General features: G+C 44.6%; 1 protein-coding gene across 3 annotated transcripts; it reads right to left on the bottom strand.

Moving 5' to 3' along the window:
- Positions 1–34,793: 34,793 nt before the first annotated feature.
- LOC143988637 (beta-galactoside alpha-2,6-sialyltransferase 1-like) lies at positions 34,794–215,335 on the bottom strand. 3 transcript variants are annotated; one of them, XM_077488344.1, is made up of 6 exons: positions 215,201–215,335; positions 93,482–94,125; positions 71,895–71,992; positions 68,924–69,025; positions 46,414–46,588; positions 34,794–37,874 (listed from the first exon to the last, which is right to left on the bottom strand). In XM_077488344.1, the coding sequence occupies exons 2-6, from the start codon at positions 94,113–94,115 to the stop codon at positions 37,633–37,635; spliced, it is 1,251 nt and encodes a 416-aa protein (XP_077344470.1). In that variant the 5' UTR covers positions 94,116–94,125; positions 215,201–215,335; the 3' UTR covers positions 34,794–37,632. The 3 variants fall into 3 exon arrangements, with proteins under 3 accessions (XP_077344470.1, XP_077344469.1, XP_077344468.1); XM_077488343.1 differs by lacking the exon at positions 215,201–215,335 and adding an exon at positions 214,897–215,053; XM_077488342.1 differs by lacking the exon at positions 215,201–215,335 and adding an exon at positions 126,071–126,178.
- Positions 215,336–263,935: the final 48,600 nt, after the last annotated feature.

Below are 263,935 nucleotides of genomic sequence, written 5' to 3' on the forward strand. Positions count from 1 at the left end.
TGGTTAACCCCCATCCCCATCCTCCACCTGCATTGGTGGTCAGTGACAGTGAATGTTAACCCCCTCCCATCCCCCCACCTTGCATTGGTCCTCATGGGGGGAATGATCTGTATTTGTGGACAATAATACTGGTTAATAATACTGACACGGATACTAGGGGTTATTATTGTGTTCAATAACACCTGTGTTGGGGTTGTTAATGCATCTACTGACACCTGTGATAGGGGTTTTACTGTGTCCACTGACATCAATGCTGGGGGTTGTTAACCACTTTCAGACTGGACCATTTTGCTGGCCAAAGACCATTCCACTTTTTGCGATTCGGCACTGCGTCGCTTTAACTGACAATTGCCCGGTCATGCGACGTGGCTCCCAAACAAAATTGACGTTCTTTTTTTCCCACAAATAGAGCTTTCTTTTGGTGGTATTTGATCACCCCTGCGTTTTTTATTTTTTGCGCTATAAACAAAAAAAAGCGACAATTTTGAAAAAAAACTCATTTTTTTTACTTTTTGCTATAATAAACATCCCCCAAAAATGTATAAAAAACTGTTTTTTCCCTCAGTTTAGGCCAATACGTGTTGTTCTAGATATTTTTGTAAAAAAATCACAATAAGCGATTATTGATTGCTTTGCGCAAAAGTTATAGCGTTTACAAAATAGGGGATAGTTTTATGGCATTTTTATTAATATTTTTTTTTAAATGGTGGCGATCAGCGATTGTGAGATGTGATGTGATGTGAGACGATCACGGGTATCCCCATGGTGATCGAGTCTGTGGCACTCCCGATCAGACTCACAGAGGTCCCGAATGGCCTGTCCGTGCCATTCTGCCAATGTACATTGGCGTGCGCCGGTCGGGAAGTGGTTAATGCATGCACTAACACTGGTGCTGGGGGTTACTATTGTGTGCAATGACATCTGTGCTAGGAGGTATTGATGCTTCCACTGACATCTGTTTTGGAGGTTAATAATGCGTCCACTGACTTTGATTCTGGGGAGGGACGCAATATGGCATCTTCGCCCTGAGCGCTGGTTGACTCTGTCCCACCACTGCAATCTCATTTGTCGTTTATGTATCTTCACCTGTCCCTGTTTTGTAACATGTAATATAGGCTAAATGTGCTTGTTGCCCTAGTCTAGTGCAATGCTTTTTTCATTGTCATGCTATGACTGTACTATTCTAATGCTAAACCCAATTTAATGAATAACTACATTTTTGTTGAGAAAAAAACATTACCCTCTGTGTGAGGCATGAGAAAACTTATTGGAAAAGAATCCACAAGGTTGAGACTTGCCCTGCTGAGTTTGGAGTAGGACGGCACCGACTCCTACAGAAGAGGCATCAACCTCCAAAGAAAAGGATTTAGTAATGTCCGGGCGTAGAAGAATAGGGGCGGAGAGGAAGGCTGCCTGGAGTTTGCGGAAAGCTTCAATGGATTCAGGGGACCATAGCCGAGCATTTACACCTTTGCGGGTGAGCAATGTAATAGGAGCCACCAAGGTGGAGTTGTTACGAATGAATTGGCGCTAGTAATTGGTGAAGCTCAAAAAGCGTTGGGTGGCTTTAAGGCCAGAGGGCTGAGGCCAATCGGAGATGGCCCGAAGTTTGGCTGGGTCCATGAGGAGACCTTGAGATGAGATTATATAGCCCAGAAATGGAACTTGTGTTTGTTCAAATAGACACTTCTCCAATTTAGCATATAGACAATTGTCCCGTAGACGCTGTAGCACAATTTTTACATGAAGACGATGGGTAGGCAAGTCTGGCGAGAAAATTAGAATGTCATCTAGATATACAATAACACAGACATACAGAAGGTCGTGAAAGATCTCGGTAACAGAATTTTGGAAGACTGCTGGAGCATTGCATAAGCCGAAGGGCATCACCAGATACTCATAATGTCCATCCCTGGTGTTAAAGGCGGTCATCCATTCGTCTCCTTCACGGATTCTTATTAAATTGTAGGCCCCTCTAAGATCCAATTTAGTAAAGATATGAGAACCTCGCAGTCTGTCAAAGAGTTTGGAAATTAAAGGAAGAGGGTATCGGTTCTTCACGGTGATGGCGTTAAGACCCCTGTAGTCGATGCATGGACGGAGTGAACCATCATTTTTCGCTACAAAGAAGAACCCGGCTCCGGCAGGTGAGTTAGATTTCCTGATGAAACCCTTTTGTAGGTTTTCCCGAATGTATTCAGACATGGCTTGTGTCTCGGGGATAGATAGAGGGTAGACTCGGCCACGGGGAGGAGAGGTCCCAGGTAAAAGCTCAATGGAGCAGTCAAAGTCTCTATGAGGAGGAAGGCGATCGGCAGCCTTTTTGCAGAAAACATCTCGGAAGGACTGATATTGGGCAAGCAACATGGGAGTTGTGGAGGTCTCAGCAAGAGGAATGGAAGGAGGAGGTAGCACCTTGGAAATACATTGTTGTTGGCATGGAGGACTTCAAGCCAATACTTGTCCAGAATTCCAGTCAAGATGTGGGGAGTGTTTCTGCAACCATGGAAGGCCCAGGATGATGGGACTGGAGGATTTAGGCAATATTAGGAAAGAGATCTCCTCACTATGCAAAGCCCCAATGGGTAACTCTATAGGAGAGGTTTTAAACTGGATTGGACTCATAGGCAACAAGGAGCCATCTACTGCGGTCACGGAGAGGGGTATAGCCAAGGCAACAAAGGTGATGCCCAACTCAGAAGCTAAAGATTGTTCAATGAAATTCCCGGCAGCACCAGAATCCATGTATGCAGAGAGTTGATAGGCTATATAGATATTCTGAGCCCAGCGGATGGCCACGGGAAGGGTGAAACGAGGGAAGCGAAGAAAATTAACAGATCAGTCTAGATCACCTCCCTCCGAGTGAGCTAGACCCTGGAGTTTCCCGGACGGACTGGACAGGAGTTCAAAAGATGTCCTTTATCGCCACAGTAAAGGCACAAACCCAGTCCCATGCGTCGGCCACGCTCCTCAGGAGTGTAGCGGGTTCGCCCAAGCTGCATAGGTTCTTCCAAAACGTGAGAGGTTGAAGACGGAGAGGATTGCACCGATCTGTGGACTACCTGTGCTGGACGGCCAGCAGGGGGATGACTGGATCTGGATTTCTCCAGAGCCCGCTCCTGGAAGCGAATGCCAATTTGAATGCTCAATGCGATTAAGTCATCCAATGTGGTGGGAATGGTGCGTCCAGCGAGTTCATCCTTGACACGGTCAGATAGGCCTTGCCAGAAGGTAGCAGTAAGGGTCTCATTATTCCATTTGAGTTCAGCGGCCAGCGTACGGAATCAAACTGCGTATTGGCCGACTGTCATTTCTTGCTGACGAAGACGAAGGAGGGCCCCAGCAGACGAAGACACTCTGCCGGGCTCATCAAATGTTTTCCGAAATGCATCCAAAAAGAGCTGGAGGTTAGAGGTGATAGGAGCGTGTGATTTCCAGAGTGGAGAGGCCCAAGCTAAAGCATCATCGGAGAGGAGAGAGATGATGTATGCGACTTTGGTGCGATTAGTAGGAAAATGGTGGCTGGAAAGTTCGAAGTGGATGGAACACTGATTAATGAAGCCCGGACAAGCCTTAGGATCACTGGAGAACCGAGGTGGCGACGGCAGATGCAGGCAGGGATTGCCAGGTGCAGCAGGTAAGAAGCAGGAGCAGGAACGGGAGGAGCTGAAGTTGCAGTGAGTTGCAGACGATCCAGACGAGAGGCAAGACCCTGGAGAACCAGCATTATTTGCTCCTGATTAGCTTGCTGGGAGTTAAGTCTCTGAACTCGATGTTGCATTGGATCCTCGGTCGATGGCCGATTCTCAGAGACGCTCATGGCTTGAGCAAACTGTCATGGTACTACTTACAGTGAACCCACAGGCGAGCAGGTGACACGGGATCCCCCAGGACTGTCACGGTACTGCTTACAGCGAACCCACAGGCGAGCATCTAAGAGTCAGCCGGTGTTCCGCCAGTGACCCTCTCACGAAGGTTTGTACTTAGCTGCGTGCTGACCCCAGGTCACGATCCCCGGGTTCACCCTGCTCGCTAGGGAAGTACCAGAAGACACAGTAGACAGGGATGGATGGATGAAGCAAGGAAAGCCAGGTAGTGAGCCAAGGGGAGGGCGGGCTGCAGACAACGTAATCAGAACAAGCCGGGTCGGTACACAGAAGCTCAGTTCACGAGAAGTCAGGTAAAACAGGTTACACAGGGGAGCTTCAGAAACAAACGTTGCTCAAGCAATGGTAGCTAGTTAGGAAGGGATTTAAATAGAGAAGCACATGAGGGGCTGGACAGGAAGTAGTAGGAAGGAAACATATATTAGGCAACAGGTCAAGGGCGTTGACACCCATAGCTGGAGAGTGCACAGAACTGAACACCAGACAGTGGACAACAGATGCCAGCGGACCCACTGCAGTAAAGGTGAGACACATCAGTTCCGCAGCTGATCTGTGACACAGACAAAGAGAGACAGTGTCATTTAATTTGAGTTAGATAGAGTAGGCAGGTGAGTCAGTTAGCTTCAGTTACAGTGTGTAGAGGATATATATGCATCCCAGGTGTGTTGTATATAGACTAGCTAAGATCTAGCTAGACTAGCTAGATCCGTTCCTGTTATTCTCTTCATAATGTACTGACAGGCAGGGAGCTGCAATATTTTCACTTAGTGTACTGTGTCCTTTGCACAATGTGCACCTAAAGCTTTACCTGAATACAATTGCCGGCATTCTCATACAAATACAGGCAGGGAGCTGCAGTATTTTGTTTTAGTGTCCTTTGCACAGTGTGCACCTAAAGCTTTACCTGAATACAATTGCTGCTGTTCTCTTACAAATACAGGCAGGGAGCTGCAGTATTTTGTTTTAGTGTCCTTTGTACAGTGTGCACCTAAAGCTTTACCTGAATAAAATTGCCTGCATAGAGTGTCTTACATCGTCCCTGGGAAAGTGAATGAAGTAGCCATGCTTCAAAATACTTACTTCCCAATGGGATATCGTGTGCAGAAAACTGCCATGAACTTTTGCAGATCACCAGGGGGTCTATCTAGTACTCACTGAGCAAACAACATCCCTGGAGACCCTAAGGCAAAGACTAAATCTGTAAGGAGAGCTTGTAGTTAAGCCTGTGGTCCCTGGTCTTAGCACTATGAAGACCAAACCCCAAACATGCAACGTGGGCCGCGGACAGAAGAGAAGCTAAATTCACATCTTACCATGAAGAAAAACTCCTCGAAATTCGCTGGAACGAACTGAGCCGGAGAACATAAAGAGAAACTGGTGTCATTAAATGAGGCTAAAGGTCCAACCAAGGGGAACCCGGAACCAGTGATGTGCCAGGAATTGGCAGGTGCCTACGGGGCCAGGCATGGAGGGCTTCCCAACATCACGACCCCATCCCCTGACACGAGGTTGCCCAAAAAGCTTGGGTTGGAGTAAATAGTGAGAGGGATGCCCCGACCAATGAAAGGAGACTTACTTGTACTGGGAACTGACCTGGTAAAATGACAAAATACGAAGAGCAGGACTGACAACATTTCAGTCCCCTGAATTTCCACGGCCAAGTTACCTGCTACTTATCAGGCCAAATAACATGAAAACCCAGGCCTCTGAAACCTGAAGATGTATCAGGCAACTGAAGTGATTGGTGGAATGCCATAACATGACACATTAAACGTAACCTGCATGAGAACGAAAATGAAGACCGTGCAAGCAGATTTAGAAATGACCATCTCAATCCGTAGGTACCATGACATTTACAGGCCATGATACCTAACCTAAAAAATATGATCCTGAATCAAGTATGAATACCATCTGTGCACTGGGGGGAAAACCTCTGGGGGAATTCAACATGGAAAAGGAGGTCCCAGCAGACGAAAGGCCCAGCAACAGCATGCAATGCCAGGCTACCGCTAAACAAAAACAAAAAAACAGACAAATGATAATTGTCCTACTCTACAAGACCCTAGAGTATGCTGTCCAGTTCTAGCACCAGTCTTCCGGAAGGGCAATGAAGCTAATGAAGGGTCTGGAGGATATTAATTATGATGAAAGGTTGCGAGCACTGAACTTATTCTCTGGAGAAGAGACGCTTGAGAGGGGATATGATTTAATTCACAAATACCATACTGGAAACCCCACAATAGAGATAAAAGCCTCCGCGGAAGGGAGTTGAATAAGACATGTGGCTACTCATGAAATTAAAAGGAAATAGGTTCACCTTAACTTCGAAAGGATAAAGATGTGGAACTCCAAACCGCACCCGGTGGTCTCTGCAAGGAGTTTTGATGGTAGCAAGATCAGATAAGCACCTGAACGTCCACAACATACAGGGATCTACAATGTAATACCGACCCAAGAGAGAAAAAAAAACATACATAGATTGGACCCGATGGACCCTCTCACCCTTACCCACCATGCAACAATGTAACCAGAAAGATGACACAAAGTACCCATATCTCGCCTAGCATGGAAATTATGTTTTTTTTTTTGTTTTTTTGGAGACTATATTGGCAATGGAGCGAGTACAGGCAAATGATAAAGGGCATAAAATGCAGGACTAAGCACGAGGAAAATCTCACAGATCACCCTGTATAACACATTTGACAAAGGAAAATTGAGGAGAGGATGAATGTAAAAACCACATGGAGCTCAGGAATGTAGAGAGCTCAGGGGGGGCAGACAAAGCCCCTGGTACTCAGGAGGGAAGTGACCCACCACGTGGAGCTCAAGCGGGAAGAGTCCCGCCACGTGGAACTTAGGCAGGAGGAGGCCCGCCACGTGGAGCTCAGGCGGGAGGAGACCCGCCACATGGAGCTTAGGCGGGAGGAGACCCGCAACGTGGTGCTCAGGCGGGAGGAGACCCGCCACGTGGAGCTCAGGCGAGAGGAGACCCACCACGTGGAGCTCAGGTGGGAGGAGACCCGCCACGTGGAGCTCAGCGGGGGGAGACCCACCACGTGGAGCTCAGGAGGGGGGAGACCCACCACGTGGCATTAAGGAGGGAGACCCACCACGTGGAGTTCAGGAGGGGGGAGACCCACCACGTGGAGCTCAGGAGGGGGGTAGACCCACCACGAGGAGCTCAGGAGGGGGGAGACCCACCACGTGGAGCTCAGGAGGGGGGAGACCCACCACGTGGAGCTCAGGAGGGGGGAGACCCACCATGTGGAGCTCAGGAGGGGGGAGAACCACCACGTGGAGCTCAGGAGGGGGGAAGAACCACCACGTGGAGCACGGGGGGGACAACCACCACATGGAGCTCAGGAGAGGGGAGAGGACCACCACGTGGAGCTCAGGGGGGGGAGAACCACTACGTGGAGCACAGGAGGAAACAAACACAGAGTAGGGTTGATAACATAGCATTTGGAGAAACAGCAGGTGTGGATGATGCTGCAGTCTGAAAATGAGACTGACTCCTGTCTAGTAGAAAACACCAGCATGACATAATGATGAAAATGACAAGGACAACTGTGATAAAATATCCAGTGCAGTTGCACAAGACAGAGTACAGGGTAACTATGGATTTGCACATAGACCAGCAAGCTATTCGATTCCAGATTGACAAGTTTATCATCCATGCTGAAGAAAGAGATGACTACTAAGTAGCCAAAATTTTAAAAAAAATTTTAAAACCCATGAAAAAAAAAAAAACTTGCATGAAATTATCGAGCTAGCCTCTGTACCCAGCTTCTGACAGGTTCATCCTACAACTTGCTTAATCCAGCAGTCACTAACATATCTAAAAAATGGATCAATTTAATGTTGGCCCAGCCCTGCAGGTAATCACAGAGCCAGCCCGAGTGCATCATGATAGCATTGCATGTAGAGAATGACCAATAGCTCCCAAGGAACCACATGCATGTAACAGGTGGCACATGCAGTAAAGGCCTCTGACCCGAGGGTGCCGAGCCACAGACTTTAATACTGACACAGGGAACCGGCGGGGCTCTATATATACATCCCAGTTTTGTGCAGCTACACCTCCCTGCAGGCCATTAGTATGTCTGGAAGGCCAACAAGGAGAGCCAGACAGTCACAAGCCAATAAAAGAGGGCAAGCAGGCTCTGTGTCTAGAGGCAACAGTGCTGGTCGTGGACACAGAGCATCATCATCAGCACATGGCCATGGAACATGCTTGTCCTTTCTTTCGGCAACTGGCCACGTTGAGCCGCAACATGCCGAAGACTTGGTAGAGTGGATGGCCAAGCCGTTCTCATCCTCCTCATCCTCTCTCACCCAGGCTCTGGCTACTTTGTCTGGAAAAGCAGCTGCCAAGGTGGCCTCTTCCTTCGGCTCAATGGCATCAGTCACTCCTTCCCTAGCACCACCATGTCCACCTGAGAAGTCCCCCGAACTGTTTGACCACAGTGTTGAGTACATACTTCAGGAGGATGCCCAGCATTTTCAAAGCTCTGGTGATGGTACCCAGCTAAAGGAAGGCAGTAACGTGAGCCCAGACAGAGGGGGTGCCCAAGAAGGACAGCAATCTGGCAGTCATGTTCCTCCAGCTGCAGCATACTGCCAGGTTTGCTCCAGTGATGAGGAGGGAGGTGATGATGAGGTCACTGACTCCACGTGGGTGCCTGATAGGAGAGAGGAGGAGGAGGCACATCTCCAACAAGGCATTATGCCCTCCAGGGGCCAGCTTAAGGGCTGCACACCGATCCACCGCAGAGCTCTGCATGTTCAGGGCACTGCTGTCTCTGCACATTATAAGATCTTTGGTATGGGCTTTTTTTGAGATGAGTGCATAAAATCGCTCCACTGCTATTTGCAACATATGTCTCAAGCGTATCTCGTGTGGCCAAAACATCAGCCGCTTGGGCACTACATGCTTGACCAGGCATATGTCGACCTGCCATGCAGTTCATTGGCAAGCGTACCTAAAAGACCCAGACCAAAGAAGAAAGCGAACCTCTCCTTGCTCCTCATCAGCTGGGATCTCCAACCCCACTATACCTTCAGTCCTCTCTGAAAACTGCACTGAGAGGAATGAAGGTGTAGAATTAGGTGTGTCACAGCCAAGTACTTGCCGGCAATCTGCTATCAGTACACTGGCATCAGATTGTACCAGGCAAATTTCCCTGCCCCAGCTACTGCACCACCGAAAGAAGTTCACTCCCAGCCATCCACATGCCCAGCGGTTGAATGCTAGCTTGGCTAACTTGCTAGCACTTCAAATGCTGCCTTCAAATGCTGCCTTTTCAGTTGGTAGACTCTGCCCCCTTCCGTGAGTTTGTGGAATGTGCGGTTCCTCAGTAGCAGTTTCCCAAACGCCACTTTTTCTCATGGAAGGCGATTCCGGCTCTCTACCGACATGTGGAATGCCTCACTGGACAGGGCGGTCAGCGGTAAGGTGCATATTACCACTGACTCATGGTCCAACAGGCATGGACAGGGACATTACCTATCTTTGACGGTACATTGGGTGACTTTACAGGCAGCTGGGAAGGATGCAGGACAAGGTGCAGTAGTGTTGGAAGTTGTTCCGCCACCACGCCTCCAAAATGCTACTACTGGTGATTCTGACACACCTCTCTTCTCTACCCCCACCTCTTCTTCTTTCTCCATGGCCTCTTCCTGTGCTTTTTCCTCGGAACCAGCGGTGCTCCGTAGCCAAGAGCGGGCCATAGCTGCCGAGAACGGCCAAAGGAGGCAGAAAGCTGTCGAGAATGGCCAAAGGCCGAAAGTGTCCGAGAGCTAGCGAGAACTCCCAAGTGCTGCTGAGATACAAGGACATCCGGCTCTGTATCTCGGCAGCGCCATTTTTAAAAGGCAAGGCTGCAAATAAAACTGACAAGGCTGCAAATGATGGACAATGTTATTTTGTGCAGGGACTGTTCTAAGCATGGGAAACATGCGTCACTTTACAGCCATACTATAGACAACCCCCAGGTACAATATTTAAATGAATATTTCACTTTTTTTTCACTTTAAGCATCATTAAAATCACTGTTCCCAAAAAAACGGTAGTTTTTAAAACTTTTTTTTGCATTGATACATGTTCCCTGGGGGCAGGACCCGGGTCCCCAAACCCTTTTTAGGACAATAACTTGCATATTGGCCTTTAAAATTAGTACTTTTGATTTCGAACGTTCGAGTCCCATAGACTTTAACAGGGTTCTAAAGTTCACACAAACTTTCGGTCTGTTCGAACCGAGGGGTGTTTGGCTTATCCCTCCTGAAGAACAAAGTTGGGCTTATTTAGTATGAAGACCAAGAAACAAAGCACTATTCCATAGTGTAGCATCCATCAGCCAAAAGTAATATTGTACTGGATTAACTTCAGTAAAATTAGTTCAAGTTGCTATAGGTTATTGCAGTTTGCTCTTACTACAGTTGTTAAATAGGGCAGATTGTGAGAGTAAAAGATAGGCTGCAAGAAAACACAGGAAGGTGTGGGAGTCAGACTAGCAGATGTGGCTTGTGGTTGTGTGCACCGATAGAACCTGCAGGTTTCACTTTCTGCTCTGTTACACAAAAACAATACAAGTATATTTCAAACTATTTTTGTAACAGCTTCCACCGCAACTGAAACTGTCACAGGTTACACCATGTGTGCGCTTAAATGCCATTTTCTTTTCTCATAGACCAGAATGTTTATGTGAGATGAATGACCTACACATTCCCTCAGCCCTTGTACACACGGTCGGAGAATCTGTCGGAATGAGTCTTATCGAACCGTATCGTCGGATAATCCGACTGTGTGTGGTATGCATCGGACTGATTCCTTCCGAATCTCCGTCCGACCCAATTTTCCAACATGTTGGAAATATTTCCTGACCAACTGGGCCGGACGGACTAATCCGATCATGTGTAAAGCATTTTCATCGGATCAAGTGCCACACATGCTCAGATCAAATTCCTACATCAAAGCTATTGGCTACTAGCCTGAATGTAGTCCCATAGTAATGAAATTACGTCATCACGTTCTGAAAGTTCGGATTTTTCGCCAACTTGGCCCGACCGTGTGTATGCAACAGTTTCGGACACAATCCGTCAGACGAAATCCGACGGGCAAAATCCGATGGATTTGGTTGGCAAAATCTCCGACCGTCTGTACGTGGGCTCACACTGTAATTTACCATAAAGCTTGTGGCTACTGAAAACTTGTGAACTTGGAGCTTTTTAGCACTGAGGTCTTAAGTTTAGGTCTGGTTTTTGACTGTGGTTAAGATATGAGGTTTTTGTTTCCACTTAGCCAGGGTCTGATATGAATAGTTCCTTTAACTGACATTGCACTTTTGCAAAGCTTCCTGCAAGTTTAATTGTGCTGGACTGAGTTTGTGACCATACCAGGAAGAGCTAGAAGAGAAAAAACAGAATTAGTGGCTTAGATTGAGGACAGACATTAAAGGTGAGGAAAGTCTCTTTCAGCATAGTATAAAAGAGAAATATACTAAATGCAATAAACCACACAGATTAAAAATTCAGTCAAATGTTAGAATGTTTATATCTCTCAGTGACTAGACAGACTAGCTGTATCTATGGCCAGATTACAGGCAAATGATGCTGTACGCATAGCTTGACAACAATGCTTCCCTCAGCCCCTCCATTGTCTAACTGATGAGTCATTAAAGTGAAAATTCTGTCTGCAAATTAAGTTTAGGTCCATATCTATGTCTCCAACCATGCAAAATTATAGTCTTTTTTTGTGTGTGTTTGTGATTTCTTGTGTTTTTGTTCTGTCGCCCCACATCAGCCGTCATTCTAGCCTAGTACAGAATGATGAATCCTCTGCAGGAACCCATTACCAAAGTGTCGGTGGGGGGAGCTGTCATGTCTTCTGCGGCCCAGTTGTCTGAATCTGGAAGAAGCAGCCAGCTGAAGTAGGCCAAGAGGGCGACACAAGCATAGGCAGCTGAGCAGCAGGTCACTTCTGGACAATGCTGGATCTGGTACAGGTTGGGGGTATGGCAGGGAGGGGAAGGGTGAGTAAAGTTCCACCTAAATTTTTAATAAGTGCTGAAAGTGAAATTAAAGTTTGAGCATTCATAAACCTTGTTTAGTTTTTTTCCAGGTTGGCCCAGACCAGACCCCACAAATAAATAAATAAAATTAAAAAGATTGTATTTAATATAACTGCTTGCTGTCTGTCCTATAACAGTTTCACTGCTACAGGGTGGTACCTGCATGCACTTCCAGGTGGGGGGCGTGCATGCGCGTCGCTGGTGGCTTGCCTCCGCAGTGTTTGCACACAGAAGAAGCCCGGTGGGTGCTGAGTACTGGATGTCATCAGGCAGAGGCACAGAACTGCAATCGGCCTATGTAAAGGCAGGTCGCAAAGGTATGGAGTTTGTATCCCTGAAAAGCAGGGAATAAATTCCATCTCTTCACCTAGTAAAAGCCCCTCACACAGATCACAAACACTGGTTAGGCACACTGTTAACCCTTTGTTCGCCCCTGATGTTAAACCCTTCCCAGCCAGTGTCATTGGTACAGTGTCAGTGCATTTTTTTTTAGCATTGATCAATGTATTAGTGTCACTGATCCCCCAAAAGTGTCAGTGTCAAAATGTCCACCACAATATCACAGTCCTGCTATAAGTCACTTATCATGGCCAATACTAGTAAAAAATAAATGTAAAAAATGTAAAAAAATTAAATATTCCAAAGTTTGTAGATGCTATAACTTTTGGGCAAACCAATCAATATACACTTATTGGGATTTTTTTTTACCAAAAATGCACAGGTAGGTGCAGGTGACATGGATGGAACTGCCTGCACAGGGATGCACAGAACACACGTGCATCACTTCTGCATGCAACAAAGGCCCCTTTAATAGGCGCACGCTTAAGTATGCCTGTGTGAACAAGGCCTTAAACACATGATAGCCAAGGAAAAAATCTGTGTGCCTCCCCTTGATGCCCTAAGCACGCTCTTATTTTGTTTAATTGTTAATCCAAACCTGGCTGTGGTCTCATTGTACACAAAAGTCAAAATCTCAAAACCTATTAGGGAAGTGAGCACATACTGTAGAATGTTTTTTAGTTCTCTGAAACCAATAACCGTTTTGAACATATGACCATACCAGGAATAGCTACAGCAGGAAGAAACTCAACTAGTGATCTGGAATTAAAATAGACATGTCAGAAAAAACTTTTCTCTAATGAAAAAAGAGAAAGATAAATGTGCAAAATGTAATAATGACCAACATAGCTTATTTTATTTTTGGATAGAGTAAGGGAGGGTCTAATACCATGCCAGGTCTTTCTAGGCCTCATACCTGGTGAAATAAAGGGGGCTCCCGGATTTCCGATAAGACCCCCGCCCGCAGACCCCGACAAACAATGGCCAGGGTTGTTGGGAAGAGGCCCTTTTCCTCATCAACATGGGGACAAGGTGCGCCCCCTTCCCCCAAAGCACCCACCCTCCCATGTTGAGGGCATGCACGGCCTGGTATGGCTCAGGAGGGGGGCACTCGCTCGTGCCCACCCCCTTTCCTGACCAGCCGGCCTGCGTGCTCGGATAGGGGTCTGGTATGGATTTTGGGGGGACCCCCACACCATTTTTTTCAGTGTAGGGGCCTCCCCTTAAAATCCCTAGCACACCTAAGGGCCTGGTATGCTTCTGGAGGGGGAACCCATGCCGGTTTTTTATTTAAAATTTGGCGTGGAGTTCTCCCTTAAGATTCATACCAATTACAGTGCCTGGTATTGGCGGGAATCCAATTTGGATCCCCGCACCAGGGTGAACCCGGCCTCAATGTCAGCGATGCTTGTCGCTTATCGGGAAAGGAAAAGAAACATTTTTCCTTTCCCGATGCGAGTCGGCTCAACGCTGGCTCGTGCGACGGGGCGTGATAAAAGCGGCGAGATTGACACAATATCGCTGCCACCTACTGTATAAGCATTCATTTTAAAAGTTCAGTTGGATAGAGGATTAAGTGTACACTATAGAGTTAACAAAAAGATATGTATACCGCTCAAGATGAGGGGCTCATCACAGGGTCCATGGGTGCTAGTCTGGTTGATTGCACTCCTGCAAATCAGTCAGAAAAGAAAACCAATCACCGTACTGCAGCACATTTTTTTTGTTTATTGAATAGTAGCAGGTGGTCACACCTGACATCTTGTGTACTGACTGGGCATAGATAAAGCTTTTAAACAGGTGCAGATAGCCACTGTAGCGTGATAATAGATAGTTCACTGTAGTGAGGCTATCCCCCTGGAGGACCTGGGAGAAGTGTATCCAAGTCGGGAGTTTCTGTAGTGATCCTGTCTCTGAAATAGTACATGCAAGGAAAACCAGGAACCTCTGAGTGAATACTGATGACCCCCAGGAGGAGAGAGACAGTAGGGAAGATGCCTTACTAAAATGTACAGTGTGCTGCTTCAACATATGACTGCTGTGGGTTTTCCACTATATGTGACTGAAAAAATGCTGTCAAGTGACCCCCAAAGTATGTCTATGTGATGTGACTGTAATGCCATGTGAAAATAACATCAGTAAAGTACAGCCATCCTAACTTTTGGTGTTGATCAATGGCCAGGAACGTCAGAAGATTGACTCTGGCATGGAGAAGGGCACAAGATGGCGGAGGGTTAAAATTTCAAGCAGGTGAGTTGTTGTTCTGATAGGAAAAGTGGGGCAGAGAGTTGTGCTCTTGGTGCCAATACTAGCCATTCGCATGACCTTTGCCATCTTTGGTAATGCAGCACACGGTAGTATGCAACTGTTTGTTTGTAGGTGCATACCATTAGAGCATTGGTGTTCCATTAAAAATGAATGACACAGTAACATATTAAAGGAAAAGTATAGCCAAAGCTCGTTTAACTTCTTCTATGGATCACAGGAGTGCAGTTCCGTTTTCACTCCTGTGACCCGTTTTGAGCAGAGAGCGGGCTGAAGTCCACTCTCTTCTGATATCATAGAAGTTGATCCAGGCACCTTGTCATCGCGGCAATGGAAGTCGGGATCCGCCAGATCCCTGAAAGCCGCCAAGAAGCCGCTGAGAGCCTGAGCCAGCCGCCGCTGCCCCCTCTGCCTCCCAGCGCTCCAATGAGTGAGGAGGGGGCAGAGCAGTGAGCTGTGACTGAGAGTCTGCAGCTCTCTGCTCAAAGAGCTGTCAGAACCGAGCGATCGCTTGGTTCACAACAGGGTTGCCTACCGCCAGCAAATTTACTCACAGTTTGTAAAAATATGTAATTTTTTTTACAACTGCCAGTAAATATCAGGGGCTGATAATTTCATGCTGTGCTGACTTTTTAAGTGTAAATCAAGCAAATTACTTTGTTATAGGCATTGCCAGTGTTTCCATATCATGTTTGCACTGTTCAAATATTCACTGTGTTAGTTTTCAATAGGAGTTCTGTAATTTCTCAGGTTTCCAGTAAAAAATGTGTTCCGCCTGTAAATTTTCCATGTTTTGTCAGTAAAAAATTCTGCGGGAGGTTGGCAACCCTGGTTCTCAGTGCAGAGGCACTGGGGGACAGATGTAGCATCGGACCGATGCTGCATCTACCTAGGAAAGTATAAAACCCATACTTCTCTTTTAATGCCTGTATAGTGATTTATGAGCATTGCAATAAAGTGTGTATGAACACATGTAGTTCCACAACACATAGGTGTGGACAAGCCCTAAAGCTTGTTTACAGGGAAGGGGGGTTTACTGCCTCGCAACAAAGAAAAATGCACCATTTTCTTCTCTCGTTCTCCCCTATTTTCCTAATTTTTTTCCTCATTGTATGTGCTCAGCTAGTAAACCCTTGGGTTTGCTCTGGCAAACTTAGCCCTTGTACACACGGTCGGAGAATCTGTCGGAATCAGTCTTATCGGACCGTGTCGTCAGATAATCCGACTGTGTGTGGTATGCATCGAACTGATTCCGTCCGAATCACCGTCCGACCCAATTTTCCAACGTGTTGGAAATATTTCCCGACCAACTGGGCCGGACAGACCTAATCCGATCATGTGTAGAGCGTTTTCATCGGACCAAGTGCCACGCATGCTCAGATCAAATTCCTACATCAAAGCTATTGGCTACTAGCCTGAATGTAGTCCCATCGTAACGAAATTACGTCATCACGTTCTGAAAGATCTGATTTTTCGCCAACTTGGCCTGACTGTGTGTATGCAACAGTTTCGGACACAATCCACGGACTAAATCCGACGGGCAAAATCCGACGGATTTGGTTGGCAAAATCTCCGACCGTGTGTACGTGGGCTAAGCCTGTTGCAACCACCTGGATGGACATTTTTGAAAACCATATCAATCTTTAAAACTCTCTGGGAACTAACCAAGTTGACATTGTTGTAACTGGCAGCAGGGAATCTGAATAAATAAAGGTTAATATGCGAATGAAAGAAAAAGCATCCTGTGTGTGCCATTTTAACCACTTAAGGACCGCCTCACGCTGATGTACGTCGGCAGAATGGCACGGCTGTACGTGATTCTTTAAGTGCCCAGCCGTGGGTCGGGAGCGCGGCGGCGGTGGCGCACTCCTGACCCGGTCCTGTGCTCCGTGACCGTGGCCGCGGGACCAGCAGACCCAATCACAGAGCTGAAGAACGAGGAGAGGTCTGTGTAAACAAACCTCTCCCCGTGCTTCCCTATGTGGCTGTCACGATTGTCTCTTCCCTTTTATAGGGAAGGACGATCAGTGACGTCACATGCCAGGCCATAAAAAAAAACATGTCATACATAACACTACACTGCCCCCTTGTGGTTAACTCCTTCACTGCCAGTGTCATTTACACAGGAATCAATGCATTTAAACAGCATTGATTACTGTATAAATGATAATGGTCCCAAAAATGTGTCAAAAATGTCCGATGTGCCCGCCATAATGTCGCAGTCACAATAAAAATCGCTGATCGCCGCCATTACTAGTAAAAAAATAATATTAACAAAAATGCTATAAAACTATCCCCTATTTTGTAAACGCTATAACTTTTGCGCAACCAATCAATAATCGCTAATTGCAATTTTTTTTTACCAAGAATATGTAGAAGAATACGTATCGGCCTAAACTGAGGAAAAAAAGGTTTTTTTATATATTTTTGGGGGATATTTATTATAGCAAAAGTAAAAAATATTGCTTTTTTTTTTAAATTGTTGCTCTATTTTTGTTTATAGCGCAAAAAATAAAAACCGTAGAGGTGATCAAATACCACCAAAAGAAAGCTCTATTTTGTTTGGGAGCCACGTTACACGACCGCGCAATTGTCAGTTAAAGCGACGCAGTGCCGAAACGCAAAAATGGGCTTGGTCCTTTGGCTGCAAATTGGTCCGGGGCTTAAGTGGTTAAATAAAGATTGATGTGTTTTTTTACATATTGCACAAGGAGAAGTGTCCTTTTTTATTTTCTTCTGAGCCTATAGAGAGAGCCTGGAGGAGTGTGGAGAACCAGATATACAAAAGCAGACAGAAAACCAATCAGGAGAGGAAAGAGTGAATGCACCTGCACGGAAGAATAATCTGCACTAAATGTGAATGAAAGAAAATTTATAGAGTGTGGGAGGGTGTTGAGAACCCCAAGTAGAAAAAAAAAGTATCTGGACGGGAAAGGGTGTGTCTACCTTCACTGAGAAACAGCTTGGAAAGTATTGGGAGACAGACTGAAAGTAGAGACACAGGCACACTGGAACATAAATTTGCAAACTACAAACTAAAACTGTGAGATTAACTTTCTTTTGTTCCATGTTTGAAAGGTGACTTTATTTCTGCAACTTAATGACAGCAGCCACATATATTGAAAAAAGATTGCATATGCAAGGACTAGAAAAAAATGTTGTTGTTTTTTTTTTTGCATTTAAAGTGGTTGTTGTAAAGCCAACACAAAAAAAAAACGACCCCCTCTTTAACATAACATGATGTGCCCCTGTACCTGTGTTATATAAAAAAGCTGCTGATCTGTACCCTATGTGAGAATGTCTCCCGGCACTCATGTGACTCCTCAGCTCTCTCCTCTGGCCGGTGTTCTGCCGTATAGTGTCCGGCCATCAAATAGTGTTCGCTCCGTACTGCGCATGCGCAGTAGGGAGCAGACGAACCTTCGGAAAATCTCCGAAGCTGAACGGCGCCTGCGCCATGAGTGGAGGTGGTAGCCCCACCATCCAAGCGAACATAGGGTTGTGAATATTAGAGGGCCCCTCGCGGGCGAGCTTCACTGGCAACGATTCGCTCGCCACGCTTCGGCTCGGCCTCGCTGCGCTCGGCTCTTTTTTATTCCTACTCTATGTCCACTTGGATAGTGGGGATAGAACCTGGACTCACGGTGCAGGCGCTGTTCATCCTCGGCAATTTTCGGAATCAGTGTTGCTGTGTACTGCGCATACGCAGTACGCAGCGGACACTATCGGATGGAGGACGTTATTTGACAAGACACCGGCAGAAAGCTATATCAGGCGGGGCTGAGAAATCGTGCTGACATCGGGCAGGGAGGAGGAGAGGAGAAAGAGAGCCGAAGGGGTCACGTGAGCGCCGGGAGACGCTCTGATATAGGTACAGATTGGCAGCTTTTTTATATAACACAGACACAGGGACACATAACGTTATGTTACAGAGGGGATGGGCTGTTTTTATTGTAGTTATAATAGCAGCAAGAGTGGAGGGGGTGGGCACTGACAAAGAGCAGACAGGTGGGAGGCGGGAGGAGGACAAAGAAGGACAGAGGAGAGACAGATGATGGAGGCACGTAAATTGACATGTGTCAGCTGACCATGGTCAGTTTACAGAGGGGAGGTTATAGCCAGGCAGGATTAGCCAGGTTTTTTTAGGTGATAGAAAGTACTGTGCTATTATGCATGCTTTAAGGGAATAGGATCTTTTTTGTTTTGTTTTGTTTTTTAGGGGTAACAAACGCTTTAAGCATACATTAAACCCCAAAAATGGTTTAATAAAATAGAAAGCCTATTTAGGGAATTGATATGGAAAGGGAGGCAAGGCAGGATTCGTTCGCGAATAGTGCAGCTCCCAATGGGGGAAGGGGGTTTTCATTGCCCAATCCCGAGCATTATTATATAGCTTCACAACTTCAACACCTAATGGGATGTGGCGACCCTAATGGTGGAACTCCTAATGGGAACATTTTGCTAACAGGAGCATTGCACAATACAATAATAGAGGTATTGGAGGCCGACTCCTTCTGCTATAAGTATCCAACAATTAAAATGATATCTAGAATAGACATGTGCATTTGTTTTCGTCCGAATGCATTTTTGTCCGAATTTCAGGTATTTTCGTTATTGTTTTAATAAAGGATAACGATAGTGCAGAATCCGAAAAACGAAAGATCCAACATAAATAAATGCTTTATTTTCGTTTTTCGTTGTGACAACAGTTTGATATAGATAGGAGATTCGACATGACACTGACAACAACAATCTGTGTCTATCTAACCTGTGGTCGAATGTGCCTAACCTTAGCTCTATTAGTCCAGGATTATTCTACATAGAGAGAAAAGATTTGACATAGAGAGAAAAGATTCGACATAGAGAGAAAAGATTTGACAGAGAGAAAAGATTCGACAGAAGGAGAAAAGATTACTGCTGGAATTGGGTGGGGGAAGTAAAATAAAAATAATGATGATGAAGAATGTTATTGGCTGATTGTAACCAATGAGGAGGAGCAGTAAAATTTCTAGAACTAAGTACACATGTACAGCCAACTTACTTACGACTGCTAGCAGAGAGAGACGCACACACTGAATCATTTCAGAAGACAGTCAATCTTAGCTGGTCCTTTGTCAGAGAACCTAAACTATTTAGCAATTAAACATATGCACAGCAGCACAATAGTGAAGCAAGCTACAGTTCAACTTAACTTTTTCATAATAATCTGCTGCTATTGTGTTAGTGTTGTGAACCTGATAGTCAGTGGCGTAACTAGAACCTTCAGGGCCCCGATGCAAGAAACCATGAAGGGCCCCCCTGCACCCCAGCCAGGGCCCTTCCCTCCGAGTCCGGTGGTGGAACTCCAGGGCATGGTCACAGGTATGACCTTTGTGAGCCCTGTAGGTCCACCACTGGCATCAGTAGTTTTTTTTAATTATTTTTATTTTTTATTTTTAGGTGCCCCATCTGGCTGGGGAGAACAGACATCGGACTGAGCGGCAATGCATGGAGCAGGAGAGGGGTACTCTGAGGAGCCGGCCGAGGACACAGGTCATGCGGGGAATGCACAACTAAAGAGCAGCCAGTGCGATAGTCGAGCATGGAGCTCTGCTAGTCACCCTCCACCTCCAGCCACCCGTGTGCATGGTGCACTGGTACCCCTAGCTGCTTATGCTGCTGCTGGCCATATGTAGAGGGGGCTGCATGGGCCCCCTGCAGCACAGGGCCCAGTTGCGGTCGCTACTGCTGCACCCCCTATAGTTACGCCCCTGCTGATAGTGATACTAGTGTTGCTAGTGTTGTGATAGGCTCAGAGGCTGCCCGTGTTGTGGGAGGGGGATTTATTATTATAGATTCTATATTATAGATTGAGATTCTATATAGATTCCATATACGCTATAGTGTTGCCTGTCTGATCAGTGATCACTATCACCCAACATGAACCACAAAGATCTGACAAAGCAGCGAAAAACATACAAACGTGTAATCTTTGGCTTATGGTGTCTGTTGAAAATTCTAAGAAGATTTGACGGAGCAGCTAAACTGTATGGAGTCATACAGTTTAGCAGCTCCGCCGAATCTTCTTTGAACATTCAACAGACACCATAAGCCTTCAATGACAGATTCAACCTTAATTCATTTGGATTTTCAGACAAATACAATTGTTAATGAAAAACAAAATAAATAAAAACGAATTTCGGGAGTAACTAAATAAATTTCTTTTTCGGGCAAAAACAAAATTCCGAAACAAAATATTTCAGTGTGCACATGTCTAATCTAGAATATGGAAAACAGTTAAAAAGCTGATGAAATATAAAGGCTTTAATACATATACCCCCATTTGGAATAGCAGTAATTTGCAGGAAATCCTCCTGATAGGAAAAAATAAGGAATAGGAAAAACATGGTAAAAAAAGATTGAGCGCAAATCATGATTACACTCCCTTAGACTCCCAATGCCTGCACTTTCGTATCAGGCTTAAGCGCTTATCAGCCAAACAGCAAGTAATGAACCATTGCTCCAATCATCCATTGTGCAAATTCAAATATTCCACATGTAAAATAATAAAGGTGCTCCAATAGTGTAAAATTGCATGAATCAATTTATTAAAACACAAAAACACTTCAACCTTTACACTCACATTTCAGAGTTCTAAAGCCAGCAAATAGATATCAAAGTCACACCAAGCCTCACTCCTGAACAACACAAACTTTGGACTGTAGCGGACCCGAGGTGTGCGAGCTTGTAAGCGGTATTCTCACCCTCTCCTCGGTGCCCAGACACAGATGAAAATCACCACTATAGGAAAAGGGAAGCCTGATATGAAAGTGCAGGCATTGGGAATCGGTGAGTGCATTTCTTAAAGAGGAAGTAAACCCTGATGAGTTTACTTCCTCTTTCATTCCCTGCAAAGGTAAAGCATAATGGACTACTATGCATCGCATAGTAGCCCATTATGTGTCACTTACCTGACACAGGAGCCAGCGATGTCACCGCTGTCCCCTGTAGTCCGGTGCATCCATCTTCTCGGTGGGTCTCGCTGCTCCGCCGCTGTCATTCGGCGAAGCCGTGATGATGTCACTCCCGCACGTGCGCACGGGAGCCGCCACGCGCGGCATATTCGCCGTTGACGGTGCCGCGCTCAGTGCGCTTGCATGCCACTGTCTACGGCGCATGCGCTGTAGACAGCGGTGCCTGTCTTTCGGCAAATATCTCCTAAACCTTGTAGGTTTAGGAGATATTTCTTGGACCTACAGGTAAGCCTTAATCTAGGCTTACCTGTAGGTCAAAGTGTGTTGTAAGGGTTTACAACCACTTTAAGGGAGTGGAATCACTGATCACTTTGGTGTGGTGGATGGAATAAGAAGAGACATTACTTCAAAGGAAACTTTTGGACACTTTCATGAACTTTATTTTAATTTTGTTTGTTCTGTGACACATTTATTTGGTTCACTTATCACAGGGTGATACAATTGTTGTTCTCACACATGTTGTTCATACCATTTAATTGTTGTCATGTTTCCTGGAGTTAGTTATAATTTATAGTTAAGCGCCACTATTTTTCCTTTTTTCTTATTTTAGATTTAAAAGGTAAAATACGATTTGCACTTTACATTTTTTCAAGGGGCAGCTCTAGTTGAGGGGGCAGGCTTTGTCTAGGCGCAGCGGTGGGTATTTAGGTAAAGGGTGGAACTTTTTGCAATACCTGCAGTTTTTATAAAAAGATTGAGGCAACTTTATGTGGGAAATACCCTTAAAAAATTGGATGCGTTGAAAAAGGAATTTAATATATCCAAGAATACATATTACACTTATCTTCAGGTGAGCCACGCTCTGGAAGCTCAATTCAGAAACCAACCTTTGCAATGGAAAGAAATTCCCCTTTTGCATCGTATATCCCAGATGGGCACTTTTAAGGGCCTGATTTCGGAAATATATGGGCAAATAAGAAAAATATTAATGGGGAGGAGAAATTAAACTCAGTAAAATTAAAATGAGAACGGGATATAGGGATAATATCCCAGGAACAATGGAGGAGAATTTTAGAGGCATCTTTGATGGTATCGGTCTCCCCGTCACAGAAGATATCGCATCTAATGTTATTAAATAGAGCATATTATACTCCTAAACGATTATTTAAGTTTGGAAAAAGAGTGGATGATTGCTGCCCGAGATGCCGGGGATCTGGTGATCTCCTACATATGCTTGGGAACTGCCCCAAACTATTCTGTTATTGGGAAGGAGTGACTAAAATTTTGAAAGAAACTTTGAAACTAGGTTGAAAAAAGAAGCAGTGGTATGTTTACTGGGATATAGGCAGGAGCAGGATGAGAAGAGGAGCACAATGGTAGCTATTTGGAGAAGCATATTTCAAGCCAGGAAACTGATCGCAACAAGATGGCAATCAAAGGTGCCTACTACAGCTAGAAATTGGATTGATGCAGTGAATGAAACCCTCCCTAAAGAGAGAGCAGCTTATGCAAAGAGACGCAACCTCAGGGAGTTTGATAGAATGTGTAAACCCTGGTTGAAAGGAAAACATAGTAATTTAATAGAAAATTAATATATAGAGGTACTGAGGGGGGGGGGGGGGGGAGGAGACATCAGGAATAAGTACCAAATCTATAAACGTAGATGAAAGGAGAAAGTGGGGACGGGCCATTTTTTTTTTTTACGATATCCCTGATGCGTCTCTTGGGTGGACTGCCTTTTTGTTTTTTTCTGTTTGTAGCTTTGGTGTGTCCTCCTTAAAGCGGGTTCCACCCTAAAGTGGAACCTCCGCTGATCGGAACCCTCCCCCCCTCCGGTGTCACAATTGGCACCTTTCAGGGGGGAGGGGGGTGGAGATACTTGTCTGCTCTGTCCTGCCGCGCTGTCTGCTGGGAGACACACGGGTCCCAGAGACAGCACGGACAATTCCTATTGCGCTGCGCGAGTCGCGCATGTGCAGTAGGGAACCGGGAAGTGAAGCCGATTCGCTTCACTTCCTGATTCCCTCACCTAGAATGGTGGCGGCAGCAGCCGAGGGCCGAGCGATCGATCGGCCTCGGCTGCCGGCATCGCTGGAACCTGGGACAGGTGAGTGTCCATTTATTAAAAGTCAGCAGCTGTAGTATTTATAGCTGCTGGCTTTTAATATTTTTTTTATAGGTGGAATCCCTCTTTAAGACGCTCTCTCTTTGCCCTTAATATATGTTAGGATTTGGGGATTAAATAAACTTAAGTTTTTGGTAATGTATATGTTATCTGTTAAGGTAATATAACGCTGATATGGTTTAACAATGTTGGAATAACTTAAAAAAAAAAAAAAAACTCAATAAAGATTAAAAGTTAAAAAAAAATAAAAATAATGATAAATTAAAAAAAACATATATACAGTGTATTTTTAAGTAGCAGCTAGAGGTGTATTTTACACATATTGTCTTTATCATTGTTTGGGCACAGTGTGAGAAGGAAAAGTGGCATGTATATTTTCTTTTTTTCACAAAAATATTTTTTTTAGTTCATTTTATTTACCACGTGCAGCCAAGGAAGCAATCCATTTTCTATCTAACAGAAAGATGGATCCTGAATGCCTCTTATCCTCTAATCAGGAAATGACTGAATGTGAGGAGGACATTACAGGGGTACTAAAAACACTTGAGACACTTTTAGAAAAACAGGTCAAAACCTGGTGGGACATATTCACATTTGAACACTATCAGAAGGAGGGTCTCATCTTCAGGAGTCTTAGATGGGAGGTTTCCCCCCAGGATGGCCTGACAGAGTCCAAATATATGGATGAGTGGCTGGAGTTTTTCAATAGGACAGGGAGGGAACTTCAGGATTTGGTTTTAAAAAGGAAGCGTATTAAGTTGGAGAAATTGAAAGAGAATATCAAGGTTTTACAAAGTAATTTTGTACCCTTCAATGATTCCAACCAGGTGAAGGATTAGTATGCAGGTGAACACTAGTATGCAGAAGAAATTGTAAAAAATAGATAGAGATACCCAGAAAAAGAAGGTTGAAAAGTATAATAGACATTCTAATGACTTTACAAACAATAATATGTATGTATGGCAGAATGTTACTGGCAATGAGGCTACAGGTAGTGAAAACATCAATGAGAAGGATACCCCATCAGAGAATGTAACATTCAAAGTTGTTCAGACTAGAAGTGAAAAAACTCAGAATACGAAGGGTAAAGCTAAGACCCTAAAAGGGAATGTGAATAACACTCTTAGCCCTTGTACACACGGTCGGACATTCCGACAACAAAATCCGTCGGATTTTGTCCAACGGATTTTGTCCGAAATTTGTGTTGCATACACACGGTCGGACAAAGTTGTCGGAAAATCCGATCGTACGTAACGTGATGACGTTATTTGGTTACGACGGGACTACGTTCAGGCTATTAGCCAATAGCTTTGGTCTAGGAATTTGATCCGAGCATGCGTAGCACTTTGTCCGATCGGAATTCTCTACACACAATCGGACAAAGTCCGATCGGATCATGTTGTCGGAAAGTTTTATAACCCAGCTCTAGAACTTTGTCCGTCGGATATTCCGGCGGAAACAGTCCGATGGAGCCCACACACCGTCAGATTATCCGACAACACGGTCCGATCGGACATTTTGCGTCGGAATGTTCGACCATGTGTACAAGGGCTTAGAGTTAACAACAATGTGACCCAGGAACAAGGAGGGAATTATCATGGTAATGGTCAACATGCTGGTAACTCTGCACCTCAGGGATATTGACAGTATATGAGGTGGGGTGATTATGTCCCTCACCCTCAGTCTGAATATCAGCAACGGAATCAACAGCCCTATAATCAGTATGTGAATCAAAGGTATCAAGTCCCTACTCAAAATAGGTACCAAGCCTTGGATTATGATAATGGTAGTGGCGGTTATCCTAATTCTTTTTTAGATCAACGGAGGGAGGGGTGGGTGGACACGGAGAGGATACCCCCATGTAGGGAGCAACAGAGAGGGAGGAAGGAACCCCGCCCCTTATTACCCAACAAGGAAATTACACCATTTTGAAGTGAAGGAGAGGCTGTAGGGCAGGGAAACAAATACAATCCCAAAAAAAGGAGGAGGGCCAATTAAATACTGGAATTTACAATCTCAGTAAAGTTAAGTTGAGCCACAGTGAAAAGAACATTCTAAATTTAGGTCTTAAATGTGCACCTCGGAAAAGAATGAACAAATTTGATGTGTACATTGATGCACACAAGTCTGTCCGCACATTAAATATGAAAAAAGTATTTTTTAAGCCATCCAAGTGACACTTCTAGACAAGCAAGTAAAGTTTCAATAAATATAGATAGTGGCCTGTGCAATCAGTCAGTTTTTAATCCTCATAATGTTAATAATCATCTCCCCCTGAAAAAACGCATCAATCCTGAATATATCAGGGAGGGAATAAAATCCCTGGAAGATAAGAAAGGAATTATTATTCGACCAGCAGATAAAGGGGGGGGGGGGGGGGGTTGTGCTATTGGAGAAGTTATTTTATCACAATCAATTAATGGAACTTTTAAGTGACCAGGTGACGTATAAAAAAATTATTATCAGATGCAACTGAGCAGTATAAGGATCAACTCAATTTGCTGGTTGAATGGGGTTTTAGGAATGGAGCTGTGAATATGAAAGAGAATTTAATCCCACTTCATGTAGAATACCGGTAATTTATACATTGCCTAAGATTAACAAAAATGCAGCGATACCTCCGGCAAGCCCAATCGTAAATGGGATTGGGTCAGTTACGACCAGACTTGGGGAGTACCTTGATCGTTTCCTCCAGCCAAGTGGGAAAACCACTAGGGCCTACCTTAAGGACACCACAGATCTTCTGCGACTTCTGGATGAGGTTGAGTTGAATCCAACATGCACAACCTTTCTGGTAACTGCGGATGTCTGTTCACTTTATACCCTTATACAACAAGATGATGCCCTATTGAATTGGGCATTGAGTAAACGGGAAGACATAGCGCATGTGCAGAAATGTTTTTTGGGCAAGTTGCTGGACTTTTGTTATTTTTGGTACCATGACCTGTTCCTTTCCCAGCAGGTTGGTGTGGCAATGAGAGCCAAGTTTTCTCCCAGCCTCGCCAACCTGTTAGTGGCAGAATGGGAGGACAGACATGTATTTAATGAATCAAGGCCGGAGTTGAAGCTTTACCAAATTCATTGACTACCTCCTATTTGTTTGGGAGGGAACGGAGGAATCAGTGTTGGAGTTCATCAAACATTTAAACTGTAACATCATTTTGAGCGTGTCTCCAGGTAGACGGGGCCAGCGAAGGATAGAAAACTATTTTAACCCTTGTGCGTTGAGTTTTTTTTTACTTTTTTTTACAGGTGAATGGGTAGGGGTACATTGTACCCCATACTCATTCACATAGGGTGGGGGGCCGGGATACGGGGCCCCCTTATTAAAGGGGGCTCCCGGATTTTAATAAGCCCCCGGCCGCAGACCCCGACAACCAACGGCCAGGGTTGTCGGAAAGAGGCCCTTGTCCTCATCAACATGGGCACAAGGTGCTTTGGGGTGGGGGGCGCACGACCCCCCCTTCCCCAAGGCACCCCCCCATGTTGAGGGCACGGCTCAGGAGGGGGGGAGCTCGCTCGTCCCCGCTCCCTTTCCTGGCCGGCCGGGTAGCGTGCTCGGATAAGGGTCTGATATGGACCTAGGGGGGACCCCCACGCCGAATTTTCGGCGTAGGGGTTCTCCTTTAAGTCCATACCAGGTGACGGGGCCAGCGATGCCTCCTTCGCTGGCCCCAGCTACCTGGAGACGTGCTCAAAATGAGGTCAAAGTGTGTTGTAAGGGTTTACAACCACTTTAAGGGAGTGGAATCACTGATCACTTTGGTGTGGTGGATGGAATAAGAAGAGACATTCAAAGGATACTTTTGGACACTTTCATGAACTTTATTTTAATTTTGTTTGTTCTGTGACACATTTATTTGGTTCACTTATCACAGGGTGATACAATTGTTGTTCTCACACATGTTGTTCATACCATTTAATTGTTGTCATGTTTCCTGGAGTTAGTTATAATTTATAGTTAAGCGCCACTATTTTTCCTTTTTTCTTATTTTAGTTTTAAAAGGTAAAATACGATTTGCACTTTACATTTTTTCAAGGGGCAGCTCTAGTTGAGGGGGCAGGCTTTGTCTAGGCGCAGCGGTGGGTATTTAGGTAAAGGGTGGAACTTTTTGCAATACCTGCAGTTTTTATAAAAAGATTGAGGCAACTTTATGTGGGAAATACCCTTAAAAAATTGGATGCGTTGAAAAAGGAATTTAATATATCCAAGAATACATATTACACTTATCTTCAGGTGAGCCACGCTCTGGAAGCTCAATTCAGAAACCAACCTTTGCAATGGAAAGAAATTCCCCTTTTGCATCGTATATCCCAGATGGGCACTTTTAAGGGCCTGATTTCGGAAATATATGGGCAAATAAGAAAAATATTAATGGGGAGGAGAAATTAAACTCAGTAAAATTAAAATGAGAACGGGATATAGGGATAATATCCCAGGAACAATGGAGGAGAATTTTAGAGGCATCTTTGATGGTATCGGTCTCCCCGTCACAGAAGATATCGCATCTAATGTTATTAAATAGAGCATATTATACTCCTAAACGATTATTTAAGTTTGGAAAAAGAGTGGATGATTGCTGCCCGAGATGCCGGGGATCTGGTGATCTCCTACATATGCTTGGGAACTGCCCCAAACTATTCTGTTATTGGGAAGGAGTGACTAAAATTTTGAAAGAAACTTTGAAACTAGGTTGAAAAAAGAAGCAGTGGTATGTTTACTGGGATATAGGCAGGAGCAGGATGAGAAGAGGAGCACAATGGTAGCTATTTGGAGAAGCATATTTCAAGCCAGGAAACTGATCGCAACAAGATGGCAATCAAAGGTGCCTACTACAGCTAGAAATTGGATTGATGCAGTGAATGAAACCCTCCCTAAAGAGAGAGCAGCTTATGCAAAGAGACGCAACCTCAGGGAGTTTGATAGAATGTGTAAACCCTGGTTGAAAGGAAAACATAGTAATTTAATAGAAAATTAATATATAGAGGTACTGAGGGGGGGGGGGGGAGGAGACATCAGGAATAAGTACCAAATCTATAAACGTAGATGAAAGGAGAAAGTGGGGACGGGCCATTTTTTTTTTTTACGATATCCCTGATGCGTCTCTTGGGTGGACTGCCTTTTTGTTTTTTTCTGTTTGTAGCTTTGGTGTGTCCTCCTTAAAGCGGGTTCCACCCTAAAGTGGAACCTCCGCTGATCGGAACCCTCCCCCCCTCCGGTGTCACAATTGGCACCTTTCAGGGGGGAGGGGGGTGGAGATACTTGTCTGCTCTGTCCTGCCGCGCTGTCTGCTGGGAGACACACGGGTCCCAGAGACAGCACGGACAATTCCTATTGCGCTGCGCGAGTCGCGCATGTGCAGTAGGGAACCGGGAAGTGAAGCCGATTCGCTTCACTTCCTGATTCCCTCACCTAGAATGGTGGCGGCAGCAGCCGAGGGCCGAGCGATCGATCGGCCTCGGCTGCCGGCATCGCTGGAACCTGGGACAGGTGAGTGTCCATTTATTAAAAGTCAGCAGCTGTAGTATTTATAGCTGCTGGCTTTTAATATTTTTTTTATAGGTGGAATCCCTCTTTAAGACGCTCTCTCTTTGCCCTTAATATATGTTAGGATTTGGGGATTAAATAAACTTACGTTTTTGGTAATGTATATGTTATCTATTAAGGTAATATAACGCTGATATGGTTTAACAATGTTGGAATAACTTAAAAAAAAAAAAAAAAAACTCAATAAAGATTAAAAGTTAAAAAAAATAAAAATAATGATAAATTAAAAAAAACATATATACAGTGTATTTTTAAGTAGCAGCTAGAGGTGTATTTTACACATATTGTCTTTATCATTGTTTGGGCACAGTGTGAGAAGGAAAAGTGGCATGTATATTTTCTTTTTTTCACAAAAATATTTTTTTTAGTTCATTTTATTTACCACGTGCAGCCAAGGAAGCAATCCATTTTCTATCTAACAGAAAGATGGATCCTGAATGCCTCTTATCCTCTAATCAGGAAATGACTGAATGTGAGGAGGACATTACAGGGGTACTAAAAACACTTGAGACACTTTTAGAAAAACAGGTCAAAACCTGGTGGGACATATTCACATTTGAACACTATCAGAAGGAGGGTCTCATCTTCAGGAGTCTTAGATGGGAGGTTTCCCCCCAGGATGGCCTGACAGAGTCCAAATATATGGATGAGTGGCTGGAGTTTTTCAATAGGACAGGGAGGGAACTTCAGGATTTGGTTTTAAAAAGGAAGCGTATTAAGTTGGAGAAATTGAAAGAGAATATCAAGGTTTTACAAAGTAATTTTGTACCCTTCAATGATTCCAACCAGGTGAAGGATTAGTATGCAGGTGAACACTAGTATGCAGAAGAAATTGTAAAAAATAGATAGAGATACCCAGAAAAAGAAGGTTGAAAAGTATAATAGACATTCTAATGACTTTACAAACAATAATATGTATGTATGGCAGAATGTTACTGGCAATGAGGCTACAGGTAGTGAAAACATCAATGAGAAGGATACCCCATCAGAGAATGTAACATTCAAAGTTGTTCAGACTAGAAGTGAAAAAACTCAGAATACGAAGGGTAAAGCTAAGACCCTAAAAGGGAATGTGAATAACACTCTTAGCCCTTGTACACACGGTCGGACATTCCGACAACAAAATCCGTCGGATTTTGTCCAACGGATTTTGTCCGAAATTTGTGTTGCATACACACGGTCGGACAAAGTTGTCGGAAAATCCGATCGTACGTAACGTGATGACGTTATTTGGTTACGACGGGACTACGTTCAGGCTATTAGCCAATAGCTTTGGTCTAGGAATTTGATCCGAGCATGCGTAGCACTTTGTCCGATCGGAATTCTCTACACACAATCGGACAAAGTCCGATCGGATCATGTTGTCGGAAAGTTTTATAACCCAGCTCTAGAACTTTGTCCGTCGGATATTCCAGCGGAAACAGTCCGATGGAGCCCACACACCGTCAGATTATCCGACAACACGGTCCGATCGGACATTTTGCGTCGGAATGTTCGACCATGTGTACAAGGGCTTAGAGTTAACAACAATGTGACCCAGGAACAAGGAGGGAATTATCATGGTAATGGTCAACATGCTGGTAACTCTGCACCTCAGGGATATTGACAGTATATGAGGTGGGGTGATTATGTCCCTCACCCTCAGTCTGAATATCAGCAACGGAATCAACAGCCCTATAATCAGTATGTGAATCAAAGGTATCAAGTCCCTACTCAAAATAGGTACCAAGCCTTGGATTATGATAATGGTAGTGGCGGTTATCCTAATTCTTTTTTAGATCAACGGAGGGAGGGGTGGGTGGACACGGAGAGGATACCCCCATGTAGGGAGCAACAGAGAGGGAGGAAGGAACCCCGCCCCTTATTACCCAACAAGGAAATTACACCATTTTGAAGTGAAGGAGAGGCTGTAGGGCAGGGAAACAAATACAATCCCAAAAAAAGGAGGAGGGCCAATTAAATACTGGAATTTACAATCTCAGTAAAGTTAAGTTGAGCCACAGTGAAAAGAACATTCTAAATTTAGGTCTTAAATGTGCACCTCGGAAAAGAATGAACAAATTTGATGTGTACATTGATGCACACAAGTCTGTCCGCACATTAAATATGAAAAAAGTATTTTTTAAGCCATCCAAGTGACACTTCTAGACAAGCAAGTAAAGTTTCAATAAATATAGATAGTGGCCTGTGCAATCAGTCAGTTTTTAATCCTCATAATGTTAATAATCATCTCCCCCTGAAAAAACGCATCAATCCTGAATATATCAGGGAGGGAATAAAATCCCTGGAAGATAAGAAAGGAATTATTATTCGACCAGCAGATAAAGGGGGGGGGGGGGGGGTTGTGCTATTGGAGAAGTTATTTTATCACAATCAATTAATGGAACTTTTAAGTGACCAGGTGACGTATAAAAAAATTATTATCAGATGCAACTGAGCAGTATAAGGATCAACTCAATTTGCTGGTTGAATGGGGTTTTAGGAATGGAGCTGTGAATATGAAAGAGAATTTAATCCCACTTCATGTAGAATACCGGTAATTTATACATTGCCTAAGATTAACAAAAATGCAGCGATACCTCCGGCAAGCCCAATCGTAAATGGGATTGGGTCAGTTACGACCAGACTTGGGGAGTACCTTGATCGTTTCCTCCAGCCAAGTGGGAAAACCACTAGGGCCTACCTTAAGGACACCACAGATCTTCTGCGACTTCTGGATGAGGTTGAGTTGAATCCAACATGCACAACCTTTCTGGTAACTGCGGATGTCTGTTCACTTTATACCCTTATACAACAAGATGATGCCCTATTGAATTGGGCATTGAGTAAACGGGAAGACATAGCGCATGTGCAGAAATGTTTTTTGGGCAAGTTGCTGGACTTTTGTTATTTTTGGTACCATGACCTGTTCCTTTCCCAGCAGGTTGGTGTGGCAATGAGAGCCAAGTTTTCTCCCAGCCTCGCCAACCTGTTAGTGGCAGAATGGGAGGACAGACATGTATTTAATGAATCAAGGCCGGAGTTGAAGCTTTACCAAATTCATTGACTACCTCCTATTTGTTTGGGAGGGAACGGAGGAATCAGTGTTGGAGTTCATCAAACATTTAAACTGTAACATCATTTTGAGCGTGTCTCCAGGTAGACGGGGCCAGCGAAGGATAGAAAACTATTTTAACCCTTGTGCGTTGAGTTTTTTTTTACTTTTTTTTACAGGTGAATGGGTAGGGGTACATTGTACCCCATACTCATTCACATAGGGTGGGGGGCCGGGATACGGGGCCCCCTTATTAAAGGGGGCTCCCGGATTTTAATAAGCCCCCGGCCGCAGACCCCGACAACCAACGGCCAGGGTTGTCGGAAAGAGGCCCTTGTCCTCATCAACATGGGCACAAGGTGCTTTGGGGTGGGGGGGCGCACGACCCCCCCTTCCCCAAGGCACCCCCCCATGTTGAGGGCACGGCTCAGGAGGGGGGGAGCTCGCTCGTCCCCGCTCCCTTTCCTGGCCGGCCGGGTAGCGTGCTCGGATAAGGGTCTGATATGGACCTAGGGGGGACCCCCACGCCGAATTTTCGGCGTAGGGGTTCTCCTTTAAGTCCATACCAGGTGACGGGGCCAGCGATGCCTCCTTCGCTGGCCCCAGCTACCTGGAGACGTGCTCAAAATGAGCGGACTTTTCTCCGGGCGGGAAAAGTCCGTTCATTTCAAAAGTATGGCGGACTGGCACACACACGGCCGTACTGTCCGTCGAAGTGCGAGTCCGGCGGACAGATTGGAGTGCAAAAATACTTTCTTGGTCCGTCGGACTTTTGGGTAAAAAAAGTCCACCGGAGCCTACACACCCCGGGATTGTCCAGCGGACTTGAGTCCGCCGGACTTTTCCACCGGATTGTTTGATCGCGTGTACAAAGCATTAGAAGATTATTTGTTTTTTTTAAGTGTAATCACTTGGATTCATTTAATTATTCACAGACTTGAGTTTGGATCTGAACATTATGGACACTATTATTTATATCACATTGATCACTTCTGTCACGGGGTGATTATTTGTTATATATATTTTTAGGTGTATTAATTTAATTGTTTGAATATAAGCGCTACTATTTCACTCATTTGGAATCACATATATACATTTTATAGTAGCAACTAGAGGTGTATTTTACACATATTGTCTTTATCATTGTTTGGGCGCAATGGTGGTGTGAGAAGGAAAAGGGGCACGTATATTTTCTTTTTTTTTTCACTAAATCTTTTTTTTACTTTAAGCATACAGCCAGGAGCTGTTTTTTGTATCTGACCACAGAAATCAGAGAGCAAGAGGAATGATTAAATGGTGGGAATAGTATCTGGACAATCAGAATACACAATGCTTTGTGCAACATAAGAGAGGCGATTGCTAAAGCTATAGGTGGTATTACCATTATTTTGTGAGTATTGGAATCTGAGTGAACAGTGCCGTGTAAAGGATAGAGGAGGGGTGATTGCTAATACTACAATTGTTCTATGTATGTGCATGTCACAACCATTGTCTCTATTTGTGCATTACGATTGCAGTGCAACTAAAGCTCCAGTTTCAGTGCCTTTGTCTCTTCTTCACTATCTTATCAAGGGTCACTGACTTATAAAAATAAAAGTGTGTTTTCAACCTGATAGTGTTAAAAAAAAGAATTAGTTCAGGAAGAATTTAGTCTATAAATGTTTCAAAACCTTGGCATGTCAGCTAGATCAACTTAGAGAGCTGAACCTCCCTCCACTACCCCTGGCAAAAAAAATTATATACAGACCGTGCTTAAAGAAGAAGTAAACTTCCCTGGTATGTTTGTACCTATAGGTAAGCCTATAATAAAGCTTACCTATAGGTACTATAAATATCTCCTAAACTTGCGCCGTTTAGGAGCTATTAACTGTATACGCCACCGATGACGTCATCGGCACATGTGCTCTGAGGGAATGGTCACCCAATGCTGTTTCTTCAGAACGCTGTGCTATGAACAGCGGCTCCCACGCACATGCATGGGAGTGACTACATGCAGCTTCGGCCAGTCATAGAGCCGGAGTCCGTGGACCCGGAAGGACAAAGATGGATGCGGCCTCCAGCTATGACAATGAATGTTTTGTTTGCAGGTAAGTTTCACATAATGTGCTAGTATGTGATGCACCTCTGCTACTATGGTATGTTATATTTACCAAAGCTAACCTAAAAATATTTTTAAAAAATGCCACACGAGAATTATAATTATTCACTGAACTGCTGTTCAATGTCCAAAGAACACTGCAGAAGGAAGTCCACTGGAGGCCAAGAAGTTCAGTCTTATGAATCAATTTGCAGCTAGAATCACTAAGCTTTGCACTTCGTATCTGAGTAGAAGTACAGCATGTTATCACATAATTCTATGCTATAGAAGCACCTTTCCTTATATTAATGCTAAATAACTAATGCAATAGTATAGAGTTTGGACAAAAAGTTTAGTGTAGCATAACATTTTAAGTAGCTAAATAGTGCATTTTAATAGAAGTGTATGCATCAGACATAAAATAGGGTCAAATGAAGAGGAAAGAGGGATTTGGTTCAAAAAGGAGGGGCAGTCCCTTGAAAAAAATGACAGCTGGGAGCTTTAACATGTATATTTTATTAATGATGTTATAATTCTTATGTACAGTGGAACTTACTCTGATGATAGTTTCAAGCAGGTAAATGTACAATGCATTGTCTGGGTGGTAGAAGGTCCTTTCTTAGTCAATCTTCCTTATTTATGGTATCTACTACATTATACACAGTTAAAAACACACATCTATGTACACACAAGTACACATATACACTGAGAAGTCCCACAACACACTATACAGTGGCACTCATTTTGTCTGCCCACATTTGTATTTTGAGGTGCAAAAATCAGATCTCTTTCGATTTAAAAACAAATAAACAAACACATCTTTTTATTTTATTTTATTTTTTTACTTTTCTATTTGTATAACTTAATATTTCCATAGTGCAATCTAACAGAAAAAATATTGATCACTTATTTATTTTCCAACATACAGCCCAAAAGATGTTTAGCTAGCAGATACAGGCTTCAAACATAAAGATATAACATTTTTATTTTTTGTGAAGAATCACCAACAAGTGGGACACAATTGTGAAGTGGAACGAAATCTATTGGATATTTTAAACTTTTTTAACTAATAAAAAAATGAAAAGTGGGGCGTGCAAAATTATTCGGCCCCCTTGCCTTAATACTTTGTAGAGCCACCTTTTGCTGCGATTACAGCTGCAAGTCGCTTGGGGAATGTCTATCAGTTTTGCCCATCGAGAGACTGAAATTCTTGCCCATTCTTCCTTGCAAAACAGCTCGAGCTCAGTGAGGTTGGATGGAGAGCGTTTGTGAACAGCAGTGTTCAGCTCTTTCCACAGATTTTCGATTGGATTCAGGTCTGGACTTTGACTTGGCCATTCTAACACCTGTATACGTTTATTTGTGAACCATTCCTTTGTAGATTTTGCTGTATGTTTGGGATCATTGTCTTGTTGGAAGAGAAATCTCAGTTTCAGGTCTTTTGCAGACTCCAACAGGTTTTCATCCAGAATGGTCCTGTATTTGGCTGCATCCATCTTCCCCTCAATTTTAACCATTTTCCCTGTCCCTGCTGAAGAAAAGCAGGCCCAAACCATGATGCTGCCACCACCATGTTTGACAGTGGGGATGGTGTGTTGAGGGTGATGAGCTGTGTTGCTTTTACGCCAAACATATCGTTTTGCATTGTGGGCAAAAAGTTCGATTTTGGTTTCATCTGACCAGAGCACCTTCTTCCACATGTTTGATGTGTCTCCCAGGTGGCTTGTGACAAACTTTAGACAAGACTTTTTATGGATATCTTTGAGAAATGGCTTTCTTCTTGCCACTCTTCCATAAAGGCCAGATTTGTGCAGTGTACGACTGATTGTTGTCCTATGGACAGACTCTCCCACCTCAGCTGTAGTTCTCTGCAGTTCATCCAGAGTGATCATGGGCCTCTTGGCTGCATCTCTGATCAGTCTTCTCCTTGTCTGAGCTGAAAGTTTAGAGGGACGGCCAGGTCTTGGTAGATTTGCAGTGGTCTAATACTCCTTCCATTTCAAAATGATCGCTTGCACAGTGCTCCTTGGGATTTTTAAAGCTTGGGAAATCTTTTTGTATCCAAATCCGGCTTTAAACTTCTCCACAACAGTATTACGGACCTGCCTGGTGTGTTCCTTGGTCTTCATGATGCTCTCTGCGCTTTCAACAGAACCCTGAGACTATCACAGAGCAGGTGCATTTATACAGAGACTTGATTACACACAGGTGGATTCTATTTATCACCATCAGTCATTTAGGACAACATTGGATCATTCAGAGATCCTCGCTGAACTTCTGGAGTGAGTTTGCTGCATTGAAAGTAAAGGGGCTGAATAATTTTGCACCCACCACTTTATTTTTCAGTTTTTTATTTGCTAAAAAAGTTTAAATTATCCAATAGATTTTGTTCCACTTCCCACTTGTTGGTGATTCTTCACAAAAATTTTTTTTATATCTTTATGTTTGAAGCCTGAAATGTGGCAAAAGGTTGAAAAGTTCAAGGGGGCCGAATACTTTCGGCAAGGCACTGTGTATATATATATATATATATATATATATATATATATATATATATATATATATAAATATATATATATATATATCTACATATTTTTCTATACAAAAATGTTTTGCCTTTCATTTCAATTTTAAACAGAATGGGTTGGTTTACAAGGTGACCATTTACAATCACTTTAACTCCAGTATATGAGGGTTGTCATACTACAGGATATCACTGTTTAATAAACAGCACACTAATCTTCCCAGTGAAAGGTTGTGGAATGGGGGGGGGGGGGGGGGGGTTGTAAGGACAGGTCTGATCATTGGAGGAGAGTGGGCTGAACTCCCAGTATAGCTAGAGAACTGACCAAGGTGTGATCTGCTTAGTGTGGCCAGTTTTTAATAGGAAAGAAAAGGGACTGGCAGAAACACCAGGGACTTCACACAAAGGGAGCAGGATAGTTTTTTCATACAAGTACATGGTACAGAAGGTACATATCAGGAATATGGAATGTTGCGGCAACAAACACCTTGCGCATACTATGAACTTATAGACCTTTTTACGTGCACCTACAAAGTAAATTTAAAAAAATAGGCATCTTGTAACCTGTACACATTCCCTGCTGTACACAATTTACATTATGTCACCATGAATCACAAATAAATTAGAACTGGAGCACTCCCTGCACACCCTAAAAACATTTAAATACATAATTTTTCCACAGTGTCTCTAATCCAGTTGCATAAGGTCATTGGTCCTTTTCCTCCAGCAGTAGGCAGTTATTGAATGCTGTAGAGTACAGCAGTACATAATGAGTTCTGCAGCATTCTCCTGTGAAAACGTTATATAGTGGTTAGCACTTCAGGTTCTTGATTCCTGGTAATGTTGCTTTCCCATACCTGTGAATAGTGTTCATATCTCCCCGGTTAAGCTTCATCACTAAATTCTTCTCGTACATTAGAGGATGGTATCCCCCAACTGTGCAAGCAAGGTCATAGTACTTTTCATAATAGTAGCACAGGTCACTTTGCCGAGTGGATGGGAGAAACTCATAAACATTGACTTCATCGCAGAGGTTCATCATCAGCAATATTCCTGAGAAAAGTAACATAGTAACAGCGCTTATAGCTCACCAAATAACACAAATGTGCTGTAATATTTCTTATCTTCCTATAGCATTTGTCAACTAAGTAACATAAAATGAACAGGAACCTTTTCATTTGTTTACAATGCTAAGAAACCAGTGTCTGAAATAAAATAGTTTGCTTGTGCAAAGTAAAGATATTCTTTTCTTTTGCAGGATTGCTGCTTATTCAGTCTCCAGAATTAAGGAATAGAAGTCCTGCGTAAGCTCTATTTAAAGCTTATGCCGCATACACACGACCGGACTTTTCGTCACAATGGTCTGGTCGGACTTTAGACGGAGTTACGATAGACTTACGAACGAATGGACTTGCCCATACATGAACGGACGAAAGTCAGTTTGAAAGTTAGTTCGTTTTGAATGTGATGACGTACGACGGGACTAGAAAAGGAAGTTCAATAGCCAGTAGCCAATAGCTGCCCTTGTGTCGTATTTGGTCCGTCGGACCAGCATACAGACGAAGGGTTTTCCTGATAGGAATTGAGTCCTTCAGACAGATTTGAAACATGTTCTATTTCTAGGTCCGTCAGATTTTTTTAAAGAAAAAATGATCATACTATCCCACACACGATCGGACTATCCAATGGAATGATTCCGTCGGACCTAGTCTGCTGGAAAGTCCAGTCGTGTGTACGCGGCATTACACATGGATGAGGATTATCTTCCTGCTCCAATGTGGCAGTGCTGGGTCAATCACCAAGCACCAGTTTTATCACATGGGAGGAAGGGGAGTGAGTCACATGTTCCACAATACCCAGAGGTATCAGAGATATTTTTGTTCCTGGTGGCTGAACAGAACTGTAGGAGAGCAATGACAAAGTGGATATAACTACTGAGCTCTACTTACCCAAGGTTTTACTTAACTACAATAAAAAAAGATACCTGAGCAAAAGCAAGTGAGAATGAATCTCTCCAAAGTCAAGTCCCAGAATTTTTTGTGGTTTTCCCCTTACTTTCTATTTTAGTGACAGCTCCAGAATGTTACTATTCCCTTTAGTTTAACTCCATCAAAATTTTTACCGGGAGAGACCAAGAGTGAATCTTCCCAATGAAGTCACACACAGAGTTATAAAAGGTTTGGCTGAAGAATACCTTCATTTTTGTTGTTGAATAAGTGTACACTTATTTAATTTCTGTGTTTTGCCAGTAAGAGTCCATTCACACGGGCAACAGGACTTCCAGCTCGACTTTGGGAGGCAACTTGGACACCACTTGAGTATGAATCACAGCGCAGCTTGTGGCAACTTCAACACAACTAGGGACGTCTTACAACATGACTTCAAGTCGCCCCCAGGCCAGGCGACTTTGGCTGTGGCCAATCACAGAATAATCAGCTCTCGAGGGCGAGCTCCACGCCAAATTTTAAATAAAAAAACGGCATGGGTTCCCCTCCAAGAGCATACCAGGCCCTTAGGTCTGGTATGGATTTTAAGGGGAATCCCCTACGCCAAAAAAATAGCATGGAGCCCCCCCCCCCAAAACCCATACCAGACCCTTACCTGAGCATACAGCCTGGCCGGTCAGGAAAGGGGGTGGGGATGAGCGAGCACCCCCCGAAACCGTACCAGGCCACATGCCCTCAACATGGGGGGGTGGGTGCTTTGGGGAAGGGGGGCTCCCTCGGCCCCCCACCCCAAAGCACCTTGTCCCCATGTTGATGAGGACAAGGGCTTCTTCCCGACAACCCTGGCCATTGGTTGTCAGTGTCTGCGGGCAGGGGGCTTATTGGAATCCGGGAGCCCCCTTTAATAAGGGGGCCCACAGATCCCGGCCCCCCACCCTATGTGAATAAGTATGGGGTATATCGTACCCCTACCCATTCACCTGAGGGAAAAAAAGATCAATAAAAAAACACACTAGACAGGTTTTTAAAGTCATTTATTAGGCAGCTCCGGGGGTCTTCTTCTGACTTCGGGGGTCTCTTCTGACTTCTCCGCTCTCTCCGGCCTCGTCTCCCGGTGTCCAGTTCTTCGCCTGCTCTCCAAGCCTCTTCTCCAGGTCTCCGGTTCTTCTCCCGCACTCCGGTTCTTCTGCTGGGCTCCTTCACTATCTTCTGCTCTCTTGCTGCTCTTTTGCTAGCGGTGGCCCGGGCCGGAAGAGACCCCCGAAGTCGGAAGAAGACCCCCGGAGCTGCCTAATAAATTACTTTAAAAACCTGCCTAGTGTGTTTTCCCCCCTTTCCTCAAAGGACCCACCCCCCCATGTTGAAGGCATGCGGCTGGCACAGTTCAGGAGGGGGAGGTCTCACTCGTCCCCACCCCCTTTCCTGACCGGCCAGGCTGTGTGCTCAGATAGGGGTCTGGTATGGATTTTGGGGGGACCCTACGCCGTTTTTTCGGCGTAGGGGTTCCCCTTAAAATCCATACCAGGCCTAAGGGCCTGTTTTGCCCCTGGAGGGGAACCCATGCCGGTTTTTATTATTAGTGAGGCGACTTTTCTTGTAAAGTCGCTTCAATATAGACGGAGATCCGACTTGGAGGCGACTTCCATTGAATTCTATGGGTACAAGTCGCTTAGAAGTCGGATTGAAGTAGTACAGGAACCTTTTTTGAAGTCAGAACGACTGCAGTAGTGTGCATTAAGACGGATCCATTCACTTACATAGATTTTTTCATGTAGCGCGACTTGAGGCGACTAGGGGCGACTTGGTGGGATCCAAAGTTGCCCCTATGTGAATGGACTCTTAAATGTTCAGCCAGTAATTGATAGCAGTAATTCATGGCTGAGAGCAAATTATGTAGCATTCAAATGTAATCCCAAGGTAAATAACATGTAAAAAATTAAATGCCTCACTCCAGCGCAGGTGCCACCTCTATGGCAGCTGCAGACATTTCTATGTATTCACTAAAATAAATAAATTCCACAGCACTTTCCAGGGAATATACAATGATTCAAGTCAAGCACCCTCCCTAGAATAGCTTATAGTGTATATTCCTTACCACAGTTATAATACTTAAAGACGCATAGGTGGATCACTGTCTGGAAAGCTGAAGAGCAAACTGCATGTAGCATCACTTTTATATAAATAAATAAAATAATGATGTTATATACAGTTGGGAAATCCTTATTTTCTAAATGAGTTCCAAACATAGCTATACAGAAGGGTACAGCACTAAATGAGCAATCCTCTGCATGTTGGAGCACCTCTGTAGCATCACATTACATTGTTAGGTTGTTTACTTTCCAAAGGAATTGTGCTTTAGCTTAGCAAATGTGGTGAAAAAAATCACTTTGCGAAAAATACCCAGGAAATCAGGTGCAAGGCAAATTTAAAAAAATCTATATTTTTGCTTGCATATGATTAAATGATAGCTAAGTGAATGAGGTAAAACTCTAACGTCTAAGGGAAACATCCTTTGCGAAATGAATGGCCTATTTACCTATAGTAAATCAACCCCATTGTGTGCAACTACTAACAATTCTCACATAAAAGTTGTGTGTTTTCTGGAGCTATCACAATTCAGCAAATTAAGTGGAACTATTTTCTTACAGAGAGTGCAATGGATCTGATTAGGGATGAGCTTCGTGTTCGAGTCGAACATACGTTCGACTCAAACATCGGCTGTTTGCCCATTCGGCGAATTCCGAACGTTATGGGCCGTTCGCGCCAAATTAGTGTGGCGCTCACGGCCCACAATGCACTGCGATGGCGCAGTGCATTGCTGGCTCATGATTTGCCAAGCATGCACTGTGACCCCACATGCTTGGCCAATCACAGCGCCGGCAGCGAGGAGAGCCATTATTGGCCACAGGCAGGATGCCTGACGCCAATCATAGCTCAGGCTGTGTAGTACACGCCCCACACTATATAAGGCCACCAGCGCAGCGGCCTTGTGTAGTGTGTTGGTGTCTGTAGCAGTTAGTGGGTGTTCTGTGTACCATCAACACAGTATACACCGATCGTTATCGGCCGATTTTTTGTTCTTGCTCTTCTGTAGTGGTTGTTGTCTGCGTGCCCTGACCGCAGTATACACCGCTATATTCACCTATATAGCTAGCGATATATCTATCTTTTATAATAGAGCTTGCAGTCAGTGTTAGGAGATTTGCGTGCTGTCTGCGTGCTCTGAACGCAGTATACACCGCTATATCCACCTATATAGCTAACTATCTTGCTCGTTTTAAATAGAGCTTTCAGTCAGTGTTAGGAGATTATGCATGCTGTCTGCGTGCTCTGAACGCAGTATACACCGCTATATCCACCTATATAGCTAACTATCTTGCTCGTTTTAAATAGAGCTTGCAGTCAGTTGTAGGAGATTGAGCTACACTTTAAAAATGTACCAGTTGAAAATTACAAACAGATTCAACTTAACACAACAAATCTACACAGTCCCTGTCTTGTTTGCACCGCCTGTATACTGCTGTTCTGAGTATATAGGGCCTGGGGGCCACACGCATTTCCTTTTTTTAATATGGGTACGGGGTTCCCCTTAATATGCGTACAAGACCCAAAGGGGCTGGTAATGGGCAGGGAGGGCTACCTATGCCATTTTTCTCAATGATTTTCAACCATATTGCAGGAACCAGATATAACATTAAAACCGCAAGCAGTTTTAAATGACGTTATTTCCGTTAAATGTCATTTTGTGCAGGGACTGTTCTAAACACGGGAAACACGTGGCACTTCACAGGCATACCACAGACACCCCCCAGGCACGATATTTAAAGGAATATTTCACTTTTTTTTTCACTTTAATCGTTATTAAAATCAGTGCTCCCGCCAAAACGGCCATTTTTGAAACTTTTTTTTGCATTGACCCATGTCCCCTGCTGCAGGAGCCAGGTCCCCAAATCCTTTTTAGGACAGTATCTTGCATATTAGCCGTTAAAATTAGCACTTTTAGACCCCTTTCACACCACACCGCACCTTGCTATTTTTAGCGGCGTTTTACCGCCGGATTCGCGGCGGATTTGCGGCGCATTTCGGCCGCTAGCGGGGCGCTTTTACTCCCGCTAGTGGCCGCGAAAGGGTTAAAACCGCCGGCAATACGCCGCAATAGCGGCGTTTTGCCGGCGGCATTACAGCGCTGCCCCATTGATTTCAATGGGCAGCAGCGGTGGAGGAGCGGTAAACACACCGCTCCTTCACCGCTCCAAAGAAGCTGCTGGCAGGACTTTTTTCTGATGTCCTGCCAGTGCACCGCTGTAGTGTGAAAGCCCTCGGGGCTTTCACACTACACACAATGGTGCAGCTTCTTTAGGGCGTTTTGCAGGCGCTATTTCTAACGCTATAGCGCCTGCAAAACGCCCTGGTGTAAAAGGGGTCTTAATTTGGAACGTTTGAGTCCCATAGACTTCAATGGGGTTCTAACGTTCGTACGAATTTGGGGTCCGTTCGAAAGTTCTGGTGCGAACCGAACCGGTGGGTGTTCGGCTCAGCCCTAGATCTGATCTGGATTCTTAGGCCGCGTACACACGGGCGGACTGTCTGACGGACTTGGTCCGCTGAAACGTGTTTCAGCGGACAATCCGCTCGTGTGTGGGCTTCAGCTGACTTTTTCAGCGGACAGTCTGGCGGACTAAGTCTTTCGGAATTTCCGTAATATTGTCCGTCCAACTTTGGTTTCAGCGGACAGTCCGCTCGTGAGTAGGCAAGTTGGACGGACTAAGTATGGCGCATGCTCAGAAAGGATTTACACGGCCGAAGGTTGCATTGCAGTGTATTGGACGTCGTATTTCTAGTCCCGTCGTACGTGCCGTACACGTCATCGTGCAAGCTTTCAGCGGACTGTCTGTTCGTCGTGTGTGGTCAAGTCCGTTGATTCAAAAGTAGGACGGACTGTCTGTCGGATTGTCTGATGGACTTAGTTGGACGGATAGTCCGCCCGTGTGTACGCGGCCTTAGTGTTTTCGCTACAATTTGCTATAGGGCAGTATTTTCTAACTAGGGTTCCTACAAAATTTCCTAAGCAGTGAGCAACCATAAATATTGATCTCCCACCTACACTGACCATCAAGGTAAGGAGGCAATCTACAAAAGGTCACATCCACAAAGACCAGCAAAGTAAGGAGGCACTCTAAGGGGCAGTTCTGCATTAGCCACTAGTGTAAGGGGACCCTGCAATTTTTTTTCACAGGCTATTTTTTTTTTTCAGACTATTTTTCATTTGATTCCATGAATATCATTGCATTTAATTAATATAGAGAGCATTTCAGTATCCTGCACCATCTAGTGGATTCTGCTTAAGAGCACATGAAGAAGTCAGTTAGACAGATCCCACTTTAAGGACAGATACCCCTACCAGTCTAACCTCCCGACATCCCATGCAGTGGATGCAGAGACAACAGACCACCTCCTACATCCGGACTTTCCCATCCATTCCAGATATCCTTGCTGAACCGACAGGGTTTGAGGAACTGATCTTGCAGGCAGAACCTCCAACGCATGTGGTATCTCAACTTTACTCCCTCTTGCTCAATATCTCTTCCCCTGACCTCCCTCCGTTTACGGTGGCCTGGGAGACAGAACTACAACACCCTATTTCTCCTATTGACTGGCAAAAATGTTTTATCCTGACGCACAAAATATCCCTCGCCACTAAGACCCAGGAAAAGGGATTTAAACTGTTAACGAGATGGTACAGATGCCCATCGACTGTACACCATTTCAACCCGGAAGTACCAGATACCTGCTGGCGGTGTCTTAGCTCCCGGGGAACCATGCTCCACATATGGTGGAAATGCCCTCCGGTACAAAGGTATTGGCAACAGATATTCAAACTTTACTGCAAGCTGAAGGCGACCTCTTTACACCCCTCACCTGAGGTGGCTCTCTTATCTATACTCCCTGGTACATTCAAATCCATCAAAAAAGATATTTTACGACACTTCCTGGCGGCGGCCAGGGTAGTGATTCCCCGTCATTGGAGATCGATGGTCATGCCTTCCCTGGGGGACTGGGCGACGGAGGTGGACCGCATAAGGGACCTGGAACATCTGTTGGCTGAGGAATGTGGTAAAAATGAACAGTTTACTCTCACCTGGACATCATGGTCCATGTTCCGATACTCCTCTGAGTTTATCTCCTGGGCTGAACATGGCCTGGACGACGTCGCCCTGGGACCATGGTAGAGTGACCCTTGTCCCCTATCTCTATGCCCCCTCTTATATGCCCTTGATCCTTTTTCTTTTCCATCTAGCTAATGTACCATGGCTTCAGCTTATCTATTGTTCCTGAATTGATGTAAGAACCCCATGTAATATTTTTCCTACAGATTTTTATATAATTTCGTCTGTTGCTCTGCGCAGGGGTCAGCCTTGATCCCCCTAGCTGAACTTAAGACAAAGGGTTCTTTAGCTTATATGCTTTATTTATTTTATTATATATATATATATATATATATATATATATATATATATATATATATATATATATATATATATAATTTTTTATTTTTTATTTTTTTCTCTTTACCCCCTTTTCCCCCAAACAAGGATTGTTATCATTAAGGGCCGGTTCACACTGCGGGCGATGCGAGGCGACACCGACTTGCCTCGCCGCGACCTGCCGCGACCTCAGCGGTGATTTGCAAATTACTTCTGTATAGAAGTCAATGCAAGTCGCCCCGAGGTCGCCCAGAAGTAGTACAGGAACCTTTTTTCTGAGTCGGAGCGACTCGAGTCGCTCCTCTCAGAACGGTTCCATTGTACAGAACGGGGGCGACTTGTCAGATTGCGGCGAGGCAAGTCGTGTCGCCTCGCATCGCCCGCAGTGTGAACCGGCCCTAAAGGTTTCCTGGTAGGCTTTCTATACATGCTTTCAATCCTTTTATATGTACCATGGACATGTTTTTGTTCAGACACATACGATGCATATTGTTGGTGTATCTTGTTATTGTTTGTAATGTTTAACTTCTCTTTCTCAACCTTTCTCCTGAATAAATTTTAAAACATTGTACTAGGAAGCTAAACTGAACAAATCTTTAACAGTCCTGGACAGCGATCAAGTACAATGAGGTATTCAATGCTGCGCCACTGTACAACTGAGAACTCATCTGGGTTGTAATGACACAGTGAAATGGTAGCTTAGCCCCTGTACACACGGTCGGAAATTTCGACAACCAAATCCGTTGGATTTTGTCCGACGGATCTTGTCCGAAACTGTTGCATACACACGGTCGGACTAATTTGTCGAAAAATCCGATCATACAGAACGTGATGACGTAATTTCGATGGGACTACGTTCAGGCTAGTAGCCAATAGCTTTGATGTAGGAATTTGATTTGAGCATGCGTGGCACTTGGTCCGATCAAAATGTTCTACACATGATCGGAGCATGTCCGATCGAACCAGTTGGTCGGGAAATATTTCCAACATGTTGGAAAATTGGGTCCGACGGATATTCCGACGGAATCAGTCCGATGCATACCACACACAGTCGGATTATCCGACAACACGGTTCGATAGGACACATTCCGACGGATTCTCCGACCGTGTGTACAAGGGCTAAGAGAGACCAGTAGCCTCGTGCTCATACAGTGTACCTACCCAGTGACCCTGAAGAGGGTGGATCTGGTTGAATGGGCTCCGGTGCGTTCTCCTGTATTATATCCCACAGTTGCCAGCTGGTCTTTGGATTTAGGATGTAAAATGTCTGATTAGGGTTTTGCTTGCAGTATTGACTGTAGCGGACAAAGAATTGAAATTCTGGTTTTGCATACCACTGAGTAAAGAAAATAATTATAGAGACAAAAGATGAGACAGTTTTAAATCAACAGAAACCAGAATATAAAGTTGCATTTACACTTGGTTTGATTGCACAATAGCTTCATACACCAGCAAGTAGTAATAGAGATATTTCAGATTTTATACCTAGCCTGACGTTGCTCATATCATGCGTTAGAGAAGGACTCTAATGCCCTGTACACACGGTCCAGCATTCCGATCACAATATCTGTCAGATTTTTTCAGATGGATTTTGGCCGAAACTTGTGTTGCATACACACAGTCGGACAAAGTTGCCGGAAAATCCGATCGTTCAGAACGAGGTAATGTTTGTTGCATAAAATGGGACTACATAGAGGCTAGTAGCCAATAGCTTTGGTCTTGTTATTTAATCTGAGCATACATGGCACTTTGTCCATCGGAATTCTCTACAAACGATCGGAAAAAGTCAGATTGGATTTTTTTGCCTGAAAATTTTAGATCCAGCTCTCAAACTTTTTCCGTCGGAATTTCCGATAGAGCCCACACACGATCGGATTTTCCTACAACATAATCCGATCTGACCTTTTTCATCAAAATTTCCGACCGTGTGTACATGGCATAAGAAAGTGACTGAATAATATCTGTAATCCAGATATGCGTTTATTAAAAATATACTTTTCAAAGTATTATTAATATTTCTGGTTGAAATTTACCTTTGCATTTCCACAGTGCTCTGCATAGCTAGAATAAGGCTGGAAAACTGGAAAATTATACATGCTGTACCAATAAAGCTCAATTGCATTTTAATTCTAATGGGTGGCCACTAGGCATGAGCCGAACACCACCCGGTACGGTTTGCACCAGAACAAAAATTGTGTGCACACCGTTAAAGTTTGGAGGCCCGTGCGTGGGTGGGAATCACTTTTTTTGAAAAAAAGAAGGTGGTCATAGTGAGAAAGTAAGGGGGCGTGGCTTAGCACTGCGTTGGCTCGGGCGTCACAGCACAGGGCGTATTAGCTCATAAAAAAGCTCCATTGTCAGTTTAATTTGGACTAACGGAGGGTTGCAGAAGCAGTCCTGGGCATGTGAGTGTAGGACACAGGCATTCCTTAAGGCACATTTACTCCGCATCAGGCCAAGCGCATAATAGCAGTAACAATTACTGAACTATTTCTCAGCAGTGTGTGCGTTTTTACCTTGTAAAGTATCTCTGCATTTGTGCTTAGGACTATGCATTCCAGAAGGGGACGTACAAATTCCTCAAAGAGGGGACCAGAGGTATCACCTTCAGGCTCTGAGGACCCTAGTCTCACCCCAGTAATGCCACCCCCCCCCCTGAAGATCCAGAGGTAGCTGATCAGGGTTAGTGATGGCCGAACGGTTCGCCCGGCGGTCGTTTCGCGGCGAATTTCCGACTTTCGCCGTCCGCGGGTTCGAACGCCTTTTTCCGTCGTTCGCCCCGGCGGACTTACGTGTTTAATGTATACAAGAACTTTAACCTTTCGTGACACGTTTATCATGTGTTACAGGACAACCAATTGAGACATGACAGCTCATGGACACTTGGACATTCCCCCTAACCTATAAATACACCCGATCCGGTGGCCATTTTACATTCTTTCTTCTGTCACTGTAGGGAAAGGATCCTGTGTGGAGTAGGGACAGAGAAAACGCTAGCTATTTGGTACACAAAAGTTCTTTTCAGGACTGGTATAGGTGTTAGGTCAGCAGCCTGAGTTTCTTTTGTCAGTTTAGATAAAGGGACAGAGCGCTGTATGCTGCTATTTTAGGGACAGCTCAGCCAGATTAGTCTTTCTTCATCATCATCATCATCATCATCATTAGCTGTTACTATCAGGTCCACAAAAGAGCTGTTCCAGCTAATCGTTCCAGCCTACTCTTTTTTGCCAATTTGTATAGGGACAGGCAGGAAGCAGTGTTGTCAGGCAGTGAGGATAATTTTAAAGACTTGCTGTTACTATTAGTTCCACAAAGGTTCTTTTCAGGACTGGTATCAGTGGTACGGTAATAGGCTTGTACACGTATAATATTCTTTCTTCCAAATATAGAAAGAATATTATACTTGACTGCTGCCCTTCTGCTGCAGTCTGCTAATCATTCACAACTCACTTGTTCCACAAAAGTTCTTATAAGGACTGGTAACTTGGTCTGTCTAGGGTGCTACGGTACATAGGCTTGGGTGCGGTACAGTCTGCTGTTCTGTAAGGACCGCTATCGGTCCACAATAGATAGGGTTGCCGTGCACTACTGCTGACCGCTGCCCTATACTGCAGCAGTCCTTCATTGGTATAGGGACTGACGTACAGTCTGCTAATCACTAACACACAACCTGCTTGGTCCACAAAAGTTCTTATAAGGACTGGTAACTTGGTATAGGGTGCTACGGTACATAGGCCTGAGTGCGTTACAGTCTGCTGTTCTGTAAGGACCGCTATCGGTCCACAATACATAGGGTTGCCGTGCACTACTGCTGACCGCTGCCCTATACTGCAGCAGTCCTTCATTGGTATAGGGACTGACGTACAGTCTGCTAATCACTAACACACAACCTGCTTGGTCCACAAAAGTTCTTATAAGGACTGGTAACTTGGTATAGGGTGCTACGGTACATAGGCCTGAGTGCGTTACAGTCTGCTGTTCTGTAAGGACCGCTATCGGTCCACAATACATAGGGTTGCCGTGCACTACTGCTGACCGCTGCCCTATACTGCAGCAGTCCTTCAGCGGTATAGGGACTGACGCACAGTCTGCTAAACACTAACACACAACCTGCTTGGTCCACAAAAGTTCTTATAAGGACTGGTAACTTGGTATAGGGTGCTACGGTACATAGGCCTGAGTGCAGTACAGTCTGCTGTTCTGTAAGGACCGCTATCGGTCCACAATACATAGGGTTGCCGTGCACTACTGCTGACCGCTGCCCTATACTGCAGCAGTCCTTCATTGGTATAGGGACTGACGTACAGTCTGCTAATCACTAACACACAACCTGCTTGGTCCACAAAAGTTCTTATAAGGACTGGTAACTTGGTATAGGGTGCTACGGTACATAGGCCTGAGTGCGTTACAGTCTGCTGTTCTGTAAGGACCGCTATCGGTCCACAATACATAGGGTTGCCGTGCACTACTGCTGACCGCTGCCCTATACTGCAGCAGTCCTTCATTGGTATAGGGACTGACGTACAGTCTGCTAATCACTAACACACAACCTGCTTGGTCCACAAAAGTTCTTATAAGGACTGGTAACTTGGTATAGGGTGCTACGGTACATAGGCCTGAGTGCGTTACAGTCTGCTGTTCTGTAAGGACCGCTATCGGTCCACAATACATAGGGTTGCCGTGCACTACTGCTGACCGCTGCCCTATACTGCAGCAGTCCTTCATTGGTATAGGGACTGACGTACAGTCTGCTAATCACTAACACACAACCTGCTTGGTCCACAAAAGTTCTTATAAGGACTGGTAACTTGGTATAGGGTGCTACGGTACATAGGCCTGAGTGCGTTACAGTCTGCTGTTCTGTAAGGACCGCTATCGGTCCACAATACATAGGGTTGCCGTGCACTACTGCTGACCGCTGCCCTATACTGCAGCAGTCCTTCATTGGTATAGGGACTGACGTACAGTCTGCTAATCACTAACACACAACCTGCTTGGTCCACAAAAGTTCTTATAAGGACTGGTAACTTGGTATAGGGTGCTACGGTACATAGGCCTGAGTGCGTTACAGTCTGCTGTTCTGTAAGGACCGCTATCGGTCCACAATACATAGGGTTGCCGTGCACTACTGCTGACCGCTGCCCTATACTGCAGCAGTCCTTCATTGGTATAGGGACTGACGTACAGTCTGCTAATCACTAACACACAACCTGCTTGGTCCACAAAAGTTCTTATAAGGACTGGTAACTTGGTATAGGGTGCTACGGTACATAGGCCTGAGTGCGTTACAGTCTGCTGTTCTGTAAGGACCGCTATCGGTCCACAATACATAGGGTTGCCGTGCACTACTGCTGACCGCTGCCCTATACTGCAGCAGTCCTTCAGCGGTATAGGGACTGACGCACAGTCTGCTAAACACTAACACACAACCTGCTTGGTCCACAAAAGTTCTTATAAGGACTGGTAACTTGGTATAGGGTGCTACGGTACATAGGCCTGAGTGCGTTACAGTCTGCTGTTCTGTAAGGACCGCTATCGGTCCACAATACATAGGGTTGCCGTGCACTACTGCTGACCGCTGCCCTATACTGCAGCAGTCCTTCATTGGTATAGGGACTGACGTACAGTCTGCTAATCACTAACACACAACCTGCTTGGTCCACAAAAGTTCTTATAAGGACTGGTAACTTGGTATAGGGTGCTACGGTACATAGGCCTGAGTGCGTTACAGTCTGCTGTTCTGTAAGGACCGCTATCGGTCCACAATACATAGGGTTGCCGTGCACTACTGCTGACCGCTGCCCTATACTGCAGCAGTCCTTCATTGGTATAGGGACTGACGTACAGTCTGCTAATCACTAACACACAACCTGCTTGGTCCACAAAAGTTTTTATAAGGACTGGTAACTTGGTATAGGGTGCTACGGTACATAGGCCTGAGTGCAGTACAGTCTGCTGTTCTGTAAGGACCGCTATCGGTCCACAATACATAGGGTTGACGTGCACTACTGCTGACCGCTGCCCTATACTGCAGCAGTCCTTCAGCGGTATAGGGACTAAGAGTTTTGTCACAGGGTGATTTAAAAAATGACAGGCAGAGGAAGAGGCAGGCCCTTCCGCAGGGGTGGTAGGGGTAGGGCAGGAGCAACAGCCTTGAGCCAAAGTGGGAAGTTGCAGAAGGTGCGTTCAATTACTTTAAAGGACGCACCAGACTTGGTTGAGTGGCTCACTCAGCCTTATTCTTCTGCACCCTCCTCATCCTCTCGATCTGCACCCTCTTCTTCACTCTCTGCTATGTGCACCCCCAAAGACACTACCACCAACAACACGACCACCACCACCACCACCACATACCTTCCGCTTGAGTCACTGGAATTATTTTCCGATCCATATCAAGAGGACATTTCTGATGCGCAGCCACTCTTGGTATTGGATCAGGAAGAGGAGGCAGCAACAAGCGCTACTCAGCAGTCTGACGCCAGTACCCAGATCAGCCCAAGGAGGAGGTTGGTCCCCGGTGTTGCTGCCTACTCTACTTATAGCGGTGGGGAAGGTGACGTTGATGATGACGTGTCTAGTGATGTCACGTGGGTGCCCACAAGAGAGGAAGAGGAGGGGAGTTCAGAGGGAGATATGGACCAGCAGATAGGGAGGAGAAGCAGCAATGACTTACATTGCACAGCAGGGACAAAGCAGACTGCAAATGTATCAGGAGCGAGTCATCGACCATGTACGGTCACATCTGGCGCTCCCAGGACACCGGCACATGGCTCCGCAGTGTGGGCTTTTTTTAACGTGTCCGCTGCTGACAATAGCGTTGCCATCTGCAATCTTTGCAGTCAACGCGTTAGTCGCGGTAAGCCCAATACTCACCTAGGGACGACCGCCTTAAGAAGGCACATGAGCAGCCATCACCGAGCCCAGTGGGAGCAACGGAACACACAAAGCCACACTGCAGGCTCTCACCGTCCAGCCTCGTCTTCTACTTCTCCTTCTCCTCTCTCCTCACAATTGTCCTCCACTCCACCTTCCATCACGCCAAGCTCACATTTTTCTGCAAAAAGGCAGGCTTCCGTGGGCCTAATGTTTGAGCGTAAAAAAATGATGACGCCGGATAACCCTCTTGCCCAACGGTTGGCGGCTGGCTTGTCAGAACTCATAGCCCGCCAACTACTGCCATATAAACTGGTGGACTCGGAGGCCTTTCGCAAATTTGTGGCCATTGGAACACCACAATGGAAGGTCCCAGGAAGGAAGTATTTCTCAGAGAAGGGCATCCCAGAGCTATATGGCCATGTTCAGCGGCAAGTGAATGTATCTCTGGCACACAGTGTCGGTGCCAAGATACATCTGACCACAGACACGTGGTCTAGCAAACACGGGCAGGGAAGGTATATCAGTTTTACTGCCCACTGGGTGAACCTTCTGACGGCCGTCAAGCATGTAACCCGTGGCACCCGTGTAGATTTGGTTTTACCGCCACGGATTGCATGCAGGCCTGACTCTTCTTCTCCTCCTCCTACTCCATCCTCCTCCCTCTCCTCCTCAGCTGCCTCCTCCTTTTCCGCTGCTAGCGTCTCTTCCACTGCACCGCCCAAGCTCCCCAGAACCTATTCCACATGCCAGGTGAGACGTTGCCATGCCGTGCTGCGTCTGTTGTGCCTGGAAGCAAAGAGCCACACTGGCCCGGCACTCCTTTCAGCTTTGCGTTCACAGGCAGATGAGTGGCTAACACCGCTCAATTTGACAGTTGGTAAAGTGGTGTGTGACAACGGTGCCAATCTGCTTAGCGCATTGAAACAGGGCAAAATCACGCACGTGCCGTGCATGGCACACGTCTTAAACTTGGTCGTGCAGCGATTCCTTGTCAAATACCCTGGGGTCCAGGACATCTTGCGGCAGGCAAGGAAAATCTCGGCCCATTTCAGAAGATCTTACACGGCCATGGCTCGCCTTGCTGACATTCAGCGGCGACACCATCTGCCGGTCAGACGTCTTATTTGCGATTGCCCGACGCGATGGAACTCAACCTTCTATATGCTTGATAGGCTGCTCCAGCAGAAACGTGCAGTTAACGTCTACCTGTATGAACTCTGCGAAAGAAACGGTTCTGGGGAGCTGGGTTTTTTTTCACCGCGCCAGTGGCTGCTCATGCGCGACACATGCAGACTTCTGCGGCCATTTGAGGAGATCACCAAACTGGTCAGTCGCAGCCATGGCGCCATCAGTGACATGGTACCTTATGCCTTCTTTCTGGAGCGTGCATTGCGTCGTGTCATTGATCAGGCTGTGGAGGAGCAGGAGCGGGAAGATGAGGAAGTCGCAATGCTGGATGAATTCCCAGGGGGGGCTACTCTATCTGAGACAAGTCAACAACAGGAGTCTGATGAGGAGTCAGAGGAGGATGGTGCCGGGGCGGATGAGCAGGAGCAAGAAGAGCATGCTTTAAACCTTTCTGGGATCCCTGTTGTGCGAGGATGGGGAGAGGAGAATGAAGAGGACGACATTATCCTGGATGATGAGCAGGAGCCAGGCCACCACACCGCTTCCACTTTAGTGCAAATGGGGGCCTTCATGCTCCAGTGTTTTAATAGGGACCCCCGTATAAAAAGCATGAGGGTCAAGGACCAGTACTGGGTGGCAACGTACTTAGACCCCCGGTACAAACACAAAATGGCGGAAATGTTACCGCCGTCGCAGAGGGCTGTCAGAATGCAGCACTTCCAGGCCTTGCTTCGAGAAATGCTGCATTCTGCTTTTGCGTGCGCTGGCAGAGGAGCAATTCCCACTCCCAGAGAAGGATTTGCGGGTACCAATCCAACAGCGCCTGCAAGAAGAGGCCGGTTTGAAGATGTGTTGGTGACTTCGGATATGAGGTCATTCTTTCAGCCGACCCATCGACAGGTGTCATCCGGATCCAGCATCAGGGAACGCCTAGACCGTCAGGTGTCCGACTACATTGGGTTAACGGCCGATGTGGACGCTCTGAGGAGTGATGAACCCCTAGACTACTGGGTGGGCAGGCTTGACCTCTGGCCAGAGCTTGCCCAATTTGCAATCGAACTGTTGGCTTGCCCCTCATCCAGTGTCCTGTCCGAAAGGACGTTCAGCGCAGCAGGGGGGATTGTGACCGATAAGCGTACTCGCCTAGCTCACCACAGTGTTAACTACCTCACATTTCTAAAAATGAATGAGGCATGGATCTCGGAGGAATTCAACACATGTGATCAGTAGACCATGTATATGTCTATAAACAATTTTTGGAATCAAGCACACAGACCTTCTTAATTCATTTGGCTCACTTCCCTGACCCAAAAAAGCACACCGTACTATATGCCCCTACCCTCCTCTTTGAAGAGGTTGAGCGGTGTCATATTTCTACTGGGGCTGCTTATTATGAGGGGTTCCCACCATCCCTGTGCTGTGCTGACTTCCTCCTGGGTGTTCTTATTATGAGGGGCTCCCACCATCCCTGTGCTGTGCTGACTTCCTCCTGGGGGTTCTTATTATGAGGGGATCACACCATCCCTGTGCTGTGCTGACTTCCTCCTGGGGCTGCTTACGGTGCTGCTGTCAGCGCTGTATGTCACGGAGCTGCTGTCAGCGCTGTATGTCACGGAGCTGCTGTCAGCGCTGTATGTCACGGAGCTGCTGTCAGCGCTGTATGTCACGGAGCTGCTGTCAGCGCTGTATGTCACGGAGCTGCTGTCAGCGCTGTATGTCACGGAGCTGCTGTCAGCGCTGTATGTCACGGAGCTGCTGTCAGCGCTGTATGTCACGGTGCTGCTGTCAGCGCTGTATGTCACGGAGCTGCTGTCAGCGCTGTATGTCACGGAGCTGCTGTCAGTGCTGTATGTCACGGAGCTGCTGTCAGCGCTGTATGTCACGGAGCTGCTGTCAGCGCTGTATGTCACGGAGCTGCTGTCAGCGCTGTATGTCACGGTGCTGCTGTCAGCGCTGTATGTCACGGAGCTGCTGTCAGCGCTGTATGTCACGGAGCTGCTGTCAGCGCTGTATGTCACGGAGCTGCTGTCAGCGCTGTATGTCACGGAGCTGCTGTCAGCGCTGTATGTCACGGAGCTGCTGTCAGCGCTGTATGTCACGGAGCTGCTGTCAGCGCTGTATGTCACGGTGCTGCTGTCAGCGCTGTATGTCACGGAGCTGCTGTCAGCGCTGTATGTCACGGAGCTGCTGTCAGTGCTGTATGTCACGGAGCTGCTGTCAGCGCTGTATGTCACGGAGCTGCTGTCAGCGCTGTATGTCACGGAGCTGCTGTCAGCGCTGTATGTCACGGTGCTGCTGTCAGCGCTGTATGTCACGGAGCTGCTGTCAGCGCTGTATGTCACGGAGCTGCTGTCAGCGCTGTATGTCACGGAGCTGCTGTCAGCGCTGTATGTCACGGAGCTGCTGTCAGCGCTGTATGTCACGGAGCTGCTGTCAGCGCTGTATGTCACGGTGCTGCTGTCAGCGCTGTATGTCACGGAGCTGCTGTCAGCGCTGTATGTCACGGAGCTGCTGTCAGCGCTGTATGTCACGGTGCTGCTGTCAGCGCTGTATGTCACGGAGCTGCTGTCAGCGCTGTATGTCACGGAGCTGCTGTCAGCGCTGTATGTCACGGAGCTGCTGTCAGCGCTGTATGTCACGGAGCTGCTGTCAGCGCTGTATGTCACGGAGCTGCTGTCAGCGCTGTATGTCACGGTGCTGATGTCAGTGCTCTGTATTACGGTGCTGCTGTCAGTGCTCTGTATCTCCTGCACCCTCTTGTTTGCCTACCCTGGTCCCTGACCTTCCCTCTCCTCCATTGCCTTCATTAGCTCCATAGTCCTGAATTGTCAGAACAATTTCCCAAATAAAAAAAAATGCTTGTAGTTATCGATCCCAAATTCACCTCATACATGTATTATGCTATTGTCCAGGTGGTGGGACTACGTGCTACCCCCTAATAATTACCCCGTGGCCGCAAATTCGACCTAAAGGTTTGCGAAATTCGCCTCCCATTGAAGTCAATGGAGCCCGCGGCGAACGGTCGTTTTCGCGAACGTTTGTGCCCGTTCGCGTTTCGCGTTCGCGAAACGTCCCGTCGGAAGTTCGTCCATCACTAATCAGGGTGAGCCATCAGTTTTGTCAAGTGTTGCAACTGTGTTGCAAACTCATGTTCGACTCGAACATTGGCTGTTCGCCAGTTCGTCGAACAGCGAACAATTTTGGGTGTTCACGGCAAATTCAAAAGCCGCGGAACACCCTTTAAAAGTCTATGGGAGAAATCAAATATGCTAATTTTAAAGGCTTGTATGCATGGTATTGTCATAAAAAGTGTTGGGGACCTGGGTCTTGCCCCAGGGGACATGTATCAATGCAATAGTTTTAAAAACTGCTTTTTTTTCGGGAGCAGTGATTTTAATAATGCTTAACCACCTCACGCCCGCCCTATAGCCGAATGACGGCCGTAGGGCAGGCGCGTTCGTCCGGGAGGCCGTCCCTGGACGTCCTAATGTTTACTTCCGCAATGCGCGCCGCCGCGGGCGCGCATCGCGGAAGTTCTGTGTTCACCGTGTCCCATTTACAGCGCGATCGGCGTGTCCAATGGGAGATGATCTCATATGTAAACATATGAGATCATCTCTCAGCGCTGCTTTCCCTCCTCACACAGACAGCGTGTGAGAGGGGAGAGATGAACGGCTGCAGCGGCAGCCGTTCTGCTTTCCTTTGTAAAAGTAAAAAACAAAAGTAAAAAACAAAAGTGCCATCCTCCCCCAGCAGTGCCATCCATCCTCCCCCAGCAGTGCCATCCATCCTCCCCCAGCAGTGCCATCCTGCCCCAGTGCCATCCGCCCCAGTGCCATCCACCCCAGTTCTACCTGCCCCCAGTGCTACCTGCCCCCAGTGCCACCTGCCCCCAGTGCCACCTGTTGTCAGTGCCATTTGTCCCCAGTGCCATCTGTCATCAGTGCCACATATAAGTGCCATCTGTCATCAGTGCCACGTGTCATCAGTGCCACATAGTGCCATCTGTCATCAGTGCCACGTATTAGTGCCATCTGTCATCAGTGCCACGTATCAGTGCCATTTGTCATCAGTGCCACCTGTCAGTGTCACGTGCCATCTGTTGTCAGTGTCACGTGTCATCAATGCCACTTATCAGTGCCATCTGTCATCAGTGTCACGCGTCATCGGTGCCATGTATTAGTGCCATCTGTCATCGGTGGCACGTATCAGTGCCACGTATTAGTGCCATCTATCATCAGTGCCACGTATTAGTGCCACGTGTCTTCAGTGCCACGTATTAGTGCCACGTGTCATCAGTGCCCTGTTTTATCAGTGCCACGTGTCATCAGTGCCACGTATAAGTGCCATCTGTCAACAGTGCCACATATTAGTGCCATCTGTCATCAGTGCCACGTGACATCAGTGCCACGTATAAGTGTCATCATTGCCACGTATCAGTGCCATCTGTCATCAGTGTCACATGTCACATGTCATTGTCCTGGTGCTTCAAAAATGTAATAAATAGTCAACAAGTTAATTTATGTTCCTAGAACACATGATGGCGCTCCCTGCATGTTGGGCCTCTCTATGTGGCCAGGCTGTGAAAAAGTCCCACACATGTGGTATTGTAATACTCAGGAGGAGTAGCAGAATTTTTGGGGGGTGTCATTTGTGGTATACACATGCCATGTGAGAGAAATAACCTATTACAATGACAATTTTGTGGAGAAAAAAAATGAAAAATCTTAATTTTGCAAAGAATTGTGGGAAAAAAATGACAACATCAAAAAGCTCACCATGCCTCTTACTAAATACCTTGGAATGTCTACTTTCCAAAAAGGGGTCATTTGGGGGGTGTTTGTACTTTCCTGACTTGTTCGGGTCACAAGAAGCGAAATAGTCCACCAGTACATCAGATGTGATCAATTTTGTGCGATTCGCACCACAGCTTGTAGACTCTCTAACTTTCACAAAGACCAAATAATATCCACTAATTTGGGTTATTTTTTACCAAAGATATGTAGCAGTATAAATTGTGGCCAAAATTTATGAAGAAAAATTTATAATTTGCATAATTCTGTCACAGAAACAAAGAAATATGCGTTTTTTCTTTCAAAATTTTCGGTCTTTTTTCATTTATAGCGCAAAAAATAAAAATCCCAGAGGTGATCAAATACCACCAAAAGAAAGCTCTATTTGTGGGGAAAAAAAAGGACAAAAAATTCATTTGGGTACAGTGTTGCATGACTGAGTAATTGTCATTCAAAGTGTGAGAGCACCGAAAGCTGAAAATTGGTCTGGGCAGGAAGGGTGTTTAAGTGCCCAGTAAGCAAGTGGTTAAAGTGAAACAATAAAAGTGTAATATTAATTAAAATTTCGTACCTGGGGGGTGTCTATAGTATGCCTGTAAAGGGGTGCATGTTTCCGTGTTTAGAACAGTCTGACATAACATTTCTATAGGGAAAAAAAGTAATTTAAAACTACTACAATGAATTGTCAGTCCGCAATACACATTAAAGTTAATTGATAAAAACGGCATGGAGATTTCGGAAACCCCGAACCAAAATTAGAAAAAAAAAATTGTGTGGGGGTCCATCTAAAAGACCCTTCAGGTCTGACATGGATATTATGGATATTAAGGGGAACCCTGTGCCAAAATTTAAAAAAAAATTGGCGTGGGGTCCCCCCGAAAAATCCATACCAGACCCTTATCCGAGCACGCAACCTGGCAGGCCGCAGGAAAAGAGGGGGGGATGAGAGAGAGCCTCCCCTCCTGAACCGTACCAGGCCACATTCCCTCAACTTTGGGAGGGTGCTTTGAGGTAGCCCCTCAAAGTACATTGTCCCCATGTTGAAGGGGAGAAGGGCCTCATCCTCACAACCCTTGCCCAGTGGTTGTAGGGGTCTGTGGCGGGGGGTTTATTGGAATCTGGAAGCCTCCTTTAACAAGGGGACCCCCAGATCCCGTCCCCTCCCTGTGTGAATTGGTAATGGGGTACATCACGGCATGGGGTACTGACATCACGGGGAAAGCCATAGGGAAGTCCTCGTGCATCAGAGGAGGGCGAGGCCACTGGGTGGCCCTGCCCTCCATTATTTAATAAGTGTCAGAAGAATCGAAGCGTCACATGACTGAAGACTCCCACAGAGGCGGATCGTGCAGACGGCGCGGAGAAGAAGCCAGAGCAAGATGTGGGATGAGAAGAGCGGAGGAAGAAAAAGATGAAGAAGAAATGGAGAAGAAGTTGGAGAAACAAGAACACGGAAGAAAGACCAGAAGAAAGAAGATGAAAGAAGAAGAATTTAATAAAGGACTTGTCAAAAACTGTCTCTTGTCTTTTTTAACCTTTTTGCCACTTTTTTTGTGAAATGGTAGGGGTACATTTGTAACTTGTTAAAGGGGGCTTCCAGATTCTGATAAGCCCACTGCCCGCAGACCCCCAAAACCACCTGGCAAGAGTTGTGGGGATGAGGCCCTTCACCCTCCCAATGTTGGGGGCATGTGGCCCCTCTCCCAAGTGATGCGGCCATGGTTCCACGCTCCACTTGCCCTGAAAATACGCTCCATAGCCTGTTGACCCCACCGCATCGGTGACCAATTCCACATCAAAATTGCTCACCGGGCCAGACATCCAAATTGCCCACCGGGCCAGACATCCAAATTGCCCTACCATTATACGAGGATAGGAAATCATGCCAAACCCTTAAATCCTCCCTATGCTCCTTAGTCAAATGAATGAAATGAGTAAGGGCTTTAACCGGCTTTAGCCGTCGGCAGAACACCCGCCCCATTGGGATTATCCTGCAAAAAAAATTAAGTTTCCCCAGCAATGACTGCAAGCTCCTCAGCTGTACCTTCCGCCGTCCCTGGATCTCCCGAATCTCCCCCTGTAAATCCCCCAGCTTGGCTTTTGGCAACCGGCACTCCATCACCCCAGAGTCAATCACTATCCATAGAAAACTCAGTTCCAACGCCGGGCCCTCTGTTTTTTCGGCCGCCAATGGCACCCCAAAAATGATCGCGATGTGCGGCAACATGGAAAGAAGAATCGCATACACAGCGGAAGCAGGGGGGCCTATGCACAGAAAGTCATCCAGATAGTGTATGACTGACTCTAGGCCCGACGCATCTCTAACCACCCATTCCAGAAAAGAGCTGAACGCTTCAAACATTGAACAGGAAATGGAGCAATCCATGGGCAAACACTTGTCCATCTAAAACTGCTCTTGCCAGTGGCATCCCAGCAGCCGGAAGCTGTCCGAGTGTACTGCAAGCAATCGAAACGCCGATTCGATGTCCGCCTTTGACCCCACCCATAGCGCCTCACCCATCCGACTGCCGCGTCAAATGAAGTGTAGGATACTGTGCACGCCTCTGGGTCAATGAAATCATTGACTGAGCCACCCTTTGGGAAGGACAAGTGGTGTATCAGACTAAACTTATTAGGTTCCTTTTTGGGGACCACCCCCAATGGAGACACTACTAAGTCCCGCCAAGGCCGTCTTATCCCAATTTCTCATCCACCACCCCAGGATGCTGCAAAGTCGATTTTAGGTTCCACTGCCAGTGCACAAGGTATCCTAAAACCCTCCCAAAAAACCCGAAGCCAATAACCGCACCACTACCCTGTCCGGATACTTACTTAGGAAAGGAAGCATCCTTTCCATCCTCCCTTTTGTTAGTAGAGTCTCCGGCATGCTTTCCTCTCTTGAAGCACCTAGACAACATGTGGGCTCCCCCACACCCTGAACATTCGTGCTTGAATTTGCACGTACCTCCAAACTTACAGGTGCCCTCATTGAACTGCCAACACACCCACCACTTCTTTCCGGCCAGCGCTCCCGAGGAATGTGTACCCCACCCCTCCTGAAAAAACTGAAGCGGGGCCGAGGACATAAGCCTCATCCAGAGGCTAATATCCTTGTCGTCCCATCGCAACTTTTGGCGAACCGCTTTGTGCTGCCAGAATTGCTCGTTGTACCTAAGCCAGGCTACACCCCCGTACACCCTGTGCGCTTCCCCGATGGCATCCATATAGCAAAATAACGCTGAGCAATGCTCAGGGTTTTTCTCACCGATGACGCTTGCCATGATCGCAAATGCTTGTAACCAATTTACAAACATACGCGGGATTAGCCTATACCGCTGTTTTTCCTCATCTTCCTTCTTGGAGTCATTGGGGTTTACCCTATCCAAGTTGAACTTCTCCAATGGGAGTAAGGAAAAAATTTCCACATACTCACCCTTTGCTGATTTTTTCCCGGACCTCAGGCTTCAGATGTGCTCCCAGCGTGCCCTCAAAGCACACGTACACCTCACACTTCCAACCCCGGGGCCACCTGAGGTGGTTGACCCTGCCCCCTTCAGGCCTAACTACCAGCGCCCGCAGGTGCTCTAATAGGTCCCTCATCTGTGTAGCGGGTCCAGACAAGGCAGGTCCTCTCCCCGCCATGGGCTGGTCCGGTACCCCCCACTCGCTTGTGCTGCAGAAGCTGTTGACCCCACTGTGCCCGCCTGAACCACCCCCAACAGACCCTGAAGTGCATCAGATAATGATAAGTGTTCATGTGACTTACCGGGCTGACCGGGAGCACACCCAACAACTGGTCTGCTGCTCTCCATCGCTGGCACCTGTGGTTCGTCGTCAGTGAACACTTCCCCCTCCGATCTCTCCTCCTGTTCCCCGGTGGGGGGCATCGCAAGCCCCCCGGGTAAAGTAGCCCCGGAGGTCATGGCGCTGTGTTCCTGTGAAATCTTGCCCCCTGCTGGAGCTCCTTCCCTCCCAGACTGGCGGTGAAAACCAGACCTGAGGTGCCTCTGGGTAGTGTTCTGTCGCCCATCACCCCCAGTCTTTGCTGCAGAACGCATCTCCACTAGGCCTCGTCCTTCATGGTCTTCCTGGGCCTCATCCCTGCTGCATCTGCGTCACTAGGCCACACGCCTTCCCTCCTTGCAGCCACCTGATCCTACTGGGCCCCTCTGGAGATTCCCCCCACGTGTAGTCACTGGAAGTCCAGGTGAGGAACCGGCGCCACTCCAGCCCATGGCCTCGCCCCCAGGATAGGCCGGCGGCGTGTAGGCCGCCCAGGGCCTACTAGCTCATGTCGCGCCCGCTTCACCAGGGGACCCGATCGGTCCTCTACCAGGCTCCTATGTAGGCGAGGTGGCCGAGATGCAGGCCCTGTTGAAAAATGTGCCGGAGGCCACAACCTCCGCACACGCTGGGACGCCTCATCTGATCCCGCACCACCTATCTCTTTTTCCATCAGGCCTGCCACTTGCTGCCGCAATCAGTCTGGTCCCCTCACTGCCGCCGTCTTACGCAACTTGGCCAGGATCGAATCCATTTCTGCCATCCTAGAGGAGCAGTGACCAAAAGCTGCCTCCTCATGTTATCTCCTGTGCGCACTGACCCGCTTAGCTCCCCCCCCTTTTATATGACCCCTCCTCTCTCCACTGTTCCTCTTTCCTCCTCTCTGCCCCTCCCCTTGCTCACTCCTCAGCCCCTTCTTTCCTGTAGCCCTCGGACACCCTTTCATATCCGGCCCTCCATTACCCCTCCTTTCAGTCCCTCTATTCCTGGCCTCTCTGGAACATGAGCCTAGTGAGAGGGAGGAACACTGGTAGACAAATTGGCATTCACGTTCTCCTAGCCACAGCGTATTGCCAAATTGTCTCCAGTAGTAATTATGAAGATGGAGAAGATGGAGATGATGATGATGATGAGGTTACTGATGCAACTTGGGTGTCAGATAGAGCAGAGGAGGAAACTGAAGGTGAGGCGGCACAACCCCAAGGAGGTCGACATCAAGAAAGACTAGAGAGACTAGAGTCTAGAGTAAAGAGTAAAGACTAGAGAGCAGCCACCCTATTCCATCAAATTCTGCAGCTGTTATCTCCTGACCCACTCCCAAAAGCTCAACTGTCTGGGCCTTTTTCAGCACAACTGCAGCAGATCGCACTGTTGCTATCTGCAAACTGTGTCTCAGGAACATCAAACGTGGAAAAACACCAACCATTTGGGTACAACATGCCTAACAAGGCATTTAACATCCAACCACTCAGCCCATTGGCAAGAGCACCTAAAAGCCACACAAAAGGGGCACAAATATGCCCCTCCTCCTCCTCCGTACCCACTTCAGTCTCCCCGTGCGATACCGAGTCATTACCTTTCATCAGCCTCCACTGACAGAGATGATGGTATAGCACAGGATGTCCCAGGTCCTAGCAGCACATCTGCCAGCAGCACACCACCAGCTGTAAATTTCTCTGCCACACACATGCTCAGTGTCTGAATGTAAGCTTGTCAAAGCTATTTGCTCTCCAACTTCTGCCTTTCAGCCTGGTTGATTCTTCCCCCTTCCGTGAATTTGCACAATGTGCTGTACCACAATGGCGGGTTCCCAGTCGCTACTACTTTTCACGTAAGGCCATTCCATCTCTCTACCATCATGTAGAAGGGAATGTTCTGGCATTGCTGGGCAAGGCAGTCAGCCATAAAATCCACCTTACTGCTGACTAGGGATGAGCCGAACACTACTCCCCCCCTTCTGTTCGCCCCAGAGCATGCGAACAGGCAAAAAATTAGTTCGAACACGTGAACACCATTAAAGTCTATGGGACACGAACATGAATAATCAAAAGTGCTAACTTTAAAGGCTTATATGAATGGTATTGTCATAAAAAGTGTTTGGGGTCCTGGGTCCTGCAGTTTTAAAAACTGACGTGTCTATAGTATGCCTGTAAAGGGGTGCATGTTTCCTGTGTTTAGAACAGTCTGACAGCAAAATTACATTTATAAAGGAAAAAAAGTAATTGAAAACTACTCGCGGCTTCAATGATTTGTCAGTCAGCAATACACATAAAAGTTCATTGATAAAAACGGCATGGGGATTTCCCCACAGGGGAACCCGAACCAAAATTTTAAAAAAATGCATGGGAATCCCCCTAAATTCCATACCAGGCCCTTCAGTCTGATATGGATATTAAGGGGAACCCCACGCCAAAATGAAAAAAATGGCATGGGGTCCCCTCAAAATCCATACCAGACCCTTATCAGAGCATGCAACCTGGTAGGCCGCAGGAAAAGAGGGATCACCCCTCCCCCTCCTGAACTGTACCAGGTCACATGCCCTCAACATTCGGAGGGTGCTTTGAGGTAGCCCCTCAAAGCACCTTGTTCCCATGTTGATGGGGAGAAGGGCCTCATCCCCACAACCCTTGCCTAGTGCTTGGGCAGGGATGATATATTTGATTCACAGCACACTGGGTAACGCTGCTTGCAACTCAAAAGGATTTAGGACAGGGCACGGTTCTGCAGCTTGTTGTGCCCCCATTTGTCCATACAGCTGGTGGTGATGATGCCAGACCTGTGAGCTCTGCCACCTCCATGCCCTCCTCTGCAGAATTGTCCTATGAACATCAGGTACCCCTAAGCATTCAAAGGGCTATTCCCAGAGTCAGGCTAAAAGGTGCCATGCAGTGCTTCAGCTGGTGTGTTTAGGGGACAGGAACCCCACTGGAGCAGAGATTCTTGCAGCTCCGCAGGGACAGGCCCAGAGGTGTTTTACACCACTCCAGCTGGAGTCAGGAATGGTGGTGTCTGATAATGGGTCAAACCTCAGACTGGGAAAGTTGACACATGTGCCATGCCTGGGACATTTCCTTAATTTGGTGGTGCAACATTTCCTAAGAACATACCCAGGGTTGCAACATGTATTAAAGCAGGCCAGAAGAGTCTGTAACCATTTCAGGTGGTCATACACAGCCAGTGCTTGGTTGGCTGAAATTCAGTGGCAATTCCATCTGCCCATAAACCGCCTGATTTGTGACATGCCCTCCAGGTGGAAATCAACTTTGGGAATGCTGCAGCGGCTATACATGCAGGAAAGGGCCATCAACGAGTACCTGTGCCAGTACGGCACGCCGACAGGCTCAGGCCACCTCTGCTTTTTTTCCCCACGCAAATGGACAGGGCACTGAAGGCAGAGCAGCAGGAGGAAGAGGAGGACTTCCTTTCCTCTCAAGGCCCACTTTATCCTGACACCATCATTCCTATGTCACAGAATATGGAGGAATATGTCACAGAACAGGAGGAAAAAGGGGAGGAGGATGAGGAGGATGAGGAGGAGGATTCTAGCACTTTCATAGGCTTCGAAGAAGAGGAACACATCCATGCCTTTCAAACCCTGGACCCTTGGGAGAAGTACGTGGCTGGGAGGAGGAAGTTCCAGATGCTGTCATCCTCAGTGACCCCGAGGAGTCTGCTTCTTAGGCCTCTGCAAATTTGAGGCACATTGGCATTCTCATGCTTCAAAGCCTGTGAAAGGACCCAAGAATGTGTGGCATAAAGGTGAAGGATGATTAATGGTTGGCAACCCTCCTTGACCACCGTTCTAAGGGGTGGTCTCATCCCGTACACACAGAGAGTGCAGAAGATAAAATCTCTTGAGGACACGTTAAAGGGGATTTAATTGAACATTTTTCCTGACTCTAGTAAGTTACAGTGTGGCGGAAAAGTTTGTTTTGAGCCTTCTGCTGGTCAAGAGAGGAGAGTTGGAGAAGGCGTCCGCCTAAGTGAGGCATTTTGGAATTTTTTAAATCCTCGCCGCCCAGGGCTGTCAGTTTCCACATCCCATCAGCAGTATCTGCATCACATGGTGGACGATTACCTCAGGGGTAAAACATAGATGGAGAGCTTTCTAGTTGACGATCCAATGACTTACTGGGTCATGAGAATAGACCACTGGCCAGAACTTGCTCAGTATGCTATTGAGTTGTTGGGCTGCTCTACATCCAGCGTGCTTTCAGAACAGGCATTCAGTACTGCAGGAGGTTTTGTTACTGATCATAGAATGCATCTGTCCACAGACTCCGTGGACCATTTGACTTTTACAAAAATGAATCAGTTCTGGATTACCAGCTATGAAGCCCCTGATGCCGATGTCACTGATTAAGTCTTTTTGGGATGTGGAATCTCTGCAGGACTTCGAGGCTGCATAGCTTTAAGGGTTTTCGTTAATTTCATCTGGAAGAATGTTTTTGGTATAGATTTCATGGGCACAATTAACACCTAATGATCATTTTTTCAGCACCTGTTTGACAGGTGCATATCATTGCAATTTTTTTTACAGCAAGGCCAATTCTTGCTTTCCTCAAGAGGAATTATAGGGTTACGGTGGGAAGTCACCCCTGACACCCAAACAGTAATTTTTCAGTACCTGTTTTACAGGTGCATATCATTGACATTTTTTACAGCAAGGCCAATTCTTGCTTTCATCAAGATTACCTCTATAGGGTTACGGTGGGAAGGCACCACCGACACCCAAAGACAAATTGTTCAGCACCTGTTTGACAGGTGCATATCATTGCAATTTTTTTACAGCAAGGCCAATTCTTGCTTTCATCAAGAGTACCTCTATATGGTTACGGTGGGAAGGCACTCCCGATACCCAAAGAGTAATTTTTCAGCACTTGTTTGACAGGTGCATATCATTGAAATTTTTTCACAGCAAGGCCAATTCTTGCTTTCATCAAGAGTACCTCTTACTGTGGGAAGGCACCCCCGACACTGAAAGCGTAATTTTTCAGCACTTGTTTGACAGGTGCATATCATTGAAATTTTTTACAGCAAGGCCAATTCTTGCTTTCATCAAGAGTACCTCTATAAGGTTACGGTGGGTAGGCCCCACGGACACCCAAAGACAAATTTTTATGCACTGTTACTTCTATCCAAAGTCAAAGTGACACCAGAATGTATCCAAAAAATCTCTAATCTTGTTCTCAGTGCACTACATTGTGGCCTCATCATACACACTGGCTCCCCAGCTGTTGCTGAGCAAAATAAAGGCAGCTTGCAGGGAAAATTTCTTTTTTTTGGCTTTATAAATTCAATTACTACTGCAGCAGATTCTAGACATGGTACAGATCTGCCACTTTACAAGTAGACTAAGGGGACCCCCCAGGCACTATATTGGAAGGAATTTTTCATTTTTATGCTTTCACTTTAAAAATCAAAAAATCACTGCTCATTTATAAATTAAGTTTTTCACCACCTTTTTTTAATTGTCCCCCAGGGCAGGACCCGGACCCCTATAACCATTGAATGCCTAATTACTTCCATATAAGCCTTCAAAATTGGCACTTTGGATTTTTGATGTTCAGGTCCCATTGACTTTAATGGGGTTCGTTATTCGGGTCCGAACTTTCACTGTGTTCGAAAGTTTGGGTGCGAACTGAACAGGGGTCCATTTGGCCCATCCCTACTGGTCACCTCAACTTTTCAACTTCTGTTCAACGGCAGTGGCCAAGCATGGATTGAAATTCGCCTGGTCCCTGCTGAACCAGATTAATTTTGTTCCATGTATGGCCAGCTTTAGATTGTGTGTTAGAAGGTACATCTTTGGAAGGTACACCTTTGCACAAGACCACATGGACATTTGCTCATGTAGATCCCATTCTCATTTCAAAAATAAAGTGACCTTTGATTAGAATGCTGCACAAGGTGCAGAGTGGAGCCTATGGATATATTTGTTGTTTTTTTCTTATCTGAGGTAACATAAACTTTTATTTTTTACAACATACAGAGAAGGCGAAGAGTAGATTTTGAAAGAGAGAGGGAGGGTTATAACCCCTCTCAGGCTTTTTGCCACCTGTGCCCCAAAGACAAAATAGGAAGTGAGAGGAAATCCCTCTCCAAAGTGAGGTTGACATCAGGGCCACTTGAACTGTTATGCCCTTTGGAATATTTACCCTCTCTTCCTGTTCTGTGTGACAACCCAAAATTTGGGATTTTTTTTTCACTATAACGTTTTGTGATAACGGTTAACAGGAGAACTGTAGGGAGGGTGAATCTCCCTAACAGGGGAAAAGACAGCAATATATATATATATATATATATATATATATATATATATATATATATATATATATATATACTTAATTTCATCATTATGGGAGCCTTTATTAAATTTCAACTGTACATACAAGAAAGGTAAGTATTTGGGATGGAACTCCAAGGTAAATTGAATTGCTGGACACATATTATTGAGGGTACATGCTCTTGATTCCTCTTTGATGAACAAATCCCTATATAGCAGTAGACAGCATAAACTCTACATACACTATATTGTCAAAAGTATTGGGATGCCTGCCTTTACACGCACATGAACCTTAATGGCATCCCAGTCTTAGTCTCTTGAGTTCAATATTGGGTTGGCCCACCCTTTGCAGCTATACCAGCTTCAACTCTTCTGGGAAGGCTGCCCACAAGGTTTAGGAGTGTGTCTATAGCAATGTTTGACCATCCTTCCAGAAGCGCATTTATGAGGTCAGGCACTGATGTTGGAAGAGAAGGCCTGGCTCGCAGTCTCCGCTCTAATTCATCCCAAAGGTGTTCTGTCGGGTGCAGGTCAGGACTCCCCAAACTGTTCCCACAAAGTTGGGAGCATAAAATTGTCCAAAATATCTTGGTAAGCTGACGCCTTAAGAGTTCCCTTTACTGGAACTAAGGAGCCAAGCCCAACCCCTGAAAAACAACCCCACACCATAATTCCTCCTCCACCAAATGATTTGGACCAGTGCACAAAGCAAGCTCAATATAGTGTATATCCGGATGTATATCTGTGTGTAAACACTGGCTCTTTAATCTTTAACCTTAATGATCTCAAGCCAAAATTTTCTCACCTGATGTACATCTGCTTTATATGGTGCCGGATCCCACATAACCAATATTCCTTTTTTATAAAGGGGATCATTCAGGAATTTATAACTGGGAAGAGCGATTATCTGCAAATAGGATGAAGAGTTAGCAAAGTGGAATTATCTACATTTATGTCATTAAAAAATCAGTTGTTCTCATGGTTGTGCTTTGTTCTATCCAACAAGATTATTTTTGTGGTTTTTCTCAGTATAGCATGTGAGAGTTTAATATAATCATAGCTCCCAACTGTCCCTGATTTCGAGGGACTGTCCTTCCTTATGTGTCCCTCTTTTTAATCTGATCTATAAAGTTCTATATAAAATGCACAATTTATCTTTTAGAATGTGTTTCCCAGTGCTAAACCTTTCATCCGATTTCTAAATCGTTGCATTTGTAAATTTGAAAAGCCAGCAATATGGATAGTAGTGGTAAAAAAAAGCATTTGTGGGTTTAACTAATCATTTTTTGTGTGCAATTTTCCTTTAAGTGTGCATGGCAGGGGCGTGTGTCCCATGTTTACATACTTTTACTAATAGGTGTCCCTCATTTCCATCTTAAAAATGTTGTGAGGCATGTATAATTAGAACGTAAAAATATTAAAACCTTCCATTCCCATTTATTTTTGTAATCACAGTCGAGACCAGAGGTCAGCAACCTTTTTCCACTTAAGGGTTGGATTCAATGTATGTGAATGCATAGAGGGCCGCATTCACCTGCTAATAAATGAAAATATTAACCACTTCAGCCCCCGAAGGATTTACCCCCTTGCTGACCAGAGCACTTTCTGCGATTCGGCACTGCTACGCTTTAACTGGCGATTGCAAGGTTTGTGCGACGTTGTACCCAAACCAAATGTATGTCCATTTTTTCCCAAAAAATAGAGCTTTCTTTTGGTGGTATTTGATCACCTCTGCGGTTTTTAGTTTTTGCTCTATGAACAAAAAAAGAGTGACAATTTTGAAAAAAAAAACGCATTCTTTTTTACTTTTTACTATAATAAATATCCCCCAAAAATATATAAAAAAAATATTTTTTTCCTCAGGTTAGACCAATATGTATTCTTCTACATATTTTTTGGTAAAAAAAAAATTGCAATGAGTGTATATTGATTGGTTTGTGCAAAAGTTATAGTGTTTACAGAATAGGGGATAGTTTTATGGCATTTTTATTATAATTTTATTTCATTAGTAATGTCGGCGATCTGCGATTTTTATCGGGATTGCAACATTATGGAGGACACATTGGACATTTTTTACACTGTTTTGGAACCATTGTCATTTGCACAGTGATCAGTGCTATAAAAATGGATTGATTACTGTGTAAATGACACTGGCAGTGAAGGGATTAACCACTAGGGGGCGATGAAGAGGTTAAGTGTGTCCTAGGGAGTGATTCTAACTGGGGGGAGGGGCTAAAACACACATGACAGCGATCACTGCTCTCGATGACAGAGAGCAGTGATCTCTGTCCTGTCATAGGCAGAACGGGGAAATGCTTTGTTTACAAAAACATCTCCCTGTTCTACCTCTACCTGATACGATCGCATGCTCCTGGCAGGCACTGAGTCTGCAGGGCCCGCAGTCACGGAGAACGCGGCAGGTGCCGCTTCTTAAAGGGGACATATCTGTACGCCTTTTTGCCCACCAGTGCCATTCTGCCAACGTATAACGGCGTGCACTGGTTGGGAATCGGTTAGTCTGTACCCCTCTACATTACACAGCCTCTGTAACCTCTGGAACCCTTTACATTACACAGCCCCGCACCTCTGGACCATTTAACATTACATAGCCCCTGTACCTCTGGACCCTTTTAAATTACACAGCCCCAGCTGCACATTACACAGCCCCCCCATCCAGCCCCCCTGCATATTACACAGACCTCCTCAATGTTATGCTTTAAAATTGCGCACACTTGTGGAATAGCGACAAACTAGGGTACTTAAAAATGTCCATAGGTGACTCTTTTACATTTTCTACAGGCTACCAATTTAGAGTAATAGAGGGGGTCTTTTTATTTATTTATTTATTTATTTTTTACACTGTCCCTTTAAAAAAAAAATCTGATCACTTTTATTGCTGTCAGACAGCAACATCCCTTGTGACAGTAATAGGCAGTGACAGGTACTCTTTATGGAGGAATATGGGGTCTTTTTGAATGCTTTGAATGCTGTCATTTTTTTTATTTGGTGCCTTTAAGTCTTCTGTAAACCGGAAGTGATGTCATGACATCGCTTCCGAGTTACTAGATCAAAGTTACTAGACTGGATCGAAGTCGATTGCAGCTAAAGGTACAGGCCGACTTTGCCACATTGAGGGGCCAATAGACAAGACCATGTATTGTAAAATCTTGAGCAATCATTTCATTTCTAACCTATTGTAAAATCTTGGACGAGAACCTTTTTCCCTCAGCCAGAACACTGAAGATGGATAGTGGCTGGGTCTTCCAGCATGAAAATAACCCAAAACATACTGCCAAGGCAACAAAGGAGTGGCTCAAGAAGAACCACATGAAGGTCATGGAGTGGCCTAGCCTAATCCTATAGAACATTTATGGAGGAGCTGAAACTTTGAGTTGCCAAGCGACAGCCAAGAAACCTTAAGGATTTAGAGAAGATCTATAAAGAAGAGTGGACCAAAATCTCTCCTGAGATGTGTGCAAACTTGGTCATCATCTACAAGAAACATCTTACTGTACCTCTGTGCTTGCCAACAAGGGTTTCTCCACCAAGTACTAAGTAAGTCACATTTTGCGTTTATGTGTTATGTGTTTTTTCTGGATTTTTGGTTGATATTCTGTCTCTATATCATTTAAAATACGCCTATGTTAAAAATGGTAGATCTTTCATTCCTTTGTAAGTGGGCATTTACATAATCCATCTCTATTAATAGGAAGGTACCTGCCTTGACAGATAAAAATGTTCAAATGTTAATAAAGGTTTTTTTTTCTTCTATCTACCTGGGAATTTATCAGACGAATTGTAGTTTTTGATCCAACATCAATCTCAAATCCATTTGTGGGAGCTTTGTTGAATCTTAGAACAGCATCATGGGAGTCTGCACACACCATAAAAAAACAAGATTAGTACATCTATGTAACAACTCTATATTAGACATTTAAATAGCAACCAGAAATAACTGAATTGTTTGTTGTGGGTGGAGAGAGAGGTAAGGTACCATACTCATCTTCACTGCTGTTCTGGATCACAGCAAATCTTTATTAAGATGAACACATATTACAGAGAGATTAAAAGGTAAAAGGCACAGAAATACTATATCATGCATCCTATGCTGGACATATAAAGACCTCTCTGGCTAGTGAGATAAGCACTTTCATTGGTGGTATTAGAATATCATTGCACTAGTAAGGTCCCAAACAGCACTGAAAAGGTGAGGGAACCTTGCTCTACCTGAACCAAAATGGGTTTTTGCCTTTTTCAGCTATCTCACTTGTATACTCCTTATGGAGCAGAGAAAGTTTTATATTTTAGCTAGGGGCCTGTTGATATGGGCCTATGTCATTATTTCTGACATAGTAGTAATACATATACTATAAACACTAAGAACATTTGACCAGAAGAGGAAATTACATGAGGGAGACCTCTGCATTGCGTAGTCTATGGAGATTCCTGTGTGGACGGCTAAACAAATAGGTGTTTGGCCAAGAGAATCTCCAGCTGCAATGTAAAGTGAAACACTTATCGGTGGTATTACTATCACTGCCCAATGTGACTGCAGAGTTCAGTGCTCCTGGATGGTAGGGAGCCGGCATGAGCTGGCGTCCTATAATAACCATTGATTCATCCCTACCTGGCAAATTCAGCTGAATGTAAACAAGGAGTGTGAATAGTGTATAAAAAGCATGCCCCCCCCCCCCCCCTCCAAAAAAAAAAAAAAAAAAACATGATTTCCCCCTCAAATTCCATGGCTTTATCTGAGCATGCGGGTTCTGATTTTTTTTTTCTCTCACTGATGTCAATTACAGATCAATTGACCCCACTTTAATCAATACATGAAAGAACAAGGATAAATATTTTGTAACAATAATATTGTTACAACAGGATTATTAATGATGCCTTCAAACACTGTTAGCAGACATCAACACAAGATCTGCAGCAACCACGCCTATGGTACAGAGCATGTCTTGCCAAGCATAGCGACAGAATGGCCACAATGGCTTAGAAGGCCCTAAGCCCTTGTACACACGGTCGGACATTCCATCATAAAATGTCCGATTGGACCGTGTTGTCGGATAATCTGACTGTGTGTGGGCTCCATTGGACTGTTTCCGGCGGAATATCAGACGGACATAGTTTTAGAGCTGGGCTATAAAACTTTACGACAACATGATCCAATCGGACTTTGTCCGATTATGTGTAGAGAATTCCGATCGGACAAAGTGCCACGCATGCTCAGATCAAATTCCTAGACCAAAGCTATTGGCTACTAGCCTGAACGTAGTCCCGTCGTAACAAAATAACGTCATCACGTTACGTACGATCGGATTTTCAGGCCTGTTAAACCAGCATTAATGTAATCACATATCATTTAAATTGTAATGGATGGCCACCCATCTGGCATATATTGATTGTATTGAAAACCATTGATCAAATAGCTATAGAATTGTGATCACCCACATAATGTAGAGAAAAACCAGTTTCCTTGATACGTTCAGTCATAATAAATATGTATATACACATATATACACACACACACTATATTTAGTCTTGTTTCACAAGAATGATCTTTATCCACAAAAAGTCATATTGGACTTGAAAGCAAGAGAAATAAATCAATCATATTCTAAAAGGTGTACACAGTGCAACCTTACGGATGATATGGTCAAACGAGCCAGGAAATCAAGTTCGATGCTGAAAGACAATGACTTGAACACCTGTGGGCCAGAGGAAATAATTGACAAATATAAGAAAATGTCCCCCAGGGAATTCTTCACCTTCCTCACATGGGTGTATATCAATGGCAATAAAAAGTGTTTACTGGTTCAGAGGAGGTCACATGTATAGAATGTATGAAAGCAAGACTCTCACATTAGAATATTGTCCTTGCCTCGCAAGGAACTTGTATAAAATATGATATATAGCAGCCCATTAACGCACAATCTCCACATCATAACGGCTCTTCAAAGATGTAGCATATCATATATTCCATTGTATATATTATTTTGTAACAACTCAGTTATTGGATCAAATTTCCACATTGCAGTGTTAGTCCAATTGAAGAAAGACAAAGACTATACGTTATGTAGCAGCCTCTGAAGCAGCCGGGACAACCAGCAAAACTGATCAGGCTGTTTGTGTCCAGCTACCTGCCCCTGTGACAACTATGGCTCCATAGGCCTAGAATTAATGGCCCTATCCACCGACCCCCTGGCATTCATAGCGCTATTCAATGAGGACTGACAAATGACTTCATCTGCAGCATGACTGATAAGTACCAATGCACTGTTTGAGAGACTTGCCTTTGTGAATATCTATGCATATGGGGATAATCAACTTACAAGTTTGCATAACGTATAGTCTTTGACTTTATTCAATTGGACTAACACTCTAATGCGGAACTTTGATCCAATAACTGGGTTGTTACAAAATAATATATACAATGGAATATATAATATGTTACATAAAAAGAACATGCATGTAATGCAATAACAATAACTCTTAATTTAAGGCTTCAAGTTATGTCAACTAAAGTTCAAGACACATTCTTCTTGAAGTCACAAGTAGGATCCAGCAGCTTAGGCAAACAAGTTCAATCTCCATAGGGTAAGAGCAAAATAAGTTCCGTGATAGGTCTGATGAAAGCCTTTACAGTCCCTTGTCTTGAAACTTTCACCTCCACTTTACGTGCCTTACTGTCATCACTAGGAACACTCTTTACAATAAGTCCCATACGCCAATCAATTCTTTCAGCTTGCTGGTCCTTAAGCAGAACAAGATATCCAACTTGTATGTTAGGGTTCAGCCGTTGCCATTTCCTGCATCGTTGCAGAGTAGAAAGATACTCCATCTTCCAACAATTCCAGAAGCAGTTGGCAAGGTGTTGTACTCATTTCCACTGGTCATATCACAGATTTTCTGCTTTAAAGTTTCCAGGTGGAACAAGTACAGACCCAAGCGTCTGGGTAAGAAGAGTAGCTGGGGTAAGGATAGCTGGGGTCTCTGGATCTTTGGAAACTGGAACACGTGGTCTGGAATTGATTATGGTAGATGCCTCTGCCAGGAAGGTAGTTAAAATATTGTGGGTCTTGTGTAATTAAAGTCCATAAGCATAGAGTCCAATATTTTATGTGTGATGCCTATCATTCTCTCCAATGAGCCACCCATGTGGGAAGAATGAGAAGGATTGAAAATCCATGTACAGCTTTTTTCAGCTAAAAGGTCTTGGATTGGCCTAGAGTTGAGTTGTAACTCTCGACAGGCTCCAATGAAATTAGTTCCACAGTCAGATCTTAGTGTCTTGACTGGTCCTCTGATGGCTAGGAATCGTCTTAAAGCATTTATGAAACTTGAGGCATCCATAGATTCTATTACTTCAATGTGTACTGCACGCACACTCATGCAAGTAAACAGCACTGCCCATCGTTTGCTATTTACTCCGCTACCTCGAGTTCTACGGGCTGTTGCCATCCATGGCCCAAAGACATGCAGGCCAACATGAGTGAAAGGTGGGTCAGTACTTAACCTGTCAGCTGGCAAATCTGACATTTGCTGTTGCTGGTGTTTCCCTTTCAGTTTGCGGCACTGAACACAGCTGTGCAGTGTAGCTGTGATCTGTGGTTTTGCTCCTATAATCCAAAGGCTTGCAGCTATTATGGTACCCTCTGTGAAGTGTTTACCTTGGTGCTTAACCCCTTCATGGTAGTGCCGTATGAGCAAAGTGGGGTTGTTATGGTGAGCAGGTATAATGAGAGGATTCTGTTATTGCTTACTAAACTCAGCCTTGTTTAACCACTTCAGCCCCAGAAGGATTTACCCCTTCCTGACCAGAGAACTTTTTGCGATTCGGCACTGCGTCGCTTCAATTGACAATTGCAGTGTCGTGTGACGTGGCTCCCAAACAAAATTGACATTCTTTTTTCCCACAAATAGAGCTTTCTTTTGGTGGTATTGATCACCTCTGCGGTTTTTCTTTTTTGCGCTATAAACAAAAAAAGAGCGACAATTTTGAATTAAACTAATTATTTTTTAATTTTTGCTATAATAAATATCCCCAAAAATATATAGAAAAACTTTTTTTCCCTCAGTTTAAGCCAATACGTATTCTTCTACATATTTTTGCTAAATAAAAAAATCGCAATAAGCGTTTATTGATTGATTTGCACAAAAGTTATAGCGTCTACAAAATAGGGGATCGTTTTATGGAATTTTTATTAAAAAAATTTTTTTACTAGTAATGACGGCGATCAGCGATTTTTATTGTGATTGTGACATTGAGGACACATCGGACAATTCTGACACATTTTTGGGACCATTTGCATTAATACAGCGATCAATGCTATACAATTGCATTGATTACTGTAAAAATGTCACTGGCAGTGAAGAGGTTAACCACTAGGGGGCGAGGAGGGGTTAAGTGTGTCCTGGGCAGTGATTCTAACTGTCTGGGAGATGGGCTAGCAGGGACATGACACTGATCGCTGCTTCCGATGACAGGGAGCAGATGATCAGTGTCCTGTCACTAGGCAGAACAGGGAGATGCTGTTTACATTGGCATCTCCCCATTCTTCAGCTCTGTGACACGATCGCGGATATCCCAGCAGCAATCGAGTGCGTGGGTCCCGCGGGCATGGTCACGGAGCTCGTGGCAGGCGCGCACATGAACCGTGGGAAATTCAAAGTAATGTACAGGTACGTTACTTTGCGCAGCCATGCCATTCTGCCAACGTATATGTGCTGACAGCGGTCGGCAAGTGGTTAAATGCCCACCAACCTTTAACATACCATCATTGGCAATTGGACTGTTTTTTGCAATGTCCCTCTTGTCACACATACATTTAATTTCTAAACCAAAGACACTCTGTTGTACATTGCGTATTATGATCAGTTCACCTTCAGCAATGTCTTTTGCAGATACAAGCTTTTGGCACACGTGTCAACCTTGACGGTGAGCATCTGTGGGCTGTGTGTGGAAGCAATCTGCAATATGAACTAACCGTGCATGGTGCATACAAGTCTTCTCCACTTGGAGAAACGTTCAGAGCGTTGACAACCCAAGACAAGTCTTTGTTCAGTTCTGGTGATGAGGGTTTTAACTTCAGGACGAATCTCTGAATCTTTGTCAGGTTCTAGAAGACTAAAGACATAAGCTATGGTTTCTTCTGGATGATCCAGCAGGAATTCAGGACCTGTAAACCAAGAATAATTTGCAAAGACACTTGCAGACACTGGCCTGGTGGCATGATCTGCAGGGTTAATTTCAGATGGAACATAATGCCATTGTTCAGGTTTAGATGATTTCCTGATTCTCTCTACACAGTTGCTAACATAGACATAGAAACATGTAGTCTGGTTGTATATGTAGCCCAGAACAACCTTGCTGTCTGTGCAGAATCTGACGTCATCTGTCTGAATGTCTAGCTCACGCAGTATGAAATCTGCTATTTCTACAGCTACATATAGTTACATATAGTTAAATAGACACAAGTCCATCAAGTCCAACCTATGTGTGTGATTTTATGTCAGTATTACATTGTATATCCCTGTATGTTGCGGTCGTTCAGGTGCTTATATAATACCGTCATTTCTTAAAACTATCAATGCCCCCCGCTGAAACCACTGCCTCTGGAAGGAAATTCCACATCCACATACATCCACATACTTACAGTAAAGAACCCTAATTTTAATGAGTGGCCACAAGTCTTGTTAAACCTCCCTTTTGTGAAAAAGTTTTATCCCTATTGTGGGGTCACCAGTATGGAATTTGTATATTGAAATCATATCCCCTCTCAAACATCTCTTCTCCAGAAAGAATAAGTTCAGTGCTTGCAACCTTTCCTCATAACAAATATCCTCCAGACCCTCTATTAGCTTTGTTGCCCTTCTTTGTACTCGCTCCATTTCCAGTACATCTGTCCTGAGGACTGGTGCCCAGAACTGGACAGCATACTCCAGGTGCGGCCAGACCAGAGTCTTGTAGAGCGTCAGAATTATCATTTTATCTCTGGAGTTGATCCTTTTTAATGCATGTCAATATTCTGTTTGCTTTGTTAGCAGCAGCTTGACATTGCATGCCATTGCTGCACCTATCATCTACTAGGAACACCAGGTCCTTTTCCATCCTAGATTCTCCCCCAGTATATAGATTGCATTCATATTTTTGCAACCCATATGCATCCATATTTTAAATTTTTCTACATTGAACCTCATTTGCCATGTAGTTGCCCACCCCATTAATTTGTTCAGATCTTTTTGGAAGGTTTCCACATCCTGTGGAGAAGTTATTGCCCTGCTTAGCTTAGTATCATCCACAAATACAGAGATTGAACTGTTTACCCCATGCTCCAGGTCGTTTATGATAAATTAAATAGGATTGGTCCCAGCACAGAACCCTGGGGGCCCCCCTACCCACCCCTGACTATTCCGAGTACTCCCCATTTATCACCACCATCTGAACTCGCACTTGTAGCCAGTTTTAAATCCATGTAGTCACCCTATGGTCCATGCCAATGGCCCTTATTTTGTACAGTAAATGTTTATGGGGAACTGTATCAAATTCTTTTGCAAAATCCAGATACACCACGTCTACGGGCCTTCCTTTATCTTGCTGGCAACTTACCTCCTCATGGAAGGTTAGTAGATTGGTTTGGCAAGAAAGATTCTTTATGAATCCATGCTGATTACTGCTTATGATACTGTTCTCAATACTAAAATCTTGCATATAGTCCCTTATCATCCCCTCCAAGAGTTTACATACTATTGATGTTAGGCTAACTGGTCTGTAATTCCCGGGGATGCATTTTGGGCCCTTTTCAAATATTGGTGCTACATTGGCTTTTCTCCTATCAGCTGGTACCATTCCAATCAGTAGACTGTCAGTAAAAATGAGGAACAATGGTCTGGCAATTACTTGACTGAGTTCCCTAAGTACCCTCGGGTGCAAGCCATCTGGTCCCATTGATTTATTAATGTAAAGTTTCCCAAGTCTAATTTTAATTCTGTCCTCTGTTAACCATAGAGGTGCTTCCTGTGATGTGTCATGAGGATAAACACTGCAGTTTTGGTTACTGAAGCCCCCCAATTCCCTTGTGAAGAATAAATTCAATACCTTCGCCATCTCCCCATCCTTTGTAACCAGATGTCCTTCCTCATTCTTTATGGGGCCAATATGGTCTGTCCTCCCTTTTTTACTGTTTACATAAGTAGCACTGACCCCTGAAGGAGTGGCTGGTTTAATTGGGCTTACCATTACCTTCTTGACCCCGTGTACATCTAGGGGTTTCCCGAGGTAGATGGCCCAAGTAACTACAGAAACTGACACTGGATCCACTTTTAGTATATTTATTTGCCAACAGGTAGACAGAACAGTCTCTCAATGAAGGGTAGAGGGTTAGGTAGGAAGTTCAGGTACTCTTGCAACTGCAAAAGATAGGAAGTCTCTCACTATAGAAATCCAGAGAATTGCCACTCACAACTGAATTCTCACAGCTACCGGATAGACCTCCCCTCAATAGGCCTAGCAGCCGATAGAGTGTTTGAGTAAAGCAAAGCCTCTGCCACAGACTTGCATATAGAACACTTGTGAATAAAGTCTCTGCCACAGTCTTGATGTAAGTGAAGGATGTAGATAAATTTAGAGAGCTATCATACAGTACCAGTATCTCGCAGCCGGTCCGGCGATACCGTATGAGTGTAGATTCACTTGGTGTCTTTCAACTGAGCCTCCAGGCTCTTTCTGAGAAGCCAGCCTTATGTGTGGCCTTCTCCTGAAGAGTCCTCCCCTGGTGGCTTCTCCAGTTGCTGTACCTCTCCACAGATGAGACGGCACCGGACCATCTTTGAATCCTCCTTCCAGTTACTTTGCCTCGGGCTAGCCAGCCCAGAGACTTTGAATTGGATGGATCCGCACACCAGGCCATGAGGGCCATGGGGGCTGGTCAAGTGGACCAGGACCAAACAGACAGAATGATCTTCTGGACCAGAACCCAGAAGTACGTGATCTCAGTCCCTTAAGTACCCTCTCCCAGAATGCACAGCAAGATGACACTCCCACTGGGCTGGTTCAGAGAAAGAATGGCACTCAATGCGCCTAGCTAAACTGCGTTCTCACACTTGCCAGTGGTGACAGCGACACCAGGGGCCAAGCAGAACCCAGTGCAATTCAGCTAGACTGGTACTGAAACCATAATTTGGTATAATTGACCCTAAAACCCAACTGTGGCTTTAGGAAATTTAAATAGAAAAAACACATACCGCGTGCTCTTCAGGAGTCGGCGCTACACATACTTAAAGAATTTCTTGGGATTTTTTTTGCTATCCTCCACTATGTTTCTTTCATGTTCTATCTTAGCCATCCTTACATTTGTTGTTGCATTCTTTATAAATTCTAAATGCTGATCCCTCAGCCTTGTATTTTTTTGAAGGCCTTCTCCTTTGCTTTTATATGCATTTTTACATTGGAGTTAAGCCATCCAGGACTTTTGTTTGCTCTTTTAAATTTATGACCCAATGGGATGCATTGGCTAATACCCTTATTTAATATGCTGTTAGAGCAAACCCATCTCTCCTCCACGTTCTTTGTTCCTAAGATTTTATCCCAAATTATGCCTTCTAGTAAGGTTCATAGGGAAGTTGGCTCTTTTGAAATTCATTGTCTTTGTATTCCCCTTACGTTTCCCATTTGTGTGATTTATACGGAAGCCAATTGACCCCTGATCGCTGTTTCTTAAATTGCCTGGTATTTCCACATCCGTGATCAGGTCTGTATTGTTGGTAATTAGTAGATCCAGTAACGCTTTATTTCTAGTTGGTGTGTCTAACATATGACCCATAAAATTGTCCTGCAATACATTTAGGAACTGGCGAGCCTTAGATGAATGCACGGTTCCCTTCCCCCCAGTCTATGTCTGGATAATTAAAATCCCCCATTATAATAACACTTCCCACCCTTGCTGCTAATCCAAATTGTGATAGGAGATCTGTCTCCCCTTCCTCCCTCAGGTTAAGGGGGCCTATAGCATTTACCCTTACCTCCATCCCTTTGGAGCTCTACCCATAAGGATTCCATCTCCTCCCTAGCTCGCTTAATGATGTCATCTCACATTCACTTGTACATTATTCTTGATATATAGGCATACCCCTCCCCCTTTTTTACCCTCTCTAGCCTTGCGATAAAGGGTATACCCTTCAATGCTTGCCAGCCAATCATGAGAGCTGTTAAACCAGGTCTCTGAAATTCCCACAAAATCCAAATCCTCATCATATAATAGTATCTCTAGTTCACCCATCTTCTCCGCCAGGCTCCTGGCATTGGTGAACATGCCACGTAGTTGAGACCGGTCGCATATTATCCTCTTATTGGGTGTTCCGAGATTGCAACTTGATACTATATTTACCTTGGGTTTATGTGCTTTGGTCAACCTTCCACTAATGCCTCCAATACTACCCTCTGGAATATGTTCCGCGCTGATTATCTCTACCTCTGGACCCTCCCCCCCATCACTTATTTTAAAAACCCCTCTAACTTTTCGTCCATCTTCATTCCCAGCTGATATGCACCCTCCATATTTAAGTGCAGTCCGTCCCTTCTATAGTACCGGTTATTGACTGAGAAGTCGTCCAGCAACCCAAACCCTTCCTTACTATACCAGCACTTCAGCCACTTGTTTACTTCCCTAATCTCACTCTGCCTTTCTGGTGTGGCCCGATGTACCGAACTACGTGCACTCGCAGAACTATGTGTACTCGCAGACCACTAGCAGAACTACATGCACTTGCAGAACTACGTCCATTCGCAGACCACTCGCACAACTACATGCACTCGCAGAACTACGTACACTCGCAGAACTATGTGCACTTGCAGACTACATGCAGAACTACGCACACTCGTAGAACTACGTGCACTCGCAGACAACTCGCAGAACTACATGCACTCGCAGACCACTCGCAGAGCTACGTGCATTTGCAGACCACTCGCAGAACTATGTGCACTCGCAGAACTACATGCACTCGCAAACCACTCGCAGAACTACGTACACTCGCAAGACCACTAGCAGAACTACGTGCACTCGCAAGACCACTAGCAGAACTACGTGCATTCACAGACCACTCGCAGAACTACGTGCACTCGCAGACCACTCGCAGAACTACGAGCACTCGCAGAATACCGTGCACTCGCAGAACTAAGTGCACTCACAGACCACTCGCACTCACAATACCCAAGTACTAATGATCCACACACACACTACTCAAACAATACCCAGGTACTCACACTACACAGGTACTACGGCCCCTGTTCTAACCTCCTGTTTTAAACTATGGGTTTAACTCACCAATTAGACCAGTTTCACTTGGACAGAGTTCCAGCAGACTCAAAGATGAGCAGGCTCACAATGAGTTCTACACAAGGTTATATAGGCCTCAAGCACCTGTGACCAATTAACCACTCCCCTTAATTAGTAGGCTGAGAGCCAGTTTACACAGGGGCAACACGACTTTCAACGCGACTTTTGTAGGCAACTTGGACACGACTTGTCAACACAACTTGGGGCAACTTACAACACGACTTTAGGTCACCACAGGCCAGGCGACTTTGGCTGTGGCCAATCAGAGAAGGAGCTCTCAAGGAGGAACTCCACGCTAAATAAAAAAACAAAAAACGAAATGGGTTCCCCCTCCGGGAGCATACCAGGCCCTTAGGTCTGGTATGGATTTTAAGGGGAACCCCCTACGCCGAAAAAATAGCGTGGGGTCCCCCCAAGGTCCATAACAGACCCTTATCCGAGCACAAAGCCTGTCCGGTCAGAAAGGGGGTGGGGACGAGCGAGCGCCCCCCCGGACCGTACCAGGACGCGTGCCCTCAACATGGGGGTGCTGGTGCTTTGAGGAAGGGGGATGCCCTGTGGCCCCCCCACCCCAAAGCACCTTGTCCCCATGTTGATGAAGACAAGGGCCTCTTCTTATTAAAGGGGGCTCCCGGATTCCAATAAACCCCCCGCCCACAGACCCCGACAACCAACGGCCAGGTTACAGCGGAAGACAGTGCCGTGTCAACATCAGAGGAAGAAAGCAGAGAGAAGAGGGAAGATGGAAGAAGGACAGAGGGCGATGGAGACCGGAGCGACTTCAGTAGTGTGCATTAAGATGGCTTTCATTCAGTTACATTGATTTTTACATGTAGCGCGACTTGAGGCAACCTGAAGTTGGATCCTGAGTTGCCCCTGTGTGAACGGGCTCTGAAGGAAGCAAAGAAAAAAAAAAGCTGTTTAAAAAGTGTCCGAAAAAGGTGTTAAAAAGCTACAAGAAAAGCCCCAAAAAAGAACCTAAAAATGCAACCCAGCAATCGCCAGCAGTCAAAAAGCAAGACTTTCCACTCAAGGTCCCCACTGTTTAGCTTCCAACCAGCAGTTTGGTGATCATTGTCAAAGATCCTTTTGAAATGGTCCTTCATTTCAGGCCTGTTCTTTAGTGTTCGTTTAAGCGAGTTGAATTTGGATAGAGCCTGTTCACGATTGACATCAGCTGCTTGGATGATGTCAAGAGGCTTCTATTTAAATTCGTAATGGCGAGGGCACTGTTTGAAGTGGGATGCATTTTTGAAGGAGTGGATCTCGGATGACGTACGCATTCTATCCAAGCATACGCTGCCCATGATTACCTAGCCTAGATAAAGTTTTTGTGCGTAAGGGGCATCATGAGGTCCATTGCACTGCTTGCGTACTTTGTGTACTCTGAGAATGTCTCTTTCTAGCAAGATCAAGATTTCAGCATTCATGTTCATTGTAGGAATTTCATTAACAAGGTGCCTCAAGTGAGGATGGTGATATGCAACCTCTGGAGTAGGAATTTCTTCCCTTTCATCTGGGAGCTCGTCACACTTAACTAATGTTGGTAGGGGTATGCCCTCCAGCTTATTGATATGAGAGACCATGAACCCATCGGCCCTTCTACCGAAGGTCTCTTCACAACCAGAACAGGTTCTGAGAGTATATGGTGATGCATGTCCCTCTATCCCAAAGATCTCAAAGAATTTAGGCTTAACCAGGGATCTGTTGCTCCATTCATCTATTGTGGCATACATCCTAATAGCTTCCTCAGGTTGACCCTTTGGGTATATCTTGACTAGGCATATCTTAGCACAGCATTTGTGATCTAAGTCTTCTCCACAGACTTCTGTGCATGAAGAAGAAACGTTAGCTGTGGCTGGAGCATGACCTTGTTGCTCCCCGCCATGAATTGAGACAGGGCTGGAGGTAGGAGGCTGCTGTGAATTGTCTGAGGGTGGGCCCCGATGCATAGCTGTAACATGTCTGTAGCTACTGCATTCCTGACAGTCTTGACAGTCTTTAGCAAAATGACCATAACAAGCACAGCACCTGTAGCATATTCCAAGTTTCTGAAGAACCTCCCTGCGCTCTTGTAATGTCTTTGACCTAAGCCCACGACATATCTTTAGGTGGGGAGGCTTCTTGGGAATAGGGCACTGATGGTTAGGGTCTTTATCTCTGTCACACAAATCACTCTGGTGAGCAGGAGAGGATATGGGTGGTGAGATGTCTATCCCTTTAACAGATATTGCTCTATTAAAGTCTCTACATTTAGCTGCTATGTTATCATACCTTGATGAAGGTGATGATGATGATGACGCAGGTAAGTTGGGTTCAGTGAAGCTGAAGTTGGGACCATTTCTCGTCCAGGCCTGATCACTAATGAACCTGCAAAAATATGCAAATGCAGGAAAAGATACGTTATAGTCTCATTGTACCTTGAGCCTTATTGTGTCCATTTCTTTTGCAGGCCATATGGCAGTTTAGACACCACTGGATTGACACCATGAGCAGTGTCCAGGAAGCTTAGACCAGGTAGACGTGAGTCTGTCTTTTCCAACTGTAGCTCCATGAGAAGACCACTCAGATCTTGGAGCTTGTGATAGTCTTTGTTCGCTATTTTTGGGAAGTTTTGCAATCTCTTGAATAGAGTGCTTTCTATAGCTTCAGAGCTACCATAGGCTTCTTCAAGTCTTGCCCATGCAGCAACAAGGCCTGCATCTGGGTGGTCAACATGCACTGTTCTCAGTCTTTTAACACAATCTGCAGATTCTGAACCTAGCTACTTTATGAGCAAATCAAGTTCCTCCTTGGTAGTAAGGTTGAGATCAGCAATGGCAGCTTTGAAGGTTGATCTCCAAGCCCTGTAGCTCTCCGGACAGTCGTCAAACCTTAAGAGGGTAGTGTTAATGAGCTCACGGCATACCATATATCTGGCAAAGTCATTCAAGTCTGGTCTCTTACTCTTCGGTGCCAAGGTAACTTGTGGAACTTCTTGGATGTGAACGTTATTTGGTGAAATAGGGTGAGGTTTACCAGGATGAAATCATATTGCAAGAACGTTTAACTGTGGTGTAGTCCCTAAGGCTTGTGCTGGCTGTGGCTTGAGCTGCGACTTGTCACTGGAAGTCACCTTGTTGTCAGCAAGAGGGAATGCGGTTTGCTGCATAGCTGCACTTGTGTTGTAGACTTGAAGAGGCTTAGGCATTTGGAGCTGAGAGGTCTCTGTGTTGAGAGTCAGAACAGTGTTGTTAGTAAGACGTATAGGAGATAACTTTGTATCATTGCAAAAATGATGCTTTAGTACATATTCACTGGTGCGTTCAACTGGGTCTTGCAGTTCCGCTGGGATGGACCAGTCTGAGTTAGTACTTTCTTCCATCGCTTGTTTGAAGAATCCTAGCCTTGCTAGGGCAGCTGCTTCCTCCCTTTCCATTTTTAGAATCTTTAATTGGGAATCCAATTGGGAATCTGCCTCTGCTTGTTGAGCTTTCATCCTTGCCTTTTGTGTCTTTAATTCTGCTTCCCTTCTGGCAAAAGAGCTTTGCACTTTTTTTGATTCCGCATCAGCACGGGCCTCTATTATCTTATTTCTTAATGTTGAACTTCTGGAGCGAGAGGATCTAGAAGAATGTGTAGTGTGCTTGGTTGATGTGGATCTGTGAGATCTGTTCTCCTGCAGTTGAGCAATGCGGAGTTCTGTCTTACACTGGGCATTTTGCGCTAAGAGATCTCTTAGTTGGTTTAGTGCATCAGCCCTGGTCAGTTCTGCTGAAGAGTCCTCTATATCAGTGGTCATCAACCCTGTCCTCAGGGCCCACTAACAGGCCAGGTTTGCAAGATAACTGAAATACATTACAGGTGATATCATTTGCTGCTCAGTGATTGCAGTATTCTAGTCGGCATCTCCCCAAGGTAATACATAAAACCTGGCCTGTTAGTGGGCCCTGAGGACAGGGTTGATGACCAATGCTCTATATTACAATCCTGCAAGAAAGCTGTGTATTTTGCAACAGCCGCTGGTAGCGTTCATACGTGGCAGATAAGTGATCTATAGAGTCTCTTAGTTCAGCTGGTTGATCATTAAAGTGTGACAAAACTGACATGCAGCATGAAGTTCTGTCCTATAATTCTGACAGATTGCTGGAGAACTCATCTCTAGTAGTTCCATAGTTTTCTCTGAGTTTCTGTCTAGGTTTTATTGTATGTTTGGGTCTTACACTCTGCTTACACTCTACAATATGCTCCCTGTATCTCAGAGGCATGATGAATCTGCATTAGTTCAGCCACAAAAGGGTGCTCAGAGTCTTGTCTAGACATTTTTGCAGGTTTTTTCAAGAAATGGTACTATCTCTTTAAGAAGAGGAACAGCAGCTTAGACAAGTGGTGTAATGCAGTTCAATGTAGAAAAACTGTTTTTAACATTCACATGAGGTGCAGTAAACCTGCCTGGCCTGTATAAGATATAATTACTGAGGACAATCCTCATCAGATTGCTTGAACTCACAAAATGATTCCATTAACAAAGGTGCTTTTATTCTGAACATCAGGTTACATTAGGGTGACCAGATGTCCCTGGTTTCAGGGGACAGTCCCCAGATTGAGGACACTGTCCCCGGACCAATTCTGTCCCTGGTTTTGTCCCCGGATTTGACTTCAACAGGAGCTGGGGCAATTTTCAAAGACAGTCAGTGCAGAATAAAAAAAATCTGAATTACATACCCCGCTCCTACTAGGTTTAGGGGGGTGTATTTTTTCCATTATCAGTGTCCCTTTCTGATGATGATGTGCTGGTCAGAGCGGATGGACTATTTCTTCAGTTTCAGGCACATGCCCATTCAGCTCCGCTCTCATGTTCTTCTGCCTTGGCTCAAATCCCGGCCAGCTGTCTGCCTGCTTATCTCCTTGCCTTCCCCAGCAGAGTCATTTTTCTCTGCTCCCCACCCAGTAGTAGCCGGGGACCGGAGAGTGAGACCTGAGAGGCTGTGAGGCAGGCGGAGCCGGCAACGGGCATAGAGAGGCAGCTGAGCTCAGCTGTCAATGTCCAGCAGCAGGAATAGAGGGGAAGCAGATCCAATTTTGGGGCTGCCAGTGTCTTCAATGCTTCAACACAGGTGAGCTTTGGGGGTGTCCTTGAATAGACTACATTGTACTGTGTCTGTCTCTCTGGCATAATGGATGGTATCAGAACTCACAGGCAGCAGGCACTTATTGGTCAGAAGTTCACAAAATCAGCACCCAGCAGCCATGTTATGTGACACACGGTGACAGAGCCAGCCAGAGACAATTATAGAGTGCCTGCTGCCTGTGAGTTATCATAATGCTGATGATCTTAACCAGTTTCCGATCACCTGATAGCAGATTTACTGCTACAGGGGGGTCGCTCTGCGCAGGATCACGTATATACGTGATCCTGCATTTCTGGGTATCAGAGCCAATCAGCGGATCAGGCAGACTCACCTAGTGGTCTGCCTATGTAAACAAGGAAGTTTGCCATTCTGTTAGTGTGGAAGACATTGATCCAGTGTTCCTGCAAAGCAAGTACAGGGATCTATGTCTTCCCTTAGTAAAAGCACCCCCCCACAGTGAGAAAACACTTGTTAGGCACACATTTAACCCATTGATTGCCCTAGATGTTATCCCCTTCCCAGTCAGTGTCATTAGTTCAGTGACAGTACATATTTGTAGCACTGATCACTTTATTAGTGTCCTTGGTTCCCACAAAGTGTCAAAAGTGTCATTAATGCCAAGTACATACGAGCGAAATGTCAGACAGAAAAAGTCTGACAGAATATTTTCATCGGATATTCTGATCGTGTGTATGCCTCATCTGATTTTTTTTTTCAAAAATTCTGACGGACCTAGAAATGGAACATGTTCTAAATATTTGTGACTGAACCCAATTCCTATCAGGAAAACTGCTCGTCTGTATGCTGTTCCAACGGACCAAAAACGACACATGCTCTGAAGCAAATACGAGATGGAAGCTATTGGCTACTGGCTATTGAACTTCCTTTTTCTAGTCCTGTCATACGTGTTGTATGTCACCGCATTCTAGATGGTCGGACTTTGGTGTGGTCGTGTGTAGGCAAGACAGTTTCAGTGGAACTCTATCGGAACTGTCAAGATATGAAGACATATGTAACACATATCTGTATATAACCCAGAGTTCCCCTTCAATATAAGAATGTATTTCTTTATATAATGTTTTTTAATTGTTCTTGGGTATTTCTTAATATTGCAACACATATCTTGTTATTCACTTTTGTGACTTGTTATTTTGCTTCACATGAGATGTGCCAGTAAAATGATAAAGCATATTATTCCCAGAAATGATGTTCAAATGTTTTTATGGAAAGTGCCTGTTTATAAGATAAAGTCAGAATGACCTTTAAAGTTGTTATTGTGTTATGGCCAATATGACCATGTGAAATATGAAATAGATTATCCTGGAATGTATCGTGTATTTTTCTATTTTGACTCTTTCCCACACATAAACTGTAATGTTATCATTTTCTTATAAAAACGCTGTTACAAGTTGTATTCTCCACCACAACCACAACAACCCCTTGGAAGGTGTGGTCCTCTGTACGGAGATTTTCTGAGTAAATATACATTGAGACGAATGCTACTTCGTAGATGTCCTTTATTTCAAGGCTGTACATAACAGAACTCTGTCGGAAAAACCTTTGCCTTTGTGTGTACGTGGCATTAGTGTCCATTTTGTCCACCACAATATCGCAGTCCCACTATGAGTTGCTGATTGCTGCCATTACTAGTAAAAAAAAAAAAAGTATGTCCCCGGATTTCATTTTAAAAATATGGTCAGCTTAGGTTACATCAGATAACAGGATACAAACAGATCAATATGTTGTGGGGTATTTATGTGGTCAAAAGATGACATTGTCTGTAGCTTATTATGCAGAATACATGTGTCCTGCTACATGTTGCCTCTTAGCTGCATCCATGACACAGAAATGACAAACTTAGGATGAAGGGTGGCGCATTACATACAAAGGAAGTGTTTCATAACATCAGGGAAAAAGAACATAAGAAAACAAGTGCATTACCACAAACGGTCACTAGATGGCAGAATGTGAACTAAATATAAACGTCCATAGAAAATGGTTAGGACACACTCTATATAAATTCTATGCCCTGTTGGGACGGCACACTACATCTTTGAAGAGCTGATATGATTTGGAGATCATGTGTTAATGGGCTGCAATATATCATATCTTATACAAGTTCCTGTGAGAGAAGTACAATATTCTGATGTGAGTCTTGCTTTCATATATTCTGTACATGTGACCTCCTTTGGACCAGAAACCACTTTTTATTGCGACTGAGATATACACCCGTGTGAGGGAGGTGAAGAGTTATACATCCCTGAGGGGACATTTTCTTACATCTGCCAATTACCTCCTCTGGACAAAAGGTCCTTCCTTTTCTATCCTATTCCCATTCCATTGCGGGGATGTCATGATTTCAGGATTTATACACTGAGCAAAATTATAAACACAACACTTTTGTGTTTGCCCCTATTTATCATGAGCTGAATGCAAAGATCTATGACTTTTTCTATGTACACAAAAGGCCTATTTCTCTCAAATATTGTTAACAACTCTGTCTAAATCTGTGTTAGTGAGCACTTCTCCTTTGCCAATATAATCCATCCACCTCACAGACGTGGCATATCAAGATGCTGAATAGACAGCATGGTTATTGCACAGGTGTGCCTTAGACTGGCCACAATAAAAGGACACTCTAAAATGTGCAGTTTTCCTTTATTGGGAGGTTCAAAAACCAGTCAGTATCTGGTGTGACTATCATTTGCCTCACGCAGTGCAGCACATCTCCTTCGCATAGAGTTGATCAGGTTGTTGATTGTGGCCTGTGGAATGTTGGTCCATTCTTCTTTAATGGCTCTGCGAAGTTGCTGGATATTGGCAGGAACTGGAACACACTGTTGTATATGCTGATCCAGAGCATCCCAAACATGCTCAATGGGTGACATATCCGGTGAGTATGCTGGCCATGCAAGAACTGGAATGTTTTCAGATTCCAGATATTGTGTACAGATCCTTGCAACATGGGGCCATGCATTATCATGCTGCAACATGACGTGATAGTCGTGGATGAATGGCACAACAATGGGCCTCAGGATCTCGTCACAGTATCTCTGTGCATTCAAAATGTCATCAATAAAATGCACCTGCGTTCATTGTCCATAGCATATGCCTGCCCATACCATAACCCCAACTCCACCATGGGCCACTCGCTCCACAACATTGACATCAGCAAACCACTCACCCACACAACGCCATACATGCTGTCTGCCATCTGCCATATACAGTGAAAACTGGGATTCATCTGTGAAGAGACGCCATTGAATGTGAACATTTGCCCCCTCAAGTCGGTTATGGCGATGAACTGCAGTCAGGTCGAAACCCCAATGAGGACGACGAGCATGCAGATGAGCTTCCCTTAGACAGTTTCTGACAGTTTGTGCAGAAATTCTTTGGTTATGCAAACCAATTGGTGCAGCAACTGTCTGGGAGGCTGGTCTCAGATGATCTTGGAGGTGAAGATGCTGGATGTGGAGGTCCTGGGCTGGTGTGAGGCCGGTTGGATGTACTGCCAAATTCTCAGAAACACCTTTGGAGATGGCTTATGGTATAGAAATGAATATTCAATTCAAGGGCAACAGTTCTGGTTGTCATTCCTGCTGTCAGCATGCCAATTGCACTCTCCCTCAAAATTTGCGACATCTGTGGCATTGTGCTGTGTGATAAAACTGTACATTTTAGAGTGCCCTTTTATTGTGGCCAGCCTAAGGCACACCTGTGCAATAATCACGCTGTCTAATCAGCATCTTACATAGTTATGTTGAAAAAAGACACAAGTCCATCCAGTTCAACCACAAAAATTTTTTAAATAATAATAATAATATCATACAATCCCATATACCCAATTTTATACCCACAGTTGATCCAGAGGAAGGCAAAAAACCCCAGCAAAGCATTATCCAATTTGCTAAAGCAGGGGAAAAAATTCCTTCCTGATCCCCCGAGAGGCAATCAGATTTTCCCCGGATCAACTTTACCTATAAATGTTAGTACCCAGTTATATTATGTACACTTAGGAAATAATCCAGGCCTTTCTTAAAGCAATCCACTGAGCTGGCCAGAACCACCTCTGCAGGGAGTCTATTCCACATTTTCACAGCTCTTACTATGAAGAAACCTTTCCATATTTGGAGATGAAATCTCTTTTCCTCTAGACATAAAGAGTGCCCCCTTGTCCTCTTTGTTGACTGTAAAGTGAATAACTCGACACCAAGTTCACTATATGGACCCCTTATATATTTGTACATGTTGATCATATCCCCCCTTAATCTCCTCTTATCAAGAGTGAATAAATTCAGTTCCTTTAATCTTTCCTCATAGATGAGCTCCTCCATGCCTCTTATCAGTTTGGTTGCACTTCTCTGCACTTTCTCCAGTTCCCCGATATCCTCTTTGAGAACTGGTGCGCAAAACTGAGCTGCATATTCCAGATGAGGTCTTACTAATGATTTGAACAGGGGCAAAATGATGCCTCTCTCTCTGGAGTCCATACCTCTTAATACAGGAAAGGACTTTGCTCGCTTTGGAAACCGCAGTTTGGCATTGCATGCTATTATTGAGCTTATGATCTACCAAAACCCCCAGATCCTTCTCCACTATGGATTCCTCCAGTTGTACTCCCCCTAGAATGTATGATGCATGCATATTCTTAGCCCCCAAGTGCATAACTTTACATTTCTTAACATTAAACCTCATCTGCCACATAGTCGCTCAATTAGACAGAGCTTTGAGGTCGGCTTGTAAATTGGAGACATCTTGTAAGGACGTTATTCCACTGCATAGTTTGGTGTCATCTGCAAAGACGGAAATGTTACTTTTGATCCCAGACCCAATATCATTTATAAAGATATTAAAAAGTAAGGGTCCCAGCACTGAACCTTGGGGTACACCACTGATCACCTTAGACCATTCAGAGTAAGAACCATTGACCACTACTCTCTGAATTCTGTCTTTTAGGCAGTTTTCTATCCATTTACAAACTGATATTTCCAAACCTGTAGACTTTACCTTACACATGAGTCGTGTGTGCGGAACTGTATCGAACGCTTTTGCAAAATCCAAGTATACCACGTCAACCGCCACCCCTCTGTCCAAGGTTTTACTTACCACCTCATAAAAAGAAATCAGGTTTGTCTGACAACTTCTGTCTTTCATGAATCCAATCTGTCTGTTGCTTAAATTATTTTTATCTTGATATGCCACACCTGTGAGGTGGATGGATTATCTTGGCAAAGGAGAAGTGCACAATTTGTGAACAATATTTGAGAGAAATAGGCCTTTTGTGTACTTAGAAAAAGTCGCAGATCTTTGCGTTCAGCTCGTGATATATAGGGGCAAACATAAAAGTGTTGCGTTTATAATTTTGCTCAGTGTAAAGTAAGCACTAGAATCTTTTTACTATCCTTATTCACATATATAGGCATGAGTTAAGCATTATCCATTTTGTATTTTTGAGCCATTTTGGTGTTCTATAGTGGAATAGCTCCCCCACCAACTCGCAAAAAACTTTACACTGGGCTAAAAAAAAAGAAAATGATGCTGGACAGGCTGGAGATCCACTTTAACAAAAGTAAAATGTATTTTGGACATAAATGTTTGTGTTGGTTATTAAACAGTATAAAAGGTAACAATCAGCTCTACTTAGTAACCTAATAAATACAGTATTTGTTTTCATTTTATAACTTTGGAAACATGCTATGGCAATACAACTATATTATTTGAACACCACTCTAATAATATTATATTTTGTTTATTTGGTAGTATAATTTTTATTTTGCTTTTTGGAGTGTTGTGATTGTTCCTATAGAGTCAAAATAATGTTATGATCAAAGTATTTATGGCTTTGCTGTTTTTGAAAAGCCAGAATACTTTCTTGTTTCAGAATGCTGAAAAATACTGTGCCTTGGCATAGCTCACCAATCTCATGCCCAAGTCTTGAGGATTTCATAGACCCTGATGACATTACGACAGCACAACGCCCAAGCTTTCCAACTTCTTCTTGGAGACTCTTCTTGGGCAAGTATTGGCTCCAGGAAGTGGCAGTAGGAGGGAAATCAGAGGCCATAAGCGGTGACATGTTTACCCTGTTCTTAAGATGGCATAGGATTTCTGCTGCACTGTTATTCTGCTTAATCTGTCCTTTGAATTTAACTTTGTACTTGTTCCTATTTTGGTAACTCTTCCTCACATGCTTCAATCTTAATACAAGGTCCTTGGATGTCATCTCTTTAGGCCACAACTTGGACCCAGATTTCCTTCCCATTAACCTCGTATTCTTATTTTCAAGAATGTCAAAGACAGGTGGTATCCAAGTAGTACTCTTCACGGTTGTCAATTTCTCCGTAATATTTGTATGGAGTAAATCTGTAGTCATCTCACTTGTATTCCTTGCTGTGTGGACCTTATATTGCCTGGACATGACACCCTTATAACCACTCTGTAATTTGGTGTCAACATTACTGGTATTCCAATGCAGATGCAGAAAGAGGAACCAAAAACCACAAGGCAACAATAAGGAAACAAAACCTACTTTATAGATGAACCGGGCCATGAGTATAGATCTAGAAACAAAAAGACACAAAAAAATATAAGTACTCTACCCCAGTTCCAGGAAAAGTTGGGACGGCGTGTAAAATCCATATATAAACAGAATGCAGTGATTTGCCAATCTCATAAACCCATATTTTATTCACAATAGAAAAAAATATTAAATGTTTTAATTGAGAAAATGTACCATTTTAAGAAAAACAATACATAAAGTTCTTATTTTAATTGATGGCAGCAACATGCCTCAAGGAAGTTAGGACACAGTCATGTTTAGCATTGGTGTAGCATCTCCCCTTCTTTTAACAACACTCTGTAAATGTTTGGGAACTGAGGAGACCAGTTGTTGAAGTTTCGGGTGAGGAATGTTGTCCCACTCTTGCCTGAAAAAGGATTCTAACGGCTCAATGGTCCTGGGACTTCTTTGTCATATTTTTCATTTCAAAATTAGCCAAATATTTTCAATTAGTGAAAGGTCTGAACTGCAGGCAAGCCAGTTATGCACCCGGACTTTTCTATTACAAAGCTACACTGTTGTCATAAATGCAGTTTAGCATTATGCTGCTGAAATATGCAAGGCCTTCCCTGAAAAAGCCATCATCTGGATGGGGGCATATGCTGCTCTATCTTACAGCCCTGGTTCACATTGATGCAATTTGGCATGCGATTTGACATGTCAAATCGCATGCCAAATCGATGGCAATTGGTGGCAGAGGTAGCGTCTGAATTGGTGTGATGCCGCATTTGCAACACCGCACCGATTCCCAAAAGTATGTAGGAAAGTTGATGTCGCTCTATTCTTACTCTATTGTAGGTAGGGGGCTGTTACACCTTCTACTTTATTTAATAACGTGTAAATGACTCTCAAAACGTATATATTCTGATATACGATATCCTCTAAGACAGTGATGGCGAACCTTGGCACCCCAGATGTTTTGGAACTACATTTCCCATGATGCTCAACTACACTGCAGAGTGCATGAGCATCATGGGAAATGTAGTTCCAAAACATCTGGGGTGCCAAGGTTCGCCATCACTGCTCTAAGAGGTTCTATATGATTAAAGATTCTTTATAGTGTGGGTATTTTATATAAAAAAACTATAAAATAAGGTGCCAAGAAAAGGACTAGATTATTGAAATTGCACTCTAAAAAACTGTAAACACACTTACAAAGGTGCTACCACCCAGTAATGTTGGGTGTATATAAAACTACCGGGAGTGTGTTAGTGTTGGATGTTACCGCATTATACTCAAATATGGTACAAAAAAAATATATATGAATAATCTAAAATAAATAAACGCACTACAGAGGCAACTATTATATGCATATAACTTTTCACCTGTTGAACTATATGTGTTTAAATGACATCAATATTACGTGAAAAAAAGTGCCACGTGCTCATAAGATAAGTGCAACTACTTCAATATACTAAACAGAACTAAAAGCTATCTGTTTGCATCATGTATTGCCTAGTGTTGGCTGATATTGTAAACAGTTGTAATAACAGTGTTAAATATGTTAAGATATATTTTATCAATACTTATGATAAAGAATTGATACATATATTGATTTTTGGAGGACAAACACAGCTTTTTCATGACCCTAAAGTTCTCTGAGATATACCCTAAACCATGTATTTCTAACAATAAATCCTTAAAGATAACAATGTATATATATATATATATATATATATATATATATATATATGCTTTATAAAAAAAGTGTTTCCAGAAAATAAAAAAAGAAACATGGAACAAAAGATGAAACTGCTAAATAGTGATTATACAGGTTGACATTAAAGGGTTAAGTAGTGAAAAAGAGCGTGTCCTGGTTAATTAAGAGTTAACTCCCTGTGCACACAATAAAAACTTTCCTCTGTCAGCTGCAGCTCTCTCATTCACAAATCTGTCTGGCAGGGAATGCAGGAGATTAGATAGCTACTAGATTGTAAGCTCTAGCGAGCAGGGCCCTCTGATTCCTCCTGTACCAAATTGTAATGTAACTGTAATGTCGGCCTTCATTTTGTTAAGCACTGTGCAAACTGTTGGCACAATATAAATCCTGTATTATATTAATAATAATAATAATACGTTACTTTGTTGTTGTTTTGACATAAAATGTTACATTGAATTTTCACTGAGATTGTCTGTCAAAGTGATCATTCAGTGAGGAAGACTTCAGACTAGCTCCCAGTCATAGGATTTCACATGTTGTGCACAGTAGCTGAGCAGAAGGAGATAATAAAAGATAAGATAGTGCAAGGTGTACAAGACATGTCCTGTGTACAGAGGAGGGGGTTTTATGGACGTTTGTAAGATGCCCAAGGTAGGCAGCTGGTTAAATATGCACTCACATTTATAATATATTAAAAAGGGTATTGATAATTCCCCAGCAGGTGGCAACCTTCCAGGTAGTCAATGGTGACCCCCTCCGGGTGGATGTGTAAGGTGCCTGGAACTAGGAAGTAAACCAGGAAAACACCAAGAAGAGCCAGAAGCAGCAGACTGTCTGTGTATATCACATGGATCAGAACCACTGTTGACAAAAGGCTATGCCCCCAAAGCATGTAACCACCCCCATTTACATCACATGACATCATCATGGACATCTTGTGGGCCTGCAACACTTCCTTGCTGTCCACAGTAGTTATTGTGCATGATGTCACAGCACATAAACTTGCAGTGAGGACTTAAACACACATCAGACATATTTTACACAGCCAGACGAGAAATAGACACAATCAGAGCAGACACACATCCAGATTACACACATGCAGTCAGGAGAGACATGCACAGTAATAGCAAACACACATCCATGTAAAACGTAAATACATACAGCTGACACACAGGCAGTGAGAACAGACAGACATGTACTGAAAGTGGACAAGCATGCAGTGTGAGCAGATACAATCAATAGGTGCAGACACACAGGCAATAGGAGCAGACATATGTGTAGTGAGAGCTAGTGATGGACGAACTTCCGACAGGACGTTTCGCGAACCGCGAACGTGGCCTAAAGTTTTGTGAACCTCAAGATTCGCGGCGGACCCCATTGACTTTAATGGCAGGCGAACCTTAAAAACCTCCAGGTCATATTTTCAGCCACAAAATACTTACTAGCTGTGCACACATAGTCCCACAACATGGACACTGACATAACAAAAGTATTAAGTGAATCTGGGATCGACAACGACAAGCATTCTTTTTTTATCTGTGAAATTGTGACAATTCAGGAGTGCATGAAGGCCATGGAGGAGAGGCAAGGTCAGGCCAGGCTATGAAGGGGGTGCAGGAGATGATCAGTGCCACAGTCAGGGCAGCGCCAGGGCCGGATTAACATAGGGGCTATTGGAGCTGCAGCTCCAGGCCCCTTTCTCAAGATAGGCCCATTTGTCCCCAAAAAAAAAAAAAAAAAGATTGATTTTGAGGATTGTAGCTCGGCGATCAGGAGTCACAGAGACCCCACATTTTGGGGATAGGTAGCTAAAGAACCACTCCAGCACTGGTTAAAATATGGGGCTGCTATCATCTATGGTTCCGGAGATACAGGGCTGCTTGCGCCGCCTGTCAGAAGCTACATACAGAGCGGCCAGTTTAAATACAAGCTGGAACACTCTGCAGCAGACTGAGAGGATTTTTTTAATGCTAGAAAATTACTCAGAACCCTCAAGCATTATATAATGTTTTAGCAGACACCCTATGGAATAAAATGGTGGTCTTTGCAACTTTTTATGTTACACGATATTTGCGCAGAAATTTTTCAAACTTTTATTTGGAAAGAAACAGTTTCATTCATTAAAAAAAACACTAACGTTTTTGTTGTGTACTAAGCGATGCTTTACATTTTTTTACAGGTTACATATTTAGAGTTACAGAGGAGGTCTAGTGCTAGAATTATTGCTCTCGCTCTAATGATCATGGCGTATGTAACCTGTGTGTATCTGGCTCTGATACTAACCAGTGCCTACCCAGGGACTGACTAGTATCCCCAGCCTGTCCCCACACACCCTCTCACCTGCTGACCTGTGAATGGGGCAATCACTCCCGCAGTGTTATTGTGTTCTGCCAGTGAATACAGTGATTAGTGTTGCTAACTATAGCTGGCAGCACTGATTGTTTTGGGGAAAACCGGACAGGCTGGTTGTACTCCACTCAGTTAATAGGTTGACTTGTGTAAAACCAGCTAGCCCATACATAGCTCGACTATGGCTGGTCTCTGCTTAATTGGTGTAATTTCAATCCATGTATGGCCCGCTTAACCACTACGCAGTCCCTAAACATCCTTCCACAAACCTTTACATTTTTCCTCCCCAGATTACTTCATCCTCCTCTCCTATACATAGTGCCCACTGTCATACTCTCCACACATCTCTCCTATACATAGTGCCCACTGTCATACTCTCCACAATTCTCTCCTGTACATACTGCTGACTGTCATACCCTTCACACTTCTCTCCTATACATAATGCCTGCTGTCATATCCTACACACTTCTGTCCTGTACATAGTGCCCGCTGTCATACACTTCTCTCCTATACATAGTGCCCACTGCTATACCCTTCACACTCCTCTCCTGTACATTCTACTCACTGTCATGCCCTCCACACTTCTCTCCTATACATAGTGCCCACTGTCATACCCTCCACACTCCTCTCCTGTACATACTACTCACTGTCATACCGTCTATACTCCTCTCCTATACATAGTGCCCACCGTCATACCCTCCCTCCACACTCCTCTCCTCTAATTACTGCTTACTGTCCTACTCTCCACACTTCTCTCCTGTACATAGTGCCCACTGTCATTCCCTCCACACTCCCGTACATATTGCTCACTGTCATACCCTCCACACTCTTCTCGTATACATAGTGCCCAATTTCATACCCTCTACACTCTTCTGCTGCGCATACTGCCCACTGTCATACCCTTCACACTCCTCTACTGTACACAGTGCCTTCTGCCATACCCTCTGCACTCCTCTCATGTACATAGTGCCCACTGTTAGACCCTCCACATTCCTCTCCCTCACCTGCACATACTTCCCACTTTTATACCATCCATACTCCTCCCCTATGCCTCTTACCCACAAAAACTGTTCTTTAAAATTATACTGAATATCCTCAATGTTACCAGCTCTAGAATGGGCACACTTTTGTTAGTTCAGCTAAAGGAAATCTCACAGTCCTCAGTTCACAGTTCTGCCCCATTATTAGTACTTATTTAATTTTTTAATTACTATTGTGATGTATAGAGGAACATAGGGGATGTCCGCTACTTTAAATATAGCACTTGTAAAAAAAAAGCATCCCTAAAAATATTTTTGAAATGTTGAGAACTATGCACTTAGGCACAGGATCAGTAGGGGGCCCCATGAGAGGCTCTTGTGATATTAAAGCGGTAGTAAACTTTTCTAACATTACTACTTTTTAGAGGCCCTGGGGTAGGTTATACCATAATGTACAAGTATGCCCAGCATATTAGCACATTAGGGTACACTTACATTGTCAAACTGAACCCTCCAGTGCTGTGCTATGATCAATCCGGCGGGGCCCGGGCACTTCCATCTTCACCCGGTCTTCCTTCTGGGTTCAGTGCCTTTGGTCACTTGCCTTGGCCAGGCTGCGTTGATGTCATTCCCACACATGCTCATCCTCTTTCTCTCATCCCCCCTTTCTCTCTCATCCTCCCTCCCTTACCCCTCACACCTCTTTCATCCCCTTTCTCTCTCTCTCATCCCCCCTCTCTCTCTTTAATTTAATTTGTTATAACAAAAAATAGTTTGCATTTTTATTTATTGCTTATAAAAGGCCCCACCAAAATCCTCAGCACCAGGCCCATGATGTTCTTAATCTGGCCCTGGGCAGAGCAGTCCTGTGCCAGTGTCCCAGTGTGCCAACCTGTACTTGAGCCCCTCCCTCTGCCCGGCCCTTACCCCCACCTATGCAGGGCTCCACTTCGGTGGTCCGGAGGTGCCAGTCCAGTGCTGATCCTCAGCCATGGTGCTGGCACTGCCTGCTGATTGGCTTATCCGCTGCTATCTCCCTCACTGTCTGAAACCAGCACCGCGATAGAGACTGAGCACTGACACCAGCACCGTGATAGAGACTGAGCACTGACATCAGCACCGAGATAGAGAGCACTGACACCAGCACCGAGATAGACAGCACTGACACCAGCACCGTGATAGAGAGCACTGATACCAGCACCGTGAGAGCACTGACACCAGCACCAAGATAGAGAGCACTGAGACCACACCAGCACCGAGATAGAGAGCACTGACACCAGCACCGTGATAGAGAGCACTGACACCAGCATCGTGATAGAGAGCACTGTGACCACACCAGCACAGAGATAGAGAGCACTACACCAGCACCGAGATAGAGAGCACTGACACCAGCATCGTGATAGAGAGCACTGTGACCACACCAGCACAGAGATAGAGAGCACTACACCAGCACCGAGATAGAGAGCACTGACACCAGCACCGAGATAGAGAGCACCGACACCAGCACCGAGATAGAAAGCACTGACACCAGCACCGTGATAGAGAGCACTGACACCAGCACCTTGATAGAGAGCACTGACACCAGCACCGAGTTAGAGAGCACTGACACCAGCACTGAGATAGAGAGCACTGATACCAGCACTGATACCAGCAACTCGCTGCGGGACCCAAAATTATGACACCGCTCAACCTCTTGAAAAAGGAGGGTATGGGCATATAGTACGTGTGCTTTTTTTGTACAAGGAAGTGAGCCAAAGCTAGAAAAAAGGTCTGTGTGCTAGATTAAATAAATTGTTTATAGAGTTATGCATATACATGGTCTACTGGTCAAATGCGTTAAATTCCTCCGACATCCATGCCTCATTCATTTTTATAAATGTGAGGTAGTCAACACTGTCGTGAGCTAGGCGAGTGCGCTTATTGGTCACGATCCCCCCTGCTGCACTGAACGTCCTTTCGGACAGGACACTGGATGAGGAGCAAGTCAAAAGTTCCATTGCAAATTGGGCAAGCTCTGGCCAGAGGTCAAGCCTGCCCACCCAGTAGTCCAGGTGTTCCTCACTTCTCAGAGCATCCACATCGGCCGTTAACCCGATGTAGTCGGACACCTGTCGGTCTAGGCATTCCCTAATGCTGGATCCGGATGAGACCTGTCGATGGGTCTGCTAAAAAGAATGACCTAATATCAGAAGTCACCAACACATCTTCAAACCGCCCTCTTCTTGCAGGCGCTGTTTTATTGGTACCCGCAACTCTCTCTGGGAGTGGGAATTCCTCCTCTCCCATGCACGCAAAAGTAAAATGCAGCATTTCTCGAAGCAAGGCCTGTAAGTGCTTCATTCTGACAGCCCTCTGTGATGGTGGTAACATTTCCGTCATTTTGTGTTTGTACCGGGGGTCTAAGTACATTGCCATCCAGTACTGGTCCTCGACCTTTATGCATTTTATACGGGGTTCCCTGTTAAAACACTGGAGCATGAAGGCCCCCATTTGCACTAAACTGGAAGCGGGGTGGTGGCCTGGCTCCTGCTCATCATCCAGGATAATGTCATCCTCTTCGTTCTCCTCTCCCCATCCACGCACAACAACAGGGATCCCAGAAAGGTTTAAAGCATGCTCTTCTTGCTCGTCCTCATCCGCCCTGGCACCATCCTCCTCTCACTCTTCTTCAGACTCCTGTTCTTGTCTCAGATAAAGTAGCCTCCCCTGGGAATTCATCCAGCATTGCGACTTCCTCATCTTCCTGCTCCTCCACGGTTTGATCAATGACACAACGCAATGCACGCTCCATAAAGAAGGCATAAGGTACGATGTCACTGATAGCGCCATGGCTGCAACTGACCAGTTTGGTGATCTCATCAAATGGCCACAGAAGTCTGCATGCGTCACGCATGAGCAGCCATTGGCGTAGTGAAAAAAACCAAGCTATCCAGAACCTGTTCTGCCGCAGAGTTCGTACAGGTAGTCGTTAACTGCACTTTCTGCTGGAGCAGCCTATCAAGCATATAGAAGGTTGAGTTCCATCACGTCGGGTAATCGCAAATAAGATGTCTGACCAGCAGATTGTGTCGCCGCGGAATGTCAGCAAGGCGAGCCATGGCCGTGTAAGATCTTCTGAAATGGGCCGAGATTTTCCTTGCCTGCCGCAAGATGTCCTGCACCCCAGGGTATTTGACAACAAATCGCTGCACGACCAAGTTTAAGATGTGTGCCATGCTTGGCATGTGTGTAATTTTGAAACAAAAAAGTGTGGCGCTTAGGTGGCAACAAACCACATGAACCAGTCAGGCACTAATTCAAGCAAAGAAAATTACATACACTTCAAAAAAAGAAAATATGTGTAAATAATTCCGTTATATATCAAGAGATCTCACTCCCAAGTGAAAGAGTGCATGAACCTTATGCACACAAAAGGTTAAAGTAAATAAAATTATTTAACAAAAATAGTCCATCAAGTGAACGTCTAACAGTCCTTGAAATGTGTATTATCAATCACAATTCCAGACTTGAGGTGACGTAAAAAAGGTGAAATTCAACTTCTGATGTGTAGAATAATATCCCCACCACCGTGATAAAGAAGGGGAGAGGAGGCTTACCAAATGACGTGGACTCAGAGGAAGGCTTACGCGCCTCTTGAGTCATATGGGCCTGTAGGTTAGCAAACCAGATAATCATACATCTAGTGTGTAATCTCCCGCAAGTCTTCAGGTCATGAAATCATCCGTAGCGATCCTCCTATAGTGCTCATCCCATGAAAATAGGGGGCTCAGGTATCAAAGACCATGGAAGCGATGTCTGTAAGGGGGTCCACCCGACGCATTTCAACTAAACAGTCGTCCTCTGGGGTGTGGACCCCCCAAACAGCATCGCTTATAAGTACAAAATGACCTCAAAATAACCAATGACCCTGGAAGCACTTGGCACTTCCGGTCACATGTTCCCGGAAGTGTATATATTAAAAACTCCTCCATATATATTTATTATCCTTACATATAGCATCATCCCCATCAGAGATGTCCGCCAAATATCCAAAATATAAACTAAACTGTGAATATTTCGATATAAAAGATTTTCCACATCTTGGGCATAAATTAGTATCCATCCTGTGTCATAATCAAGCCTCGTTCTGATCACGAGGCCTGGCCATCCAAACACCCGCATGCAGCATAGCCAAGCCTCGTTCTGAAAACCAAGCCTCGCTCTAATTATGAGGCCAGGCCTCATATTAGCATCCATCCTGTGTCGTAACCGAGCCTCGTTCTGATCACAAGGCCCGGCCATCCAAACACCAGCATGCAGCGTAGTTGAGCCTCGTTCTGAAAACCAAACCTCGCTCTGATTATGAGGCCAGGCCGTCAAAACTCCGGCATACAACGTAGTCAAGCCTCACTCTGAAAGCGAGGCCAGACTGTCACACCTGCGGTTTAGTCAGCAAACACTTCCCAGGACCAAGCCTCGCTCTCAGAACGAGGCCCAACCCACGGACTGGCTACAACAATCGTTATCAAGCCGCATACTGCCTGCTTGTGTGTATATGAACCCGCCCCACATAACCTCCCCATAGGGGGCACCAAGCAACTCCATAGAAACAGGGTGATGCCATACATATCACATACAGCGTCTGCCGGAGTCATGGTCTTAAGGTGAGCATCAATATAAACTTTACACATATTTAGTAAGTATACAAAGTATATATATATATACAGATATTCACATGAACATGTTCACCATAAGGGAAAAAAAGGAGGAAAAAAGGGGAGATAAAACATTTACTCCACCTCAATAAGGGGTTATTAATTTCTCCAAAAAATCACGCTACTAAAACAAATTAAAACTACACGTGTGTAATTTTGCCCTGTTTCAATGTGCTAAGCAGATTGGCACCGCTGTCACACACCACTTTACATACTGTCAAATTGAGCGGTGTTAGCCACTGATCTGCCTGTGAACGCAAAGCTGAAAGGAGTGCAGGCCAGTGTGGCTCTTGGCTTCCAGGCACAACAGACGCAGCACTGCATGGCAACGTCTCATCTGGCATGTTGGATAGGTTCTGGGGATCTTGGGCCACGCAGCAGAAGAGGCGCTAGCAGCGGTAAAGGAGGAGTCAGCCGAGGAGGAGAGGGAGAAGGATGGAGTAGGAGGAGGAGAAGAAGAGCCAGGCCTGCATGCAATCTGTGGCAGTAAAACCAAATCTAAACGGGTGCCACGGGTTACATGCTTGACAGCCGTCAGAAGGTTCACCCAGTGGGCAGTAAAAGTTATATACCTTCCCTACCCGTGTTTGCTAGACCACGTGTCTGTTGTCAGATGTATCTCTGTGTGCCAGAGATACATTCACTTGCTGCTGAACATGGCCATATAGCTCTGGGATGCCCTTCTGTGAGAAATACTTCCTTCCTGGGACCTTCCATTGTGGTGTTCCAATGGCCACAAATTTTCGAAAGACCTCCGAGTCCACCAGTTTATATGGCAGTAGTTGGCGGGCTATCAGTTCTGACAAGCCAGCCGTCAAACGTTGGGCAAGAGGGTTATCCGGCGTCATCATTTTTTTACGCTCGAACATTTGTCCCACGGAAGCCTGCCTTTTTCCAGAAAAACGTGAGGACGGCATGATGGAAAGTGGAGTGGAGGACAATTGTGAGGAGAGAGGAGAAGGAGAAGTAGAAGACGAGGCTGGATGGTGAGAGCCTGGAGTGTGGCTTTGTGGGTTCCGTTGCTCCCACTGGGCTCGGTGATGGCAGCTCATGCGTCCTGGGAGCGCCAGATGTGTCTGTACATGATTGATGCCTCGGTCCTGATACATTAGCAGTCTGCTTTGTCCCTCCTGTGCAATCTAAGTTCCGCCTGCTTCTCCTCCCTATCTGCTGGTCCATATCTCCCTCTGAACTCCCCTCCTCTTCCTCTCTTGTGGGCACCTATGTGACATCACTAGACACGTTATCATGGACGTCACCTTCCCCATCACTATAATTAGAGATCTCGGAGTAGGCAGCAACACCAGGGACCAACAATCTGGGTACTGTCATCAGACTACTGAGTGGCAGTTGTTGCTACCTCCTCTTCCTGAACCAATGCCAAGAGTGGCTGCGCATCGGCAATGTCTTGTGATGGATCGGAAAATAATTCTTGTGACTCAAGAGGAGGGTATATGGTGGTGGTGGTGGTGTTGGTGGTAGTGTCTTTGGGGGTGCACACAGCAGAGAGTGAAGAAGAGGGTGCAGATTGAGAGGATGAGGAGGATGCAGAAGAGTAAGGCTTAGTGAGCCACTCAACCAAGTCTGGTGCGTCCTTTGACGTAATCGAACGCACCTTCTGCAATTTTCCACTTTGACTCCAGCCTGTTGCTCCTGCCCTACCCCTACCACCCCTGCGGAAGCGCCTGCTTCTTCCTCTGCCTGTCATTTTTTAAATGACCCTGTGACAAAAGTCTCTAGAGAAGTGCAGTATGTATGTGGAAGAAGGTATATAACACCCCGCTTCAATCGGTCGTTTGGGGGGCCACTGGTCTATCACACCAGTTATAATACTTTTTTTTTAATTGTGTTTGTCACTACTTGTAGTATCGCTGCAGAACCGCTCAACAGTCACAATGCTGCACAGTGGAAATGCACTATACTATGCCTTCTATATTTGCAAGTATTTTATACATGTATTACACCCCTATATGCTGCACACCAAATAGTACACCTATACCAGTCCTTAAAAGGACCTTTGTGGACCTAATAGTAGCTAGCTAGTAGCTAGTGAATTGCAGACTGTCCCTGCTCCAAACACCAAACTGTCCCTCCCTACACTGAGAAACGACAGCTGCAGAATCGGTCAGCAGCACAGCAGTGCAGTGCACTATAATATGCTTTCTATATTTGAAAGAATTATATTATATGTGTACAACCCTATATCATTTACACCTATACCAGTTCTTAAAAGGACCTTTGTGGACCTGGTAGCTAGTGATTTGCAGACTGTCCCTGCTCCAAACACCAAACTGTCCCTCAGTCCCTACACTAATAAAAGACAGCTGCTGAATTGGTCAGCACTCAGCAACACAGCAGTCAGCAGTACAGCATAATATACTTTGTATATTTGAAAGAAAGTATATTATACATGTACAACCCTATATTCTGTACACTTATATCAGTCCTTAAAAGGACCTTTGTGGACCTAATAGTAATTGGAAGATGCATCTGAATGTCCAAATAAAAAAATAGCGAATAACAACGAATACGAAAGAAATATAACGAATGGATTTGAATGAATTTGACATGATTCGGTAATTCTTTAAAGATCTAATGAAACAAAAGGTCAGCTCAAAGTAAATCTTATAGTCCAATCAGCTAATTAATTTTGTGCCGGAGGATGGATTACTGGCAAAGTGCATTCCAGAGAACTAAGTTAGAAGGGTGTTGTATTGTATTTGAGCTGAGGAGAAGAGACGTTGTCATTGTGTGTGTTAAAAGATTCAATAAACAAACGACTTTCCAAACTACGAATCATTATCACGAATGTCTATACATACATAAATAGCGAATTTCAACGAATACGAACAAATTAATTCGACACTCTACGAATAATTACGAATTATCCGAAAACATATTAACGTAACATAACGAATATAGCAGAACGAAATTATGTATTTTACAAATGACAATGAACCGAAACTAAACAAAATTTTCCGTTGTGCACAAGTCTAATAGTAATAGCTAGTGATTAAACTGACTGTCCCTGCTCCACACAGCGTCCTTTCCCTGCACTGACAAAAGACAGCTGCAGAATCGGTTGGCAGTGCACTCAGCAGCACAGCAGTCAGCAGCAGTGCACCAGAATATACTTTGTATATTTGAAAGAAAGTATATTCTAAGTGTATTACAACCCTATATACTGTACACCTATACCACTAATAGTAATAGCTAGTGATTAACCACTTCAGGACCGCCGTATTGCCAATGTACGTCAGCACAATGGCACAGGCAGGCACAATCACGTAGATGTACGTGATTGCCTTCCAGCGGGTGGGGGGTCCAATCGGACCCCCTCCCGTTGGATACGATGGTCCGGTTCCCTCCAGGAGCGCTCCGTGATGAGGGGATGGCCGTTCGTTTTCGGCCACCCCCTCTGGATCGCTCCTGGCCAATGAGAAGCTTCCTCCCACTGTGTATTGTTTACACAGGAAGGAGGAAGTGATGTCATTCTCCTCGGGGCGGTCTTTTTGACCAGACTACGAGGAGAAGACTAATAGTAAGTGTGCACCAACACTACACTGACATGTAGGTACACACAGGCACACAGACCCCCCCCCCCGATCCCCCCTCCGATCGCCCCCCGATCCCCCCCCCGCCCCCCCTCCCCCCCCCAGTCACAGTGTCACTGATTGCATTGATCATTTCTTTACTGATCAATGCATTCAGTGTCAGTTGTGACAGTAAAAACTGTCAGGACAGTTAGTGTTAGGTCCAGGGTAGCCCCTATCACCCCCCAATAAAGATTTAACCCCCTGATTGCCCCTAGAGTTAACCCTTTCACCCCCTTTTGCCAGTGTCACTAAGCGATCATTTTTCTGATCGCTGCATGTGTCGCTAGTGTCGCTAGGTAGCTAGTTATTTTTTTAGGTTCACGGCCAGGTTTTTATATCGCTAGGTACCCCGATATACTACCCAATAATGTTTTTAACCCCCTGATTGCCGCTAGTTAACCCTTTCACCCCCTTTTGCCAGTGTCACTAAGCGATCATTTTTCTGATCGCTGCATGTGTCGCTAGGTAGCTAGTTATTTTTTTAGGTTCACCGCCAGGTTTTTATAGCGCTAGGTACCCCGATATACTACCCAATAATGGTTTTAACCCCCTGATTGCCGCTAGTTAACCCTTTCACCCCCTTTTGCCAGTGTCACTAAGCGATCATTTTTCTGATCGCTGCATCAGTGTCGCTAGTGTCGCTAGGTAGCTAGTTATTTTTTTAGGTTCACCGCCAGGTTTTTATAGCGCTAGGTACCCCAATATACTACCCAATAATGGTTTTAACCCCCTGATTGCCGCTAGTTAACCCTTTCACCCCCTTTTGCCATTGTCACTAAGCGATCATTTTTCTGATCGCTGCATGTGTCGCTAGGTAGCTAGTTATTTTTTTAGGTTCACCGCCAGGTTTTTATAGCGCTAGGTACCCCGATATACTACCCAATAATGGTTTTAACCCCCTGATTGCCGCTAGTTAACCCTTTCACCCCCTTTTGCCAGTGTCACTAAGCGATCATTTTTCTGATCGCTGCATCAGTGTCGCTAGTGTCGCTAGGTAGCTAGTTATTTTTTTAGGTTCACCGCCAGGTTTTTATAGCGCTAGGTACCCCGATATACTACCCAATAATGGTTTTAACCCCCTGATTGCTGCTAGTTAACCCTTTCACCCCCTTTCACCAGCGATCACAGTATAAGTGTCACTGGTGACGCTGGTTAGCCAGCTAGTAATTTAGGTTCCCCGTCAGGTTTTTATATAGCGCCAGGGACCCCCATATACTACCTAATAAAAATTTGAACCCCCTGATTGCCCCTAGTTAACCCTTTCACCACTGATCACCGTATAAGTGTTACGGGTGACTCTGGTTAGTTTGTTTTTTATAGCATCAGGGCACCCACCATTTATTACCCAATAAAGGTTTAACCCCCTGATCACCCGGCGGGTGATATCAATTAGGTTTTAGGGTCAGGGTCTGCGTCGCCCCAGGCAGCGCTAGGTTAGTGCCAGTACCGCTAACACCCACACGCAAAGCATACACCTCCCGTAGTGCTATAGAATCTGAACAGATCAATATCTGATCTGATCAGATCTATACTAGCGTCCCCAGCAGTTTAGGGTTCCAAAAAAACGCATTGTTAGCGGGATCAGCCCAGATACCTGCTAGCACCTGCGTTTTGCCCCTCTGCCCAGCCCACCCAAGTGCAGTATCGATCGATCACTGTCACTTACAAAACACTAAACACATAACTGCAGCGATCGCAGAGTCAGGCCTGATCCCTGCCATCGCTAACAGTTTTTTTGGTAGCATTTTATATTTAAATCCGGAAGGCAGTGCTTGGTTTTCGGGGTCCCGTACGTGGCTAGGCTCCCAAAAAGTCCCCCACATGTGGTATCCCCGTACTCGGGAGAAGCAGCAGAATTTATTTTGGGGTGTAATTTGACTTCTGCCCATAGCATGTGTGAGCAATATATCATTTAGTGACAACTTTGTGCAAAAAAAAAAAAGTTTGTAATCTTCCCGCAACTTTTGGCAAAATATAAAATATTTCATGGACTCAACATGCCTCTCAGTAAATAGCTTGGGGTGTCTACTTTCCAAAATGGGGTCATTTGGGGGGGGGGGGTTTGTGCTATTTTGCATTTTATGGCCTTCGAAACTGTGATAGGTAGTGAGGAGTTAAATCAAAAATTTGCACCCTTAGAAATCCTGAAGGTGGTGATTGGTTTTCGGGGTCCCGTATGCGACTAGACTCCCAAAAAGTCCCACACATGTGGTATCCCCGTACTCAGGAGAAGCAGCAGAATGTATTTTGGGGTGTCATTTCACATATGCCCATAGCATGTGTGAGCAATATATCATTTAGTGACAACTTTGTGCAAAAAAAAAAAGTTTGTAATATTCCCGCAACTTGTGGCAAAATATAAAATATTCCATGGACTCAACATGCATCTCAGTAATTAGCTTGGGGTGTCTACTTTCCAAAATGGGGTCATTTTGGGGGGTTTTGTGCTATTTTGGCATTTTATGGCCTTCGAAACTGTGATAGGTAGTGAGGAGTTAAATCAAAAATTTGCACCCTTAGAAATCCTGAAGGTGGTGATTGGTTTTCGGGGTGCCGTGCGCGACTAGACTCCCAAAAAGTCCCACACATGTGGTATCCCCATACTCGGGAGAAGTAGCGGAATATATTTTGGGGTGCAATTCCACATATAACCATGGCATGTGTGAGCAATATATCATTTAGTGACAACTTTTTGTAAAAAAAATTTTTTTTTTTTTTTTTGTCATTATTCAATCCCTTAGGACAAAAAAAATAAATATTCAATGGGCTCAACATACCCATCAGCAATTTCCTTGGGGTGTCTACTTTCCAAAATGGGGTCATTTGGGGGGGATTTGTACTGCCCTGCCATTTTAGCACCTCAAGAAATGAGATCGGCAGTCATAAATTAAAAGCTGTGTAAATTCCAGAAAATGTACTCTAGTTTGTAGACGCTATAAATTTTGCGCAAACCAAAAAATATACGCTTATTGACATTTTTTTTACTAAAGACATGTGGCTGAATAAATTTTGCCCTCAATGTATGACTAAAATTTAGTTTATTCGATTTTTCTTATAACAAAAAGAAGAAAATATCTTTTTTTTTCAAAATTTTCGCTCTTTTTCCATTTATATCGCAAAAAAAAAAAATCGCAGAGGCAATCAAATACCATCAAAAGAAAGCTCTATTTGTGGGAAGAAAAGGACGCAAATTTCGTTTGGGTGCAATATTGCATGACCGCGCAATTACCAGTTAAAGCAGCGCAGTGCGAAATTGGAAAAAGACCTCTGGTCCTTAAGGTGTTTATTGGTCCGAGGCTGAAGTGGTTAAACTGACTGTCCCTGCTCCCCACAGCTCCCCACAGCATCCTGTCCCTACACTGACAAAAGACAGAATGTAAAATGGCCGCCAGATCAGGTCTATTTATAAGGTGGGGGTATGTCCAATTGTCCATGTGCTGAAATGTCTCAATTGGCTGTCCTGTACCCCATGATGGATGTGTCATCATGGGTCGAAGTTCTTCACAATGTAAACACATATTTCCGCCACGCGAACAACGCCAGAAGTCCGCCGGTTTGGCGAATCGCGAAGGAGCAAAATTTGCTGTGAACCGACCACCGGGCGAACTGCAAGGCCATCCCTAGTGAGAGCAGAAGCACACAGTGAGAGCAGACACACATGCAGTCTAGTCATGAGTGTCATCACTGTCAAGGAAACATCCAGAGGATTGACAGTATATGCTGAAATAGAACATGTGAATACATGTTTAGAAAATTTACATGTGTAAAATTTATATATTATGTATCTTTTATAACAAAAATAATTTATTTCTCCCTCACACCTATCTTAATTCCATTACTTTTGTGTATTATTCACCAGAGTCAGCGGCATTCCGGGTACTTTTTCGCAATTTTTTTAAATTTATGGCACATTATTGATGAGAATGTTCTGGATATTTGTAGATGAGGCTCCATCGATTAACAAGGTACTTGTAGGTTTTTTGCTGTGTCCTCTGTTTTTGGATCTTTCCTCAGGATTTACTGGTATATGCCTTTTTATGTAATGTTTGTTATGTTTATTAGATTTGTAATTTAAATATATTTCATTCCAGACAGTGAGATTAGTTCTCTCTTTTTGTCATAGTTTTGAACCTTGATCGTGTCCTGAAGAAGCCTAACGGTGAAACGCATAGACGCATAAGGGCTCACTGTACAAACTGTATAATTTTATATGATTTTTAACACTTGTGAACATTGTGTATATATTATAAAACATTTCTGAATAAATAATATTATTTATTTCCAGGGCTGCGGAAATTAACAATTAATTCCTCAATTAATCGTTCATTTTTTTGATCGGTACTCACCTCTCCGCCAGCTTCCGGGTCTTCAAGGAGTTCCGTCAAAGATCCGGTGATGTCACGGATATCGACATCACCGGTCTCCTCCCCCCTTCCCCCAGAGTATGGTAACAAAGAGTGGCTCCTCCAGTATGAGCTGTACATAGTCAGCCCAATTGAGTCCTGTCCCCAGGTGAGTGCACCAGGGTCACCCCCCTGCATGTCTCTGCTTCTCTCCTCCCCCACTCCTGGTTCTGTGCATTCTCAGGCTCTGATCCAGACACAATGCACTCATTTCCTGTAGCTTGCTCTACCGTAGGGGGAGGGTCACTGAATACTGCTTTATGTATCAAACATTTCAGCAGTAGGGCAGATTTGGGGCTGATTGGGCTCCACTCAGGGGATGTAAACACTGCTGGGATCAGTGGGATTTTCAATACATTTCTAACTGATCCATTGGACTCATCATGGGGCTGATTGCTGTAAATGGCATGAAGTTCTGCAAATAGTCCCATGTGTATGGAGGAGCCTTGGACTGCACTGAGGGGGGATCAGCATGCATTGCAGTTTGTCAAAAGTTGGGGAAGCCTGGTGATTGTGTATGGAGATGGTTGCAGGCTGCACTGGTGCTTCTCTCTTATTGTTCAGCATGGCCTGGGTCTATGTGTCCCATTGACTCCATTTTAATCAATGGCAGCCTTTTGGTAGGTGATTAGAGCGGAGGATTCACAGTCATGGAAAATCATCTCACCTTCCCCACCCTTGGTTACTTTCATTTTTCCCTAAAGAATTCTCTGTATCTACTCTGGTGTGATCTGCTAGTTTGAATTTAAAACGAATTTGTGTGAACTGTGAAGTTAAGTCATGGATTGTGGAAACTAACTAGTGCAGGGTGATTGCATACAGTGTATACCACATTTACCACTGACTAATGTAGAGTTACAATGCAAGGAGATCAGCTAAACGTAGCTGGATCTGTATGTGCGTTATAATTAATCGAAATTAGTTGATTAATTGATTAGAAAAAAAGATTAATCAAACACGAACATTTTAATTAGTAACAGCCCTATTTTTTTCTCTACTTCTCCATTGTTTCTATGCCTTTAAAGTCCGATCCATGGTTACTTTTTGAGTACCCATTTTTTTTACTCTCTAATTTAGGGATGTGACAATGTAAGTGCTCCCTCTCCCCTTTTTTGTATATTTCTATTTGACAATCCTATCTGATCCATTGGCTAACCCTGCCTTTTTTCTTGATTGCTGTTGAACCTTGAACTCCTTGCTCTTCCCCTGAAATTCCTGTATAAGCCTTGTCTCAGCACTTCCTCTTTGCCAGGTTATTGTGCCTTCTCAACCAGTGCCTTGCTCTTGTCTTTCCTACTGCCATCTGTATTTTGCTACCTCTCGTGATTGACCCTTGGCTTGTTCCTTGATTACTCAGCTGCCTGATCCCAATCTGCAACTACTCGTTACTGACCTTTATTTATTTTGGGCGGAGACTTTAACTCAGTTTTCCGACTTAACCTTGATTGTAGCAAACAAAACCAAAAACAACTCTACCCCATATTCTTGGAGAATTAATGAATCAATAATAACATACCCCTCACACCAACAAGAGATCCCATCAGTGATAAAAGACTATTTTACATTGAATTCAACCCCAGATATTTTTCCAACTACACTATAGCTAGCTCATAAAGCAGTATTGAGAGGCCACCTCTTTAAATGAGCTGCACAAAGTAATAAGAAATAAATTGGAAAAAATTCACTCTCTTACCAAAGATCTCCACACCCACAGAAGAATATCTTAAAAACATAATGAATTAGACTCATTACTCACATTTGAAGCAGAAAAGGCACCCCGCTGGTCAAAAGCAAACATTTTCCTATCTAGCAATACATATTCTACAATGTTTGCCTGCAAAATGACTCAACCAATAAAACCCACCCACATTCATAACCTCAAGAATATTACACATCGACAACTAATCACTCATCCCCAAGAGATCCCGCCTATATTCAAACAATTCTATTCAGATCTCTTCTCATTACCTACCTCATTGATTTCACCCTCGGCACTATCTTGGTTAGACAAACTCCCTATTCTGAAGCTAACCCAAACGCAAATAGACAAATTAAATGCACCATGCACGGAAGATGAACTACTTATAATAATTAAATCCCTTAAGAAAAACTCAGCTCCTGGCCCAGATGGATTCTCATCCTTCTATTATAAACAATATCACCAACTTCTAATACCAAATTTAACGAAATTATACAACATTCTTAAAGGAGATCAGTTCCCAGAGGAAATGTTACTTGCTAACATGTCCCTCATCCTAAAACCAAATAAAGATTATACATTGCCCCAAAATTATAGACCAATCTCGGTAATAAACAATGACCTTAAGATATTTAGCAGACTGTTAGCCAATCGATTGGCATCAATAATTCCCTCTGTGATTTCCCCTTATCAATCAGGTTTAATACCAGGCAGACAAATTACTGACAATATTAGATTAGTAACAAACATAATTCAAGATGCAAATATTAACTCGCGATCAGTCCTATTTCTACGCCTCGATATTAATAAGGCATTTGATAGCGCATCCTGGAATATCCTTGATATAGTGCTGAAAAGATATGATTTCAAAGGTGAATTTTTCCATGCCTTTCAAGCTCTTTATCACAACCCTTCCACTAGGATAAGATTACCAGGTTGTAATTCAGACTTTTTCAAGGTGGGCAGGGGTAGAAGTCAGGGATGCCCCTTTTGTCCCCTTACTATTTGCTCTATCGATTGAACCCTTAACCACAGCAATACTACTACACCCAGACATCAATGGTTATAAGTCAAACAATAACACCTATAAATTGAGAATGTATGCAGATAATATGGTTTTATTCCTCACACAACCCAATATAGCTTTACAAAACATCAAATTCACCTGGTCGATGGAATCTCTCTCATACTTAGGCATCTTTTTCACCCCAAACATTAATAACCTATCCTCAAAAAACTACTTACCCTTGATACAAAAATTTAGATCGATGTTTAAATTTGGAAATCCTTCAAAATATAATTTTTAGGCAGAATCACAGCAATTAAAATGACTATCAAAGATATTATACCTATTTAGGGCACTCCCAATTAGACTAAATAAAGCAATTATCAATAAATTCCAGAGAACGGAGGACTGGGCGCCCCAGATTCCTGGTTATACTATTTAGCCGCAAGATGGTCTCAAATTGCACAATGGCATATTCTCAACCCCAAGATCCCATGGGTTAGGTTTGAAAGAGACTCAATTCTACCATATTTTATCTAAGGTGTATTATAAGAAAACAAGGTTTCAAACAATACCCTAGACACTCTTAACCAACTATTCTCAAAATCATACCAATTATGGAAACTACACAATAAAAAATACAATAATAAAAATAATATTATATCTAACACCCCCCCACATGCCTCTTTTGTAGGAGATCCAAAATTCTCCCTACATACGCACGAAGCTGGAGACATCTCATGGTGGACAAACAACAACCTAACATCCCTTTTTAATTTTATAGAAAACAGAAATAACAGATACAGCTGGGCAGGGCTGCTATTAGAAACCAAGTAGCCCCATACAGACAACCTGACATGGGGCCTCATAAAGCCAATTCCTCAGTTATGAATGAACACAGTATGTGATCAGTACGGATCATTGTGTTCATTCAAGAAAGGAAGGGGCTGGTAAATATGACACATTTGCTGGACCCTTCCCCACCCTCAATCTTGAAAATTCCTATTGTGTGCTTGTAGCTGCCAGCGGGAAGGAGAAGAGGGAAGCCAGAAGCACTGTGGGGTGGGGGGGCACATAGGGGGGCTTGGGCAACAGGGGGAAATTAATAGTTCACAGGGACGGTGATCGTGTGAGAGGGGGGCATTTACAGGAAACAATCCTTTGTATGGTGCTCTCTGCAGCAGCTAAAAGCCAGTGGGAGCAAGAGGAGAAGGAGCCAGCTTTCAGCTGCTGCAGAGAGAGCTATACAAGGGATTGGTTCCAGTAATTTCTCCTTTGGCCACACCGATCACCCTCCCTGCCCACATCCAGCTTAACCTATTGCCTGGGCCCTCCCCTTTTTTTTTCCTCATTACATTTTTATTGAAGATAAAATGAAATACAAACTCAGGGTACAATTTTGTCAACATTACAAATACATCAACTGGCGGCTGATACAAAGAAAAGAAGAAAAAATATAAACAAATATCATAGGAATAATAGTAGGTTGTAAACCCTATCACTGATAGTGCTAGCTCCAACACCACAGTGCCCAATATCTCCAGCAGCTTTATGCGGTTGCAGTTTACCAACTCTAGACGCACCCAGGGGAACACACTGCATCCAGAGGCTGGAAACCCGCCACTTCTATTTTTATCTTCCACAGCACTATAGCGTCGTCAGTGTCTCTAGTTAAAGCTATACATTTCTATGTCATTTTAGTCCAAAATTTGGCTTAAATTGTAGTTAGAACCGGATATTGAATCCGCAGCTAATGATGTATGTTAACAACAAAAGGTAGAAAAAAATAAAAAGCAACTGAAAGCAAAGAATTAAAAAAGGATTGGATGTGACTTTACGCTACTTTGCACTCCCAATACCAGGGTAAAGACTATGTCAAGAGATTGTACTTTATTACTTCTATACCAGACTATCCGTGGTTTCCAGATCTGATAACTGGAGTTAAGATTATTTTGAGATGCTAAATACATAACTTCATAGTTAATATGTAAATTGGTTGTTCTTATTACGTTTGCCAGATTAGGAGGTTCAGGATTTGCCCATCTCCTCATCAGTTCCAAGCGCGCACTAAGGAGGATATGGGACACGATATTCCTATGGAAATAAGGAATGTCATCTATCCCCAAAGACAAAATTGTGAAGCTCGGTTTGTGTGTTATTCGTACTCTAGAGAAATGGTGCAAAAGTGTAAGAGTTCTTGACCAATACCCCCTCAGGTTTGGGCAAGCCCAAAGGATATGTAGCAAGGAGCCTCTTTGACCACATTGTCTTCAACAGAGTGGGGACTTACTTGGGTCAAACCCACCTAATCTTGTGGGAGTTAAATACCATCATAGTAGGATCTTCTGACTCCGACAAGTTGGTGCTTTTTGTGGCACTATAAACACATGATATAGCATATTTCCATTGCTCAGGAGTCCAGGAAACCTGCAAATCTATTTCCCATGTTCTCATTGAGTGAGTTTTTGCAAAGACATTCTTTTGATGGAGCGAATCATAGAACAGGGAGATGCCCTTAATGGAAGTATTAAGATTATGAAAATATAAATACATCTGCCAAGGTAAGGCAGTGGACATATCTATTGGCGACGCTAGTAGATGTGAAATTTGAGTGTAGGCGTAGTGGTCTTTTGATTCTAGATTGTATTCAATTTGAAGGGACCGAAAGGTTTTCAGAGTGGGGCCAATTTTAATGTCCTCAACAGTAGTTATACCCTTGGATTCCCAATGTTTAATATGTAAATTTAGGATCAATAATTGCAAGCTTGTGATAGGGTGTTGAAAATTTTTAGATTTGGTATTAGGTATAGAGGAGTTCAGAAGTAGATTCCACATCTGAAGCGAAACTCCCAAGATCTACTAGTCAGTAATAAGTCATACTGCTTAAGATTTGGGGATTGCCAGGACTCTAGCTCTCACCATCTCGGAGTATGATTCCCTGGGAACCAGTACTTTAGTTGAGATAAAATTGCTGCCGTATGGTAATCTTTTAGATATATATGACCCACTCCTCCCACTGACTTAGATTTAATTCATTTCTGGAAGGTGCACCTAGCCTTTTTCCCCTGCCAGAGAAATTGTTTATTATTGATTGCGCTGTTTGGAAAAAGCTTCCTGGTATTGGTATGGTTTCGCTGCGAGATCACCGCTATCGGCAGCGGGAGAGGTGCCACCCCCCGCCGCCCTCCTGCACCTTCCGCCGCTTACCGGAGCCGTCGGTAGCGGCGGAGGCGATCGGGTCCTTTTGCTATTTGGGTATGGAGACGAGTGAGGCTAAGATGGCCCCCACTCGTCTCTATACCATAGGAGGGCAGAAGCGACGTCAAAACGTCACTTCCGTCCATACCTCTTAAAGGTATATTTTTTTTTAATGTCATTTGTTTGCATTTTAGTCCAAATATGAGATCTGAGGACTTTTTGACCCCAGATCTCATATTTAAGAGGACCTGTCATGCTTTTTTCTATTACAAGGGATGTTTACATTCCTTGTATAAGTGATCCATTTTATTTATTTTTTTAAAACAGTGTAAAAATAAAATCAATTAAAATAAATAAGAAAAAAAAGGTTTTTAAAAACACCCCGTCATGACGAGCTCGCGCACAGAAGTGAGCGCATATGTGAGTAGCGCCCGCATATGAAAATGGTGGTCAAACCGCACATGTGAGGTATCACCGTGATCGATAGAGCAAGAGCAATAATTCTAGCCCTAGACCTCCTCTGTAACGCAAAAAATGCAACCTGTAGAATTTTTTAAATGTCGCTTATGGAGATTTTTGAGGCTACAAGTTTGACGCCATTCCACGAGCGGGCACAATTTTGAAGCGTGACATGTTGGGTATCAATTTACTTGGCATAACATTATCTTTCACAATATAAAAAAAAATTGGGCTAATTTTACTGTTGTCTTATTTAAAAAACTGCATTTTTTTCAAAAAAAAGTGTGCTTGTAAGACCGCTGCGCAAATACGGTGTGAAAAAAAGTATTGCAATGATCGCCATTTTATTCTCTAGGGTGTTAGAAAAAAATATATATAAAATGTTTGGGGGTTCTAAGTAATTTTCTAGCAAAAAAACCTGTTTTAAACATGTAAACACCAAATCTGAAAAAGAGGCCTGGTCCTTAAGTGGTTAAGTTATACAACTTGCTATAATATAAACTAAAGGCATCAGCAATTTTTTGTGGGTGATATAACTTTTGTTTAGTAGTAGGATGGATTATGTATTGTATTTTATGTTGATACCTATGTCCTTTAAGGACCTGTGCTAGAAGCTTCCCTGCTTTGTTGCCTGTGGTATAGTAATTTATCTTAAGTCTCTTAGCTGTTTTCGCGAAATTTTCGAATAGATGTAGTCGGAGGTCAGATCTTAGTGTTGTCAATTTCTGGGACATCGATAGGGAGAAATTATGTTTATTCTGGCTAAGTCTGCAATTGTAATAACCGGCTCATTAATTCACTGCTGCCTCTGCTTCCTAACCCCAGCTCCCAGTTGTATAAGAATACCCCTCATATACACTTTTTGTGCGTTCCACAGTACAAACGGGTTAGACACTGAACCTTCATTATCAGCAAGAAAATTTGATAAATGGGTCTGGATCTTTTCTTTTAAGACTGGCTGTTGCAGTGAAAACGTATTGAGTCTCCAAATGGGTTTTATTCCTGGGGTAGAAGAGGCTGCTATAGACAGAGTTAATGATGCGTGATCAGACCAGGTTATTGAATTTATACCAGTTGATACAGTTTGTAAGAGAACCTGTTGGTCTACCAAAAAAGGATAAATTCTGGTATAAACCCCATGAGGTGAGGAGAAAAAAGTGAAATCTTTTTCATTGGCGTGCATACAGCACCAGGCATCTTATAAGTTCTGTCTATAGATGGACTGTAACAGATAACACCTAGTGGTTTTGGTAGTCGAGTCCATCAGAGGGTCTGGAGTAATATTGAAATCCCCACATATACCGGCCCTTTTTGCATGCTTCAATCTTTTTCATCAACTTATTAAAAAAATGCACCTTTCGGCTATTAGGAGAATAAACATTTGCTAAGGTATAAACAATAGAATTCAGCTTGCATATCAATATTATAAATCTACCCAGAGGGTCTTGGACTTGTTCTAGTAACGTAAAGGCCACAGTGTCCTGGATTACTATTAGGACACCTTTCATTGTGGTGTCCGCATTAGTGATGAACACATAGGGGAAGCTTCGATGTGAGCACTTTAGTGGTGTCTGTTTACAGAAGTGAGTTTCTTGCACGCACACAATATCGCTGTGATGCAAAAGCGCTTCTCTCAACAAGGACTTCCTCTTCGCAGGGTGATTGAGCCCCTTAGTGTTAATTGAGATTATATTAAGTGGCATATTTGGGTATCAGATACTTGTTTGGATAGTTCTGGATGAGATATAAAAGAATTGGAGTATATTGGTACATCAGTACTTACAAAAGTAGGCATGGGTTGACATAGTCCGCTTATGGTAGTTCCATATTTCCATCCTTTGTTCAGAGTCTGTTGCATCTTCTATCATTGTCCACATCCAAATGGTAGATCGGAGCTATATAGGTATAGTTCAAGAAAAAATAAATAAAGAGCAAACAAAACAAACAATAGCGCATGGAGTGGATTTCCTTCACCCCAAACCAACATTTAGGAAGTGTCCAATCCTTCCAAAGGCAGCACTGTGCTGCAACGTGTAATTGGAGAATTAGTTTGGTCCTGGAATAAAATTTGCTCTGCCCAGGGACAGAGGGTCAAGAGCCCATACAGCCTTCCTTTAAATGTGAGATTTGGCATTTTTTCCAGTGACTTGTTTCCAGTCTTGTTCCACTCTGTGTGGGGTGTTGGTGGTCATCTTGTCGCCTTCTTCGTCTGGTAAGATGCCCCACTCTCTATGTAAATCAATGCCTTTTTCCAAAGACGTTATGGTAAATGAACGGCTATCCCTTGTAATTGAAAGTTTAGTTGGGTAACCCCATTGGTAGACAATCTGATGGTTGCGCAAAATCTTAGTCACAGTGTTGAGGCTTTTCCTCTTTTGTAGAGTGTACTGTGACAGATCGCTGAAAAACTGTAATTGATGATATGACAGCGGAATTGCTTCTTGCTTCCTCATGACCACCATAAGTTGCTCTTTGATATTGAAAAAGTGCAACCTGAGTAGCAAATCTCTAGATGCTTGTTCTGATATGTGAGATGGTTTTGGCAGGCTGAGGCATGGTGTGTTTTCTTGCCCTAGGTTATGGAATATGGCTGGAGATAATGTTGCTGAGAAAAAAGTTTTGTTTGTAGGCCCAGATTCCTGTGAAAATATGTTTTCAGTCACCCCTAGCAACAAGGAGTTTCCTGTTGTGCCTGCAGGGGGTGCTAAACAATAGGAGATGCCTGCTGTAGTTTCATCCCATGGCCACCAGGGGAAGTTGGCCAGTAAAAGTGCAGCAGAGGACTGGTGCATAAGACGACGTAATCAAATGAAGATGGGGACACCAACTACTGCGGTGGGTAAGACTGTCTTTAATGAAATGATGGCTGGAACTGCTGATTTCATGTATAAAAGGACTGGTTACAAGACTGTCCATGATGAGGTGAGAGTGACCCAAGTTAGTGGGGCCACTGAATGTGCACTTGAGAATGACTTTTCCCTATACAGTGGAAATGCAAGGGTCAAAGCCCAAATAGAACCTGTGTTGGTGACTAAAAGTGTTGTGTCTAGTGACTATCAGGCTCAAGTTGGCCGTTGGCTAGGACAACCTGCAAAAGCTAAAAATGCTATAAGTGTTACTGTTAATGAAAAGTTTGCTGCTGTTGGGAAAACTTTTGCTCTGAAAGAACCTGTGGTTAGCAAAAGTGGGCCATTGCCTGTAGCAACTGCTGGTAAGACAGCACAGTTGTCCACAGGAATCTCCAGGGATCTTCATGTATTGGAGTCAGAGGTTGCCCTGGACAACTGCAATGTCACTCTGGTGGGACAGAATGGAACTGTACCGTGTAATAGTAATGTGTTAGTGCAAGCTGCTAGTACTAAAAATGTGCAGGTGAATGGTGGATTAACACAACCTGTGAAAAATGCAAAGGTGTGTTAGGTTTATGAAACGCAAGCCGAGAAAGGTGGTGAATATGGTGTATTGCAACCTGTGCTACCACAGTCTGACATGATTTACAATGACTGGTGTAATGAGTCTGCAGCTAAGCCAGTCTGTTCTTATGTGTCTCCTTGGGCAGATGGATCGGTGCTGAGGAGTACCGCAGAAGGGAGCGCACATACAATAGATTGGGATAGTTGGAGTAAAAATCTTATCTCCCTGATAGATAAGGCTTTTATGCACAAAAATAAGGTGGACACGGTTTCTGCTGTACCAGCAGGGGAGGCTGCAGAACGGCTTGTACCTGAGGGCGCGGTGGCTGCTGCAAGGGTTAACCCTTGTGAGCAGGATGAACCAAATAAGGGCACAGCAGAGACATTGTCCGTGACCCACAAAACTGAGGTTGGCATGGAGTGTCAACGTGACGTTGTCGCTGGTAATGTTCTGGAGCAGTTCACTGATGCTGAGCCTGAGAAGTTGGGTATAAGTCCAGCACCTGGCAGCGCTCTGGTGGAGCACCAGGCTGTGTTTACCTCCAGCTGGGAGGAGGTTCCGTTAACCGTTGCAACTTTTCAAGTCTCAGCAAGTGAGTCTTTCTGCATCCCCAGTGTCATGAAAGTCCCCAGGAAGGACTTAGGTCTGGAGTCAAGGGCCTGGTTATTAACCAAAGCATTAAAAGAGATGCTTGAACTTTCGGATGTACAGCCAATCTATACTAGTGTGTCTCCTCCACAGTCTGATGGTCTGGTACTGTGGAGTACCTCTAGGTGGAGCACTGTATGGCAGGCTATACAGAGCAAAGAAAAACAGGACAGGAATGGTTTATTCCTAAATTTACTACTTTTGTTAAAAGTTGCCACTACGTATGCTGCTGGATTACGTCCAGAAGAAATATTTGAGACAGACTTTGGAGAAATGGAAAATGAGCCTAAGATGTCTGTGGTTTCACCTCCTAACAGCCAGACGGGAAGCATTTCTGCTGCTAGGGTTCAGGGTGGTGCTGGTCAGTTGTCGATGAAGGGCACGTATACTGCACCAGTAGAAAAATCACATGAGGTGGAAGGGCCATGTGTGGACCTGAAAGCAGCAGAGATCCTGACCAGGGCTCAAACAAAGGTGGTTAAAGAGACTGGGGTTCCCAGTCCAATGGTTGGTTTAGGTGACAAACCTAATAAGGTCCCAGAGTCAGGGGAATGGACAAGGAGCGTGATAAAAATGTGTATGTGGATTAGACGAGAGCTTGCCTGTTCAGGTGGATAAAAATACAGATGGCATCAGAACAGGTCAAGTGGTAGGACAGCTACTAGGGGAGGCGATGTCCTGTGAGGTTCTTGTGGGTGAAGACGGCCCTCCATTATGTGTGCCCTCTGCGGACTTTACCCTAGCAAATGTTGAAAAAAAAGGCATTGGTGACATGTGTAACATTGAGAGGTCTAATGTTGGTTTGAATATGTCTGTCAATGATGAACCAAGTAATGTGTTAATGGTGCATGATAATGTGGTGTCCAAAGGTACAGGTAAACCTGGTAAACAATTAGTGACTGCTGAGTCAGGTACCAGAAATAAGAGACGGGTTCCTGTTATAAACACTATAGAAATAGGCCCCCTACAGTCTCAGAACAGTAATGCTGAGAGAGTTTTGGGGAAACCAGGAAACTTAAAGCGTGGAGGCAGAAGGGTTGGTATTAAGACCAGGGGTACCCTGTTTAAATTTCAGGAGAAGAAGTCCTTATACAAATGCACCCGGAAGAAGAGTCGGGAAGATCTCAAAACCCATTACAGAGTGACAGGGGGGCAAAGAGAGAGGCACCAATGGAAGTGGTGGGTTGAGTTCCCCTTTAGGAGAAGTGAGGTTGGACAGGGTTTGACTTCTGTAAGGTGTAGTTGGCACATAGGTGTGTATCGCTCTCTGGTTCGAAACAAGGGGGAGGGATATGTGACAGTACAGTTCCCTGTCCTAGTAATTGTCGCCCAGGATTCTCATATAGGCAGGTTGAGGGGCTCCAGGAGTATTTAATGTGGAGGAATCTGTTTTATCAGTTTCCTCCAAAGTTTGTAAAATCCACTTGGGGACCTGGAGCCCGGAGATTCCATAGCGTTATGGGTAGGATGGAATCTCCAATCCTGGGACTGGGTTTTTGGAACAGCCAGGAGTCTGGCTGGTTGATTGAGCAGGTGGGTCCTGGGCTAATAACAAAGTTAGGATTAGGGTTCTGGGCTCCACCCAGAGAGACAGGAGGTCTCCAGGAGTCCAGAGAGTGCAGGTGTGCACTAGAGAAAGTCAGAGACCCAAGTCTGAGGATCAGAGCAGTGAGGGGATGCTTTCTAGATAGACACTGTGTGTGTTAAAGCTGTGCGCATCTGAGACAAATGAGAGCCTGAAGTGGAAGGCCTGAGCAGCAAGGAAGCTGAAAAGAGGTACAGTAGTTGTGCAGGAACCCTGTTATAAGGCCAAGAGGGCTGAATTGTAAAAGCCTAGGTGGCAGTGCTGCTGAAGAGAGCCAGGTGGCTTGGCATTTTTCATGTATTTTTTTTGGCAGAAGAACCCCTGTGTGGGCAACCAAGTGCATGTGTGAACTTTATGATGTTCCTTTTTAATAAAAGTGGGCTACCATGCCCTTAACCGAAAGATCCTGTTCGCTGTGAACTTACTGAAAAGGCATCTGCCACTGAGTTAAACATCCCCCAATGTTACACTAGCCATACTATGACATCCATGCCTGGTCAGTTTGTGTCCACCTAGCCATTCTGTGACAACCATGCCTGTTCAAATGATAAACCGTCTTATGGATAACAACCACATAGCAAAAAATAAACAATGGATTCGAGGAGTAGTTAGTATAAGCACCCTCATCTTGAGGCAAAAAAGAAAGAATAGTATAAGATATGTATATTTAAAAAATAAAAGCCATACAAATAAGAGTTATATTGGATATCAACTAAATGTAATTATATCACGACCAAAAGAACCAGAGCTGGGTTTCCTCAATAAGTAAAGATCTAGACAATGGCTGCACATAACCTTTGCCAAATAGAGGATATCCAATAAATAAGTAAAATGTTTGCTACAAAAACAACCATATACACATATCACTGACATTGCCAGGTGTACCTAAAACACAGTTAACGTGAGAGGAAAAACACAATAAATCAATAAATGCTTACCACTTGTAAAATGTTTAACCAAAGAAAAGGAGTCTGCACAGCCCCTGTTTAGGGATGGAGGGAGCGAGGGTATTATCCTCATTCAAAAAGACTCCTCAATAGTGCCTATCTGGGTCTTCCAAGGACCTCACAATTCAGCATGTACAACCCCAAAGCCCGCCTTCCCCTCTATATAGAATCTAGAGCAGTGGTCCCCAACCTTTTTGGCACCGGGGACAGGCTGTGTGCAAGAAAATTGTGGCATGGCCCGGGGGGGGGGGGGGGGGAGGGGTTCATGGGGCACGCGTGGGGGTAAGCGATTTTTCGCTGGCAATTTTTCAGGGCAATTGCTGGTTTTAGCGCTTCAATCATCCCGGCACCATGGTTGTTATGGTGTCAGGATGATTGAAACGCATTATTTCTATCATTAAATTGTAATATAAAATTAAATAGTTCAACTCACCATAATGCAGGATCAGTGGGAGCCTTGAGTGTGTCACTTACCACCATCGATTGTCACCTGCCACCATCGTTTGTCACTTGCCACTATGCCTGCCACCAGATGAGGATCTTACTTGCCACTATGCCTGCCACAAGATGGAGATGTCACTTGCTACGCTGCCTGCTACCAGATGGGGATGTCACTTGCCACGCTAACTGCCAACAGATGTAGATGTCACTTGCCACTGTGCCTGCCACCAGATGGAGATGTCACATGCCACTGTGCCTTCCACCAGACGGAGATGTTACTTGCCACTATGCATGCCACCAAATGGGGATGTCACTTGCCACGCTGCCTGCTACTAGATGGGAATGTCACTTGCCATGCTGCCTTCTACCAGATGGGAATGTCACTTGCCATGCTGCCTGCTAGCATCATGGGGATTGCCACAGTTACCTGGCTGCCACCCAAAAAATAGCAGTTTGTCATGAATTAATTTACATGTAAAATCAATCTCCCGTCAGCATTGCAGAGTACTTGCAGCCAGGTACAACGCTGTCAGACTCTCCTCAGTGCGGGTACATTAGCTGCAGGTAAAACACAGGCACATGCGATTGCGAGTGAGAGATGAGAGTGAGGGCGGGCGGTGAGAGATGATGTCGTTCTCTCTGTTCTGGGTCGCGGCTGCACCTCTGTGTAGAGCAACCTTCACTGCCCTATAAGTAAGGGCAGAACAGCTGTGCGGGCAATGAGAGATGATGTCATCTCTCTCCCTCGCCACCGCACCTCTGACGTTACTTGTCTCCTCCACGGCTTGGCAGCAGAACCGCCATGGCCCGGTGTTGGGCTGCGGCCCACAGGTTGGAGACCTCTGCTCTAGAAGACTTAGTACTTACCGCTCAAAATAGAAGCAAAAGATATATGAAAACATGGGCATATTGAAACATGTTCGTAGATTCGAGTGAAGGGAAGTCCCTCCTGATGGGTTGTTCTTCCTTTCTTCTTTTCTGCAAAGTAAAGGCATAATGTGCTAGTATGCATCGCATAAACTAAACACTACCATGGGCCATCACATAACATTCAAGCACCACTATGAACCACGGGTATACAAATTTGCCGCCCTTGAGTTTTTGTATGAAGACCCTCGATGGGGCAACTTTGACCAGAAAGTTCTTCAAAAAGAAACCCAATGGGTCTATAGCCTACGGGCCACCCATTATCCTGATCTGAATGATATGATGAGCTTTAGACCCTTTCTATAAGACTCTGTATTAACCTGTATGTTCCTGTGAGCCCAACGTATGTCTGTTTTTCACTTTTTCCACATTGAGTTTCTTTTCCCTCTCCCTCTTTGTCCCCTTTTAAGTAAATATAAATATATATTATTTTTGTAAGTACTATCTTGCGCCTCACTTATAGTGACTAATATTCATTATATATAGGATCCCAGATATGACTACATGAGATACCACGTAATATACAACAATGTATGGTATATGATTACATCATTGGGTTATATGTTTAAATCTACTGGATTTCTCACTAATGGAAGCTTTAATTAGAAATATGTAAAAAAATGTAAATAAAAATACTCTTTATGTTTATGTATCTTTTTCTAAGTGTTCATGTATGTTTTTATTTGGCTAGCATGTGCTCTCTATTCATAATGATTGTAGGGTTTGGATGCTTTTCAGTCTTGATGTGAGACTGTTTGCTTCTTTTTCCTTTGTTTATTTATATATGTGTGGGCAGTGTGGTGTTTATGGTTTCTTTGTGAGCGAACAAGTCTGTGGATATCTATTCGCCTGTGGGGCGCATGCGCCAACTAATCATCTGACTACTGTGATATTCGCAGCAATCGTGGCCCCTTTGGGCTTTATGTGGTGCCTGGATGTGTCGGCATTGTATTGTGCTGCCATGCGCAGAGGCCGCCTTGTCTGTTATAGGCATCTCATGTCTGTGAGCATGCATAAGTTAGATCCACAACCCCCAGAATGCAGCTTGGATAGTATGACGCGCCGATGCATGCGCATCTGATGGCTTAGCGAATTCCTTTTATGGTTCTGGCGCGCACTTGAAATGGTGTGTTTTTTTTTTATTTGGCCAACAATCCCCATAATTCACTCTGCTCACTATGATTACCGATTGGTGCACATCATCATATGATACAGGTGTGCTCCTAATATAAATTACCCACGCTTGCAGCCCCAAGGTGTGCACAGCATTGGGCTATCTCCCAGGGGTATGCCTTCATTGTCTCCATAAAATGTAAGTACTTTTATTTGGACACTATACAAACTTTATTTGGGCAGTTGACATGGTGGTTATTATTCCTTTTGTCTCTCTCACCATTGCAGACTTTTACCTTTAGTTTTTATATGCTGTTTGGCCATAATATGTGTCACAAGCATCTACTAAGCTTCATGTGGATGGGATTATGTCCTCTATTGGCCGTCCCCATTGATGGTAATATACTGACTGAGACTTCTTTCCTGCCCCTGCTATAAGTAACTATAAATTTTTGTTTGGTAGGTACGCTGTCTATACAACCAATCTGTGCTATTATGTATATATAATACACTGAAGTTAGATGGCGGTTATTATTGGTCTTTTTATTTTATTTTTTATGTTAGTACTCATCAGAATGTGCCACCTGCTGTCCACTTTATCACAGCATGGTTGACAGCTCCATATATTTGGATCTGTCCTGGTTACTATGACATTTGTACTTGAAGCGCATTTGAAGGTATTTTCACATCTTCTCTTTTTCTCCATCGTTTTTGATTATGCTTGCCTCCCTGCTTTCTGGATAGTTGAGCACATGCTTTTTAAATGTGACATACAATGCAAAGGCTATGTATAGATGTGTTGTTTCGAATTTTAACTCTGATATTTCTCATTTCAGATAGTGAGATTTATTGCTGCTCTCTTTTGCTACGTCTTTGAACCTTTTTCCGTGTCCTGAGGAAGCCTTTACAGCGAAAAAACGTAGATGTGATGCACAAGGGCTCAATTTATAAATTATATAATTTCATATGATTTTTATATTGTTTTGAACACTGTTATGATGTTGTATTTTTCAATACAATAAAAACATTTTTTTCTATTTTTCTACTTTCCTATTTGCTTCCATGCCTTAAAAGTCCGACCTGTTGATATCTATTTGGTATCTTCTTTGTTTTCCCTTAATATATTATGGATGTGGCACTGTGGGTGCTCCCTCCTTCCTATTTCTCCTATGCATTGCATACTAGCACATTATGTGACACTTACCTGCAAACGAACCCTGCGCCGCATACATGTTTGCCCATCTTCCTTCCAGGGCCACGGATTCCGGCTATGTGACTGGCCGGAGCAGAGCAATGTCAGAGCACAGTAGTTGCCGGTCACGGCATACACTACTGAAGAAATGGTACAGACGGCCATTCCTTCAGAGTGCATTCGTCGATTACATCATCAGCGCAGTATACAGTAAGTATTTCCTAAACGGCGCACATTTAGGAGATATTTACAGTACATATAGGTAAGCCTTATTCTAGGCTTACCTATAGGTACAAATGTTACACAGAGGTTTACAACCTCTTTAATGGAGACCAGCCATACGCTTTACAACATTTTAATGGCACATTACAGATGTCCTCTGGTAAAATTTTAAAGTATAATCAACCATTTCGAATCAGTGGGAGCGGGACTTCACTCTTAACCTCCCTGGCGGTATGATTATTTCAGATTTTAGGTGCTGAAAGCAGTACCATTATTTTGCATTAAAAATTGGCGTTTTATATTGTAGGCCTGTAATTCTTAGGAATAACTCACTTAAATCTGTCCAAACCAGAATCTAGTAGACATCCCGTGTATGATAAATTTTGAAAAATTAAATCATAAATTATTATATAATAAATAACTGTAAATAATTATACCAAATAATAATATAACAATAATAAAAATTGTTTGATGTAATCAAATCAAAAACACAGAAATTTGCTCTATTCAGTATTTGATGACGGATCTCCCCACAAATCGCTATCACTCAATTCTGCAAGTGATTCCAATTTATTATTGCTGTTTTCTAGCTGGTCTAAAATCACTTTTGATGTAAAGGGACAGTTTTGGTTGCTATGGACAATCTCCAGTTTCCCGGCAGAAAGAACAGTTTTTATATTATAACATTGCATGCAGGACACTGGAGAAACCGCTAGGGACAAAGGGGATGTGAAATAATTACATACAGCAATGTAATCTGTAAGATTACATTATACTGTATGTAATGTGTGTGTTTTACTTTTTGAATTTGGCGCCGTTATCCATCCCCGTGCGTCGCAACGCTGGCAGGGAACGGAGCCCGGCGTTGTGATAGATCGAGCAGAGGACGGCTCGCTCGCACAGCGGGGGGACATTGCTGGATCCAGGGGATAAGGTACGTAACCTCTTCCTTGATCCAGCGATGCGGTCTCGAAGTCTGGCTCAGGGTTACCGCTAATGGTAATACATTTTCTCTCCCCGAGCCAGACTCGGGAATAAAGCCGGGGGGGGGGGGGGGGGTAAAACTATCTGATTGGCAAAACATTGCTTTGTCCAAGATATCTATTAACACAATATTGAAGCTAATTCTGAAACCCTTCTACTTTGGTATTTAGTCCCATCCAGGGTAGCGAAGATGCACCTGTCTGCATCCTCCACTTGTTTTTGGTGCTGTGGCCAGATGGGTACGATTCATCATGTCTGGTGGCATTGCCCCATATAGTCACAAGATTTTTGATTTGATTATTTAACTTGGTGCATTCAGTGATGGGAGTTACTATCCATAGATCCCCAGAACCAGCCCTCTTCCAAAGAATTCCTGCTAAGGCCCCCCCAAAAAAATGGAACTTCCGCTGTCCAGATTCCTCCCCCCTCTGGTGTCACATTTTGCACCTTTCAGGGGGGAGGGGGGAGCAGATACCTGTCTAATACAGGTATTTGCTCCCACTTCCGGCAAAAGTATGCACGACGATCTATGCTATGTCCGGTCCCTTCTCCCCCCCTGCTATCTTCTGCGAGACACACAGGTCCCAGAAGACAGCGGGGACCACTCAGAACATGCAGCGCAAATCGTGCAAGGCTTCACTTCCTGATTTCCTTACTAGCAATGTCAGTGTCTGCACCTGGAGCTGAGGGGATGGATCGGCTTCAGGTGAGGAATACAGGGGCGTCAAGAATAGGTAAGTGTCCAGTGCTCGGTTTGGTGTGTATTGCTAGGCCGCGTACACACGCGGGGACTGTTCGCTCAACTTTGTCCGTCAAACAGTTTCAGCGGACAGTCCGCTCAAAATTAGCATGGACGGACTTGCCCACACACGACGAACGAACAGTCCGCTGAAACCGTGCGCGATGACGTGAACGGCACGTACGACGGGACTAGAAAACTACGTCCTATACACTGCAATGCAAACTTCGGCGTGTAAATCCTTTCTGAGCATGCGCGGAACTTAGTTTGACGAACAAGCCTACACACGAGGGGACTGTTCGCTGAAACAAAGTTTCAGCGGACAGTTTTTCGGAATTTCCGAAAAACTTTGTTCAGCAGACTGTCCGCTGAAACTGTCCGCTGAAAGCCCACACACGAGCGGACTGTCCGCCGAAACACTGTTCAGCGGACAAAATTGAGTGTGTACGCGGCCCTAGAGAGTTTCTCTTTTTCTTGGGAGAGTGCATGTGATCAGCACAGGGCCAATCGGCTCTGTGCAGGCAGAGGCTCAGGAGTCCCGCATCCTAAAAGGACAGCTCAGTGCAGTATGAAAACTCCTACAAGCTTTAACCAGACACTGATAGAAGTTACAAGACTGCTATATACTGCTGATGAGAAGGGTATTTAGCAGTTTATATTGACTAAAATAATGGCATTTCCATGTTCTGTGTACTGTGGGAGACCAGAGTTAGTGAATGCAGGGTCCTGGGTTTAGTAACACTTTAAGATACTTTTGGTAAAATATGCAGTTTTACGTTGATGATACTCTTGGGCATGCAAACAGCGGCTTCCTTTAACCTCTTCCCTCTTTACCTGTACAAAAGAGGGAGAGCCCTCCGGTGACATCAGCTCTTTTCTGCCCCCTACACCCCTAAAGGCTAATTGACAACACCGTAGTGTTGTGGACACAACACAATGGGGGTTATTTACAAAAGGCAAATCCACTTTGCACTGCAAGTGCGCTTAAAAGTTCACTGAATGTGCACTTAGAAGTGCAGTCGCTCTAAATCTAAGGGGTAGATCTAAAATGAGTGGAAGGTCTGCTGATTTTATCATTCAATTATGTGCAAGCTAAAATGCTGTTTTTTATTTTCCTTGCATGTCCCCCTCGGATCTACAGCAACTTTACTTCCAAGTGCACTTGCAGCGCAAAGTGGATTTTTCTTTACTAAATAACCCCCATAGTGTTGTGGATCCACATAGTGGATTTAGCAAATAAACTCTGCAAGTGTAGTTGCCCCAATCTTTAGTAAATGAGGGGGAGCTCTGCTAACTATCATCATTCAATCAGGTGCTAGGAAAATGCTGTTTTTGTTTATTTTACTTGCATGTGATTGGTTATTCTCTGTAAATTGTAGCTTTACTTGATTTACTAAGTGCTAGAGAAACTGCACTTGCAGAGTGCAGATTGTACAGTATTGTTCTTTAGCAAATCAAACCCACTATGTCAGGTGTCATGCCCATCACAGACAAAATCTCTTCCTAATGTCAATCATGTTGCTCATTTGTGCCTTTGCAGCTATCCCTCCCTACAGGCTGCCTTTCAAATAAGAAGCAGGATCATGAAAACAGATTTTAGAAGAAATATGTTCCCTTGCAGAGACAGAGATTTGGCAGCTGCATAAAAATGCAGGTCCCTGGACATGGTATGAAAAAAAAACCTTAGTGAAATATGTGCATAATTACTCAGCAGATTGTTACCGTGATGTGCTGAGTTAGGAACACATTTCCATATTTGGTAGTCATGTCCCAAAGCTCAAATTTATTGGAATGAGATCTTTACTATAGCATCTAAAATGATAGGAATATCCATCACCCCAGACCCTTCAATGGCTCTCATCAATCAAAATCCAGAATTTCTAACACACACTCAATTTAAATGAATTATTCATTTATTCACTGCAGCGAAACAAACACTAGCAAGAGCCTGGAGATCCCCTTCATTGATTGTGGATGATGTAGTGAATAGGATGAACAACACTATGAAGCAAGCCAAAATGGCAGCTCTTGAAGCTGACACGCTTATCAAATTTGAAAAAGTGTGGCATCCATGGATAATAAATTATTTATTATCAAATTTTAACAAAGGGGGGGCGTGGCGACCGAGCTCCATGCAGGACGTGTAGCGTGAGAGCTCCGCTCGCCGCCGGAGAAATCGACTTCCATCCGACTCCACCGGTACCGAAAACGATCCCCATCGACACTGCCAAGTAGCCCGGACACGAGCCTAACCAGCAGGATGGGCAAACGACGCAAAATCGTGATGCACCCGCACAAGTTGGACGCGTACTTTACCTCAGGCCTAACCGGGCCTAACCAACATGGCGACGGCTCCCGTGCGCGCCAGTCGGCCGAGGTTTCTAACCTACACAATCCGGACCAAAGGATCTCCTCAGACCAGACCTGTCTACATAGCGGATCCTCATCGAGCAATCAGTCGCCGTCCACACGCAGCCCAGCGAAAGCCAGAGCGCGGAGGTCCTCCCCGGATAGGCCGCCGCAGTCTGAGGCTCAAATGGAGGTAAGCAGGCCGCAACCCCACACAGCAATACAAGGTCCACAGACAAGGGATCCGATCACTGATTTTCCCACTACAGATGCCCCAATTTCAGAATCCACTCTAAAAGACATGCTCTTGTCTCTTAGGGCATCCCTACAAGCTGACCTAGTGAAGGAAATAGCTGACTGTCAAAAATCAGTACAATCCTTGGGTATTAGAGTGGATAGAGTGGAACAGCAGCTGGGCACATATGCTTCCTCATATAATGTCATGGTGGAGGCTCACGAGGCCCACGGGGATGACATTAAATGGATGAAAGACAAACTCGCAGATATTGAGGACCGATCCAGGAGAAACAACATAAAACTAAGAGGTATTCCTGAATCCGTTCCACCCACTCAATTACTACAGTTTGCCCAAGCTATGTTTTCTACGCTGGTCCCGGAGCTAACGGCCCAGGACCTAATAGTGGACAGAATACACAGGTTGCCTAAGCCTTCGTTTATCCCTGTTGAAACTCCCAGGGATGTTCTCTTGAGAGTTCATTTCTACCATGTGAAAGAAAGGTTGATGCTTGCCTCTCGCAATCCAGACGCAATGCCCCCTCAATATGCCGATGTGAGGATGCTACCCGACTTGTCTAGACACACACTACAACGGCGCAGAAATCTTGCGACCATTACCAAGGCCCTGAGAAACCACGCCATTCCACATAAATGGAAGTACCCGGCGACTCTGGTCATCACTCATAATGGGGTTGCTGTCATGATCTCAACACTAGAAGAGGGAATTGAGGCTCTGAGGAAATGGAACATTTTACCAGACCCCTCTTTATCCCGCTCATCTACTGGTAACCTGCAACACATTCCTGAAGAATGGCAATTAGTCACCCGTAAACGATCTCCTAGGAATCCCAAAGGTGGAGTCTCCAGATCTACTGAAAGTAATTCCTAAATGTCGTTCTCCGGGGGCTGGAGCTATCTCTTGAGTGCTCCTCAGTCCTCCCTATTGCTTCATAGCAGTTATATCTGCACACGGATCATTTATGGATCCTTTTCTTAAACGTGCTGTTTTGACTATTTTCTTTTTTTCTTGTGTTACTTTATTGTATTTCTCGTCTAGTTCTTTCACAGTTTTGTTCTCTACTCTCGATATATGCAGTGAGTCTGGACATCTGAAGGTTTTTTTCTCAGAAGGAATAAGGCCCAATTCCCCGCCTTCCACTTACAGTGGCGTCATGACCTATGCACCTCTAGCAATGGTGAGTACCTACTTCACGCACTCAAACACTCTATACATGCTCTATGGTACTTCACTGCCTTTCTATTAACGCCAAGGGTTTAAATCACCCCGCAAAAAGATTTTCCCTGTGGGCTGAGGCCAAAAAACACAGAGCAGACATCCTCTGCGTACAGGAAACCCACTTTCAAAAAGACAAGACTCCTTACTGTTCTAATAAAAATTACCCTCATGTTTTTCTAGCCTGCACCCCTGAACGTAAGGCAGGCGGAGCACTTATGGCAATTAGCAACTCTGTATCCTTTCAACTCCGTGGAACACTTCTGGACGAAAACGGCAGATACATAATTGTGACTGGTGACATTAACTCCAAACCATACACACTAATTGCTTTGTACGCTCCTAATTACCGTCAACTTCGTTTTTTTAAAGCGGTTCTCAAGAAGGCAGCACCTATGCTATATGGTAATCTTCTTATATGTGGTGACTTCAATTCTGTACCTGACCTACATATGGACACGATGGCCAAGAGATCTAAGGGGTCACCATCGCTACAACCTCTTATACAATCCGAAGGACTATTCGATGCGTGGAGGTGTTACCACGCAAACGAAAAGGACTACACCTTTTTTTCTCATAGACATAGATCCTACTCACGAATAGACCTATTCCTGACGGACAAATGGTTATTACAAAGAGTTGTAGAAACTAAAATATTTGATATTACATGGTCTGATCATGCGGCAATCTATATTGCCATTTCGGAAGGGTCTGTCTCCTCTTCACCTCCCATTTGGAGATGCAATGTACGTCTGTTGCAAGATCCGGACACTAACAGCACTATCACCCAGCACATTAGAAACTTCTTTATAGACAACCAACACTCAGTCTCTGACCCCTACACTCTTTGGAACTCACACAAAGCTTACATCAGAGGGGTCCTTATTCAGTTAGGCGCACAACAAAAAAAAAAAACGCACACAGACCTTAAACAACCTACTATCTGAGATTCACGAATTGGAGAAACTAAACAAACAAACCCCAACACAAGCTTTCACAAAACAACTTGACCGACTAAGAGAAACCTTACGAGAACATCTAGCACAGCAATACGATAGACACCTGCGACGCCTACGTCTCAATCACTATTCCAATGCAAACAGGGCAGGCAAATATTTAGCAAACAGACTTAAAGCCGCACGACTGAAGACCAGAATTCCGTTCTTATATAAGTCCACGACGCACCAGAAACTGTTCAACCCTCTAGACATTGCAAATCAATTTGCTGATTACTATAGCTCATTGTATAACCTCAAGGATGACCTAGATACACCCCAACCATTAATGGACAATATCCAATCTTTTCTCAAACATTTAAAGCTCCCATCTCTCTCTAATCAACAATTAGAAGACCTTAATATAGATATCACCACCACAGAAATTGAACACACCATAGCTAGCCTTCCCAATGGTAAATCTCCAGGGCCAGATGGCTTTTCAAATGAATATCTCAAACTTTTCCAAGCAGACCTTACACCACATCTACAACAGGTCTTTCACAAAGCCACTGCCACCGCTGCCTTTCCACAAGAAATGCTGAGGGCCCATATTGTCACACTTCCCAAACCGGGGAAAGACCCCACAACTCCGGCGCATTTTAGGCCGATTTCATTGTTATATTCCAATATAAAAGTATATGCCAAATTATTAGCTAGGAGATTGACTAATATCATACCTACATTAATGAAGCGCGACCAGATGGGATTTGTGAAGGGGTAGACAGACTTCTGATGCTACCAGGAGAATTATAAATGTTATTAGTTCGGCTTGCCTGTCTAGAACGCCTTCTCTGCTGTTATCAATTGACGCAGAGAAGGCGTTCGACAGGGTACATTGGCAATATATGGTATCGGTTTTATCGAAGTTTGGGTTCTCAGGCCATATCTTCTCTGCTATTTTAGCACTCTACTCATGTCCCTCTGCACAGGTACGAACTGATGGTTTTTTGTCTAAATCATTCCACATAACTAATGGTACAAGGCAGGGGTGCCCTTTATCCCCCACTATCTTCAATCTCATGATAGAACCACTAGCCGAAACTATCCGCTCGCACCCGCTTATTACTGGTTTCCAATTTGGTAATAGTAAACACTCCATAAACCTTTTCGCAGACGATGTGATTCTACTCCTATCCAACCCACTACAATCTCTACCTCAAGCACATCAGGTTCTGACGAAATTTGGTGAGGCCTCTTACTACAAAGTTAACTTCAATAAATCCCTGATTTTAGACTTGGGGGTGGATTCTAAGATCAAGGCTAAACTAGAATCACTTCTACCTTATACATGGAGCAATACAGGTATAGAATACTTAGGCATTACGCTAACCAGTTCTGTAGCCAGCCTAGTGAAAACTAACATGTCTCAACTAATCCCAAAACTTGAAAAACAACTTAAAGAGCTTTCCCAGAAGGAAATCTCTTGGATGAGGAGAATTTCCGCATATAAAATGCTAATATTACCACAAATTTTGTATGTATTCCGCTCCCTCCCAGTCCATATCTCCGTATACTTCCTTACCCAATTATCCAACATGTGCTGGAAGTTTATATGGAAAGGACAAAGGGCTCGATGTTCACGCAACAACCTACTTGCACACAAAAAGGTGGGGGGTGCAGGCATGGTAGACCTGCATGACTACTTAATGGCAGTTAGACTAGACTCTCTCAAACATTGGATAGGTTCATCAGAACCCCCAATATGGGTGGATATAGAAGAAGCTCTATCGCCTACTACTGACCTGAAGCTAATGTTGTTAAGTGATAGCTGGTCCTCATGGATTTTGACTCATCTGTCTCCACCTATGAAGGCCTCTATATTAGCGTGGAGAGCCTTTTATAATCTTAAACGAAATGAAACCCAAAAACTTTCAATACAAATCCCTTTGACCATACTTGAAAAGAAAATACCTATGTTATCGGTTAAATCTCTCATGGCTTATGGTATAAGGTCTCTATCGGATGTCTACGCAGGTAACAAACTTAGAACAGTAGAGCAATTAGCTGCACACCACAATCTACCATATGCAGAATTGTACACATGTTTACGCATTATCAATTTTCTTCACTTACTTCCATACCCGGACATCCAGGTCCCAAAATCATTATGGCGCTTTTACTCCGGTCAGGTTGAAGGGTCTAAAGGCATTTCGTTCTGTTACAATCAATTGCAGGACAAACTTATTTTCAAACGTTCTGCAGCCATGTCCAGCTGGGAAAGGGACCTACAGGTGGACCTCTCTGATATTCAGTGGAGGTCGGCCTTTAGATCCATACACTCGTCCACACATTGTATCAAACACTGGGAAATGACTTTAAAAATTCTGAATAGGTGGCAATATACCCCTCTAAGACTGTCTAAATTCTACCTAGGTGCGTCTCCACAGTGCTGGAGAAAATGCGGGGGGGTAGGCAATCTGTTACACATGTTCTGGAACTGCCCCAACGTAAGAAGCCTCTGGAACCAGGTGTTCAAACTTATTTCCTCTCTCACAGAGAATCAATGCTCACCATCCCCGCAACTGGCATTATTACATATTGGTTTGGAAAACTTCCCTACAAAATATAGACCAATGGTCAGTCATATTTTATTGGAAACCAGAGCCTTGATACTACATTACTGGAAAACTGAAACAGTGATAAATCTTTCTGATGTGACTAAGATGGTGTATAGGAATTACACATTTGAACGCCTCATTGCGCTTAACGCTTTGAGGGGTTCAACATTTGACAAGCAATGGGAAAACTGGGTTAAATATAATTCTCACTGATATCGACACTTATTAATATTTTAGGATACTCACGCTCTCTTTCTACTTGCTCTTAATCAATATTATACTTCTGATTTTACTTTATGATTAAATATTGTGTATATCGCTGATGTACGGGTAGACAACCTTTTTCTTCTTCTTTCTTTTTCTTATTCTCTTTTGTTCTCTCTATTTTAAATTTTTTTTGCCGCATAACGTTTTGTTGGTTCAAAATTACTACACGTGTGTATTGTCAATGCTGAGTATTCAATGAACGTGTAACTGTTACTTGTTACTTTCAATAAAAACTATTGAAACAAAAATTTTTTTTAACAAAGAAGTTTTATTACAATGGTAACTGACCCGATGGGTAAGTGACTATATTATATGGATTCTGAGGGATAAGGCGGCCCTCAACTCGACCCTGTGGACTTCTTTTCTTCCCTTCCTAGTTACTCCCCTTCCCATCTTTCCTTTCTTCTCTATCTATTCCTATTACGATTTTGAAGCTCTTACTTACTACAGAAGATAATTCTTCTAATAAACCATACCATTAGTATGTGCTATTGTTATAGCAGTAACTATAATTGAATATATAATTTGCATTGTATTGACTATATACCTCAGACCTTCATTACTCCTGTTGCATATTATATACTTAATCTATTGTCAAATACTCTGTTGTATGTACAATAAAATCTTTTTTACAAGGAAAAAAAACCCTTAGTGAAGTGAACATTTATTTTGCAAAGTAAGAATGCACTTAGTGAATGAGATAAATGTATATTGATTTCTTTTTTTTTTTTGCCACCTCAGTGATTCCTTTTGGGAGACTTAAATCAACTTTTACGTTCATCTTAGTCTCAACCCGATTCAACATCATCGTAGCAAAAATATATATATGCCCCTTGGGCAGCAGAATAAACATTTCACTGTAAATGCCCTTGGCTCTTCTGGTATTTTTAAGCCTGTAATTTCCTCGGTTATTAACCACTTCAATACTGGGCACTTAAACACCTTCCTGCCCAGACCAATTTTGAGCTTTCAGCGATGTCGCATTTTGAATGACAATTGCGCGGTCATGCTACACTGTACCCAAATGAAATTTGTATCTTTTTCCCACAAATAGAGCTTTCTTTTGGTGGTATTTGATTATCTCTACGGTTTTTATTTTTTGCTAAACAAATAAAAATATACTGAAAATTTTGAAAAAAAATATGTTTTTTTTGTTTCAGTTTCAAAACTTTGTAAATAAGTAAGTTTTCTCCTTCACTGATGGGCACTAATGGGGTTACACTGATGGGCAATGATAAGACGGCACTGATGGGCACCGATGAGGTGGCACCAGTGAAGTGGCACTGATGAGGTGGCATTGATGGACACTGATATGTGGCACTGATAGGCAGCACTGATGGGCACTAATAGGCGGCACTGATGGGTGGCACTGATGGGCAACACGGATGGGCACTGATAGGTGGCACAAATTGTCACTGATGGCTGGCACAGATTGGCATGGATGGGCGGTACAGGTGGGCATGGATAGGCAGCACAGATGGGCATGGATAGGTGGCACAGATGGGCATGGATGGGCACTGATAGGCGGTATTATATTATACTGTACTAATGGATGCCAATCAGTGCCAAACAATAATGCATGCCAATCAGCGATGCCCATTGTGGGCACTGATTGGCATCCATTATGGGCACTGATTGGCATCCATTGTGGCACTGACTGGAATCCCTGGTGGTCTAGGGTGGCATACCCTGTCCTGGGCATCCCTGGTGGTCTGGTGGCGTCCTTGGCGGTCCAGTGTGGGCATCCTCGGGGGGGCTGCACTAATAATCGATCAGCACAGACCCCCCTCCGTCGAACGCGTTTCATCATTGACGTCTTCAGTGTCAAGTGTCAAGTGTCTTAAAGGGCCCGTTTTTTTTAACTTTTTTATTTATTTATTTTTTTTAGACTGAGGGGGGGCGGCGCCCAGGCGCCCCCTATGGACAGGCCGCCACTGTCGCCACACACAGCCGCTCAAATGGACGCAGACTGCCTGCCGACCTGATCGGATAGGGGAGAGATTCCATAAAGTGTTTCAGCTGTGCATACCTCCACCAATTTATATCTAACACCTCTTGTTTACTCCTGAGCTCCTTAAAAATGCACATTTTACCGTTACTTATGATGTCTTTTAATTGTGCATCCTTATTCCTAAACCACCCTCCCTGGGAACATTCTTTCCCCAGTGTGAAGTAATCTGTGTCACATAATGGTATCAGTGGGGAGTTATAATCCCAATTTTGTTTTTTGTGTACCCTATCCCATATTGTGATCGCTATCCGAGTGATCGCGTGGATGTGTCCTTCTAATTCTCTGAAATGTGGTGGGATCCATATCATTTTACCCAGGGAGGCTTTACTAATCCCATTTTCTAACTTAACCCATTTTTTTTCTTTATTATTTTTTACCTATTCCACCACACGTACAAATAAAATTGAGTGATAGTAAGGTCTAATATCGGGCACCCCCAAACCCCCTTGCGTCTTATCTCTTGACAGAGTTCCCAGACTTATTTGTGGTTTTCTATGCTTCCAAATAAACCTGCGGAAAAACAGATTACATTTTTTAAAATATAATTCAGGGACCGGGATTGGAATCATTTGTATTTTATATAATATTTTAGGTAGTATTATCATCTTCAGACAGTTTATCCTGTTGATCCAGCATCTTTCTCTGGAGGCAATAATGTTTAACTTGGTTTTTATGTCGTTCATTAATGGAATAAAATTATGTTGGTACATCATGTCGTATGTAGATGTTATTTTAATCCCCAGATACTTTATTTCCTTGTCCCTCCAGATAAATGGGAAAACCTGTTTAAGCCTACATACTTCCTTTAGAGCAACATTTATATTTAAAATTTCTGATTCTGATTTTGGAATTTAACTTGAAATTTGAAACTTCACCATACATTTTTAATATGAGAGTTAAGTTGGGAAGGGTTGTTGTGGGACTGGAAACGTAAAACAAAATATCATCAGCATATGCTGCTATTTTGTGTGCGTCCTTGTCGATCTGCACTCCTGTAATATCGGGGTTCGATCTTATCCTGGCCAACAAAGGTTCCAGTGCTAAGATAAATAATAGAGGGGACAGGTGGAAGCCCTGCCGCGTCCCATTAAAGGTGGTCGATAGAGATCCGTTTATTTTAACACCTGCAATAGGGTGTCTATATAGGGCATATATCCACCTTAACATCTTAGGGCCCACCCCCATTACCTCCGGAGAGTTTTGCATGAATCCCCAGTCTACTCTGTCAAATGCTTTCTGGGCATCTATAGACAGTAGTAGCCCTGGGGATCCACTCTCTTTCAGTTTGTATATAGCCAAAAGAGTTCTAATGCCATTGTCCCTACTCTCCCTTCCAGGGACTAATCTGACTTGGTCCGTATGGACCAGGTAATTCATTACTGACTTCATTCTGTTCGCTAAAATCTTTGCAAACAGTTTTACATCAGCATTCAGTAAAGATATAGGCCAATAGCTAGAACACAAAGAGGGCTCTTTTCCTTCCTTGGGGATAATAGTGATCTCGGCCTCAAGCGATTCCCTTCGGATTTCCCAATCTGTGCCTATTCCATTCATGTATGATGCCATTTTAGGCACCAAGATGTCACAAAATTTTTTATAGTAAGCAGTAGTAAACCCATCTGGGCAGGGACTTTTCCCATTCGCGGACTCTTGTAGCATATTAAGTGTTTCTTTTTCTGTTATGGGGTCTTCCAGGGGGCCGATTTTATCAAGGGATATTTTTTTCATGTTGCAACAATTTAGAATGGCTCTGGTGTTTTCTAATCTCTTTTTGACCATATCCCGGGGGTCTTTTTGGGTTATTGAATATAAATTTGCGTAATAATCTTGGAAAGCCAGAGCAATCTCTGGGGTAGAGAAGATCCTTCCTCCTTTCCCTGTTTGTATACTTTCAATAAAATTGGCACTATTTTTCTTTTTTTTAGCATTTTCGCAAGATATTTACTCGACATATCACCCCATAAACATCTCTCTTTCTTGAACCGATAGAAAAGATCTCTATTTTCTTGCTCTATAATTTCTTTTAGTTGCTCTTTCTTTATACTAATATCCTGTTCTACACTGTTAGTACCTAGAATTTGTTGGCTGTTTGAGGGCGTCAATTTCCCTATATAGACCTTCCCTCTTCTTCTTCTCTATGGTCGCCCTTTTTTTTCAGCTTCTATCGCAATCAGAATCCCCCTAATGTAAGCCTTGTGTGCCTCCCAAATCGTGGCTTCCATGGTGGAACTTCTGCTATTTGTTGTAAAATACCCTTCCAGTTCTCTTCTTATCCTATCAACAACCTCTTTATCTAACAACAGTGCTTCATTCAGTCTCCACCTTTTAGCCCCCTTTTTTTCCCCTACTATTTCTAGCCTTATTGATACTGGGGCATGGTCCAAAAAAAAAAACAATCTCTGTCTGAACTCTGCACTGCATTCAGCATCCTATGTTCTACTATGAAAAAAATCAATCCTCGAGGATGTCCCATGCACAGCGGAGTGGAAGGAGTAGTTCCGACTTCTTGCATGTTGTATTCTCCACACATCCATCAATTGATGTTGGTGAAGCCTCTTTTTCAATAATTTCCGCTGCTCCTTCTCCCCCCACTGTGCCCGGGACGTGCTATCAACTCCAGGAAACATGCTAAAATTAAAATCCCCAGCCAGCAGGGCCCAACCCCTTTTAAACTCCATAAACTGTTCCACTATTCGCAAAAAAATCCTATTGGATTTCTATTGGGACCATAGATATTTGCTATTGAGTACCTTATTTCATTTATTCTTCCCCTTAGGAATAAGTAGCACCCTTCCGAGTCCGCCCTTCTTTCCTCTGGTACAAATCTAGTATGTCTGGAAAATCCTATAGCGACTCCCTTAGCCCAGTTAGTTGGGGAGTCCCCATAGAACCAATATGGGTACTCACTAGACCAAATCCTCAGACTCAGAGTCCTGCGCAATATGCGTTTCCTGAAGTAGAATTATAACTGCTTTTAAATGTTTAATTTCTCTTAGGATATTAGCTCTTTTAGATGGAGTATTGAGCCCCCGAACATTATATGACACAACCATTATTATAGGCATCTAAATAAAAGCCTCCCACCTCCCCCTTCCCTTCTGTGCCATTCCAGATCGTGCTGCCCTCGGGCTGCTATTGCCTCCTTCCTATGTATTGGAGAGACCATACCACCCCCCACCCCACCCCAAAAAAAATCAGACCCTGCCCCGCCCTGACCCACATCCCATGGGGTAATTTGCCTTGCAAAGGCTATGGGAACCTAGGTCTCTCTAGACCTCCCTATTCTATGGGTCCCCCCCAAGAGGTTGAGCTCCAATGGTGGAGATTCGGCAAGCCTCTGCCCCCAATTTGGGGTGCCCCCTCCCCGTCCCACCCCCCCTCCTGCAGCACCTCCTCCACCATCCTCCCCCCTTCTACCCCATTCTCGTCAGTCCAGCTCATCCACTCCCCACAGCCTTATTCTGGCTTCTTCTTGGAGGTTTTCTTTGATCTGTCTATCGTATGCCAATGTTGTTGGGCCGGGGTTTTGAATGTTTTCACCGGTACTTCCCACCAGCCAGGAATCTCTACTACCGCTATATCCAATTTATTGCAGAATGCTTCTGTATTTTCTGGAAATCTTAGTATTGCCAATTGCCCCTCTTTATTACCAATAAGACTAGCGGGAAATACTCAGAAATACTGGATATTATTTTTTTAAATACGTCCAGTAGAGGTTTCAACATTTTCTTCCATCTAAGTGTTGCTGGCGCTAAGTCGGGAAAAATCTGTAAAGGTGACTCCTTATACTTAGCTGGGGTTATTTTTAAGTTTGTCCTTCCAGATCAACTTTATCCTTATAATTATGGAATCTTATGATCACATCTCTGGGTATTTCGGCTGACATCTCTGCTGGTTTTCTAAAAAGACCTGGGACAACTGGAATGCCGTCTTTCTCCTCTCTGCTCTGTTCCTTTTGCCCCTTCCTTCTCTACCCCCCTCCCTCCTCCCCCTCTCTACCCTCTCTCCCCCCTTGGAAAGAGTGAAAATTGGGAACGACGCCCCCCCCCCCTGGTGACAGATAGTGCCGGAGGGGCCTGGTGCTAGTGAGACCACGGATGTTGGTACTGTATTCTCGTTATACCTCAAAAGGTTTCGGTTGACGGAAGGCAGGCTTACCATTGCTTGTATATCCTTGTCGGGTTTTATTTGTCTGCCTCTTGCTTTGTATTTATCTGTTTTATATTGTACCCTGGGGACTGTCTTCCCTCGTTTGGAGCTGAATAAATATTATATTTGAAAAAAAAAAAAAGAGTTCACTAGAAATTCAGCAAAAAATTCAGGCAATTTCCGAAGACACCAGTAAGAGGGAGCGGGGAACCACCTCTCATGTAATTTGGTACATACTTTACTTTACAATAGCTAGTTCATAGCTTACCTAGCAGCTGTCTTCCCCACGGATTATCAGCGTACTTACCCAGCCCGGTAAGAAGATATTTACCCCTGTATAAGGCAGTTATTTTAGAGGTTATTTTAGAGGTGAGGATGGTAAAAGGCTGGGGGCATGAGCTGTGAAACTGCAATATCCTCCACCAGCTATCCGAGAACCCCAGATGCTCTGTTGCTCTCCTGAGTCCTCCTGGTGCGGCCAGTTCCTCCAAGCTTAGCCGCTATGCTGCTGGACTGACACGCCACTTCTGTCCCTGCCAGGGGGGGGTGGGCTGCTGTATTCACCGCGACTCAGCTTCTGAGTGCCTCACTCATCTATGCCGCCGGCACACTGCTCCACCACACCTCTCCCGGTCATAAATCCCAGGTTAGAGTAGAGCAGGCAGCGTGAGGGGTGAGGGGGGAGGGTCATCTCATCGACGCCGCATCCTGGGAGGGAGTTTTCGTGGGCCCCAGCCTTAGCAGTACCTGCACGCCACCCACATCAGGCTCCTCCCTAGGTATATTGATTTCAACTATCCAATCACTTGCAAGGATAAATACTGTTTTTTTTAGTTTGTTTTTTTACCTTGCACCTTATTGGGTAGTCCATGCAAAATGTGTTTTTAGTTTCCTTTCTGTTCTTTTGTTAAATTATGGTTGGCCATAAAATATACAATTTTCGTTTATTGATAGATTTATGAAAACAATATAATATGAGGTAAAACCTAAACACTTTGTTCAATTTGTGTGTAATCAGGCAGGCCCTTGTATTATATAGTTGAAGGTAAATCTAAAGAAAATAGAACAAGAACATTGTACAATGTATAGCCTGTTTAAAGAGGAAGTAAACTCTCCCATTCTGATGCTTCTTTTCATTTAGTCCATTATAATAAGTCATTATGAAATTATAGTCACTGTAATCCAGCCCAAATCGCATATTACTTACTGTTTAAAGAAACTTTAACCTTTTCATGAACTAAGCCTATTTTTGTCATTTGTTGTTTACAAGTTAAAATCCATATTTTTTGCTAGAAAATTACTTGGAACCCCCAAACATTATATATATTTTTTTAGCAGAGACTCTAGAGAATAAAACGGCGATTGTTGCAATATTTTATGTAACACGGTATTTGTGCAGTGGTGTTTTAAACACAACTTTTTGGGAAAAGGGGCACTTTCATGAATTTAAAAAAAACGAAACAGTAAAATTAGCCCAATTTTTTTGCATAATGTGAAAGATAATGTTACGCCGAGTAAATAGATACCAAACATGTCACACTTTATAATTGCACGCACTCGTGGAATGACGACAAAGTATGGTACATAAAAATCTCAATAGATGACGCTTTAAATTTTTTTTACAGTTACCAGGTTAGCGTTACAGAGGAGATTTGAGCACCGTTTACATATGCGGGCGCAATTTCCGTATGCGTTTTCTTTGCTTCGCGATCTCGCGGGGACGGCGAGTGCTTTTTTTTTATTTATTTATTTTAAAATGAATAAATTGTTTAAAAAATAAAAAATAATTTGATCACTTTTATTGCTGTCACAAGGAATGTATACATCACTTGTGACAGTAATAGGTGGTGACAGGTACTCTTTGTGGAGAGATCGAGGGTCTAAAAGACCCCCGATCCCTCCTTTACACTTGAAAGTATTCAGATCGCAGAAAACGGCGATTCTGATTACTGTATATTTTTTTTAACTGGCGCCATTGGCAGCCGAGTAAATGGGAAGTGACGTCATGACGTTGCTTCCGTGTTTACTGTTAGGAGACTGGAATTGATGCCGCTTACGGCGTCATTCCAGTTCCTCCCCAGCAGCCGGAGGCATCGGATCGCAAATCGGTGCTCCCAATTGAGCGGGAGCACTGGTAACAGCGGCGGGAGGGGGGGACGTCCCCTCCAGCTCCTCCGGCATAACAGCCGAGCGGCTTTTAGCTGCTTCGGTTGTTATGGCTAGATAGCTAATCGCCCGCTGTAAAAAACAGTACTGGGATGATGCCTGCAGGTGCGGGCATCATCCCAGTATAACCCCTGGAAGCCGAGTACGCACATCTGCGTACGCTCGGTGGCAAGGGGTTAAAAAACTTGTTTCCAGGGGTTAGGCAGTGCCATCTTAAGTATTGTTTTCTGAGTCCACAGTGGAGTGTATTTCCACACTTACATTGAGCACTTCCTGTACTATTAACCAAGCCTCCTTCTCAATCCAACGTTTCTATGGCAACCCTGCTTCCCTGTTCATAGCTTACTTGTTTTATTTCATAGTATTTACTTGTGCCTATTGTCTAATGTTTGCCTTTGTCAGTCTTATCAACTTCAGCTGATAAGACTGCAATCATCGCCAGGTTTATACTGCATGTGATGTCACATGGTCACATGGTATGTAGGAGGAAGCTCTGAATGATTCTGCAGCCTCCTGGGAGTTCAGTGTTGTGCCGTAGGAAGTCCTGATAATGGATAGATAAGCACATAGAGAGCGTGTCGTAAATCAGGGGAGATCTGGGCATGCTCAGTGACGTCATTCTAAAGTGAAAAGTTAAAACAGTGGGCTATGGCGCTAAACCCAATTTGTGTGCAACTTGTGCATGTAAGTGTATGCGCATCAAATTTACCAGTGCTATCAAACTTATGTGTAAAGTGCTAGTGCTGCGGTAACCCGTTTATATTCTACTTCTATTGCAATTTTAGAAAATCCCAAAAACAGGAACAAATGCAAAAGATACATATATCAAGATAAAAATTAAAATAGAAGTGAAAATAAAAATAAAAAGGAAAATAAAAATAATTCACATGTGCAATTAAATTAATCTCGGCAATCATGCAAAATTCATGCAAAATAATAATAAAGTCCTTAGAAATGTCCTTTGGTGTGAAAACTTTTCCAAAATCGCTTTTAAAGTAGTTATTTATTCCCGAGACGGAATACGTGCAAGCAGGAGATATAGACAGACCGCACGATAGGGAATTCCCACACTTAAAATGGCACGGTTTGATCCACCCAAGCGCAGTGGAGCACTGCACCCTATTTAAACATCAAGGTGCACCAACATGGCCGCTCCAGAAGACATCACTCTGACGAAACGCGTAGGGCGTGGCCACGTATGTGCACCTTCACCATAGCCAGCAGCAGTAGCGGACGGCGGAGTTTACTTTCGTTTTACTGTTTTTATATACGCAAATTTATTTTGAACAAAATATGAGTACCTTTCTTTTAAATACCTAATAAAAGCTTTTAAGAACGTACTTGCACCATGGATATGCTTCTCTCCCCCCCATGTATATAACCACGGAGTACATATGAATTAAGAAGTGAACATTCTCCCAGCGCACCAGCAGCAGCATTTGAATAGCAACACAGTGGCTTACATTGTGATTAACCCCTCGAGGGGACTGGATCTGGTGAGAGCAATCGCATTTCCACATTACTGAGTGGCGCACCGGGGATGAATGTTTTCCTCTCTATATTGACGTTTTTGCACTAGTCACCCCACTTTACTATCATCTCTTGAAGTACTGCAGCATGCGATTTTCCAGTGATTTTTAAAAGCGATTTTGGAAGAGTTTTCACACCAAAGGACATTTATAAGGATTTTATTATTATTTTGCATGAATTTTGCATGATTGCCGAGATTAATTTAATTGCACATGTGAATTATTTTTATTTTTATAGCACTGGTAAATTTGATGCGCATACACTTACATGCACAAGTTGCACACAAATTGGGTTTAGCGCCATAGCCCACTTTTTAACTTTTCACTTTATACCTCCCCCCCTTTATTTAAAGGTGGGAGGATTCAGGCATAGGCAGCTCTAACCCTTTATTAGTGTCTTTATTCACAGTTTTATTTATTCACGTATTTACCTCTGTCACAGTTTTTTTGATCACAGATTAAGAAAATAGTCCGTAGCGTGACTTTATACATTTATTACGTCATTCTAAAGAACAAAAAGGATTACAACAATACTAAGCAAGTAAGGAGATATCTACAAGCACTGTTCATTAGGGTTTTTTATGCTGCTTTACATGGGACAAAGTTGTGGAGGAGAGTTTACAACTACTCTAATTAAAAATACACATTGCAAACTAACATGCTCTAGTAAATCAACCCCAATGATTTTCACATTTTCCTCCAGGAAAATGTCTATCCTTTTCCATTTTTCCAGACCTAGATGTGACAAATCAGATGTAGCCTGATGTAAATGGACACAGTTACCCATAGAGCTACCATAGGTCCATCTGTGCCTGCTGTGTAAATGCAGACACAGACTGAATGCGCACGAATGTCAAACAACTGACATCCATCCTGTTCAGCTTTAATTCAGCAGGGAATCTGCTGACAACTACCCGGCTGTATGGAGCGGTGCTGCTCCGTGTGAACATCAGTTTTGAGGATGCTTTTCAGGCACAGCTTTTTGTACACAAGGCTCTTTTTTTCTGCATGGCCTCCCCGTCACAAATAAATTTTTTCCTCCTCTGTGCATGCTGAATTTTCCTAATTCTATGAACATTAAGAATAAGCTGGACCGCTCAGGTGGCAGCTGGACACTGTGAACACTGGGTGCCACTGACTGATGATGGAGTGGCTGTGTACAATAGCGCTTTTCACCATACATTTACATAGCTGTAGTAACACATTCAGTAGACTGCTCCTTTAATTAGACATGTGCAATTCATTGGTTCCAAATTTGTTTTTTATCGAATTTCATCAAGTTCGTTATTTTTTCGGAAATACCCGAATTAATGAAAACCCTTTTAACAATTTTTTGCTGAATATTCGTAAATTCGAATATTCGAAAATTCAGAAATTCGAAAATCTGGAAATTCGAAAATCTGAAATAATAACTAACTAATACTAACTTAATTATTACTAAGGAAGGAGCTGCTAATTTGAATTGGGTCTGCACTCTCCTGAGAAACCCCCCTTTATCTTCTTTCTTTGCTAACTTAAATGGTTACTCAGGTAATTGTAATCCAAAGTGATAAGTGGAGAAAGTTAACTCAGAATACTCCAGGTATAACTTCAAGAACTTGGGATTGCACTTGGACGCTAGAGTGAACCGGGCCTCAAGCCTACTATATGTCGGTTGCTCAGTTTCACTTCCGTGTAACAACAGGTTCCAGCGAAGTCTAACTGTGTGCAATAGTAATAAACGATGGGCCATAACCAGCTCACCAACTGGATCAGAGTTCAGGGTGATGGCTTCGGTCCAATAACTGCAGCTTGCTCCCTATCAGGCTGGGCCAGATGCTCTGTGTCGCTTCACCGACTGGATCCGGTCAAGCATCTCCGAACCTCGTCAATCTGATCACCAGCTCTCAGTCTCCATCAAGTCACCTCGCAAACAGTCCGGTTTGCACTCCGCAGTGACTGTCTGCCAATGTGTCTGAGAACCTTCAGCACAGTTCCACACAGGCAGGCAGTGTAGTCCTTAGAGGCAAAATATGGTCGCTGCAGCTCTTTTTATCCCCTACCCAGCATGTAGTTCTCTAGAGGGTGATCATGGGTAGGTCACCAGGCATGCTGGGTAGATAAAGTCAAATAACAAAAGTAAACACAGTCACTTCCTGTTATCTTTCCAACACCATGAAAAGGAAAATAACTAAAGTCCATTTCCAGTTTTGTTCACTAGATGGCGCCAAATACTAACGAATAACATTGTCCATAGGTTTACATTGTATTCACATTAACTATATTAATACACAATTATGTCCCCGCTATATAGGTATTGGAATTTCCTTTCAAATCTGGCTGTTAGTAAACATAACGAATACAAATTTATCCAAAGTTATGTTTTATCCGAAATAAAGAATGCGTATCTGAACAAATGGAACGTAATGCATTAATAATAAATAACAATAATAATAACAAAAACGTTTTATTATTATTATTTATTATTAATTTGTTCCATTCCATTTGTTTAGATGCGGCATTCGTTATTTCGGATAATTCATAACCTCAGATAAATTTGTATTTGTTACGTTCACTAACAGTGAAATTTTGAAAGGAAATTCCAATACCTATAATTTAATAGTTTAAACGCCTATATCTAACTGTTACCTTTCATCCTGGATCTGGTAGATGACTGCTGCAGTGTAATTGATATTCTTATTATGTTACTTCAGCCCCAAGAATAATACACATATCAAGACTACAAAAAGATTTAGCACTTTATTGCTAGCTACACATGACATCTGATAGCATATTACTATGTAGTGTCCACAGTTCTATTCAAGCACATAGGAAAGTGCTGTATTCCATCTAAAACCAGACACCTGCAATTCATAGAATTTCATGTAGAAAATAATACATAGCCACACATGTTAATCAAATGCATTAACACTGTCAGTCCTTGTACACACGGTCAGACATTCCGACAACAAAATCTGTCAGATTTTGTCCGACAGATTTGTCCAAAACTGGTGTTGCATACACACGGTCGGACAAAGTTGTCTGAAAATCCAATCATTCATAACGTGATGACGTTATTTCGTTACAACGGGACTACGCTCAGGCTAGTAGCCAATAGCTTTGGTCTAGGAATTTGATCTGAGCATGCGTGGCACTTTGTCCGATCGGAATTCTCTACAAACGATCGGACAAAGTCTGATCGGATCATGTTGTTGGAAAATTTTATAGCCCAGCTCTAAAACTTTGTCGGCCGGATATTCCGACGGAAACAGTCCGATGGAGCCCACACACGGTCGGATTATCCGACAATAAGGTCCGATTGGACATTTTCCATCAGATTGTCCGGGCATGTGTACAAGGGCTTACACATTTCTTGCTGCTTTTCTTCTGTCATCCATGTGCTTTACAGCTATACATCCATTCTGCTACACAAAGATTGCAGAGAAAGGACAACCCTCATATGAAAAAGTGAAATAAATGGCCCATGTCCTCTGATCCCTATCTCCTATAAAATAAAATAAATAAATAAAGAGTCCTTTTTTTTCCTCAACCTTTCTCATGAAATCTGTCTGTTTGGTAGCTTTTGTAAAATTATAACTGCCTATAATCTGCAAACTCAGTTGCAGTTAATCATCCATATAAAACATTGAAAAAGAACAAAGGAGACATTTAGGGACTTTTAGGAGACCTAGACCTGGTAAGGTCACGTATGTCCATCCCTATGGGACTTTGAATGAAATCATGACCCGGTAAGGTCATGCATTTCCATCCCTTATATCGAGAAGAGGGGAGCACGAGAGTTGGGACTTTATATGAAGCACAGGATAGCGATTAAATAATTGAGGTTGAACGAGGGAATTTTTATTCACATCGATGGCTTGTAAATATACATATACTGTTCATATCAGAATAAATGGTAAATACAGTGACAAAAATATCCATGATAGTACAATTATCTCAGAATATGACAACTGGTGTCAAATAGTCAAAAATTATACAAGGTAACAAAGCAGTAAATACAGTCATAAGCAATTGTCATGAGTAAAACTCTAATAAAATTCCGTAGTTCCACCAAGGCAGGGTTAGATAAATTAATAATTACAAGATAAAATTTGCAGGACCTAAGGCCTCACTGAGCCTGTTAGGGGTAACAATAGTGTCATAACTTGAAAATCTGGATGTATGTAGATGGAAACACGGCATTAAATAGCTCTACGCGTTTCGTGGCTGACATGCCACTCATCAGGAGCATGCACGTGGTAGTATAAAGTAAAAATGATAATGAGGACATGGTCAAAATTTAAAATGGTTCAGGGGAGTGGGGTAAAAACCAGAACAGCCCCAAAATATATACTTACAAAATGGAGATCCGTCAATTAATGGTGTGATAACGGGGTGCCAAGGCATCAAATACCACCCCCATCCAGGAGCCCTGGCAGACAGCCCACCAGAGGCGCACACGCAGGCACAGATCCGGGCGGGCATGAAACTACGAGGCAAAACTGTGTGAAAGTGAAGGAAATTAGACTAGACTAGTAGTCAAAGGTGACTGGGAAGTAAGAAAAAATGGGAGGGGAAAAGAGCACCGTTGTTGAAAGAAAGAATGAAAATTGTGATGCTAGGAAACAAAGTAGGCAGCCAGAAAGGCTGCCAAACAAACAGTAACAGAAGCATAGGTGGGTCAATTAGATAAAACAGAAACTAAAGTACCAGTTAAAAATAATGCAAAAGTGTAGGTGTACCTATAGTAACAAAAAGACCAAAAGGAGGAGGAATTCCGAGTTGTGTATTTTGGTGTGATGAGAGCCTCGAGTGTCAAGACCGCCCCGGAGACATGCCGCCATATAAACGCCCCCGCAGGACCGCCCACCAACGTCACGCCGTATGGCAGGTATGGGGGAGGGGTGATGCCGGTCAGGATAACAATATCCCACCAGCCAACACCTGAGCACCTCCGTTGCCAACGAGTTTGGAAAGCCCAACCGCAAACACGTGACAGCGCGCCGAACGCCGCACGAGCAGCGTGGGATGCGTGACGTCGACGCGCAGTGCGGCACCCCCGCCCCCCACACACGCACAGGGCGGGGGATCGGCGGCGGTCCGCAGTGCGCGTCACGGCCCCCAGATGAGGAGAGAGACACAACACCACGGCAGCCAGTCCCACACATCAGAAGCCAACGCTCCAAACACATAGTATAAGTTGTATTGATATACAGGTATAAATGAATCATTAGAATGGGTAAACAATAAAACAGATAACAAAACAGGGGAGGTTCAACATTAGGTCGAATAATGCAAGAGTGGTAGTCAAAATATAATAATAAAGCTAGAACATGTGCTTCCATCCCTAGTTATATTGAAAAAGAACAAAGGAGACATTTAGGGACTTTTAGGAGACCTAGACCTGGTAAGGTCACGTATGTCCATCCCTATGGGACTTTGAATGAAATCATGACCCGGTAAGGTCATGCATTTCCATCCCTTATATCGAGAAGAGGGGGGGTCTTTTTGTTACTATAGGTACACCTACACTTTTGCATTATTTTTAACTGGTACTTTAGTTTCTGTTTTATCTAATTGACCCACCTATGCTTCTGTTACTGTTTGTTTGGCAGCCTTTCTGGCTGCCTACTTTGTTTCCTAGCATCACAATTTTCATTCTTTCTTTCAACAACGGTGCTCTTTTCCCCTCCCATTTTTTCTTACTTCCCAGTCACCTTTGACTACTAGTCTAGTCTAATTTCCTTCACTTTCACACAGTTTTGCCTCGTAGTTTCATGCCCGCCCGGATCTGTGCCTGCGTGTGCGCCTCTGGTGGGCTGTCTGCCAGGGCTCCTGGATGGGGGTGGTATTTGATGCCTTGGCACCCCGTTATCACACCATTAATTGACGGATCTCCATTTTGTAAGTATATATTTTGGGGCTGTTCTGGTTTTTACCCCACTCCCCTGAACCATTTTAAATTTTGACCATGTCCTCATTATCATTTTTACTTTATACTACCACGTGCATGCTCCTGATGAGTGGCATGTCAGCCACGAAACGCGTAGAGCTATTTAATGCCGTGTTTCCATCTACATACATCCAGATTTTCAAGTTATGACACTATTATTACCCCTAACAGGCTCAGTGAGGCCTTAGGTCCTGCAAATTTTATCTTGTAATTATTAATTTATCTAACCCTGCCTTGGTGGAACTACGGAATTTTATTAGAGTTTTACTCATGACAATTGCTTATGACTGTATTTACTGCTTTGTTACCTTGTATAATTGTTGACTATTTGACACCAGTTGTCATATTCTGAGATAATTGTACTATCATGGATATTTTTGTCACTGTATTTACCATTTATTCTGATATGAACAGTATATGTATATTTACAAGCCATCGATGTGAATAAAAATTCCCTCGTTCAACCTCAATTATTTAATTGCTATCCTGTGCTTCATATAAAGTCCCAACTCTCGTGCTCCCCTCTTCTCGATATAAGGGATGGAAATGCATGACCTTACCGGGTCATGATTTCATTCAAAGTCCCATAGGGATGGACATACGTGACCTTACCAGGTCTAGGTCTCCTAAAAGTCCCTAAATGTCTCCTTTGTTCTTTTTCAATATAACTAGGGATGGAAGCACATGTTCTAGCTTTATTATTATATTTTGACTACCACTCTTGCATTATTCGACCTAATGTTGAGCCTCCCCTGTTTTGTTATCTGTTTTATTGTTTACCCATTCTAATGATTCATTTATACCTGTATATCAATACAACTTATACTATGTGTTTGGAGCGTTGGCTTCTGATGTGTGGGACTGGCTGCCGTGGTGTTGTGTCTCTCTCCTCATCCGGGGGCCGTGACGCGCACTGCAGACCTCCGCCGATCCCCCGCCCTGTGCGTGTGTGGGGGGCGGGGGTGCCGCACTGCGCGTCGACGTCACGCATCCCACGCTGCTCGTGCGGCGTTCGGCGCGCTGTCACGTGTTTGCGGTTGGGCTTTCCAAACTCGTTGGCAACGGAGGTGCTCAGGTGTTGGCTGGTGGGATATTGTTATCCTGACCGGCATCACCCCTCCCCCATACCTGCCATACGGCGTGACGTTGGTGGGCGGTCCTGCGGGGGCGTTTATATGGCGGCATGTCTCCGGGGCGGTCTTGACACTCGAGGCTCTCATCACACCAAAATACACAACTTGGAATTCCTCCTCCTTTTGGTCTTTTTGTTACTATAGGTACACCTACACTTTTGCATTATTTTTAACTGGTACTTTAGTTTCTGTTTTATCTAATTGACCCACCTATGCTTCTGTTACTGTTTGTTTGGCAGCCTTTCTGGCTGCCTACTTTGTTTCCTAGCATCACAATTTTCATTCTTTCTTTCAACAACGGTGCTCTTTTCCCCTCCCATTTTTTCTTACTTCCCAGTCACCTTTGACTACTAGTCTAGTCTAATTTCCTTCACTTTCACACAGTTTTGCCTCGTAGTTTCATGCCCGCCCGGATCTGTGCCTGCGTGTGCGCCTCTGGTGGGCTGTCTGCCAGGGCTCCTGGATGGGGGTGGTATTTGATGCCTTGGCACCCCGTTATCACACCATTAATTGACGGATCTCCATTTTGTAAGTATATATTTTGGGGCTGTTCTGGTTTTTACCCCACTCCCCTGAACCATTTTAAATTTTGACCATGTCCTCATTATCATTTTTACTTTATACTACCACGTGCATGCTCCTGATGAGTGGCATGTCAGCCACGAAACGCGTAGAGCTATTTAATGCCGTGTTTCCATCTACATACATCCAGATTTTCAAGTTATGACACTATTATTACCCCTAACAGGCTCAGTGAGGCCTTAGGTCCTGCAAATTTTATCTTGTAATTATTAATTTATCTAACCCTGCCTTGGTGGAACTACGGAATTTTATTAGAGTTTTACTCATGACAATTGCTTATGACTGTATTTACTGCTTTGTTACCTTGTATAATTGTTGACTATTTGACACCAGTTGTCATATTCTGAGATAATTGTACTATCATGGATATTTTTGTCACTGTATTTACCATTTATTCTGATATGAACAGTATATGTATATTTACAAGCCATCGATGTGAATAAAAATTCCCTCGTTCAACCTCAATTATTTAATTGCTATCCTGTGCTTCATATAAAGTCCCAACTCTCGTGCTCCCCTCTTCTCGATATAAGGGATGGAAATGCATGACCTTACCGGGTCATGATTTCATTCAAAGTCCCATAGGGATGGACATACGTGACCTTACCAGGTCTAGGTCTCCTAAAAGTCCCTAAATGTCTCCTTTGTTCTTTTTCAATATAACTAGGGATGGAAGCACATGTTCTAGCTTTATTATTATATTTTGACTACCACTCTTGCATTATTCGACCTAATGTTGAGCCTCCCCTGTTTTGTTATCTGTTTTATTGTTTACCCATTCTAATGATTCATTTATACCTGTATATCAATACAACTTATACTATGTGTTTGGAGCGTTGGCTTCTGATGTGTGGGACTGGCTGCCGTGGTGTTGTGTCTCTCTCCTCATCCGGGGGCCGTGACGCGCACTGCAGACCTCCGCCGATCCCCCGCCCTGTGCGTGTGTGGGGGGCGGGGGTGCCGCACTGCGCGTCGACGTCACGCATCCCACGCTGCTCGTGCGGCGTTCGGCGCGCTGTCACGTGTTTGCGGTTGGGCTTTCCAAACTCGTTGGCAACGGAGGTGCTCAGGTGTTGGCTGGTGGGATATTGTTATCCTGACCGGCATCACCCCTCCCCCATACCTGCCATACGGCGTGACGTTGGTGGGCGGTCCTGCGGGGGCGTTTATATGGCGGCATGTCTCCGGGGCGGTCTTGAAACTCGAGGCTCTCATCACACCAAAATACACAACTTGGAATTCCTCCTCCTTTTGGTCTTTTTGTTACTATAGGTACACCTACACTTTTGCATTATTTTTAACTGGTACTTTAGTTTCTGTTTTATCTAATTGACCCACCTATGCTTCTGTTACTGTTTGTTTGGCAGCCTTTCTGGCTGCCTACTTTGTTTCCTAGCATCACAATTTTCATTCTTTCTTTCAACAACGGTGCTCTTTTCCCCTCCCATTTTTTCTTACTTCCCAGTCACCTTTGACTACTAGTCTAGTCTAATTTCCTTCACTTTCACACAGTTTTGCCTCGTAGTTTCATGCCCGCCCGGATCTGTGCCTGCGTGTGCGCCTCTGGTGGGCTGTCTGCCAGGGCTCCTGGATGGGGGTGGTATTTGATGCCTTGGCACCCCGTTATCACACCATTAATTGACGGATCTCCATTTTGTAAGTATATATTTTGGGGCTGTTCTGGTTTTTACCCCACTCCCCTGAACCATTTTAAATTTTGACCATGTCCTCATTATCATTTTTACTTTATACTACCACGTGCATGCTCCTGATGAGTGGCATGTCAGCCACGAAACGCGTAGAGCTATTTAATGCCGTGTTTCCATCTACAAACATCCAGATTTTCAAGTTATGACACTATTATTACCCCTAACAGGCTCAGTGAGGCCTTAGGTCCTGCAAATTTTATCTTGTAATTATTAATTTATCTAACCCTGCCTTGGTGGAACTACGGAATTTTATTAGAGTTTTACTCATGACAATTGCTTATGACTGTATTTACTGCTTTGTTACCTTGTATAATTGTTGACTATTTGACACCAGTTGTCATATTCTGAGATAATTGTACTATCATGGATATTTTTGTCACTGTATTTACCATTTATTCTGATATGAACAGTATATGTATATTTACAAGCCATCGATGTGAATAAAAATTCCCTCGTTCAACCTCAATTATTTAATTGCTATCCTGTGCTTCATATAAAGTCCCAACTCTCGTGCTCCCCTCTTCTCGATATAAGGGATGGAAATGCATGACCTTACCGGGTCATGATTTCATTCAAAGTCCCATAGGGATGGACATACGTGACCTTACCAGGTCTAGGTCTCCTAAAAGTCCCTAAATGTCTCCTTTGTTCTTTTTCAATATAACTAGGGATGGAAGCACATGTTCTAGCTTTATTATTATATTTTGACTACCACTCTTGCATTATTCGACCTAATGTTGAGCCTCCCCTGTTTTGTTATCTGTTTTATTGTTTACCCATTCTAATGATTCATTTATACCTGTATATCAATACAACTTATACTATGTGTTTGGAGCGTTGGCTTCTGATGTGTGGGACTGGCTGCCGTGGTGTTGTGTCTCTCTCCTCATCCGGGGGCCGTGACGCGCACTGCAGACCTCCGCCGATCCCCCGCCCTGTGCGTGTGTGGGGGGCGGGGGTGCCGCACTGCGCGTCGACGTCACGCATCCCACGCTGCTCGTGCGGCGTTCGGCGCGCTGTCACGTGTTTGCGGTTGGGCTTTCCAAACTCGTTGGCAACGGAGGTGCTCAGGTGTTGGCTGGTGGGATATTGTTATCCTGACCGGCATCACCCCTCCCCCATACCTGCCATACGGCGTGACGTTGGTGGGCGGTCCTGCGGGGGCGTTTATATGGCGGCATGTCTCCGGGGCGGTCTTGACACTCGAGGCTCTCATCACACCAAAATACACAACTCGGAATTCCTCCTCCTTTTGGTCTTTTTGTTACTATAGGTACACCTACACTTTTGCATTATTTTTAACTGGTACTTTAGTTTCTGTTTTATCTAATTGACCCACCTATGCTTCTGTTACTGTTTGTTTGGCAGCCTTTCTGGCTGCCTACTTTGTTTCCTAGCATCACAATTTTCATTCTTTCTTTCAACAACGGTGCTCTTTTCCCCTCCCATTTTTTCTTACTTCCCAGTCACCTTTGACTACTAGTCTAGTCTAATTTCCTTCACTTTCACACAGTTTTGCCTCGTAGTTTCATGCCCGCCCGGATCTGTGCCTGCGTGTGCGCCTCTGGTGGGCTGTCTGCCAGGGCTCCTGGATGGGGGTGGTATTTGATGCCTTGGCACCCCGTTATCACACCATTAATTGACGGATCTCCATTTTGTAAGTATATATTTTGGGGCTGTTCTGGTTTTTACCCCACTCCCCTGAACCATTTTAAATTTTGACCATGTCCTCATTATCATTTTTACTTTATACTACCACGTGCATGCTCCTGATGAGTGGCATGTCAGCCACGAAACGCGTAGAGCTATTTAATGCCGTGTTTCCATCTACATACATCCAGATTTTCAAGTTATGACACTATTATTACCCCTAACAGGCTCAGTGAGGCCTTAGGTCCTGCAAATTTTATCTTGTAATTATTAATTTATCTAACCCTGCCTTGGTGGAACTACGGAATTTTATTAGAGTTTTACTCATGACAATTGCTTATGACTGTATTTACTGCTTTGTTACCTTGTATAATTTTTGACTATTTGACACCAGTTGTCATATTCTGAGATAATTGTACTATCATGGATATTTTTGTCACTGTATTTACCATTTATTCTGATATGAACAGTATATGTATATTTACAAGCCATCGATGTGAATAAAAATTCCCTCGTTCAACCTCAATTATTTAATCGCTATCCTGTGCTTCATATAAAGTCCCAACTCTCGTGCTCCCCTCTTCTCGATATAAGGGATGGAAATGCATGACCTTACCGGGTCATGATTTCATTCAAAGTCCCATAGGGATGGACATACGTGACCTTACCATGTCTAGGTCTCCTAAAAGTCCCTAAATGTCTCCTTTGTTCTTTTTCAATATAACTAGGGATGGAAGCACATGTTCTAGCTTTATTATTATATTTTGACTACCACTCTTGCATTATTCGACCTAATGTTGAGCCTCCCCTGTTTTGTTATCTGTTTTATTGTTTACCCATTCTAATGATTCATTTATACCTGTATATCAATACAACTTATACTATGTGTTTGGAGCGTTGGCTTCTGATGTGTGGGACTGGCTGCCGTGGTGTTGTGTCTCTCTCCTCATCCGGGGGCCGTGACGCGCACTGCGGACCTCCGCCGATCCCCCGCCCTGTGCGTGTGTGGGGGGCGGGGGTGCCGCACTGCGCGTCGACGTCACGCATCCCACGCTGCTCGTGCGGCGTTCGGCGCGCTGTCACGTGTTTGCGGTTGGGCTTTCCAAACTCGTTGGCAACGGAGGTGCTCAGGTGTTGGCTGGTGGGATATTGTTATCCTGACCGGCATCACCCCTCCCCCATACCTGCCATACGGCGTGACGTTGGTGGGCGGTCCTGCGGGGGCGTTTATATGGCGGCATGTCTCCGGGGCGGTCTTGACACTCGAGGCTCTCATCACACCAAAATACACAACTCGGAATTCCTCCTCCTTTTGGTCTTTTTGTTACTATAGGTACACCTACACTTTTGCATTATTTTTAACTGGTACTTTAGTTTCTGTTTTATCTAATTGACCCACCTATGCTTCTGTTACTGTTTGTTTGGCAGCCTTTCTGGCTGCCTACTTTGTTTCCTAGCATCACAATTTTCATTCTTTCTTTCAACAACGGTGCTCTTTTCCCCTCCCATTTTTTCTTACTTCCCAGTCACCTTTGACTACTAGTCTAGTCTAATTTCCTTCACTTTCACACAGTTTTGCCTCGTAGTTTCATGCCCGCCCGGATCTGTGCCTGCGTGTGCGCCTCTGGTGGGCTGTCTGCCAGGGCTCCTGGATGGGGGTGGTATTTGATGCCTTGGTACCCCGTTATCACACCATTAATTGACGGATCTCCATTTTGTAAGTATATATTTTGGGGCTGTTCTGGTTTTTACCCCACTCCCCTGAACCATTTTAAATTTTGACCATGTCCTCATTATCATTTTTACTTTATACTACCACGTGCATGCTCCTGATGAGTGGCATGTCAGCCACGAAACGCGTAGAGCTATTTAATGCCGTGTTTCCATCTACATACATCCAGATTTTCAAGTTATGACACTATTATTACCCCTAACAGGCTCAGTGAGGCCTTAGGTCCTGCAAATTTTATCTTGTAATTATTAATTTATCTAACCCTGCCTTGGTGGAACTACGGAATTTTATTAGAGTTTTACTCATGACAATTGCTTATGACTGTATTTACTGCTTTGTTACCTTGTATAATTTTTGACTATTTGACACCAGTTGTCATATTCTGAGATAATTGTACTATCATGGATATTTTTGTCACTGTATTTACCATTTATTCTGATATGAACAGTATATGTATATTTACAAGCCATCGATGTGAATAAAAATTCCCTCGTTCAACCTCAATTATTTAATCGCTATCCTGTGCTTCATATAAAGTCCCAACTCTCGTGCTCCCCTCTTCTCCATATAAAACATTGCATGTACAGTATAAGCCACTACAGCACATTATGCCAGGACACATTAGCATATTATGCCATCAAACCAAATGATATAAAACGCTATACCCACAAATTGCTGAATAAAATGTGTGCTTTTGCAAGAGCAGATTATTATTTGTTAGCTACCTGAGCTTCCAGACAGAAGACAAAATGTTCATTCTCATAATGTTAATGAAAACCTGCTTCTGTTTTATCTTGCTGATTATGACAAAGGCTGGCCATCCATTATACAATTTTCTTACAATTTTCTGCACAATTTTCCTTAGATTTAACTTCAGCTATGTAGTGCAAGGGCCTGCCTAATTGGATACGATTGAAAATGTTGTTTAGTTTTGACCTCATATTATATGGTTTTTGGTAAATCTAAATGAAATTTGTACAAGAGCATTGAACATGTAAGGCCAGCCTTAACCAGTTGCCGACCGCCGCACCCCGATGTACGTCGGCAGAATGCCACGGGCAGGCATATTGGAGTACCTGTACGTCCATGCCTTCCTGTGGGTGGGGGGCCCGATCGGGGGTCAGAATCTGTTCAGGAGCGATCCGAGATGAGGGGACAGCCATTCATTCATGGCCACCCCTTCGCGATCGCTCCTGACTAATGAAATCCTTCCTCTACATCACTTCCCCTCCTGTAATGTAAACACAGGCAGAGGAAGTGATGTAATCTCTCCTCGTGACGGTCTTTTTTGTTCTGGCACCGAGGAGAGAGGATCAGAGAGTTGCACCAACACACTACACATACAGTAGAACACGCCAGGCACACTTTTCACCCCCCATCACCCCCCAATCACCCCCTGCACCCCCAGTCACAGTGACACCAATTGCATTTTTTTGGGGGATTATTGCATTGGTGTCATATGTGACTGCAATAACTGTTAGGGCGGTTAGGGTTAGCCCCTTTAGGTCCCCCTAACCCCTCAATAAAGGTTTAACCCCGTGATCACCCCCTGTCGCCAGTGTCACTAAGCGAAAGTTTTTTTGATCGCTGTATTAGTGTTACAGGTGATGCTAGTTAGGCAGGTAGGTATTTAGGTTCGCCGCAGCTTTTTATAGCGCCAGGGACCCCCATATACTACCGCATAAAGGTTTTAACCCCCTGATTGCCCCCTAGTTAACCCTTTCACCAGTGATCACCATATAACTGTTACAGGTGTCGGTGGTTAGTTAGTTATTTTTTTATAGTTTCAGGGCACCCGCCATTTATTACCTAATAAAGGTTTAACCCCCTGATCACCCGGCGGGTGATATAAGTTAGGTTTTAGGGTCTGCGTCGCCCCAGGCAGCGTCAGGTTAGTGCCAGTACCGCTAACACCCACGCGCAAACCATACACCTCCCTTAGTAGTATAGTATCTGAACAGATCAGTATCTGATCAGATCTATACTAGCGTCCCCAGCAGTTTAGGTTTCCCAAAAACGCATCGTTAGCGGGATCAGCCCAGATACCTGCTAGCACCTTCGTTTAGCCCCTCCGCCCAGCCCAGCCCACCCAAGTGCAGTATTGATCGATCACTGTCACTTACAAAACACTAAACACATAACTGCAGCGTTTGCAGTGTCAGGCCTGATCCCTGCGATCGCTAACAGTTTTTTTGGTAGCGTTTTGATACAGTCGCTGACAAACTAGGTCCTTTTTTTACCTGCGAGTCTCACTAGTTGTACCACTAAATTTAGAGCCCAAAATGGCAAATCGAAGGTAGACTAGTGAAGAGGCCTACATGTTCCTGAGCATGACAGATAGTGAAGAGGAAGTCACTCATCTGTCAGATTCAGGCTCAGAATACGATCCTGTAGAGGACAGCGGCTCCATGACAGATAGCTCTGGCGACGGAGATGTGGTCCCTGTTAAGGGCAGGCGTACCAGATCCCGAACTTCTTCTGTTGTTGACGTGCAAGATCCGCAGGTCCCTCATATGGAGTAGAGAAGTACTAGTGCCGCTATTCCTTCTGATGAACTGGCAAGCACCAGCGGCCTAGTACACCCTGGTTGTACATCCAGCACTGCAGTAGCCCGTGGTGATGTGGCGAGTCCCATAAGTGCAGTTCAAGCTGGCGAGGTGGCAAGCACAAGTAGTGTCCCGCTGCCACTAAGAAGAAGACAAAGACAGGCCCGTCCTATCCATAGTGCCCTTCCTGCAGAATTCGCCAATCCTGATTGGGTGCCCACCACTTCTGCAGAACCCGTACTTCCCCCATTCACTGGCCAACCCGGCATTCACGTGGAAACAGTTGATTTTATGCTACTTGATTTTTACTCACTGTTTTTCACTGAAGATCTCTATAGATCTATTGTGGACCAAAGCAATTTGTACACTGGTCAACACATCGCCACTATTCCCCAGTCCTCCCTTGCCAGACAATGGGAACCAATTACGGTTTCCGAATTTAAGATCTTTCTGGGCCTTTCCCTCAACATGGGCATAATCAAAAAGAATGAGTTGCGGTCATATTGGTCCACTGACCCAATTCACCATATGCATGTGTTCTCTGCTTCCATGGTCAGGGCACGATACGAGCAGATTTTGCGGTTCATGCACTTCAGTGACAATGAACTCTGTCGTCCTCGTGGAGACCCTGCATACGATCGGCTCTACAAAAATGCGGCCCCTCATAAACCATTTCAACCAACGTTTTACAGACTTGTTTACTCCCCATCAAGTTGTCTGCGTTGATGAGTCCCTGATTAAGTTTTCTGGCCGCTTGTCATTCAAACAGTACATTCCCAACAAGCGTTTCAATTATGGGACCAAGGTGTATAAGGTCCATCAGAGCTGGTAAGAGTTTATTCCTACTGGTGGAATGAGTGTCACATACAAGCAATTAGCGGTCTTTCCACGTGGTGTTCCCGCTCTACATGCTCTTCTGTTGTCATATATGACCAATACGTGTGGACTTTTGTATTTTGCGCTGCACCATTTATATTAATTGATGTGTTTTTTGTATTGCTCCTTTAGGTGTTCAGCTTGCAATTAGTTTGTTTTGTATTATACATGTGAGCACTGATTGTTTTTTCTTGATTCAAGGTGTATAAGCTCTGTGACAGGGCCACAGGCTATACATGTAGTTTTATGGTTTATGAGGGCAAAGATAGTCACGTAGAGCCGGAGAACTGCCCTGACTACATAGAAAGCGCTGGCAAGATTGTTTGGGACTTATTCGAAAAGGGGTACCATTTGTATGTGGACAATTATTACACAAGTGTGCCACTGTTTAGTCATTTGTTTGATCAGCAGATTGGAGCATGTGGCACCATGCGACCTAATCGCTGGGGCTTTCCCCAGTGGCTTGTAGATTCTCGTCTTAGGCTGGGGGAGAGAGCCTGCTTGCGGTGTAATAACTTGCTCGATATGAAGTGGAGGGATAATAAGAATGTTTTCGTTCTTACCTCCCTTCATGCAGACACGATGGTCCAAATTACTACGGCGACTGGTGTTGTGGAGAAACCCCTCTGTGTCCACAAATATAACCAAAATATGGGAGGGGTGGACCTCAATGACCAGTTGTTGGCGCCGTACCTAGTTGCCCGTAAGGCCAGATGCTGGTACAAAAAAGTGTCTGTTAATTAATTTCAATTGGGTATGCTGAACGCTCATGTGCCACACAGAGCTTCAGGATGGACTGGATCCTTCCTTAAATTCCAGGAAGATATCGTCAGAGCCCTTCTGTATTCAGATGGTGCTCCACCTCACCTTCCCCAACCAAATGCAGTAAGCCGGCTGCATGAAAGGCATTATCCTTATGTCCTCCCGCGTACCCCTACCCAACGAGCCCCCCAAAGAAAATGTTGTGTCTGCAGAAAGCGCAGATATAGGCGTGACACCCGTCATTATTGTCCCCTCTGTCCTGACAATCCTGGTCTTTGCATTGGTGAATGTTTTGAACGCTACCATGAACTAGTTGAGTTTTAGAGTAGGGTACAGCATTGCACAGACTAGGCACACGTTCACAGGGTCTCCCAAGATGCCATCGCATTTTGAGAGACCCAAACCGCTGGAACCGTTACAACAGTTAGAACTGTTACAGTTACATAAAAAAGTGTAAAAAAAAATAAAAGAAAAAAAGTAAAAACAAAAAAAATATAAAATAAAAAAACAAAAATAGTTGTCGCCAACAAAAACCTCCTCCTCGTGCCCAAAGCCCGGTATAAATCCAAGGGTGATCGGAGATTCGCTGTCCAAGGGCCTCGGCTATGGAATGCTCTACCAATCAACATCCGCCTGGAAGAAAATCACCTGGCTTTTAGGAAAAAACTCAAGACCTTCCTCTTTTAGCAGATGATCAAAGCTCACCACAGCGCCTAGAGGCGATTCAGTTCGCATTGTGCGCTATATAAGTATTTCATTCATTCATTCATTCAATGTTCTCTCTCTCTCTCTATTCTCTCTCTATTGTTCTGTTCCTTTGTACTGTATTCTATTCTGCAATGTTTTATTGTTAACCATTTTTTGTTTTCAGGTACGCCATTCAGCTGCAATGTGGATTTATTTATCTTGACAGCAATAGCGTTTGCTCCCACGATATATAAAGCCATGACTCCAGTGCTGTTGGAGGTGATTTCACCACCACAGTTAAAAAAAAGAGCATATATGCTGAAGCATGGGGGCAGCAGGGGTGTAGGAGCGATTTGCTCCTACCTTTTGCGGGAGGATGCCCCCATGCTTTGGCATATATATATTTTAGGCACAGGTTGCGTTAAAAAATGTTTTCTTTTTTGCTATTTTTTTTTTTTGTATTTGCTTTGCAGGTATGGTAAGTCCTACTGTTATACTGTAATGTTACTTTGTTTTATTGTTAACCATCATATGCTTAGCAGGTACGCCATTCAGCTGCAGCAGAGATTTATTTATCTTGACAGCAACAGTGTTTGCTCCCACGATACATAAAGCCATGACTCCAGCGCTGTCGGAGGTGATTTCACCACCACAGTTAAAAAAGAGCATATATACCAAAGCATGGGGGCAGCAGGGGTGGAGGAGCGATTTGCTCCTACCTTTTGGGGCAGATGCCCCCATGCTTCGGCATATATAAATGGTGCATGTATGCCCACCATTAGAAGTGGGTGGATGAAGGGAGGTATTCTAATGGTGGGCATACCCACCGATCAATATCGCAGGCTGCATGAATTTTTTTTTTACAATATATGCCCAACCAGTTCCAGCAATGTACTGGTATGTTGCTGGACTTTGAGTGCTTATACCAGAATGATGCCTGCAGGTTTAGGTATCATCTTGGTATCATTATTTTCAGCCAGCGGTTGGCTTTCATGTAAAAGCAATCCTAGTGGCTAATTAGCCTCTAGACTGGTATTACAAGCAGTGGGAGGGAATATCCCCCCCCCCCCCACGTGTTCCATGGTTTTCTCAGGCTCTCCTGTCCCAACAGGGAACCTGAGAATGCAGCCGGTGGTTCCGCCATCTGACCATAGAGCTGATCAGAGACCAGAATGGCTCCAATCATCTCTATGGCCTAAGAAACCGGAAGCTACGAGCATTTCATGACTTAGATTTTGCGGGATGATAGACCCTAATTTTTTCAAAAAAGAGTACCTGTCACTACCTATTGCAATCATAGGGGATATTTACATTCCCTGAGAGAACAATAAAAATTATTAAAAAATATATATATAAATGAAAGGAACAGTTTAAAAATAAAATAAAAAAGTAAAATAAATAATTAAAAAACAAAAAAAACACACCCCTGCCCCCCCCTTCTAAGGCGCAACATCGAATGCAAACGTCGGTCTGGCGTCATATGTAAACAGCAATTGCACCATGCATGTGAGGTATCACCGCGAAGGTCAGATCGAGGGTACTAATTTTAGCAGTAGACCTCCTCTGTAAATCTAAAGTGGTCACCTGTAAAGGCGTTTAAAGGCTTTTAAAAATGTATGAAGTTTGACGCCGCTGCACGTTTCTGCGCAATTTTAAAGCATGTCATGTTTGGTATCCATGTACTCGGCCTAAGATCATTTTTTTTATCTCATCAAACATTTGGGCAATATAGTGATTTTTAGTGCATTAAAATTAAAAAAAGTGTGTTTTTTCCCCAAAAAATGCGTTTGAAAAATCGCTGCGTAAATACCGTGTGAAAAAAAAATATGAAACACCCACCATTTTAATCTGTAGGGCCTTTGCTTTAAAAAAATACTTAATGTTTGGGGGTTCAAAGTAATTTTCTTGCAAAAAAAAATATTTTTTCATGTAAACAAAAAGTGTCAGAAAGGGCTTTGTCTTCAAGTGGTTCGAAGAGTAGGTGATGTGTGACATAAGCTTCTAAACGTTGTGCATAAAATGCCAGGACAGTTCAAACCCCCCCCCCCCCCCAAATGAACCCATTTTAGAAAGTAGACACCCCAAGCTATTTGCTGAAAGGCATGTTGAGTCCATGGAATATTTTATATTTTGACACAAGTTGCGGAAAAATACATTATTATTTTAATTTTTAATTTTTTTGCACAAAGTTGTCATTAAATGATATATTGGTCAAACACGCAATGGTTATATGTAAAATTACACAACAAAATACATTCTGTTGCTTCTCCTGAGTACAGGGATACCACAAGTGTGAGACCTTTTGGGAACCTAGCCGTGTACGGTACCCCAAAATCCAAGCACCGCCTTCAGGCTTTGTAAATTTTTGATTTCATTCTTCACTGCCTATCACAGTTTCGGAGGCCATGGAATGCCCAGATAGCACAAAATCCACCCAAGTGACCCAATTTTGGAAAGTAGACACCCCAAGCTATTGATTTTTGTCACAAAGTTTTGAAAATTGAAAAAAAAGAAAAAAATTTTTTTTTCTTCATTTTCAAAAACAAATGAGAGCTGCAAAATACTCACCACAAGTCTCGGCAAATAGCTTGGGGTGTCTACTTTCCAAAATAGGGTCATTTGGGGGGGGGGAGGTTTGTGCCATCTTGGCATTTTATGGCCTTCAAAACTGTGATAGGTAGTGAGGCGTGAAATCAAAAATTTACGCACTTAGAAATCCTGAAGGTGGTGATTGGATTTCGGCCCCGTACGCGGCTAGGCTCCCAAAAAGTATCACACATGCGGTATCCCCGTACTCAGGAGAAGCAGCAGAATTTATTTTGGGGTGTAATTCCACATATGCCAATGGCATGTTTGAGCAATATATCATTTAGTGACAACTTTGGGCAAAAAAAAAAGTTTGTCATGTTCCCGCAACTTGTGGCAAAATATAAAATATTCCACAGACTCAACCTGCCTCTCAGAAAATAGCTTAGGGTGTCTACTTTCCAAAATGGAGTCATTTGGGGGGGTTTTGTGCCATCTTGGCATTTTATGGCCTTCAAAACTGCGATAGGTAGTGAGGAGTGAAATCAAATATTTATACCCTTAGAAATCCTGAAGGCTGTGCTTGGTTTTTGGGGCCCCGTACGTGGCTAGGCAACCAAAAACTCCCACACATGTTGTATCCCCGTACTCAGGAGAAGCAGCAGAATTTATTTTGGGGTGTAATTCCACATATGCCCATGAAATATGTGAGCAATATATCATTTAGTGACAACTTTGGGCAAAAAAAAATACTTTGTCATATTCCCGCAACTTGTGGCAAAATATAAATTATTCCATGGACTCAACATGCCTCTCAGAAAATAGCTTTGGGTGTCTACTTTCCAAAATGGGGTCATTTGGGGGGGGGGGTTGTGCCATCTTGGCATTTTACGGCCTTCAAAACTGTGATAGGTAGTGAGGAGTGAAATTTAAAATGTATGCCCTTAGAAATCCTGAAGGTGGTGCTTGGCTTTCGGGGGCCCCGTACGCGGCTACAATCCCCAAAAGCCGACCACATGTGGTATCCCCATACTCAGGAGAAGCAGCAGAATGTATTTTGGGGTACAATTCCACATATAACCATGGCATGTGTAAGCAATATATCATTTAGTGACAACTTTTGGTAAAAAAAAAAATGTTATATTCAATGGGCTCAATATGCCTCTTATCAATTTCCTTAAGGTGTCTACTTTCCAAAATGGGGTAATTTGGAGGGGGTTTATACTGCCCTGCCATTTTAGCACCTCAAGAAATGAGATAGGCAGTCATAAACTAAAAGCTGCGTAAATTCCAGAGAATGTAGTTTGTAGACGTGACAACTTTTGCGCAAACCAATAAATATACACTTATTGACTTTTTTTTTACCAAAGACATGTGGCTGAATACATTTTGGCCTAAATGTATGACTAAAAATTAGTTTATTGGATTTTCCTAATAACAAAAAGTAGAAAATATAATTTTTTTTTCAAAATTTTCGGTCTTTTTATGTTTATATCGCAAAAAATAAACATCGCAGATTCAATCAACTACCTTTAAAAGAAAGCTCTATTTGTCTGAAAAAAAGGACACAAATTTTGTTTGGGTACAACATTGCATGACCGCGCAATTACCAGTTAAAGCAGCGCAGTGCCAAATTGTAAAAAGTCCTCTGGTCATTGACCAGCCAAATGGTCCAGCGCTTAGGTGGTTAAAGTGATTGTAAAGCTTTGTTTTTCTTTTTTTAAATAACAAACATGTTATATTTACCTCCTCTGTGCAAGGGTTTACAGAGTGGTCCCGATCCTCCCTTTTCTGGGGTCCTCCCATGGTACTCCTGGCTCCTCCTCTTCTCCAGTGCCCTGTTGGAGAGCCGCTTTCCATGTGGGCACCTGTGCAGGCATGCTCCCAAGTCCTGCTGCTGCATCCATTGACAAAGACAACAGGACTTCCGACTCCCCTCTCCTATTTAGTATATGTCATAGATATTTATTTTATATTTATCTACAATAAATATTATTTTTATCAATACCTTTTCTACTTTTGTACTACTACCTATTACCAGTAACCCTACTTAAATTTCCATTAGAGGATATACACTCTTTTTGAGTGATTCTTTTTCTATTGTATTAGGGATGTGGGTTCACTGACAACCAAGTCTCATACAGGGGTGACACCACCTCTTTACATTTGCCCCTGGCTCCCGTGTCACTGGATTTGATTGACAGCAGCGGGAGCCAATGGCTCCTGCTGCTATCAATCAATCCAATGAGGACCCAAGACAGGAGCTTTGCTCCTCTTCGTAGCTGGAATGATCTGGCTCAGGTAAGAAAAATGGGGGAGTCTGGGGGGCTGCTGTAGCCCAAAAATGATAACCATATCATAATGCATATCGGGTCTATTCTGACACACCTCTCCTACTTGCAAAAATCATATTTTTTTGCTAGAAAACGACTCAGAACCCACTAATATTATATATATATATTTTAGCAGACACCATAGGGAATAAAATGGCAGGTCGTTGCAACTTTTTATCTCGCACGGTATTTGAGTAAAAAATTTTCAAATGCGTTTTTTTGGGGAAAAAACGACAGTTTCATGAATTAAAAATAACAAAAGAGTAAAGTTAGACCATATTATTTTATATAATATGAAAAATGATGTTACGCCCATTAAATAGCTACCCAACATGTCACGCTTTAAAATTGCGCACACTCATGGAATGGCGCCAAACTTCGGTACTTAAAAATCTCCATAGGCAACACTTCATATATGTATATATATCTTTTTTTGCCACAACTTATGTATATATATATATATATATATATATATATGTTGTGGCAAAAAAAGAGTCAGGCACGTCAATTCATCCCAATTTTCTGAGAGTCGCCCAATTCTGGACCAGTCTATTGGTCTTCTGACAGTGACAGTAAATTACCTGGTCATAGTATCCCAGGCTTGGAGCAAGGACAGGTCCAGAGGCAGCACTCTCATTCTTCTTTTCTCCTTCTCAGTGGATGTTTAGCTCTTGTGCCCCTGGTGCTGTCTGAAGTGAAAAGTGAATGGGTTGGTGTGCAGGTACATGTCTTCACCTTCTCACAGCTTAGGAGAAGGTGAATGACAATGAGCAATCTGGAACAATCAGGATGCCGCTTGCTGTGAGTACTGAGAGTGGCTGACCTTTCATATTTAAATATTAACTAGTGCAGCTGTCACACCTGTACACCTCTCTAAGGACCAGGGCAGTCTTTACTTTTCTAATATTGGGTCTGTTTATGTGACAATAACCTTTTCATTACTTAAAGCAGAACTTTACTGAAAAACCGAAGTTGAGCTCTTCCTCCTCTTTTCTCTTCCTCTGCCAATAATGAAAACATTTATGTTACTTTGAGGAGCAGAGAGCCTATTTCTGGCAAACCTGGTCTGACTTCCACTGAAATTGCCTAGGCAATCCCAAGGAAAGTTGTCTCCCCTTCCTTCCCACTCACAACCTCCTGGCACACATCACAGGTCCCAGGAGGATGCACGAACATTCACAGAGCGCAGGGCGGCTCGTGCATGCGCAGTGGGCAACCTGCTGTGAAGGGTCAAGAAGTCACAGCAAGATTCTCACAGTAAACATGCTGGCACCGGGGACCTGAAAATCGCAGAAGAACCAGCCTGGGTGAGGACAGCACTGGATCCCTATACAGATAAGTCTCTTCTTATTAAACGTCAGCACTCAGCAGCATTTATTTATTTTTTTAAAAGAGACCTCTTCAAAGTGGTTGTAAAAGCTGAGGGTTTTTTATCTTCATACATTAAATGCATTAAGGTAAAAAACCTTCTGTGTGCAGCAGCGCCCCCATCCCCCCCAATTTTTAGCCCCATCTTGATTCAGTGATGTGCACAAGATCCTCATCTTTCCTGGTTCTCTCCCTCCTCATTGACTTAGAAAGCAGCAGTAGCCATTGGCTCCCGCTACTGTCAATCACAGTCAATGAGGAGTAAATGGACACACGGAGCAGCAGCTTGGGTGCTCGGGTGTCCCCATAGCAAGCTGCTTGTTATGGGGGCATTAGCCAGAAGGGAGGGGCCTGAAGCGCAGGTGGGGGATTCGAAAATAAGAGGATCAAGGTTGCTCTGTGCAAAACCATTACACCAAGTATAACATGTTTTTTTTTTTTTTTTAAACAAACAAAAGAAAAAGAAATCCTGTAATATCACATTAAGCTAACAAAATAATGCATATATCATTTTGGCACTTTCTTTAGGTTGATATTTTCTTGAAAAAACAATGTGACTTTTTTATGCACTCCATCAAGAAAGAAAACAAAACTAGCAAAAAAGAGTTTACTTTCTATTTCTAGTTGATCAGTCTTAGTTTAAAAAATATATTATTACAGTGAATTAAAAACAATATAGAAAATGTGCTTTTTAAAATGACACTAAAGTGATGATTCTGGTACAAAGCATTGCAAAGTTATTAACAAATTAAATAAAGGGATTTTTTTTTTTTTTTTTTTACCTTTTTTTAACCTCCCTGGCGGTATGATTAGTTCTGATTTTAGGTGCTGAAAGCGGTACAATTATTTTGCATGGAGATGTGCCGTTTTATATTGTAGGCCTGCAATTCTTAGGAATAACTCTCTTAAATCTGTTCAAACAAGAGTCTAGTAGACATCCCGGGTATGATAAAGTTTATAATATAATAAATAACTATAAATAATGATAACAAATAATAATAAAACGTATTCAATAATGTAATCAAATCCAAAAACACAGAAATTTGCTCATTTGCAGAATTGTCGCTGTCATTAGATTTAGTGTTTGATGACGGATCTCCCCACAAATCGCTATCGCTCAATTGTGCAAGTGATTCTAATTTATTATCGCTGTATTCTAGCTGGTCTAAAATCACTTTTGACATAAAGGGGCAGTTTTTAATTGCTATGGACAATCTCCAAATTCCAGGCTGAAAAAAAACAGTATTTATAATATAAAAGTGCATGCAGGGCACTGCACAGGCCACTAGGGACAAAGGGGATGTGTATTTTTTTTATACAGTACTGTAATCTTACAGATTACAGTATACTGTATGTGTTTTGTGTTTTTACTTTTTTGAATTCGGCGCCGATCTCCGATCCCGTGCATCGTAACGTCACAGGGAACGGAGCTCGGCGGCACTCGGCACTGTGTGAATCGAGTGGAGGACGGCTCACACACACAGTGGGGAGGACATTGCAGGATCCAGGGGACAAGGTAAGTAAGTCTCCCTGTATCCTGCAATGCAATCCCAAGTCTGGCTCGGGGTTACCGCTCGTGGTACTGAAATTCCACCCCGAGCCAGACTCGGGATTACCGCCAGGCAGGTTAATAGGACTCTAAAAAATTAACAAACAAAATGAAAACAAACCAAAAAAAAGTTAAAAATTATTTGCTTTAATTGTGAATTAATATGGACGTCTGTAAGGAAAGGTAGGAGGTGGGTTGATTTATCTCCTCTGAGAATCAGCACAAGAACAGGGTTATCATTTTCAGTCTACTTCTTTAGTTATAGACAGTGTTGTTGTTGAGTTACAGATCTAAAGCCCCATACACACCATCAGATTTTCTGCTGATTTTTGTCTTCAAATTTACCAAAACCGTGTAGTGCAAGGGCCTGCCTGATTGCATACAAATTGAAACTCCTAAGGTTTGACCTCATATTTTATAGTTTTGTTAAATCTAAATGAAAAAAATCAGCAGAAAATCTGAAAAATACTGAAAAAAACTCATCAATTGCAGCCTCACTGTGCCATCAATTGCAGCCTCACTGTGCCCATCAAATGCAGCCACTGTGTCCATCAAATGCAGCCACTGTGCCCATCAAATGCAGCCACTGTGCCCATCAAATGCAGCCACTGTGCCCATCAGATGCAGCCACTGTGCTCATAACGTGCAGCCACTGTGCCCATAAAATGCAGCCACTGTGCCAGTAAAATGCAGCCACTGTGCCTATCATATGCATCCTCTGTGCTCATCATATGCAGCCTCTTTACCCATCATATGCAGCCTCTTTACCCATCATATGCAGCCTCTGTGCCCATAATATGCAGCCCCTGTGCCCATAATATGCAGCTTCTGTGCCCATCATATGCAGCCACTGTGACCCCCCCCCCCCCGCGCTTGTTGCCAGCTCGGCGTCTGACTGGCACTCACCCCATCCTGGTGGTGGGTCAGGCTGTGGGACATGGGTGGCAGGACATGCAGCGGGTCAGGCGATGGCTCCTGCATCTTCCATGCTTCTCTGTCCTCCCGTGTGTCTCTTATTCCATTCCGTTCAGGTTTAGCCAGTCAGGTGAGGGGTATTAGACTCACACTTCCTGACTGGCAGAGAGGCGGTTCAGTGTTAGAAAAGCAAATATTTATTTGCCTTTCTAACAAACCTGGGTGGGCTTGGAGCGTAATGCTCTGCGATCCGAGTCCACCTTTTTTAAAGCCTATTACACCCTATGGCTCTAATCTGGTGCTTCAAAAAAACACCCCCGCCGCTGTAATTCAGGCACCCGGCATCTGAAAAGCGGCCAGATGCCTGAATAGGCCAGATGCCTGAATATGCCTACATATAGGGGGGTGGCGTGACAGAGGGGGCAGCCCCCCTGCACCCTAATGGATGCACCGCCACTGCTCAGTGGCTCATAACATTATGTTTGAGCGTCTAATCACAGTATGTGCCCATGAGGGGTGATAGACTGTAATCCTCAAACGTTAAGGAACAGTGGCGGCTGGTGCTCAAAATTTTTGGGGGGGCGCAAACAAATTAAAAAATTCGAAAAAAAAAAAAACAATTGCACCCTCACTGTGCAATCAAATACCGTCACTGTGCCATCAAATACCGCCACTGTGCCATCAAACGCAGCCACTGTAACTGTGCCCATCAAACGGTGCCACTGTGCCATCAAATGCAGCCACTGTGCCATCAAAAGCAGCCACTGTGCCCATCAAATACCACCACTGTGCCATCAAACACAGCCACTGTGCCGCTCAGTTGCAACCACTGTAACTGTGACCATCAATTGGTGCCACTGTGCCATCAAACACAGCCACTGTGCACATCAAACGTTGCCACTGTGCCATCAAATGCTCCCAATGCTGCCACTGTGCCATAAAATGCTCCCACTCTGCCATCCAATGCTGTCACTGTGCCATCAAATGCTCCCAATAATGCCACTGTGCCATCAAATGCTCCCACTGTGCCATCCAATGCTGCTACTGTCCCATCCAATGCTGCCACTGTCCCATCCAATGCTCCCAATGCTGCCACTGTGCCATCAAATACTCCCAATGTTGCCACTGTGCCATCCAATGCTGCCAATGTGATCCCCCTTCGCCCCTGCCCGCTCGCCATCTGCTGGGCACTTACCCTGTCTTGGCAGGGCAGCGGGTGACGGCGAGCGTTGTCTTCCATGCATCTTCTCTCCTCCATGTGTCTTCTCCTGTCCCCCTCTCCTTCAGTCCTCTCCTATGATCTTTTCATTAAATTCTGTGCCCTTTCTTCTCCAAACGTATCTTTGCCCAAACTTTCGATCCCCACTGTATAGTCTTTTACACTTGTTTAATGGCAATCCAATAATGATCCAGTTCATGACAACTTAAACATACCAAATCATCGGGACACCTGCCTTTACATGCACATGAACTTTAATGGCATCTCAGTCTTAGTCCATAGGGTCCAATATTGAGTTGGCCCACCCTTTGCAGCTATAACAGTTTCAACTCTTCTGGGAAGGCTGACCACAAGGTTTAGGAGTGTGTCTATGAGAATTTTTGACCATTCTTCCAGAAGTGCATTTGTGAGGTCAGGCACTGATGTGGCTTAAAAGTCATGGCTTTCAGTCTCTGTTCTAATTCACTACAAAGGTGTTCTATCGGGTTGAGATCAGGACTCTGTGCAGGCCAATCAAGTTCCTCCACCCCAAACTCGTTTATCCATGTCTTTATGGACCTTGCTTTGTGCACTGGTGTGCAGTCATGTTGGAACAGAAGCCATCCCCAATCTTTTCCCACAAAGTTGGGAGCATGAAATTGTCGAAAATGTATTGGTATGTTGACTCCTTAAGAGTTCCCTTCATTGGAACTAAGGGGTCAAACTCCACATCATAATTCCCCCCTCCACCAAATGGTTTGGACCAGTGCACAAAGCAAGGCCCATAAAGACATGAATAAGCCAGTTTGGGGTGGAGGAACTTGACCTCAGCCTGATAGACATGGATAAGCCTGATGAACCTTGTGGACAGCCTTCCTAGAAGATTTGAAGCTGTTATAGCTGCAAAGGTTGGGCCAACTCAATATTGAACCCTACGGACTAAGACCGGGATGCCATTAAAGTTAATGTGTGTGAAAAGGTAGGCATCCCAATACTTTTGGTAACATAGTGTATGTGCTTCACCATTCTCAAAGCTAGCAAAGTCCAAAGAGAGAAAACCTACAAGAAGAACCCAGTGACACACGTTTGTAAACATTACACTGTTTGCTTTACTCTCTATTGGTCTTTCCAGAGTGTTTTCACCACCTTTGTCACTTCAATTCATACCATTTTTTTACAATCTAACCTCTGTCCCTCTTGAAACTTGTTTATGCTAGTCACAGTTTTCAGACATCTCTGTCCTGTCTTAGTCACATCAACCAGCGCTACAGATAACAAAGTGCATTTTACAAATCATCAGCAATTTCCTCATCATTTCAAGGGCAGTCCCAAATTTGGTTATCTGTCCCTGATTTTCATACTCTCATCTTTTTTTTTTCATGTGTAGTGACTTTGGGGATTATTTACTAAAGGCAAATCCACTTTGCACTACAAGTGCATTTGGAAGTGCAGTCACTGTAGATCTCAGGGGAAGATCTGAAATTAGGGGAATTTTATCATCCAATCACGTGCAAGCTAAAATGCTGTTTTTTATTTTCCTTGCATGTCCCCCTTAGATCTACAGCGACTGAACTTCCAAGTGCACTTTCAGTGCAAAGTGGAGTTGCCTTTCGTAAATAACCCCCTTTATGTCGTATATATTGCTGTGTTGTGGGTGTAATCCTCAATATCTGTTCTTATTTTGTATATATGAAGGATGCACAGTACCACTTCTCTTTTTCAGTAAGTTAGGTGTAATTCTCATTGCTGTGTCTGCATTAACAGTAAACAGCACCATCCTGGAAGTCATCCTGTTATTATGCAACTACAGTGTACATTTTACTGGTGTTATAATTAAAAAAAAAATAATGATTACTATAGTGCCAACAGTTTGTAGAGACCTTTTTCAAAAGGAGGAGAGAAGTTTTCCATCCATAAATCCCCAGCCCCCTGCCCAGAGACAGAAGTTCAAGTGTAATAAATAAATAAACAAGCCATAGGATGGTAATAATAATAATAATAATAATAATAATATATTTATTAGTCATTTCAAAGTTTTGGTAAGAGTGATTCACAGCACATGTAGCATGAAGTCCTATACAATCACAACAAAGGTGAGGTTTACAGTGCCTTGAAAAAGTATTCATACCCCTTGAAATTTTCCACATTTTGTCACGTTATAACCAAAACGTAAATGTATTTTATTGGGATTTTATGTGATAGACTAACACAAAGTGGCACATAATTATGAAGTGCAAGGAAAATGATACATGGTTTTTATTTTTTTTTTTTTTACAAATACATACTGTATGTGAAAAGTGTGGCATGCATCTGTATTCAGCCCCCCTGAGTCAATAATTTGTAGAAGCACCTTTACTGCAATTACAGCTGCAAGTCGTTTTGGGGATGTCTCTACCAGTTCTACGCATCTATAGAGTGACATTCTTGCCCATTCTTCTTTGTAAAATAGCTCAAGCTCTGTCAGTTTGGATGGAAAGTGTCTACGAACAGCAATTTTCAAGTCTTGCCACAGATCCTCAATTGGATTTTGGGCTGGACTTTGACTGGGCCATTCTAACAGATATGGTTTGATCTAAACCAGGGATCTCCAAACTATGGCCCTCCAGCTGATGCGGAATTACACATCCAATGAGACATTGTAAAACTCTGACATTCAAAGACATGACTAGGCATGATGGAAATTGTAGTTCCTGAACAACTAAAGGGTCATTGTTTGAAGACCCCTGATCTAAACCATGGTGTCAATAGGGCAGAGGTTGGTGCCAGTAGGACAGAAGATGGTGACAGTAGACCAGAGGATGGTATCAGTAGGGCAGTGGACAATATTAGTACAGCAGTGGACGGTTTCAGTGAGCAGTAAATGACATAAGTAGGGCAGTGGACAGTGTCAGTAGAGCAGAGAATTGTGTCAGTAGGACAGAGGACGATGTCAGTAGAGCAGTGGATGGCATAAGTAGGGCAGTGGGCAGTATCAGTAGAGCAGGGGATGGTGTCAGTAGCACAGTGGACTTTGTCAGTAGGGCAGTGGATAGTGTCATTCAGTAGAGAAGGATGTGTGAAGGGACGGTGTCAGTAGAGCAGAGGATGGTGTCAGTAGAGCAGTGGACAGTTTTAGTAGAGCAGTGGGCAGTGTCAGTATAGCAGTAGATGATGTCAGTAGGGCACCGTGCCCCTGGACAACGTAATTCTATTATGAAACGCGTAGGGAGGAGCGACGCGCTGACTTTTTTATAAATAAATCATGTGTTTTTATACTATTTGGAGCCTCTTATCTTTTACATGCTACTGGTATAAACTGCCAAGCTTTGGTCCATGAGAGGTGAACTGAGGAGTGCTAGGCTCTGGTGTTTATGCTCTGGATGCTGCGTATTGAAGAGGCTTGCAGGAATTTTTGAGGGTCCAGAAGACGTCACTTACTAAAGAGTTTCAGCAGGAGTGTCTGAGGGTCCAGGAGAGAAATACTCATAATCCATGCTTTCTGTGACCCTCTGTAATGGGGGGTCATAGGCTTCTGGTAAGAAGTAAATGTATACTTTGGGTGGTGGATTCAACATGGCTCACAATTGAAAGAAAATTATAATGCATGGACTGTTCCCTCAACATAAAATATTTTGAATTTTTATTTTTATTCTTTGCACGGGTGTAGATTTTGTGTGAACGCATTCCTTTGGACTATTTATTACGTTAAAAAATTTTTTTTTAGGTCACTTTAAAAGGACTTTGTTGGTCTTTCAATATATGTTCCTTATAGCACATATGTGCATGGGGTCTTGTTTGAATTCATTTTCATAGTGTCAAGGTTATTTATCCATTTTGCAGTGTTAATTTACATATCATATGTTTTACACAGCACGCATTTGTATGAGTTGATATCCACCATTTACTTTCCAATCGCATTTAATCGCATTGTTCTTCAGATATGATGTTTGCGTTTTTTATTATTTATACACATTTTGTTTGTGTGTCATATGTCTAGTGCAACTCTTTTATTTTCCATTTTGTTTTTCCTGTAGTTATGTTATACAGCAGATTAGCAGCTTCCAATAGATCCCTTTAGTGGTTCTATTTTCAGTTATTTATGCACTTATTTACCGTAGCGCAGTTTCTTTCTCCCTTTTTTTCTCAATGGGTATTGATCACTCACTGTGTTCATTCAGAAAAGGAAGTGGACAGTTAATTACATATTTACCAGTCCACTTCTGTCCAGGTGTGACACGGAGGTCGTCTGGATCATGTGGACAGTGGAAGTCCTCTCAATGCAGCACCCAAGGCACTTGCCCCTCCTTTCACCCCTTCCCCCAGATTTGGCCCTGACAAGAGGGATCCAAGGGCCCTTTTGGTGAGAACTTACAATCTAAAGGGTAGGCCATGGCTATTTTTTTTATTTTTTTTAGGTTTCCTTTAAGCGTGCTGTTGGGAGATGGTAAAAGTGCACAGTTGAGCCAACCACCCCCCTTAAGCTGCAATAGGAAGCAGACGGGGTGTATACATGCCACAACCGCAATGCTTTGCCTCAAATCTGCAGAAAAGCGTATTCAACATGTAGCAAACTCGCTGAACACCATACACTCAAGCAAATGGGGAAGCACCACGAATATCCAGCAATTGGCATTTGCATTTGCAGCATGTTTGTTGGCAAAAAGGGGGATAGGAGCTGTGAGGTGGTGTCACATCGCTTCCTCAGGACCTGTCAGAAGGCTCTGAAGCACAATCCAAATGTGTATTGAGCTTTAGAGAAGGGAGAGATTTAGAAGCACGTCTAAATCCACCCTTACTGTGCAAACTATAAGCCACAATCAGGCCACAATTATACTGTCAGCACCCTGCAAGGGGCTCGGGAAATGCATGTGTTCTGTAGTCACCATCCTAAACACATTGATATGAGAAGATAATATCATTAGAGTGGTGCATAGGTAATGCCTGCATAGGACACTAAGGGCATGTATTCAGCAAGCCTTATCCAGCCCTTGCATAATAATGGTGTGTGGCATGACATGTTTTAGTATATTACTTATATATATATTATTTAATAAGTAACATCCATGATTAGGATTGGCAACTCAGAATGGAATGCTGCTTCTAATTGTCTATATTATGTCTTAGGAATAGACTGGATGATCAATCATGGGGGAATCACCACTGTCTACCAACACCTACCTTATATGTAGCTGAGAAATCAGCATATCTGAATTTTTTTTCAGGAGCAGTGATTTTAATAATGCTTAAAGTGAAACAATAAAAATGAAATATTTCTTTAACCACTTCCCACCCGGCCCATGTACGTTCAGGAACGTCCTTCAGAAGGAGGGGGATCGCGCGTGTGCGCGTGCCCGCGCAGCGGCGCGATCCCGATGTGCTCGTGTCACCCGGACACGGCGCATCTCGGATCGGCAGGAGGGCTCTGTGATTGGCCCTCCTGATCACATGACGGCCGTGTCCAATCACGACCGTCATGTGGATGTAAACAAACAGCCAGTTGCTAGCCAATCGGCTCTCCTCTCCTCACATGGAAGTCGTCGCTGAGGAGAGGAGAGTAGATCGCTGCAGCCGGCTGGTGCTCAGTGAGTATCAGCTGTTTTTACAGCTTTTTACTCGCTGATCACTAGTCTAGTGTCAACACACAGTGTAAACACACATGTCACCACAATACATGTCACCACACATGTCCCCAAAACACACATGTCCCCAAATAATAAAAAGACATGTCCCCAAATAAAAAAACACATGTCCCCCACATATGTCCCCAAATAATAAAAAGACATGTCCCCAAATAAAAAAACACATGTCCCCCACATATGTCCCACTAAAATCACATGTTCCAATGATTATCTGCACACATATGTACGTGATCACCTGCACACATATGTACATGATCATTTGCGTACATAAACATGTAGCAGAATACATTTTGGCTTAAATGTATGACAAAATTAGATTTTATTGGATTTCTTTTAAAATATAAAAAAGAAAATATTGTTTTTTTTCCAAATTTACACTTTTTTTGCGCTTATATCGCAAAAAATAAAAAACAGATTTGTGAATAAATACCACCAAAATAAAGCTCTATTTGTGCGAACAAAATGATAAAAATTTCATTTGGGTACAGTGTAGCATGACCGCGCAATTGTCATTGAAAGTGCGAGAGCGATGAAAGCTGAAAATTGGGCTGGGAAGGAAGGGGGCGAAAGTGCCCTGTATTGTAGTGGTTAAATATCATGCCTGGGGGGTCCCCTTAGTCTGCTGTAAAGTAGCACATTACAGTATTGTCACAGAGTAGCGCTGTGGGAACTACACATCCAGCCCACAGCGCTGCTGCAATCTCTTCCCCTCTCCCCTTGCACTGTACTGATTGGTACAGAGAGGGGAGGGAGGAACCGGCGTCATGACATGACACCGGTTTGTTTACAAGTGATCGCTCCGTTAACACTACCAGCTACCAGCGGCTACAAGCAGCTGTTTACCATGATCCGGAAGACGCAGCAGTCACGGATGTTTGCGGGAGTGCACCCCAGAGGGAGCACAAGAGCAAGATTCTGGGAGGATGTCCATGAACGCCCTCCCAGAAAAACCCGACCGCGTTGTAGCCGTCTTTCAGCTATGGTCCGGTCGGCAAGTGGTTAAAATTGCTCACGGCTGTAATGTATTGCCAGATCTCGGCAATATACCTAAAAAATCATTTTAAAAAAAGGGAGTGGGTCCCCCCCCAGTCCATACCAGGCCTTTCAGGTCTGGTATGGATATTAAGGTGAACTCTGCTGCAATTTTATTTTTACAAATGGCGGGGGGCCCCCCCTCCAAAATCCATACCAGACCTGGAGGGCCTGGTATGGATGGGGGGAACCCATGCCGTTTCTTTCTTAATTCTGTCATAGAATGAAAAATTATTTATGGCCAGCATAACACTGCTTACATTTAAAAATACATGTAATAGTGAATGAATAAAAAACTGTGCTAATTTTTATCTTTTATAAAAAGATAGTAAGTTTAAATAAAGACACCAGTCCAGCCAGAGCGAGTGTGAGTGCATGTCCACAATCATCCCTATCTCTGTAAATTGGGTCTCATTAAGATACTCATCTATCATATTATTATTTATTTGAGGTACCCATGTAGTGCTGTTAACTTATGCCACGCTCCACACATACATTGCACACTCACATTGGTCCCTACCACCAAGGAGCCCACAATCAAAGGTCCCCAACTCACACTCATATACTAGAGCCTACCAGCATGTCTTTGGAGTGTGAGAGGAAACCGGAATTACCCAGAGGAAACCCATGCAGGCACAGGGAGAACATACAAACTCCAGGAATATAGTGTCATGGTTGGGATTTGAACCAGCAACCCTTTCTGCTCGGTGAGAGTGCTACCCACTACACCACTGTGCCACCCTTACCTGCCTGGAGTTCACCATTAGAGCAGAAGTCCACCCTAAGATTACAGCCACAAATTGCGAAAGAATTGCTCAGAATACAAAGAAGAACCCACAGGTAAACAGGAGAAATACAGGCTGCTCTCCAAAAAGCCAATGCCACAAAAAAGCCAATGATGCATGTCAAGATGTGGTTGGGCATATTGTAACCAGGCTATTTTGTGGAACTTGTACAGTAAAGGCTTCTTTCTGGTAACTTGACCATGCAGCTCTTTTTTGTTCATGTATCAGCATATTGTGCTTCTAATGCCTCATACACACGATCAAACAATCCGGTGGAAAAGTCTGGCGGACTCAAGTCCGCCAGACAATCCGTCCGTGTGTAGGTTCCGGCGGACTTTTTTTACCCAAAAGTCCAGCGGACTAAGAAAGTAGTTTTGCACTCCAATCTTTCCGCTGGACTCGCAGTCCGGCGGACAGTACGGCCGTGTGTGTGCCAGTTCACCGGACTTTTGAAATGAACTGACTTTTCCCGCGAAAAGTCTGCTCATTTTGAGCATGGCTCCAGGTAGCCGGGACCAGCGAAGGAGGCGTCGCTGGCCTCGTCACCTGGTATGGACTTAAAGAGGATTACCTACGTCGCAAAATCGGCGTGGGGGTCCCCCCTAGGTCCATATCAGACCCATATTCGAGCACACTACCCGGACGGCCAGGAAAGGGGTGGGGACGAGCACCTCCTGAGCTGTACCAGGCCCCGTGCCCTCAACATGGGGGGTGCCTTGGGGAAGGGGGGTGGCGCAGCCCCCTCACCCCAAAGCACCTTGTCCCCATGTTGATGAGGACAAGGGCCTCTTCCCGACAACCCTGGCCGTTGGTTGTCGGGGTCTGTGGGCAGGGGGCTTATCGGAATCCGGGAGCCCCCTTTAATAAGGGGGCCCCGTATCCCGGCCCCCCACCCTATGTGAATGAGTATGGGGTACAATGTACCCCTACCCATTCACCCGTGAAAAAAAGTAAAAAAAAACACAACACACAAGGGTTAAAATAGTTTATTGCACAGCTCCGGGGGTCTTCTTCTGTCTTCAGGGGTCTTCTCGCCGGACTCCTCCGCTATCTTCTGCTCTTTTGCTAGCTCTTTCACTAGCGGAGGAGCCCGGCTTTCTTCTTCGCCGCCGCCCTCTTCTTCCGACTTCGGGGGTCTTGTCCCCCTCTTCGGTTCTTCCTGCTGGGCTACCACGCCTTCTTCTAGCTCTTTTACAAGCGGGGGCCCGGTCTTCTGTCTCCGCTGACGCCGCCGCCGTCTTCTGTTCTTCTCTTCTGGAGATGTAGCCTCGTCGCTGTCTCCGGTCACTATGACAGGACACGCGGCGTGCGGCGACTTATATAGGGACATCACCGGATGATGTCCCCGTCCATTATGATGTCACAGTCCCAGCATCCAAGCAGTCCCAATCCATGCGCTGTGATTGGCCGGAGCTGCAATGATGTCACTCCCGTGCATGCAAGTTTAGGAGATATTTACAGGACCTATAGGCAAGCCTTATTATAGACTTACCTATAGGTACAAACACACAAGGGGAGTTTACTTCCTCTTTAACTGATTGCTGCTGCCGTCCATCATATGACGGCCAGGCGGCGCGGGTCTCGTTCTTGGAGGGCGTCATATGACGGCCCTCCATTTAAACAGGGAATGTGCGCTATCGTGCATGCGCATCCCTGTTCCTTCGGTGGCAGTGTGTCACGGAGACACCGCTCGCCACTGAGGGGGGTGAACAGTCATTGGTCATGGCTGTTTACCACAGATGGTTTCGCCCCACTGTGCATAGCGCATGCGTGCAATCGCATTCACGTCGGTGGAGGTGTGTTCCCAGGAACACTGCTTGTCACCAATGCTGGTAAACAGCCATTGGCCGGCAGCTGTTTACCAGGTGATTGGGTGTGATCATTTCACAGCCGATCACTAAATGTCAACAAACCGCTGTAACGAGATGTTACTGGGTTCTCCTCCTCGCGGTAACCTCTTGCGGTAACATCTTGTTACAGCTTACAGTGTACACCAATCACACTGATTGCCCCCCCCCCCCCCCAATAAAGAGGACCTGTCACCACTCATCAAAGTACCTGTCACAGTTCATCTGAGTACCTGTCACAGTCCATATGAGTACCTGTCACAGTCCATCAGAGTACCTGAGTACCTGTCACGGTCCATATGATTACCTGAGTACCTGTCACAGTTCATCTGCGTACCCGAGTACCCGAGTACCTGAGTACCTGTCATATTCCATATGAGTACCTAAGTACCTGGCACACACAGTCCATATGCGTACCCAAGTACCTGAGTACCTGTCACAGTCCATCAGAGTACCTAAGTACCTGTCACAGTCCATATGAGTACCTAAGTACCTGTTTCAGTCCATATGAGTACCTGTCACAGTCCATCCGAGTACCCAAGTACCTGTCACAGTCCATCTGATTACTGAGTACCTGTCACAGTCCATCAGAGTATCCGAGTACCTGTCACAGTCCATCAGAGTACCCGAGTACCTGTCACAGTCCATCTGAGTACCCGAGTACCTGTCGCAGTATATATAAGTACCTGAGTACCTATCAGAGGCATACCTAGGGTCTCCAGCGCCCTTGGCGAAAATCTGTATCGTGTGGGGGTGTCAATAGAAAGTTAACTACACCCCAGATCAGTTTGCATATCACAGTGCGATCTGCCAGTTTGGTCATGAATTGGATCGCATAAGTGTGAACACCCATGCAATCCGATTCTGCTGGGTCCTGTAAGACAGAAAGTCCACAGAGCTGCAACCGCAGGCTCTGGGCGGAGGGATGGCATGACAGTTGCTATGACTGCACTGTCGCCGTTTTAATTAAGAATAATGGGCCACTTTAAGAGAGGACCGGTAGGCAGGGCTGTGGGCGGAGCCTGGGGTCTCTCCGGGAAGCTGAGTGGAAGCCAGGGCAGTCAGAGAATGGAGGAGGACGAGATTCCCACCCACCCTCCCTTTTTATTGGGGGTTGTTTCAGGGGGCTCGTTTACTGGGGTTGGATCTGTACTTCCTGGTTACATGGGGTTAACCGGGAAGGATAAAAGGGGTAGGTCACTGCACTGGTTTGGATATAGCCTCCGAGACAGGGGATTCCGTCTGGAGGTCAAGAGGTTAAAGAAATGACTGATGTAGTGTGCAGTGACCAGTAGGTTCTTGGGTATGCTAATGACCCATGTTATAATACAAATGGAAAGTTGTTTACATTTTAATAAAAGTTATTTATGGAAAGTTTATATTTGATATATATATATACATATATTGGTTAATAAATCAAGGCCTGATGGCCATTTACTCCAAACATAGTCTGGTCATTTGTTAATGGGGGGCTGGGTTTTGAGGGGGGGTTTGTGGTAAGGTTTGATAACGGGAGGTGTCAGTCAATACAGATGTCAAGCTAACAGAAGAACTGACCTGTACTGTAGCAAGAGACACAACCAAACAGTGAAGAGAACTGTTACCAACACCACCGCACCAAGCACCACCACCACTGACTACTGGGAGGAAACTTCAAATGCCCCCCATGCTGCACATTCACCTAGGACACCCGGGCAGTTTGCACAAGTGCCTGTGCAATGCCCCCTGCTGTCCAGAGCTGGGGTGAGACCACTGGTCTGGTACCTAACCTATGGGAGGATTATAAATATGTGGCCCAAACAGGAGGGAAGCAGACCAGTCAGTGCGCTGCTCGCTGTGCCTGTGTGACACAGTTACAGATATATCTCCTCCTCTCCCTCCAGCAGATGAAGCCGACAGGAGGGAGAGGGAGACCGAGACTTCCACTGCCCCCTATCAGCGGCTCTGCAGTGCCAGGAACAAGCTGCAGTGCCAGCAGCAAGCAGCAGGCGGCGCCACCAGCCCACCACTGCTGTGTGAGAACAGCGCTAATTGGAACCCCCCCCTCGGCCTGCGCCCCCGGCTGGCACCGGTCTTGCCAACCGCTTGGTATGCCCCTGGCACTTGTCACAGTTCATCTGAGTACCCGAGTACCTGAGTACCTGTTACAGTCCATGTGAGTACCTGAGTACCTGTCATAGTCCATATAAGTACCGAGTGCCTAAGTACCTGTCACCGCTCCTCCTGAGTACCCAAATACCAGTCACCTGGCCATCAGAGTACCCGAGTACCTGTCACCAGGCCATCAGGGTACCCAGGTAACTGTCACCAGGCCATCAGAGTGCCCGAGCACCTGTCACCAGGCCATCAGAGTACCCAAGTACCTGTCACCAGGCCATCAGAGTACCCGAGTACCTGTCACCAGCCCATCAGAGTACCCGAGTACCTGTCACCAGCCCATCAGAGTACCCAAGTACCTATTTGCAGCTCATGCCTCATAGAATATACGTTGGGGTGTTTGCTTTCAAAAATGGGGTCATTTTGTGGGTAATTCCACTGTCCTGGCACTCCAGGACCTTCAAAAGTGTGATAGGTAGGAATGAAATGAGATGTGTAATGTATGCTCCTAGTAAGCCTGAAGGTGCTACTTCAATATTGGTCCTCTGTATGTGGCCAGGCTGTGTAAAAGTCTCACAAATGTGGCATCGCCATGTGGTATCGCCATACTCAGGAAGAGTAGCAAAATGTATTTTGGGGTGTAATTTTTGCTATGTGTTAGAAATATCTTATAAATGGACAACTTTGTGTAAAAAAAATAAGTATGTATATTACGTGCAGAGATAATGAACAGTCTTTTGCTGGTTTTGTTTTTGTTTTATTGGGGGATACAACTTGGTTGGGGAAAGGGGTATATGGGATGCCCAAAGAATAATTAATTTTGCCTCATACTTAAATATTTTACTGATTAGCACAAAGTTTGAGCCTGAAGAAATGATGTGCATGTTTTACAGCTATGATCATTCTCCTGCATCACCATGCAGACTATTGCTCCTCCTCTGCTTAACTCCCGCAGACTATTACTTCCAGAATTTCCTCTCCCATGACCGGGTAAGGATGAGGATATCACTCTTGACCGTGTAAGGGTGATGTTTCCAGAAATCCTCTCCTCCTGCACAAACTTATCCTTAGTTATCAATGTAAAGTAAGGCCACATCTTCTTCTGTAAGCAAGTAGGATCCCCAAGCTGGCTCTGGTTGCTCGCTGCTATTAGGCCAGAGGCCTGCAGCACCTTTCCCTGGAGGCCTAGTAGTTTAAAATCACAAGCAGTGGACTACTGTCCCCAGCCAGCCCCGCTTGCAAATTCTGTGCCCTCAGGCCACATCGATTTGACACAATTCCCCACAGTCTCTCCTCTGATCCTGGACTCCTCATCATTGACCGTGTAATGATGAGGACTTTACTACTGACCATGTAGAAGTGAAGTTCCCTCACAGACTTCCTGGCACATCCAGCCCTCCACTGTGGTACACTCACGACCTTTCTCTGTCCCGAGTCCTTGATGGAGAACTTGACCGGACCATACCTTCCCACAGCTTCACCTGCCCCTCTACTCCATGAACTCCTTATCAATGACCGTGTAATGATAAAGACATCGCCAATGACCGTGTAAAGGCGAGGTTCCCTCACAGTTCTCCCTGGGCCTTCTCCTGCAATCAGTGCACCCCCCGATGGGGGTGCCCTCCTTCTGCTGTCTAGTATTCCATTCTCCACTTCACCCGGCTGACAACTCCCCCCAGTGGCATGTTACCTCAGCTTATATAGGAGGCTCGCTCCTTGCCAATACCAAGTGGGGATTGGTCAGGGCTCCCACATGAGCTGGCTGCCACTCCAGAACATTCTCAATGGAAGTAGGGGAGGCACATTGAGAAATAGAGCACAGCGGGTCACACCCACTGCTACATTGACCACTCCCAGCCCCCAAATCAAAACAGACATGCCAAGCTTGCAGCATAGGCCTGTCTAAATTTACCTGCTGGCTTTCTATTTAGTAAAAATCCTATTGGTAGAGGGTGCTACATTCACCCCCCCCCCCCCCCCCAGCAAAATCACAGCTGTCCTCAGCTGTGGAAAATACATTTCCAAAAATACCCCTTGGGCCCAGGAGTAAAGGCATCTCATATTATTGGGTTGGATGGGGGAAAGGGTGCAACTTGGACAGGGGTTATGTGTAAAAGTACAAAAATAGAATATATACAATCTGGTCATATATTTCCATTGCAAATTTTATACACATCCTAACTACAGATCCCTGCAGATAGAAACGTACAAGTGTAGGCAGAGCACTGCTCCCTTAGGAGGAATACTCTGCCTACCACGGGTCTTTAGCTGTTCCCACGGTGGAGATGGACAGCTGTCACATCCCTTGCATTCATAAAAGAAGACACAACAAAATACATCTATCTATCTATACAAATAATTCACCAGGCGGAGGGGGTTAATCCTCCATATGATGAAAGAAACACATTTTTTTTTTCAAACTGTACAAAGGGTAGCATGCTGTTCCCTGTTTCACTGTCGCTTCTGCAAGAGAAATCTAAGGGGACCTCCTGCTGAGCACAGTCAAAACAGACACACCAATGATCAATAAAACCTTCTAATTGCTCCTAATTGGAGGAGCCCCTCCCGAAAGTTAGGTAGCAAAAAGGTTTGGCAGGGACAGTGCACCCTGGTGTCCATGATACCCTTGTCCTCCTATCAGGCACCCTGGGTGGTGGGAAAAGGCTGTCCCTGCAAGAAATTTAAATTGTCATAAGAGAAAACCACACAGGCCCTGCCCTGTCCTTGCAGTCCTTGTGGCTGCTTTTATGCGGGCTGCACAGCAGTCCTCCTCACACCTAAAAATGCGGATGCAGCAACCTCCTCTGGCTATCCCCTTCTCCTCTGACTGAGACCGAGTGGCTCCTGGTAGGCTGACCCACCTTTACAACCAGGACTCAGTCTTGCACCTCCATTTCTGATGAATGTCCTTGAACCGGACCCAGGCATCACTCTCTGGCACCCACAGTGGCTTGGACACGTGCAAAAAGTCCCAAACCAAGTCACCCTCCCACTGTCCCCGTGAGTCTTCAATGACGTCCATGGTTTTGGCTGGGACATAAGGGTAATTTAAGCCCCATTCCAAGGCAACCCTCCTTTGTACTTCCCTCTGGAAGCATGAGAATTGGGGTAACTCCTTAAGTTTTTCTTTTCCAGGCAGGACGCAGGCATCTGGGGCCTTGATCACCCATTGCCTGAATGTAGGCGCCATGGTCTGGATAGTGGATGGCTGATTGACGAAAAGTCTGCTGGCTTGCACTGGGGTCCATCCTGGGGACTGTGGTTCCACTGCATCGGATGGGGTATCAACAGATGGGGAATTTCCGGCCTCCCACTCCTCACTGGAGCCCATCTCTGGGGAAGACCAAGATAACAGTTTCTCTATTGATCGAAAACTGCACCACACTCTGGGCAAACCCCAGTCTATGACCCGGCCCTCATCCAGTTCACCTGAAGGTTTTCCCTCCTGCAGCATGAGCTCCCTCTGGATGGGCACAGCAAGGCTCTTCAGGGAGATCAACTCCTGCAGCCTCCAGTCCCCTGGCCAGGCTACAGGTCTCTACAGCAGTCTCTTTCTCCCATATGTCCCGGAACTCTGAAGTGGGCATGCCTGATGGTAGTTCTCCTCCATCACTGGCAGGTGATCCTTGGCCCTCTCTGGCCTTCTGAACTTCCTTTGGTTGCAGCGTGCATAGTCCTGTGAGAGGGTGGATGTTGTAGTATCTTGATTCCCGCTGCACCAGCCCTAAGGGGGTTAGTGGCTCCACACAGTGACCACACCGGGCCCAGGCGTTGACTCCAATCATGGTGTTAGAAAAGTTTTAAATGTTTATTGTGTGACTATTAGAAAAACAATATTCCTGAGACTGATTTTTAAAAACTTACTTCTGAGCACATTATTGTATTAACTTGTTGTATTGTTTTGTCTTAACTAACTCCATAGTAAGTTGTAGGATGATTAGATTTAACTAAATATGATAGCCTAAGAATGTACGGGAAAACATGAATACCAAAATAAAGTACCATCACGTACCATGACAACGTTATTTATGTTTCCTCAGCCAATAGAAGCATAGAGGTGGTATTCTTGTAGGAATAAGGGGGGGGGGGGAGACACATTCTTTTGGGAGACACATTTCCTTGAGCTTCTGTCCTGTAAGCATGTCTCCCTTTTGTGGGCCACATCAGAAATAAATTGTTTGCTTCTCAATACATCTGGAGTTTTGACTGATCACAAGAGAAGATTCCTAACATTTTTGGTCCTTCGCAGCCGGAAACAACACGCTGGTTTTCAGATCAGACGGCCCCGACAAAACTTCGGTGAGTATTGGACTTTGAAGCTCACTGAACCATTACGACCCCCCATTCAATGTTATTTGGTGAAAAAGGGGCGGAGGCCTATGGTCTGAATTCCACTGTCTGTTTCCGAACTTAGTGTGATCCAGTCCAGGTGTTTGAGAGGTAAGATAATTTAAATTATTCTTAATTCTTTCTAAAAGTCTCTTTTTCTCTTTCTGTTTGATTTTGGTTCAATGTGTTGTAATTGCCGACATTGGTATTGATCGTAAAATATCTAGATATTCCAGTGCTCGTAGAGACACTTGGGGACGTTGTCTAAGGTAAAAAATTACGTCGCCCGCTGTTCGGACAGATAACAAAAAGATTTGAGGTATACCGAACGTCAGAGGTTGATTGCCTGACGCTTTCGGAGGTTGAATGCCCGACTATTTAAGCGCTGTTTAGTTAAGTGATCTAAAAAGATCGCAAGGCTAACTTTCTTCTATGTGTGTTTACTTTATCTTTGTTCATGTTTAACCTTTTTTGATTCTCTCTATAGTGTGGGGAGTGCTGATATTTTTACTCTTGTATTGTTACCCCACGGTACAACAGTCTTTGTTCGTTTACATGTTTTGTGCTGCGTATTCCTAATGTGCCTTTAGAAGGAGATAAGAAATCATTCTTCACGTTCTCATGATCTGTGTGTCTGTAAAAAAAAAAAAAAAAAAGGAATGCACTGAACTCACTCTCCCCCTCCCCCTCCCCTCATGTATGCAGTACTACTTTCTGTCTTAAAGCATCTGTAACAGTTAACCCTTGACCAGCTATGACAATACAGAAGGGTTATATTGTAAATATTGAAACTTAGCATAAAAGAAAAAAAGGTACACTGATAACACCAGGTTGCTTTATTATTTTAGCATGCCATGGTGTTACAGATAGCAAGTGGCAGAAATTGTTTATAGTTTGGGTAGATGGGACACATGAAGGTGGATTGCACTGTGGAGTGAATAGAATGTTGTAGAATTATTATCAGGTGGCTTGATGAATGTGAGAAAAAAAATAAAAAAAGGCTGGGGATGTTTTCATTACTATGATGGTCAAGAAGCTGTTTCTCGGAAACAAGAAAATGCAGATTGCCTGACAGAGGTCAATTTGTGCATCTGTGAAAATATTAGGACTTTTGGTGGAAAAGAAAGTCTGAATAATAGTCTTAAAGTAAATATTTATATTGGATGAGTTATTTTTAGAATTCACAGACTTTCAACTGTGAAGTGTTAATGATGCAATGCTGTTTATATTTGGGTACTGTGAGGGGTTAGCTCGGCAGCGGGTGTGTGTGACCCCCTGGATGGGTTCACAACACAAAATCAGGCACAGCAGACAACGTTGTAAGTGAAAAAAACAAAAGGTGCGGTTTATTCATGCTACATGCAGTAAAAAATATAACAGCCAAAACAAAAGAAAAACATGACAATAAATCCTGGTCAGCTTGACCTCTAATTACACACTCAGTTTCCCTGTCTAACAACTGAGTGCAGCCTTGTGCTGCACCAGTCCCTGTCTCTGTTGTAGAGGTTTGCCACACAGGCGTTAACTCACCGCACAGAACAGGTGTCACACTCCCCAGTCTATACACACAAAACTGGTTCCAGGATGGAGCCTCTCCCTAAGCATGCTGGGGTTTTTTGTAGAGGTCTTAATTAGCCCACTTACTTCAGCTGGGCTCATTAACTCTTCCCCTCTAGTTGTACAAGTCTGCATAAAGCCTGAATCTAGGGCACACATATTTCCCATCCTGGATACAACCAGGTGACTTTACCTGCGTGCTGCCACATACCCCCCCCCTCTTGTTTCAACCTTGGGGTTGTAACACAAGCAGTCAGACACGCATGTATCTGAGACAAAGCATCCACATTCCCCATTTTAACACCAGGGCGATGCTTAACTGTAAAGTTAAATTCCTGTAGGGCCAGGAACCACCTATTTACCCTTCTATTGGTCTCCTTGTTCTGAGCCATCCACTTTAAAGGAGCGTGATCAGTCACCAGGTCAAAGTGCCTACCTACCGAAGGGAATCTAGAGCCCACTTCACTGCTAAACATTCCTTCTCAATCGTGGCGTAATTTACCTCATGGGACTTCAACTTCCTGCTGAGGTAAATGACTGGGTGCTCTTCCCCGTTACAGACCTGGGATAACACTGCTCCTAACCCAACGTCTGATGCATCAGTTTGTACCACGAAGTCCTTAGAGAAGTCTGGTGAGTACAACACTGGCTGGCTACATAAGGCTGTTTTTAAGGACTGAAATGCTTCTTCAGCCCCTGGGGACCATTTAACCATGACCGACTCTTTCCCTTTTGTCAGGTTGGTGAGGGGCACAGCCTGAGAAGCAAAATGGGGAATGAATCGTCGATAATAGCCAGCGATTCCCAGAAAGGCTCGTACCTGTTTCTTGCTGTTGGGACGTGGCCAACTCTGTATGGCCTCGACTTTATTGACTTGGGGTTTTATCACCCCCCTCCCAATAATGTACCCAAGATATTTGGCCTCCTCCTGTCCAATGGTACACTTCTTTGGATTGGCCGTAAACCCAGCTTCCCGGATAGAGTATAGGACTGCTTGTACTTTTGGCAGATGTGAGACCCAGTCTGTGCTATGGATAATCACATCATCCAGGTAAGCTGCAGCATATTTCTGATGGGGCCTCAGAATCTTATCCATTTTCCGCTGGAATGTTGCCGGTGCATTCTGTAACCCAAACGGCATTCTCTTATATTGGAATGCCCCATCTGGGGTTACAAACGCAGTTTTCTCCTTGGCCGACTCGGCCAGGGGAATTTGCCAATACCCTTTGGTGAGATCAAGAGTTGTCATATATCGGGCTGTTCCCAGCCGGTCAATCAACTCATCTATACGCGGCATGGGGTAGGTGTCAAATTTTGTAACTTTATTCAATTGTCGAAAATCGTTACAAAACCGCCAGCTCCCATCAGGTTTGGGCACTAGTACGATAGGACTGGACCAGTCACTCTGGGACTCCTCTATCACACCCAATTCCAACATCCTTTGAACCTCCCCACGTATTGCCTCCCGTCGGGCCTCTGGTATTCTATAAGGTTTTAGTTTTACCCTTTCTCCTGGCGGGGTGATAATGTCATGCTCTACGCCAGATGTTTGTCCCGGCAGCTCAGAGAAAATCTCTTTGTTACAAAGTACAAACTCTTTAACCTCCTGTTGTTGGGCTTTCGATAAGGTGTCTGCTATTCCAACCTCAGGAACTAAGCAATCAGGCTGTGCTTGTGACAAAGTCTCTGCGACTAAGGATTCCCTATCCCTCCAGGCTTTCAGCAGATTGACGTGATAGATCTGCTCCGGCTTTCGCCTTCCTGGCTGTCTAACCCTGTAGTTCACCTCGCAAATTTTTTCAATTACTTCGTATGGACCTTGCCATTTGGCCAGAAATTTGCTTTCAACCGTAGGGACTAGCACCAAGACCCTATCCCCCGGGGAAAAAGTACGGGTCTTGGCCCCACGGTTGTACACTCTCTGCTGTGCTAACTGCGCTTGGGTCAAATGTTCCTTTACGATTGGCATTACCTGTGCAATTCTATCTTGCATCAGGGCAACATGCTCAATCACGCTCCTGTGAGGAGAACTCTAATTTTTCCAAGTTTCCTTGGCGATATCCAGCAGCCCTCTTGGGTGTCTCCCATAGAGCAACTCGAAGGGTGAGAAACTCGTAGAGGATTGGGGTACCTCCCTAATGGCAAACATCAGATAGGGTATTAGACAGTCCCAATTCTTTCCATCTCTATCCACCACCTTCTTTAACATTTGTTTTAGGGTTTTGTTGAATCTTTCAACCAACCCATCTGTTTAGGGGTGATACACAGATGTACGCAATTGTGTCACTTTGTACAACTTGCATAGTTCTTTCATAACCCTGGACATAAAGGGTGCACCTTGGTCCGTGAGCAGTTCCTTACAAATACCCACGCGGCTAAAAACAAGAGATAGCTCTTTGGCTATGGTTTTGGCCGAGGTATTTCGAAGAGTAATTGCTTCCGGATAACGGGTAGCATAGTCCAATATAACCAAAATGTACTGATGCCCCCTAGCAGACTTCATTATCGGACCTACCAAATCCATTGCGATCCTCTCAAAGGGGACCTCAATGATAGGAAGAGGTACCAGCGGGTTTCGGAAATGTGGCATAGGTGCCGACTTCTGACACACAGGGCAGGAGGAACAATAACTTTCTGTTTCCTTCATGACCCCAGGCCAATAGAATCTCTGCAGTACCCTCTCTCTGGTTTTCTCGGTCCCCAGATGACCTCCCAGAATGTGCCCTTGGGCCAATTCTAACACCAACTTTCTGTAAGGTTTGGGCACCACAAGTTGCTCAATGGTTTCTTCTGCCCTTTGAGCCACTCGAAACAGCAGGTCCCTTTCCATAGTGAAGTACGGATAAGTGCAAGTCTTATCTGGGTTCACTAACTCGCCATCTATTTTCACCACATTTTCCCGTGCCTTTATTAGGGTGGGATCTTTTAACTGTTCTGTGGCAACATTTTCCCTGTGAACCTCAAGATCTGAAAACTCCACAGACGGCAAGTTTTCATCTGAGGATGTTGGCTCCTCCCCAGTTTCTCGAGTTTCCCCCGCCAATACCGACAAGGGAAATTCAGGAGAGTCCTCACCACTCCCAGAGGAATTCTGGTCATCTTCCTGGTCTATAGGGGCACCAGTGGGGGGCTCAGGACAATCCCAGAGTTCCCAGAATTTTGGAAAATCCCTTCCCACAATAGCATCATGTGGTAAGTGAGACACTAACCCCACCTGATGAGAGAGGTTACCTTTGGGGGTCTCAAAAAACACTGAAGTTACAGGATACTCTCGGGTGTCCCCATGCACACAAATAACAGCCACCTTGTTCTTCCCAGAGACCTTTGTAGTAACTAATTCAGCTTTTATCAACGTTACCAGGCTACCTGAATCCAGCAACACATCAACATTTCTACCATTAATACACATTTTACATAAATGTTTCTCAGGTCCCCGAATGGCAGTGCATGCAACTGTCGCAAACAGCGACTGACGTCTCTCCCTTATAAAGTCACATTGCATAGGCTCATCCACAACTGGGCAATTGGCTGCAATATGTCCCTCTTGCCGGCAGCGGTAGCAAATAATCTTTTTCGCTGCCTCTTGCAGCATGGGCTTCCTGGGCTGCTCCCGCCAGACCTTAGGTAGAACTCCCACCCTCTCACTCTCTCCACCCTCACCCCTTGGAGTCATCTTACCCGCCACTGGGGATGATCTGGTCTTAGGGTAGAAAGTCCGTGAGTCCCTGGAAGAGGTGGTCAGGTTCTCTGTAGCCAAGTACCTCTCAACCAGATCCACAAGTTTATCTGCATTTTCTGGGTCTCCATGGCTTACCCATTTTTGGATGGCAGTAGGAAGAGCTCTCAGGAAACGATCCATGACAACACGTTCCACAATGTTTGGTGCGGTCAAAGTCTCTGGCTGCAGCCACTTCCTGCTCAGGTGAATGAGATCATACATTTGAGACCTGGGGGGTTTTCCAACCTGAAAAGTCCAATTATGCACACGCTGAGCCCGGACGGCCATGGTGACACCCAGCCATGCCAATATTTATGTTTTTAGTACCACATAGTCTTTTGCTTGGTCAGGCTCTAGGTCATAATAAGCTTTCTGCGATTCCCCAGTTAACAGAGGGGCCACCAGTCCAGCCCATTGCTCCTTAGGCCATTTTTCCCTTTCAGCAGTCCTTTCAAATGTGGTCATCCTCTCCAGTCATTTTTGTCAGTAAACGGCTCACACCAAAGGATGCGGTATTATTGTAACCACTTGCTTCATTGGTCTGCGGACGTTGCTGTATCAATGTCTCTATTTGCTGTTGAAAACTCTGCTCTTGCTTCTGCAACAGGTCTATGAAGCGGGCTTCAGATTGCTGCTGGGCTTGTTGCTGAGCTTCCAGACTCTGCTGCAAAGTTGCATTTGTCTGCTGCTGGGCTTGTTGCTGAGCTTCCAGACTCTGCTGGTGAGCCTTCTGCTGAGCTTCCAGACTCTGCTGCAAAGTTGCATTTGTCTGCTGCTGGGCTGCAAGGCTCCTTTGTAAACCCGCATTTGTTTGCTGCTGATTTGCATTTGCTAGAGCCAGCTGTCTCAGTATCTCCTCCATGCTTGCCTTAAAAAAAAAATAGAAAAAAAACTGCCAAAATTCTCCACCAACTGTGAGGGGTTAGCTCGGCAGCGGGTGTGTGTGACCCCCTGGATGGGATCACAACACAAAATCAGGCACAGCAGACAGCGTTGTAAGTGGAAAAAACAAAAGGTGCGGTTTATTCATGCTACATGCAGTAAAAAATATAGCAGCCAAAACAAAAGAAAAACATGACAATAAATCCTGGTCAGCTTGACCTCTAATTACACACTCAGTTTCCCTGTCTAACAACTGAGTGCAGCCTTGTGCTGCACCAGTCCCTGTCTCTGTTGTAGAGGTTTGCCACACAGGCGTTAACTCACCGCACAGAACAGGTGTCACACTCCCCAGTCTATACACACAAAACTGGTTCCAGGATGGAGCCTCTCCCTAAGCATGCTGGGGTTTTTTGTAGAGGTCTTAATTAGCCCACTTACTTCAGCTGGGCTCATTAACTCTTCCCCTCTAGTTGTACAAGTCTGCATAAAGCCTGAATCTAGGGCACACATATTTCCCATCCTGGATACAACCAGGTGACTTTACCTGCGTGCTGCCACAGTACATTTATAAAGTCAAAAGGCTAAGTTCTGAATCAGAATACTAAATATTGATTAAAAAGAAAGAAAGTTCTATTTTGGGACCCTGTGGATAAGCTTAAATTGTTAGGACCCAAAGATCATGAATTCGAGTAGAAGGAAGGAGAGCAAAGGAAAAATGCCAAGCCCAATTGTCCCTAGTGGACAAAGAGGATGATCTCATCTGCTATACCCAGAGACCACCTCCTTATAATGGTCCTCCCCCTCAGATGCAAGCAACTGCCCAGAGTAACACCTTCCCTGTGACATCCACCCCTGTCAAAGGAACCACCTCTGAACAAAACCCCAACTCCACTTCCTCAATCTCTCCAGACAGTAGTTCAGTCCTGGAGATGAACAGATCGATCCTTGAAACATTAACTGACGCCATAACTAATGCACTAGGTGCCCCAGCAGGAGCCAAGAGACTAAGTAAACCTCCTATTAGGTATGGTGTGGAGGACGGTGAGGAATACCCCTTGATAGAGGTCCCAAACCCAGGGGGGGGGGGCAGAATGATGCACTGGGCCAGCCATATCCCTTGACTATGACTGTTTTTCGACCATGGACTGACAGTGATATACAAAAGGCTACAGAACACATAAAACATCCAAAATTAGGTCCAGCTGAATTCATTGAAAACATAGAGGGATTACACAACAGTTATAAATTGAATGGGGTAGAAGTAGAGAGAGCCCTGAGGAGAGTATTAGGATCAGATTGGGCCTCGGTAAAGGGGGACTGTGACCCCTGAGCCCCAGCAAATGCACAGGGACGGGGGGATCCATTGCCTCCAGAAAGCCCAGACTTAGGGAACAGGTTGACTGCCTTACTGAACAAATGCCAGCTTAGATGGGTACAACGGACTGATTGGCAAAAAAAAAAAAAAAAAAATGACAGTACAAGAAGACAAGGAAGTGTCAGTGACTACCTAAATAAATTACGAGAGATTTTTAGAGTGCTTTAGAGGAAGGAGAGGAGGATGCAGAAGAGTACACTGCTGAGGCAGAACCAGAGGGGTCTCATAGAGGGAGAGGCACAGGTGGTTTTAGAGGAAGGACTACTCTACAAAATTAGACAGTGCAACTACAGCACTTCCACCCTGTGTACAAGCACTGGTAGCTGCAGCAGTGTAGTGGTTAGCACTCTCACCTAGCAGTAAAAAGGGTCGCTGGTTTGAATCCCAATCATGACACTACCTGCCTAGAGTTTGCGTGTACTCCCTATGCCTGCGTGGATTTCCCCTGGGTGCTCTGGTTTCCTCCTGCACTCTGGGGACATGCAGGTGGGTTGATTGGCTTCTGTCCCGGGTTGGCCCTGGTATATGAATGGGGACATTGGATCCTTGAGGGTAGAGACCAATGTGAGTGTGCAATGTACAGGGGTAGGGGCTAGACACTCACTCAGGCTGAACCAGATGGACTGGTGTCTTTATTCAACTTTACTAACTATGAAAGGTACCATATGCAGTGTCTGTTATCTTGTTACAACAAAAGATATCACATTTTAGCCCAGCACGACACCTTTCCTGTATGACAATACTCTTGACACAACCTCACTTAACAATACAGAGGTGTACTACATTAAACCCATCCACACTACTACCACTTCCTACTGATGATCATAAAACATGACTGCTGCCATCACTGAAAAGGTACTGCCACAAAGTGATCTGAAAGATATACCATTATCTAACCCTGACATGACACTTTTTGTTGATGGTTTTAGTAAGAAAAATCCAGATGGCACAAATGCAGCTGGATATATAGTAGTGACACGGGATGAGATTTTGGAAGCTGGGCCACTACCAAAATATTATTTAGCACAAGTTGCAGAACTTGTAGCACTGACAAGAGCATGCATACTATCAGAAGGAAAATCCGTAACCATATACACTGACAGTCAATATGCCTTTTCAACAGTACATGTTTTTGCACAACAATGGAAAAACAGGGGGATGGTCACCTCCAGTGGTAAACCAATTTCGCACACAATATATACAGACCCCATCTCAAAGGGAAATAAAAGGGCAGATGAAGCTGCCAATATAGCGGCACAAGAAACACATAAAATAATGACAGAACGAGAAATCCATAGAGATAGATCATACAGTCCTTACTGATATGCAGCAGTATTGACACATGGAGTAACTCATGTGTCAAACAGGGGGATGACTGAGATGTTTATTTAAAGGTATGTACAGTCTATGGCTTCACTAACTACTAAAAAAAACTTTTTTGCTGTCAATGTCTTATATGTGCAAGACACAATGCTCAGGGAGGCATAAGACCACAGAAAGGGAAGTTCCCTACACCGCAATATCCATTCCAACACATTTGCATGGATTTTATTGAATTACACAAATGTGAAAGGAAGAAATATTGTTTGGTAACCAGACATCCTGACCAAATGGGTGGAGATATTCCCGACAGGAAGTGCAGATGCACAGACAATTATAATGGACCTCATTTTGTAATTAAAAATATACAACATTTGACAGAAGTGATGAGAATTAAAGGGAAATACCATTGTGCCTATCATCCCCAATCAGCTGGATTGGTAGAAAGACATAATGGCATTCTAAAAAGCAAACTGAGAAAAGCTATGGAAGAAATAGGTAAAAATAATTGAATGTATTGCCTACTAGTAGCTGTGACCAGTATGTATATCACACCCCCAAAAGAAGTTTTAAGCCCATTTGGAATGATAAGGCCATATAAGATACCCTTACAATCAAATGAAACACCTACTGAGCAGTCTGAGCACACACCAGCAGAATACATGTCTAGGTTGTTAATACAAAGACATACTAATGATTTTGGTTCTGGTCTAGAAGGTCCAATTTAAGAAGATGAAAAGGTGCATGTGGGAGATTGGGTCTTAATAAAAAGTAATAAGAAAAAAGCAGTGGTACTCCCCAAGGTGGGATGGTCCTTTCAAAGTCCTCTTAACTACCCCTACTGCGATAAGGATTGCAGAGAGGTCTACCTGGATTCCCCAGTCCCATTACAAAAAGGTTTTACAGGCAGAATAGGGCCAGATGGCTACAAGAGGTCCAGAAAATCCGGCTACAAAGGGAGGTCTCACACAAGGTGGGACTTGTCCCAAACCGGTGAAGTCTCCCTCCCCTTCCAACTCCCCTATCCTATCCGCTGGAACTCTGTAGCTGGTTAGGATGAAAGGGACAATAATTATCCTTGGGTTACTGGTGACTCTAGGAGAGGCATCCATAAGAGGGGGTAGACGCTACGGAAGAGTAGAGGAACCTTTGGATTGGGAAAGAACAGGGAAAGCATTAAATCTAACCTTTATAGAGGGAATAACTAGCACTATACTGGTAGACTTCTGTCAGATTGCATATTGTGGGGATACTACTGGGGCTAGAGGACTTCTATGGGCAGATAAATATATCTGCTGGCTCTGGAATAGGGCAGGATGTCAAGCATGGGATCAGGCCCTGTGGACTACAGTGCATCAAGATTGGGGGTATAATCAACCAGGGGCTAATAAGAGTGGAATAAAGGAGAGACTCATAATCACAAAAGCGGCCAACTCCCCCTGCACAAATAGTAAGAACTGTAACCAACTATTAATAACATTAAAGGAGCCGAGGAAGGAAGATCAGCGGTTGTATTCCATGGGAGCATGGGTGTCAGGAACTGACCCCTCAGGAACATTTTTCCTTGAGGTATTACCACCTAATAAAACTAGACAACAGGAAAAGGTACATTCAGAAGGGAAAGAAGAAGGCCATACTAAAATAGAAGTTCTGAGTAAAACTATAAGATTCACTAACCTAACAATAGAAGATGCCATAGCTTTGGAGATGGGCTACCAAGAAAAAAATGAATGGTTAGAATGGTTGAGGTTAAAACTCTAAAAAAAAAAAAAAAAAAAGGAAAACTGTTTAGTTTGTGCCGGAGCCAGACCACATTTAGCAACAGTTCCTTTTCCTCCAGATCACAATACAGATCCAGAAGGTTTAAAATGTATGTTGCAATTGTATAATAAGAGCTATAAACATGAAACAAATTCTACTTGTCACACATTGAGTTTGTTGTTTCCCCCAGTACAGAGACCTCAGATACCTCCAGCGGTTACCGCTTATCCGGGCAACTTTACTTGTTTTGCACTCCCAGGGAACCGTAACGCGGTGGGTCTTGGGTCACTACCTGATGACTACTGTGTGGAGAGGATTAACACGGACAACGGTGACTGGGTTGAACATGACATTCAGAGAGCTGATGTCTGGTGGATGTGTGGGGATAAGAAACTGCGAGCTGGACTACCGACCAACGCCCGAGGGGAATTGCGCTATGGTCCAGCTGGCTATGCCCCTAAGAATCCTGTCAGAATACCCATGGACTAAGAGTCGCCGACAGTATCATAGGGACACCTCTCCCTTGGGGTCATTTGACTCTCAGATCTACATAGATGAGATTGGGGTTCTTCGCGGGGTGCCGGATCAGTTTAAAGCCAGGAATCAGGTGACAGCTGGGTTTGAGTCTCTTCTCTGGTGGGTGACTATAAATAAAAATGTTGACTGGATTAATTATATATATTATAACCAACAACGATTTGTAAACTATACTAGGGATGCTGTGAAGGGCCTAGCAGAACAGTTAGCCCCCACATCTCTAATGGCCTGGCAGAACCGAATGGCTTTAGATATGGTCCTAGCTGAAAGAGGAGGGGTATGCAAAATGTTTGGTAGCATGTGTTGTACCTTTATCCCTAACAATACATCTCCTGGAGGGACAGTGACCAGAGCCTTGGAAGGACTGACTGCGCTATCGAATGAATTGGTGGAAGACTCAGGTATTAATGATCTATTCACAACCTGGCTTGAAGGATGGTTCGGTAAATGGACTGGACTTATCACATCATGTTTGATCTCAATCGCTGTGGCTTTGGCTGTTTTGGTCACTTGCGGATGCTGCTGCATTCCCTGTATTCGAGGACTTTCACAAAAACTCATTGAAACTGCAGTCTCAAGAACAATGTATCAAACCCTCTCTACCTCTGAGGAGACCTATGTGGACATTGAAGCTCAACTTAATGACATACAGTCCGAAAGTGTATAACACAGGGACTATCATCGAAATGTGTTGAGATAAAATAGTCACACAAAGAGGAGGGAATGTTAGAAAAGTTTTAAATGTTTATTGTGTGACTATTAGAAAAACAATATTCCTGAGACTGATTTTTAAAAACTTACTTCTGAGCACATTATTGTATTAACTTGTTATATTGTTTTGTCTTAATTAACTCCATAGTAAGTTGTAGGATGATTAGATTTAACTAAATATGATAGCCTAAGAATGTACGGGAAAACATGAATACCAAAATAAAGTACCATCGCATACCATGACAACGTTATTTATGTTTCCTCAGCCAATAGAAGCATAGAGGTGGTATTCTTGTAGGAATAGGGGGGGGGGGGACACATTCTTTTGGGAGACACATTTCCTTCAGCTTCTGTCCTGTAAGCATGTCTCCCTTTTGTGGGCCACATCAGAAATAAATTGTCTGCTTCTCAATACATCTGGAGTTTTGACTGATCACAAGAGAAGATTCCTAACACATGGGTATGTGGCACCTGGAGCACAGCATGCATAACCGGTTTACTTCTCCGATCACCACCAAAGCTTGTTGTCAGAAATTCCGACCGTGTGTAGGCTCCATCGGACATTTTCCGTTCGAATTTCCGACCTGGATCTCAAATTTTCCAACAACAAAATCCGTTGTCGGAAATTCCGATCGTGTGTACACAATTCCAACGCACAAAGTTCCACGCATGCGTGGAATCAAGCAGAATAGCCGCACTGGCTATTGAACTTCATTTTTCTCTGCTCATTGTACGTCACCACATTCTTGACATTCAGAATTTCCGACAAGATTTGTGTGGCCGTGTGTATGCAAGACAAGTTTGAGCCAACATCCATTGGAAAAAATCTCATGGATTTTGTTGTCGGAATATCCGATCGTGTGTACGTGGCATTAATGTCAGTGGAAGGAATAGTGACCCATTGTTGGTTTTGGTGGGAGGAATAAGTAACCCATTGTTGATATCAGTGGGAGGAATAGTGTTCCATCATGGGTATCAGTGGAAGGAATAGTGCCCCATTATGGGTGTCAGTGGAAGGAATAATGCCCCATGATTGGTGTCAGTGGGAGGAATAGTGCCCCATCTTTGGTGTCAGTGAGAGGAATTGTGCCCCTATATGAGTGTCAGTGGAAGTAATAGTGCCCCATAATTGCTCTTAGTGGGTGGAATAGTGCCTCATTGTTACTGTCGGTGGGAGAAATAGAGCCGGATAAAGGCAAGCAAAGAGCTGCTTTACCAGGGTCCACAGTTTGGAGACCACTGCTGTACAGTACTTATCGCTATGCAGTATCAAAGTACTTGTATGTGAGTGCATTACCTTATTGTTTTAATTTTTTCATGATATTCCACACATTCTACACTTACACAGTAGTGCTTTCTCTCCTGTGTTTTTTTCTTTTTTAATTTACATAGTTTTAGTGGGAAAGTTCTCAGATCCCTTTTGGAAGAGAGATTGCTGACGTTAAAAGAGTGTGATGCTGAAAAAAGTGTGAAGTCCTATATGAACTGCCATAAACTCATATAGACTATGAATACTCCACTTGGACACTGGATGAGGTGACTTTTTTTTTTTCTTTTTTTTTTCAGCTTTTATTGTGACCCCTCCCCTTCCCTGTCCTTTCCTGACCTACTAGCCCAGGGTATTGTTTCGTTTGCATCGTGTTATCCTAATCCTAGTATGTCCCTTGGCAGGGTTCTACTTGGTCTATTATACTCTGTAAAAGTAGAAATAAACACATTTCTAAGCATAATTTCTAGCCATTCTTAAAGAATGTGAGAACTATTTTTTAAACGTGACTAAATGATGGAAAATACGTTCTGTAATTTTGCCCCAAGGATTGCTGTACTAAATGTCACACTTGGACGCCATCACAGAGTTACTGTTGGGTGTTGTCTATAAGTAACATGTTTAAGGCATGCTTGCAGAAATGTTGTGAATGTGACTTGACGTCCATATACTATGCTCATTTAATAATGTACATCAGGTGTGATATTACCCCACATTTGGTTTATTACACATTTCTAGGCAATTTAGTTACTGCTGCTCTAGGCATAATATATATGTGCAGCCCAGCACTCAAGGAGCCTCTGTTACACTCTGTTACACTTTGGCAATATCCCTTCACGCTCCTTTGATCACTACAGTACACAACAGTAATGTATTGTTCAGGAAAATGACAATGGATAAAAGCATCCAACATTCCCAGCATTAACCAATACCTTATGAAGTCTTAAAGGGGTTGTAAAGGCAGAAGGTTTTTTCTTAACGCATTCTATGCATTAAGATAAAAAAAACCTCCTGTGTGTAGCAGCCCCCCTGAGCCCCCCGTAATACGTACCTTAGCCCCATCTCTCTCCAGCAATATCTACGAGTGTATTAGTCATCCGGGACTCTGCTCCTGATTGGCTGAGACACAGCAGCGGCACCATTGGCTCCCGAAGCTGTCAATCAAAGGTCAGTTAGCCAATCAGGTGAGAGAGGGCGTGGGGCTGGGTCGGGGGTTCTGTGTCTGAATGGACACACAGAGATGTGACTCGGCTCGGGTGCCCCCATAGCAAGCTGCTGATTGTGAGGGCCCTCGACAGGAGGAAGGGGTCAGGAGCAGTGAAGAGGGACCCCAGAAGAGGAGGATCCAGGGTGCTCTGTGCAAAACCAACTGCACAGGGCAGGTATATATAACACGTTTGTTATTTAAAAAACAAAACAAGACTTTACAATCACTTTAAGGAGGCTGCAGCGCTGGAAAGGAGGGAAATCTGGTGTGGAGGTAGGTATAATGGCTCTTTTCCTGCAAGGAACTTCAGGTAGCATTTTGTTTTTAGCAAAAGGTGTCTCTTTGATCTCTTATCTCAGATTTAGGTAGACTCTCCTGAAACATTCTGAGCGAAAGTTCTAAAAAAAAGGCCTGTTTCACGCAGGCTTTAGCTTATGTAAAAGCAGTGTGAACAGCAAGCTTTTGCAAAGCTTTCGACAAGCTTTGATGAGCTTACTCTAAGCCTTTATAGTGCCTTTCAGCTCCTGTTTGAAAACATTATACATAGATCTTAATGGGAGTGACAATTGTCACTTCAAACAAGCTGCTACCAGGCTTCAGCAGGCTTTCTACAAGCTTCAAGTAGTGCTGAAGCCTGATAGCAGCTTGTTTATAGTTTAAAAAAAAAATATTTTAAAAAAATGATGGAATCAATCCTAAATAAATTCTTCTATTTGACACATTCAGGCCTCTTGCACACAGTACTGATATTTGAGCTTCTTTTTTGGATGTAATGTCAGGTGTTTTGTGCGAGTGTAATTATGCGCAGATTTGCATGTTCGCATGCACAATACCTACCTAGGCAAAATGCATTCATATTTACGCTCCTATGCGTGTATTTGTGCACAGGCACGTTGTAAATAAAAGGCTACATTTTAACTCACTAGAAAATGCTGCACTGAGCTTTTTTAAGCTGCAGTGTGCAAGAGGCTTAACATTAAAATATATTGTTTAAGTTATCAAAAATGATAACATTATACATTGGAACACTTACAGTTGCCAGAACACGTAAAAATATTACTAATAATACTAAATATTCTATTTAGAGAAACTATGTGGATGTCTTCTGCTTGGATCCATTCACTGTCATTCATGCAGGATGACACAGATCCATCATACATATCGTCACAAACCAAACACAGACCAGTGAGCAAGTCTGGTGAGCATGCACACTGACTTTTGTGTATTACCTATTACACAAGCATAACTGGTTGTGAAATCCTTCAGGTATCTGCAAGTGTATGTGCAGCATGTGACAATAAATATACACCTAAACCTGTCATAAACCTTGGCAGTTTATACAGAACAGACTATACAATAAACATTGAGCTTGGCCCACCCCTTCTAACTCACCCTACTCATGGTAGATGAGAGACCTCAATGACCAACAGAGCTGTCGGGAGATGGGGGCCAAAACCAACTTTTATAAAAAATAAAAAGTTGAGATCAGTTCTCTATAGAATGTCTAGAAACAATGTCTCTAGATATGTAATTGTTTTGGCATGCAGTTTTCACTGAAAGTTAGATCTTTTTATGTCTATTCTTTTCTCTATCCATTGCTCAATGCACATTGCACATGATTATTATTTACTTAACCACTTCCCCACCAGCGCACGACGATGTACGTCGACAGAATGGCACGGGCAGGCATATTGGCGTACAGGTACGTCCAATATTCGATGCCGCCCTGCCATCGGGAGCGCGCCGCCGGCGGCGCGCTCCCGCGCTGGTCGGGACCCCCGTGAGTCCGGTCGCGGGACCCGCGGACTCGATCGCCGCGGGCATCCCCGCGATCGTCTCATGGAGCGGCCGAATGGAGGAAATGCTGTGTAAACAAAATTTTTCCATTCTGCCTAGCAACTAGTGACGCTGATCTCTGCTCTATGTGATTGGAGCAGAGATCAGTGTACACTAAATGAAAGCCCAACCCCCCCCCCCACATTTAGTAACACACCCCTAGGAACACTTAACCCCTACACTGCCACCCACTGGTTAACCCTTTCACTGCCAGTGTCATTTACACAGGAATCACTGCATTTATATAGCAGTGATTACTGTATAAATGACAATGGTCCCAAAAATGTGTCAAAAATGTCCGATGGGTCCCCCACAATGTCGCAGTCACAATAAAAATCGCAGATCGCCGCCATTACTAGTAAAAAAAAAAAAAAAAAAATTATTAATAAAAATGCTATAAAACTATCCCTATTTTGTAAACGCTATAACTTTTGCGCAAACCAATCAATAATCGCTTATTGCGATTTTTTTTACCAAAAATATGTAGAAGAATACGTATCGGCCTAAACTGAGGGAAAAAAATGTTTTTTTATATATTTTTGGGGGATATTTATTATAACAAAAAGTAAAAAAGAATGCGTTATTTTCAAAATTGTCGCTCTATTTTTGTTTATAGTGCAAAAAATAAAAACCGCAGGGGTGATCAAATACCACCAAAAGAAAGCTCTATTTGTGGGAAAAAAAGGACGTCAATTTTGTTTGGGAGTCACGTCGCACGACCGCGCAATTGTCAGTTAAAGCGACGCAGTGCCGAATCGCAAAAAGTGGTCTGGTCTTTGACCAGCAAATTGGTCCGGTCTGAAAGTGGTTAAAGCAGTATTAAACCTTAAACCCAGTGGCTGCATTCATTTTCTTTTTTAGGTTTTCTTTATTCTATTTTCACCTGGTGATCCAGTCAGTATGTTGTTTTTTAAAAGAACAAGCCCGGATATATCATTTAACAAGACAAACCATTTAAGATTGGCAGGGGAACTTAAAATATTCAGCTTTTATTTATGTAAAACCTTTATCCCAAAAGGAAAAAAAACGACTACTGTAAATGATTGGAGAGCTACCCCCAAAGGAGCCCCTTGGAAATGTTGGCTTCTCTTTTCTGCATCTCGACTAAAGCAACAACCTCAGCCCCTCTGAAAGTCACTGCAAGAACATATAATGACACAAGTATAGGTACCTTTACCTTTGTTGTGAATTACTACCAGAAAATAGACACATGACCGTTTAGTGTTAAATTAACTTAATATTGGTATGAGTTGAATTAGAATAAAGGGTGGTTTGTGCATAACAGAGCACATAGACGGTAGATTATGACACAATCTGCTAGACAATATAATAGCTATGCCAAAATAATTTAGAGTAGGGTGCTATACCACCGAACCGGTATCAACGTATGAATCAACAAATTCAGCAATGTGTAGTGCATATAAACGTTAAATGCAACTTAATAATACTGCAATTGGGTTAGAGTGCACTTTATGAGAATGGCTAAGTTTGTTGCAATGTCTCCTGAGAGGTACCTCTAAAATGGGCAATGGTCTCTGTGTGAAAGCTTTAATGGATAATCTTTAGTCCTGAATCTTCAGCCGACTGAAGTTGGGTCCCAATGGTACCATTGGAGCACATGAGGACAGTCACAACAAGGCCTGCAGGCAATAATTGATCTATAAGGCAGCTGGATAATCAATACCTAAAGGCTCAGTCTCTAGAGGCAACAAGTCACGGCCAAAAGGCTCTCCCACCAGACCCAGTGACACAAAGGCAGAGGTCTTTCAGATTAGTTGTTTGTTCACTCTGGGTTGCCTGGGTTGCTCCAATCCTCAGCACAGCATGGATGGTCTCCTAAAAGTGGCTCAGTCCCTCAGCACAGCAAAGGGCTTTCCAGTGTCTCTCTCTCTTCCAATCTGGATGCAGAGCACTGCAAAGGGCCTTTTTTTCTCTCCCGCATTGCTCTCTTTCTAATTTTGCCTGGGAAAAAAAATTAATTCTTCTCCTCTAATGCAGGGTTTTCTGGGTAATGTGGTCTACAACCCCGATTCAGTTACGCAGCAGAGAACATTCAAAAACAGCAATTCCCACATCCGATTCCCTGCTGCTGATTGACTCAAGTTACCGACACCAACAGGGATTTGGAGCAGGGGATCTTCACACAGAACCTACTGCTGCGCCTCTCCCCTGTCACAGCATGGCTGCTACAGTGTTGTGTGAGTGTGAGCTGAAGCGTGGCTTCAAATTCTTATTGTATTTAAATCTGCTAGTACATATTGCACTCCCCTCCCCCAAGATTGACAATGCTGCTGTCCAAATGTGCCCCCTGGGCTCCTTCACACAGAGTGGGGGAATTCTTATACAGGAAGTTTGTTACTGGCCAGATCACTAAGTGAAAACAGGGGAGGAAAAAAGCTTAAAAAAAAACAAAAAACTAATACAAACACCACATCTAATGATTGGTAAGCTGCAATATATTAAATTTTTGGTTTAGGGTTTAATACCTCTTTAATGAGGGTTCTGTTTAATACTTTCTTTATTATTTTAAACTATAGCAAAAAAAATAAAATCCCAACTTAGATTATGGATTAAACATACACTCACCACAAATTTCCTAGGATCACTATGCTAACACTGCGTATTTCCTCCTTTTGCTCTAAAAACAAGTCTTTGTTGCATGAACATTCCTTTGGGACTAGCCCTTTTTTGCGATACAGCACTCCCTTCTTTTAACTGACAATTGTGCAGTCATGCGATGATGTACACAAATAAAATGTATGTGCTTTTTTACCCACTAATAGAGCTTTCTTTTGGTGATTTTTGATAACTTCTGCATTTTTAGTTTTTTGTGCTATAAACAAAAAAAGACTGAAAATTTTGAAAAAAAATAAATATATTTTTTACTTTCTGCTATAAAACATATCCAATAAAAAAATTGAACCAATCAAATTTCTTCATCAATTTAGGCCAATATATATTCTGCTACAAATGTTTGGTAAAACAATTCGAATAAGAGTATATTGATTGGTTTGCACAAAAGTTATAGCATCTACAAATGGGATATTTTAATGTATTCATTTTTTTTACTAATAATGGCGGTGATCAGTGATATATAGTGGGACTGCGATATTGCACAGGACGATTTGGACACTAACTGACACTTTTGACACCTTTTTGGGACCAGTGACATTTTTACAGTGATCAGTGCTAAAAAAATATGCACTGTCACTATACTAATGACACTGGCTGGGAGTGGGTTAACATCAGGGGAGGTCAAAGAGTGTCTAGCTAGTGATTTTGTGTACATTGGAGAAGGTGCTTTTACTAAGGGAAGGCATAGATCCATTTCCTTGCTTTGCATATAAATTAAGTATATAAATGAAGCAACTTTTGTTTCATTTTACGACTAAAGCTTTCTACATACAATAGGCATGCATGAAAATTAACAACCTTTGTACAAACATAAGGCAAACTTGGAGGGGTAGGCCATCACACACAAGGATATCACTAAAATCCCCAATGCTATAGCAACCTGTCAGACAAGTCTCACAATAAAAACTGAAGATAGAATCCCGCATCAGTCAAATAGAAGTCATGCTCCTGCCACAGACTCCCAAAATGCTTCAGTAATAAGACTCAGTCTCCATCTTTTAACCACGTACTGATTATCAAGAAATCCACCTCTGGAGGTTCAATGTGGTGGCACTGCCAGAGAGTGTGGCGGTCACCTAAAGTGATTGTATTTACCCCATGTAGGTGGCCGGCAGCAGGCAGTTGCCATTGGTGTCCTCTCCTACTCCTCGCTTCTGTCGTGCATCTCCTCCCCTGCTCCTAGGCATCCAATAGGATCGCCTGTCTTTTCAGCCAATTGGGTGATGGGTCTCAAGACCCGCTTCCTGATTGGCCAGGAGGAAGATCAGTGATACAATAGCTAATACTCATTCTGTATTAAACACTCCTGGGTGGGCTTGGTTCGCATTCTCTGTGCCCATAGCCCACCCTATTTTTAAGCCTATTAGAGCCTCTGACTCTGATCAGGTGCTTCAAAAAAACAACCACCTCCATTTGAAACCATGCATCCGGCATCCTGAAAGGGGCCGAACACATGGATGGGGGGGGGGGGTGCCGGTGCACCCTTAATGGGTGGGCCACCACTGCTACTGCTTATACATACCTGCTCTTTGCAGTGGTTTTGCACAGGGCAGTCAGTCCTTTTCTCAGGTCCCTGGCTGAAGCTCCTGGCCCTCCCTCCTGTTGAGTGCCCCCAAAGCAATCAGCTTGCTATGGGGGCACCCGAGCTGAGCTGCAGCTCCTTGTATCTATTCAGACACAGAGCTCCTGTTTGGCCCCTCCCCCTTTCTCTCATAATTGGCTAACTGAGTTTGATTGGCAGCAGTGGGAGCCAATGGCGCCGCTCAGCCAATCAGGAGAGAGTCCCAGACGGTCAAGGCACTCATGGACATCGCTGTATTGAGATGGGGCTCAGGTAAGTATTAAAAGGGCCGAGGGGGGCTGCTGCACACAGAAGGCTTTTTATCTTAATGCATACAAGACAAAAAACCTTCTGCCTTTACAACCCATTTAACTTGGGACTTTTTTTGAATGCCTGTTTATCTCCCTGTAGCCCATCTTTCGCAAATCTTCCCACCCTGACACCCTGAGCCTACCACCACAGCGAGTCCACTATTTTCTTGAAAGACCTATTTCCAATCATTCCCCTAAGCCTTAAAGAGAAGGTCCAGCCTGGGTGAAATCTTTTTAAGGCAGCAGCTACAAATACTGTAGCTGCTGACTTTTAATATGAGGGCACTTACCTGTCCAGGGAGCCCGTGATGTCGACACCCCAGTCGATCTTCAGATTGACTCCCAGGTGCTGCCCCCGCCATTCCTGGTAAGGGAGCACGGAAGTGAATTATTTCGCTTTCACAACTGGTTCCCTACTGTGCTTGTGCATTTAAAATACACCACGAGAAGGAGGAGGGGGGCTTTAACTTTTTGGAAAGGGGACCTGTCAAAAACAGGTTCCCGTTCCCCCCTCCCCACTGACAGGTGCCAAAATGTGGCACCGGAGGGCGGGAGGAAGCTTATGAGCGGGAAGTTACACTTTTGGGTTGAACTCAGCATTAACTCACATTCCATTGTAGATACTTTCTTGAATGTGGGTATTGTCATTACCAAGCACCCAAGAGATTTTATTTCCTGTAACAATGATCCACTATATTCCCTCCTGAAAGCAAGACATTGCAATAATATTTTAAAATGATTCTGATTTCCAAAATACTTTATATGTACATATACAGTGGATATTTGATCCCCTGTAGATTTTGTAAGTTTGCCCACTTACAAAGAAATGAAGGGTCTATAATTTTTATCATAGGTGTATTTTAAATGATATAGACAGAATATCGACCAAAAATCCAGAAGAAACACATGATACAAATGTTAAAAATTGAGTTGCAGTCCAGTGAGTAAAATAAGTATTTGATCCTCAAGCAAAACATGACTTAGTACTTGGTGAGGTAACCCTTGTTGGCAAGCACAGAGGTAAGATGTTTCTTGTAGTTTGTTACCAGGTTTGCACACATCTCAGGAGGGATTTTGGTCCACTGTTCTTTACAGGTCTTCTCTAAATCCTTAAGGTTTCTTGGCTATCTCTTGGAAACTCAAAGGTTTGGCTCCCTCCATACATTTTCTATAGGATTAAGGTCTGGAGACTGGCTAGGCCACTCCATGACCTAATGTGCTTCTTCTTGAGCCACTCCTTTGTTGCCTTGGTGGTATGTTTTGGGTCATTGGCATGCAGGAAGACCCATCCACGACCAATCTTCAGTGTTCTGGCTGAGGGAAGAAGGTTCTCAGCCAAGATTTTACAATACATGGCTCCATCCATTGGCCCCTCAATGCAGCAAAGCCGGCCTGTACCTTTAGAAGAGAAACAGCCTCAAAGCAAAGCTCAAAGCTAGTCACCACATGAGCACCTAATGTAGCCAGTCTGTGGGAGCCAGAATTATTGTTGGTTGGTAGGGGATCAAATACTTATTTTACTCCTATTATATATACCTATGATAAAACTTATAGACCCTTCATTTCTTTGCAAGTGGGCAAACTTCCAAAATCTGCATGGGATCAAATAATTATTTTCCCCACTGTACATGGACCCAGGTTGCCATTACATAAACTCATTAAAGCTAATTATGGTAAAACTACTGTGTCCTATAGTATTGTATGGCAGGCTACTCGTATTTTGGGAATGGACAAAAGATGATCATTCTTTATTAGCTACCTATTTGGGGTAAAGCAGCCCTACCGAAAAAAATGTCAAGAACATTTCTGATGCTATTGTGTGGAAAACTAAAGCGATATGGTTCTTGAGTCAAATCATTACTGATGGAGTACTTAAATACTATCCCCAACTTTGCTTATCCCTTGAATTATCTTTAGATTTATTCTCCAGCTCAGACATGCAATCAATGTACAATTTTAGCACACTCTTCTAACTTTGACATCGTTCTTAACTTCTAATCTGCATCCTTGTTTCTGGTCAGTGACTTTAAACGTTTTATTGTACGAGAAAGCCAGGCAGCTAGTATTCCCCAATGGAGGTCAGCAATGGCAACCTCCATATTTCTCTTAGGACAGTTGGTCATGCATAAGTAGAAAAATGATTTTGGAATCTTCATTCAAGTGAGCAAAATTTTTACTGTGAAGGTGTTTTTCATCTTTTAATTTCTATTCCTTCTAAAAAAAAAAATGTTAAAAGCAAAAAAATCTTGAAGTACTTTTCAAACATTTGTCAAGTCTCTGATGGCATTATCGACTGACAAGATTTTTTTTTATGAACATTAATAAGAAAATCTACCAATGTGTGGCCTGCTTAAGGATTTCCTGCTAGGAAATTTAAAATAGATCAGGAGCAATTTAAAATAGTAATAAAGATAATGAGATTAAAAACAATTCATAAGGAAATAAAGCTTCAGATCAAAATCTATTATATACAATAAAGTAACGATGGCGCAGCTAAAAAGTTTCTCGTTAGAGAACCAGACACATTACTGGACAATGATTGTGAGATATAATTACAAATGCATTTAAAATAATAAAAACATCTTAGTGATTTGTGATTATATTATGCCAAACAAAAGAGAATGATATGGGGTGAAAAATATTCTATTCACACGTTAAAAAATATATAATTTAACAGGTCCAAGAATAAAGGCAAAAAAAAGGAAAATGGTTCCAATAAATGAAACATTGGACTGCCACTGGGACATAACAAAATTGGCACACTTGCATCTAGTCTAAGCACTTGCATTGATATGAAATACACCTTTCACACAATAAACTTCTCCTGCTCTGTGCACTTAATTTACTCAAGCTGCATGCTCATTTGCTAAAGAAAAGTTGACAAATAAGGCGAAACTGTTTAATTTGAATAACCAGCAATGTGGGAGAAAAATATGAAAAACAGAATGAAATTGTTGTAAACTTGTTTCTACTAAGCATGCTGCACAAAGTAAAAATTACAATTTTAAAATTAAATGCATCTCTTTATTAAATCAGCCCTAAGGTGCAGCAGAATATGCTGTTGGAAATATACACCCAATTGCCTTACTCCTCCAATAATTAGCTTTATAAAGAATATCGCATACATGAACTTACCAGACCTAAATACAGAACTCAGACTTGTGTGTGATTGAATGTCGAGCATGCTATTCTGTTTAGTTCGACTGTGAGATCAGCCTCAAGAATGACATTTCCAGTACAATCACTGGGAGGGCCAAGAACCTGCCTTGTGTCATACTAGGAGCACAGAAGTATTTTTAACATGGGCAGAGCAGAGTGGGAGGCGTGTGGCACATGCCAGGCAGATAACAGGTGGTCACACCTTGTAGGGCTCAGAGCTGGCACTGGGAGGTCTGCCTGCCATATACCAATATACCATAAGAAAAAAAAAGAGGCTTACTTGTTACTGTTCTCTCGATTGAAGAATGAAATAAACCTTTTCAGTTCCCTCAGGCTGAACGATGCTGGTTTGCATATCTCTCTTTGCAGTGTTGCGTTCTATGAAATATAGCCCATATATCCTCTTACAAAACAATTTACATATGTTTCCTGTGAGGGGGGGTCGTACTTGAAGGCCCTACTCAGAAAGAATAAAACAAGAACACTATCACAGTTTGTAATGTAGAACACAGTGGGGGTTATTTACTAAAGGCAAATCCACTTTGCACTACAAGTGTACTGTAAGTGCACTTGAAAGTAAAGTCACTGTAGATCCGAGGGGGACAGGAAGGAAAACAAAAAACAGCATTTTAGCTTGCACATGATTGGATGATAAAATTAGCAGAGCTGCCCCTCATTTCAAATCTACCCCTTAGATTTAGACTGACTGCACTTCCAAATGCACTTTCAGTGCAAAGTGGATTTGCCTTTTCGTAAATAACCCCCAGTACTTTTAATACAAGCTTCAAATATATATATATATCTACCATATTTATCGGCGTATAATACGCACCCCAAGTTTAGGAGGGAATTTAAAAGAAAAAAACTTTTAGGAGGGAAGTTTAAGGTAAAAAATGTACATTTAAATGCCCATTAATGCAGCCTTGTCAGTCATTTGCAGCCTTCCATTGCAGCCTTGTCAGTCATTTGCAGCCTTGCATTTAGCCTTGTCAGTCATTTGCAGCCTTGCATTTAGCCTTGTCAGTCATTTGCAGCCTTGCATTTAGCTTTGCATTTAGCCTTGTCAGTCATTTGCAGCCTTGCATTTAGCCTTGTCAGTAGTTTGTAGCCTTGCATTTAGATTTGCTAGTCATTTGTTTACAAACGTTAGCCTTGTCAGTCATTTGTAGCCTTGTCTGTGGCTCTGCCATTTAAAAATGGCGCCACCGAGATACAGAGCAGATGTCCTGCGGCACTCGGTAATTCTCGGCCACTCTCGGTGGCTTTCAGATATTTTCGGCCACACTCGGCTGTTCTCGGCTATTTTCTTCCGTTCTCGGCTACTTTCAGCCACACTCGGCCAGACTCGGCAGCTTCCGGCTTTCCGAAAGCTGCCGAGTACGGCCGAGAGTGGGCGAAAATAGCCGAGAGCGGCCGAAGATAGCCGAGAACGGCCGAGTGCGGCCAAAAATACCCGAAAGCCGCAAAGAGTGGCAGAAAGGGTTACAAACAGTGGGGGATCAGCGTATAACACGCACCCCCGATTTCCCCCTGATTTTAGGGGGAAAAAGTACGTGTTAAATGCCGATAAATACGGTTTATATATATATATATATATATATATATATATATATATATATATATATATATATATTTATACACATACATACATACATACATATATACACATACACAGTATCTCCCAAATGTGAGTACACCCCTCACATTTTTGTAAATATTTTATTATATCTTTCATGTGACACTGAAGAAATTACACTTTGCTACAATGTAAAGGGGTGAGTGTACAGCTTGTATAACAGTGTAAACTTGTTGTCCCCTTAAAATAACTCAACACACAGCCTTTAATGTCTAAACTGCTGGCAACAAAAGTGAGTACACCCTTATGTGAAACATCTACAAATTGGACACAATTAGCCATTTTCTCTGGCCGGTGTCATGTGACTGTTATGCCACGTAGAAAAAAGATGGCAGCACCATCTTTATGCATTTTTTAGGGTGTGCCCCCCTATATCTTGTTTGTTGTGCTGCGTACACACAGTCGAATTTTCAGATTGAAAATGTTCGATGGGAGCTTTTTGTCAGAAATTCCGACCGTGTGTGGGCTCCATCGGACATTTTCCATCGGAATTTCCGTCACACAAAATTTGAGATCTGGATCTAAAATTTTGTGACAACATACTTCGTTCTCATACATTCAGATTGTGTATACACAATTCCGATGCACAAAGTTCCACACATGCTCAGAATCAAGTACGAGACGGAAGCGATCGGTCTGGTAAAACTACCGTTTGTAATGGAGATAGCACATTCGTCAGGCTGCAAATATTGAAATCTTTTAATGCAGCGCATTCTCTTCTTCTTTAGAAAGCTAGAATAATGCTAGCATGCTAGAATGCTAGAATTAAGTTGTTTTGCTGCTCATATTCACACAGAGCATTCACACAAACTGATTTCTTTATGATTTCTCGTGATCTCATGAATATTGTTTTTGTTTTTTTCGTCAGATCTCCATAATAATGTTTAGAATTTTTGGTTAGAGTTTTTTGTTTCAGGTCTTTTATTTTTTATTTTATTTTTATAGTGAACTCCATATTTTTTTCTTTAATTTTGTGTCAAGTTACCACAACACCATTATTATCTTTTATTTTTTAAACTCAAGGAGGTTGGTTTGTGTTGGTGCCCCTTGTTAATTTGACATAGTATTTTTGAAATGTACCTACTCACAAACAAACTGTCCTTTTTGAAGTAAAACACATGGGCAAGTATTTCTGAAAAATAACTAGCCATTTATTCTGGGTCATAACAAAATAAAGAGGAAGGCAACGCTGGAGAAACTGGTGAGATTTGCAAAGCCGTTGTACCCCAGGGCACACATCAATTATTTTACAGTCAAAATTGGTGGCCTGAGGAGTCCTTATAATAGTGAGCACAATCCGTTCCAGAACTAAAAGAGATGAGGAACAGCAGCAGATGACATATTTGTCCCCAGGGTGTGGTCATACAACAGCCTGCATCTTTTGCCAGACCAGACTGAATCCAGGCCATCACTCTCTTGTCTTCCTTCCACACTCCCTTCCAGGCTATGGCTCTGGTGTTGTAGTTGTGGCAGGAGTTGGAGGTGGGGGACCATGGTTGAACTCACAAAGTGGCTTTGGCTTGTGAGTTTGCCCCTCAACCCCTTATTTAGGGCTTGTAAGATCATTCCCTCCCAGAAGGGGCATTTGCCCTCCTCCATTTCCAGCATTTTTCAGGCTGCCATGTAGGCATAGTCCTCTTGAAGACTGGGGGGGGGGGGGGGGGGGTTCTTAGGGCCGCAGTAGCCTTCAGAAATAGGCTAAGTGCTGCCTCCTCCAGGTTACTTCTCTTCCTGGCACTTTTTTGTGGAAGACGGGTGGAAGGTCCCTGGGAGTCGGGCAGGCTACTGGGCCCAGTCACCTCCCGGCTGCCACTTACCCCCGCCACCTCCTGGCTCCCACTTTCCACAGCCTCCTCTTGGCTGAGACTTTCCTGTGTATGAAAAAGGGACATAGTTTTAGTTTTTGGTTCAGCAAGCGCACACAACTTTAAGCTCATAACTGTTGCAAATTGAATGTTAATAAATAGAAAAGACTATCATTCTGACCCCAGCATTTTTCAATCTTGTCCCAATCATTTGTGGCCACTACTGTCTATTGATATGTAAAACCCTTTGTAAAATCAGAACTTACTGATCAATAATGACATCTAGTTAACATCATTAATGATTATGACTTGAAATATGTTGAACAATCCTATACCTGGCTCAAGCTGGCCTCCGCCACATCTTTTTGGCTGGAAGGCCCAGGTTGGACGTCGGAAGCCTCAGCTGAGGTGGAAGGAAGCCTTGAAGGAAGATTGGAGGGTGCTGCCTGGGTTCAGTCTGGCCTTCCAGAAAATACAGTCTGTCATAGTACCATAGCCTGGGTACATAGATGTCATCTGCTACAACTCCAGATCTCTGGGAATCCTGGACCTTCTTGTGCTCCCCATTATAAATGCTCCTCATACCACCAATTAGGGCCTTCAAATAGGGGATGTCTGCTGTAGGGATCACCGGCTCCAAAAATTCCAGCAATTGATCCAGTGCTGCCTTCCTCTTTGTTTTATTGTTATAAAAGGGGTGGTTTACCTGCCACAGACAGGACAGCTCCCTGTACATATCAATGAATATGGAGATAAAGTCCTGATCATTCAATAGAACCATTTTTTGTGCAAGACACAACACAAGACAAACCCTAATGTCAGGCTAAACTCTTCTAATCTTGTCCCAATATAGGCCTCAATCTATAAGCAGTATAGGCCACTGATGCACCAAGTTAAAATTGTTTCTTCGTTCAAACGAACGGTGCTTCCGATACACCTTCCTCTTCTCACAGATCGTACATACAATGCATGTGTGTTATGCTTTATATACACCGCGCATGCGTGAAACTCTGCCTGCCCCTGCTGTTCTTTCTAGTCTATTCCCCGCCCCTTGACTTTGGGCACAGTGGGAGAGCACATGGCGCAGAGACAACAAGTGTATGCAGACAGCAGCAGCAGCAACAATGAGTAAAGCTCGGAGCCACAAACGTCCCGATCCTGGAGGATATTTAAGGCCTCCAATATGGCCTTTATAGAGACAGTGGAGATAGTGTACATCTTCAAGAGGCCGACTATGATGGGAAGCATGGACCGTACCCAAACCCAAATGTCAGAAAGGCCAAGATCATGCCTAAAGTTGTTTAAAGTCTGCAGAAGTATTTTGGGGTATGGCAATCCAAGGATCAACTGAGGAAACAATGGTCAGACCTCAAATTGAGGGAGCAGGATCAAGAGAGTGCTGCAAAAAAGTAAGTATGTTGTGTGTTCCTATTCTTCTTATTACGTTCATGCTGCTTCATGTGCTTTTCTTTACTGCTGTACAGCATAAAATGGCAAGTTTCAGGATCGTGGGCACAGTAATCATTCATAGTAAACATCGTTTCTTAGGCCACTAAGACAATGTTTTTGGCAGATGCAGGTTAACTACATTTGGTCATGTCTATTTGTCTTAAAAAAAGTTTAGTACATTGTTGTCCAGCTGTTGACACCTCTGGATGCAGGAGCACTTGTGTGGGACACCAGAACAAACTTTCTAGGGTTTCCCACACAGGTGCTCCAGTGGGTACTAGGTGTGTCTCCATGTATGAAACTTTAACCAAAAAGGTAAGTATTCCAGCTTGAAGAAAGGGAAAAAATCATGTGTTCAGCTTGGAACTCAGTCAAAAAAGACAATTGTACGACACTTCCAAGCAATGTTTCATATTCCTATTTTTTGCATCAAGTATCTGTGTGCTAAGTATACCTTTATTTTATTTACATAGGGGAGAAAAGACTCAGGGCATCAGAGGTCACCAGGGACCCCCAACCTCCTAAAGAAGGGGAAATCCCAAAACCACAACCTCAGGATGTGGAGGAATGAGAGGTTTATGAAGTGGCCCAAATAGTGACCACAACAGACACCATCTTCAGGTATTAGATGTATGCCTGCATATTTAGAATACATGCTGTGTTTTTTTTTTTTTATAAGGTGATGTGGATGTTGTGGAAGAAGAATCTCTTCTCACAAATGCAAGTGCACACATCCTCATCGGGAAGATTATGGTGTGCAATCAGGATTTACAGAAGATCAAGGAAGACATCAATGATGTGGAAAAAAAGACTCAAAAACATAATTGATGTTTTTGGCAGAGTCGAAAACACACTAACATTTCTAAAATTGTTTCTCTTTTTCTAACTTTTCTACACAATTTTGAAAGCCAAATTTTGAATATACACACTGTCAGGGCTCTGCTCGCGCTGTGTGGGCGAATCTGCGTGCGCGCATGCGCACGCACGCCATTAGGCAATCCAAGCATCGGCACGTGTGTGTGCGCCAGTATGCACCTCAGATGCAAGCGCGTGTGCAACGGGTGCGTGTGCGCGCTAGCGCGGTTTGGCGCCAGTGGCCCTATTTAAAGGTACACCTGCATTTGTTCAGTGCTGTTTGTCTGCAGCTTGTACCTGAGACTCCTATTACCTGTTCATCTGATTGCTATTACTGACCTGGCTTACGTCTGACTCTGCTGATCTCTCCTGCCTTGATCCCGGCCTGCCTGACTCTGTTTATGGACTGCCTATTTATTGCTGAACCTTTGCTAGCCTGTGACCTTGCCTTTGCCTGCCGTTACTGCCTGATTGCCTATCTGCTCTGACCCGGCTTGTCTGACCAACCCTCTGCTTGTTACAAGTGTGCTGAGTCTATCCAGGATCTGCTGCCGCTGCTTCTTCTTCTTCTACCAGGCTTGCTGTTCGTCCCCCTGCTCTGCCAACTTCTGCCAGCCTCTGCCAGTTTCTGCAATTCCAGTCATCTGGAGGACCATCTTCACTGCCTGCATCAGCTGCTGCATCCAGCTCAGACACTCCTACCCCGCTGGGCTCACGGGACCACTGTCTTCACTCCAGTGGGCCCTGAACCAGAGTCATAAGAGAAGTCTTCTTCCACCAAGTCAGGCTCACCACCCAGGTACCTAACAGTACAAACAGCCATGACCGAGCCTGCGAAAGAAGCTTTTGCTATGAAAGATATCTGTTCAGATCTTGTGGCTCTCATTCAGGCCGTGAAATCTCTCCAGGATGGATACACCAGATTGGAAGAGCGGGTTCAACATCTTTCTGGTTCCAGTCCCACGGTTGCTGCACCTCCTTCGCTTCCTGCTCAAACCACTTCCCAGCCTGCAGTGATAATGCTCCCACCAGAACCAAGGGTGCCTATCTCAGAAAGATTCTCAGGGGACCGTTCTAAGTTCCGGACTTTCCACAACGCCTGCCAGCTGTATTTTGCTCTCCAACCCAGGACTTTTTCTTTGGAAGCTACCAAGGTGGGATTCGCGATTTCCCTGCTGCAAGGGAGCCTCAGACCTGGGCCCATCATCTCCTGGAAGGAGACACTGCTCTGACTCAATCCCTTCCTTCCTTTTTTGAGGCCATGGCACAGCAGTATGAAGACCCCCAGCGAACTGCCACAGCTGAATCTGCCCTATTTGTGCTCTTTAGACGCTGGAGCGCAGACACCCAGTGGAATGAGTCAGCTCTGAGACACCAGTTCCGCATGGGCCTCTCAGAAGGTCTTAAAGATGAACTTGCTCGTGTTGGTACCCCAGATTCCCTGGAGGGTTTGATCACACTCACCATCCAAATTGACCGCCGGCTCCGGGAACGCAGATCTAAACATTCCTCGCAGCTCCATCGCCTGGCTTGGATGACTGCAACGGTCCCTACTCCTGCTACCCACTACCCACCTGCTCCACAGGGGGGGTTCTACCAGCCCTGCTCTTGTCACCGATGAACCGATGCAACTTGGACTTATGCGACCCTCCTTGTCTCCGGAAGAACGTGCTCGTCGCCGGCAGTTGAACTTGTGCCTCTACTGTGGTGGGTCCGGACCTTATGAGAATAACTGCCCTGCTAAGACACGTAAGTGCCTCTCCTCTGTGTCTGCCAGCCCTGTATCCTTGCCAGTCAACACCACCCACATTGCTCTCCCTCTCTCATTACAGCTCCAGGAAAAGACGGTCTCCATCAATGCCATTATTGACTCTGGAGCTTGCAGTTGTTTACCTTTATTTTATTCACAAAAGACCCATGGACTCTGTTTTTCTGGCTGATGGTTCTCGCATTAAATCAGGTCAGGTAACCCAGGAGACTCTGCCCTTGCTTGCCATCTCCCCTTCTCAGCACAAGGGACTGATAACTCTTGATGTAAACTCATCTCCACTGTTTTCCATGATCCTGGGCATACCTTGGCTTCAGGCCCATAACTCCACTATCAACTGGTCCACTGGGGAAGTGAAGTTCCAGTCCCCCTATTGTCTGGAACATTGCTTGTATGAGGCCCGCTGCACTTCTTTGCCTGGACTCTGATCAGGACTTATGTCAATTGGTGCCAGAACCTTATCACGAGTTCCTTGACATCTTTAGCAAATGAGGGGCGGACTCCCTTCCGCCCCACCGCCCATATTACTGTCCCATTGAACTCCTTCCAGGGGCTGAGATCCTGTTTGGACGCATTTTTCCCTTATCAGAAAAAGAGCAGGAGGCCCTGAAAACCTACATCACTGAGAATTTGGAGAAGGGGTTCATCCACCATTCTACCTCTCCCACAGGAGCTGGAATATTCTTTGTCACCAAGAAAGACCAGTTGCTCCGGCCTTAAGAGGGGCCTACAACTTGGTCCGCATACAGGCCAGAGATGAATGGAAGACAGCTTTCCGAACCCATTTTGGGCACTATGAGTACCTAGTCATGACCTTCGGTCTCTGTAATGCCCCTGCCACCTTTCAGCATCTCATAAACTATGTGTTTAGAGACTTTCTGGACATCTTTGTCATTGTTTATCTGGACAACATTTTGATCTTCTCCGGATCCATTGAGCAACACCAAGGGCATGTGGGCAGAGTGCTGCTCCACCTCCGCCAGCACGGATTGTAGGCCAAGGCCAAGAAATGTAAATTTGAACAGCAAAACATCCAATTTCTCGGTCTCGAGATCTCCCCAGCAGGCATCAGAATGGATCCGCAGAAAGTATCCGCTGTTCTGGACTGGCCGGGACCCACGGACAAAAAAGGAATACAACGTTTTGTAGGCTTTGCGAACTTCTACAGGAAATTTATTAAGGGGTTCTCTGCCATCATCACCCCCATCACTCCGCTGACCAAGCAGAATGTACATTTTCACTGGGGGCCTGAGGCTCAGGAGGCCTTCAAGAAGCTCAAAGGACTGTTTACCTCTGCTCCCATTCTCAGCCACCCTGACCCATCTCTGCCCTACATCCTTGAAGTTGATGCTTCTGAAGTGGCGGTGGGAGCGGTGGTGTCCCAACGTCAAGGCAGTAATGATCTGATGCACCCCGTAGGGTTCTTTCCCCGGAAACTCTCTCCTGCCGAAAGGAACTATGACGTCGGTGACCAGGAGCTGCTTGCCATTAAGTCGGGATTGGAAGAGTAGAGGTACTTTTTGGAAGGTGCGGTTCATCCCGTGTTAATCTATACCGACCACAAGAACCTTGAATATTTAAGAAACGCCAAGCCCCTGAAGCCCCAGCAGGCCCACTGGGCCCTGTTCTTTTCTCGATTCTGCTTTTACATCAGGTATCGCCCTGGCTCGAAGAATGTGAAACCAGATGCGCTCTTGCGCATGTATGACTGCTCCAAAGACTCTGCTGCCTACCTGCGAGCACCTTTCTACTCGTACAGCCGGACCTGCTGTCCCAGATCAGAGAGGCATCTTTGAACTCACCCTCTCCTCCAGGAATTACTTTGACAATCAGGAAGGGCCTTTTGTGGAAGGACAGTCAAGTCTTTGTTCCTGAAAGTATCCGAGTAAGAGTCCTTGCCCTTCTTCATGACCACACATTAGCAGGGCATTTTGGGGCTTGCAAGACTCTGGAGCTTGTGCAGCGCACTTTCTGGTGGCCTGGTTTAAAAGAATTCTGCCAGAAGTACGTCAATTCTTGTCCTGTATGCATCCAGAGTAAGGCAACTAGGAACCGAGCCTGGGGACTACTGAAAACTCTTCCTGCACCTGATCGGCCTTGGCAAATAATCACCATGGACTTCATAGTTGAGCTTCCACCCTCTGAGGGTTGCACAGCCATTTTTGTAGTCGTGGATCGACTTTCCAAGATGGCTATTTTCCTACCATTAAAAGGGACTCCATCAGTATCAGAGACAGCCCGTATCTTCATCAAGGAAATAATTAGACTACATGGGGTACCTGCTAATATAGTGTCAGACAGGGGGGTCCAATTTACATCCCGATTCTGGAGGGCTCTGTGCGAGAGTTTGAAGCTCAAACTGGCCTTGTCATCTGCTTATCACCCCCAGACCAACAGGCAAACTGAACGAACAAACCAGACTCTTGAACAGTATATCAGATGTTTCACATCCTTTGTACAGGACGATTGGGTATCCCTACTGCCCCTAGCAGAATTCGCTTACAACAATGCCAGTCATTCAACCACAGGACAGTCTGCATTTTTTGCCAATTATGGGTTTCATTTATAATTTCTCCCTAATTTTCTTCCAGAATCTTCATTGCCAGCAGTCCAGGACACAGTGACCTTCCTCAGCCGTAATAACCAGGTTCTACAAGAAGCAATAACCAAGGCCCAGGCAGACAGTAAGAAAGCCTTCGAACAGAAGAGAAGGGGAGAATTGGATCTTTAAATCGGGGATCAGGTATGGCTTTCTACTTCTAATCTCAAGTTAGCCTGTCCTTTGAAAAAACTTGCACCCAAGTTTTTGGGCCCTTTCCCGGTGAAGAGAAGGATTAATGAAGTATCTTATGAATTGTCCTTACCTGAGTTAATTGCGCCGTTAGGCAATCAAAGCATCGGCGCGTGTGTGTGCGCCAGTATGCACCTCAGGCGCATGCACGTGCACAACGGGTGTGTGTGCGCGCATGCCGTGCATACACGTATGCGTGCTAGCGTGGTTTGGCGACAGTGGCCCTATTAAAAAGGTACAGCTGCATTTGTTCAGTGCTTTTTGTCTGCAGCTTGTACCTGAGACTCCTGTTATGTGTTCATCTGATTGCTATTAATGACCTGGCTTACGTCTGACTCTGCTGATCTTTCCTGCCCTGATCCCGGCCTGCCTGACTCTGTTTATGGACTGCCTATTTGTTGCTGAACCTTTGCTAGCCTGTGACCTTGCCTTTGCCTGCTGTTACTGCCTGATTGCCTATTTGCTCTGACCCGGCTTGTCTAACCAACCCTTTGCTTGTTCCAAGTGTGCTGAGTCTATCCAGGATTCGCTGCCGCTTTTCCTGTGCCTTCTTCTACCCGGCTTGCTGTTCGTCCCCCCTGCTCTGCCAACTTCTGCCAGCCTCTGCCAGTTCCAGCCATCCGGAGAACCATCTCCACTGCCTGCATCAGCTGCTGCATCCAGCTCAGACACTCCTACCCCTCTGCACTAAACGGACCACTGTCTTCACTCCAGTGGGCCCTGAACCAGAGTCGTAAGAGAAGTCTTCTTCCACCAAATCAGGCTTACCACCCAGGTACCTAACACACACAGTGTATCAACATGTGCTATCTGCCATCACAGGATATCAAGGTGCGCGTTTTGGGGGTGCAACCCCTTTCTAGCAACTATGGTAACTGAGAGGAAGGGGTTATACCCGCGAAGCACGTCCATTGATCCCCCATGATGGGAGCTAGCACGTGTTGACAATAGACATGGGATCAGGAGGGAAATCCCCATTTTGACTGTCAATTTGTGTGCATCTTCAAAATTCGGCTTTCACAGGGGTGGGATCACCCCCATCTGATGAAGGAAATATCAACACAGTTTGGACATACTAATGTCTGATATTGCCTTTAGTTTGTCAAAATTGAACTTTGGAAGTTCCTGAGTTGTGTATTATTTTATGGTTTTAAACATGCCTGTTTGAACAAAAAAAAGACTATTTGTACTGTCCAAAAAATTTTTTCTTACTAAAATATTTTGCTTGTTTCCAAAACCATTTTCTAACGCGCATGTGAATGTGCACAAAGTAAAAAGTTTTCTACTCAACAATGTGTGGCTTCTTCTTTCAATGCTCAATATAAACATTTTTTGGACTAAGTTGGTGTTTACACTGAAATGGGGGTTATTTACTAAAGGCAAATCGACTTTGCACTATAAGTACACTTTCGGTGCAGTTTCAAGTGCAGTTTTGCAGTGCATTTAGAGTGCAAATTGGATTTTCCTTTAGTAAAAAACTCCCACAGTGCTTTATAATTTGACACAATCATGCCATTTTTGTGACTCACCACAATTATTTCATGGTGCTGAAAATTATGCATATTTTTGTGTGTGTAGCAGATCCACAACATATTAATCGTTTGCTGAAGAAGAGATTGTCTCCTCATGTATCAAAAAATGTGGCCAAAAAGAAAAGCCCATTGGAGAACCTAGGAGACAGCTAAAAGAAACCCATGCAGTAAATCAAAGGAAATCTTCTTTCAGTTTAGGTAAAAAATTTGTTTAACCACTTTCAGACCGGACCATTTTGCTGGTAAATGACCAGAGGTCTTTTTACACTTTGGCACTGCGCTGCTTTAACTGGTAATTGCGCGGTCATGCAATGTTGTACCCAAACAAAATTTGCGTCCTTTTCTTCCCACAAATAGAGCTTTCTTTTGATGGTATTTGATTGCCTCTGCGATTTTTATTTTTTGCGATATAAACGTAAAAAGACCGCAAATTTTGAAAAAAAATGATATTTTCTACTTTTTGTTATTAGAAAAATCCAATAAACTCAATTTTAGTCATACATTTAGGCCAAAATGTATTCAGCCACATGTCTTTGGTAAAAAAAAAGTCAATAATTGTATATTTATTGGTTTGCGCAAAAGTTGTCACATCTACAAACTAAGGTACGTTTTCTGGAATTTACGCAGCTTTTAGTTTACGACTGCCTATCTCATTTCTTGAGGTGCTAAAATGACAGGGCAGTACAAAACCCCCCCAAATGACCCCATTTTGGAAAGTAGACCCCCTAAGGAAATTGATAAGAGGCATGTTGAGCCCATTGAATATTTTATTTTTTTGCCTCAAGCGATTGAATAATGACAAAAAAAAATTTTTATTTTTTTTTTTACACAAAGTTGTCACTAAATGATATATTGCTCACACATGCTATGGGCGTATGTGAAATGACACCCCAAAATAAATTCTGCTGCTTCTCCTGAGTACGGGGATACCACATATGTGGGACTTTTTGGGAGCCTAGCCGCGTACAGGGCCCCGAAAACCAAGCACCGCCTTCAGGCTTTCTAAGGGCGTAAATTTTTGATTTCACGCCTCACTACCTATTACAGTTTTGAAGGCCATAAAATGCCAAGATGGCACAAAACCCCCACAAATGACCCCATTTTAGAAAGTAGACACCCCAAGCTATTTGCTGAGAGGCATGTTGAGTCCATGGAATATTTTATATTTTGCCACAAGTTGCGGGAAAATTACAAACTTTTTTTTTTTTTTTTTTTTTTTCACAAAGTTGTCACTAAATGATATATTGCTCATGCATGCCATGGGCATATGTGAAATGACACCCCAAAATAAATTCTGCTGCTTCTCCTGAGTACGGGGATACCACATATGTGGGACTTTTTGGGAGCCTAGCCGCGTACGGGGCCCCGAAAACCAAGCACCGCCTTCAGGCTTTCTAAGGGCGTAATTTTTTGAGTTCACTTCTCACTACCTATTACAGTTTTGAAGGCCATAAAATGCCAAGATGGCACAAAACCCCCACAAATGACCCCATTTTAGAAAGTAGACACCCCAAGCTATTTGCTGAGAGGCATGTTGAGTCCATGGAATATTTTATATTTTGCCACAAGTTGCGGGAAAATTACAAACTTTTTTTTTTTTCACAAAGTTGTCACTAAATGATATATTGCTCACGCATGCCATGGGCATATGTGAAATGACACCCCAAAATAAATTCTGCTGCTTCTCCTGAGTACGGGGATACCACATATGTGGGACTTTTTGGGAGCCTAGCCGCGTACGGGGCCCCAAAAACCAAGCACCGCCTTCAGGCTTTCTAAGGGCGTTACAGTTTTGAAGGCCATAAAATGCCAAGATGGCACAAACCCCCCCCCCCAAATGACCCCATTTTAGAAAGTAGACACCCCTAAATTTAGGGGTACACTAGTGAGACTAGGTAATAAATGGCGGGTGCCCTGAAACTATAAAAAAATAACTAACCAACCAGCGTCACCTGTAACAGTTATATGGTGATCACTGGTGAAAGGGTTAACTAGGGGGCAATCAGGGGGCTTTATGCGGTAGTATTGGGGGTCCCTGGCGCTATAAAAAGCTGCGGCGAACCTAAATACCTACCTGCCTAACTAGCGTCACCTGTGACACTAATACAGCGATCAGAAAAACGATCGCTTATTAGGCTGGGTTCACACTGGAGCGATGCGGGAACGCCACGAATGCGCGGCGGGTTCCCGCATCGCATGCCTCCCGGCGGCAGTTCACACTGCCCTATGCGAACTGCTGGGAGTGTCAGTGAAATGTTAATGACACCCCCAGATCAGTTCGCATATCGCAGTGCGATCTGCAAACTTGGATCGCATGGTGTGAACACCCATGCGATCCGATTCTGCTGCGGACCAAAAAAAGGGTCCCGTGCGAGTTTGCGGCGGGTGCGGCGGGTGCGACACGAATTCAGCCATACTATCTGTATAGCTGAACTCGAATCGCACAGAGATCGGATGTGATTTGCACTGCAGTGCGGTGCGAATCACATCCGTTCTCATAAACCGCTGCAATGTGAACCCAGCCTTAGTGACACTGGCGACGGGGGGTGATCACGGGGTTAAACCTTTATTGGGGGGGTTAGGGGGGTACCTTAGAACTAAAGGGGGCTAACCCTAACTGCCCTAACAGTTATTAGTCACAAATGACACCTGCCGGGTGATCAGGGGGTTAAACCTTTATTAGGTAATAAATGGCGGGTGCCCTGAAACTATAAAAAAATAACTAACCAACCAGCGTCACCTGTAACAGTTATATGGTGATCACTGGTGAAAGGGTTAACTAGGGGGCAATCAGGGGGCTTTATGCGGTAGTATATGGGGGTCCCTAGCGCTATAAAAAGCTGCGGCGAACCTAAATACCTACCTGCCTAACTAGCGTCACCTGTGACACTAATACGGCGATCAGAAAAATGATCGCTTATTAGGCTGGGTTCACACTGGAGCGATGCGGAAACGCCGCGAATCCGCGGCGGGTTCCCGCATCGCATGCCTCCCGGCGGCAGTTCACACTGCCCTATGCGAACTGCTGGGAGTGTCAGTGAAATGTTACTGACACCCCCAGATCAGTTCGCATATCGCAGTGCGATCTGCAAACTCGGATCGCATGGTGTGAACACCCATGCGATCCGATTCTGCTGCGGGCCAAAAAAAGGGTCCCGTGCGAATTTGCGGCGGGTGCGGCGGGTGCGGCGGGTGCGGCGAATGGCTGAACTCGAATCGCACAGAGATCGGATGTGATTTGCACTGCAGTGCGGTGCGAATCACATTCGTTCTCATAAACCGCTGCAATGTGAACCCAGCCTTAGTGACACTGGCGACGGGGGGTGATCACGGGGTTAAACCTTTATTGGGGGGGTTAGGGGGGTACATTAGAACTAAAGGGGGCTAACCCTAACTGCCCTAACAGTTATTACAGTCACAAATGACACCAATGCAAAAAAAAAAAAAAAAAAAAAAAAAAATGACATTGGTGTCACTGTGACTGGGGGGCAGGGGTAATTGGGGGGGTGATCGGGGGGTAAAGGGGGGGTGTGAGTGTGCCTGGCATGTTCTACTGTGTGTGGGATGTGTTGGTGCAACTCACTGATCCGCTCTCCTCCGTGTCGGAACGAAAAATACCGACACGGAGGAGAGAATACATCACTTCCTCTCCTGTGTTTACATTACAGGAGAGGAAGTGATGTCACCGGGGATTTCCATTCGTCGGGAGCGATCGCGAGGGGGTGGCCATGAATGAATGGCCGTCCCCTCGTCCGGGATCGCTCCCGAACGAAAACCGACCGGGCCCCCGACCCGCGGGAGGCAAATCACGTACATGTACGTGCTTATGCCTGCCCGTGCCATTCTGCCGACGTACATCGGCGTGCGGCGGTCGGCAAGTGGTTAAAAAATGTTTTTTAAATAGTTTCTGGCATATCAATGGCCCCCCTACCCACAAAGTACTCCAAATATTTTTGTTTTACTTCGTGGGCACTTTGGGGGGACAGGCCCGGACCACCAGCTTCAAGTGCCGTCAGGGTTTCTTCTTGAAGTCCAGCCTCAGGCCCAACTGAGGCAACATAGTTCATTGAATTTCTCCTTAAAAAGTTGTGTAGAATGCAGCATGAAAGGATTATTTGGTTAAGTTTAATACGCCATGTTGATTGGCATAAGGAATAGGCGGAACCGGCTGGCCATTATCGTGAAATCGTTCTCCACCACTTTTCTGGCCAGATGGTAGTTATAAACCCTCTGTTCCAGGGTAAGGGTCCCCATGGCTTCAAAATGGTCGGCTGGTCAGAATGAACTAGCAGAAAGCACTGAAAAACAGAAAGGCCGGTGCTGAAAATCAGAAACGAGTGGACAAGAACGCACTGAAAATCAAATACATAATATAAATGTGAAATACACAAGCACAAAGTGAAGAGCAGTAATGATACAAAAGCATGAGGCTGAAAAGCATGAATCATCTGTCACCAAACTTCTACTAACACGAGATTAGCAGAAAGAGCCCAAAGCGTGGCACACTTGGTATTGAAGAAAAAGGGTTTCTGATAGGGACTGCTCGAAAAGATGTGCCACATCCCAATGAAATATAGAAAGAGAGAAACCCCCTATGGGTGGGACTTTAGAGGCACTACCACATCAAAGTTATAGAAAAAATATTACATTTATTGTACATGTAAAATGCACATAAATAACACATAACCAAGGATGCAATGTAATGTACAAATATGGCAGAGAGAAATGATACAACTGCCTGAACCCAACAACGTTTCAGAGATGCTTCCTCGTCGTCTCCTTCATCAGGCATTTTCACAGGGAGTACAGTGTCTATGAAATTTAAATACAAAGTAGTCAGCCAACAAACCCTAAGCCCTTGTACACACGGTCGGAGAATCTGTCGGAATGAGTCTTATTGGACCGTGTCGTCAGATAATCCGACTGTGTGTGGTATGCATCGGACTGATTCCGTCCGAATCTCCGTCCGACCCAATTTTTGCAACATGTTGGAAAGATTTCCCCACCAACTGGGCCGGACGGACCTAATCCGATCATGTGTAAAGCATTTTCATCGGTCCAAGTGCCACGCATGCTCAGATCAAATTCCTACATCAAAGCTATTGGCTACTAGCCTGAATGTAGTCCCATCGTAACGAAATTACGTCATCACGTTCTGAAAGATCGGATTTTTCGCCAACTTGGCCCGACCGTGTGTATGCAACAGTTTCGGACACAATCCTTCGGACTAAATCCGACGGGCAAAATCCGACGGATTTGGTTGGCAAAATCTCCGACCGTGTGTACGTGGGCTAAGAGCCGGTTCACACAGGGGCAGCGGCTTGCAGCGTGACTGCCTCAGGCGACCTGCACACGACTTCAGCGGCAGCTTGCAAAATTACTTCTGTATAGAAGTCAATGCAAGTCACCTGGAGTTGCCCCAAAAGTAGTACAGGAACCTTTTTCTAAGTCGGAGTGACTTGAGTCGCTCCTATTAGAATGGTTCCATAGTACAGAACAGGACGCGACTTGTCAGGTGGCTAAGTCGCCTAACAAGTCGTCCCTGTGTGAACCGGCTCTAACATAAAGTTCTACATAAATATAAAATAGTACATACATGGCACTACTTACATCATAATCGCTAAGCAGGTGCATTAGAGCATCCAAATAGATTAAAAGGGAGGTAAAAACATTGCAGCATAGAGTCTCCTGCAGATCCCATCCAACGAGTGCTAATCGACTTAGCTATCTTGGGAGAAGGACGGGGGCCATAAAATATAGGGGGGGGATGTTCCCTAAATCGCACCCACCAGCCCCGCTGAAATCCAAGATTTCAGACAAACAGCAGGCTGGCACGTGCACTGAGGCCTAGCCAATGAGGAGTCTGTAAAAGACAAACAGAGGGAGGATGGTAAATTATTTCCCCTTCCAAGGAAAAGAAGGTCCAAATAAAAAAAAGGGATGATAAAACCCACCTATGTCCAGAGATTAGGGATGAGCCAAACACCCAACCCCCCCCCCCCCCCCCCCGGTTCGGTTCGCACCAAAACTTTCGAACGGACCGAAAATTCGTACGAACTTTAGGACCCCATTGAAGTCTATGGGACTTAAACGTTCGAAATAAAAAGTGCTAATTTTAATGGCTAATATACAAGATACTGTCCTAAAAAGGGTTTGGGGACCTGGCTCCTGCCCCAGGGGACATGGGTCAATGCCTAAAATGTTTTTAAAAATGGCCGTTTTGGTCGGAGCACTGATTTTAATGACGATTAAAGTGAAAGAAAAAAGTGACATATTCCTTTTAATATCGTGCCTGGGGGATGTCTATAGTATGCCTGTGAAGTGCCACGTGTTTCCTGTGTTTAGAACAGTCCCTGCAGAAAATGACATTTAACGGAAAAAAAGTCATTTTAAACTGCTTGCGTTTTTAATGTAATATCTGGTTCTGGCAATATGGATGGAAATCATTGAGAAAAATGGCATGGGTAGCCCCCCCTGCCCATTATCAGCCCCTTTGGATCTTGTACGGATATTAAGGGGAACCCCGTACCCATATTACAAAAAGGAAAGACGTGGGGCCCCCAGGCCCTATATACTCAGAACAGCAGTATACAGGCGGTTCAAACAAGACAGGGACTGTGTAGATTTGTTGTGTTAAGTAGAATCTGTTTGTAATTTTGAACTGGTACATTTTTAAAGTGTAGCTCCAGTCAAAAAATCTAGTTTTAAGCTTTTTGGAAAGCATAGGGAAGGGTTATCACCCCTGTATAATTTGTTTTGCCGTCTGTTTTTTTTCATCTCACTTCCTGTTGTCTCCTTCCGTTTGCAAGTAGGAGACGTTTGTAAAGTTGGATGTCTGAAAGTAGGGGCCTGCCCTATATGCTCTTCAGAAATGGCGGAACAAGGTGTTGGTGTTGCCACAACAGTGTAAGCCCTCAAAGTGACCCTTGGTGGGCGCTGGAGCGCCCTGCTATGAATGATTACATCAAGAATTGTAATGACATGCCATTGTTGAACAGTGGTAGAAAAATTGACCTTTGGTGGTTGTGGTGCTGGTGCTGGGGCCACAACACTATAAGTCCTCACAGTTACTCTGGGTGGGCACAGGAACGGGCCCTGCTGTGAAATATTATATCAAGAATTGTAATTACATGCCCCTGTTAAACAGGGGCTGAAAAATTGGGCTGCTGGCACTGGTGCTGGTGCCACGACACTGCAGCCTCTCCCATATACTCTAGTTGTGGTGCAGGAATGAGCCCTGCTGCAAAGCATTGCATCAAAAATTTTAATTAAACGCCCCTATTAAACAGGGGCAGAAAAATTGGGCTGCTGGTACTGGTGCTGGTGCCACAACACTGCAACCTCTCCCATATACTCTAGTTTTGTTGCAGGAATGAGCCCTGCTGCAAAGCATTGCATCAAAAATTGTAATTAAACGCCCGTGTTAAACGGGCTGAAAAATTGGGCCTTAGGCACTGGTGCTGGTGTCACGACACTGCAACCTCTCCCATATACCCAATTGTCTTACAGGAATGAGCCCTGCTGCAAAGCATTGCATCAAAAATTGTAATTAAATGCCCCTGTTAAACAGGGGCTGAAAAATTGGACTGGTGGCATCACCCAGAACCAAAAATGTTCTTCCAACATATCAGCAGAGGCGGAAGAGGATAGACAATCAACATAACATGACAGTCACTCAGCATCAGCATAGGCAGTCTTGAAGGGATTTGATATTTCAAAAAAAAATTATTCGGTTACATCAGCTTCAGGTACTTGGTAGCTGTGGGTGATCCAAGACTGATTCATCTTTATGAAGGTCAGTCGATCAACTGAGTCGGTGGACAGGCGCACCCTGTGATCGGTAACAAAGCCACCAGCAGCACTGAAGGTTCCAAAAGAATGCTGGATGCAGGACAGGCCAGTAGCTCAATTGCATACTGTGCAAGCTCTGGCCAGTGATCCATCCTCAAGACCCAGTAAGCCAGAGGATATTTGGTGGGAAAGGTGCCCAAGTCTGACCTTGCCCCTAGGTATTCCTGCACCATGTAAATCAGATGCTGGTGATGGTTGCTGGGGCTGCGGACTAAAAAATTGTCTGAACGCATCGGTCAAACAGCCACCTTCTCCACCGCTCCTTCTGACCGACTGAACACGTTGTCCAGGACCAGGAGTTTGTAACCTCCCAGTCTCTGGGAACGCGTTGCACAAACCTTTCTGCAAGGTCTCCCGGAGATATCTCATCCTCTGCTCCCTCTGCGATGGCAAGATAAGGTCAGCAACCTTACCCTTGTACCGTGGATCAAGGAGAGTGGCCAGCCAGTAATGGTCCCTCTCCTTGATCCGAAGAATACGAGGATCCTTCCACAGGCTTTGCAGGATCAGGGAGGCCATGCAGCATAGGTTAGCAGAGGCATTCGGTCCAGAGTCCTCTGGGTCACTAAGGCCATGTACAAGTCCACGTGTCACGGTCAGGAGTGAGGCCGAGATGCTGAGAGGGCTCCCCTTGCGGCCGAGTGCAGCACAACCCTGAAGTTGACACAGGGATGCAGTGCCCACAGTAGCACAGGTTGCCAGGTAGCAGCAGCAGAGGTCAGGTACCGGGTAAGCAAGCCTCTAGGGGCAACTGTGCTAGGAAGTCCGAGAGTGGGCAGCGGAAGTCCAGAGAGTGGTTAAGACAGGCCGGGATCAGGTGCAGGAAGCAGATCAGGAGCATCGGTTACAAGCCAGGAGTCAGAGCCAGGAGAATAACAGGAGCAGGTCAAGCAAGCCGGGTCGGTACACAGGAGGTCGGATAACAGGAAACACGGGTACAGGTTCACAGGAGAGCTGAGGATAATCCAGCGATGCGGCACTGTCAGGCGAACGTTTAAATAGGCGAGATGACCGGGTCACGTCGTTAGCGCGTCGGGGCGATCGTACGGCTACGTCGAGTACGTTGTGTATTCGTAGCATCACCGCGTATGTCCGCCCGGTTAGACGTAGCGTCGGTCGTTCGTCTTGAAACTACTTTGCGCTTACGTAGGCGCCGACGCGCGCTAACACGAACGTACCTCGTGAGATTGCGGCTATTTCCCTGACACCACGGGTTTCTTGGGACTGTAAATCATCCCTTCAAGACTGCTGCTGCTGCTGATGCTGAGTGCCAGCCTCCACCTCCATGCTAACACAATCATCCTCCTCCTCCTCCTCCTCCTCCTCCTCCTCTTCCTGTGTGATGGGTGGGACAGCAGGAACACTGTCTGGATAAAGGGGGCCTTGAGAGGCAAGGAAGTCCTCCTCTTCCTGCCTCTGTTCTGCCTCAAGTGCCCTGTCCATTATTCCACGCAGCGTATGCTCCAACAGGTGGACAAGAAGTACAGTGTCACTGATGCCTGCACTGTCTCTGCTCACCATCCTTGTGGCCTCCTCAAATGTTGACAGGACAGTGCATGCATCCCTAATCATGCTCCACTGGCGTGGTGAGAAAAAACCGAGCTCTCCTGACCCTGTCCTGGTGCCGTAATCGCACAGGTACTCATTGATGGCCCTCTGCTGTGTGTGCAGCCGCTGCAGCATGGCCAACGTTGAGTTCCACCTGGTGGGCATGTCACATATAAGGCGGTTCTTGGGCAGGTTCAACTCCTTTTGGAGCTCAGCCAGCCGAGCATAGGCATTAAATGATCAGCGGAAATGCACACAGACTTTCCTGGCCTGCTTCAGGACATCCTGTAAGCCCGGGCACCTGCCCAAAAACCGCTGCACCACCAGGTTAAGGACATGAGCCACACAGGGCACATGGGTCAGCTGTCCCTGTCGGAGGGCGGAGAGGAGGTTGGTGCCATTGTCACAAACCACCATTCCTGGCTTAAGCTGGTGTGGCGTCAACCACCTCTCGGCCTGCCCCTGCAGAGCTGACAAAATATCTGCCCCAGTGTGGCTCCTGTCCCCCAAACAAACTAGCGCAAGCATGGCATGGCATTGTTTTGCCTGCGTACTTGCGTAGCCCCTTGAACGCCTACGGAGCACCGCTGGTTCTGAGGACAGAGCACTGGAAGAGGCCATGGAGGAAGAAGAAGAGGAGGGGGTGGAGGAGAGAGGTGTGTCACAACCAATAGTAGCATTTTGGAGGCATGGTGGCGAAACAACCTCCAACACTACTGCACCTTATCCTGCATCCTTCCCAGCTGCCAAAAGAGTGACCCAATGGGGCGAGAAAGATAGGAAACGTCGCTGTCCATGCCTGCTGGACCATGAGTCAGCGGTAATATGCACCTTACCGCTGACCGCCCTCTCCAGCAAGGCATGGACATTGCCTTCCACATGCCGGTAGAGAGCCGAAATCGCCTTCCGTTGGAGAGTGGTGTTTGGGGACCTGCCACTGAGGAACCGCACATTGCACAAACTCACGGAAGGGGGCCGAGTCTACCAAATGAAAAGGCATCAGTTGAAGTGCTAGCAATTTAGCCAAGCTAGCATTCAACCGCTGGGCATGTGGGTGGCTGGGAGTGAATTTCTTTCGACGGTCCAGCAGCTGGGGCAGGGAAATTTGCCTGCTATAATCGGACCTGGGTGTACTGTTAGCAGAGTGCCCGGAAGCACTTGGCTGTGACACACCTAATTCTACACCTTCATTCCTCTCAGAGCAGGTTTCAGAGAGGACTGAAGGTCTAGTGGGGTTGGAGATCCCAGCTGATGAGGAGCAAGGAGAGGTCTGCTTTGTTCTTTGGTGTGGGTCTTTGAGGTACGCTTGCCAACGAGCTGCATGGCAGGTCAACATATGTCTGGTAAAGCATGTGGTGCCCAAGCAGCTGATGTTTTGGCCCTGCGAGATACGCTTGAGACATATGTTGCAAATAGCAGCGGTGCGATCTGATGCACTCGTCTCAAAAAAGGCCCACACCAAAGAACTTTTAGAATAACCCTGCACAGGCAGAGCTCTGCGGTGTGATTCAGTCGGTGTGCTGCCCCTAAGCTGGCCCCCGGAGGGCATCCTGCCTCGTTGGACATGTGCCTCCTCCTCCTCCTCCTCCTCTCTCCTACCAGGCACCCACGTGGAGTCAGTGCCCTCATCACCCCCTCCCTCTTCATCGCTGGAGCAAACGTGGCAGTATGCTGCAGCTTGTGGAACATGACTGCCAGATTGCTGTCTTTCTTGAGCATTCCCTCTCTCTGTGCTCACGCTACTGCCTTCCTCTAGCTGAGTATCATCATCAGAGCCTACAAAACACTGGGCATCCTCCTGGAGCATGTACCCAACACTGTGCCCAAAGAGTTAAGGGAACTCCTCAGGACCTGGTGGGTCTAGGGAAGGAGTCACTGATGATGACATTGAGAGGAGGGAAGACAATGCGTTGGCAGCTGCTTTGCTAGTACCCTGAGCCTGGGTGAGAGAGGATGAGGAGGATGAAGAGGGCTTGGTCATCCGCTCTACCAAGTCTTCGGCATGATGCAGCTCAACATGTCCAGCTGCCGAAAAGAAGGACAAGCGTGTCCCATGGCCACGTGCTTATGATGACGATGCACCGCGTCCACGACCAGCACTGTTGTCTCTAGACACAGAGCCTGCTTGCCCTCTTTTATCGGCTCGTGCCTGTCTGCCTCTCCTTGTGGGCCTTCCAGACATGGTAATGGCTTGAAGGGAGATGGGAAAACCAGCAATTGGGTAGTGTATATTGTGCTGGAGGCACACAACACCCACTAACTCCTGCAGATGGCAGATGGCTCTAGAGAGAAGAGAAGAGCTATATAGGTGGTTATAATGGTGTATAATGGTGTATACTGCGGTCAGGGCACGCAGACAACACGCACAATCTCCTACAACTGACTGCAAGCTCTATTATAAAAGAGCAATATAGCTAGCTATGTAGGTGGATATAACGGTGTATACTGCGATCAGGGCACGCATACAACAAGCACAATCTCCTACAACTGACTGCAAGCTCTATTACAAAAGAGCAATATAGCTAGCTATATAGGTGGATATAATGGTGTATACTGCGGTTAGGGCACACAGACAACAGGCACAAACTCCTGCAGATTGCTAACAGCTCAATTGCAGAAGAGCAAGAATGCAAAATCGGCCGATAATGAATGGTGTATACTGTGTTGAAGGTACACAGAGAACACCCACTAACTCCTACAGACGCCAACACACTACACAAGGCCGCCGCGCTGGTGGCCTTATATAGTGTGGGGCGTGTACTACACAGCCTAAGCAGCCTGAGCAATCATGGCTCTCCTCGCTGCCGGCGCTGTGATTGGCCAAGCATGCGGAGTCACACTGCATGCTTGGCCAATCATGAACCAGCAATGCACTGCGATGGTGCAGTGCATTGTGGGCCGTGAGCGCCACACGAATTTGGCCCATAACGTATTCGCCGAACGGGCGAACAGCCGATGTATGTTCAACTCGAACACGAAGCTCATCCCTAGCAGAGATGATATCTCTCACAGGCCGGTAATCAAGCAGGGGGAGACAACTACGAAATCTGTGGACTAGGGAAACACTGTCTGGTATAAAAACTGTCAAAAAATAAAAAAATAAAAGTATATGGGAGAAAGTGTATATAAGTAAAAATACTTTATGTCAAACATGTTTGAAAAAACAAACCAGGTAAATGACCTAAAAAAAGCCATTGATATACAAAGTATGAAAGTCACCCAGGCAGTGTCTATCCCAGAAGTAGGTTCCACCAGCACTTCCAGAGAGTGTCTTCCCCTTAGCCCTATCTGACCTAAAATGAACATGCTGTTAAATACACTGAAAACAAACAGCTGAGCCACAGTGATGCCGAAGTGTTGTTAGTCTCCTTCCAAGTTCCCATAGGTGGGCCCGCTGAGACGTCACCGTGCCGCAACTGCACGCGGCACACACGCCATGTAGGCAGCACAGGGACACCAAGCAGACAACCCAGCGCATGCACAGTGACGCAGGAGTGCCACGGAGGGGCAGGAAGCACTGGCGTCCCACCGGCACAGCGTGGAATCTCATGATGACATAGTCATCGTGGATACCAAAGGGAGGAGATCGCCACACCAATGTGGACCAACCCAACATCCCGAAAAAGCCTCAAAGAAGACTATATTGCCAAGCCAGGTGCACATGAAATGGCCATTGACTAGATCAATCCCCAGTGAGAGTGGGGGTGAGTGAAGGGAAAGGAAAGGCAGATTCTGGTGGGAGGGGACTCAATTCTTAGAAGGACAGAGAAGGCAATCTGTAACAAAGACCTGAAGCGCCGAACTGTATGTTGTCTACCGGGCGCTCTGGTTCGGCACATCACGGATCTGGTGGACAGATTACTGGAAGGGGCTGGGGAAGACCCAGCTGTCATGGTGCACGTTGACACCAATGACAAAGTCAGAGGCATATAGAGTGTCCCAAAGAATGATTTTAGGGACTTGGGAGCTAAATTGAGGAAAAGGACCTCCAAGGTAGTATTTTCAGGAATACTACCAGTACATCGAGCCACACCAGAAAGGCAGATGGACATTAGGGAAGTAAACAAGTGACTGAAGAGCTGGTGTAGTAAGGAGAGGTTTGGGTTCCTGGAGCACTGGGACAACTTCCCAGTCAAAAACCGGTACTATAGAAGGGGCGGACTGCACCTAAATGAGGAGGGTGCAGATCAGCTGGGAATAAGCATGGCCAAAATGTTAGAGGGTTTTTTAAACTAGGTGATGGGGGGAGGGTCCAGAGATAGAGTGTCAGGTCACCATGAGGCCAGGTGACAGATGCACACCGTAGGGATCAGGAGTGCACAGCAAGGTTGTGGACCCTACGGCTGACTGTTGCGGACGGGGGTCAAGGTGATAGGAAGGCAGGGCCACCAGAACACCAAGATGGATCCCACCGGGGTTAGAGAGTAAGATTCCCTGGGGTGCAGAGTCTAAGAGCCAGCAGGTGTTCACCAGAGCCTCTAGTGGTGAGGATGGACTTGGCTGCAACTGGCTCCAGGTCGCGACCCCCATGGTCCCCCAGCTCACAGCCACATTCGCAACAGGAGGATAGGGATGGTGAGGGACAAAGCCAACGTCGGGGTCACAAGCAGACAGGAATAGTCAGGGACACGCCAAAAGGTCAGGATCACAGGCAAACAGGGATAGTCAAGGACATGCCAAAGTCGGTAACGGAACAACAGCAGAGCACACGGCAGGTAACGGGAAGCTAACACACAAAGGAATACACAATGGTTGATCAGCAGGGTTGGCCTGCAGTGCACAGGTTAATATAGAGTTCTCTGATAGGAGCTAGGGTGGAGTCATGCCAGAGGATGGATTACAAAAGCAGTCAGGTGAGGGTCTCTAGAGATGAACACATGGAACAGGTAAGCAAACTCTATTGCATAACCATGACATAGAGATAGTCAGCGTGGAACATAATTTCAGAGGGTAATATTAGGGGCATTAGTGGTAGGGTAATCAAAGCACATAAACCCAAGGTAAGTATAGTAGCAAGTCCTAGTTGTAATCTCAGTACACCCAAGAGGATAGTATGTGACCGGTCAAAATATATTAATGCATTAAAATGTTTGTTCACCAATGCTAGAAGTCTGCCAAGCAAAATAGGTGAGTTGGAAGCTTTGGTGCATCAGGATAGCTATGATGTAATCGGTATTTCTGAAACTTGGCTTCATTCCTCACATGGCTGGGCTATTAATATTCCCGGCTATGCACTCTTTCGGAAAGACAGAGTAAAAAGGAAAGGTGGAGGGGTCTGCCTGTATGTGAGAATTGATCTCAAAGCGAGTGTGAAAGAGGACCTGGTGGCTGGAAAGTGTGATGAGTCTGAAGCATTATGGGTGGAACTGCATACAGATGTGCGTAGTTCAAAGTTAATCATTGAAGTTTGTTATAAACCACCCAATGTTAATGAGGAGGTGGAGACTTAGCTCCTTGCACAGATTGAAAGGGATGCAAGGGCTGGGACAGTGATAATAATGGGGGATTTTAACTACCCAGAAATTGACTGGAGTTATGACACTGCTGGGACAGTTAAAGGGAAAAAATGTATAAACCTATTAGAAGACAATTTTATGGTCCAGTTTATTGAGGCCCCAACTCGGTATGATGCTCTGTTGGACCTGGTAATCTCAAACCATGCAGAGCGTATTACTAATGTTCAGATAATGGAACACATGGGTAGCAGTGGCCATAACATGATTTCCATTGATGTTAGCTGTAAGCAAAAATCACACACGGGAAAGATAAAAACACTTAATTTCAATAGAGCAAATTTTCAAAGGATGAGGGCTGCTCTCCAGGACTTAGACTGGGAGAGAATATTGGCATCAATGGGCACAGAACAGAAATGGGAATTCTTCAAAAAGACTGTTTGTGAACTCACTGCAAAGTATATTCCCATGGGCAATACTTTTAAAGTGGTTGTAAACCCTACAGGTAAGCCTTAATCCAGGCTTACCTGTAGGTCCAAGAAATATCACCTAAACCTATACGGTTTAGGAGATATTTACCCGAAAACAGCCACCGCTGTCTACGGCGCATGCATCGTAGACAGCGGCGCGCAGGCACACTGGGCAGGCCGCAGATCGCGGCGATATGCCGCGAGCATCGGCTCCCATACGCATGCGCGGGAGTGACGTCATCGCGGCTCCTGCGAATCACCCAGAAGTTGCTCCGGGATACATGGCAGCGGCGAAGAGGAAGACGGAGGACCACTTCGGGGGCTTCGTTCTCAGGTAAGTTATTCATAAAGAGCTAGTATGCTATGCATACTAGCTCATTTTGCGTTTGCCTTACAGGGTGCGTTTAAAAAAAAAAAAATTTTGCCTTTACTTCCTCTTTAAAAGGCTAAAAATAAAACCTATGTGGCTCACGACCAAAGTTAAAAAAGCTATAAACTATAAGAAAAAAGCCTTCAAAAAATATAAAAATGAAGGAACACTAGTGTCATTTAAATGTTACAAAGAATATAACAGAATATGTAAAAAGGAAATTAAGGATGCAAAAATTCAAAACGAAAGACAAATTGCAAAGGATAGTAGGACAAACCCCCAAAAATTCTTCAAATATATTAATAGTAAAAAGGTCAAGTCTGAGTATGTAGGCCCTTTACAAAATAATCTAGCGTGGGTGACTGGGGACAAAGAGAAGGCTAATTTATTAAATACTTTCTTCGCCTCTGTGTATACAAAGGATCATGGGGGAGCTCATGTCCATAATGGGGGTAGTAGTGACACAGCCCCAAATCCACAATGGCTCAAAAGTGATATGGTCCACAAATGTTTGGACAGAATAAAGGTGGATAAAGCACCTGGACCTGATGGCATCCACCCACAGATCCTAAAAGAATTGAATTCTGTAACTTCAAAGCCATTGTATATAATTTTTAGGGACTCATTAATGACAGGAATAGTACCACTGGATTGGTGCATGGCCAATGTGGTGCCTATATTTAAAAAGGGAACAAAGTCTTTACCAAGTAATTATAGACCTGTTAGTATAAGTTCTATAGTTGGGAAGATACTGGAAAGATTAATAAAAGACCACATAGATGAGTTCTTGCAGGAAAAAATTGGATTTTTATATACAGCTTACCTGTAAAATCCTTTTCTTGAGAGTACATCACGGGACACAGGAGCTCATTACATAGTGGGTTATATAGGCACATCTGGTGATTGGACACTGGTTAACCCCAATTAAGGAGAATTCCTCCCCTATATAACCCCTCCCATATGGGAGGCACCTCAGTTTTGTAGCAAAGCAATAGGAAACCACGTAAAACCCAAGAGGGGCGGGAGCCCTGTGTCCCGTGATGTACTCAGGAGCTCATTACATAGTGGGATGTCCCAAAGCAATGCTCAGTTTGAGGGGAGGGAGACACAGATCATAATTATAGACCGCCATGGGCCGGAGGACCTAAACTGCAGCCTGCAGTACACTGCGCCCAAAGGCGATATCCTCTTGCCCCCTGACATCCACCTGATAGAATCTGGTGAATGTGTGGACTGATGACCAAGTTGCAGCCTTACAGATCTGAGCCAGGGAGGCCTGGTGATGCACTGCCCAAGAAGCACTTACAGCTCTAGTAGAGTGCGCTTTCACTTGAAAAGGAGGGATTTTCCTTTTAACGCTATAGGCCTGACAAAATAATCTGTCTAATCCACCTTGAGAGAGTGGATTTTGATGCCGCCTGGCCCTTTCTAGGGCCTTCCGGCAAAATAAATAAGCAATCAGTTTTCCTTATCTGAGCCGTTGCTTGAAGATAGATACTGATTGCCCTAACCACATCCAAAGTGTGCAAAGATTCTTCTTCTGCGGACTGTGGGTCCGGAAAAAAGGATGGTAAGATTACATCTTGATTCAAATGGAATCCCGAAACCACCTTAGGTAGAAAGGACCTGTTGGGACGCATGACCACCCGGTCCTTATGAACAATTAGATACGGCTCTTTGCTGGAGAGAGCTGCTAGTTCTGACACTCTTCTAGCCGTGGAAATGGCTACCAAGAAAACCAATTTTTTGGTCAAAAGAACTAATGAAGCCAGATGCAAAGGTTCAAAAGGTTGCCCCTGCAAAGCCGAGAGAACCAAATTCAAATCCCATGGGCATAGCCCCCTGGATGAAAGACCGCACCAGGGAATGCGATGCAAGTGGCTTCTGAAAAAACACTGACAAGGCCGAAATCTGCACCTTGATAGTGCCATTCCCTGAGTTCACACCAGGAAACATATGCCCTCCAGATTTTGTAGTAAATAAGCCTGGGGGCCGGGTTTTCTGGCATTAACCAGAGTAGAAAGGACTGGCCCCGAAAGCCCACGGTCTCTCAGAATGTGGGTCTCAGCAGCCAAACCGTCAAATTCAGACTGTGTAAAGCAGGATGGTAGATTGGCCCCTGTGAGAGCAGATCTGGCCGGAGAGGTAGGATCCATGGCCTGCCTACTGCCAACTTCATGATCTCTGCGTACCAAGGTCGCCTGGGCCAAGCCGGGGCTACCAAAAGAACCGATTTTGTCTCCCTCTTGACTCTTCCCAGGAACCGCGACAGAAGCGGGCACGGGGGGAAGGCATAAATCGGAACTGTCAGAGCATCTGACCCCTGAGCGAGTGTATCTCTTGTTCTTGACACAAATTTGTCCAGTTTTCTGTTGAACCTGGACACAAACAGATCTACGTCTGGGGTGCCCCACCTGCGACATATGTCCCAAAACACGTCGGGGTGCAGAGCCCATTCTCCCGGGCAATACTGCTGGTGGCTCAGAAAATCCGTCTGCCAATTTTCCACTCCTGGAATGAAGACTGCAGAAAGGCATGGAACATGCTTTTCTGCCCAGACAAGTATGCGATTCACCTCCTTTTGCGCAACCAGACTCCTGGTACCGCTCTGGTGATTGATATAGGCCACTGCTGTGGCATTGTTGGACTGAACCCGAACAGGGAGACCCCGTAGTCTGGAAAACCACTTTATGAGAGCCATATAAACTGCCCGGATTTCCAAGACATTTATGGGCAATAGCTTCTCGATCGCAAACCATTTCCCCTGTTAGTCTCCTCTAACACTGCTCCCCAGCCTGTCAGGCTGGCATCTGTCGTAATAACCTTCCATGGAAGAGGAAGAAAGGTGAGCACCGATTCACGATGTGATGCCTCTGGCTGCTGGGGAGGAACTCCCGTAATCGGCAATCGGCGTCATTCCAGTCTCCTAATAGTAAACATGGAAGCGACGTTATGACTTCACTTCCCGTTTACTCGGCTGCCAATGGCGCCGGTTTAAAAAAAAATATACAGTATTCAGAATCGCCGTTTTCAGTGATCTGAATACTTTGAAGTGTAATGGAGGGGTGGAGGGTCTTTTAGACCCCCGATCCCTCCATAAAGAGTACCTGTCACCACCTATTACTGTCACAAGGGATGTTTACATTCCTTGTGACAGCAATAAAAGTGATCAAAATTTTTATTTTTAATAAATAAAAAAATAAAAATACAATTTATAAAGCGCCTGCCGTCCCCGCGAGCTCACGAAGCAAAGAAAACGCATACCGAAGTCGAGTCCGCATATGTAAACGGTGTTCAAATCACACATGTGAGGTATCGCCGTGATTGTCAGAGCAAGAGCAATACTTCTAGCACTAGACCTTCTCTGTAACGCTAACCTGATAACCGTAAAAAAAATTTAAAGCGTCGCCTATTGAGATTTTTAGGTACCGTACTTTGTCATCATTCCACGAGTGCGTGCGATTATAAAGTGTGACATGTTTGGTATCTATTTACTCGGCGTAACATTATCTTTCACATTATGCAAACAAATTGGGCTAATTTTACCGTTTCATTTTTGTTAAATTCATGAAAGTGTCCCTTTTCCCAAAAAGTTGCGTTTAAAACAGCGCTGCGCAAATACCGTGTGATATAAAATATTGCAACAATCGCCGTTTTATTCTCTAGGGTCTCTGCTAAAAATATATATATATATATAATGTTTGGGGGTTCCAAGTAATTTTCTAGCAAAAAATATGGATTTTAACTTGTAAACACCAAATTCCTAAAATAGGCTTAGTCATGAAAGGGTTAAACAATAAAGTCCTGTAAAAAATCTCCATTTCAAATTTTGCAATTAAGGTGGTCAGACACTACACAATCTGATTGTACAATCTCTGTCCAATTCGACATTGAGGCTCAGTTTCCACTATTGCAACCCGCAATTTTGTTAGCTGCAATTTAACCGCAATTTTTGCCGTAATTTTGATGCGACTTGAAGCAATGCCTGTGTATTCTTGAGGTTTATGGACCTCAAGCCGCATAACAGTGGGACCAAAGTAGTGCAGGAACTACTTTGAAGTTGCTGCGACTTGAAGTCACGCACATATGTACGGTACTCATTGTAAATCATGGGGTACAACTTGTCATGCGACTTTTCAGTCCCAAGTCGCATGACAAGTCTCACTAGTGGAAACCGAGCCGAAAAATTGCATTGTAAATCACGCGACCTTGGGGTTGAAATAGTGGAAACAGAGCATTAGGCTAAAGCGGTAATAGGAAGATGCACTTGGAGAATTACTTCTAATTGTAGAAAATCAAACGGACTCTTGGCCTTTTTGATTTTCTTTGAATATCTTTGATGTTGATTTTTACATAGAGGAGAGGGATGAGGAAATAGCTGTGCAGCTTCCAAACCACCTCTGCCATGCCAGGGTGTTTGTTTATGCAGGTTCAGGATGCCAGTTCTTGCCTTGTGCCACAACGTATCCAATTTCCACAAAAGAAGATGATTGGAGAATGTGAAGATTAGTGATGGCCGAATGGTTCGCCCGGCGGTCGTTTCGCGGCGAATTTCGGCTGTTCGCGGTCCGCCCGTTCGGCGGACTATTGGCGCCGTTTGCCCGGCGGACTTCTGTGTTTACTGTGTAAAAGACCTATGATGACACATCCATCATAGGGTACAGGACAGCCAATTGAGACATTACAGCACATGGACACTTGGACATTCCCCCTAACTTATAAATACACCCGATCCGGCAGCCATTTTACATTCTTTCTTCTGTCACTATAGGGAGAGGTTGCTGTGTGGAGCAGGGAGAGATTGCAGTGACCCAAATCGCTAGCTATTTGGTACACAAAAGTTCTTTTCAGGACTGGTATAGGGACAGTCAGTTTAGTCATTAGCTGTTACTATCAGGTCCACAAAAGTGCTATTCCAGTTATTGTTCCAGTAGCCTCTGTTTTGTCAGTTTATATAGGGACAGGCAGGAAGCAGTGTGTGAGGCAGTGAGGGTCAGTTTAATCAGTAGCTGTTACTATTAGTTCCACAAAGGTTCTTTTCAGGACTGGTATGGTAATAGGCTTGTACACGTATAATATTCTTTCTTCCAAATATAGAAAGAATATTATACTTGACTGCTGCCCTTCTGCTGCAGTCTGCTAATCATTCACAACCTACTTGTTCCACAAAGCTCCTTATAAGGACTGTTAATAACCTGGTGTAGGGTGCTATAGTACATAGGGTTGAGTGAGGTACAGTCTGCCATTCTATAAGGACTGGTATAGGTCCACAATACATAGGGTTGAGGTGCACTACTGCTGACCGCTGCCCTATACTGCAGCAGTCCTTCATCGGCATAAGGACTGACGTACAGTCTGCTAATCACTCACACACAACCTACTTGTTCCACAAAGGTCCTTATAAGGACTGGTAAGGTATAGGGTACTACAGTACATAGGGTTGAGTGAGGTACAGTCTGCCATTCTATAAGGACTGGTATAGGTCCACAATACATAGGGTTGAGGTGCACTACTGCTGACCACTGCCCTATACTGCAGCAGTCCTTTATCGGTATAGGGACTGAGAGTTTTGTCAAAGGGTCATTTAAAAAATTACAGGCAGAGGAAGAGGCAGGCCTTTCCGCAGGGGTGGTAGGGTTAGGGCAGGAGCAACAGGCTGGAGCCAAAGTGGGAAGTTGCAGAAGGTGCGTTCAATTACTTTAAAGGACGCACCAGACTTGGTTGAGTGGCTCGCTCAACCTTACTCTTCTGCACCCTCCTCATCTTCTCGATCTGCACCCTCTTCTTCACTCTCTGCTATGTGCACCCCCAAAGACACTACCACCAACAACACAACCACCACCACCACATACCTTCCGCTTGAGTCACAGGAATTATTTTCCAATCCATATCAAGAGGACATTTCTGCTGCGCAGCCACTCTTGGTATTGGATCAGGAAGAGGAGGTAGCAACAATCGCTACTCAGCAGTCTGACGACAGTACCCAGATCAACCCAAGGAGGAGGTTGGTCCCTGGTGTTGCTGCCTACTCCGAGATCTCTACTTATAGCGGTGGGGAAGGTGACGTTGATGATGACGTGTCTAGTGATGTCACGTGGGTGCCCACAAGAGAGGAAGAGGAGGGGAGTTCAGAGGGAGATATGGACCAGCAGATAGGGAGGAGAAGCAAGAATAACTTACATTGCACAGGAGGGACAAAGCAGACTGCAAATGTATCAGGAGCGAGTCATCGACAATGTACGGTCACATCTGGCGCTCCCAGGACACCGGCACATGGCTCCGCAGTGTGGGCTTTTTTTAACGTGTCCGCTGCTGACAATAGCGTTGCCATCTGCAATCTTTGCAGTCAACGCATTAGTCGCGGTAAGCCCAACACTCACCTAGGGACGACCGCCTTAAGAAGGCACATGAGCAGCCATCACCGAGCCGAGTGGGAGCAACGGAACACACAAAGCCACACTGCAGGCTCTCCCCGTCCAGCCTCGTCTTCTTCTTCTCCCTCTCCTCTCTCCTCACAATTGTCCTCCACTCCACCTTCCATCACGCCAAGCTCACATTTTTCTGCAAAAAGGCAGGCTTCCTTAGGCCTAATGTTCGAAGGTAAAAAAATGATGACGCCGGATAACCCTCTTGCCCAACGGTTGACGGCTGGCTTGTCAGAACTCATAGCCCGCCAACTACTGCCATATAAACTGTTGGACTCGGAGGCCTTTCACAAATTTGTGGCCATTGGAACACCACAATAGAAGGTGCCAGGAAGGAAGTATTTCTCAGAGAAGGGCATCCCAGAGCTATATGGCCATGTTCAGCGGCAAGTGAATGTATCTCTGGCACACAGTGTCGGTGCCAAGATACATCTGACCACAGACACGTGGTCTAGCAAAAATGGGCGGGGAAGGTTTATCACTTTTTCTGCCCACTGGGTGAACCTTCTGACGGCTGTCAAGCATGTAACCCGTGGCACCCGTGTAGATTTGGTTTTACCGCCACGGATTGCATGCAGGCCTGACTCTTCTTCTCCTCCTCCTCCTACTCCATCCTCCTCCCTCTCCTCCTCGGCTGACTCCTCCTTTTCCGCTGCTAGCGTCTCTTCCGCTGCGCCGCCCAAGCTCCCCAGAACCTATTCGACATGCCAGGTGAGACGTTGCCATGCCGTGCTGCGTCTGTTGTGCCTGGAAGCCAAGAGCCACACTGGCCCTGCACTCCTTTCAGCTTTGCGTTCACAGGCAGATCAGTGGCTAACACCGCTCAATTTGACAGTTGGTAAAGTGGTGTGTGACAACGGTGCCAATCTGCTTAGCGCATTGAAACAGGGCAAAATCACGCACGTGCCATGCATGGCACACATCTTAAACTTGGTCGTGCAGCGATTCCTTGTCAAATACCCTGGGGTCCAGGACATCTTGCAGCAGGCAAGGAAATTCTCGGCCCATTTCAGAAGATCTTACACGGCCATGGCTCGCCTTGCTGACATTCAGCGGCGACACAATCTGCCGGTCAGACGTCTTATTTGCGATTGCCCGACGCGACGGAACTCAACCTTCTATATGCTTGATAGGCTGCTCCAGCAGAAACGTGCAATTAATGTCTACCTGTATGAACTCTGCGGCAGAACCGGTTCTGGGGAGCTGGGTTTTTTTTCACCGCGCCAGTGGCTGCTCATGCGCGACGCATGCAGACTTCTGCGCCCATTTGAGGAGATCACCAAACTGGTCAGTCGCAGCCATGGCGCCATCAGTGACATGGTACCTTATGCCTTCTTTATGGAGCGTGCATTGCGCCGTGTCATTGATCAAGCTGTGGAGGAGCAGGAGCGGGAAGATGAGGAAGTCGCAATGCTGGATGAATTCCCAGGGGGGGGCTACTCTATCTGAGACAAGTCAACAACAGGAGTCTGAAGAGGAGTCAGAGGAGGATGGTGCTGGGGCGGATGAGGAGGAGCAAGAAGAGCATGCTTTAAACCTTTCTGGGATCCCTGTTGTGCGTGGATGGGGAGAGGAGAATGAAGAGGACGACATTATCCTGGATGATGAGCAGGAGCCAGGCCACCACACCGCTTCCAGTTTAGTGCAAATGGGGGCCCTCATGCTCCAGTGTTTTAATAGGGACCCCCGTATAAAAAGCATAAGTGTCAAGGACCAGTACTGGGTGGCAACGTACTTAGACCCCCGGTACAAACACAAAATGGCAGAAATGTTACCGGGGCTGGCAGAATGGAGCACTTCCAGGCCTTGCTTCAAGAAATGCTGCATTCTGCCTTTGCGTGCGCTGGCTAGGGATGAGCCGAACACCCCCCGGTTCGGTTCGCACCAGAACTTTCGAACGGACCCCAAATTCGAACGAACTTTAGAACCCCATTGAAGTCTATGGGACTCGAACGTTCGAAATTAAAAGTGCTAATTTTAACGGCTAATATGCAAGATACTGTCCTAAAAAGGGTTTGGGGACCTGGCTCCTGCCCCAGGGGACATGGGTCAATGCCTAAAATGTTTTTAAAAATGGCCGTTTTGGCGGGAGCACTGATTTTAACCACTTAAGGACCGCCGTATTGCCATTGTACGTCATCACAATGGCACAGGCAGGCACAAGCACGTACATGTACGTGCCTGCCTTCCAGCGGGTGGGGGGTCCGATCGGACCCCCTCCCGCTGGATACGGCGGTCCGGTTCGCTGCAGAAGCGATCCGTGATGAGGGGATGGCCGTTGGTTTCTGGCCACCCCCTCTGGATCGCTCCTGGCCAATGACGAACTTCCTCCCACTGTGTATTGTTTACACAGGAAGGAGCAAGTGATGTCATTCTCCTTGGGGCGGTCTTTTTGACCGGACTACGAGGAGAAGACTAAAAGTAAGTGTGCACCAACACTACACTGACATGTAGGTACACACAGGCACACAAACCCCCCACCGATCCCCCCCCGATCGCCCCCCGATCCCCGCCCGCCCCCCCAGTCACAGTGTCACTGATTGCATTGATCATTTCTTTACTGATCAATGCATTCAGTGTCAGTTGTAACCGTTAAAACTGTCAGGGCAGTTAGTGTTAGGTCCAGGGTAGCCCCCTATCACCCCCCAATAAAGATTTAACCCCCTGATTGCCCCTAGAGTTAACCCTTTCACCCCCTTTTGCCAGTGTCACTAAGCGATCATTTTTCTGATCGCTGCATCAGTGTCGCTACTGTCGCTAGGTAGCTAGTTATTTTTTTAGGTTCACCGCCAGGTTTTTATATCGCTAGGTACCCCGATATACTACCCAATAATGGTTTTAACCCCCTGATTGCCCCTAGTTAACCCTTTCACCCCCTTTTGCCAGTGTCACTAAGCGATCATTTTTCTGATCGCTGCATTAGTGTCGATAGTGTCGCTAGGTAGCTAGTTATTTTTTTAGGTTCACCGCCAGGTTTTTATAGCGCTAGGTACCCCGATATACTACCCAATAATGGTTTTAACCCCCTGATTGCCCCTAGTTAACCCTTTCACCCCCTTTTGCCAGTGTCACTAAGCGATCATTTTTCTGATCGCTGCATCAGTGTCGCTAGTGTCGCTAGGTAGCTAGTTTTTTTTTTAGGTTCACCGCCAGGTTTTTATAGCGCTAGGTACCCCGATATACTACCCAATAATGGTTTTAACCCCCTGATTGCCCCTAGTTAACCCTTTAACCCCCTTTTGCCACTGTCACTAAGCGATCATTTTTCTGATCGCTGCATTAGTGTCGCTACTGTCGCTAGGTAGCTAGTTATTTTTTTAGGTTCACCGCCAGGTTTTTATAGCGCTAGGTACCCCGATATACTACCCAATAATGGTTTTAACCCCCTGATTGCCCCTAGTTAACCCTTTCACCCCCTTTTGCCAGTGTCACTAAGCGATCGTTTTTCTGATCGCTGCATTAGTGTCACTAGTGTCGTTAGCTAGCTAGTTATTTTTTTAGGTTCACCGCCAGGTTTTTATAGCGTTAGGTACCCCCATATACTACCCAATAATGGTTTTAACCCCCTGATTGCCCCTAGTTAACCCTTTCACCAGCGATCACAGTATAAGTGTCACTGGTGACGCTGGTTAGCCAGTTAGTTATTTAGGTTCCCCATCAGGTTTTTATATAGCGCCAGGGACCCCCATATACTACCTAATAAAAATTTGAACCCCCTGATTGCCCCTAGTTAACCCTTTCACCACTGATCACCGTATAAGTGTTACGGGTGACTCTGGTTAGTTTGCTTTTTATAGCATCAAGGCACCCACCATTTATTACCCAATAAAGGTTTAACCCCCTGATCACCCGGCGGGTGATATCAATTAGGTTTTAGGGTCAGGGTCTGCGTCGCCCCAGGCAGCGCTAGGTTAGTGCCAGTACCGCTAACACCCATACGCAAAGCATAAACCTCCTGTAGTGGTATAGAATCTGAACAGATCAATATCTGATCTGATCAGATCTATACTAGCGTCCCCAGCAGTTCAGGGTTCCAAAAAAATGCATTGTTAGCGGGATCAGCCCAGATACCTGCTGGCACCTGCGTTTTGCCCCTCTGCCCAGCCCACCCAAGTGCAATATCGATCGATCACTGTCACTTACAAAACACTAAACACATAACTGCAGTGATCGCAAAGTCAGGCCTGATCCCTGCGATCGCTAACAGTTCTTTTGGTAGCATTTTATATTTAAATCCGGAAGGCAGTGCTTGGTTTTCGGGGTCCCGTACATGGCTAGGCTCCCAAAAAGTCCCCCACATGTGGTATCCCTGTACTCGGAAGAAGCAGCAGAATTTATTTTGGGGTGTAATTTGACTTATGCCCATAGCATGTGTGAGCAATATATCATTTAGTGACAACTTTGTGCAAAAAAAAAAAAGTTTGTAATATTCCCGCAACTTGTGGCAAAATATAAAATATTCCATGGACTCAACATGCCTCTCAGTAAATAGCTTGGGGTGTCTACTTTCCAAAATGGGGTCATTTTGGGGGGTTTTGTGCTATTTTGGCATTTTATGGCCTTCGAAACTGTGATAGGTAGTGAGGAGTGAAATCAAAAATTTGCACCCTTAGAAATCCTGAAGGTGGTGATTGGTTTCGGGGTGCCGTGCGCGACTAGACTCCCAAAAAGTCCCACACATGTGGTATCCCTGTACTCAGGAGAAGCAGCAGAATGTATTTTGGGGTGTCATTTCACATATGCCCATAGCATGTGTGAGCAATATATCATTTAGTGACAACTTTGTGCAAAAAAAAAAGTTTGTAATATTCCCGCAACTTGTGGCAAAATATAAAATATTCCATGGACTCAACATGCCTCTCAGTAAATAGCTTGGGGTGTCTACTTTCCAAAATGGGGTCATTTTGGGGGGTTTTGTGCTATTTTGGCATTTTATGGCCTTCGAAACTGTGATAGGTAGTGAGGAGTGAAATCAAAAATTTGCACCCTTAGAAATCCTGAAGGTGGTGATTGGTTTCGGGGTGCCGTGCGCGACTAGACTCCCAAAAAGTCCCACACATGTGGTATCCCCATACTTGGGAGAAGTAGAGGAATATATTTTGGGGTGCAATTCTACATATAACCATGGCATGTGTGAGCAATATATCATTTAGTCACGACTTTTTGTAAAAAAAAAAAAAATTTTTTATTTTTTTGTCATTATTCAATCCCTTGGGACAAAAAAAAAAATATTCAATGGTCTCAACATGGCCCTCAGCAAATAGCTTGGGGTGTCTACTTTCCAAAATGGGGTCATTTGGGGGGGTTTTGTGCCATCTTGGCATTTTATGGCCTTCAAAACTGTGATAGGTAGTGATAGGTAGTGAGGAGTAAAATAAAAAATGTATGCCCTTAGAAATCCTGAAGGCGGTGCTTGGATTTCAGGGTCCCGTACGCGGCTAGGCTCCCAAAAAGTCCCACACATGTGGTATCCCTGTACTCAGGAGAAGCAGCAGAATGTATTTTGGGGTGTCATTTCACATATGCCCATAGCATGTGTGAGCAATATATCATTTAGTGACAACTTTGTGCAAAAAAAAAAAGTTTGTAATATTCCCGCAACTTGTGGCAAAATATAAAATATTCCATGGACTCAACATGCCTCTCAGTAAATAGCTTGGGGTGTCTACTTTCCAAAATGGGGTCATTTTGGGGGGTTTTGTGCTATTTTGGCATTTTATGGCCTTCGAAACTGTGATAGGTAGTGAGGAGTAAATTCAAAAATTTGCACCCTTAGAAATCCTGAAGGTGGTGATTGGTTTTCAGGGTGCCGTGCGCGACTAGACTCCCAAAAAGTCCCACACATGTGGTATTCTCATACTCAGGAGAAGTAGCGGAATATATTTTGGGGTGCAATTCCACATATAACCATGGCATGTGTGAGCAATATATCATTTAGTGACAACTTTTTGTAAATTTTTTATTTATTTTTTGTCATTATTCAATCCCTTAGGACAAAAAAAAATAATATTCAATGGGCTCAACATACCCATCAGCAATTTCCTTGGGGTGTCTACTTTCCAAAATTGGGTCATTTGGGGGGGGGGGGTTGTACTGCCCTGCCATTTTAGCACCTCAAGAAATGAGATAGGCAGTCATAAATTAAAAGCTGTGTAAATTCCAGAAAATGTACTCTAGTTTTTAGATGCTATAACTTTTGCGCAAACCAAAAAATATACGCTTATTGACATTTTTTTTACTAAAGACATGTGGCTGAATAAATTTTGCCCTCAATGTATGACTAAAATTTAGTTTATTCGATTTTTCTTATAACAAAAAGAAGAAAATATATTTTTTTTTTCAAAATTTTCGCTCTTTTCCATTTATATCGCAAAAAATAAAAATTGCAGAGGCGATCAAATACCATCAAAAGAAAGCTCTATTTGTGGGAAGAAAAGGACGCAAATTTCCTTTGGGTGCAATATTGCATGACCGCGCAATTACCAGTTAAAGCAGTGCAGTGCGAAATTGGAAAAAGACCTCTGGTCCTTAAGGTGTTTATTGGTCCGGGGCTGTAGTGGTTAATGACGATTAAAGTAAAAAGCAAAAGTGAAATATTCCTTTAAATATGGTGCCTGGGGGGCGTCTGTAGTATGCCTGTGAAGTGCCACGTGTTTCCCGTGTTTAGAACAGTCCCTGCACAAAATGACATTAAACAGAAATAACATCATTGAAAACTGCTTGCGGTTTTAATGTTATATCTGGTTCCTGCAATATGGTTGAAAATCATTGAGAAAAATGGCATGGGTAGCCCTCCCTGCCCATTACCAGCCCCTTTGGTTCTTGTACGCATATTAAGGGGAACCCATACCCATATTAAAAAAAGGAAATGCGTGTGGCCCCCAGGCCCTATATACTCAGAACAGCAGTATATAGGCGGTGCAAACAAGACAGGGACTGTGTAGGTTTGTTGTGTTAAGTTAAATCTGTTTGTAATTTTCAACTGGTACATTTTTAAAAGTGTAGCTCCAGTCAAAAAAACTATTTTTAAGCTTTTTGGAAAACATAGGGAAGGGTTATCACCCCTGTATAATTTGTTTTGTCGTCCATCTTTTTTCATCTCACTTGCTGTTGTCTCCTTCCGTTTGCAAGTAGGAGATGTTTTTAAGTTGAATGTTTGAAAGTAGGGGCCTGCCCTATATGCTCTGCAGAAATGGCGGAACAAGGTTTTGGTTTTGCCACAACATTGTAAGCCCTCAAAGTGACTCTTGGTGGGCGCTGGAATGCCCTGCTGTGAACGATTATATCAAGAATTGTAATTACATGCCATTGTTGAACAGTGGTAGAAAAATTGACCTTTGGTGCTTGCAAAGCATTGCATCAAAAATTGTAATTAAACGCCCCTGTTAAACAGGGGCAGAAAAATTGGGCTTTAGGCACTGGTGCTGGTGCCACCACACTGCAACCTCTCCCATATACTCTAGTTTTATTGCAGGAATTAGCCCTGCTGCAAAGCATTGCATCAAAAATTGTAATTAAACGCCCTGTTAAACAGGGGCAGAAAAATTGGGCTGATGGCATCACCCAGAACCAGAAATATTCTTCCAACATATCAGCGGGGGAGGAAGAGGATAGACAATCAACATAACAGGACAGTCACTCAGCATCAGCATAGGCAGTCTTGAAGGGATGTGATATTTTAAAAAAAATTATTCGGTTAAATCATCTTCAGGTGCTTGGTAGCTGTGGGTGATCCAAGACTGATTCATCTTGATGAAGGTCAGTCGATCAACTGATTCGGTGGACAGGCGCACCCTGTGATCGGTAACAAAGCCACCAGCAGCACTGAAGATGCGTTCCGAAAGAACGCTGGATGCTGGACAGGCCAGTAGCTCAATTGCATACTGTGCAAGCTCTCGCCAGTGATCCATCCTCAAGACCCAGTAAGCCAGAGGATTTTCGGTGGGAAAGGTGTCCAAGTCTGACCTTGCCCCTAGGTATTCCTGCACCATGTAAATCAGACGCTGGCGATGGTTGCTGGAACCGATCATACCTTGGGGCTGCGGACTAAAAAATTGTCTGAAAGCATCAGTCAGACGGCCACCTTCTCCACCACTCCTTCTGACCGATGCCTCAGCAACACCTTGTCCAGGACCAGGAGTTTGTAACCTCCCAGTCTCTGGGAACGCGTTGCACAGACCTTTCTGCAAGGCCTCCCGGAGATGTCTCATCCTCTGCTCCCTCTGCGATGGCAAGATAAGGTCGGCAACCTTACCCTTGTACCATGGATCAAGGAGAGTGGCCAGCCAGTAATGGTCCCTCTCCTTGATCCGAAGAATACGAGGATCCTTCCGCAGGCTTTGCAGGATCAGGGAGGCCATGCAGCGTAGGTTAGCTGAGGCATTCGGTCCGGAGTCCTCTGGGTCACTAAGGACAACATGATCCGCAGCTACCTCCTCCCAGCCACGTACAAGTCCACGTGTTTCTTGGGACTGTAAATCATCCCTACAAGACTGCTGCTGCTGAGTGCCAGCCTCCACTTCCATGCTGACACAATCATCCTCCTCCTCCTCTTCCTCATCCTCTTCCTGTGTGATGGGTGGCACAGCAGGAACACTGTCTGGATAAAGGGGGCCTTGAGAGGCAAGGAAGTCCTCCTCTTCCTGCCTCTGTTCTGCCTCAAGTGCCCTGTCCATTATTCCACGCAGCGTATGCTCCAAGAGGTGGACAAGAGGTAAAGTGTCACTGATGCATGCACTGTCACTGCTCACCATCCTTGTGGCCTCCTCAAACGGTGACAGGACAGTGCATGCATCCCTGATCATGCCCCACTGGCGTGGTGAGAAAAAACCGAGCTCCCCTGACCCTGTCCTGGTGCCGTAGTCGCACAGGTACTCATTGATGGACCTCTGCTGCGTGTGCAGCCGCTGCAGCATGGCCAACGTTGAGTTCCACCTGGTGGGCATGTCACATATAAGGCGGTTCTTGGGCAGGTTCAACTCCTTTTGGAGCTCAGCCAGCCGAGCATAGGCATTAAATGATCGGCGGAAATGCACACAGACTTCCCTGGCCTGCTTCAGGACATCCTGTAAGCCGGGGTACCTGCCCAAGAACCGCTGCACCACCAGGTTAAGGACGTGAGCTACACAGGGCACATGGGTCAGTTGTCCCTGTCAGAGGGCGGAGAGGAGGTTGGTGCCATTGTCACAAACCACCATTCCTGGCTTAAGCTGGTGTGGCGTCAACCACCTCTCGGCCTGCCCCTGCAGAGCTGACAAAACATCCGCCCCAGTGTGGCTCCTGTCCCCCAAACAAACCAGCGCAAGCACGGCATGGCATCGTTTTGCCTGCGTACTTGCGTAGCCCCTGGAACGCCTACGGAGCACCGCTGGTTTTGAGGACAGAGCACTGGAAGAGGCCATGGAGGAAGAAGAAGAGGAGGGGGTGGAGGAGAGAGGTGTGTCACAACCAATAGTAGCATTTTGGAGGCGTGGTGGCGGAACAACCTCCAACACTACTGCACCTTGTCCTGCATCCTTCCCAGCTGCCAGAAGAGTGACCCAATGGGCTGTGAAAGACAGGTAACGTCCCTGTCCATGCCTGCTGGACCATGAGTCAGCGGTAATATGCACCTTACCGCTGACCGCCCTGTCCAGCGAGGCAAGGACATTGCCTTCCACATGCCAGTAGAGAGCCGGAATCGCCTTCCGTGAGAAAAAGTGGCGTTTGGGGACCTGCCACCGAGGAACCGCACATTGTACAAACTCACGGAAGGGGGCCGAGTCTACCAACTGAAAAGGCAGCAGTTGAAGTGCTAGCAATTTAGCCAAGCTAGCATTCAACCGCTGGGCATGTGGATGGCTGGGAGTGAACTTCTTTCGCCGGTCCAGCAGCTGGGGCAGGGACATTTGCCTGCTATAATCGGACGTGGGTGTACTGCTAGCAGAGTGCCCGGAAGCACTTGGCTGTGACACACCTAATTCTACACCTTCATTCCTCTCAGAGCAGGTTTCAGAGAGGACTGAAGGTCTAGTGGGGTTGGAGATGCCAGCTGATGAGGAGCAAGGAGAGGTCCGCTTTGTTCTTTGGTGTGGGTCTTTGATGTACGCTTGCCAACGAGCTGCATGGCAGGCCAACATATGTCTGGTCAAGCATGTGGTGCCCAAGCAGCTGATGTTTTGGCCACCCGAGATACGCTTGAGACATATGTTGCAAATAGCAGCGGTGCGATCTGATGCACTCGTCTCAAAAAAGGCCCACACCAAAGAACTTTTAGAATAACGCGCAGAGGCAGCGCCCTGCACAGGCGGAGCTCTGCGGTGTGATTCAGTCGGTGTGCTGCCCCTAAGCTGGCCCCCGGAGGGCATCCTGCCTCGTTGGACATGTGCCTCCTCCTCCTCCTCCTCCTCCTCCTCCTCCTCTCTCCTACCAGGCACCCACGTGGAGTCAGTGCCCTCATCATCCCCTCCCTCTTCATTGCTGTAGCAAACCTGGCAGTATGCTGCAGCTTGTGGAACATGACTGCCGGATTGCTGTCCTTCTTAAGCATCCCCTCTCTCTGCGCTCACGCTACTACCTTCCTCTAGCTGAGTGTCATCATCAGAGCCTACAAAACACTGGGCATCCTCCTGGAGCATGTACCCAACACTGTGCTCAAAGAGTTCAGGAGACGCCTCAGGAGGACATGGTTGGTCTAGGGAAGGAGTCACTGATGATGACATTGAGAGGAGGGAAGACGATGCGTTGGCAGCTGCTTTGCTAGTACCCTGAGACTGGGTGAGAGAGGATGAGGAGGATGAAGAGGGCTTGGTCATCCACTCTACCAAGTCGTTGGCATGTTGCGGTTCAACATGTCCAGCTGCCGAAAAGAAGGACAAGCATGTCCCATGGCCACGTGCTGATGACAATGCACCGCGTCCACGACCAGAACTGTTGTCTCTAGACACAGAGCCTGCTTGCCCTCTTTTATCGGCTCGCACCTGTCTGCCTCTCCTTGCTGGCCTTCCAGACATGGTAATGGCCTGAAGGGAGTTGGGTAAAACAGCAGTTGGGTAGTGTATATTGTGCTGGAGGCACACAACACCCACTAACTCCTGCAGATGCCTTTATTATAGAACACCAGAGATAAAGGGGTATACTGTAATGGAGTCACACAACACCCACTAAGCCCTGCAGATGGCTCTATTAGAGAACAGCAATAAACGGTAAATACAGGTGTATATTGTGCTGGAGTCACACAACACCCACTAACTCCTGCAGATGCCTTTATTATAGAACACCAGAGATAAAGGGGTATACTGTAATTGAGTCACACAACACCCACTAAGCCCTGCAGATGGCTCTATTAGAGAACAGCAATAAGGCTGCTTTCACACTGGGGCGGTATTCAGGCGTTACAGCGCTAAAAATAGCGCCTGTGTAGCGCCTGAAAAAAACCGGCCCCTTTCACTCCAGTGTGAAAGCCGGAGGGCTTTCACACTGGAGCGATGCGCTGGCAGGACGGTGAAAAAAGTCCTGCTAGCCGCATCTTTGGAGCGGTGAAGGAGCGGTGTATTCACCGCTCCTAAACCGCTCCTACCCATTGAAATCAATGGGACACCGCGGCAATACCGCCGGCAAAGCGCCGCTGCAGTGGCGCTTTGCGGGCGGGTTTAACCCTTTTTCGGCCGCTAGCGGGGGTTAAAACCACCCCGCTAGCGCCCGCAGACCGCCGCTAAAACGACGGTAAAGCCCCGCTAAAAATAGCGGCACTTTACCGCCGACGCCGCTCCCGCCCCAGTGTGAAAGCAGCCTAAAGGGTAGATACGGGTGTATATTGTGCTGGAGGCACAAAAAACCCACTTACTCCTGCAGATGCCTTTATTATAGAACACCAGAGATAAAGGGGTATATACAGATGTATACTGTGGTGTGCTGGAGGCACACACAACTTCCAATAACTCCTGCAGATGGCAAGTGGGCTCAAATAGAGAAGAGCTATGTAGGTGGATATAGCGGTGTGTACTGGGTACAGAGCACGCAGACAGCACGCACAAGCTCCTAACACTACTGACTGCAAGCTCTATTATAAAAGACTGATCACTAGCTATATAGGTGAGGTGAATATAGCGGTGTATACTGCGGTCAGGGCAAGCAGACAACAACCACTACAGAAGAGCAAGATCGAAAATCGGCCGATAATGGTCAGTGTGTACTGTGTTGAAGGTACACAGAACACCCACTAACTGCTTCAGACGCCAACACACTACACAAGGCCGCCGCGCTGGCGGCCTTATATAGTGTGGGGCGTGTACTACACAGCCTGCGCTATGATTGGCCACAGGCATCCTGCCTGTGGCCAATCATGGCTCTCCTCGCTGCTGGCGCTGTGATTCGCCAAGCATGCGGGGTCACAGTGCATGCTTGGCCAATCATGAGCCAGCAATGCACTGCGATGACGCAGTGCATTGTGGGCCGTGAGCGCCACACGAATTTGGCGAGAACGGCCCATAATGTTCGGAATTTGCCGAACAGGCGAACAGCCGATGTTCGAGTCGAACGTATGTTCGACTCGAACACGAAGCTCATCCCTAGCGCTGGCAGAAGAGCAATTCCCACTCCCAGAGAAGGAGTTGCGGGTACCAATCCAACAGCGCCTGCAAGAAGAGGCCGGTTTGAAGATGTGTTGGTGACTTCGGATATAAGGTCATTCTTTCAGCCGACCCATCGACAGGTGTCATCCGGATCCAGCATCAGGGAATGCCGTGACCGTCAGGTGTCCGACTACATCGGGTTAATGGCCGATGTGGACGCTCTGAGGAGTGATGAACCCCTGGACTACTGGGTGGGCAGGCTTGACCTCTTGCCAGAGCTTGCCCAATTTGCAATCGAACTGTTGGCTTGCCCCTCATCCAGTGTCCTGTCCGAAAGGACGTTCAGCGCAGCAGGGGGGATAGTGACCGATAAGCGTACTCGCCTACCTCACGACAGTGTTAACTACCTCACATTTCTAAAAATGAATGAGGCATGGATCTCGGAGGAATTCAACACATGTGACCAGTAGACCATGTATATGTCTATAAACAATTTTTTTAATCGAGCACAGAGACCTTCTTTCTTCATTTGGCTCACTTCCTTGTCCAAAAAAAGCACACCGTACTATATGCCCGTACCCTCCTGTTTGAAGAGGTTGAGCGGTGTCATATTTCTACTGGGGCTGCTTATTATGAGGGGCTCCCACTATCCCTGTGCTGTGCTGACTTCCTTCTGGGGCTGTACCTCTGCTGTGCATATTTTGAGGTGCTCCCACCATCCATGTGCTATGCTCATTATGAGGGGCTCCCACCACCCCTGTGCTGTGCTGACTTCCTCCTGGGGCTGCTTATTATGAGGGGCTCCCACCATCCCTGTGCTATACTGACATCCTCCTGGGGCTGCTTATTATGAGGGGCTCCCACCATCCCTGTGCTGTGCTGACTTCCTCCTGCGGCTGTACCTCTGCTGTGCATATTTTGAGGTGCTCCCACCATCCCTGTGCTATGCTCATTATGAGGGGCTCCCACTATCCCTGTGCTGTGCTGACTTCCTCCTGGGGCTGCTTATTATGAGGGGCTCCCACCATCCCTGTGCTGTGCTGACTTCCTCCTGGGGCTGCTTATTATGAGGGGCTCCCACCATCCCTGTGCTATGCTGACATCCTCCTGGGGCTGCTTATTATGAGGGGCTCCCACCATCCCTGTGCTATGCTCATTATGGGGGGCTCCCATCATCCCTGTGCTATGCTCATTATTAGGCGCTCCCACCATCCCTGTGCTATGCTCATTATGAGGGGCTCCCACCATGCCTGTGCTATGCTGACTTCCTCCTGGGGCTGCTTACGGTGCAGGTGTCAGTGCTGTATATCACGGTGCTGGTGTTAGTGCTTTATGTCACGCTGCTGATGTCAGTGCTCTCTATCACGGTGCTGTTGTCAGATGACTCTATCACGGTGCAGGTGTCATTGCTGTATGTCACGCTGCTGATGTCAGTGCTCTCTGTCACGGTGCTGCTGTCAGTGCTGTATATCACGGTGCTGGTGTGAGTGCTTTATGTCACGCTGCTGATGTCAGTGCTCTCTATCATGGTGCTGCTGTCAGTGCTGTATATCATGGTGCTGGTGTGAGTGCTTTATGTCACGCTGCTGATGTCAGTGCTCTCTATCACGGTGCTGCTGTCAGTGCTGTATATTATGGTGCTGGTGTTAGTGCTTTATGTCACGCTGCTGATGTCAGTGCTCTCTATCACGGTGCTGTTGTCAGATGACTCTATCACGCTGCTGATGTCAGTGCTGTATATCACGGTGCAGGTGTCATTTCTGTATGTCACGCTGCTGATGTCAGTGCTCTCTGTCACGGTGCTGCTGTCAGTGCTGTATATCACGGTGCTGGTGTGAGTGCTTTATGTCACGCTGCTGATGTCAGTGCTTTCTACCACGGGGCTGTTGTAAGATGACTCTATCATGGTGCATATGTCATTGCTGTATGTCACGCTGCTGGTGATCATCTCCTGCACCCTCTTTGCCTACCCTGACCTTCCCTCTCCTCCATTGCCTTCATGTGCTCCACAGTCCTGAATTGTCACAACAATTTCCCATATAAAAAAAGAATGCTTGTAGTTGTCGATCCCAGATTCACCTCATACATGTGTTATGTCATTGGCCATGTGGTGGGACTATGTTTGCACAGCTATTAATTATTTTGTGGCTGCAAATTTGACCTGTAGGTTTGCGAAGTTCGTCTCCCATTGAAGTCAATGGGGCCCGCCGCGAACGTTCCGGTTCGCGAACTATCGGCCGCGTTCGTGAAACGTCCCGTCGGTAGTTCGTCCATCACTAGTGAAGATGGCTTTCTTCCAACAGGATCCGTAAGCAGTATTATTCCTGTACAATGAGATATGAGTCACATTTCAGAATAGGCTTTAATTTATTGCAGGCTAGTTAGATTTTTGGAAATCACTTTATCATAGTTCATGAGTGAAACAAACATATTGGTTTAAAGCACATGTTGATTACCACAGTATCTTTACTTCATGTGGGGCATACAGGACAATTTAGGTCCAGGTTTGTC

This window comes from Lithobates pipiens, unplaced genomic scaffold (assembly GCF_037356315.1).
Source record: "Lithobates pipiens isolate NorthernLeopardFrog02 unplaced genomic scaffold, aLitPip1_a1.2 Scaffold_18, whole genome shotgun sequence".
NCBI lineage: Eukaryota > Metazoa > Chordata > Amphibia > Anura > Ranidae > Lithobates > Lithobates pipiens.

What these genes read in the sequence shown, in the direction of transcription:
- LOC143988637 (XM_077488342.1), bottom strand. Translation starts at nt 126,111, where the DNA reads ATGCCCATGTTTTCATATATCTTTTGCTTCTATTTTGAGCG. An exon ending in TTTTGCTTCTATTTTGAGCG is followed by an intron (nt 94,126 to 126,070) that starts GTAAGTACTAAG and finishes TTTTGTTTCTAG; the next exon opens with ATCTATACTCATGGCCCGGT. An exon ending in AAGACTTGGGCATGAGATTG is followed by an intron (nt 71,993 to 93,481) that starts GTGAGCTATGCC and finishes TGGTGTGTGCAG; the next exon opens with ACTCCCATGATGCTGTTCTA.